Source organism: Crocodylus siamensis, chromosome 6 (genome assembly GCF_052110815.1).
Source record: "Crocodylus siamensis isolate JL-2025a chromosome 6, ASM5211081v1, whole genome shotgun sequence".
NCBI lineage: Eukaryota > Metazoa > Chordata > Crocodylia > Crocodylidae > Crocodylus > Crocodylus siamensis.
Window position 1 is genome coordinate 29259478 of NC_143400.1, and position 242367 is coordinate 29501844.

Consider the following 242367-nt stretch of genomic DNA (forward strand, 5'->3'; position numbering starts at 1 on the left):
TGGAATAGATGCCAGGAGTGGTGGGGACTCTCCAACACCGGAGAGGTTCAAGGAAAAGTCAGATGGGCACTGGTGGGAGGTGGTCTAAGCGTAGCTAGGCCTGCATCCCAGGGAGGTATGGACACCATCACTGGAGGCGTTCAAGGAGATGTTGGACAGGCACTGGGAATAATCTAGCTATAACAATGCCTGTACTCTGCTATGGGGATTTCTCAGGCTTCTGGGATGTACTGGTTACCCCATGGGGCTGGGAGGGAATTCTCCCCCCGCAGTGCTACATGTATCAGAGGGTTTTTAAATCTCCCTCAGAGGAACTGGATGCTGGCTGCAGCCCAGGCTGGGGACGGTGACCGGGCTGTGCCAATGCCTCTGCTGGGACTAAACCCAGAGGGTCCTGGCTTGAGAGTCCTGTCCCTCCACTCAGGGTCAGAGGGATACTGCACTGGGGTCAGGAAGGAGTTTTATCCCCTGGACAGATCGGCACAGACATGGGGGCAAGAGGGTTGCGTTCCTCTACAGCAGGGTCACAGACTCTACCTGGGATCTCTTGAGTGTATATTAATCACCTTTGCAGCAGTGGTTCATTGGCTGCCATAGTCCCCCTTTTACCTATGGCAGGGCCAGATGTGATGTCTGGTGTGGTGTTAGGTTTGCTGGTAGTTTAATGACAAGTTTAGATGATAGATTTGTCAGGGATGGTTTGGACAGGGCAAGGGGTTGGACTCAACGTGACCTTCCCCAGTCCCTTCCAGCCCAACATCTCTATGATGCTATGATTTTTAATGATCTTCAGGTCATTAAGCCAACCTCTAATGAAGCCAACCTTTCTCAGGGGAAAGTTGTTGCCTGCTGGGGCTTCTAGTCCCCTATGCCACAGCTGTTTAGTTCTTCTCAAGATCCGAGCTCTACCCATGGAGACCAAGCAGCAACAGGTAGGGTTCTAGTTAGGAAAAGAAGAGTGAGATGAGGCTCTGTCTTCACTCTCTATGGGTGTACCAAGGGGTGGTTGGGGGGGAACCCCTCTGCTTCATCACCCCTTTCAAAGAAACAAGGCACATCTTATATTGCAGGGGCATTATAGGCAAGAATATATGGTAGATCAGTGTAGTTAGCATGCATGGCAGCTTTCCTGAGGCCAGCGGATGCCTCCACATGGATGACTGCATACATGCCTGCATCCTGGGGCAAGCCCAGGCAGCAGCCTCCCCCTGGGCACATCAACAGAAGTAGCCCCAACTCCTCCCCTCCCCTCTCCCACCCCCATGATGCACATGGTTAGCTGAGCTTGAGGCACTGGGATTCCTAGAAGCACTTCAATGACATGTCAACACTCGGCTCAGAGGAAAGCCTGTGTTTTCAACCGGCTTTTGTGCCTGGTTGAGAAAAGCAGAAGGAGTTTCCTGCCCTTCCCCTTGAAGCATTGGAGGTTGAGATGGGCCGTTTACCACAGACCCAGCTGGCAACGGTCTCCCCCGATGCCGGGATCAGGGACCCCGTCCAATTTAAGGAGTTGGGCTTGCCTTTAGAAGGCCACAAACAGCCTGGACCCAGCTGAGACATGAACACAGTCCTTACAGAAAAACTACTGTTTCCAGTGCTATTTCCCACTGCAGGGAGGGGAAATATGAGATGGCTCTGGCAAGTGCATGATTAAAAGTCCCCTGTGACATTTCAGTGGGTGGCATGCAGGTGGTATGGGCAGTGGCCAGGGGTGGCACAGGACAGGTCAGGGCGGGGGCACAGGGAAAACAGCAACAGATAGGGCCAGGAGCAGAAAGCAGAATGAACAGCTGATGTTGCAGGGAGCAGAAAGCAGAACAACCAGTGGGGCAGGAAGCCCAGGGCCAGGTGCTGAAAGCAGAACAGCATATTGGCCGGGGAGCAAAGGGCAGGGAGCAAAAAAGCAGAGCAGCCAATGGGGTGGGGAGCAGAAAGCAGAGCAGCCAATGGGGCAGGGAGAACAGAGCAGAAAGCAGAGCACCCAATGGGGCAGGGAGCACAGGGCAGGGTGCTGCAAGCAGAGCAGCTGATGGAGCAGGCATCCAAGTGCCAGCCCAGGCCAGCAGCAGACCTGACAAGCTTTAACAACCTCGTTAGCAGACCACCCCATCCACATTCTCCCCTTCCCTACACCCCCACCCCTATCTCCAGGGCAGCATCTGATACCCCTCTCAGGAATTAGCATCTCTGGGTGCCACGTAGCCTGGGCAGCCAGATCTCAGCCTCCCTGAGCCATGCCAGGACTGAAACAGTGGAGGCCCTGTCAACTTCAGGCCTGGCACTTGGGGAGGTTTGAAAGGGGCATCAGTGAGGGGCTAACAGTTGCCCCTGCCCTGAGCTACTCCCCAGCCAGCCTCAATGAGCTGTGAAAGGCACTGCCTTTTACAGCTCAAATCAGGGCTGATTTGCACAAGGCAGACAGAGTTTGGTGTGATCTCAGCAGCCTCCCCCTGCCCGGCATCTCCTCCTGCCCCTTGCTGGGAACACTCCTGGGCCTCCCGTGGCTGGACTCCATGTGTGCAGCCACTCTAGAAGCCACTGCCCTGCTCCAGGCGCCTGGCTTCCGGCCCAGGGATAAACAGCTGGGATCTCCCAGCCTCATTGACCTCTCCACTCCTTCCAGGAAGCGTGAATCAACCCTTCTCACCCTGATGTCACCCTGGAAGGGGAGACATCAGGCCGACAGGCTCCCATCTAAGGCAGTATCTGGTGGATTCGGGGGCCCCGTGGATCTCTGCGCTTCTCAGCTCTTTTTGCCTGGGGAACCCAGCCTAGCAAAGCTCCTCCTGGACCCAGCCCAGCTCTGTGAGGCCACCCCAAGTCCCTTCTGCTCCGTGGCCAAACTAGCCTTTTCAACAGGCCGCCAGGTCCCCTCTCTTAGGCCCAGCCATGGCCCAAGTCCCCAACCTGATCACCGAATTGATGGGCTGTGACAGGTGGGAGCCAGCTCCAAGATGGAGATGTGAGTTTGTCCCTCCTGGCCTGTCTGTGGTGGGTCTGAGAGATGACTCCAGGGCTGAAAATGCAGAGGGGTTGGCAGGCTTTGGGGGTTGCAACTATGCCAGATACCCACCCACTCCTCAGGCATCTCCAGGGGCGGGGGGAATGGGGGGGCGACCCACTGTTCCTAAACCCCTGTGGTGCTTCTATGCCACCCTGATGCTCATCAGTGCCTGGTGAGCAGCAGCTCAGAGATACTTTCGTCTCCATGGGGAGCAGGATATCACCTTCTACAAGGCTGAAGATGCATCCCAGAATCAGTTAGCAAAGTGAAGGCTGAAATCAGGACTGGGTTTTGTGGTGGGAGATGTCTGACAGATAGACAGATGAGCCCTGGGAGTGATTAAGGCCTGGTATCTGCTCCTGGAGGGGCAGAGAGACAACAGACCTCTCCTTGCAGGGGTCACCAGGGCATTGCTAAACCCTTTTACTCTTATCTCTGCCACAGTGTCCAAGATGTACCCTCCGCAGCCATGGCTGCCAGCCCGGCTTTCTCTGCCCGGCACCCCATCTCCTCTGTGCTCCCTCAGCCCAGCACTCCCTTTCCATTGTACCCGGCTACCCAATACAACGTCCCAACCACATCACAGCTCTAGGGACCTCTCAGCAGCCCCGGGAGCTGCCCACAGAGCAGAGAAGGAAGCAAAGGAGACTGCATTCCCAGCTGTGACCCAGCCCCTTCAGGGCAGGTACAGGGGTGATAACTCACTTCTGCTACCCTGTGAGCTTCGACGGGCTGGAGGGCCCCTGCTGGAAGGCACAGAGCAGAGGCCTGGTTGGGACAGTGGGGAGGGGGTTGTTGGAGCCATGGGGAGGGGAAGAGAGGGAGTAGGTGTAACCCAGCTGCTCCACACAGAGGATAATAACCTACTACTGAAGCTGCCTGCCCCTGGATCCCCCCATCATCTCAGCAGCCCATGCTACCTGAATCAAAGATCCTTAGGGGAGCAGGCAGGCACCAGCGGCTGAGATCAGGGGGCAGGGGCCCAGGAGAGGTGGCTGGGAGCATTAGGGGGAGCTGTGCTGTGATACTGCCCCCTGCCTGGTTGCAGAGCCCCAGGCAGCTGCTTTGCTGCTGGCTGTGCCATTGCCCTTTTACCGCTACCACCACCATCCAGTACGCTAACAACAAGAACATCATTTTCTGGGAACATGAGATGCAGCTGGCAGCCAACTTCTTGAAAGGCCTCAACAGCACCCACCAAGGTAGGAAGTGGAGACCCCCCCTCCCAGGGCTCCTGGGCTTGGAGGGTCTTAAAAACATCAGAGCTGCCAGGGACTGAGCAGACCCTATGTTCATCTTCCCAGGCTCCTGTGTCACAAGGCGGCAGAAAGCAGAGGATGGAAGGGAGACTGGGTCTGAGCAGCGTTTGTTCCCCCACTCCTATCTCACTTGTAGCTTCCAGCATTTAAGGTCTAGGAAGCTCTTATTCAGAGAATGTGCCCCTCACTCCCGTACTCAGTAGCTACAGATGTCCCTTTCCTCCCAGAATGTGTCCAAGTCCTCAGTGAATCTGGCTGAACTCTCAGCTTCCCCCACATCTGGTGGCAATGAGTCCCCCCCTTGAATGACCCTCTGGGGGCAAAAGAAGTGCCTTGTGTTTGTTTTATACTGACCGTCTGCTCATTTCATGTCATGACCCCTCATTCTTGTTTTGGGAAAGACAGTCAGTAATAAATCCCTAGTAACTTTCTCTTTGCCATTTAGTATTTTGGAAACATTTCTCATGTTCCTGCTCAAAAATCTCTTTTCTAAACTGAATAGGCCTGTCTGTCCATTCACCAACCCCTTACTCTACCCATCATCCGGCTATACACCTCACACTTTATATATCCATCTGTCCATCTATCTGCTTTACACTCTATCTTCATCTACCTACCCCACACTCGATCTATCCATCTCACACTTTATTTATCTATCTATCCACCCTACTCTCTCTCTCATTAGCCTCATTAGTGTCTCATCGTAGGGAAGCCCCTTCAAACCACTCATCATCCTTGCTGCCCTTCTTTGTACCTTCTCTACTCTTCTCTACTTCTTCTACTCTTGGAGGTGTGGGGACTAGGCATGGGCACAGGATTGAAGGTGTGGTTGCCCCAGGGATTTATAAGGGGTTGTCAGGATACTTGATGATAAGTCCCCAGGAGGATTTACCCCATGTCACCTCTGTGTGTGTCCACTCTGAACCGAACTGTGGTAACTTAGCCACTGATCAAAGTGGCCTCTGCTGGATTTGGCTAAGGGACTGGACACACAAAAGCAGCTGAGGTGCATCACTTGCCAAATACAACCCCTCTCCCCCAGTGCCTTTTAAAGTGACATCATTGCTTTGCTGGTCCTAATACCACTGCCCTCTTCTCTGTCCTTCCCCCCCCCCAGTCATTTTCACCAAGGACGTCTACTTCCCACAGACCTTGTCCAACATGCCCCTGGTCCTGAGCATTGCAGAAAAAAGACTGTACTTGAGCTGTGAGAGGGTGACAGGCCAGCCACAGCCACAGCCACAGCTGAGGTTGGAGGGGAGCTGTCCCAGGATCAGCCCTGTCTGAACCCATCCAGTGTCTGTCTGCTGCCCCAAGGGTGGAGATTCCCTACTTCCAGTGGTGAGATTCTGTCTCCAGCTTCCACTGAGTCTGGAAGCTCTTCTCACTTCCTCTTCTCCAGCCTCGGCCACCCCAGCGCTCCCAGTCCCAGCTCCCAGCACGTCTATGGCTCTCATCTGGCCACAACTTCCCAGGCTGGACCCAGGGGAGATTTCTTTTGCAAGAGGCACCCCTTGTCACACAGCACGGGTTGCTGCTGGTCATGGCAGTGACTAGCAAGAAGCCCATGCCTACCGAACAAGGTCACTGGCAGGGTGAAACATCCGTGACTAGTGAATCATGGTCACCAGGAGCTTGAAGAGTCCATGCCTAGTGACCAGCGTTCACCAGTGGCTTGAAATAGCCACAAGGCATGAATAAGAGTCATTAGGACTGTGAAAAGCCCATGACTAGTGAAGACCACTCACCAACAGCATGAAATGTCCATGCCCAGTAAATACTGTTCCCTGGCAGTGTGAAATGCCTGTGACTAGTGAAATCTTCCCGTTTCTTTTTCACCTGGAGAAAAACACACATGTCATGCTCTTTGTGCTGAGATTCCAGCAAGGCAAACACAAAGTCCCACATGTGGGATGCAATAATTGCCTCTTCCAGGTTGCACATGCCAATCACCCTATTGCATCCTCCTGATTGCAAGTATTATTAAATGATACAGCAGGAATCTAGGAGCCTAGGACTGTATTATTCAGTTTAAGATCAAAGCAAAAAACAATAATAACTTGATTGGAATGTGTATTCATTTGCCATATGAAGACTCTCAGGTACCCATCTTCAAGAAAGGATGGAAGGTAGATCCCGGAAATTACAGGCCAATCAGCTTGATCCCAATCCCCGCTAAGATATCAAAGAGACCCTTCTTGGTAAGCTGGCTGAGGGCAACATCCTGAGGGACAGCCAGCAAGGGTTTGTCGCAGGTAGGTCTTGCCTGACCAATCTCATCTCCTTCTATGACCAGGTGACATATCACCTGGACAAGGGAAAAGAGATTGACTTCATATATCTGGACTTTAAAAAAACCTTTGATCTGGTGTGTCAGGATCTCCTTATGCAAAAACTGGCCAAATGTGGCCTTGGCTACACCACAGTCCAGTGGCTGGGAAATTGGCTCCGAGGTTGGACCCAGAGAGCGGTAGTTGATGGAAGCGAATCATTATGGCACTCTGTGACCAGGAGTGTCCCCCAAGGCTCTGTCCTTGGACTGATTCTCTTCAACATCTTTATCAGTGATGTGGACATTGGTGTCAGAGGCACACTGGACAAGTTTGCCGATGACACTAAACTTTGGGGCATAGCATCCATACCAGACGACAGGCTAATGATCCAGGCTGACTTGGATAAGCTTAGTAAGTGGGCGGATGTAAACTGGTGACGCTCTATACCGAAAAATGCAAGGTACTCCGCCTTAGGGAAAAAAACCCACAGCATGCTTATAGGCTCAGCAGTGCTAAGCTTGCTAGCAGCACAACTGAAAGAGATTTGGGGAGGTCATGATTGACCACAAGATGAACATGAGCCACTAATGCGATGTCGCAGCTGGTAAAGCAAACAAAACGCTGGCTTGCATTCATAGATGCTTCTCAAGGAAATCTCAGAATGTCATCCTCCCACTGTAGTCGGCCTTAGTGAGGCTGCAGCTGGAGTACTGCATCTAGTTCTGGGCTCCACAATTCAAGAAGGATGTGGAGAAGCTTAAGAGAGTCCAGAGGAGAGCCATGCACATGATCAGAGGACAAAAGAATAGGCCTTATGAAGAGAGGCTGAGAGCTATGGGACTCTTCAGCTTGGAAAAGCGCAGGCTCAGGGGGGACCTGGTGGCTGCCTATAAGTGCGTAAGGGGTGTGCATCAGGATCTGGGGGAACGTCTGTTCACCAGAGTGCCCCAAGGGATAACAAGGACCAACGGTCATAAACTCTTCTGTGACCATTTTAGGCTGGACATAAGGAAAAACTTCCTTACTGTCCAAGCCCCCAAGGCCTGGAATAAACTCCCTCCAGAAGTGATGCAGGCACCTACTCTGGACTCATTCAAGAAATGTTTGGATGTTTATCTTGCTGGGATACTTTGACCCTAGCTGGCATCCTGCCCCTGGGGTAGGGGTCTGGACTTGATGCTCTTGATGATCTTCAAGGTCCCTTCTTGTCCTAATGTCTATGAATCTATTAATCTAATGTCTATTTAATACACATTGTATTAAAAACACAGTAAAATAGGCACAAAAAATTATCCAAAGCTGGCATTTCTTTAGTTCTATAGTCATTTGGATTCAATGCACCTCTCTTTCAACATTATAAAATCATGGCACCTTCTTGAGCCTCCTGGCAGGGTCTCTAGTGATTTTCTGAAGTTTATTTTCACCCCTGAGTTCATAGTGTCAACTAAAAAGAGTCTGGGGATGTGAGATAGGAGCTACATGACTGGGAGCAGTGAATAGCACAGTTGCAAGAAAGAAGCTGGCTTGGTTAGTGGAAGATCAAGACCGTTTAAAGAAGGAGAGAGAGGTGCTAACACTTTTTAAATGAATTTGCACAATTTACACTTGATCCCACAGTCCCCCTCTGAGAATGAGCCCTCAGCTCCCAGACAAACCAAAGCACCCTTAAACTTTCCCCGGGTTTCCTGCTGATATCCGGTCACTGCACAGACAGGAAGGGGTTATGACATCCTTTTTTCAGTCTCTGGAGAAGTTGCATCCGGCCGCTTTTTCTTCCTCACAAGCAGTAAACTTTAGCCTCTGGCTTTCCCCACAAGGCTGTGATCTCACATCGCCCTCCCCGCCCATCCTGCCCAGGTGAACTTTTACTCCAAAACCTCAGATTGAGGAACCTGTGGGTGGTTGCGAGAGAGACTGCTCAAGAGACAGGAGTTTCCACTCCACTTATGCACACTTGTTCAGCAGACAGCATACATGCCCCTATCTGGAAAAACACTAATTACCTTGCAAGATAGTCTTGCTCCCTGTCCTGTTTATTAGGTAGTCCGAGGTCTCACTAGGATGCTCAGGGGCATAGTCTAGATGTCCAGCAGTCTCGGTGTCTAGCAGCCCTTTGTTCCCAATCTGTTTGACGCCTTTCATAGATTTATAGATGTTAAGGGCTGGAAGAGACCTTACAAGATCATCCGGTCCATCCCCACTGCACTTGGGTAGGAAAGACTGCTGGGGTCAGATGACCCCAACAAAGCGGGCATCAAGATGCTTTTTGAAAATCATCATGGTGGGGTGAACGTACCACAGCTGTGGGGAGCCCGTTCCAGACCCTCAGCACTCAACTTGTAAAGCAGTTTTTCCTTATGTCCAGTCTGAAGCGATCTTCAATCAGCTTGTGCCCATTGTTTCTTGTCTTCCCCTGGGGGGCCTTGCTGAACAGAAGCTCCCGCAGGCCTTGATGTATGACCCTGATATACTTATAGGTTGCCACCAAGTTCCCTCTAAGTCTTCTTGTCTCCAGGCTGAACAGTCCCAAGTCTTTCAGCCTCTCCTCGTATGACCTGGCCTCTAGGCTTCTAATCATGTGCGTGGTTCTCCTTTGGACTCTCTTGAGCTTCTCCACCTCCTTTCTGAAGTGTGGCACCCAGAACTGGACACAGTACTCCGGCTGCAGTCTCACCAGGTAGAGCAAGAAAATGACATCCTTAGTCTTGCTCAAGTTGCATGCCAGTGTTTGATTCACGCTGCTCTCTATGGCATCACATCGGTGACTCCTCCATAGTCTCTTTTCTAGGGCTTCCCAGCTGGGCATCCTGACCCCATGGGGGCTGTGACTAAAGGCCTGGCTTTTGTTCCTTACATGTTAATTATCTCCACCATGACTACAGCTCTGGCTGCCAGCTGTTTCTAGGGTATCAGCATCACTGAGTACTCAGGATGGGGCATCTTTCTGAAACCCGAGACACCTCCACATCCCTAGCCTGGCAGGCTTTTCTGATCACACTTTGAACGTTGTCTCAGTGTTCTCGACTAAGCTTCTACTTGGACCAAACTTGCAGCTGCTTTGAATGAGCTGGTGGCTTATTAATGAGCTCAGTGGCTAGGCAGCTCCTGGCAGGAGTGGACAGGGGCAACTCACACGACGGTTTCAGGGGTGTCCAGACTCCAGGCCTCCAGGGTGAAGGCAAGAGGCCCAGCGCTGGGGGGGGGGGGGGGTGCTACATGTTAGCAAGCAGACGTGTCCTCTTTTGCCACTTCTTGAGCTTGTCAAGCAGTCACCAGGATCCCTCTAACCTTTGCCACAATTGTGAGGCTCTGTGGGGGGGGATCACTGCAGATTATTCTGGCCTTGCTGTGGTGTTTCCCCGGACGCAAACAAGCGCAACTTTCCAGACACACCCAGGCTTGTTGGGAACTAGCTGAAGGAAGCAATTGCGGCCTCCCTGCCTTCAAATAACCCTGGGGCAGCGGATGGGAGTGGAGCTTGCTTGTGCAGAGGGGGAAGCTACCCCGCTCTCCCACTTCCTTGTCAGTTTCCTCCACCTCCCTGATGAAATCAACAAGACACTTTTATTCCTCCTGCCCTTCTGCTCTCTAGCTTCCTCCTTGGTCTGGTTTCTAGGGCTTCCCAGCTAGGACTCGTAACCCCATTGGGGGCTGTGACTTAAGGCGTGGCTTTGGCTCACCCTCTGGAGCTTTCTCAGTGCTCAAGGTGACTCCCCACTTCTGGAGATCACAGGAGCAAAGGGATCTTGGGTCATCTCAGGGCAGAGGGATCATCTGAGGTATTAATGCTGTGTGAACAAGGATCAGCAGCATGCCAGAAGGGCTGCTGGAGGAGGAATCCCAGATCCCCTGCTTTCCCCAGATCCCTGTAGGATCAGCTGGATTGCAGCGGGAGGATTCAGGGGCAAGACGCTGGGATCAGGAAGCCCGTGGCATCTCCTGACCTTAGCCTGCCCCACCCCGGCTTCTGTCCTGATCCACACCCTGTCCCTGGTGTCTGTTGTGACCTCAGGGGACAATTCCAAATTGCTCACATGCTGATGGCAGCAAGGCCATGGCATTGTGGGCACTGGAGTGGGCTGCAGGAGCATGGGCCAAGGCCACAGGTCCAGTGGCTAGAGCCCAGCCATGAGGCAGCAGGGCACGGAGGGGTGGATGAAATCTAGCTTGTGTGATCTGCCCGGTCAATGGATCTTCAGGCTGCAGCCAGCTCTTTGGTGCCAACGACCTCCACATGCCCAGTCCCACCATTGGGGGCCCTGTCACTTCAGTCACATCCCTCTGCCTGCACACAGTGAGCTCCCATCCCTCTCAGGAGCCCCCTCACTGCCAGGTCTCTCCCGGCGTTTCTACGCCATACCTGCCCAGGCTTCACGGGTGTCTCCTGGAGGTGCCTTATGCAACACAGTTAGCACATTTCCACCTCTCATTATCTCCTTCTCACCCTGGGGTGGTGGGGGTTGGGGGTGTCTAGTGCCAGGATCCCTGTCTATATCTGAACTTGAGGCTCAAGGAATGCACCTGGCAGAAGGGATGGGTGAGCCGCTGTCGGATTCCTCTCAGCAGCCTGGGTCCAGCTAGATGTGCTCCACCCCAGCCTGCGGGGTCTCCAGATTGGGGCTGCTTGATGGTACCTTCACACCCAGGACCAAAGGGGGTCACATGCCTGCGGCTGGCATCAGAGGCTGTGTCCTCTCACCAGCCACAGAGGGGGATAGAAGCCCACCAGGGAATCTACTCTGGGGTGCCTGTCACATGGCGGATGTCTCTTCAAGAAGGGGGCGGTGGGGCTTAGCCAGGCTCAGACATTCCTATCCACCCCCAGCACAGGTGAGGCTGCGGGTGCAAAGTATTCTGGGACAGCACTGCCACACTGCAGGTATGTCACCTCAGCGAGTTTGCAAGGGGCTAGGACCAGGGATGTTTCCACACTGGCCAGGCCCTGATCCCAAGTGATTCAGGCACTTAGCAGGTCTCAAACTGCACTTTGCCCATCTTTTGCCCCCACTCCACACTCTTCTTCCTTCCTCCTAAATCCCTTCCCAAGCCTCCATAACTTTCACATAACTCAAATGACGTGTGCACCATTGTGAAAGGTCCAAATTCCCCTCCCCCCCCCACACACGCTCCAGGCTATAAATAACATCTCAGGGCTCCAGACTAATCAGTCAGATCTTCTGGCAGCTGCTCCCAGAAACCTCCCAGAAGCAGGTAACATCCTTTCTCTGCCTCCCAGGCTGGGAACCCGGGGCGGTGGGTTGGGATTGCAATGATTCCTCTCTCGGAGGCTTGGTTGGCTGGAGAAATACCAGCTTCCTTTCTCTGCACCCAGGCAGAGCGATTAGAGCTACAAAGGCAGCTGAGGGTAGCAGTAGCAGCTTTGTTCAGCGGAGGAGAAATTATCAGGAAGCGGGGCAGACTGGCAGCTCCGGCTGAGGTCTTTCTACTCCCTGGGATGTTAGGAACTGGCTGGTGGGGACCCTAGAGAAAGGAGTATGGTTTTTTAGATGGAAAGGAGAATGGGCATGGTTCAACAGTGGGTGGGAGAGATCAACCCAATGGAGAGCCATCAGACATCCCCCAGAGAGCAGGATAGGTATCCTGAATTTCTGTGGAACCCATACCAGTAAGTGCTGGGAGGTCCCAGGATCTGTCACAGACTCACACATCCTTATGGACTTATGGCCAGCCTGGTATCCATTCATCCTGTCACACTGGGCCCTGTCATTGACAGGGGCGTTCAAGGAATGTAGGCAGACCCAAAGCCTTCCATTGTGGAGCATTAGGCAACCTCTGCAAACCCAGGTCTGCCTCAAGCTCAGATAAGGACCTATCTCCCAATTCCCAAGCTCCTGAACCAGGGGCGCATCTCATTAGAGGAGCCAGGGAAGGAATCCCAGATGTTGATGAGGAGATGCAACTGGCCCTTGATGCCATGGTGAGAATGGCATTTGTAGCGGGCAACCTGGGGGGCTGGCAGAGAGCACTCAAAATCTGTAACTCTGGTTTATTTCCTCTTTCAGAAACAGCAATGGCGACAGTGCCTGATCTCTTTGCAGAGCTGGAGAGGTGCCCCAGGTAACCACAGCTTCTTGCTCCCTTCCAGAAACAGAAAAGGGGGTGGGGGTGCCAGCTTGGGAACAGCTGTAGGCAGCCTCAGATCCCGAAGAGATAAGACATAAAGGAACAGCAGCTCTGCCTGTGCCAGGCAGGCTTTGGTGACCTACCCAAGATCCCAGAGAAGAGGGTGTGAAGTGAGGGGGAGGAATGCAAAAAAAAAGGCAGTGCATTAACCCAAAGTGGACCCATGTGATTGTGGTGTGGGTGCCTATGACAGTAGTACCTCTACTAGTCTTCCTATCGGTGACTCCACCCTCCTGTTACGGGCCAACCACCTGCTTACTCTCCTGCCATACCTTGATTTTAATTGGTTAATTAATAGATGTAATTAGCAGGAGGCTGCCCATTTTTTTTTTTTTGCCCTGGTGCCAGGGGGCACTATCTGCAGCTCCTTTTCCTCCCCTGCACTGCAGCCCAAGCCTCACAGATGGTACGGACGTGGTTTTGACCTGGACCTTACTGTAATTTGTCCCTCTCCTTGACTTCCCTGGGCTTCCATGGCCCCGTCTCATCCCATGCCTTCCTGGCACTCTGCTGCCCCCTCACCCTGGGGCTCCTCACGGCCCCCTCACCCTGGGGCTGGGGCCAGTGCACCCCAAAATGCCATGCCCTCTCTGGCACCAGGGTCCCTACGCTGCCATGGAGCTCTTATGAGGCCTCCTCTGACCCCTAATAGCCTCACCCGGTCGTCCAGTCTTATAAAACTACAAACAGAAAACTCAAGCCCCTGGGCTATAGCATAAAATCTAAGCCATCTGGCCAACCATCATTCAAATCCCTACCAGGGAATTCTCCACCCCGTATCGGCAAACAGAAGCTGCTCGTGTCGTCAGGCTTCTCTCCTCTGCTTGCTCGTGCTCGAGCTCGAGCTCGAGATCCCACTCCCGCTCCCTTGGCTGCCAGTGGAGCACTGCTCTCCTGGCCTCACTCCTGGGGTTTATATGTGCCAGGCCCTGCCCCTTCCTGTCAGCTGACTCCCCAGCGGTTGTCCTAGCAACCAGCACCTGAGACTCTGGCTGCCCTGGTAACTAGCAGCTGGGCTCCCCCCTCACCGCTAGGGCTCTCTCCCTAGCTGTTCCTGCTCTAAGGAGCAGGGCACCTGCATGCTCTGTGACAGTGCCAAACACCCCACCCGGCTGTGAGTCACAGCCCCCCTGCCCCCATGCCTCAGTTTCCCTAATATGGGCAGTATTGTGATTCAGCCAGACTGTGCCCCTCCTGGATGAGCCCAAGGCTGGAAAACCCCAGGCAAGGTTTGCAATGACTACCCAGCTACCTGGCAAAGGAAGACAGAGGTTATCATATCTTCTTGCATACAACACAGCACAGGATATAAGACACCGTGTTCTTGAAAAGCAGAATGAAGGGGAAAAGCTCTTTCCTTGTAATAACTAACTATATAGCAACCTGGCTTTCCTGCTGTCCTGAACCCAGAGGGTGGCATGCACTTCATGCCAGAAACTGCTTTTACCATATTTCTCACATATAACATGCACTGAAATTTCCAGATATTGGTTTGAGGGGGGGACAAAAAGTGAGAATGCCAGGAAATATGGTATATCAGTTATTGGTTTCCATTAGTAGCTTGTATTTAATAGGACATTAAAAAGGATGGAAACTACTCAGCTCAACTCTTCCTAGAACTTGCACAAAAAATGGGAAAAACCAAGTGGGTCCTAAGATGCTTGTTGTTTTCCCTGAATTATTTTGGTCTCCATGTGTAGCTATGGAGGAGATGGGACTGGTTAGGATGGTCTTGCCCAATCCAAGCCATTCTTCCAAGGGGTAAGGATAAGGTTCAACCAATAGGGAGCAATGAATCAGAGCAAAGTGGGGCTGGAAGGGCAGGAATGGTAGAAGACGCAAGAGGATTTCTGTCCCAGAAGCCAGGACACCTCCAGTCTGGGGGCCAGGGCATCCATATAGGGCACATATGTGACAGGAGACCCTCACACATGTGTCTTATGTTGCATCAACCAGAACTTAGGCTTGAAGGACTCTCTTTATATCATTGCCCAGTGTCCCTCGGCCTCACAATCAGGCACTGATTCTGCTTTTTTTGTTTTCTTTCCATAGTTACAAGACTGACTACCCCTGGCAAACAGAGGTAATACATCCGGCTCGCTTTTGTTACGACTGTCTTTGACCCTGGCTTTCCAAAAGCTCGTGCGAATTACTGTGCTGAAGAATCCTTGCACCCTTGTATACCCCACCAGACCCAGCCATCTGGGGTCACACAGAGTTAGGAAGGATGAATTGAGGATGAATTTAGTGGAGTCTTGCTTCTACTGCAAGAAAATCCCTGTCTCTTGCTTCAAGCAAGCCCCATGTCCTAGAAACTCTGTCTCTCTGCCCCAGCCTGGCCTCACCATCCCAGCTTCCTGCCTCAAAGGGCTTTTCTAACTGTCTGCAGGTGCTTTATTTCAGTATAATCAAGCCAGAAATGAGCCTGAGCCAGGTTTGAGGTCCAGGCTGTGTGAGGACCAGATGGAGTTGAACATCACCGAGGCATAGAGAACAGCACAGAGAGGTCACATGCTGCTTCCCAGCTATTAATGCCCTCTGCTTTGCCACTCCACAGAGCCTCTTCTACAACCTCAATCCTCTTCCCAGCCTCAAGAGAGGCTCCAAATGCAAGTGCGAGGTCCCAGAAGAGTGTGCGGAAAAGAGGAGAAGGACGAACAGCGAGCTGCTGACCGTTTTCAACGACTGGGTGGAAGGTATGCAGCCTCAGTATCTCCCTTTTCTAGAGGCAGGTGGCTTGAAATCTGAGCATGCCTAGACCTTGGGGAATCTCACTCTTTGTGTCATTAGGGGCATATTGCCTGGGGCAGATCCAGGAGGGCAATAGTATAGTTATACCTCGCTTTGGTTAGGCCTATGTGCAATTCTGGGCTCCACAGTTTAAAAAGGACATGGAGAAGTTAGAGAGGGTCCAGAGGCAGCAACAAAGATGATCAAGGGTTGGAAGACAAGTCATATGAGAGGCTGAAAGAGCTACCCATGTTCAGCTTGCAGAAAAGGCACTTAAGAGAGAACATAATAGTAGTCTTCAAATACTTGAAGGGCTGTCGTAAAGAAGAGGGAAAGCACTTTTTCTCTCTTGTGTGACAAAGAGGAGGACATGGAGCAATGGCCTGAAGTTGCAGCAAAGCAAGTTTAGGTTGGATCTCAGGAAACACTTCTTCCCTGGTAGAGCAGGGTGGGTGTGGAGTAGACATCCTGGGTATTGTGGACTCTCCATCACTGGAGGTGTTCAAGGAGAGGTTGGATGGGCACTGGGCTGGGATGATCCAGGTTTAGCTATGCCTGTGTTCTACTAACTATGGGGATGTTTCAGGCTTTTGGCTTTGCTGGTTGACCCCTTCCCTCCTTTCTACTACACTTCAGGGTTTTTTAAGACTTGCTCAAGATGCATTGAGTGTTAGCTGCAGCCCAGACTAGGAATAGTGGCTGAGCTATGCCAGTGCTCCTGCTGGGACCAAACCCAGAGGTTCCTGGCTAGAGGGTCTTGCCCCTCTGCTCAAGCTCAGGCTCAGACTGATGTTTCATTTGGGGTCAGAAAGGAATTTTACCCCATGGTCAGATTGGTACAGACTGGAGAGGTTTGCCTTTCTTTGCAGCAGAGGCATGACCTCTACCTGGATCTCTTGAGCATCTATTAAAAACCTTTTATAGAAGCAGGACATTGGCAGCTGTGGTTCCCCTGCTTTCCTGTGGTAGGGTCGGGTTTTAGGTGTGTGCTGTGTCAAGGCTCACGGCAGTCTTATGTAGAGTTTAGATGATGAATGTGCTTGGGATGGGCTGGGCTGATCCTGTCTCAGGCAGGGGGCTTGACTAGATGACCTCTGGGGTTCCCTCCCAGCCCCACTTGTCTATGACTGTATGATCTGGGGGGGATCCAGTTCTCCCCAGATCCATGCTCCGCTCCATGGCTGATGAACCTTTCCTGTCCTGTGCTTACAGATGCTGTCTCCTTCACCAACTCCACCATCACTTCCAGAGGTGCTTCAACCTACAGATACGCCTACACAAAGAAGTTAACCATCAGGGACGTGGATCACAAGGGTTTCATCTTGCAAAACGTTCAGGCCCAGGCCCAGCTGGTGGCTTTGCACCTTCAAGGCTCCAATACCAGCCAAGAAGGTAACGGGACAAGATCTGAGCCAACCATGAACAAAGCCAGGGTTGCTCTTCTTCAAAGCCAGGCAGGAAAAGGCAACGATGCCTCCTTCCCTTGCAATCCCATTGTCTGGGAGTGGGAGGATGTGTAATGTATCTCCAGCCCACCAAACGTGTGGGAAGCAATATCATGTCATAGGGTGGAATTTCGTGGGCTGTTTCAAGAAAGTCTGCCTTGCTTAATGCACTGACGCCAAATTCCCTCTTGCTTTTCTCTTCCCAGAGAAATTAAACCTGGATTACTACTTCTCTACACAGGGCTCTTCCAATAGCCCTGTGGTCATACGTCTCACAAGCAAGAATCTCTATCTGTGCTGTGCTGATGGCAGCCCTAAACTGCAGCTGGAGGTGAGATCACCCACTCAGGGCCCCTGGCTGCCCATTCCCACCTGTGGCTATCCTGCCAATAGAATTTGAGGTTCAGCCACCCAGATCAGGAGTCACTCTGTTTTTAGCTGCTGTCATAATTCCCTTCCCTGAAGACCTCACAGCCTTATGCATAAATTGCGGGTCAGACACACATAGTTGCTAGTCCTGGGTTATGTATGGGCTCAAGCCTGGGGTTTTCAAGTGCCAGCTCTTTGCTGGGTCTATTTCATAGTTTCATAGTAGCTAAGGTCACGAGGAACCTGAACAGATCATCTAGCCTGACCCCAACAGAGGGGGTTAGAACAGAGTGATCAAGCCCTAAAATGCTTCTGCTTCTGCGAATTCCTGGGTATCTGCAGCCCCATTGGCCGAGACCAGTGTGATGTATATCTAGTGCCACCAAGGGCATAAGAGTCACTGTGCTGTCATAGGGTAGGGTTTCTCCTCCCAGTTCAGGGCAGGTGAGGTCAGAATGATCAGAGTGACATCTGCTTTGCTTCAAAGGTGACCGTGCCACAGAACCTCAGTGTTACTTACATGATCCTGACAATGGGCTCAGAGGCTTAACTCTGCCCACATATTTGGGGAGAATCCCACTCAAGCTATATTATGTATCCACAGGGCTTGCAGAACAAGGGAAGGGATTCTCCCCATCTACTCAGCCTCACATAGCTTCAGCTCTAGGCCCTGCATTTCAAGAAGGACGTATGTGGATTGAAAAGAGGCCAGCACAGGGAAACAAAAAGGAACAGGAGCCTGAGTGATGAGGACAGGCTGGAAGAGCCAGGGTGACTGAATCTGGAGAAGAGAAGCTTGAGTGGAGATTAGATTTCAACCTGAAAGGCCATGATAGAAAGGATGTAGATGGGCTTTTCTTCATGGCCACAGGGGACAGGGCTAGGAGCAAACAGCCTCAAGCTGCAGCAGAGGAAACTGAGGCTGGAAGTGAAGTAGGACTTCCTAGAAGAGGGATCCAGCATTGAACAGGCTGCCTAGAGAAGGAGTCTCCATCATGGGAAGCTTCTGAGGGCAGCTTGGACAGACACTCAGTGGGGGCGGTTTACTCAGGGCTGATCCTGCCTTGGAACTGGACTAGAAGTTACCTCCTGAGGTCCCTTCTAGCCCAACCTTCCCATGCTCTGATGCTCATCCCCTTTCCAACAGCGTCTCATTGGCTTCTCCTTTCCCCCAGAAGGTGTCGGGGCCCATGAAGGAAATCAAAACCGAGGCTCAGAAACGATTCTTGTTCTTCAAGATTGATGCCGGCGACACGTTCAGCTTCGAGCTGGCTGCTCACCCCGGTTGGTTCATCTCCACCTCCAAGGACGACAGACAGCCCCTCACATCAGTCAATCAAACTGGGCAGATGGCCATCACCAATTTCTTCACATATGAGAGCTAATCTCCAATCATTTGTGGCTGATTCAGGCTAGTATGTACCATGTACAGACTCACACAATTCCAACACATCCATGTCATACATGTGGCTTTGGAATGACCCCGTTGTAATTCTCTGTGAACTTTGTCATGATATTTATTTTGTATTTATATTGTGGTAACTTGCTTATGCTCAGGGTGCCTCTGGGGGCTTTATTTTACCTGGAAAAGGCCAAGAGAAGTTTCCAAAGCAAGTTCCTCTGAACTAAACCTGTGTGTTCGGATATTAGCAGTCAGGGAACATTCCCAAGAGCAGCTACATACAGCAGAGAAGACACAGATGTCCTCACTACCAAACTTAGGCCCCTCCAAATCCATCCTCACGGGAGGCAAGATCCAGACTCCCACCCCTCTGCCATGGTGTAGGGGAGTTGGATACATCTCAGGAATATCAATGTCAGTATTCCTGTCTATGGCTCTGAGAGAAGGAGCTCTTGGCCAGTGAAGTAAGGAGCAGCGAAACTGAGTCACACCTTGTGATCATTGTTCTTCCCCAGGGTCACCTGATTAGCTTAGATCAGGGGTGGGCAATTATTTTGGGCAGAGTTTTGGCAAGCCATTGAGGACTGCATGACAGGCAGCCCAGGGCAGATTAATGTTAATTTTCTAAACTTTTTAGGGACCCCATGGGCTGGACAGAATGGCCTGGTGGGCTGCATCTGGCCCCTGGGCTGCACTTTGCCCACCCCGGCTTAGATTCTGATGACTGGCCTATGCCTCTCACTGCCCCTGAAACTGTCCCTCGCTATCTGCCTTCTCCCACATGCTAATGGCTTTGATTCAGGTGGACCTGCTTCTGGGATCAGAGTAAGAGGAACATAGTGACACCCCCAGTACAGCAAAAAGGGTGGAGTCCAGAACTCCCCAACAGTCTCTTGAGAGCACCCCTAAACTAAAAACAAGAGCTTTGGTCAGTGACCCCAGGTTTGATTCTCAAATGCTTTATGGGCATCGTGTGAGGTCAGGTCTCTAATCTGGTCCAAATCAACATGATTTTCCCCCCTCTAAAATCAGGGTTGGGTTTTTTTTTGATTAAGCTCAGTTCCATCAAAAAATCTCCCAGCTCTTAAAATTTGAGTTGAAACAAGGTATTTCAGAGGCAGGCACTGAAGAAATAAGCTGTCCTGCTGGATCCTGCAAATGTCAATGCATTTTGTGTCCAAGATGTGGAGAACTTGAGGGTAAACTTGCCTCCAAAACTGATGGGTGACTAGAATGAAACTAACTATGATAACAGCTACTCCATTTAGTATATATTTATATATTTATGCTGACCTATTTAATACATATTTATATAACATGGATCTAACAAAGAATAATTTATATGAGGCTGATCTATTTAATATTTATGATGCTGATCTGTTTCAGACACATTTACGTGGTCTAATGAAGATTTTTTTTGGATGATGTTGATCTAGTTAATAAAGTGCGGTTGGTTGAATAAAGGTGCAATCTGTTGGGACAAGGATTTGGGGATCGCAACAGAAACCCATGAGCATGGGTAGGACATCTGTTTCATCAGCACAGTAGTTCTCGGATTTCAATCTGGGAAGCAGGAGGGGAAAATATTTATGAAAAATACTTGCAAAAGCATTTCTTTCTCTTCTCCCAGAGCCCACGTTTCATTTGAAAACCACACCCCAGAGTTTAAGCAGCAGGGTTGAATATTTTGGGGGTGATTGGCATGGGCTGATCTAGGATCTAGGGTATAGATGACGCAGGGCATCAGCACTCATAACATGAAACCTATTTTTTTCCAGGCAAAAAAGAAACCAGAAGCTCCCCTGCTATGCTAGAGGGCCTGGTGCTATGTTACTCCATTTAAGAGCAAAGCGGGCACTGATATAACTGTTGGCCAGCATGCTAATTTGCTAGGTCATCTCTTAAGTTTAAAAGAAGCAAACAAACTGGGCACAAAACCCCCAAAACCAGGCTGAATAGTCCTATATCATGTCATGAGTCCTGGAGTTAAATGTCTCTCTTCCTTTGGATTTGTAAAAACAAATGCAGTCTTCTTGATCATCTAGACCATGCCTCCAATTCTTCACCGCCGGGGTATAGAGGCTTTTACCGTGAAGTGTATAAAAACCCAGCTTGATTTGGGGCTGGACGCCTCTGTGCTCCTTGCTCCACCTATTTCACAGATATGGCAAACTGAGGTCCAGGGGGAGGGCTTGCCTCTGTGTCTACGTCACATGCAAGGTGGGTCCAGTGTGCTGGCCTGCAAGACTGCATGTGGGGGGAGGTGCCCATGTGCATGAACAGGGGCTTGGGCATATAAACAGGAGAGCACATACAAGTGGGGGTGAACATGGGCACACGGACACGTGCGGACCTGCATCTAAGTGTAAACACAGGTGTCACACCTGTCCATACAAGTGGGTGCACCCATGGGCATGTACGTGCACGTGAGTGTAACCACAGGGGTGCACACGTATGTGCAGAAATGCAGGTGTGAAAATGGATGCATGCACACAAATATGCATGCATGTGGGTGTAACCATAGGGATGACACATGCTCAGGGTGTGAATTGGGAGGTGTCCACATACATGTGCGTGCATATGAGTGTGACCAGAGGGGCGCACACGTATGCGGGTGTGACAAGGGATGTGCGTGCATGTGAGTGTGAACACGGGCGCACACGTATGTACAGGCATGCGGGTGTGACTGGGGACGTGCGCACCGAGCGGCCACGGGCACACGCGGCGACAGGCCAGTGCAGCAGCATTAACTACCCGCTAATTACCCCAAGAACCCCGCTAATTGCACCTCCCAGCCCTTCCGGGACCAGAGCGTTGCCAGTACGACCCCCGCATCTGGCCCCGCCCACAACCCACCCTAGCCAATCACCGCGCGCGCTGCGTGGGAGGGGTGGGTCCAACACGGGGCGCCCCGCCCCGCGTGCCGGGTCGCCCTCGCTCATTGGCCGGTTTGAAGGGGGCGGCGGCCAATAGGCGCGCGGGGCGGTTGGCGCAGCAGCTCGAAGGCTCCAGCCGGCGAGAGGCGCGGGATGGAGGCGCAGGGTGAGCGCGAGCGGGGAGCGCCGCAGCGGGAGCGGCCGAGGGCCTGGCGGTGAAGTGTTGGGGTCTGGGAGCGGGGCCTACGATGGGGGCGGAGCCTGGGTGGAATATTGCGATCTGGGGGCGGGGCCCGAGCGTTGGAATGCCGGGGTCCGGGCCGGTGTTGAGGGGCGGGGCCTCAGTGGAATGTTGGGGGCGGGGCCTGAGCGGTGGAATGTCGGGGGGCTGGGGGCGCACATGTGTGTACAGTCAGTGGGTGTGAGCGGGGTTGTGCGCTTGCGCGCGGGTGTGCACAGGGAGCCGGCTCAGCTCCAGCTCGCAGGCCCACAGCCCACCTGCTTCCCATGCCCCTGGGAGACCAGCCGTGGCCGCAGAGCTGTGCGGCCACGCGCCCTCTGCTCGGCGCAGCCCTGAGGTGCGAGGCCTTCAGGGTCCAACCAAGCAGCCTTGGCGCAGTGGATCTCAGCCCCTGCCTGGGGGCGGGCCGCAGGGGCCCTGGGAGGGTTTTGGAGCGGGTGCATCCCAGGGCTGGAAACGCACCAAGATCTCCTTGATGGAGGGAAAGATCGTTTCCACCCTAGGCTGGATTGCTTGTCCCTGGCTTCTAGCTGTCTGAAGGACTGGAGGCTGTTTTTAGGGGACTTCTAGGTCTCAGACTCTTCTTGATGAGCAGATGCCACCCTAGAGGGCATGTGAATAGGGATGGCCAAGTAGAAGAAGCCTTCCAGATAGTCCCACTGGCCCTAAGGCTAGGGTCTCCATAGGTTGGTAACCTCTGTAGTCACGTGGCTAGAGAATCTCTTCCAATCCTTTCCAAGGTCTTGGGAGCCAGATTTGGCAGCAGCTCACCAAAAGGTGTCTCAGCCTGAAACACTACCTCTGTTCCTGCCTGAATTCCTTTTTCATTCACAGGTGGGACATAGGAACTGCTTCTTTCATGCCACTTATGTAAGGCGCTATGCCAATTTAGACATATCCACTGAGCTTCTATGCAACTCTCCAGCAACTCTCCCCTAGGACCAAAGCATGCTGACAACTCAATTGATCAAATCCCTTTTCTCAGCTGAGAGGGTCCACAGCCAGTGGATAGAGCCCTGGCATGGACACCCAGGGAAAGAGTCTTTTCAAACATGTCTTGTTCACCTGCTCCCACTTGTCAGCCATCCTCATTTCTGGGTTTGGCATACACAACAGAACTTGAAAGCAGCAACAGGGGATTCCTGCAGAGTGACTCATTTCCAGTTTGGTCTACACAAGGTGGAGTGTCCTCCACCTATCTAGGAGCACCAGGGCCACTATACAGTAAAATCTCTGTTATCCAGCATGAGTGGGGAGTGGGGGGTGCCAGTTATCTAAAAATTCCAGTTATCTGAGAGTTATACTCAAGGAAGACAATGCCATACTTGTAGTGCAGAGTTTCAAAGAATCAGTGTACAATGCATTACAGTATAACATACTGTATAAAGAATAAAATAGTATACAGATAAAAATGCCTTAATTGTCAGCCACCCAAATGCCAGGACAGGCCGGCTGCAGGCTGCTGCAGCAGGGAGGAGAGGCAGGCACACTCAGAAACCCTGCACAAGTACACTCAGAGCAGCGCAGCAGGCAGTAAAGCAGCGCAGCACAATGTGTGTACTCAGATACCCTCAGAGTAGCACAACTGGCAGCAAAACGGTGCACGCAGCACGGTACAGTGCCATGTGCATCCCACCACTCTGGTTAGTTGAATGCCAGATAAGGGGGGGGGTGTACCCATATACCCTGCCCCTCCCATATCTATATCTTTATCCCAAGAGTCTCGAGTTCCAGTCCCAGCTATGCAGCTCTATGACCTTGATCATGTTGCTTCTTCTCTCTTTTCCCCCCCTCCCTTCCTTTGCCCAATAAAGGCAGGCAGAGACTGTACCGTCTGAAGCACCCAGTGACACTAGAGCCATTAAGCGCTCCTGTGACACAAATGAGCATCTCATCCCAGTCTGGGTAGCTGCATCTGCCCCTTTCACAGAGCTCACCAAGTCCTGCAAGCATCTTAGCTCTTTCCCACAGCTGCACATTGCTGCTCAGTCTATAACTGCTCTCTGTATCTGTGTCCTCCTGTCTTTGACTAATCAAATGATACAAGAGGGTGGCTGAGGCCTCCTAGCTCCAATCCAGGCTGCTTTATATTCAAATCCTCTCTTCACATGCTTCAAATTTGGCCTGCCACACTGAGCAGTGCTGTGCTGTCAATGATAATGGTGTTATATTTGCCACTTTCCAGCCCTCTGGTCTCAGACTTGTCAGCACATCAGAGAACTTCTAAAAATACCACTGAGACTTCACTGGTCTCTGAGTGTGGCACAGGTTCCTGCCTCTGAACAGCTGCTGTTAGCATTGCTCTAGCTGCAGCTTTACCAAGCAGTACTCAGAAGACTTAAAGGACAGAGCCGAACACAAGTCCCACATACATATTTGTACCATATCGACTGACGTGTACTGCTACGTGTATAGTGTCCATACTTTCAGGATGATGCAGCTCCCTATTAATGACTTCTACCTGGGCCTCCAAATAGATACTAATCTTACTTTATTGCTCCATACAATAGAGGAGCCTCTATCCCAGGGATCCCGTTGTATAGACAGTTGTATGAGCCACATTCTTCACTACTCCCTTCTTCACTTGAACAAAATGATCTTTAACCTCAGTCATCACACATCTGGTTCCTGCTCACCGTCTGAAGCTTACTTGATAAAGCAAGCCAAGGGGAAGAATGGTATAGTGGTTAGGGACCCAGGAGACTGAAGTACAATTGTTTGTTCTGTCTGTCACTTCAAAATAAGCACAGGCAAGTCACTTACTGGGTACTTAAATATCTTTGTGGAGCCAGCTCTAACTCCCCTTGTCATCAGTGGGTATTAGGTACCTAAATACCTTGATGGCTCTCACTGAAATCAGTGATTCTGGCACCTAAGTATCTTTGTGTATTTGAGCCTCATCTGTAAAACAAGAACAACAATCACTCTGTACCTCCTTGGGGACAGCTGTGAAGATAATACAGCAAAGTATCTAAGATGTCCAGACAGTACTGTAATAGAAAGTTAGCTAAGTAGCCTGTCAGAACCACCCCCACGTTCAGGGGAAAATAATCACTTTAATCAAGATGTACAGTTCAGGGCCTGGCATGAGGTTACATTTTCTATAATTATCAGGAATAGGCAAAAGGGATGGAAAGAAGTTCTTCAGTAAAACAAAGACATTTCTGGAGCATGCACAGGTAGACTGTCAAAACAGCCCTAATGGAGGACATGAATTCAATTTCTGACAAAGGTAATTTATCTTTTGCTGCTGTATTTAAAGCCAGTGTCAGAGGTCTCAGGAATGTCCCATTCCATTTGTCAGTTGAGAGTTTTAGGAGCTACATAACCATGTTTTTGGACACTATATCATCTCTCCTATAAGCCTTCCTTCTCTGACAGAAATCAAGCCATCTTAGGAGGGCTTAGGTCATGAGAACATGGTACTTTTTTTCAAAAAGGTGTTCAGCTCAGTTGACCCTGCTTACACAAAAGACAATCCATTCTGTTTTGTGTGGAAGGTGAGTGGCTTTCACACCCATACACATACACGTCCAGGAAGCACACAGCCAAAGAACCCAGTTAGGTTGCCAGACCCATGGGTTTGATGGAGCTAACTGCCCAAAAGGAGAATTTTGAACTGGGGGAGACGCAGGAGATGGAGGTAAGAATAGAAAAGAAAAGAGATCAGTAAATGAGAACAAGGATGAAAAAAGGAAGGAAGATTGCAGATAATCAGCCTAAAAAAAACAAATATGAAAATGTCAGAGTAGAGGATGGGAGGCAGGGTTAAACATCAGGTAAATGGGTCAGAGACCTGGGAACTGGCCTTGTAGCTTAAGCTGTTTACATCAGGGGAAATTGGGATGGAGGAGGGTGTCGGGAGGGTTGAAGTTTCTGTGTCACTGTTGCCTCCCCGCGTAGGGACTGTTTCCCGTTTGTCAAGGGTCGCTCACCCGTAGTTCGCACGCATCCGACTCGCCTGCCATGACTTCGATGGTAATCCGGTTCAATTTTAGATTGTCTGGCGCGTGTCAGTCTAAAAGTGAGATTCCTTGAATGCTCGGGGGTCCCGCGTCGATGAGGGCTCCTCCACCCCTACACCCTCGCCCGTTCCGCCGGGAAGTGGCTGCCTATCTGGGCAGGCCACTTGTCAGGACATCAGTCCAAACGTTCGTAAAGAAATACAAAGTTCAACACAAAAGGTTCCAGCCAGGGATTCACTAGAGCTGGCGGGGGGCGCTGCTTTGACCCTCTGCTGCCCTCCCCGATATTTCCTGTATGCTGTGGGGTTAACACCTCTTCTTTAGCTCTGGCTGAGCTCTTCAGCCCTCTCCAGGGCTTCCTTATGCCACTCAGTCCTCCCAATTATAGGCGCGGCGGTTTCCCCGCCTGTGATTGCCCCTGTATTACAGTTCATACTGTACCCGGCTCCTGCCGGGTCCCGTCGCTCCCGGCGGCGTTAGACCGTCTGTGGCCTCGCTGCCAGTTGACCGGGCTTCCTTGCCCCGTTGGGGCTTACCCTTACCCCAGAAGGTACTGCCGCGTCTCCAAGCGGCTCGCATCCGCTCGAGGGTGTTCCCTCCGGCACCGGCTCCTCCACAGCCTTCTTCCGGTCCCGCCTCCTTGTGGGTCGGTGGTGTTTCTTTTATGCTGGACCGGGTCAGCTCTGCTCCTCCTTCCTTCGTGCACCTGGAAGAGGTGAGTTCCCGCCCGTCGTTGCGGGCCGGTGTGGGGGTGATTAGCATGGTTGCATTGGGGCGGGAGCCTCCGGCCCCGTCGGCTCCTTCTCTCCCTCACAGAGGGGAAGAGGGAGTGCAAGGTGTTCAGGACAGTAGTGTCTCCTACCCACTTTGTTGTACATAAATGTATAACATGCAGGGCAATGAAGTCTTTAAGATTTTTCATTCACATCTATTCAATCTCTGAAAAGGTTTCTCAGGACAGAACTGGTCCTCCTGTCCACCTTACCTGTAGCTCTCTGAGGGAGGTGTTTGAAGGGCTGGGCACTGGGAAAGGAGCGGTTGCTTATTGACCAGGGTATCAGCAGCCAGGGATAGAAAAAAAAAAATATATATATATATGTATACACCCTGTAGCAGCCAGCCCATTCCTTGTTTCACCCTAAGCAGGACTGATCCTCTGAGACTCCAGTTGCCTTTTCATTTTTGTTGGCTCCTCTGCTTTATACCTTAGAAATCACCTTGTATCCTGTTGTCTTGAGTGATGTTATAGCCATAATGGTCCAGACCTTATGGGAGAGGCAAGGATTTTGTAGAGCGATCTCTTATGCAGTTGGGATAAAGTCAGACACAGCTTCTGAAGAATATCTTGCATTCAAGAGCTTGTGTAACTTTATCCCAATGACTTTGTCTAATAAAAGACATCACCCTAAGATAGTCTCACCTCTTGTAGTCTTACTGTCCAAGGTAAATGTGAAAGCATAAATTAATTTGTGGGAGGCAGCATCGTTTTACCAGCAGCGTCTTTGGTGGAGATGGGAGACCTCTGTGTCCCCAAATCAGCCACTCTCATTTGTACACGAGTATTGCCAAGGGCTGTGGGTCTTCAGGCTGCATGTGCTTTATTTCACTGTGATCTCTTTGCAGAAGAGCGGCAGAGAAAGCTCCGGGAATACTTAGCTGCCAAAGGAAAGCTGAAATGTCCCTGTGCCAAGTGAGTCTGAATCTTGCGTCAGCTTCCGAATTCTCAGCATTGCTGCTTTCTCTGTGCTGGATTCAAGTGAGGCATGCTGATGTGAAGGCCAGCCAAAGGCAGGAGAGACATAATCCACTCTCTTCTCAGGGCACAATGTAGGCTGGAGTTTGGCGGGTTGCGCATAATATCATGGAGACAGGCAGATTTATGGAGCTACTGTATCTGGAGAGACTCTGGTCCCCTGATCCCCGCCAGCTGGACTCCACGGGACTATAAGCAGCTGAGCAGGAACAGACCCCTCGGGGGTCCCAGTGAATCCAGCCCTCTTCTCTGGGCAGGATCAGCTCTGTCTGAAGCCACCCAGAGAAGGGTCTGTCTCAGCTTCTCTTAAAACAACATGAATAAGGCGACCTACATGGTCAGGGTTATGGTGCCATTGCCAAGCCAGGAGAGACTAAATAAGGCCAAGGGGGTGGATAGAGCAAATAGGATAATTTTATTCACCAGGTCCCAGGAGTTAACAACCAACTGCATAAAAAACCCCCCAAACCCTTCCTCTCCTTGCTTTTGAACCCAATAATGCAGTATTTCCTGTTGAGATCCTTTAGGGGGGAGGGAGGGGTGTTACTGCCAGAGGGAGGTTATAGTCAGGATGGCCCAGAAATGAGGCAAGGCTTCCTTAGGGCGACTTCTTTTATTGGCCTGACTATGTAGCTGGGTACAGGTATGGGGAGGCCTGAGAGAGGAGCTTTCCAAAGCAAAACATCCTCTGACTTTCTCAACACCATACATTTCCATTTGTCTTCCACAGGCCCTATTTAAAAGATTCAACCAGCCAGCGGATTCTCCAGGAACCCCCACTCAGGAAACCGGGGGCAGTAAGTGAGAGAAAGCTCTTTCCCCTATTCTGCTAGAAACTCCCAGGAAAATGAACTCTTGCCCCATGGGTTTACACCAGCCCTTTGCTGCATTTGGCTGTGATCAGCTAGGAAGGCCCAGCTCTGTGGCTTTTGGGGCTGAGAGGGTGGAGCAGGTATGAAAACTGCTGACTCAGCCTGACAGGCACTGCTGAGTCAGCAAAGGGTCCAAAAAGTTTACAACTCATCCCAGTGCCTTGGCCAACCACCCTCAGGCACAAACACTGGAGAACACTAGCTATGGGAAAATATAGCATCCCCATAACAAGTCCCCATACAGCATCCCCAATATCTAACTCTCCTGGAGGGGTTGGATCATGCCTTTAGCCAAGGGACAGCACTAAGTCATCACCAGACTCTAAGTCAACACTGCCTATTCAAGGCAAAGCGCATGGGGCAGATTGATTTGCTGCAGCTGGGAGCAAACTCCTGCTGGCTGAAGGGGCAGGGGGAAGTGGGAGGGGGAAATGGTAGTGAAAGGTCTGAACCAGCACTTGCAAAGGAAGAGAAACATGGGCAGCACTGAGTGGGAGAGGAGAGGGCCAACCTTATGAGGGGTGTGGTGTTGTGGGGCCCATTACAACAGCCAGCCTGTTACTCCAAAATCCTGGATCAGCTGGGAGATAGAATGCTGGAGAGACTGGGTTTTCCACTTCACTCACGTTTGATCAGCAGACACAGGGTAGATTGAATTTAAATCGCTGGTCAGGAAGCCTTGCTTTAATAATTGTTTCCTACAAAAATGTATTCTTGTTGTTTTGATATCCTTTATTCATTTAACTTCTTGAAACCTTGCACTTTTAAAGAGGGGTAAGGGCTCAACTTGGTGTATACAAACTTGCAGGAAGACAGTAGGGCTGATGGGTGGGTAATCAGGTCTGTTCTCTCTCATCTCCATATACTGCTGTTAACAAAGGTGTTATCTCTGGAGACAAATCCACAGTTTGAGAATGGAAACTAAGCATCACAGAGATGCTTAATAGGAGTCCCACTGGGTTGAGTGGTTTTCTTTAATCTTTACTAATCCCTAGAGAAGCCTCTGGGAACCCCATAAGATTGGGTTCCTAGTGTAGTCCATGGCCTGTTGTGACTTATTTATAAAACTTTTCTAAAAAGGTTACATGAATATGTTGTCTCATATAGGGATTATAACTTCTAATTTATATACTATTCCATGATGATATATTTGAGCTTTAACATACCTTAAATTAACACTATCTTTATATAGGTTACTTTTGTTGTTAAGATGCTTTTTAAAAAAATATTTTTTAAATTAAAAAATCCATTTTTTTTTAAATAATTGATTTTTATCCATCCTGAGCAGACAGCATACGCTCTTAGACTGAGAAATGCCCGCATTACCTTGCAAGGCAATCTTGTTCCCTTCTGTTGATCAGACACACAACTGGGACTTTGTGTCCAGTACTCCAATGACCCTTTGTTTCCAAACTTTATGCCTTTTGTGACTTGCACATTTGTTATTTAGGACATAGTCCAGTGGCTTGAAGATGCAGCAAAGGAACTTGAAGTTGCATCTCAGGAAAAACTCCTTCCCTGATAAAGCTTGGAGGCAGTGGAATAGATGCCCAGGGGAGTTGTGGACTCTCCATCACTGGAGGAGTTCAAGGAGAGGTTGGATAGGCACTGGGCAGGCATGCTGTAGGCATAACGATACCTGTGCTCTGCTACGGGGATTTCCCAGGCTTCTGAGCTGTGCTGGTTGCCCCCCTCCCCTGCTTTCTGCTACACATGCCAGGGGGGTTTTAACCCTCCCTCGAAGGCACTGGGTGTTGGCTACAGCGCAGGCTAGGAATGGTGACTGGGCTGTACCAATGTTTCTCCTGGGACCAAAGCCAGTCTTGGCTAGAAGGTCTTACCCCTCTGCTCAGGCTCAGAGCAATGCTGCATTTGGGGTCAGAAAGAAACCCCCCCCCCCCCCCCAAAAAAAAAAAAATTAAAAAAATAAAAATAAAAGATGGGTAGGGTAGAGGGGATTGCCTTCCTCTGTAGTGGGGGCACAGCCTCTGCTTGGGATGTCTTGATTGTATATTAATAATCCTTTACAGCAGCAAGACATTAGCTGCTGTGGTCTCCTTGCTTTCCCTGTGGCAGGGTTGGGATGAGGTCTGGTGTTGTGTCAGGGTTGATAGTAGTTTTACGAAGAGTTGAGATGATGGATTTGTATGGGATGGTTTGGACAGGGCTGATCACAGGCAGGGGGTTAGACTAAACGTGACCTCTGGACGTCCCTGCCAGCCCCCTTTTTCTATGATTCTGTCTCTCGCAATACAAGAACGAGGGGTCATGAACCTGATGGCCTGCTCGCTTCATGTCAAGTGAACACAAGACAGTTCTTTTTCATGTGGCAGGTCAATAAAGTGTGGAGCTCATTGCCACCAGATGTGGTAGAAGCTGAAAGTTCAGCCAGGTTCACCAAGGGATTGGACATGTTCTCAGAGGAAAGGGGCATTAACAGGTATTGGAGTGAGGGGCATGGCTTCTGAATCAGAATGTCCTAGACCTTAAATGCTGGAGGCTGCAAGTAAAAGAGGAGCAATGGAAAAACCCAGCTCAGACCCAGCTCACTCTCTCTTCCAGCATCCACTCCCTGCCATTGTGAGGCAGGAGGCTGTGCAAGATGGACCTCTGGTGGCAGCTCTTATGTTCTTGTGCTCTCTTATTTAATTCTTCTCTAAGAGGCACAGATACCTTACCCTGCTTTCTCTACATAGCAGCCAAAATGCAAGGGAGATGCAGCTGGAATCTCATGATTGCTAGCGAAATCCAAATTCACCTGTCTATTCCAAGAGCCTTGTGGTCTCTGGTAGGAGCCCTGTGTTTCCCTAGGTTCCCCGTGCTTTATGCAGGTTCTGTAGTGCAAATTTGCTCTTATGCAATGATGAATTTTTGGTATAAAAAGGGTCATATGCAAAGTAAATTCACTCTTATGCGATTGGTGTGGTGGAAGCCCACAGTCATCTGCTTTGTGAGGTGCACTGTGGGAGTGACATGCACCAAAATATAGTCTCCTGCGTGGATCTGTGCTCCTTGCTCGTTGTCTGCGACGCATGTTTCTGTAGTTGCCATCCTCATGACAGTAACATTCACCACCACCCTGTGCTCATGTGTACTGTCTGTTGTGGGTGAGTACCAACATTGTCATGTAAAAGTGGTAGAAATAGGTCTGGGGGTCAGTACAATTGAGGTCTTGGAACGTATCCCTATTTGTTACATTGTAAAGTGGGTTCCCTTTATGTGAATTTGAGTTACGTGCCGTTTTCCAGGAATGTATGTGCAGCATAAAGTGAGGGAAACCTGTATATCCTACAGACCTCTCCCCGTGGCAGAAAAGGCAATAGGAGGGGCAGATGAACCTGTGAATGGCTCTTTTGTTCTTCAGAAGTGATGTCTGCCTGGTTGAAGCCCTTTTTCATGTATATAAAGAGTAGACCAGAAATGCACTTGGGTGGTTTGTTCATTCATGAGTCTGTTCTCTCACCAGGTCACTGGATCCCAGGTTGTCCTCCCGAAACGGCCCATCTGGGTCCAGAGAGATACTGGGCCCCCTTCCAGAGCTGCAAAGCCAGCAGGTTGTGCTCTTCAACACGGTTCTATGGGCATCCCCATCTCCCAGGGCCCGAAATCCAGGCTCATGAAATGCCTGGGAAAGGATCAGGACCCCTTCGCAAAGCCACCCAACCCAGACCACTGCAATCGGCCCATCAGGACAATGGCATTTTCTACCCATCGCCCCTTGCATCCAACACAGGAGACTGCCAAAGCTGTGAAGCTACATCAGAGGGCTGGAGAGTCAGATGGAGGCAGGAGCCATCCTTCCACCCAGATGGGTAAAGAAAACCTCAACCTCCCTGCTTCAGAGTTTGGCAACAGGGGGGCATCTGGGCTGGAGAGCAGAGCTCAGGCAAGGACCGGATGTAAAGACATGGCTCCCACCATCACAAGGGGTCGTGGGAGGCTGAAAGCCAGTGGGAACAGCCGGCCCACTGGACAGGCATGTGATGAAGCTGGGAAACCCTGTCCTGGCTTGACTGTGGTGCAGCTTCAGATCTCAGCTGTTCCTAGGACTCAGCTGTCCAAGGGACCAGAGGTATTAAAAGGGAGGCATGATCCTAGCCTCTCAAAGCCCCAGCCAATGGCAGGGAGACCACTGGAGAGGCAACATGCAGAGCCCTTGAGAGCCTTGGGGAAACGCAGGCCTCTGGCTACAGCTGGGAAGGATCTGAAGCTGATGAGGTCTCCCAGAAAGCCCCAAGCCTTGGAGAAGCTCCCCTTGATGCAACCCAAAGCAGCTTCTCAACTGGGGAGGCCTCATGGCCCCATCACATGCCCCACAGTAATGCGGAGAGGGAAGCAGATTGGTTTGGATGCCAAGCGAGTTCCTCAGCCCAGACCTGGTGCCCCAAGGAACTGTACCACACCACACACCTCCGGGGCTCAAATCGGGGCCAGCCTGTCTAGGAGGAGGAGCAGCACTAGTAGGAGTCAAGCCCGTCGGGTTCCCAAGACCCCCACCCCAGCCAATCGCAAGTAAGTACCATACTTCCCCCATGTCCAATACACCCTTCCCCCAGAGATCTTTCCTGATTGTAACTAAGCAGCTGCATCCTCCTTGTTGCTTGGCTCCCTGTGCACAGAGAGCTGCTTTTGCCCAACAGAAGCATCAGCAGTGGGAACTGCCATTACCATATTTTCTCATTTATAATGCACCCCACCCCCCCAATTTCCAACATCTGTGTTTTGTTTTTTCGGCGGGGGGGCATTGTACACTAGAAAAATACAGCTATTGGCTATGATCTTCTCCAAGCAGCTCACACAGCCACTAGCAGGGACAGCCACTCCTTCCCTGACCTCAGTAGCTCATGGAGATGCCCCTGGGGCTGCTCCTCTGGGGCTGCATTTCACCTGCCACCACCTTCCCACAAGGGAATTTTGCCTCCAGGAACCAAAGGGATTAATAGGTCCCATATCACTGGGGCAGAAAGAGGGTCTAGTCCAGTGTCTAAAGCCAGTTAGTCTTTGCTAAGCCAGCTATACCTCCTTGGGCAAGTCTGGTGTATATGCCTCCTCCACCACCACTCCCTTCCAGCTCAGAGAAAAGGTATTTTGCACTGGATTTGGTGCCAAACCCCCTCAGGTCCAGCTAGCCAGGGCCATCAGATTTTCTTTGAGACAAGCAGGCAATGGTGGCAGTTACCATATTTCCACATGTACCACGTAGCCAATGTTGTGGGTAAGAGTGAAAGGTGGAGATCTCCACAAGCTAGCTTAAGGCGCTGGGATGCCATTATGGAAGGGAGGCAGACAGGGGAGCTATTGGTTGTCCTGTTAGGGGGGATCTGAGGGGCACAGGGTCCTGGCTAGAGGGTCTTGCCCCTCCACTCAGGGTCAGCCTGATGCTGCATTGAGGATTGGGAAAGGAGTTTTTCCCCTGCTCAGATGGGCATGGACTGTGCAAGGGGTGATTCACACCCCTCTGCAGCAGGGGCATGGCCTTGCCTGGCATATCCCGGGGCATTTAAGCTCCCTGGCAGCAGCAGGGCATAGCCAGCCAGCATTCCCAAGGGCAGGGGTTCTGGGGGCATCTGGGCCTTGTGAGGCTGCCATGCGGTTTTAGGAACAGCTCAGATATAACTTGGTGGGGGGGTGTGTTGGACAGAGGTTGGACTGGATATGACCAGCCTGGATTTTCTGAGTCTCCTTTGTAACAAGGAGTCACTAGATAGGCACATCCGGCCACCTGTGGCTTGGTGCCTTTCTGCAACCCCCTCTGGGTCAAACTACCAAGGGATATGATATTTTAAACAAAGCATCTGTGGCTAGCGGTGTGTCCTCCATGGATCAGAGCCATTGGGGTGTCCTGGCTGGAATTAATGAGACAATACATGGGAGAGAAAGTGACATGATGGCTGAGTTTCTCCCTAATCACAGAAGACCAAGCTCTGATCTCTTCCTTGACTTGCTTCGATCTGCCTACTGCAGTGATCTAATGCCAGAACAACCCTATCCTCTGATCTGAGCCACATCTAATGTAACTGAGAACAATTGATGAAGCAGTTGGGTGGAGCAGGCACTCCAGAGGGCAGGGCTGGGATCCACAAAGACCTGGATCCACTGGAAAAAAATAACCCATGAACTGAAATTCAGCAAGGACAAATGCAAAGCCCTGCCCTTGGGATGGAATCATTGCATGCACCAATTCAGACTGGGGAGTGGTGGCTGGGCTGCAGAGAGAGATGAGGTTACATGGACCATAAGCAGAATATGAGGCAGTCATGTTGCATCGTGAGCTGTATTGGCAGCACTCACTTGCAAATCCAGGGCAGTGATTCTCCACCTCTATTCAGCCCTGGTGATTTGTATTCAATTCTGGGCCCTGTGCTTCAAGAAGGACATAGGCAGATTGGAAAGAATCCAGCACAGGGCAGCACAAATGATCAAGATCCTGGGAGAAAAGACTGATGAGAACAGGCTGGAAGGATGGGGTGATTGAGTCTGGAGAAGGGAAGACAGGTGGGATTTGATCCCAGCCTTCAAATACCCAGAGACTGATAACAGAGAGGATGGAGGCAGGATTTTCTCTATGCCTGTCAGGAACAAGACCTACTGCAGTCTCTGAGGTCTAAGCAACAGCCTCAAGCTGCAGCAGGGGAAACTGAGGCTGGAGATGTGGTAGAACTTCCTACGAGGGGAGTCGAGCACTGGAACAGGCACCCAGAGCAGTTACGGACTCTCTGTTCTTGGGAATGTTTGAGAGCAGGTTGGATCAACACAGTGGGGCTAGTTTTGTCAGAGCTGAGCTTGCCTTGGGAGCTGGATTAGATGTGATCTCCTGAGGTCCCTTCTGGTCCAACTCTGATGAACCATAGATCCAAGGATCTCTTTGGTCTGTATCCCACAGGCAGGCTCTGAGTGTGAGGAACAGGCTCAGAGGCACAGCTGTACGAGCACTCATGGTGCTCGGGCAAGATGCCAGAGGACTGGAAAAGGGCCAGTGTAGTCCACATTTTCAAAAAAAGGAGGAGGGAGTACCCAGGAAACTACAGGCCTGTTAATCTTACCTTGGTCCTGGGGAAGCTCTTTGAGAATTATCCAGGAGCACATCTGCAAGGGACCAGCAGGGGAGACTGTGCTTAGGGGCAACCAACATGGGTTTATTCGAGGCAGGTCCTGTCAGACCAACCTGGTGGCCTTTTAGGACCAGGTCACAAAATCCTTGAATGCAGGTGTTGCAGTGGATGAAGTCTTTCTGGACTTTAGGAAGGCCTTTGATACGATCTCTCACCCCAGTCTCATTACAAACTTAGGCGACTGTGGCATCGGTGCCTACAGTCAGATGGGTTGCAAATTGACTGGAGGGTGGTGGTGGATGGGTCATTTTCAACCTGGAGGGATGTGGGCAGTGGGGTCCCCCGGGGCTCAGTCCTTGAGCCCACACTGTTCAACATCTTTATCAGTGACTTGGATGAGGGGGTGAAAAGCACCTTGTTCAAATTAACAGATGACACTAAGATGTGGGGAGAAGTGGGAGTGCTAGAGGAGAGGAACAGGCTGCAACTAGATCTAGACTGGTTACAGGGGTGGGTGGATGGGTTTCAACACTGACAAGTGCAGGGTGCTGTACCTGGGGAGGAAGAACCAGCACCATATCTACAGGCTGGGGAACTCCCTTCTCGTCAGTACAGAAGCAGAAAAGGATCTTGGAGTTGTCATTGATTCCAAAATGAACATGGTCTGGCAGTGTGGGGACGCGGTCAGGAAGGCCGACCGCACCTTGTCGTGCATCCACAGATGTATCTCGAGCAGGTCCAAGGAGGTGATTTCCACCCCCCCATGCAATGTTGGTCAGGCCGCAGTTGCAGTACTGCATCCAGTTCTGAGTACTGCACTTCAGAAGGGATCTGGACAACATGGAGAGGGTCCAGAGGAGGCCACTTGCATGATCAGGGGGCAGCAGGGCAGGCCCTATGAGGAGAGGCTAAGAGACCTGAACCTGTTCAGCCTCCACAAGAGAAGGCGTAGCGGGGATCTGGTGGCCATCGACAAACTGACCAGGGGGGACCAGCAGGCAGTGGGAGACTCCCTGCTCCCCCAAGCACTGCCGGGAGTAATGAGGAATAACGGCCATAAGTTGACGGAGAGTAGATTCAGTTGACGGAGGCTAGATATCAGGAGGCGCTACTTCACAGTCAGGACGGCTAGGATCTGGAACCAACTTCCAAGAGAAGTAGTGCTTGCTCCTACCCTGGGGGTCTTCAAAAGGAGGCTAGATAAGCATCTAGCTGGGGTAATTTGATCCCAGGATTCATTCCTGCCCATGGCAGCAGGTCAGACTTGATGATCTGCTTAGGTCCCTTCCAACCCTACCAACTATGAAACTATGGATTTGGATTCCTGGAAATTGCCCTCATTAGCACAGCTGCTCAAGCTCCCTTTGATGTTGGGCCTAGTCATACACAGTTGTACTCGGCAGGTTACAGACAGATTGAGCTTCACAGCTGGGACCAGACTGGAAAAACCCAGAGCTGCTCCCATCACAGAGATGTCTCTGGATCAGGATTTTTTTCCCCCAGCTTCTCTGGGGGCTGGAGACAGGCTCTGAAGATGCAAGTGACGGGACTAGGGGCATCAGCCACAGAGTTTGGCGAATCATAGAGCAGCTGACCTGGAAGGGGCCTCCAGAGGTCATTGAGTCCAGCACCTAGGCAGAACTTTCTACCTCTGATGTCAGGCTGGGTTGGGGGAATGAGTTGATCTCCATCCTTGGAAGCTTTTACAGGCAGGGGGGTTGGACACAATGATGGAATGGTTTAGACAAGGTTGGCCACATCGCACCAGCTTCAGGGCCCCAATCCCGACAGCTCTTGGAGCTGTGGCAATAGGGTCTAATGTCCTGTCGTTGTTCCCCCCCCAGGAAACAGCTGGAGGAGTGGCTGGCATCCAAAGGCCGGGCATATAAGCGTCCACCCATGACATTGTCTACAAAGAAGCTGACTAAGAAGCTCCACCAGTCCTTCTGGGATGGCATCAAGGAGGAGGAGGAAGAGGAGACCCAGGAGCAGATGGACTTTGCGGGCAAGATCCACAGCGCCGTTAGCCAGTGCCTGAGACACATTGAGGAGGTAGGTGGAGGCTGCAGAGATCCAGCTGGCCAGTGCCACAGGAGTCTGAGGCAGGCAGGCAGCGGTAGTAGTTATTGTATTTCCACATGTTCCAAGCATGCCCTGAACAGGCCACTCGCCTCGTGTTGGGGGAAGGTGGGGCAAAGAAGACAAGATTTATCCAGCCACCTCCTGCCCCGATCCCAGCATAGGAATTGGTTGGAGCCAGGTACCTCTCCCTCCAGTCCTCCATCTCACCTCCACCTCTCTGCCTCCCAGGGTCTCCCAGCCAGCAAATTCTTCACCCAGCTAGCCCAGGTTCCAGAAGCAGAGAGATCAGCCCAGTTCTGGATCTGTAAAGCCAAGATGCTGGCCCGGGAAGGCAGCTTCGATGTGATGGGGTTGTACGAGGCGGCTGTGCGGGCCGGGGCTGAGGTGAGTCTTGGTGGAGCTCCTTGTGTATGCTGGGAAGGCCAAGTACCTCCTGGCTTTGGGACTGGGCGAACTTAGAGCCCCAGCTTGCCCGGGGCTGTGCAGCTAGCTGTGACTTCAGGACCCATGCTTTCCTATAGATCCAAGGGCTGCATTATAGCTCAGAAAAGACTGGAAAAGCTAGAGCTACACTCCATCAGGGAGGCCCCCCAGGCCTTGTCACTAGGACGCCCCAGGCTCTCTTGTCTTTCCCCCACTGGCGACTCAGCATTTGGGGTTCAGCCCCCTGCATTTCCTTCCATCGAGCCTGCTCTGATCATCCATTTCTCAACTCCTTCCCTCACAGCCCATCCAGGAGCTGCGGGAGGTGGTCGTCAATCTCCTGAAGCAGAGGGACAAGACATCTCAAGGTGAGGCTGGTGGGAGTGCTGTAGCACACTGGCTGAAATGGGATGAAAATACCCCAGTGAGAGCGGGTACCATATTTTCCCCACATGCCAGCCCCCTCCAGATTAGATATGCTTTGTTTTACTGAAAGGCAGGAAGGGATTTTTTTTTTTTCAGGCTCCTGCTGAATCCTGGCATAGAGTAAGTACTGCTGGAAAGGTAGACTGTCTAGAAAGTGTGGCATCCGATGTTGCTATTCCACAAGCTTTAACAAGGTATTACGGACTTCTAGCGGCAGCTTGCTTACCCTCAGTCCTGTCGACCAACAGCTGTGAAAGGACTAAACAAGGGTAAAGCAGCAGCCATGAGAACATAGCGTCTCCCTGCTTCTATTCCAGTGACAAAAAATCAGCTTCCTGGCTTAAGGTGCAGCCCAATTTTGGAGGGCTGCTTTTTTTGGTGGGAGGAAGGGGGACAGTGTGGGTAGGTACAGTATTTCCCAAGGCCTAGGCAGGGGCAAGGAGCCCCAGGGACCCAAGGTGACTGCCTCAACCTATCCATCCATGTGGGTTTTAAAATGCATTGGTTTGGTGCCACCTTGTGGCCACAGCATGGAAGGCACGGGGAGCCAGAAGGCAGTGGCCACAGCCACAGAGATCCTGGCTTCCTCTTATCTCCAGGCCCAGTGGGGCCTGTGGCTACTCCTCTCTTGCCAGTTACCTCTGATGTAACCAGGGATCCTGGTTTTCTCTCACTTAAAATCCCCAATTTTCAGATCAAGTAACCCAAAATCCACGCTTTTCCATGAGTTCAAATGAAACGCCACTAAAATATATATAACTTTTAGTGGCGTTTCATTTTACTCATGGAAAAATGTTGACTTCAGGTTCCTTTTTTAAATTAAAAAGTTGGGGATTTTTTTTTATTTATCTTATTTTTTTTTTTTTTTTTAATCAGAGAAAACCAGGATCCTTGCTTATAACATGCTCCTAGGGAGTCCTTTAGGGTCACCTCAGCTGGGCCAGGCTGGCAGGGTCTTCTCAGGAGAGCACAGGGAATCCAGCCCCCTATTCAAGGCAGAATCAAGCCTCTGAAGCATCCCCAGATCTGTCTCAGCCACCCTTAAAACCACACAGATGGATATCACAAGCCCTCTTGGCTGGTCAGACCAAGCTGGGAACATTTCCAGTGTCCCATCTCCCAAGAGGGATCCAATTCCTCCCTGATTCCCCAGCAATTGGGGACCGCTGATGTTCTCTTTTCCTCCTTCCAGGCATCCCTGGAACCCCTGGCCCTGAGGTTCAGGTGCCCACAACCCCTTGCCCTGGTCAGAGCCAACCAGCAGTGACTACCCTCTGTGTCACTTCAAGACACTTGCCGGTCTCTACCATCAAGCTGAAGGTCATGCCAACACCCAAGTAAGGCCCTGTCTTATCCCCTACTCACCATGATCAGATCCCACCCATTACCACTGGTTACACAGGACACTAGCCAGGAGCACCTACCATAATCTCTCACCTACGACCACCCCTGAATATAAAACACTTCATTTTTGAAAGGCAGAAGGAAGGAAAACAGATCGTTTGTAGTAAGTAGCTCCTTGCCTCTGCAGATTTTGGCCCATAATGGGATGGAGGCTGCTCTTACCATACTTAAGATGTACAATACGCACTGTAGATTACAACAGCTGGATTTGGTACCCTTTTTTTTTTTTTTTTTTAAGGGGAAGTGTGTATGGTATGTGAGAAGATATGGTATCTGCTGCCCTGTCTTTACCATCAAGGGGCATACACATTCCAGGGGGGAGATAGGCAAACTGGGGCCCCATCTAAATCAGTAAAGCTGGTGGGGTGGGGTGACAGCACCAAAGCAATGAGCCAATCAGAGATTGGGAGACCCTTATGGATCTGGAGGGATCATTGCCATCAGGGATCTGTGGTTGGGGGAATATCAAAGGTCCATGGACAAGGAAATATCAGAGATCTGTGGGTCAGAGAACCTTAGAGATCCATAGCTGGGGAAGTCTCAGAGATCCATGGTCTCTCCCCTCACAGAGCCTCAGCACCCAATGTGCAGCTCCTGACACCAGTACGGCGGTCCCTACGCATCGAGCACACCGTGGCCCGCTACCCCAACATGCTCCGGGACCATGACCCCCTGGTCTCCTCCCTGGCTGAGATTGCAGGGGGCCATATTGTCATCTGCAAGAACCGGGCCCTGCCCGAGGATGTTGAACTGGAGATCCTGGGCCTGGGACAATGAAGGCTTCCTCCGCCTGAGCCCATGGCCACTGCTTGCCTCACAGCCCCTGATAGGGGTAGATGACAATCGACATGCAATTAACCTATGAGAACTTGGCACACAGGGAGCAGTTTTGCCTGGCAGGCAGAACTTGGGACCCTTAAGTCCTGTCTTTGGTCCTGCATACAAAGCCCCTGGTCTGGGCCTCAGTATTCCCATCTGTGAAATGGGTGCAAAGAGGCCTGCTTTGCACTGCGTAGACAGGAAAAGCACTTTGTTTCCTTTGAAAGGCAGCCACATCTTTCACTGGATGCTTTCCCCACCCCAGTGCTTCTTGAAAAGGGGCTTTGGGGGCTGGAGGGGGGAGATGCCTACCATTATCCTGTGCTGTGTTGGGGGTTTCTGTAGCTGGGACCACTGGCCATGGTATCTCCCCTCCCCAGTGACGGCACTGACCAGGTATAACCCAAAGGATTGCAAAGTGCCAATCCTGCACCCTCATAGGAAGGTCACCCCCCTCACGAAGGTGCATATGCGCACACGCACTCCAAGGGCAGATCCAGCTTAGGGAGGTGGAGGAGATCCTGCATTAAACTCCTTCACTGCCAGCAGCTCTAGCTCAGGCCTGTGCAAAGCTTCTTCTCTTATTAAACCAACCTGATCCACAGCTGGCAGCTTCTGGAATTTACAATGAGCTGAAAAGCCCCAGGGTGGGATGGGATGGATCCAGGGTGGGGACAAAGCCAGGGGTAGGGATGGAGATCAAGCAGGCCTGAGGGAGTTGTAGGGAGGGGAGACCCCACGCTGGGAGGGTTTGGACAGGGCCAGATTCTGTCTGTTCCTCCTGCTGCTCTGCTTTCTGCTCCCCACCCTGTGCTGCTTAATGATCTGCTGCCTGCCCCATCTGCTATTCACTGCCTTTGCTGTGCTCCCTGCCCTGCTTTCTGCTCCCTGCCCTGCATCATAACACCACAGGCTCCTCCAAGGTATCTTCATTTCTTGGCTTTTCCAGTGAAAGGACCTTTGCCCAATGGATCTCCCTTAGCAAAGCATCCCACCCCACAGCTCAGTGCCAGGATCTCCCAAACCCCCACACAAAGCTTTATCTCCTCCCCACCCCCGTTACCTGCTACCTTTCCCTTTAGCTGCAGAGCCTGACCTAGTCATGGGCCTGAAGACCCTTCTCTGTGCCCCATAGCACTGCCTATCACTGAGGGCCCTTTAAAGCACTGCCTTCCATGCTGGATCCAGTGCAATGCATGGCTGATTTGTGCATCTGGGTCCCAATCCTAGCTTTGATCTGTGCTGGAGGAGCTGCATCTCCCCATCTCTTCTGCCACTCTATTCACCAGCACCATAAACCAGGCACCTGTCTCCCCCACAAACCTCTGAGGGCATCCATGTGTCTCCCATCCTGGCATTCAGATCATCCAGAGCTGATGTCTATCCACCCAGACTAGATCCTGCGGGACTGGTAGCAGCTGTGGGCAGGAAACAGAGCCCAGCATGGGGTCCCAAGGAGTCCAGCTGCTTGTCCTGGAGGGGATTAGATCTGTCTGAAGACACCCAGAGAAGGGTCTGGCTCACCCTCAACAGGGCAACCCAAAGGATCCAGGGCCTGGAGCTGCAGCCAGGCCAAGAGAGACTTAAGGCCAGGACGTGTGGGGTAGAATAGAGAAGACTGGAGGTCTCTAGCATCATGCAGGCTGTGGACCAAGTGACCAGGGAGCCGCTGTTCATCAAGTCCTAGGATGCTTGAAATGGGCTGAAATGAGCAGGAGCTGGGGTTCAAACCAGCCAGAGAAAGGTCTTTATAAGCAACACGTCATTCATGGGTGGAATTCATTGCTGCCGGAGGCAGTCAGGGCAGAGCGCACAGCCAGGGATGTACATGGAAGATCCATCCGAAAGGAGAGGGGTGGGAGACGTATGCTCTAACCCAGTCCATGGTGGATGCCAGAGAGAGTGCTGAACAGGGCATGGATTACTAAAGATACCCAGTTCAATGCTCTCTAGAGCAGCCACCCCTGCCACTGGGAGGTGGACCCTCCAGATCCCTAGCAGCTCCCGCTCACCTGTCCTAGGTCATGCCAGAGCCCCCACACAGAGGCTGTGCTCCCCTCCACCCGCCCCAAGGAAGGCAGCTCCCAAGCCCATGTCGTTCTATGGGGCTGCGATCCGATCCCCAGCACAAGCCCCCTGCCTTGGGGCGCTGCCCTTTCTGTGAGGTGGGGGAGTGCTGAAGGACATTGGGGATCTAGTTGGCAAGGATCTCCCTCTACCCAACTGCAGAACCCAGCCCCATGCCCCCTTTCCAGGCCAGCTCTGGGGTGGGCCACAATTGCCCCATCCCTCCCAGACAGAGCTAGGCCAGTAAGAGCCCTAGTGTAGACAGCTCTGCTGCTGGCTAGGCCCTTAACTATTCACCCCAGCTGATCCCGCAGTCCCTCCAAAAAGGGGGCTGTCTTCATAGGGAGAAACTGAGGCAAGGACTAGCTGCAGTCAGGCATGGAAGGGGGCTGGGTCCTCAGCACCAGGGTGGTGGAATGGCGGGGGCAGCAGAGGCACCCCATCCCCTTGGGGCTGTTCAGTCATCATCGTCATCATCATCATCACTATCCACATCAAAGTCCTGAAGAATCATTGTCGGGAATGGGAGGAGGAGATGGTGATGGCGAGTCCTGCCAATCAAAGGGCATTGCCATAGCAACCAGGAGGGAATGAGAGCCCCCCAAACCCTGAGGGAGACTTCCGGGGGAAGGGGGGCAGGGGACACCCACCTGCTGGCCAGTTGCCCCCAGCTCCAGCGCTGACTCGTCTGGCATCTGGGGGGGGATGCCTCTTGCTTTCTGCCCTCTCATTATCCCCTGCCCCCTAATCTGTATCCTCCCATGTTCCCATTCCCCCATAATCCCTGCCCATCTCTAAACCCTGCCTCAATGCTTCCTTCCCTCCCAGGTAGTCCCACCCCCATGTTTCCTGCCCCTCGTTACCCCTGTCCTCCCCAGTCTTCTTCCTTTCCCCAATCCCTGCCTTAGGTGATGAGGCAGGGCATGGGGAGTATGGGGGCTGGGACTGTCTTCCTATGCTCTCAGCCCCTCAGTTCCTAACCATTAATCCCAGTCCCCCGTGCTTCCTGCCCCCCATATACCCAGCCTCCCCGTTCCCAGCACCTGGTGCAGCCATACCAGCAAGGGAGCAGCACACAGGCAGCAGGGGGGGGAAGCAGCAGGCCAAGGGTCCATAAAAGCTGGCTGGCAAAGAGTCTGGGGCATGACCCGCAATGCAGTAGCCCACCTGTCTGGCCATGGCACTGTGCCTCCATCCACCGTGCCTGTTGTGGAGGGGGCAGCACAGTCGGTGGGGGGCAGGGGACCCAGGTGTCCAGGACATGGACACTCCAGACCCAGGCATCTGGGAGATGGGCACAAGGGACCCGGGTGTCCACGAGACAGACTTTGGGGACCCAGGGGTCCAGGACATGGGCACCCCACACCCCATGGACACAGACCTGCACCCACGTGCATAGAGAACCCAGGTATCCGGGCCACCTGCCCCGCACACCTGGATCCACTGCTTGACAGAGGACACAGCATGATGGGTGCTGCCCTGCCCTCAACCCCCGCGTCCCCCAGATCCCCCTAATGCCCCCCACACCCCTCCTTTCCCTGCCCGAGACCCCTCCAGACCCCTTCTACCCACCCAGATGCACCCCAAACACTCTTCCAGCTCTCCAGAGCCCAGTCCTGCTTCTGAGACCCCCCTGACCTTGGCCCCCTCACCAAGCCAATGCAGCATCCAGGTAGTGCAGCTCCTCACAGTTCTGTCAGCATAGAGTCGGGGGGGCAGCTCCGGCCCCCCCCAGGGGACAGACCGCCCCCCCGTGCCCCCTCTTCCTTCCAATCCCTGCATCCCTCCTGCCCCCCGCAGTCCCTGCCCACCCCCCAGAACCCCTCCTGCCCCCCACCTCTCCTGCCTCCCAACCTCCCATATTCCTCCTGCTACCCAGTCCCCCCAACCCCTCCTGTCCCCAAGATCTCTGCAGCCACACAGATCCCTGACAGCCCCCCACCCCCAAGAACCTCCATATTGCTCCTGCCCCCCAGCTCCCCCAGCCCCCCATGGACCTGCACGCACCACGATGCTGGGCTGGAATGTGCAGCTCATGCTCCAGCTCAGGCAGCACCAGGAACGTTTGCCAGCCCTGGCACTTGGGGGCCCTTGAGGGGCAGGCTGTGGGCCCCTATGTACAGGATGTCACAGCCATGAACCCCCAGCAGTCCACACATTGCCACTGCCGAGCCTGGGGGTATGGGGGTCAGCAGGGTATCGCCCCTTCCCCTCAAGCTGGGGAGAACAGCAGGGGTCTGGGGGGGGCCTCACCTGAGTAGACGGCGCAGTGCTGCAGGGGCCCCATGTAGGTCCCAATCCGCAGCTTCCCACTGTCCTGGGGGAAGGGGGTCACACTGAGCCAGGGGGGCAGCTGAGATCTGCTCCCCCTTGCCCCCCACCCACATACTTCAGGGCACCAGCTGGGCAGGAGTCAGGAAGTGGGGGGTGTCAACCTGGTGCAACACCATGCCCTTGGCAAAGAAGCGTGGCTTGCAGGCATCCACCATGATGAGGTCACAGTAGGAGCGCTAGGGGCTGTCACAGGGGGGCCGTCTGGGGGGACAAGCCCAACTGGGACCCTCCAGGCACCCAATCCCCCCTCAACCATCCCAGGGACCCCTCCCCCATCAATTTCCCTAAGACCCCCCCCAACAAGAAGCCAGGATCGGCTTCCCCACACCATCCATCCACATGCTTCAGGGCACTGGGTGGATGGGGGTCAAGAAGGCCTCCCCACCCCAGCATCTACCCCCCACCCCCAGGCCTCCCCATGGCTCTGACTCAGCTTGTCTCTCTCTTGGCAGTCAAATAAGTAGGTCACAATGGCCCGCCCAAGATGGGAGGGAGGGGGGTCACCATCTGTACTGATCCATGATGAGACCCCGCCACTGCAGAAACAGGCATGCTACCCTACCTCACACACATACCCTGAGACCTAGTTCCTGGGGAAACTGAGGCACAGTGTTGGTGCTAAGGCCCAGGCACCGGGGAAACTGAGTCACACCCCTCCCAAACCAAGGCTGCCCACCCCCTGCCCCAAATGGGGTGGGGGGGAATGCAGGGCCAGCGACTCACGTTGGTGCAACAGTAGTTGCTGCTGGTAGCCAAGAAAACCTGCCCTGCCTCCTTCATGTGAGCCAGGAGCAGGGGTACTTGGGGCTGTGGGGCAGAGTAGGGCGTGGGGCATCAGTGCTGCTCATCAGTGTCCAGCAGGGAGCACCCAGTGCTTGGGGGCAGGTGAGGGCCCAGGGTGGACATCTAGGGGACCAGTGCCAAGGCTCTGGCCAGGCCACTGGAGCTGGGGGAGTCCAGCGGGGGGGAGCAATGAAGGTTGGAAGGGTAGGGGGGTTCTTTTTCCCCAACCTTGATTTGCACCCCCAAAGGGGTGTGGCAGAGGGCTACTTACATCTTTCTCCACGTACATCTCCAGGTTCTCCAAGGTCTTCTCCTTCAAGCAGCCCTGTGGGGGAGGAGGGGGGCACAGTGTTACCACCCCCCCGCAGACATGGCAGATACCCCCCCAGACTCTCCCAGACTCACGGAGAGGTAGACGTAGTCCATGGCCTTGCACACATCCTGGAACAAGCTCTGGTACGACATGAAGAGGTTCCCATGTTCATGGCCCATATCACGGCTGCAGGGGGCAGGGAGCTGGTGAGGGGGTCGGTCAGCTGGATCCCCCTGCCCCCAAGCCCTCTGCTGCCTTGTGTTGTATGTCAGACCCCAGTACCCCTAACCCTCACCACTACCCCATGCCCAGAGCTGTATGTGAGATCCCAACCACCTGCCCAAACCTGATACCCCCAGCTTGGGTCTTGATGCATTCAGGGTTGTTGAAGAAATCAACCAGGTAGGTGTAGAGATAGGTTTCTCCAGGGACACGAGTCATCAGGGGGGCATGAATTTGGGGTGAGGACCCTGCATATAGAGGAGGCTGAGGGGCAGTCTTGGATAAATGAGGGAGGCCATGAGGAATATGGGGGCACTAGGGCTGGATCAGGGAGGATCCTGGATAAGTAGGGAGGCTGCATTTGAGGGGGCTGGATCTGGAGGGATCCCTGGGTAAATTGGGAGGTGGATGAATATAGGGCAGCTGGATTTGGGGGACCCTGGATGATTGAGGGGGCTGGGGAACGTGGAGGCGGGGGGAGGCCTGTGCTGACCACTGAGACAGGAGGGTTCTGAGCACATGGAGACGCTTGGTGTCGTCTCACTGGATAAACTTGTTGGGGTAAAACCCCCGCACCTCGGCCCTGCATGGGAGTGGGAGGGGCATGAGCAGGGGCAGATCCACCCCACCCAGGGCTGGAGGCCTCAGGGCCTGGCCTTCCCCACAAGACCCCAGGCTGGCATGGAACTAGGGTAGCCATTGCAGAAGACAGTCTGGTTTTCTGCTATCTGCCCCTTCCCCAGCTCTACTCCTGTCCCTGACCATGCCCACATTAGCCCCACCCCAGCCTCTAGACCCCAGGCCCACCCACCCTGAGGCTGCCCTGCTTCATTCCCCCCACCCCCCCAAGGCCTGCTCACCTGTTGGGGAAGGAGGGGTCATAGGCGCAACCCTGGATGGCAGCAGGGTAGCCAATGGCCACCAGTTGTCCAGCAGCAGCCCAAAGGCCAGCTCCTAGGCTGGGGATTTGTACACTGCAGGCAGTGAGCAGGTTACCTGCCCTCCCTGCCCAGCAGCCAGTGGCCAAAGGCCTAATATGTGGGTTAGAGACTCATCTCTTCCTCCGTGGGCTGCCCCCAGAGTTGCCCAGCCCTCCCTCTCCTGCCAGGGTGCACAGGATTAGCTGAGGTAGCATGGTACTAAGGGAAGCTAAAGGCGAAGGGAGATGCTGGCAGCCCTGGGGTGGGGGTGGCACAGTGCCAGCCCCACACCAAATACCCCCCGGGGGGGCTCTGGGCCTGCCAGTGGCACCACACCTGTGCCTGCTTTGGTACCATGTTTACTGGCCAGTGTGTAGTCCTTGTTGAAGCCAAAGCATTTGATCTTGTCCAGCGCCAGGCTGGACAAGATGAAATTCAGTTCACAAAGATCCTGGAACAAGCGGGGGTGGGAGGGGTAAAGCCAGAGGCAGGGGGGTCCAGACCCTCAACCACCTGGTGCCCCTGCCCCAGCCCCCACTTCCCCCCTGCCACTGTGTGGGCAGGAACAACCCTGGTGGCTGGATGAGCCTCAGTAGCACGCTGATAAGGGAAGCTAAAAATATGGATGATGCTGTTGGCCTCACTTCCGGCTCCAGCCCCTCATCCCCTGCTCCTCTCCCATGGGTGGGGATAACTGCAGGGGAGGGGCTAGGGCAGGCACCCCCAGGGCAATATTGCCCCTGCCCCCAGACCTCGACCATCCACCTTCCCTGGCAGCACCCAGGTGCTGCAGGCACATGGTGGGTCTCAGCCCCACCACTCTCAGCTGCCAGTTGCAAGGTGAACAAATGAGGCTGTGCCTCAGTTTCCCCATCTCCCAAGAGGCCCCTTTTATCAGAGCCCAAGGCCCACCTGGCTCCAAAAGTTGGGCAAAAAGTCTAAGGGCGAGGGTGGCGTATCAGAGCCCGGCAGAGACAGCTCAGCTCTTATCAGCAGTGCCAGCAGGGCACTCCCTGCACCTCCACAGGCCTCCAAGCTGAGAGGCCCAGGGTGAGTGCAGGAGGCAGAGGGAGTTTACCGTGCCCAAATTTATATTATATTACATGACACTGCATTATATGAATACCATTGCCCCCAGCATGCCCCCAAGTTTGCTCACTCAAGCTGGCTGTTCAGCCACATGTCCTAAGAATGCCCTGACAGCAGTAGGGGGCTTCTCAGAGAAAAAAAAAAGTGCATCTCTAAGCTATGATTGACTGAGAGACATACAGCGCCCCACCACCACTCTTAATAGCTGCCTCCTGCAGGCCAAACATGTGCCATGAGCCCTGTACTGCCCCAGGGGGATTCTCCACAGGGAAAAGTCTCTGTCTGAAGAAGCTACAAGCTTTGCCAACCCCCCTTCTCCTACCAGCAGGTGATCCATGTATCCCAGGCCCTGCATCACCCCATGGGGAGTCTCCACAGATCCGCAGCCCAGAGGTGGTGCTGGCAAGAGGGGGGAGGGGTGGTCCCTGGCTAGGAAGGCCGCCAAGGCACAGTCACTGGGTCAGAGTCCAAGGAGATGCCCGCAGCTGTGGCCGGGTGCCAAGAGCCCAGCCAGGAGATGCCGCAAGAGTTGCCTTGGGGGGGCTGGGAGTGAGAGACCAACTGTTGGCTCTTTAAGGGGCGGGGGGGAAAGAGGGGAGTTAATTAGAGCAGAAATAATTAAAGCAAAGGGGCTTTTGAGATGGAAATGCCCCTCCCCAGCCAAGGGGGGGAAGGAGGAGCACGCTCCCGGATTTAAACTTTTCTGCTCCACTCCCTGCCCGTTTCCTCAGGCCCTATGGAGGGAGGGGGAAGGGTGGGTGTCCAGGGCAGTCTCAGGGCTAGGGCTAGGGCTAGGGCTAGGGCTAGGGCTAGGGCTAGGGCTAGGGCTAGGGGTGCTCCCCCCCCCCCCCAACATGTGGGACACCTCACACCTGGATCATGCCTGTTTCCACATGGGGGGGCTGTGGGTCAGGATTAAGGGGCACCAGCAGGGACGGGGTGGGGGCTGCACTCACTAGTGCCAGGGCTCGGCCCCGGGGGCTCTGGGGCCCATCATCGCCAACTGAGCTCTGGCCAGCCCCACCCCTCCCGTACCCAGCATCTGAGAGCTCTAACCACTAGACCACCTCCCCTCCCAAAAACAACCCAGGTGTCCTGGTGCCAGCCCCCAGGCTCTTACCGTGGAGACACCCCCCTCAGAGGCACAGGGAGACCCCAGGGGTCCAGGCCCAGCCTCCCCCATTCCAGGTCCCGCTGCCTCCCATGACAGCTGGGTTGTCAGACAGGGCCCACCAGCTTGCCCGGTCTCTCCCTGTCTGAGCCCCAGCCTAGGGGCACAGCACCAGGCACAGGGCTATTGCTAGGCCCAAACCACCCCCCTCCAGGGGGCAGGTGCTGTGGGTCAGGAGTGAGGGGCCAGTGGAGCAGCTCATTGACCCCTGGTGGCAAATTATTAAACCAAGGTCAAGGCCAGGATGGCCCAAGGGAGGGGTCAGGGGATGCCCCAGCCAGACCACCGCCTGCCTCCACCAGGGACCCAGGTGTCCTGGCCTCATGACCTCCTTGTCACACCTCCTGCTTTAACCACCCCACCCCACTGCCCTTCCAGAGTCCAGCCCCACCTCCCATGCAATCCCCAGCCCCTCTTGCAACAGACTCACCCCCAATCCCTAACATCTGTCCATCCAGCCTGCGTCATCCCCGCCCCACAGATTTAGGCACCCAGGACACTGACCCCTTCCCCCCACCCCCACCCCCAAATGAAAAACCCAGGCATCCAGGCTCCCAGCCTCTGCTCTGCTTGAGCAGGCTGCAATGCCAGGGTCAGAGAGACCACACATTCCTGTGCCTCAGTTTCCCCCAAGACTAGGCTTCAGTGTGTGTGGGGGGGAGGAGGGATGTTTCCCCAGTGCCTAGGACTCAGCACCGAGGTGGGGAGCTGTGCCTCAGTTTCCCTGTAGACTGGGTTTGTGTGAGGCAGAGGCATGCCTCAGTTGCCCCTGTGCCTGGGCCTGAGCACCAGTGCTATGCCTCAGTCTTCCTAGGGCCTCAGTATGGATCAATATAGATGGACAGAAGCACAGGGAAATGGATGGATGGATCCATATAGGTGGGTGGAGGGAAATGGAGTGAGCCATAGGCAGACACACAGACACAACAGGGACAGAGCAATAGGCAGACAAAGGATGGATGGACAGATAAAGACAGACCGAGGGATGAATGGATGGCAACAACAGACAGAATAGCTGGGTGGACAGACAGATCAACAGAGCTGGAGAAATAAGAGCAAGACCAACAGATGGAAGAATCGTTCAGAGGGAGGACAAACCACGTAGGCAGATGGATGGATGAACAGACAGACGGAGATCAATATGAATGCATGGAGACAGAGGGGAGGGATGGAGGGAAAAGACCCATGGAGGCAGGTTCAGTACAGATGGCAGCCACAAGTAAACAGCCGGACAGATAGATGCAGAGATACACAGAGGGATGGCTGTTCTGTCTCTATCCATAGCACACCCCACCTGCCAAGCCAGGAGGGCACAGCCCCCACCACCTCTGAACACCTGGTAGCAGGCCCAGACCCAGCTGTGCCCTCTGAGCAGGGCAAGGCCCCCTGCTATGTCAGCCCCAGGCATGGAGGTGGGCACGGGGCCAGGGCCTGCAGCTGCATTTGAGGGGGCTGGATCTGGAGGGATCCCTGGGTAAATTGGGAGGTGGATGAATATAGGGCAGCTGGATTTGGGGGACCCTGGATGATTGAGGGGGCTGGGGAACGTGGAGGCGGGGGGAGGCACCACACATTGCCCATGCCCTGCCAGGCCCAGAGCAGTGCAGTGGGAACTCATTCAGCCCCTGGCACCAGCTCAGACTCACCAGGTTGCAACTGGGGGGGGCACTGCACAGGCTCCCCAGGCCAAGATTGGGGGACACCAGGCACAGCATAGACCACCCAGGCTGAGAACCTGGTGTCCTAACCCCCGCTCTCTCTCTCCCCCCTCCGCAGGCAAGTGAGGACAACTCCCAGCAGCAGCCAGCGCAATTAGTGCTATGCTCTAATTATAGCAGCTGCCAGCAAGGTGGGAAGCAGCAAGAGCTCTGGTGCTACCTGGGGGGGGGGGGGGCACCAGGAGCCAGCCTGTTCCTGTCAGCCCCAGGCACCTCCAGCTGGGGGGAGGGGATGCCAGATGGAACCCCCATACCCCCTGGAAGGTACAAAAAAGGTGTCTGCTGCACCAGTCTCCTTCCCTAACAGGGCTGTAATATGGGTGCCCAGGGGCCTTGCACCCCCTGCCCAGCTTGTAGGGCCAAGAGAAGGGCAGCTGCTTTCCCCTGGGGAGAAAACACACACACACACTTTCTTATGGGGCTTCTACCCCCTTTCCCTGCACCCCTCAGCTTCCTTCTTTCAAGCAACAGCACACCGACCCCCACCCTCCACCCCCCCACATATAGGGAACAGCCCAAAAGCAAATGAGTCTTATATAAAATGATGCCATCTTTATTGAGTTAGAGGTAGCAATGGTGAGGAGAGGGCAGCTGTAGTGTGTGGGCACAGGCCGGGGTCTTGGCACACGTGTGGTGGAACAGGGACAGTCACACAGCTTCCAACATGGGCAGCAGCAATGGGACACACCCATGGTGACACTGGGGCCAGACCCCCCAGGCTGAGATTGGGGGGGCACCTGGTGCCTGATAAACACTGCCCCCCCACCCGCAGCCAAGATTGGGGGGGGTGCCACATGCCCTCCAGACCCCCAAGCCTAAATCGGGGGGGGCACCAGAACCTGTAGAAGCCAGAAATCTCTCAGAACCTGGGCATGAGCCTGGCCTCTGCAGAGCTGGAAAGGGGGGTGGCAGGGAAAAGCTGGCTTGGAGGTGCATGTGAAGAGGAAGGGATGGAGGCTAGGACTGACACCTGCTCCAACAGGTAAAGGTTAAAAAAAGATTTATTGAAAGGGAAAAAAAAAGTGGCCCCTGGGATCTACAGACCCCTTGTTGTGGCTTGGCTAGAGCTACAGATGGCACTGAGATAGCCCCCTCCCCCCGGGGGGGGCAGTGAGGGGGACGCAATTAAAAATTAACAAGCAAGGATGACATCAGGGACTAAGGCAGGGAAGCATAACACAGACGGGAACACGCAGTACGGAGGGGAAAGTCAGACCCTGCCTATGTTACAGCTAAGGGGGGGGGCACATTAGCATAAAGGGGTTACAACATGGATAGGGGCCCCCCAGCCCAGCATCACCCCAACAAAGTACAGGTGGTGAAGCAGCTCATGCCTGATGCGTCTCAGACTCCCAGGATGGGGTACTTGAAGAGGGCCATGATAGCTGCACTAATGAGGCCTGAGATGGGCACGGTGACAAACCAGGCCATGAAGATATTGCGGAAGAGACGCCAGTCCACCGCCTTACGGGAGCGCAGCCAGCCCACCGACACCACGGAGCCCACCTGGGGGGCAGAGACAGCTGTGAGGGACCCTTGCACCTGGCTGGGCAGCCAAACTGCAGTGATACCAAATCCCCCTTTGCCCCGGCTAAACAGTCAGCTGTTGCCCAAGCTGTGTCCATGGCTACCCTGCTAAATCCTTCAAGACCCTTTTAGCTGCCAGAAACAGCCCCCCTGACTTGACACGGCCAGCCCACGCTGGAAAAAACAGGCTGCGTCTAGCCTTACCACTGTCATTTATAGCTCCTCCCCCAGGTGTGGAAACACCCGCACTGGGCTCAGTGTTTCCAGCTCCACCATGGTCAACAAGCTCTGTTTGTTCTCCCCCAGGCCCTGGCAAGGGCTCAGCTCATGGAGGGTTGAAGGTTCCCATGGCCCGAGCCTCCAGTTTGGCAGCTCCATAAAAGGAGCTGTCAAAGAAGCTGGTTTGTTTGGATCCTGATGCCCTGCTTCCAGGCTGTTTCTGTAGCCTCTACTTCCTTCTCTCTTCCCCCACACTAGAGGGGCCATTCAAAGCAGCTTTCAGGCTTGCCAAGCTGGAAGTCGGCACCCAGCTTTGCTCCCAGAGGGAAGCTAGCAGCACAGGACCAAGGTCGGGGAAGCTGGGAGCACAGCACTTACTTTGCAGTGTGTGGTACTGATGGGGAGGCCAACGTTGGAAGCAATCACCACTGTCAGGGCAGAAGCCAGCTCGATGCTGAAGCCACTGCAGGATTGAAAAACAGAGCCGGTCAGAACTTCCTGGAAACAATGTGCAACCCACACACCCAATGCTGGGAGCTCCACATGGGTCTGAAATCTCCCTCCAAGACTCCGACAACCCATGAAGAAGGCACCTCTTTGAGGCCCAGCTGGAAGCCAGATCAAAGCTACTGAGATCTGTAATTAGCCCTTCCTGTCTCCTGCTTCAGATGAATGAAGTAACAACTGCACATCAGCCTCCTGTCTGCCATGGGGGCTGGGCAGGCTTTGTGCCCCACCCTCAGTAATGATTTGCCCTGGGAAGGGGTCAGAGTAAGCAGAGACCCTGACGCCAGCCAAGGGGCAGCAGAAGACCCCAACATGTTCCCCCCCGGGCCTTACCTTGAGGGCGTGATGGGCGTCAGGTCCTTGCCCATGGTCTGGATGACCCTCCTGCCCCAGACCCAGAGCCCGATGCATATGCCAGCGCCTCCATAAAGCAGCAGCCAGATGGGGGTGGCCACTTTGGAGGCCACATCACCTGTTTGGTAGACGAGGTACAGGGCTACCAGGGGACCAATTGCATTGCTGCAAGGTAGGGAACAGAGAGAAAATACAGCTTGACTGGGAGCAGTCACTGGTCCTTTTGAGCTAAAACAGACTGAAATCCTAGAGACATGGGGCTGGAAGGAACCTCCAGAGGTCACATTGAGTCCAGTCCCTTGCCCAAGGCAGGATCAGCCCTGTTCAAACCGACCCAGACAAGCCCACAGTCTAAACTCTTAATAAAAATGACAGCCAGCCCCAGCAACACCAGACCCTGCCACAGGGAAAGTAGGGGGCCAAAACAGCCAGCATCCTGCTGCTGTAAAGTCTGATAAAAGGTTCCCTCAGATCTTGAGAGATCCTACACAGAGGCCATGTCCCTGCTACACAAGAAAGCAAACCCCCCCAATACTAATCTGACATTGGGGGGGCAGGGGGAGGGGATTCCTTCCAGATCTCAACGCAACATAGATATAAACCTGAATGGAGGGACAAGACCACCCTCTAGCTAGGACCCTGCAGGTTTGGTCCCAAGAGCATTGGCACAGCCATTACCATCCCCTGCCTGGGCTGCAGCCAACACCCACTGCCTCTGAGGGAGGCTTAAAAACCCAACACATGTAGCAGCAAGCCAGAATGGTTCTCTCCTAGCCTCATGTGGCAACCAAAGCCTGGGAAATCCCAAGAGCAGAGCACAGACATCACTAAGCCTAGATCATCCCTATCCAGTGGCTGTCCACCTTCTCTTTGTGCACTCTCCATCGCTGGAGGTGTTCAATTCTCCTAGGCATCTCTTCCACTGCCTCCCTACTCTACCAGCAAAGGTTTCTCCTAAGCTCCAATTCAAGCTGAAGATAGGATCTGATCAAAAGCAAGAGCCCTTGCACGTTCCGCCGCAGCCCAATGCCCAGCCAGGTAACAGACCTGACATCATTGCCCCCATGCGCAAAGGAGCCGAAGCAGGCAGTAAGGATCTGCAGGAACTGGAAGAGCAGGGAGACCTCAGGCTTGTCCTGGTCTTGCCACTCCAAGGAGCCATGGCTGCCCTGGTGGTCACCAAGGCCCAGCTCCGCAGCAGCCTCCACATCAGCAGCTGGGTGGGTGTCAGCCACAGCATTGCAGTAGCTGGTGTAGCTGTCCATGCGTGCCCGCTTCTTGGCCTCACCACCTGGCCACGTCAGCTTCTCCAGCTCCTCACCCCTAGGCTCGGCCTCCTTGGGACGGAAGGCATCCAGAGGCATACCACAGATGGCCATGGTGTAGGACGTGTAGCTATTGTTGCGTCGCAGCGGCTTGTCCCCAGAGTCGCCCATGCAGTCGCCCACCTTGGCCAGGTGCAGCTTGTGGAGCAGCTCCTTGTAAAGCCCCGAGTCCTTGTGCACCGTGTGGTACTGGTAGTGCCCACTCCAGCTCACTTGGTTGCTCACCACTGGGTTGAACTGGACCATGTTACCGCTGGGTAGCTGCACAGCACCTGCAAGAGAAACAAGACTGGTTGGACCCAAGGCAACTGGCCCCTGGCACCCAAGGGAGCAACAGGGCTCCTTCCCCTCACCCTGGTGGGCCACAACTCACCACTATCGACATTGGTTTCCTTCAGGTCTGGCCTCTCGCGCTCTGGCACTTCATCTGCATCACCGAGGTTGAAAGAGACTGTCCTCTCCTCCACAACTGAGGCAAAGTCCAGGGGCCTCTTTGCGTCACCCAGGGTCACCTTGGCTTCCCCAGGGTCTTCCTTTAAGCTGTCCTTCTTCTCCATCAGTGGGCTCTCCGAGGGGCTCGATTTGATCTCACCTATGAAGAGACAGCAGCTGTGCTATTGCCTCCCCCCATGCCAACAGCAACCACCAGTCCCAGAGCCACAGGATACCCAGAGGCAGGTTCCTGCCAACCTGGTGCCAGCATGGTCACCAAGTCACTTGCACTTCAGTGGGGCTTCCAGCACTGGCACTAGCCAGCTCCAAACATTTCTTTACTGACACCCACCACAGGCAGGACTGTACCCTGGGGTGCGACTCGAGCCTCCTTAAGGGCTTTGCTAGCAGTCACAGGGAACCCACAGGCAATGACAAACTACCACTGCCCACTTAAACGAACATAACCCTTAGCCACTGACGGGTGGCACTGCAAAGGGAAGATGTCTGGAGAAGCCTAATCTGCTCACTCCCATAAAGGATGGATGGGGGAAGGGGGTGGAGATCTCTGCTACTCAAGCCTGGTATCTGCCTGGCCAGTGGGGTTCAAGGAGAACCAGCTTGATGGCTTCTGCCTCCTTTTTCCAAAGGGGGTAACAATAGCAAACCAGGTGGATACTCAACAGCTGCAGGACAGAGCCTGACTCCAGGTTAAGTGGGGAGGGACAAGAGCCAGTTCCCAAGCGAGGAACGTTCTCAGGACAAGTGGGAAGCACCTAGCTATTCATCACATGAAAGCCATTATCTGGTCTCTGGGTTTTTGCACATCATTTGTGTATGAGATAACCTCTTAAAACAGGGAGGCTGAGGTGTTTCAAAGGCTTCCCCCCCACCCCTTCCAGCTAAGGGATTGAATGGGATGGCCTGCTTAAAGTTGTTAAGCCTCCCACAGCAGGGTTTAAAGGCATGCTCAGGTACATTTGTCATTAAAAGGTTACATCAGTTAACAGGTGATTTACCTCCCCCCCCCCGTGGGAAACACTGTCTTGTCCAGGCATCAGCTTTTTGCTGAGCAGCTGCAGCCCATTCAGGCACAGAGACATCCCGCGGCTGGATCTGACCGCGATGCGGAGCAGAGAAAAATCTCCGCTTACTAGTGCAAGGGCCATTTAGACAGGGGAAAAATGCTACAGAGCAGGTGTGAGGCCCACTGTTTCAGAACAGTGCTCTTGTTACAAGCCAGAGGGTTAACAGCATCATTCAAGAGCTGGATTATACCCCAGTGATTCATACTGCCTTGGCAGAGAAGCTAAGGGCTATTTGAGCACTAGGATGCTGGGATTGACAGACCAAACCCCTGTGCTGGCAAGGGGGAAAAGATTAGTCAAGAACAAGGCATCACTCATTAGCTATGATGCGGACTGCTGAAACCAGGCGTTACTTACGGTCAATTTTCTTCTTCATTCGCGGACATACAAAGAACCAGACGATGAGAGCACAGACAACAGCACTCCCCGCCGAAATTAGGAGGATACCCCAGAGAGGAAGTTTGTCAAAGCCCAGCACTAGGAAATAAAACAAGGGATCTTGAAAACCCCAGGGCGACAGGCCCCGTCATTCCACATCGCCAATGGCTTGGCAGCTGCCTTTCTGGGTGCCTGTGGCACCAGTGCAGCTACATTACTGGCAGATGGGAGAAATCAGGTGCTAATATTGAAGAGGGAAATGGCAGAGGGTGAAGTGGGGGCAGTATCCAGTGGTGACTCTCCTGCAGTGAGAGTCCAGCACCACTGGATGACCCGCATAGAAGCTGTGCTAGATTATAAATCACTGCCCGTTACAGGCTAATTCTTCCCATGTGCTAGGAGACAGACTATTGCAAGGATTCGGACCCTCTGACCTAGAAGCTAGGAATCGTATGAATGCTAGCTTCTCTCCTCCGCGTTGACATAGCTTATGCGCTGGCTGATGTCCTGAGCTTGCTGCAATGTCAAAGAGAGCAACCGTGCTGCAGTAGACAGTGCTGTTCCTGCAGGCTCCTGCTGCCATCCGCAGGACTTCTCTCCAATGCCAACTACAAAGGGCCACATCTATCCCCTCCTTCCCGCCTGCTTCATACACAAATTAATGTGCACACGTCAACTGGGAGCTCCCCAGAGGTTTCCAACCCCGAAGCCTGGAGTTCCTCTTCGCAGTACCAGCAGGGACATGCTAGCTCTTCATGCTCAGGAAGGCTCTGGGGTAATGAATCTAGTCTTAGAAACAGGCCACAGCTGAGCCCTTCCATGCTACCAGACTCCGGCCCTACTATGCCAAGCCTGATTCACAGGAGAACGGGAAACAGTCAGGGGAGGTCTTCTAGACAGCCAGCATCCTGAGTTTCAGCAGAGTGGAGGAGAGAGGGGAGGGGGAACTCATGTTATCCTGTGAAGACTAAGGAGAAAGGTCTGGAGGGATTTAGAGTAAGGACAGGCCTCTTTGGTGGGGCAACTAGCTAGGTTACAACTCAGCCCCCGCTAGCCTGCAGCCTTCTGTAACTGGCCGAGGCCAGCCGCCTTCTAGGACTTCGGCCCTGTAAAGCAAAAGAGGGGTAAATCGTGCGTTTAATGGTGATTTCGCAAAAACAGGGGAAATAAAAATCACGCTCAAGGGGAAAACATGATTGACTTACAAGGTGCCCCTGTGTACATGATGGAGAAGAGATTGATGCCAATAGTGCAGGCGTAGAAGACAGGAAGAGCACGTAAGCCATTGGGAACTGGATCTGTCTGCAAAAGAAGTGACAGTGTTGTTACTGGTATACCCAGACTTCCCTCCCCCCTTGCTGAGCTCTACAAAAAACACCCCCAAAAAAACCAAAAAAAACAAAAACAAAAAACAGGCTGGCTGCTGTGGAACCAGCCAGATGCTTGGAGTGACTAAGTGACAGCTTGCTGCGGTTTGGGTGAGGCGAGTCACACTGGCTGACTTGCCAGGCCAGAAATAAAGGGCGTGATTTCACTCCCTGCAGAGACGGAGATGAGCATCTGGGATGTTGCAGCCAGTTGTCTGATGGCCCCCCACTGTGACAGCTGAACCCAGCCCAGCTCTGAGGGCAGTTTATTAGCTGTAACAAGCATCATTCCTTAGCTACCACCTTCACTAAGAGCCAGCATCAACTTAGAGCTGTGCTGGGCTTCTAGGGAGGGTCACTGGACACATCTTTTTCCTTTGCATCTCAACCTCACCTGATGCCAAAGACAGCATTACAGAGCTCCTCTCCTTGTTGGGTTGCTTTGCATCTTTCAACAAGTTTCCTCAAACAACTGCAAGATAATGGCTCATCCCAAAGATGCCTATACTGTGTCATGTCCAAGGTGGCTTCCACAAACTGCCTTAGGTACCCGGAAAGCTGTCTAGCCAGCACAGAGCTCTGTGCTCCCAGCTCAGGGATCTATACACTAAGATCACCAAATGGATGCTTCAATTGGCTCCCAAGGCTGGAATTTGTTTTATGGGCACGCAACAGCTGGCCTAGCACAAAGGACCTACTTTGAAACCCATCTTGTTGCCAACCGTTTAATTTAAGCCATGCTGAATGGGTGTTTGGCTCCTTTGGGAGCCTCTGCCTCCCTTCTCAGCCAAGCCCAGGCAACTAAGGCAGCCCGGTTACCTGCACAGATGGACTGTTTGCCATTTATCTGGGGACGAAGGACATATCACATCCAAAATCGCAACACTGTTTTAAGTGACCATCAAGCTGGAAAAGGCAGTGACATTTAAACACATGTTTAGTGCTCTGTGAAGACTGAATAATAAGACAGAGCAAACATGTTTTCTGAGGCACAAAGGCCTGACTAACGGTAAACGCTACGAAACGAGAGGCCAGGTACACAGGATTACCAACAGCTCTCCAAGTTCTATCAGGTGACTAAAGGTGTTAAAGGACACATGACAACATGCCTGCTGTTCTTTGAAAGAAGAAAGCAACCCAGATCCAAGATCTGGAGCCGAATCTCAGCCTATTCAATGTTTTGGAAACCCTGATCCTGTCCCATCCCTGCCCCAAACATCTCTCTTCTAAACTAAACAGGATTCAAGGTGTGGAGGCACCATGGATTTATCAAGAGGATTCACAATAAGTCTCATTGTGTTTACAATTCTTTTCTTAATAATCCCTAGCATTGTCTTTCTTTTTAATGGTAGTCCCTTAGATACTGAGCTATACATCTCCGCCTGATCTGTCCTGCCCTGGGCAGTTAGACAGTCTGGGCAGCCATCGAACCCAGAGCACACTGGCGAAGATGAACCAAGGCTGGTGACCACACCACAACAGAGGACTGAGTCGTTGTTGTTCAGTCCAACCAGATTAGACCTACGCTCCCCTCTTCGCATGTATTCCAGAACAGTGATTTTAGCAGGTTCCCCAGCATGGAAGTGCTACAGCCAAGAACCTGTTAAGCCAAGGTGCGTGTTAGCTACAGGTGTTTGGCCCCATATGGCCAAAAGCAGCACAGTCTCAGCAAAGGTTGAGTATCAGGAGATCAGGGAATCAATGGGGGAAATGAGAGGGGATGTACAGAACACTTCCACATTTCTAAGACACAAGCCCTGTAGACCAGGCTTGTCCAACGTACGGCCCAACAGATGGGACGGACCCAGCCAGGTCAGCACCAGCCAGGAAAAAGTGGCATGCAGCTGAAGCTGGCTTCCCACAGGCTGCTGGGGACAGGAGGAGCCTGGCCAGGTCTGCACCAGCCAGCAGAAGCGGCAGCAGAGCTCCACCACCGTTTCTCCTGCCCAGCGCTGACCTGCCCAGCCTCCTCCTGTCCCCAGCAGGACATGGAAAGCCAGCATGGGGGGGCTTTGGCAGGCAGGGTCCTGGCATGACCCGTGCAGGGTGAGGCAGTGGGAGCCGGTGTCTGCCAGACCCCGCACTCTGGGCTCACAGTGCTGAGGCCACCAGGGCTACATGCGTGGGTGGCCAGGCACCATGGCGAGTGGGGCCATGCAGGTGAGGGGCTGCAGTGCTGCAGCCGCCTCACTCCAGCTCCCCTCAGGCAGTGTCAGCTCTTGGGGCTGCGTTGCTCAGGGGATGGAGATGTGGAGCTATTTATTTCTCCCCTTCAGTCTCTGGGGCAGTAGCTGGCTGGATGCAGAATGGGTCCCTCCTGCCCCTGCCCACCAGCAGCTACCATGAACCTTGCAATAAGAGACAGGGTCTCTCTGGCCCAGGACAGAGGGTTTCTGAATATGGCTCGCTGGCCCACTGGGTGATAAAAAAAAGTTCATGATCCGGCCCCACATTCAAAAAGGTTGGACACTCCTGCTGTAGACTATCAAGTGCTAGTCTACACTGAGTTCACTAACAGAATACTACTGATTGTACCCAAACAACTCCTTGTGTTATTCCTGAGAGACTAACAAGGCCGGTTCAGAAGAGAGATGCTTGAAAGGAAACAAAGGAGGTTTCCAAAATACTAAATGGTGAAGAGAAAGTCAATAGGGATTTATTTTTGATGGTCTCCTCAAGGATTGGGGTGGGGAACAGACAACACCCGGATGGACAGACCCTGCTCAGACGCAACTCACTCTCCCTTCCAGCATCTGCTCTTTGCCGCTTTGTGACGCAGGAGACTGGGAAAGATGGACCTGTGGTTTGACCCAGTAAGTGGAAGTTCTTACAGCTGAGCTCATGTGGTTATGATCCAAAAACTGGAGAATCATGGAATGAGCTTTCTTATTTTGCCTTCTTGGAGAATGTTACTGAATAGTTCAAGATTCAGTTCCACATCTTGGACTTGACTCAGTTTCTTCTCGCAAAGAAATGCAGGTGTTGTGTCACGCTTCCGCCCTGACCTCCAGCAGCCTGATATAACTTAGTAAGTTGTCAGTAACCTTGTATACTTGGCTTCTCACTCCTTAGCATTCCTAATAGCCAGGCCCTTGTGCCTCAAAAAGTATCTTTGCTCTGTCCTATTATTCACTCTTCACTGTGCACTACGCTTGTGTTTAAATGTCAGCAGCTTTGCCTTCAGCAGCTGGATGGCCACCGCAAACACTGCCTCCACTGCAGCATAAGCCCTTCATCACAGGTATGTTCTTGTGAGGTAGTTACTCCAGAGAACCAGCTGCCACACAAGCCAACAGACCTACAGCAGAATGGATCAACACACTTTAAGGCTGCCAGCTCAGCAGGGTACAGCCACACCAGATTCTCAGATGCCACAGCAGGTCATTCAAGTTGCAACTCGCTTTTGCTGGCACCTCAACAAGCTGCACCATGGAGTGCCAAGAGCAAGGGAAGAGATTGCTTCCTGCCTTGATCAGGCTGGGAGAGCTATGGGTATGGTAGGTAGGGCTCTGAGCCGCTGACAGCCCTCACCAGCAAGAGAAGCAAGGGAAAGGGTCCATTTACTTTCCTCGGCTAACTCTGCCTGTCAACCCCACAGCATAAAGCCAGCTCCACTTAATGGTTTCAACCTTTCCAGAGCATGTTAACCAACACACTTGAAACTCAAGTGCTTGGATACAGGGACAAGCCTGCAGAGGGGGCTGTGAGGGTCTTCAGCCCGTTTAGTGCTTTGAGGGGCCACTCTCAGCCACTGAGAATCACCCAGAGATGAGAATCCACCCACTGAGGAAGGATGTCCTGCATTCAAAGCTTGTCTTTGTCCCTTTAAGATATCCTCCCCTCTTGTCTAATACCTAGACCATCATGGCTACAGCATTACTGTTCCACTACCATTACACCCACTGTTATCTGTGCTCCTGGCTTCATGTCACAACATGGCTACACCATCACTGTTACATCTGCCATTAACTGCACTCATGGCTTCACATCACAACATTGCTCTTAGCCTACCATTACACCCCGTCAGCTGCGCTCATGACAGCATCATGTCATGGCAACTATGTCACCCTTCTGACATAATTACACCTGCCATCATGTGCTCAGTCACACCACACCACGACTGCAACATCACTCTTATGCTACTGTTACCCCCATCATCATCTGTGCTCACAGCTTCACATCACAATGCAGCGACAGCAGCAACTGCATCCTTACCTTGCAAAGGATGAATGTGCGGACGAGGAAGAACAGGGCAGCTGACATGATTCCAGACAGGAGGGGTGAAATGAACCAGGATAACACTAGGAGAGAAAGGCAGGATAAACATCCTAGTGTTACAGCCACAGCTGCAGGCTCAGGGTTGTCTCAGACAGGTGACTGGCTGCACTTTAACTTACCGATTTTAAGTAGCTCGGACCACTTGACACCTTCCTGCCCTTTGGCCACTAGGGAAAAGCCGATGGTTGCTCCAACAATGCAATGCGTACCGGAAATGGGAAGCTTCAAGAACGAAGCCAGTAACTGCCACACAGCTGAGCCTAAGGGCAACAGGCCTGGTAAGGCACACCAGGAGATATCCCCGCACCAACCCTTTCTCACTTCCCCTCCCAGCAACTCACCAAACATGGCGCTGATGGAACCGGCCATAAGCAGCTCCTGGGTCGTGTTGTACATCTCCACATCGATCAGCCCCTTCCGGATAGTCTCACTCACCTTGGCACCCAGCAGCACAGAGCCCACAGTCTCAAAGATGCTAGCCAGGATGCACGCCTGCCGCAACGTCACCACACCTGAGCCCACAGCTGTGCCGAAGGAGTTGGCCACATCATTGGCGCCCACTGAGAAGGCCAGGACAAAGGCAATGATGAAGCCCAGAATCAGCAACCAGAGGAAGGCTACCAAGGGGGCAGAGGTCTCCGTGCTGGTTGCATGAATTACTGATGTCAGGAGAGCTGTGGTCGATTCAGTGGTGAACTCCATGCTGCTGACACCGGTGGTTTCCAATTAAATGGGAGACTCGGACACGTAAACAGAATATGAGGTATGCAAAAATACTGTAATAAATAATGCTAAAAAATTAAATTAAACTGTAAACTAAGAGGTGTCTAGGACCAGACAGTTACTGCTATACAATAGGGCTGGGGATTTGTTTTCTACAGTTCCTTTGGCTCCAGCAAGTTACAACCAAGGGAAATTCCATGGTGCAGAAGATGGTAAAGGCTTCTTCATCCTGGAAGGAGAGAAGAAACTTAAACTGAGTTCCTCCATCCTTAGCAGCTCAAGCTGGCCACTTGCTAGGGAGCTCGTGGGTACCAGCAGCTCCATTAGGCTCAAGCCCACTTGACTACATTCCCAGAGGCAGCTGAAGACACTAGATCCCTCCCCCTGCCTCCCAGTAACAGCCTTGTTATCTGAAGCCATCATGAGGAAGACAGAGCTTTGGAACCAGTCCATACAACCACTGGTTGGTCAGGGTGTGGTTGATAAGAGGATCAACAAGGCCAAGGCTGCAGAAGCCCACGTGAACAGAGCAACTTGCCACACCTCTGATGAGGAGATGGGAGACCTCACAGCTGAGACCAAGGTCTCCTGGAGGGAAAGAAACCAGACCCAGACTAGGAGCAGACTGGATCCCCTCTGATCACCGCCCCAGGAAAGACCCATCAGTGCTATATTTATTAAACTAAGACCCAGCTCAGCCACTCTGGTTTTCTGCCCTGGAGTCCACTGTGTTGTCAACTGGCCAGAAGAGGCCAGGAAAGCAGACCTGTGGTTGCAGAGGACATCCCCTTTCACCTCTTCCCACTCCCATACTGGTGGCAGATACTATGGAAGGCAGCAGCAGCTTAAACCTCTGGGCAGAAAGCTCTGTCTGCCTGCTAGGCAAAGATCCTTGGAGCTGGGGAAGTCAATACCTGCTACAGAGGAAAGCAAGGAGCTGCCTTTCACAGCCCCATCATGTGCAGAGCTCTCTCCACTGCCACACAACTGGCTGGGTCTGGAGTTTGCCTAGGCTGTGCCAGGTTTTTAACCAAAGGGAGAGATGCAATAGACATTTTCACTTAAAGGCAATAGGAAGCCACAGCAGCTCAGCTCAACGTGGGCTGACCGGCAACTGCCCTGGCAGTGTCTAGCCTGGCCACTACCCACCCCAGCCCCCACCCTCTGGTTGGGCTGCAGATGGAACAACATGGACACACCCCAGCAGGAAAAGCCGTGAGCAATAAGAGCCAAGAGCAATAAAAAGACATAGATCATAGAGTTTCTTAGTCACCTCCCCCCAAACCCCTTGCTCTCACAGGGCACTGAATACAGGGCTATACCTACCCCCTACTGCCACAAGCACCCATTACCAGCTGTACAAGGGCTGAGACCTTTGATCTCAGCAACACGGTTTAAGAAGTGCTGAAACTTCCTCAAACACAGCCAAAAAGCATCTCTCTAGTGCAGGAGGAAGGGAGGAGGGAGCAGGGAGCTGGCAGCTCATAAAGGGCGAGGAAGGCACCAACAATCCCCACCCCCCCAGGGCAGGGGGTGCTCTGTGGGGTGAGGCTGAGTCCATCCAGCACCCCCTCCTCAGCCATACACCCCCCCTCAGATGAATCCTTGCTTTCCCCCTGGTTGCCCAAGGTCCCCTGAAAAGCAAAAGGGACACAGACCCTGTTGCAGGGGTTGGGCACAGCTGCATGGCTTTGCCATGGGGATTGGGGAAATCAAATAAGCCCAGTGCCCCCATCATCAGGATGAGAAGCAAATGAGACCCCATAAACCAGTGACCTCCTTAAAGGGTAAGGGGCTGGGCCCAGGGGAGTGTACCCAGTTACACTCCAGCACAGCCCAGTAACATGCACAGCACAGCCCCCCTAAATGCCAATCAACCCAGCCCCAAAGCAGAGCTGTGAGCACTACCATTATGCTCACTGGGTAAGTAAAGGCAAGAGACTGGCAAGCTTTATATCACCCCTTCCACAAGCACCACTGATGCCCAGAGACCTCACAGGGACCTTGAAGGCCTTCACATCATGTATATCCTGTCATAGTCCCAGAGCTGCCCCACAAAGCACCTTCCCACCCCCCCCCCAACAGTGGAGCTCAGGACTGCTCAAGTGACAGGGACACCCTGCAGATAGCACAGCAGCTTGGCACACCCCCCTGCATCCCTTGAGGACACACAGCCAGCACCCATGACCAGGCAGCCTTGGAGTGCCCCTGAAACGCCAACGCTGCCCCATAAATCACAGTACCCGATGATGCTCTGCTGATATGCAGAGGGGGGCACTAAAATACCAGGGTACCCCCAGAGACGCACATCATGACACCCTGGGGTACCCTAAAAGGCCAGGGGACCTACATAGGACACAGACTCCCATTCAAGCTATGAAATGGATGGAACCCCTAAAAACCAACCTCATGGGAAGGCGGGGGACCCAACCCCACAGTGACACCCAGACAACTCCCCAGAGGACACAGATCCTCCCTACACCACTGAATGGACACATCCTCTTTACACAGCCTCATGGGATATAAGAGAGCCCCAGAGAACCCCACCACCTCACCCCACCATTGTGGTGACCCCAGGGTGCCCCAGTGGACCTCCAAAACCACTCAAGGAGTCCCAAAATGCTAGTGCTACTTTTCCCCTGCAGCACACGTGCCCAAGAAACCCAAGGCAGGGAGCCCCCACAGACCAGGGGCCCAAAATGCCCTACATCCTTTCCAAATACCCTCCCACCACACAGCCTGCCAAGCCCTCACCCAGAGCCCATCAGGGGCCCCAGGATGCCCCACAGCCCCCTCCCCCACCTCGCTGGGAGCTTCCCCACAACTCCCCACACACAGCCTCCCCCCCCCGGGAACCTCAGGCTGCCCCTCCCCCCAAAGCTGTCCACACACAGTTCCCCTCCCGCCCAACAGCCCGCGCGGCCAACGGCCGCCCCCATTCAAACCCGTCCCCCACCGTGACCTTCCCGCCTAAGCGGAAACGGCGGCTCCCGCGCGCGCCCGGCCCACGTGGGTCCCGCGTGCGCCCCGACCTCGTACTGCGCAGACGCCCCGGAGAAACAAGAGGAAGGGGGAGATGAGAGGAGTGGCGTAAAGCCCCTGCCCAATAGCGAGCCGTCGCGCGCGCGGCAATTTCAGTGAGAAGGGCGGCAGGGAGCATGCGCAGAAGCCACCAGCTTCCTTCTCCTTACTACACATACGCCGTGGGAAAGCCGCCCCACTCCTCCCATCCTTGCGCATGCGCACGTGATCAGCCCCAAGGTCCCAGAGCCTTTCGAGCTGCCTGGGCAAGGTAAGGCCTGGGGTGCTACCACGGTGCCCAACGACCACTGGCGCTCACCAATCGAGAGGTCCCGGCGCGCAGCGGCAGAGACAATGGAGAGAAGAAGCAACTGCCGAACACTCCGTCGCCCCCAAATGCCGGCGCGGTGGCTTTGTGGAGCCTTATATGCCCGCGCCGGACCACGTGATGCACACGCAGCTGGCGCCTGACGCAGGCGGGGAGGGCACGTCCCTCTCCCTCCCCGGAATAACTGCTGCGCATGCGCAGCGGGTTCCCTACGGATGCGTTGACACTGGAGCCGAACGATGCCCATTCCTCGGCCAGCGTAGAAGCCGGGTCGTCACGGCCTCGGCGCGTGGGATCCAAAGAGGGGCCTGCCACCGCAGCAAGCACGCCGTCTGGGAGCTGCATCGTTCACTCCGGAACCTAACAACGGTCATTGCCACAAGCTCATGCCGTGCCCTGGGCTGGAGGCCAGATCTACCTGGCGCCAGCGCCTTGGACCCTGCCACCCGGTCACTGGGTTTTCTACCCTTCCTGTTCCTTGACCCTTGTCCCTGCCGGCAGGAAGCTTGTGACGCAGGGCAGAGAGGGCTCGGCCCCCAGACAGGTTTATTCTGGTCTTTACAGATCCTGTGACTGATTTAGATGCCCACAGGTAGGTAGGGCCTTGGGGGTCTTGCTAAACCCAGGCCCTGCCCCACATTGGCCACCAGACCACTCTGCCTCCCTGAGCACCCCCCAGACCTAGAGTTCAATAGGACTTGCAGCCGTGGGCATTGTTAAGTTTCAGGGTGAACATGGCTGCGGGGAGGAACCTCTGAGATCTAATCCTCCCCCACAAACTCTCCCCCCCCTGCAAGAACTGGGGCAAGGACCCAGGGGTCTGGCCTGCCTGCCAGACCCTGGGCTCTAAGCCCCCAGCCTACCCCCGTGCCAGAACCAAGATAGAACTCAGGCATCCGGCGAAGCCACCGCCAATTACAGCCTACGAGCTGCTTGCGGTTGCCCCTGTGCCCACTCTCAGGGGCTGGCAGGGGCAACATCCTGTGGCTGCCTTGGCAGGGGCCAGCCAGGAACTATGACCAAGTCACTGCAGGGACTGGGGGTGCTGGAGGGCAGACAGACACACAAACGCACGCATGCAAGGCAAACACCAAGCACGCAGCCAGCGCCACCACACGGGAGCCAGCCCCACCTCCCCATGTCAGCATTTCCCCCGCCCCAAAAGCTAAGCCTGTCTGCCCCTGTGGCAGCTGCGTCATCCCCACCAGTGCCTCCCCACAGTACTCCCTGCCCCCATGGCCTGGGAGCATCGGTGCCAACACCACCTGCCAGGAAGCACGGTTCAGTGGTCAGAGCAAGGGGTCACGCCCCAGATGCTTGGGTCTCTGACACAGCTGGACCCCAGTGAAGCGGGGGGAGGGAAGATAGCATGGGGTGGGGCAGGTCAGCAGGGGCACCATGCCCAGCCAGGCCTCAGCCCAGAAGTGGTCACATCTCAGTGCCAACGGCAGCTCCCCTGGCCTGTCAGCCAGGCCTGGGGGCATTTCCTGGGCCAGGGGCTGGCCCTACTCACCCCAGGGTAGATTCATCACCCCAGACCCACCCCCAAGGCCCAACCTACGCAAGACCCCTGCCCGCAGGCCTCACCTGATCTACCCCCCCAGCCGCTTCCCAGGATGCATCTACCCTAGCCGCAGGAAGCACTTGTGATACCTGGCCTATTCATTAGCACTTGGCTGGCACCAGCACCCACCCACCCACACACACAGAGCATCATACCAGGTGGGGCGCTCCAGGGGCAGCCAAGACCCTCACCCCAACACTGAGAAGGGGGGCTCTGCCATGAGCAATGGAGCCTAGACGTTCCCTTGCTCAGTACCTCCGTGGCTGTTTCCCAGGCACTGCTGCCCCAGTGGGTGGAGACGGGGGGCCATAAAGCTGTTTGTGGTAGACTGTGCCAGGCCTCACCCATCACACAAGGGCTGGGTGCAGCTTCCCCCCAGCCAACACCCACAGGCAAAAGTCCACCTTCTCATACCACTGGGAAGAGAACGCAGGCGCCAGGGCTCTGCACTAGTCCCTCGAGTCCTTTTTGCTTCCAGAGCTGGAGAGAACGCAGGCGTCCAGGCTCCCAGCAATAATCCCACAGGTCCCACTCCCCTCCACAAAGCAGGAAAGAACTCAAGCATCTAGGCCCCCAGCTCCACTGCTTCAACCCCCCAACCTGTCCCCTCCTAGAGGCCCAGCGCCCTCAGAGCTAAGGAAAGAACACAGGCATACCGGCCCACTCACTCTTATGTGCCCCCATGGGGCACCTACGGGCATCCTGTGGGGGCCCAGCTGGATCTCACTTGCCCACCACAGGGGCATCTCCCCAGCCCCCACACAAAGCAGGGGCATACTGGGAGGGTGCGCACCAGACTTAAGCCAGGGTCCATTACTCACCCCAACCCCTTGCCCCTTCCAACCCTACCTGGCACCAAACCGGCACCAACACACCAGGGCACACACCTTGCCAGCTCAGTCCTTTTATTGCCCTAGCACATCTGGCCCTGCCCTGGCTTGGAACAACAGTGCCGGTGGGGGTGGGGAAGTGGGAGGGGGGTCTGGGTGGCAACCAACACCCCCTGGTGGTGTCAGATGGGATGCAGAGTAGTACCAACAGGTCAGGAGTGAGGGGCACCCCACCAACTGACAGAGCACCCTAGTGGCACCACAGGATCACATAGGTCCATGGTGTCACAAGGGGGGAATCACATGGATCCACAATGCCCCTTGGTTGCACCACATGGGATCACACAGGTCAATGATGGCACCCACCCCATGGGGCTGTGCCACCCCCTACAGAAACTTGTAGACTGGACGGTTGGCTACGGTCTGGAGCTCCAGCTTGACAGGGCATTTGTAGAAGTGAGAGAGCAGTGTCTCTGTGTAGGCGGCCAGGAAGTACATGTTGGTTGGCATCACGTTCTGGAACAGCACCAGGCAGATTATCAGCACATTGGCACGGCGCTTCAGCACTGGCTCCTGTGCCAGGAGGCCCGGGAAGGTGCCATAGATGAAGCGACGGATGAAGACATCCTCCACCACGCGCTCCGCTGCGCCCTCCTCATCGTCCAGGTTGCCTGCGGGGGAAATTAGAAACCCCGGGGCAAATCAAAAAGTAATGGGGTGTGGGGGTGGGTAGCTGGGGTAGGGGATAATCAGGACCTGGGGCACCTGAAGTCCAACAGGGAGTGAATGAGAGACGAGAGGGAGAAACCACTGCTTAGGGGGTCCACCAAAAGCCCCAGGGGGAATCAGGGACCACGGGGCAAGTCAGAAGCCAGCAGGAGGGGAAAGCAGGGGAGCACCAGGGCCCAGGAACAAGTTGGGGGGCAGCCGAAGCCTGGGTGGAGTCATGGCCTCAAGAGGGAAGGGTTGGGGCTGGGGGGCACTTACTGGTGTGCGCAGACAACCAGCCCTTGCGGTGGGCAATGTGGTGCGGCGCATGGGCAGCCTCATAGGTCACCGGCTTCTTCCCCGAACCTGCGCGCACCCGGGCCGCCCAGTTCTGGGGGGGGGCAAAAGAACCAGTGACCCCCGGTCCATTCCCCTCCCCAGGGCAGAACCCAACCCCTATACGGGGAAACTGAGGCAGGGCGATACACCCTCCTCCCCTCCAGGAAAAGCTCAGTGAAGAAACAAGGAGTCCGGGCTCCTCTGGGCTAGGCTGAGCGCACCCCGCCACCAGACCCAGAGCCCCCCCCAGGGCAGGCGGGCTCCCACCTTGGGGCAGACGGAGCTGGCGTGCAAGGTCCGGCGGGGCAGGGGCCAGGTCAGGCAGCTCCGGGCGGCAGCCTAGGGGCAGAGCACAGCGTCGACCGCGGGGCACGGAACCCAAGCGCCCGAGCACTCCCCCACCCCCACCCCCACCCCGAAGCGATCCCAGGCGCACGAGCCCCCACACCTGCCGACACAGGGGTACCGCCATCTTGGAACGCGCCACCCTTGGCTGCAATTACTGCAGGCCCCGCCCCTGCAGGAACAAATGGTTCCGCCTGGCGGCGCGTGAGCAGAGCGAGGGCGGAAGTATCCTCAGGCGGCCGCGGGGGAGGGGCTCGTTGGCCTGAACCGCCGCTGGGGGTGGGGAGGTCGTCGCACCGTGGGCCGGGCCGGGGTGAGGGCGGCGTGTGCTGCGCTGTGCAGACTCCCCCCGCCCCACCGGAGACAACCCGGGCATCGGAGTCTCCGTCCCACCCGCGCCAGGACAGAGCCCGGGCGTCTGCGCTCCCAGACCCCCCAGCTCGCACAGCCCGTGTGTCCGGGGTACCGTATCTCCAGGTCCTAAGAAGAGGACACATGTCGGGGGGGCAGTGCCCTGCCCCTGCCCATTCTGCTGCCCCTCGCTGAAAAGCCGCAGCTCTGCCACTGCCCCTCACTCCTAGCCCGCAGTACCCTTCCCCCAGGCCGTGATGGTGCCCTTCGCTCCCGAACCGCAGCCCCCCCGCCCCCGCCCTGCCAGACAGCCTGTCATGCCCGACCGGAGCGGGGTGGCTCCGATTCATGCGCTGGCTGGAGGGAGGAGGAAGGGAGGCTTGTGGCACCCCCACCCTGGGATAGGGCTGAAGTGCCGCCTTTCCACCTCACCCCCCACCGTGGAGGTTCAGCCCCCAGAGCACAGGCACCAGCCCCTGTGCTGCTGCCAGGCCACAGGGTTCCCTGCTGCCCCCCCACCCCCCATTTCCCCCGCTGGAGGGGCAGGCAGCTGTCCCCCTGCCCTGTTGCAGCCCTTGCCCTCACCCCCTGCCCTGCCCAAATGTCCAGGGTGGGTAGCTGGGGTAGGGGATAATCAGGGTGGGAGCAAGGGGAGGCGATTGGAGGCAGCAGGCTGCACCACTTAGGTCAGCCGCCTCCACAAACCACAGGCAGGTCCGGTTGTGCTCCCAGCAGTAGAGCAAAGGAAAATCCTGGACGTTTCAGCAGATTTAAAAAACCCACCCGGATGGAGATCAGAGGGCTCAAAAAGAGGACATGTCTGGGAGAACCCGGACAGATGGTAAGCCAGGGCTCTTGGCTCCTGGAACAACCTCTTCCCCCATCCAGGCCAGAACGCAGGAGTCCAGGCTCCCTGACCCAACCCGCCCCAGTCTGGATAGGACCCGGTGTCCAGCATCCTAGGACTCCTTCCCAGTTGGGACAGAACCCAGGCGCCTGGGCTCCCAGAGCCACCCACCGCTGGCACAGAGCCCAGGCGGCCAGCGTCTCTGGGTTCATCCTGCCTGGGGCCTCAGACGCCTGGCTTCCCTCCCCAAGGCACAGACAGGGACAAGCAGAGACTTTGCCAAGACAAATCACCAGCCTTTATTACCCCAAGGGCCTGGCCTGGCCTGGGGGCACCGCCCCAAACAGAACCCAGGAGTCCGGGACAGCACTGGTTTCCCCTGCCCACCCAGGCCCTGGCAGCCCTGGGGAGGTGGGGCTCAGGCCTGGGGGGGCATGGGGGGCTCCTTGCTGGGGTCCTCAGGGGGCTGGGTGCCAGGGCTGGTGCTGGTGCTGGTGTTGGCCAAGGTCTTCACTGGGGACAGGCTCATCAGTGGGGGGGGGCCTGCGGGCACAGCAGAGTCAGGGCTGGGCATCCACTGGGCCCCCAGCCCAAACCCCATACACCCTATCCCAGCCCCCAACCTGTGCCCCCCATACCGAGAGCAAACCTTCGCCCCCCAACCCCATGCTATCTGGCTCCCCCTTTGTGCCACAGTCCCTGTCTCCACCCCTGACCCCAGGTCCAGCTCCTTCCCCGTGCCCCCTGGGCCCTCCTCATGCCCCTGTCTTAGCCCCCTGTGTCCCCCACTGTGCCCCCTACCCCAGCTCCAGCCCCCTGGTCCAGTCCCATGCCCGCACCGAAGTAGCTGAGTAGCACGGGCAGCAGTACTAGCCCATGGACCAGGCCCAGTAGTGTGACGATGAGGTTGAGGCGGAAGAAAAAGATCTGCACCAACTGTGCCCGTGCGAATGCCAGCACCACGATGCCTGGCAGGTTGGTCATGGCCACACCTGCCACCACCTGCGGGGCAGGGATCAGAGGGCAAGTGGCAACCCCTGCCCTGCCCCCACGCCCTTCCATCTCCCCACCAGGCCAGAACTGTGCCCCCTCCCCGTGCCCTAGAGCCTGGCATCTCCCCCCAGCCAGCCCTGAGCTGCCTGTGCCCCCCATGACCAGCAGGCACTCACAGCGCTGCCCATGTCCACGGTGGCTTCTTTGACGCGCTCCAGGCGCCCTGGCTGGGTGCTGACAGCAAAGGAGTGGGTGATATGGGATGTGAACTCCACTGAGATGCCCACAGTCTGCAGGGGAGGCATAGGAAGTATTGGTGGCTGTGGGCACCACCTGCCAGGGCTAGGGCCAGCTCAGAGCTGGGATTGGGGTAGCTGGGGGGCACAGGGCTGTGCCAGGGCATATAAGGTGTCCTGTAGGGGGTAGGAGGGAGGGTGAGAGGGAGCAAGGGGCAGTGCCAGGGAAGGACATAGCAGCTGAGGGGGGTATAAGAGGCATACCGGGGTATGGTGCATCAGGGCAGGGGTGGGGGCATGGAGGAGGCTCAGGGTCACAGAGTGGGGATCGGGGTTCAGAGGTCAGGGCAACACACCGCAACGAGGTTGACGAGGGCGACAGCATTGTAGGGGATGCTCCAGAGAGCCATGGCACCACCAGTGCCCACCAGCACAGACAGCACGGCCACCAGGTTGGCCAGGCCCAGGCGCAGCTCCAAACCCAGCAGCAGGCAGCTGACAGCAAAGGTGGGCACCAGGCACAGTCCCAGCGTGAACAGCCCCTCGCCCACGATGCTCAGGTACTGCTCATAAAACACGTAGGGCAGCCTGCCGGCCGCCCAGCCCCACTCAGCACTCGCCCGTCCCAAGACCACCAGGGAGTCCTGCAGGGCCCCCATGTGGCACCCACCCCCAGCACCCCTCCGTCCTGGACTCACGAGTAGGGGAAGACACGGAAGCTCGGATCAGTGCCAGGCACACAGCGCATGGAAGCTGTGATGTTAGCAGCCAGTGCCCGGGCGGCTGCCAGCGCTGCCGTGAACTCCCGGGAGTTGCGCAGCGGCTTGTGGTAAGCCATGAACCGTGACGCTGTGGGACCAGGCATCAGCAGGCACTGGAGCCCCTGCTATAGGCAGCCAGAGCCCCCCACACCCACCCTGCTCCTGGAAGCCTGTGCACGTGGTGGTCGCAGCCCTGAGCCTCCTGCCCTGCCCCTCACAGTGCCCAGTCCCCCAGCCCCTGGTCCACACTGGCGGTGCCCCCAGTGATACCCACCACTCACCCAGGATCTCGCCACCAGGACCAACATCCACCGCAGTGTTGTAGGCACCGAGGCCACTGCACCAGGGACAGATGGATAGAGGTGAGCGGGCACAGCCAGCCCACTGGTGGGTGCCCCCAGTACCGCCCCCCAGTGGGCACCTACCCCTTGGGGCACTGCAGGGTAGGCTGGTCACCCAGGAACCAGGGCAGGAAGCGGTCAAAGTCAGTGGGTGATGGGCGGGCACCTGGTCTCCCGCCTGCCTGGCACTTGCCCAGGAGGCAGCTCAGCGAGGCTGGGGGCAAGGTCAGACCAGAGAGTGGGCACCTGCACCCTCATGTCCCACCTATGCTTCCCAATGCCACCCAAAGCCCCCCAAAGCCCCCAAGTGCCCCCCAGTGTCACACCAGTGTGCCCCAGGACCCCCAGTGCCTCCTAGTGCACCCCCAATCCCTCCTGTGCTCCCCAATGTCCCTTAGTGCCCCCCCCCAGAGCAAGCCCTCCCCCTGGGCACAGGTGAGCCCTCCCAGTGCCCCACCCCCCCTACACCCACTCCCCAGCAGGGCAAGGGGTGCAGCGTGGTTAACCCCGTTCAGTGCCACAGGTCAGGCGATGCCCAGTCCAGAGCACTGGAGGGGCACTGTCCCTTTAGCCTCCTCCATGCCCTGGGGAGGGGCATTAACCTAGGGGGTACTCACAGTCTGTGGCGGGGCAGAACTGTCCCTTCTTGGGCCCAAAGACATGGATGCGGCAGCAGCCGGACGTGGGGTTGAGCCAGTCAAGGTAGTCATCCACCCAGGATGTGGCTGGGATGGCCAGGTACGAGCTGGGGGGTGGGGGAGTGGAGGGATGACACCCTTAGGAAGGGGGCTGTGGATTGGAAATGAGGGGCACTGTGGGGGCTGCAGGCCGGGAGGGAGGGGCCCTGCACTTACACGTTGGGGAACTCGGCAGCGTACTGGATCTTCTGCATAAGCGAATTGTTGTTGCAGCCAGTGCTGGAGCAGATGCCGTCAATGCCGGCAGTCGAGGAGAAGTTGTAGCCAGACGTGGTGATGAAGAAGGTGGGGACACCCACCATGAAGTACTGGTTCAGCGCCTCAAAGTACTGCACGAGGTATGAGTCCTGGGGGGGGGCAGGGCCATCAAGGCTGGGGGTCAGGAGGGAGGGGCAGGGGGTGGTGAGGGAGCTGGGGGTCAGGACCAAGGGACATCAATGGGGTTGGGGGGGCCAGGGGGCTGTGGGTTGAGAGAGGAGCACCCGCGGGCTGGGGGACAGGGGTCACCTCAGGCAGTGCCAGCTCCTGGTCCAGCCCCACTTCCAGCTGCAGCGTGAAGTAGAGGCCAGTGCAGAAGAGGAAGGAGAAAAGCAGCATCTGGGGGCACGGGGGGGTGGAAAAAAGAGGTGAGCCAGGCCCTAGATCCCTTCTACCTTCCCCACCCAGCCCCTAGACACCTGGGTCGCACAGCCCGCACTCACCACGACTGGCCGCACGTACCGGTGCAGCAGGGCCGGGGCGTAGTAGCGGTACATCAGGGGCCGCAGCAGCTCTGAGCCCTGCCAGCCCCTCTGGCCCTTCTGGCAGCTGCAGCAGCAGCACACATCCCAGCGCCCGGCCTGTGGGGTCAGGGGAGCATGGCTGGGCTGCACCAAGATCCTGGTTCCCTGCAGCCTGCCCCCCACCCCTGCCCCCTAAAGCCTTGTACCCCCAGTCCCAGCCTGGGACCTGCTGGTGCCCCTCACTCCACACTGTGCAGCCTACAGCCCCCTCCCCCCCACTGGCTGCCCCCAGGCTGGAGGCCCCCCCATTCCCTCCTCAGCACTGAGCCCCCACAAGGCCAAGGCAGCACCTCCTGCCTGCGGGCATCCAGCGCCACCAGCGCCACAAAAGCCGAGATCTGGAGCAGGAAGTCAAGCACAACAGCAACACCGGCCGAGAGTGCAAAGGACCGGACCGCCGGCATCTGGGTCAGTGCCCCTGCATTGGGGGAGCGGGGTGTCAGTCAAGCCCGCTCCCCCAGCTACCAACTTGCAGCTTCCTCCCCACCCCAGCCCTACCAGTGCCCCTCATTCCCAACCTGCAGCCCCCTGCTCACACCAGCCCACCCAGCACCCCTCACTCCTGACCCACAGCCGCACTCACCCAGAAAGAAGCAGACGGCCTCGGAGAGGCTGCACAGCAGCATGCTCGGGGCCACGTTGCCCAGTATCCGCCCGATGTGCTGCTCCCGGCTCTCGCCCACACCCCGCTCTGACCTCTGCCAACACAAGGGAAGGGGTTCGGGGGCACTGGCCAGGCCAGCAGAGGGGCAGGGAGCTGCGGGTCAGGAGTGAAGGGCACGGGTGGTGCCAGGGGAGTGCTGCGGGTTGGGAGCAAGAAGCCTTACCTGGAACTCCAGCACAAAGATGAAGATGTTGTCAGCGCCCACGGCAAGCAGGAGGAAGGGCAGCACCTCCACGATAATGAGGGACGAGGGCAACCCCACGTAGGCGCAGAGCCCCATGGCTGACCCCACAGCACACAGCACCACCAGCACCCCCCCCAGCCCCAGCGTCATCTTGGAGTCCACCTGCAGGGAAAGGCAGGATAGTACAGGGGCTCCCACTCCCAGGCTGGCTGGTGATGGAGTGGGCGCAGTAGCGGGAGCTGCCTCCAGGAGGCTGGGTGGCACAGCACCAGGGGTGCCCTCTCCCTTGCCTTGCAGGGATGTGTTCAGCAGGGGGCACCCTCCTATGTGCCCAAATATGCTCTGGAGCCCCCCAGGGAGTGCCCCCAACCTCCAGATCTGCTCCAGGTGCCCATACCAGGATATGGCGGCAGCTGGAGTAATTGGCCAGAGCTAGGGCAATGTAGAGGAAGACAACAAGATAGCTGATGGCAAAGATGGGCAGGTCCTCAGCTGTTGTACGGTTGATCTCGTCCTCCAGTGAGCGCTGGAGGGGGTAGAGAAAGGGTTGAAGTTGGCGGGACCCCCCATTGCCCCTCACTCCCTGCCCCCCCCCAGTCTTACTGGTGCCCCTCATTCCTAACCCAGAGTCCCCTGCCTGCCCCAGCCCTGCTGATGCCCCTCAATCTCCACCCCGCCACCGGTGCCCCTCACTCTTGACCTGCAGCACCCTCCTGCCAGTACCCCTGAGAGACTGGCACCTCTGTTCCACTTGGCAGAGGGGCTGTGGATCAGGAGTGAGGGGCACCAGCCACCCCTCCATACCTCTGCCATGTAGGCCACGGAGAGGTTGCCAGCATGCTCGCGCTGGAAGTCCTGCAGGATCTCGAGAAACCGCTTCTCCCACAGCAGTGCCCACTCAAAGCGCGGGTCATCCCGGGGGTAGTTGTTGAGCGAGAAGGTCAGGATCAGGGCCTCAGCCTCTGAGTATTTCTCCCCTATGTACACCATGCCAGTGTCACGCACGTGATAGGGCAGGCACATGCGTTGTGTTGTAGTTATTATATTTTATATGCTACAGTATTATGCTATTACGTGACACTGTGCTGTTACATGACTGCTAAGGTATGGTGTGGCATGGTGTGTTATGTGGACATTTATATGTTACACTGTGTTACATTACCAGCAGTTAAGGTATATTACATTATATGACTGCTGTGATGTTATGCCAAGTTATATTTTATTTTAACTTACGTTATATTTAAACTTATGTTATATGTTATGGTTAAACTTACATAATGTTATATAACATATGTTATAGGTTGCATCTTATATTTAAATTTAATGTTATATGTAACATGTTATAGTTTTCTCCGATTGAAAAAAAATCCCCAATTTTTGGATTAAAAAATGTAACCCCAAATCCACATTTTTCCAGGAGTAAAATGAAACACACACACACACACACACACACACACACACACACATATAATCGTGTTTCATTTTAATCATGGACAAATGTGATTTGGGGTTACTTTTTTTTAATCCAAAAATTGGGGATTTTTTTTAAATCAGAGAAAACCAGGATCCCTAGTTATGTTTCAACTTATGTCATGTTATATGTTATATGCTATGTTAGGTTTTGTCATGTTACCAGCATGTAACATTACATTACCAGTAAATTAAGCTGTGTTACATTACATTACTGGTATATTATGTTATGCCAGGTTATGTTATATTTCCAGTCATGTCATATTAGGTTAGGTTGCATTATGTTACCAGCATATTATATTATGTTGTGTTACATGATCAGTATATTATGATCTGAAAGGGTACCAATATATTATGTTATGTTGCATAACCAGTGTATTATGGTACAGTATGATACTATAGGATGCATTACCTTACCAACATATTGTATTGTGCATATTATATTATCTTAGACTGCCAGTATATTATGATCCGATACAACAGGATATGATACAATATTATATGATGCTGGTATACTATATTACGTTGTGGTACATTTTCCTGCTGGTATATTATTTTACATTACCAGCATACTGTGATCCAATACAATACAATAGTATATTATATGATATGTTAACGTTATGTTACTGGTATACTATATTCTGTTCTGTTACCTTACCAGTATATTATAGAGAAGTGGGGCTGCAAGGGACCTCCAGAGGTCGCATCTAGTTCAACCACCTGCCTGAGGCAGCATCAGCCCTATCCAATCCATCCCATACAAACCATAATCTAAGCTCTATATAAGACTACCATAAATCCTGACACTCCATAGACCTAACACCCGCATTTGCCACAAGTAAAGCAGGGGGACCATTGCAGCCAACGTCCTGCTTCTATAAAATGTTGTCAATCTATGTTCAAGGCATCCCAGATAAAAGGCCACAGCCCTGCTGCAAAGGAAAGCAAACCTGTCCCCAGTCCATACTGGTCTGACTAAGGGGGGAAATTCCTTTCTGACCCCAATGCAGCATCTGTCTAACCCTGAGCAGAACGGCAAGACCCTCTAACCAGGACCCTCCAGCTTTGGTCCCAGCAGGAAAATCAGTACAACCCAACTGAGAGGCTTAAAAACACCCTAAACACATGAAGCAGAAAAAATAAAGGGGGCAGAGGGGGCAGAAGCAAACAACAAAGCCCAAAAGCATGGGTAGAAAATAGGTATTGATATGCCTAGATCATCTTCAACCAGTGCTTGCCCAAACTTTTGAACACCTCCAGTGATGGAGAGGCTTCCCTGGATGTCTATTCCACAGCCTCTCTGCTCTAATGCTAAAGGATTTTTTCTGAATCTCCAATCTAAACCTACTTTGCTGCAACTTCCAAGTCATTGGTCCATGTCCTCCTCCCTGCAGCAAGAGAGAAAAGGTGCTTTCCCTCTTTATGACAGCCCTGCAAGCCTCCGAAGCCTGCCATCATGTCCCCTCTTAAGTATCTTTTCCACAAGTTGAAAATGCCCAGCTCCTTCAGCCTCTCCTCATATGACTTGCCTTCCAAGGCCTTGATCATCTTTGTCACTGCCTCTGGATCCTTTCCAACTTCTCCACATCCTTTTTAATCTGTGGAGCCCAGAACTGCACACATTGCTGCAGATGATACCTAAGCAGTGCCAAGTAGAGAGGCATAATCACCCCTGTGTCTTGCACCTGATGCTTCTACTGATGGCCTTTTGAGTGGCTGCATCACACTGCAGACTCATATTCAGTCTGTGATGTAACAAGACTCACAAGTCCTTTTCCAAAGAGCTCCCATCCAGTCAGTTGTCTTCTATTTTGTATTTGTGTTTTTGATTATTCATCCCAAGGTGCAGCACCTTGCATTTGTCTGCACTGAACTTCATCCTGTTAACTCTAGCCTGCCTTTCTTATCTGCTGAGATACTTCTGAATTGCACTCTCATCCTTCATGTTCACAGACCTTTCCAGTGTTTTGTCATCTGCAGACTTGCTCAAGAAGCCTCCTAGGCCAGCATCCAAATAGTTAATAAACACACATTGAACACCAGGCCCAGGACAGACCCTTGTAGGACTCCACTCAAAACCTCCTGCCATTCTGACATGGACCCATTAACAAATACCCTTTGCTTGTGGCTATTGAGCCAGTTGTCTATCCAGCTGGTAGTAGTTTTATCCAGCCCACACTTCTCCAAGTTGTTTATAAGGTAATGCAAGAGCTTGTCAAAAACCTTCCTGATGCCCTGATACACCATATCCACAGCATTCCCTTCATCCACACAAGTCATTACTTGGTGAAAGAAAGAGATCAAGTTTGTTTGACACAATTTGTCAATTGTGACAAATTTGTTGTGAATCCATGCTGGCTGCTTGTGATGAGCCCTTCCTCCTTCTGGTGCTTGCAATGGCCTTCCTTAGGATCTGCTCCAGTAACTTCCCAGGTATTGAGCTGAGGCTAATGTTCTGCAGGTCCACCTCTTTGAGAAAGAAGCACTATACTAGACCTTCTCCAGCCCTATGGTACCTGGTCAGTCTCCCACAATTTCATACAGATCATTGCAAAGGGCTTCAAGATCTCCTCTGCCAGTTCCTTCAGGACCATGGGATGAAGCTCATCTGGCCCTGCTGACTTGAATTAAATCAGACTCTACAAAAGCTCTCCAAACAGCTCTTTTGTTATCTCCTCCCTCAGCTTCCCCCTTCCTTATCCAGATGATCCCTATTAAAGGTATGACTGCACCCCAATTTTTCTGTGAAGACTGAGGCAAAGTAGCTGCTGAGTAGCTCCCCTTGCTTTGTATCTTCAGTTATGAACCTATATGATACAATATGATACAATACCAGTACGTTGTGTTGCATTGTGTTGTATTACCAGTATATTATGATCCAATAAAATAGGATTGGATAGGTTGGGATGGGATGGGATACTGGTATATGATACTGTGTTGTTACAGTCTGTTACTGGTATATTCCGTTATGTTATGTTACCAATATATTATAATCCAGTACAACATTGTACAATACAATTCACCAATATATGATATTGTGTTATGTTATAGTCTGTTACTGGCATATTATACTACAACACCAGTATATTATATACTAATATAACAGCTTTATAATAAAATGATCATAGAAACTATAAGTTTATTATCAAATAGTGTATTTTATACATGTATAAAAAAACCACAATAAAACTATAGGATATATAATAAGATACTATATTGCATATGGTTTTGTGTTTTTATGTACATATATAAAATAGACCATATAATAATAGACTATATTTTATATGGTTTTACTGGGGTGTTATATAAAGCTTATAGTATAGACCAGATAGCTGACCTGCAACACTTGTGCCAGGTAGAACAGGGTTCTATATATGTATATGTTTTTATTGTGGCTGTATTATATACATGCATATAATAGACTATATAATGATAGACCATATTTTATACATTTATGTATTATATATTATAGAGAGATATAGTTTATACAATATAGCCACAATAAAACCACATACAATATAGTCTATTATTATATAGTCTATGTTATACACCTACATAATATAGCCACAATAAAACCACATACAAGATATTATACTAATATAATATAATAATATGAGACTAATATAATAAAGCCACAATAAAATCCTATACAGTACAGCCTGTTATTAACAATGACAGCAATAAAGACAGCAGCAGCAGCAACACCTCAGAGCCTGCCCACAAGAATGACATCATCACAGTAGCAATAACAATGACCATAATAACTACAATAACCATCATAACACAATCATAGCAGCAGTGACAGCAACAAGGGTTGTGATAAGGACAACAATGATGATAATGAGAATAAACTAACACAAGTAGTGATGGTGACAATGATAATATGTTAATGAGCAAGCAGCAGTAGCAGCAGCGATGCCCTGGCTCTAATGCGGGGCTCCCTGGCACACCCATGGCTGCCTGGCATCAGGCTCTCACTTCATGTTCTTTCTAGTCCCTAAAAGACCAGAAACCACCAGTGTTTGTCCCCAAACCTGCAGGCCTGGGACAGGCTTGACTGCAGCCCAGATTGAACTCCAATGCCTAGCCTGGCGTGTAGAAGGAGACCCCTGTGTCTATCTCGCTCCCAACTCACAACCCCCTGCCCCCACAGCCGAACCGGTAGCCCTTGCTCCCAACCTGCAGCCCCCTGCACCCACTGCCCCCAGGCTGTGACTCACCAGAGTAGCCGCCCACAGCCAGGAAAGGGAAGACGGGGGCTCCATAGTCAGCCATGCAGCTTAGCTCCAGGTTGGTGATATCCTTGAAGGACAGCGGCGAGCTGGGGGGGGCAAGGGCAGGGTGTGAGGATGGTGCCTCTGGCAGGGTTGAGGAGAAGCAGGGGGCTGCAGGTCAGGAGTGAGGGGCACCAGCAGGGCTGGGGAGGAGCAGGGGGGGTGAGGGCCATGAGTGAGGGGTACTGGCAAGGACTGGGGGTCGTGTAGGGCTGTGGGTTGGGAGTGAGGGGCACTGGGGGAGGCAGGGGGCTGTGGGTATGGAGTGAGAGACACTGGCAGGGCAGGGGACTGTGGGTTAGAAGCGAGGGGCATGGCTGGGCTGGGGGCAGGGGGCCCGCACTTGACACAGTAGAGGAAATGGTCCCTCCAGTCCACGGTGCCGTGCTCGCCAGCCACACTCTGGGCAGCCGTGAGCAACAGGCGGGTGCGGTTGCTCTGGAAGTACTGGGCCAGGCTGTTGACGCAGCAGTCACTGGGGCCAGGCTGCTCAGGGTTGAGGGGCGCATAGCACACATCGACCAGCGTCACATTGTGTCTGTGCCGGGGTGCCCAGACCATTATGTCCCGCAGCCTCTCCTGCAGCTCCAGCAGCTTCAGCAACACGGGCTGGGACAGCACCCCACTAAAATTCCTCTCTCCCAGCAGCAGCGAGTGGTATCTCTCGCCCTGGCGCCCAGGGGCTGTCAGGAACACCTGGTTGGTACGGAAAAAGGGCCCAAAGTGCCGGTCGTGGAAGGCCTTGTCCTGCCGTGCCTCGCTCCCCGGTGCCGCCCACAGCTCCACTGGGTCCGTGACCAGCTCCAAGAAGGCCAGCCCGCTGCAGCAGCCCAGCGTGGCAGCAGCAGCCACGGCGAGCACCGTGCCAGGGTAGCTGGCTACCAGCTCCCCCCAGCACTGGAAGGCAGCTCCAAGCCGGGCCTGGGCAGCTTCTGTACACTTCCTGCCTCTCTCCGGTGCCTTCTTCTGTGGCTTAGGAGCTGGTGGCTTGCTGGCCCGTCTCTGCCACCAGCACCACCCTCTCCAGGCCAGGAAAGTGACTGAGAGCCCAGCGAAGAGCACGCAGGCCACAAAGAGGTTCCCGTCCATCACACCCACATGAAAGGGCTCCGGGGGCTCCGGCAGCGGTGGCAGTGGGGGGCAAGCAGCCGGGCAGTCCTGGCACGAGCATGGCTCACCGCCGGGCTCCACAGGGCTCTGGCAAGCTGCTGTCGCAACCCCCAGGGGCTTCATGCCATCACCAGGGCCTGGAGCACCGTCAGGGATGAGGTGGAAGCGAATGCGCAAAGGTGCCAACCCGTTGCTGGTGTCCCCTTGGAAGTCCAGCCAGCGCTGGGGGCTGCAGAGTGTCACGCCGTACTTGCCACACATGGCAGCTATGGCATAGCCACCTGTGGCTGGCAGCCGGACGTTGCGGCACGAAGTGTAGGCACCACTGGCAAAGCCTTGTTGGTAGAAGCCATCATACTCCAACACGGCAAAGCTGCCAGCAGCGATGCCAGAGCGAGCAAAAACGCGGGTGACATTGGTGAAGAGGCTCTGGTCCGGGCTGCAGATGTTGTGGCAGTGCAGAGCAGCAAAGTTGTGGGCGCAGGCCGGGCAGCGCGCCAGCACGCCCCGCGACAGCGCTAGGCTAGTCTCCAGGGCATTGAGCTGCCTCAGCGAGCAGCAGGCTCGGCTGCCCTCCAGCATCGGGCAGACACGGCGTAGGGTGGCCAGGTGCACAGCTGACAGTTTGCGGGCTGGGCTATTTTCCAGGCAAGGCACCTGGGTGGGAAACAGGCTGACGTTCACTTCAGGGTTGCGCCCACACTCGCCGTAGAAGGAGCAGTAGCCAGCGCGGTGGATGGGGGTCAACGCTGCGGTGGATGTCGCTGTCCAGGCCTATTGCAAGGGGGGGAGGAAAGAGCCGCTGAACTCTGACCCTGGCAGCCACCCATTCCTGGTTGGGGGAACTGACCTGTGACCTCTGACCCCTCCTGGCACTCCATGTTACCCTGGCACCCAGCGTTACTGGGGCCTGATAACTGGCCTTGTGACCCCCAACTCGGAACATTACTGGGGGGGCAGAAATCAGAGACCCTAGATCACCTGACCTCTGACCCCCAAGCCCAACCTCATCCTAACCTCCACGCTAAAGCAAGCTACTCATAGTGGGAGACCAGACCCTTATACAACTTGACCTCTGATACCTGACCCCCAACCTGGACCACTCCTCGTGGGAGATCAGGGCCCATAGATGACTTAACCTGACTTCTGACCCCTGATTGAACCCCCCCCCCGTGTGAGCCCAGCTCCCCCTGACACCATGACCCCAGCACCAGCTACTCCTAGTGGGAGATCAGGTCCCTATAACCTGACTCCTGACCCCCCCCCCCCCCCCCCCCATAGAATCAGAGAATTAGGGTTGGAAGGGACCACAGGAGGTCATCTACTCCAACCCCCTGCTCCAAGCTAAATCATCCCAGCCAAAGCTTTGTCTAGCCGCATGTTGAAAGCCTCCAAAGATGGGCTTTCCACCGCCTCTCTGGGTAACCTGCTCCAGTTTCACTACCCTCCTAGTGAGGAACATGTTTCCTAATATCTAACCTAAACTTCCCTTGCTGCAACTTGAGGTGGTTGCTCCTTGTTCTGTCATTTGCCACCACCAAAAGCAGCCCAGCTCCATCCTCTTTCAAAGCCCTCTTTAAGTAGTTAAAGGCTGCTGTTAAATCCCCCTCTCAGTTTCCTCTTCTCTAGACTTTTTAGGCCAGATCCCTCAGGCTTTCCTCATAAGTTAAGTCCCCAGCCCCCTCACCATTTTCGTTGCTCTCTGCTGGACTCTCTCCAATTTGTCCACATCCTTTTTATATGGGGTGCCCAAAACGCAGTATGGCCCAAAACTCAGTACGTGGCCCACAGTACTCCAGATATGGCCTCACCAGTGCTCACTCAGTAGAGGGGAATAATCACTTCCCTTGACCTACTGGCAATTCCTACCAATGCAGCCCAGGATGCTGTTAGCCTTCTTGGCTACAAGGGCACACTGCTGGCTCATATTCAGCTTATTGTCCACTGTAACCGTCTTTTTTTGCAGATCTGCTGCCCAGCCAGTCAGCCCCCAGCCTGTACTGGTGTATGGGATTGTCCCATCCTCAGTGCAGGACTTTGCACTTAGCCTTGTTGAACCTCATGAGATTTCTTTTGGCCCAATTCTCCGATTTATCTACATCATTCTGAATCCTAGCACTACCCTGCAGCATATCTACTACACCCCCCGGCTTGGTGTCATCTGCAAACTTGCTGAGGCTGCCCCCTATGCCATCTTTCAGGTCCTTGGTGAAGACACTGAACAAAACCAGCACCAGGACAGAGCCGTGGGGCACTCCACTTGATACAGGCTGCCAACTAGACATTGAGCCATTGATTAGCACTCTCTGAGCCTGATTCTCCAGCCACTTTTCTGTCCACCTTACAGTCCATTCATCCAGTCCATACTTCCTTAGCTTCCCACTGCAAGCCCAGCCACTCCTGCACACCCCCCCGAACCCAGGACCGACCACTCCGGGTCCCCATAACCTGGCCTCCCGTCCTTGACCCCTCCCCCCACCACCTCTGAATCTGCCCACCCTTAATAGACAGACCAGCCTCTGCCATATGCCCTGACCTCTGACCCCAGGTCTCCCTCTCCCCACAAGCTGCCAGAACTTACCAGTTCCAGGAAGGCACAGACCAGTGCCAGGGCCAGAGGGGACCCAGGCATCCTGGCAGGGAGGTAGGTAGAAGAGGGCCAGGCACCTGTAAGTCTTCTCATTAATGGGGCTGTTGTTCTCCTATTAGCGGGTCTGGCCTGATGGCCCTGGAGCCAATCAGGCAGCAGCTGGGCCCATAAATCCCAGGAATCATTAACCAGCCACCCACGGGAACCAGGCGAGCCCCTGCTCCCACCCCAGGGGAGGGAAAGACACCTGTGTTCCTCTTTCCGCCATGCCATATGCAGGCAGTGCCAAGCACCTGAAGGGGAAACCGGCACTTTACCCCCTACCAAGGCTGAAGCCTTCCTGATCTGGGGTCAGGGGTCCAGATCAGGACTCTCTTGAGGCCAGAGCATGCTCAGTATATGGCCTACCCCAGCCAAAAGGGGGCAAGGGGATCACACTGAGCATGCTTAGTGCAGACAGAAGGTCCTGAGCATATTTATCCACACATATTCAGAATTAATCACCCACTCAACATTTGCATGCATTTGACTGGGAGCGCTGAGAGACACCCCTTTCCTTGCCCCCCACCCAGCACTGTATTCCTTGCTTCTCCTAAATTATTCGAATATATACAAAACAAACACCAATGCAGCTTCGGTTCGGCTAATTAATGCAAATACTCATAGTCTACTTTAACAGAAATTTTCATTTACACTTCTTCCTGGAATGAGCGAAGAAATGCAAAACACATGCCAATGCAGTGATATATCCTAATGTCTGCAAATAATAAGGAATTTAAATATATACAAAATATATTCACCTTTATACTTTTCTAAAATACAAAACACAGCACAGTTGTGTTTACCCTAATGTATGCAAAATATATCATAATATTTGAATATATGCAAATCATCATTATGCTTGTCAGAAAGGAACATCTAATAGATGGAAAATACAGCTACAGTGGTGTTTATTCTAATGTATGGAAATATAATATATTTGTAAAAGAGCCCCCTATGGTTCTTGGAAAAGAATGATCTAATTGATGGGAAACCTGGTGATACAGCAGTAGCTATCCTAGTTGTATGCAATCTATAATGTATTCAAATATATGCAAAATAGTCATCTTCCTGCTCCATCTTGGAAAGGATTAATCTAAAGGGCACAAGATACGCTCATACATCAGAGTTTTATTCTAATTCTATGCGAACATCTTATGAGGCATTTGAATTAGGCTCCACTTTTACACTTCTTGCAAAGGAACAATGCAATACATGCAAAAAATGCATCAAGAGTGGTGTTTATTATAATGTACGCAAATATATTACAATTTATCTGAATATATGCAAAGCAGAGTCACCTTTATTCCTCGTCTCAAGCAGGAAGGAGCCAGGCAAGGTGACACCCATGCTACCCTGGGCAAGGCCATGTGCATTGGTGCCCCCCACCCTGGCACTGGCACATTGCCTGGCACGTCGGCACCGATAAGGACAATTGCAGAAGGGTTCAAGGAGGCACTTGGGCCTGGCCTTGATCCAGGGAGCCCCAAGGTCACTGGGTGGCATAGTTGGGGAGGGCATAGGGTAGGCACAGCAGGTACCCATAGGGCGGGTGAGCTATGGGCTGCGGCAGTGTTATGGGGTTGGTGCAGGATGGGTGGGCAGCTGAAGCTGGGGAGTAGGCGCTTGGCTCTAGTGACAGATGGGGATATGGGGCTGTTGTGTGTAGCTGGGGCATCAGGTGTGTGGTTGTAGAAATACAAGATACGAGTGTGGGGTTGTTGTGTGTAGCTGGGGTCAAGCGAGTGCCTGTAGTGATGAGATGGGGTATGGGGTCGCGTGTAGCTGGGGGGAGGTATATGGCTGTAGGATTAGGAGATAGGGTGTAGACTTGCTGTGTAGCTGGGGGCAGGTAGATGGTTGTAGGGACAGCTGGCTGTTGTGTAGCTGGGGTCAGGTGCATGGCAATAGCCATAAGAGACAGGGGTATGGAGCTGTTGTGAATAGCGGGGGGGTATGTGTGTGGTTGTAGGAATATATGGGATATGGGTTTGCATGCAACTGGGGTCAGGTGCATGTTTGTAGGGACAGGAGATGGGGTGTGTGGGTGTTGCAAATAGCTAAGGGTCAGGTGTGGGACTGTAGGGATTGGAGAGGGTGCCATGTGCAACCACAGGTTGCTGCATGTAGTTGGGGACAGAGCATGTGGCTGCAGCCAGGGGGTACAGGTGACAAGCAGCTGTAGCCAGAGGCACCCTGAGCAATCATGGCTCAGACTAGTCTTGCATGTGGCTGGGGCTGGGTGTTAGACCCAGAGCTGTAGCTGGAGAACATGAGTGGCATGCAGCTGTAGCTATGCCAGGGAAGCATGGAGCATATGCATTGCAATGGAGCTACTGGCTGAAGCAACAGCAGACCTGCAACTGTCATGCAGAGCAGGGAAAGGAGGCGTGCAGAAGGGCTACAGGTGCCGTGCGGCTGTAGCGATGAGGTCTGGGGTGCTGCGTGCGACTAACCTTGAGGCCCAGGCAATTCGATGACCCCTCTGCACTCCCACCTGCCCAGTTGCGTGATGGCTGGGTGCTCTGCTGCTATCTCCCGGGCAGGGTTTAGGGCCCGGTCATGGCCTTGAGGCACCTCCCAAGGCCCCGATAAGGTGCTGATAGGGGGAGCCAGGAAGATAAGGCCTGAGGACACCTGCCTGCCCCACACTCCGACTGCCTTTGCCCCTGCTGGGCCTGGGAAGCTGCAGCCACGTGCAATGCCTTTCACCCAGCCCCAGGTGGCTTTAGCTGGGCCAAGGGCCAGCAAAGAAAACTGAGAAGGGACTGCGAGGTAGGCCAGGAGTCTTAGCCTCACCCCTTAGAAAAGGCAACCCTGACCACAGCTCATCCTAGCACCCCGAACTTCACTCCCGAATCCGTAGCATCACAGCCACCCTAAGCCCACCCCCTTCTGTGCCCAGCAACCTCAACTCCACCCCTTCTGCCCCTAACACTAACCCCACCACCATGCTGTTCCCAGCAACCTTAAACCTCCCCCATCTGACTCTAGCAACACTAACCCCTCCCTCCCAATTCCCCTTTGCTAATGAGCAGGGGAAAGGGATACACCAGAAATTATAATGTCAGATCACAACCCACAATTGCTAATGCCCATGGAAAAAGCACGTGATACACCAATAAATATAGTAGTAACTTATTGGTACCTTAATTAAGGTAATTAATTAAGAGGGTAATTAAGAGGCTGGGTTATTAAGGACGTTGCTTCTTGGAGTGCTCATGCCATTGTGCCCTCTTGGCACCCAGAGCTCACAGCCTAGAGTCAGACATCTACACTGTGGAGGGCCATAACTCGCCCCACCGTTTTCTCCTTAGAGGACCTCAATGAGCCACTCAATTTAGCTTAATTAAAGAATACCTGCAGGAATCAGGCCAGAGGACAATACCAGGGAGCCGGTGGGTAAGGGGTTACTATTGTGCCCAGCTGGACTGGTCCATTTCAGCCAGGGGGCCTGAAACTGACATGAAATTGACCAGGCTAGCCCCCCACACCCAGGCACACCTCAGGGTAGTTCCTGGGTGGGGGTATAGTCTCTATCCAGGGCTTTTTAGCTTTAGTCTCTGGAGTTTTGTTGCCAGGAGGGGGAAAGGTTCTGGTTATTCAGAAGCCCCCTGTCCCACCGCTGCTCTACCACTTTCTGACACCATCCATTCAAGCCCGATGTATCAGGCCATCGTCTCCTCTTCCTTCTTGCCTGGGTGCCGGGGTTTCCTGCCCAGATAGCGAAAGCTTCGGAGAGGGTTACGGGTCCCCCGGGACTGGAGAGAGGAGAGGCAGACACGTCTCAGCACCAGCCTTGTACAACTAAGCCCACAACACACTCCACCCCAGAAGTGGCTACATCTCCCTAGCAGGTAACAGGTAACAAGTACAGCCATCACCAATCCTACCCCCTTGGGGATTCCCAAGGCATGTGGGGGTCCAGGTCTCCAGGGAGTTAGGAGGGGATGCTCACCTGGAAGCCAGCTCTGTTGTGGGCTGGGGGCTTGTGGCGCTGGCGCTTGCGCTTGCTGAGATGGGGCCGGGCAACGGCTCGTAGGCTGGGAGGCACTATGGGGGAGAGGGAGGTCAGTGGCATTAACAGGGGGGGTGGGGTGGTAAGGGGCATCAAGACCACCTCCCACCAGCCCCCCAGGCAGGGCTGCCTCCTAACTCCCACCCTGGGGGTCCTGGCTAATTGTTCTCCACCCAAGATGGTCACATCTCAGCACCAGATAATGCATCTCTGTGTCAAGCAGCACACCAGACACACCCTAGCCCAGCTGTTTCTCCAGGGGTCCTGATATAACCAGGCCCCCCAACACGTTCCACCCCAGAAGTGGCTACATCTCAGTGCACAAGTCCCTTCATAAACCGCCCTCAACATGTCCTATCCCAGAGGTGGTTGCAACTCAGCGCCAGATATGGCATCCATGTGTCAAGCAGTGTCCCCCACCGCACTCGAGCCCAGATGGCTGTATCCCAAGGGGCCCCAATATAACCAGCCCTCTGCTCAGGCTCCACCTAGAAGCAGCCACATGGCAGGGGCACATACCCAGGTAGTCAGGCACGTGGCGGAGGTGGGGCTTGATGATGGCGGGATGCAGAGGCCGATCATGCCGCAACAAATGCAAGTCCCGGGGGTTGTCCTCAAAGTATGTCTGTGGGTAGAGAAGTGGGGGAGGGATGCAACCTGTTAGGACCCCCACCCATGCCAGACATAGCCTGGAGTGACACTGGCATAGGCAGCAGTCCCCTCAGCTACCTTTAGTTTCTCCGAGTTGAGCAGCTCCTCCTTGATGTCTCGCAACCGCGCCTCCTTGATAGCCTGTTTGGTCACTGACCGCATGGCATCCTAGGGAAGAGATGCAGGATGGGGTCAGAGCTCCCCCCACACAGCCTCTGGACCCCACCCCCAGCCTTATAATGCTGAGGGACCCTTGCCCTGCCCCTCACCCACACCCACACCCAACCCCACTCAACCAGCCAAGCAACCTCCCAGGCCCTGACTTTGCCCTCTCCGCTCCCCAGGCCCCTAAGCCCTAGCATTATCTCCCCCAAGCCCCTGACACTGCCCCCACAACACCCACTCGGCAGCGGTAACGCAACCCCTCAATCTCTTCCATGTGGAACTGGTAGAGCTGGATGGCAGCTTCAGCATTATCTGGGAGGAGAAATGGAGAAGGGGAGGGGGTAAGAGGGGTCCTAGACTTCCCAGAACCCAACTTAGAGTAACCCTGAGGCCAGCCCCCACCATCTCTAAGGTGAGAGATCAGGGTGCTGCAGCCTGTCCCAAAGCTGTGACCCCCCTTGAGCTCCCTATTCAGTGCCAGTCCCCACAACCCTCCAGATTCCCCCCTGCCAGCAGACAGATCAGGACATTGGACCCAGTCCAAGCTGTGTAACACCCCCCCGGAGCCCTTGTGTCACCCCTAAGACCTCCTAGACCCCCACCCAGGAGCCCCCAAACTGATGGGGCAGCTGAGAGACTGGTTTGGGACAGGCCCCAGGGCCCTGATGTGACCTCCATCCAGAGCCCCTACATCACCCCAAGATCCCCTCACTCTCCACTCAGGACCCTCCATCCATGCACCCACCTGCCCCCAGTGCCTCCTCGATGGCATCCAGCTGCGAGCGCTCTGATGGCAGCACAAAGGTCAAGACCATGCCAGGGTTGTCAGCACGAGCCGTCCTGAGTTGAGAGGGTGTCACAGGGAGCAGGAATCAGAGCAGGCTCCAACTGCCCCAGGGAGAGGGGCAAAGCAGGGGGCACCTGTCCTGTCTCCCAGTTATTCACTAGGGTCTGGCAATTACCACCCCCCACAATCTCTGCAGGGTGCTAGAATAATGACTCATTAGGTGCTGTTAACTATACATCAAGATGATTTCAGGAAGAGAAAGACCCAGACAGACATCCACAGCCAATCACAGAAGCTGCTAATTGATTTTTTGGGGGAAAGAGAGAGATTTTGGGTGAATTCATGATTTAATTAACTACTAGTGCAAAAAATCTCCAGGCTGAGACCCTGTGACCACGGGCTTGCTGGGGCTGGGGGATCCCCGCCCCCAAGTCTGTGCCCATAGCTATAGGATCTCTCCCCCATCTTAGCCCTTCCAGCCCCACTGCATGTATTATGACCCCACCCCATACCTGCCAGCCCGGTGGACGTAGGCCTCAAGGGTGGGAGGCAAATCAAAGTTGATGACAGCTGCCACGTCCTGGAAGTCTATGCCCCTCGAGACGCCAAACTCAGGGTCCTGGCCTCTGTGGGGGGGAAGCAGGGATCAGGAGGGGGGGGGGAACCTGCTGGGGAGGACCCCCCCCTCTCCCACCCCCCCCCACACCCAAACTCTCCCAGGACTCACTTGTCAGCCTTGGGGCCCTTGCAGGCTTTCCTGCGGGTCCGGGCCTGGGCCTGGCTCTCCACTGTGTCCAGCTCGTCGGTGGCAATAAGGTAGTCATAGAAGCCCTGGTTGAACTGGCTGAGGATGTGGCACCTGCAGGGGGTGGGAGGGGTGGATCTCAATACCCCCTGCCCCATGCTCCCCCAGACCCCACTCCTTGCTTTACAGCGCCCCCCCTTGCAGATCATCTCATTCTAGATCCCCTAGGACCCCTCACCCTCACTTGCTCTGGACCGTAACAGCCTAGATCCTGTCCTGCTTTAGATTCACCTGCTCCAGGTTCCCAGAGCCTTCCCCTGCTCTAGATCCCCAGACTCCTCCCCACACTAGAGCCCGTGCCCTGCTCTAGCTCCCCCGCTCTAGACTCGCTTCCCCAACTCTAGATCCCCACTATCTTAGAATCCCATCTCCACCACTGCACTAGATCTCCCCCAGACCTCTCCCCCACTCTAGGTCCTCCAGACCCTTCCCCACTCTAAACACCCACCACTGTTCTAGATCCCCCACTCTAAATCCACCCATGTCAGAGCAGAAGAGAAGGATCTAAGTTCCCCCATTCTCGATTCCCCCCATCCCCTTCAGATCCCTTTCTTCTGCCTTAGACACGGACCCCACCCCAGAGCACAACACCCCACTCTAGGTCCTCTCACCTGCTCTCGATCCCACCAGAACCTTCCCCCCCCAGGTGCTCCCCAGCCCCCCCCCCCCCGCAACTCCACCTCCCCCAGGGACATACCTGGAGCGTGTGGGCAGCTGGGCATTGAGCAGGCCAGTGGGCAGGCCGAGCTGCTCGAGGAAGAGGCGGAGGCGGTAACCGCGCTCCAGGGCACCAGCAAAGAGCAGGACACGGCCACGGAGCAGCCCCAGTTTGAGCAGTGCGTACAACACCAGACACTTGTCCTCCTCTGTCCCCAGTTCCAAGCGCCACTGCTGCAGCTGGGCCGGCCCTGGCAGCCGTGCCTCCTGCAGCCGCAGTGTCACCTGCCCCACCCCCCACATAACACAGCCTGGGTCAGCACTAAGCTGGGAAAAAACTGAGGAATGGCAAAGGTGGGGAGGCAGGGGTGGCAAGCAAGCAGGGAACAAATGCAGGCATCCTGGCTCTAAGTGCTGCAATTCCAGTTATGTGATGGCAAACTGAGGCACAGCAAGGGGCAGGGGAAAGACAATCCTGCCCATGCCTTAGTCCCCTCTGGCTGAGGCTAGCTCCAGGTCTCCCCCAGCCAGCAGCCAGCAACCACCCCCAACTCCCACTCCCAGTTAACCCCATGTCCCAGTGACTCCCCAGCCCCCTCCCACCCTGACACACCGGGTTGTGCAGCACTAGCTCCTTGAGCGCTTCCACATCAGGGCTGAAGGTGGCCGACATGAGGAAGCTCTGGTGGATCCGTGGTAGGTGGCTGCAGGGTGGAGGGGAGGGAACAAGGGGAGGGTGCCAAGGTCAGCCCAGCTCAAGTGTCCCCATGGCTCCCAGCACCCGCCAGGATTTTCCCTGTAGCACCAGTATCCCCTCAGGGCTGCCAGTACCCCCAAGATCCTCCCAACACCCCCAGTACCCACCCTGTGCTCCCCCAGCAGCCCCTCGGTATCCTCCCAGTGTCCTTCAGTGCCCCCGAGTATTATCCCAGAGCCCCCCATGCCCATCCAGGTCTCTCATTATGCCTCCCAGTACCCACAGTAAACTCAGCACCCCCATTCCCACCAGTACCCTCCCAGTATCCTGTGCCTTCCCCAGCACTAACCTAGTACTTCCAGTACCCTCCCAGTGCCTGTAAATATTCCCAGTAGCCCCTCCCCTCCCCCCGTTCCACTTGAGGCACTCCACCAGTGCTGCCAGCACCCTGCCCCAAGGCCACCCTCACCACAGCAGGCTCTTGAGGTCATCCTCAAAGCCGAAGGAGAGCAGCAGGTCAGCCTCATCCAGCACCAACAGCTCCAGTGAATCACGGAGGCTCAGTCCATGGCCTAGCACATGAGCCAGCACCCGTCCAGGGGTCCCCACCACCACGTCCGGCTTCTCCATCAGCAGGGGCCTAAGGTGCAGTGAGGCAGAGCAGGCATGAGGCTGGAATCTGCACCCCCTCCCTAAGTGCTGCTTGCAGCTACAGGAGAGGGAACTGAGGCACAGCTGGGTTGGCAGGGCAAAAAGAACCCAGGCATCCTGGCTCTGGGTGCCAGGGTTGCTGCTACAGGAGAAGAAAATGAAGCGGAGGAAGCAGGGCAAGAGAGTCTGAGAGAATCCAGAGGACTGGGGGAGGGCAGTGGGTGAGTGGGAGAGACATCCTTTGCAAATAAAGAAGAAAAGCAAAAGACACCCAGGGAAATCTATGCTAATGAAAGGGGAGGGGCATATAAACAGCCCCACCCCCTACATGCTCCACGTGCAAATGAGAGAAGAAACAGAAAGACAGCCCCGCCTCTGAGAGCCCCTCTATGCAAATGAAGGAGTACACAGGTGACCTAACCCATGTGCGAACCTAACATGCAAGTGAACGACAAGAAGCACAGGGGTGGCCCAAGCCTTAGGGTCACCAATGCAAATGAGGGGCCAGGTCTGGGCTAATGGGTGGCCCCAACCCCTAGAGAGCCCCCCTTGGCAAAGGAGGAGAATATACAGGTGATGTCAGCCACGTGGGGCCTGATGTATAGATAAGAGGGAGATGCACAGAAAGGCCCCACCCCTTAGGACTGTCTACACAAATACTAAAGCCTTTGAGAATCCCCCATGCAAATGAGGGCAATACGTAGTTGATCTCACCTGGGGGGGTTCTTACATGCAGATGAGAAGAAAAGAACTGAGGGGTGGCCCCACCCTGTAGGCTGATGCATGCAAATGAGGAGAAGCCTAGGAGACCCCCTATGCAGATGAAGGGAAAACATGTCACCTGTGGGGGGTGGGGCCTATGATGTCACCTGTAGGAGTGGGTCCAACATGCAGATACAGGGGGAAGAGCACAGAGAAGACTCCACCTCTCAGGCTTGTCCATGCAGGCCAGGCCCCAACCCTGCCGCATGCAAACCAAGAGGATGGGGATTAACTTGGCCCTGCTCCTTCCTGGCAGCCACTAACCTCTGCGCTGCTGGCTCTGTAGGGGCGGAGAGATCAGCGATGCGGACATGGCGGGTGCAGTAGGCGGCCAGGTCCCGCAGCATAGTAGTTGCCTGCCGGCCCAGCTCTTTGGTGGGCACCAGCACCAGGGCCCGCACAGCCTGCTCCTGCACTGCTGGGCCCTGTTGGGGCAATGGGAAGGGGTCAGGACCCCACTCCTACCCCACCAGAGCTCCAAGGCCATGCCCTGCCCAAGGAAAGGCCTACGGGAAGCTGGCCCCGCCCCAGGAAAGTGAGGGGAGGGCATAGAGCAGGCCCACCTCTTCCCAGACCCCGAGGATACCTGCTTGAGCTGCAGCAGGTGCTGGATGAGGGGGATGGCATAGGCAGCCGTCTTGCCCGAGCCAGTGCGGGCGCGCGCCAGGAGGTCCTTGCCCTCCAGGGCCAGGGGGATGGCCTTGTCCTGGATCAGCGTCGGCCTGGCCCAGCCCAGCTCTGCGATGGCCTTGCGGGAGGGACTCAAGCGTCAGGCTCCCCCCGCTCCCAAGGGCTCCCCCTGTCCCCGCGCTCCCACAGGCCTGAAGCGTCCGGGCCCAGACCCTGCTCTAAAACCCACCAACCTCACCACCCAGCCCAGGCATCCGAGCTCCCAGCCGTCCCCCACTCCCCCTGCCTGGATAAGACCCAGGCGTCCGAGATCCCCCCTCCCCCACCAGCCAGGAGAGAACCCAGGTGTCCGAGCCCCACCTGCAGCAGGCGCGGGTCCAGCCCCATGTGCGCAAAACTCGGGCTGGGCGCCGCCATCTTCGCCGCTAGCGTCTGTCAGGCCAAGCGCGCATGCGTCCATGCATTTCCGGAACCCGGACGGAGGCGCACTAGGCGGTGGCTCGCGCATGCGCCGGCCAGCCGGGGGGGGGGGGGAGATGGTCTCAGGGCGCATGCTCCCACCGAGACCAAGACCCCAGACTAGGGCGCCACTTCTGCTCCCTACTGCTCCTCTGCTGGAGGACCGCCTTAGCTTCGTACCGCCCGAGGCAGGGAGGGGCCTTATAGCTGGAGCCGTGGGGCTCTGCGGGCACCAGGTCCAGGGCTCCTGGGTTTCCAGGCTAGGGCAGGGCAGCCAGCACACCTAGGTTGCATCCCAGCTTTGCCTCAAGGAGCCCCTGTCCCCTCCCCACCAATAAAATCCGGGCATCCAAGCTCCTCCTCCCCCAGCAGCTGGATAGAACCCAGATGTCCGAACATGGGGGCCCCTTGCTGCCCCACAGGCAATCTCACATCTGCCCTGGGATCATCAATGGACCCACCTCACTAGGGCAATAGAGCCCTTCCATTTACTCAGTGCCTGCTGCTGCCCCTCTCCACCTGCCTCGTGCTGCCTCCAGAGCCCTCCACCTCCAGGCTCTTACAGGCATAGGCTTCATAGCCCCCAAATCACCAGCCAGCTGCTAGGTACTGGAACCGATGTTTTATTGCGCTCCATAAAACAATCGTAACAAAAATGCTTCTGATCAAAGCCTGTGACAGCGACTGTGGCTGGTCACAGGAAAGAGGGCAGGGAATCTGGGACACCCGTGATGTGTCAGGGGTGGGGGGAAGCCTGGTACATGCTGTGTTAAGTGGTCTGATGGCTTCCTCTTCTACCCTGTTATGGGCTGGTGCTGGGCAGATGCCTTCATGCCATTCCCCACCCCCACACCCCATCCCCTGGCTGTGCCTCACTTAAGAGAGCAGGCCACCTGCCAGGCACTGCTAAAGGCACTGTGGGGGCACAAAGCAGCCCCTGCCTCCTCCTTGATAACAGCGCCCCAGGGTTCCTAGTCCCTCCCCCCTTGGCCCCCAGTACCCCTCCCCTCCAGTGCCTGCACCCTGACAGTGCCCCCCAGCTCCCTGCCAGGCAGAGAAGCCTGCTATTTTCATGGCAAATCAGTGCTACACTGAACTCAGGGGTGAAAGAGATAGGAAGACAGTGGGGGGGGAGGAGAAGAGGGAATGGGGGGTGGGCAAGGAGGGAATTTAAACCAGCTTCTTGGCCTCAAAGAAGCTCTTCAGATGCCGCATCTGCCAGACACCAGTGAGGATGAGAATGATGGTCTGGGCGATGGACCACCAGAGCACCCGCTGGTTGGTGCTCTCACTAGTCATCCGGAACCTCTCCTCGCGGTACTGGGGGAGGCGAGTGGAAAAAAAATCACAAAGGAAGGTTGGACCAGGACTAAAACCACCCCCACAGCCTGCTCGGTGTCCCCTGGCACTGCCCCGGCCTGTGCCCTCTGATGCCAGCTGCAGCTTTGATAACTGCCCCCCCCCCCCCCCAAAAAAACCATGCAGCCATAGTGCTCTCAGTGTCCCCACCAGTGCCCTGCCTAGGGCTCCCAATAAAACCCCCAGTACCCCTCAGGGTTCCTAGTACCCCCAGTACTCCTCTCATGCTCCTAGTACCTTCCCCAGCATTCCCAATGCCACCCCAGTGCTCCTTGTACACCCTTCTATTGGATGCTCCCTGTACCGCCCCCCCCATTGGGGATGGAGGTAGAGTTCCCCCTTTTCCTTCAGGCAGGGATGCCCCCCCCACCCCTACTCTGGGCCCCCTGCTCTTACCCGCTGGTAGTTCTGCTCCTTTTGGATCTGCTCGACCTGGTCAAGGAGCTGGCGGGCGCGGAGCTGCAACTCCGTTAGCTTGTCCTTAGCGGCAATCTCAGGGTAGTTGTTGGTGTGTTCCCCTACCTGGATGTCCAGGTGCACCCGCTGCAGGGGGGGAGGGGGAGAGAAGCAGGGGGTTAAGGGGGTGGGGGACAGCCAATGAGCCAGTCACAGCCACCCCCAGGGCCCATCTGTCTAGCCACGAGCCAAGGGGGAGCTATACATAGCCCAGATGACTCTGTTTCTGTGAGGGAAACTGAGGCACCGAAGGGGCTGGCAGGCTGGCCCTGGGGAGTGAACCCAGGAATCCTAATGGGCTGCCCCCTCCAGAGATGAATTGCTCCATTCTGGACCTAAGAACTCAACCAGACATCTGGGCTCTGATACCCCATCAGTTAGGGAGACAACCCAGGAGTTCAGGCCCCCCAGCCCCACACGCTCTAACAGCTAGGGTCCCATCCCCCTGTTCTAACCACAGACCCCCAATCTAGCAAAAGAAAAAAGCCCAGGAGTCCAGGCTCCCAGGATCCACCCTGCTCAGCCCAGACAGAACCCAGCTGTCCGGGTTCCAAGCCCCCCCCACCCCTCAGGGAGTTACCAGCTTGCCACCGGCAAAGAGCGCCATGCGGGTGGAGTTGGAGTGGAGGCAGATCTGGTGCTCGCCAGGTGTGTGTGAGGTGAAGGTAAAGCGACCCTCAGAGCCGTACTGCCGGGACAACACCACCTGTGGGGACCAAGCTGTGAGATCCCAAGCACGGATGCAACCCAGGCATCTGGACTCCCAGGTCACTATTCCCAGTGGGAAAGAACCCAGGCATCCCCCAAAAGCCAGGACAGAGCCCAGGCATCTGCCAGGCTCCCATGTCTCCCTTTCCGCCAGGTCAGCACCCAGGTGCCTCAGCACCCCCAGCCAGATCTGACAGAGCCCAGGCGTCCGGGCCAGCCCTGCCCCTCACCTTGCCATCGGGGTCCTTCACCTCCACATGCATGCCCAGCCCCGGCGTGGAGGGCAGGAAGGACTCGCTCTGCTTGTCCCACAACTGTGTGCGGTAGTTCCCTGTGGGGTTGGAAGGGGGTCAGCCTGGGGCCCCTACTCCACCCTCACTGCCCTCATGACCCCTTACCCCTACCCGACCTCTCACCTCGCCTCCACCCCACAGTCTCTTCCATCATTTTGTGGCCCACCTCACCTCCAGTCCACCTGTTGGTTTCTCCCACCCCGCCACTTCCGGAGATCCCCTGCCCCCACCTGTCTGTCACCTGGCCCCAGTGTCAGTTGGTGTCTTTCACCCCCCCACCCAGGGCCGAGTTGGTCTCTTCTCGCCCCCCCCCGGTTACCATGCTAGCGCCCACGCCGCGGCCTCACTTGGTTTCACCCCCACAACGTCATCACCATGGTACCGGCCATGACTTTCCCCCGCCCCTCACCGATCACCATGGTCTCGTCCGGAATCTCCTCGATGAAGCAGCGCTTCTCGGTCTCCCCGATGTGGAAGTAGAGCGCATGTGTGCCAGTCCCCGCCAGCAGCACCACACCGGCCAGCACCCATAGCATGCCGAGCCCCCCGCCGCCACCGCCGCCGCCGCCGCCGCCCGCCATGGTCGTACCCGCTGCCTGAAGCTTACTGTGCATGCGCCTCAGTGGCCAGACGGGAACAGACCGCAATGCGCATGTGTTGCTGCTTGACACTGGGAGAGCTGCGCATGTGCTTCCACGGCCCGCTAGGGGGACAGGCGGCAAGGCGCATGCGCTGCTGCTTGTTGCTGGGCGAGTTGCGCACGCCCTTGCCGGGTCCCGTAATGGCGCATGCGCGGCAGCCGGCAGCCAGTCAGGTAGCCCCACGCCAGGGCGGAGGGGACGGCGCTGGGCGCCATCTCGGGCGCGGCGGGAGGCGCGGCGATGAGCGACAAGAAGTCCAAGAAGGCGAAGCACATCTCAGCGCAGGACCGCGTGCGGCAGTTCCCGGCGGGCACGCTGCACGCGGACGGCGGTTTCCTCTTCTGCTCCGCCTGCAACGTGACGCTGGACGTGCAGCGCAAGAACAGCATCGACCGGCACCTGGAGTCCGAGCTGCACGCCCGGCGCCGCGCCGCCGACGCCCAGGCCGAGGCATGGGGCAAGAAGCAGGCGACGGCGGCGCTGGTGCTGCGGCGGCGGGGCGCGGAGAGCGGCGCAGAGCGGCGGGAGGCCGCCCTGGCGCTCGTGGAGGCCTTCACAGCCGCCAACATCCCGCTGGAGAAGCTGGACCACCCACGCCTGCGAGACTACCTGGGCCAGCACCTGCCCGGCACCGGCGGCCTGCCATGCGCTGCCCGCCTGCGCCAGGACTACCTGCCTGGCCTGCTGGCCCCACGTGCTCCGTCCCCGCAGGCGCTGCCACCCGGCGAGGCTGTGGCCATGGTGGCAGCCGAGGCCGCAGATGCACGTGGGTGTTGCGTGCTGCGCCTGCTGTTTGTGCCCGGCGGTTGGGCGCCATGCGGCCCGCCAGTGTTCGAGGCCAAGCCGGTGCTGCTCGCGTCCCTCAGCTCCACCGCGGTGGCCCAAGCCGTGGTGAAGACAGTCATCACCCACAGCGTGGACTTCAACAAGGTGTCGGCGTTCGTGTCGGGCCATGCCATGTACATGTGCCGAGCCTTTTCTGACGTGCTGCATGGGATGATGCCTGGCGCGGTGCACGTCACGTGCAATGCACACATCCTCTCTTTGGTCAGTGACATCTGGCGCATGCACTTCCCAGATGTGGACATCCTGGTCTCCTCCCTGAAAAAAGCCTTCAAGCACTGTCCGGGCCGCAAGCTTCGGTACAGGGAGTTTGTGGCCAGTCAGAGCAGGGATCCACAGGCAGCAGCGCCGCTCACAGTTGAACCAGCCGCCATGAGGTGGAACTCGTGGTTTGATGCAGTTTGTTACCATGCCAAGAACATTCAGCACTACCAGCAGTTTGTGAGACAGGAGCTGGAAATCACGCCTGGCACGCAGTACATGCTGAAGCTGCACGAGCTCCTAAAGCAGGGCGACATTGGTGACCAAATTAAGTTTGTGGCTGAAAATGTGACCCCGTTCAGGGAGCTGCTCACGTGGTTTGAAGGGCAACAGGTTTTGAATCACAACATACACAACAAGCTGATGGATTTGATAAGCTGGGTAGACGACATGGCATCACAGCAGCTTTCAGACTGTCCCACGGAAAACCAACACAGGCAGGACCTGTTCCAGGCCATCGCTGCCAAGCTGAAACAGTTCTACAAGTATGATCCGTTGCTGCCGCCTCGGTTTAAACAACCGGCTGCCGCCTTTTTTAGTGCTGTTCGTATTTTTGACCCGAATCAGGTGCCTTTTCTGACTGTTAACCCTCAGCTAATTAAATCAATTCCGGGGTGGCAGCGAGAGCACAACAACGAACGTGCTGCATACATAAATTTCATCAAAGAGTGCCAGATGCCTTTGAATGTAACTGAGTTTTGGGACTCTGTTTCCGATCGGTTTCCACATCTCTACAGCTTGGCGAAACGCTGCCTTACAATTCCAACCAGCTCAGTGAATGCAGAACATGCGGCCTCCACATATGGACAAGAGGTCACGCCGCTGCATGCTAGTGTTTGACAACTAAGATGAATTGTTTCTATTCAGGTTAGCATTCACTAGTATTTTTAAACTTTTTTGTAGAACACTACATATAATAATAAATTATAATGGTATTAATTACAATTCATGTTTTATATAAATTCATATTTATACTATATTTAAATTTAAACTAATATAAATTATAAGATATAATTTACTTTCTGCAGAATTTGCTGTTTATATGGTATATGTCTCTGTCCATCAGTGGGAAGTGGCAGGGCTGCCAAGAAATGCCCAGGGAATCTGCTGGACTGAACTGCAAAAATTACTGCGTGTCACCGTGAGTTAACTAGACTGCTTAACCATAATTATGGGTGTTGGGGGAGTCCGCACCCTGCGGCAGAAGGGGAGGTGCATGTGCAGTCCCTGCCACTTCCCCTGACCCAGTGAGAGGCCTCAGTCCCAAACCATAATACCCCACCCACCCCTAGCTGGTGCCCCTCACTCAGTGGGCAATGCAGGAAGCAGCACAATCAATGGGACAAAGAACACGGGCAGGGAGCGAAAAGCAGAACAGTGGATGGGGCAGGGGGCATGCATGGAGCTCAAAGCAGAGCAACCAATGGGGCATTAAGATCAGTGCAGGACATGGAAAGCAGAACAACTGATGGGGCAGGGGAACAGGGCAAAATGCAGAAAGCAGAACAGCAGATTGAGGCAGGGACCAAAAAGTAGAGCAGCCAATGGGGCAGGGGGCAGAAGGGAGCTGTGAAACTGAGACCGTGGTGCCCACATGCTTCAGTTTCCCTGCCAGGGTTGGGGGTGAAGGCATTGACTGCTTCTGCTCAAGCCATGGTCTCCATTGCATTCAGACAATTCAGGCTTCCTGCGTTGCCCCTTTCCCACCACCGGGGGTGCTGTCAGACTGGAAATACCCCAAGATACCCGGGATTGGAGGGAAACCAATAACACCCAAGGTTGGGTCCACCTCCCTGGGCCAGGAGCACCTGCAGGGCTTGGCTAGAAAACGCGTGGCAGCATGTGGCAACTGTGTGTGGTAATGCGTGTTCATGTGTGTGCCTGTGCCCCCTTTCCCCCATGTCCTGTCTTTGGGCCTTTCCCAGTCCTCCAGCACTTTCCCTGTCTCGGCTTGGGACATACAACTACCCAGGGCCTTTGGGCACAGGGTAGAAAGGAGAGCAGGTCAAGCAGGGAGCGCAAAGCAGCCAGTAGGGTGGGGGGGGCGGGGTGAGGCACAGAGCAGAGGAGCAGATCTGGCAGGGAGCAAAGAGCAGAGCAGACAAAGGAAAGCACAGAGCAAGGAACAGAGCAGCCGATAGAGTAGGGGACACAGAGCAGGTGAGGTGAAAGCAGAGCAGCAGGTGGGGCAGGGAGCTGTGAAACATTCATGGTACCCACATGCCTCAGTTTTCTGGGGTGAACCCATCAGCTCCCTACCTCCAGCTAGGGTCCCTGCTGTGTGTCCAGACAATCCAAGCTCCCTATATTGCCCCATTCCCACCACCAGAGGGTGCTGCCTGGCTGGGAACACCCAGAGACTGCAGAGATACCAGTGATACCTAGTGTCTGGTCTGACTCCCTGGGCTGGGGGCACCTGCCAGACATGGCTAGAAACAAGTCATATGGCAACCATGTGTAGTAAAGTGTTCACATGTGCGCCTGTGCCCACCTGTGTGCCATCTTTGGGCTTTTCCCAGTCCTTCAGCGCTTCATCTGGCTTGGCTTGGGACATGTGACTACCCAGGGCTCTGAGATCCTCCTGCTGGGGCCTTTGGGCAGGGAGCAGAAAGCAGAGCAGCCAGTGGGATGGTGGGGTACTAGATTTGTCTGAGCTGATGGAGCTGTTGCTCTTTCATTGTCAAAGCACCCAGCCCATTGCCTTCCCAGCCTCTATCCCATGTATTAGCTGGTTGGAACTTATTTCTTCCTGAAGACTGCAGTCCAGTAGTTGCTGAGGGGGTACATAGGTCTGTCCAGGCTCACAGACAGCCACCCCCTCATCTGGTTTTTCTCCAGTGGGGGCTGACTGGTCGGGCAGCAGTTCTGCAGAAAAGGACATGAGGGTTACTGTAGACAATAAGCTGAATGAATCAGTGGTGTATCACAGTTGCCATGAAGGCTAATGGCATCCTGGTCTACATTAGTAGGTGTGGTGCCAGCAGGTCAAGGGAAGTGATTATTTCCCTCTATTCAGCACTGGTAAGGCTACATCTGGAGTACTGCATTCAGTTTTGGGCCCCCCATTACAAAAAGGATGTGGAAGCAGAGGGTGACAAAAATAGTTCAGAATCTAGGGAGCATGATTTCTGAAGACAGGCTGAGGGAATTGTGCTTATTTAGTCTAGTGAAGAGGAGACTGAGAGGAGACTTAATAGCAGTCTTCAACTGTTCAAAAGAGGATGGATATTACCGGCTGAATCCAGCCCGCGGGCCATATATTGCCTGCCCCTGTTCTCAGTGGTGGCAGATGACAGAACAAGGAGCAACAGTTTCAAGTTGCAGCGAGGGAAGTTTCGGTAGATATTAGGAAGGATTTTCTCACTAGGAGGGTGGTAAAACACTGAAACAAGTTACCCGGAGAGGTGGTGGAATGTCCTTGGGGATTTTCAAAACCCAGCTAGACAAAGCTTTGGCTGGGATGATCTAACTGAGGCTGGTCCTGCTTTGAGCAGGGGGTTGGACTAGATGTGACCTCCTGAGGTCCCTTCCAACCCTAACTTTTTATGGTTCTATGATCTCTAGAAGGGTGTAGCCCAAAGGCCAGATCTGTCTGGACTGTCAAGGGATTCTGTCTAGCCTGCGGCAGATACCTTGGCCCTGCCTGGCCCAGGTGTAGGGGGGCAGGGGGTGTTAGGGTAGGCATATGCCAGCCATCACACCCGAGGCTAATCAGGCAACCCCAGGAAAGAGCAATGAGCACTGGGTGTGACTCAGTTTCCCTATTCCATTTGCAGAGAGATCATTGGCTCAGAGAAATGAGCCAGTGGTCGCAGGTCAGTTTCCCTGCTTCTTGCTCCACTAACTGTGTTCTTTTGGACCCGTGGGCAGGAATACAGACATATGAACCCAAATTTTATCCAACACCCTACGCCATGGCAGAGGAATGGGAGCCTCAAGCCATGAGGGTGGATTCAGAGGAACCACGCTGGGTAGTGAGAATGTCTGTGTCTTCTCTGCTGGGTGCTTTTGGAGCGTTGCTTGCCTTATATCCCAATACACCAGGGTCTAGCTCAGAGGAACTTGCTCCAGTAAAATAAAAACCCCCAAAAGGGTGATGACACCCTGATGTCTCAGCATCACAAGGCCCCTGCCTCGACCTTTCTTTCTCTCAAGGCAACCCAGGACCTGGCCCATTGCCTGTAGGAAAATTCCAGCTTGGCCTCTGGCCCAGCTGGGTGGAAGCATGACTTCTTTAAGCACATGAAGGCAACTGATTTCTTGAGGGTGGGCTCAGGTGCATGGAGGCTGGAAAGTAGCAGGCAGGGTTCACACTAGGGCTGGCAGGAGCTCAGGGTGTATCTCCTGCTCCTTGTCAGGTCTGAGGGAGAGAGCGAGCTCTATGTGATGCAGAGCAGTGATGGGATCCTCTAGCAGCACCCTAAATGATAAGGAGATGGGAGACCCCTGTGCTTCCCCTGGTTTCAGGAAGGTGGGGGTTGTGGGTGGTGAGAGGCTTGGACACGTGAGTAGTGGTGGTGGGCATGGCTGTGGCTGGTGCTTCGATGCCAGGCTGCTGGGGGTCCCTCCCTCCCTCCCCTCCTCTGTGGGAGCAGCTCCAGTGGGTATAGCTAACAGGCTCTGTTTTGAGGCACAGAGCAAGCACTGTGGGCTGAACCCGGTCATTAGTGTGGGAGACAGGAGCACTTGCTCATCACTCAGCAAGTTCCAGAGCCAGGACCCTTTTCCCCAGCTGCCCCCCAGCAGCCGCTGTAGGTCTGGGAGTTGAAGCTAGCACTAGTGGTCTCCTATTTCACAGATGGGCACACTGAGGGCCGAGGCTCTTGCCTGCAATTGCCCAGCTGGGAAGGGAACCTGGGGGTCCTGGCTCCTGAGCAGTGCCCTCAGCATGGCCTGTTCTCTTCACAGCCTGCCCATGTGGCAGATCCCCAGGATAGCGGAAGAACAGGGCAAGCTGGAAGGAAGTGTGGTAAGCATGTCTCTCTTCCTAGCATGCCAACGGCTATGGTGGGGGAGTCAGGGCCCCTCAGCCCCCCTGGGCCCAGCCATCCTGGCCCCTGGGTACAGCCATGTCACATGGTGTGAGCCAGAGTAGATCCCATTGGCCCTCAGAGCCCCCTGCATGGCTCCTAGCCCAGATTCATTTCATGCCTAAGCAGAGTTGTGAAAAGGCACCACAGCATCTAGGGGTACTATCCTGACCCTCTGGTTGGGGCACACCACAGTCTCTGTGTCCCCCCCATGAGGCTTCTCCAGCCCCCAACAGCATCCTTCAGGGAAGCAGGGGGTCTCACCCCTCTCTGTCTCTCTGGAGCCCATCACCTCAGGCTTTCAGCTCCCCTAGACAGCTTGGGTGCCACCCCCAGCCAGCCTTGCTGTGGTGTCTGCTGCCAGACCCAGGCACCTGCCCTGTCCCCCCCAGCTAGGGTCACAGCTCCCCACAGCAGTCATCTGCCTCGTAATGCCAGAGCTTGACGGTCTGTCCCTCCTTTCAGAGCCTCTCACAGACATGGATGAGTACTGGGACCTGTCATGGCCCCTCTGCTTCCACTCTGCCACCAAGGGCTCTAAGATCTGGTGGCTACACCATGCCTCACGGCAAGCCAGGCCAACACCTTCTGAGATGGCATCGTCTTCAGTGCAGCTGGTCAAGGAGGTAGTGCTGCTCACGGAGCCCCGCTGGGACATGGAGCTTCATATGGGCTTCACCACCCTGGATCCCTCTCAGATGGTCTCCCAGGACCTGTCCCCCTTTACCTGCCCTTCCATGGTGCAGCAGGAACAGACATAGGCTTCCCTGCAGGGGCCAGGTCTTCTTCAGCATCAGTGATGAGGGTAGGGAGGAGCTCACTGTTGCTGGAAGGCATCCCAGTACAATCCTTGCTCTGGGCCATCATCAGTATCTACATGCAGATCGCAGCTGTCCAGTCAGATGTGCCTAGAGGTCCCCTCCAACAGAATCCAGTGAGGCTGGGCAAGGCTGACCCACAATATCCTTAGCTTGGTAGATGGGTGCTCTTGGTTGGGTGGCTGGATCTTTTTGTGACCAGATGGCTGCAAGTATGGAACAATGGTTGCGTTCATCCTCTTGGAGATGGGTGGATGGAGGGAGGGAGAGAGGGATGGATGGATGTGTGGGTGGGTGAATGACCAGATGCCCATGTGACTGGAGGTCTGGCTTTTCTTGTGATCTGATGACTGGAAGCAGGTTTCACAGGCTGGGCCAGTCTGGGGATGCGTGGACATGCATGGGGAAGGGTGAAGGGAGAGTTGGAGGGATGTGCTGTATGGGAAGGCTGGCTGGGTAGGTGGCCAGCTAGCTGTTCCATGTACCCAGGAACCATCTAGCCCAGGGAAAGCAAAATACAGCCTGTGGGCCAGATTTGGCCTGCCAGGCCATTCTGTCTGGCCCACAGGGCCCCTAAAAATTTAGTAAATTAATATTTATTTGTTCCTGGCTGCCTGTCAAAGATGACAAGAGCCAGCAGCAGCAGGACCCAGGGGGAACCAGCAGGATCAAGCAGCCCTACCCTGCCCTGCCTGACCCCCAGCCATTTCCCTGCCTTCCTGCCCCCACCCTCCTCCAGCACCACATGGCTCCTCCTGGCTGCATCGTGGGACCAGAGACCATGGGCCACACCGGTACCTGGGAGGGACAGCATGTGTGTGTGTTCATAGGGTGAGGCCCACGTGCACACCCCACCGTACACATGCACCCACACAGCCACCCACAAACCCCATACCCACACCTATCCCCCCCACAGGCACACCTATACCCACCCTCCCATGCCCCCCACAATATATAGAAGTACATCATGTTAACCTATTAAATACAACCACCTTTATGTACACTACTTTATGTACATGTAAAGCAAAACAAAAATATTTTTTGAAATCAATTACTGAATGTTGTAGATGCTTGCTTTTTAGAACATAATTTGGTATTTGTATGGTTCTGAGGTGGCAAAACCCCTTGCTGAAAGGAGTACTTCCAGGGGCAAGGGGGAAGACTTCTGGTCACAAGGTGGTGACCAGGGCACTGAGCTCCTGTCACAACCCATGCAGCCCTCAACAGCTTGCCAAAACTCGGTGACTGGCCCTCTGCCCAAAATAATTGTCCATCCCTGCTTTAGCGCCCCCCCCATTGCTTTCATGACATGGGGCCTAAGGGAAAAACCTCCCCTCAGCCCCCCCACTCCTTTTTGCAGTGCCACAGGGACCCAGGCCAGCAGGACAGAGTCAGGGGCTGGTATCAGAGGATCACAGGGATCCCTGCATGCTGGCTCTGAGGGGGACAGGAGCCAGCATGCAGAGATCCCTGCCACCTGCCCAGGCCCTGTGCAGAGGAATGGGCCATCTGCTGTGCACATACACTGTACCCCTGCAGCCACGCCGACTGCTGCCGCTGCTGCATCTAGTGGGTCTTGGCTGCTGATGCCTGGTGCCCTATCTACCAGCAGGACACTGAGGATGTGGAGTGGTTCAGCCCATGCTCTGAGGGTTCCCGTCAGCCTGGAGGGGGAGGAAGAGGGGCCAGGGGACCCTCAAAGTGTTCATGGGTAGTGGAGGTTGCAGGGATGTTGTCAGCCTCAGTATCTGCACCAACCTCAGGGAGAGCAATGCCTGCTGGTACAGAGCCAGCCAGGGGCAGGGTGGGCACATGGGCAGAGTCTAGAGGCAGCTGCCATCAGTCTACCCATATAATGAATTATATATGCATGATATATTTTTATAATTATGTACAAACATATAAGAAGAATCAGTGCGTAAATAGCTATTGTATTATAATTGCATATTCTGAATGTGTCGTTAATCATCATGTTATTATAAAGGTGGGAATCTTGTAAATAATCTGCTGGCATATATGTATTATATTCCAATATTATAAATCACTCATTATCAAGACACTATAAATAGATTATGTATATACTATGCATAGAACCAGTATGAAAAGGTAGCTCTTTAAATACTATAATATCTATGCATTCTGAATATGTATATAAGATAAATATGTAGATTTTGTGTGTATAAACATTATCAAAGGCTATTTTTTAAATAGTATAATATATATATTTAGAATGTATAGCTATGATAAATATGGAAATATTTAAATATTGTGTATAAATATTATGAAAGGCTGGCCCTTTAAATATTACATCAATATTTTGAATGTATAGCTATGATCTGTAAATATTATGTGTATACATTATGAAATGGTAGTCCTTTTTAATATTAGAGTACATAAATTATTCAGAACGTATAGATATGAGAAATATGCATATTATGTGTGTAGACATTATGAAAGGAGTGCCCTTCATATGTTACTGGCAAATTGCCTGTCAAAAATGACAGGGGGGTGCAGGTGGCGACAGGGCCCAGTATCTGGCCCATTCCACCCTTCCCCCCCACTCCACATCCCCCTGCCTCCCCTCCTCTCAGAGGCAGATTAAGGTACACTGGGGCCCTGGGCAAGCACAAAATTGGAGGCCCTTCCCCCCATGGGGCCTGGGCTGCAGGAGGGGGAGCGGGGTCCCCTCCCTTCCTAGTGCTGGTGGGGGAGGCTGGGTGGACCCTGCCGGGCTGGGGGGCACATGCCTGCCTCTTCTCCCTGATTCCCGCCCCTGCTGCAGTCAAATGTGTGCACACAGAGGTGTGCACAGATGCAGACCCAGAATCCACCACTGGCCTCCTCGTGTCCAGGGGTGGGGCCTTGCACAGGCTGATTTGCCCTCTGCTTGGGTCATCTCTGAATCTAGCCCTCAAGGCCCTGCCAGTGCTGCCGCCTGCAAAGGTGGAGTATGGATCTCCTACCCCAGCTCGGCCCCCTCCCCCTCAGATGTGGCACAGCTCAGGTTGCTCCCCTCCCCCAGGCACAGCGGGGCTCCCGACCCCAGCCCTGCCCCCCACCTCCCCCCAGCCCCGCCCCCCAGCCCTGTTGATGGAGGGGCTCCACTTCCAGCTCCCAAGGAAGCAAATGTGAAAGCCAGTTTTAAACCTGCACCAAAAATGGGCTCTGAGTTTAAAACTCTGACTTTCACTTCCATGATGATGAGGATTCCAAGGCTCCCCAAAATGGTAGGGTCCCCTGGGCTTGTGCTCAGCTGGCCCCCGCTCCCCTCCCTGCCCACTGCCTCCCCCTACCTGCTGGCTGTTCTGGGGGGCACCACCACTGTGATCCTCCCCTTCAGCCTCAAGCAGAGAGTTGGGGGACAAGCCCTGCTGCTTGGGTGGCTGGGGCTCGTTCCCGGTCACCAAACTTTCCCAGCAGCAGCACAAATTTGGGCTTATGTAGCCCAGCCACCGCCTCCCACTCTTGGTGGCATGTGCAGTTGGGCCGGAGTGTTACGGACAGACAGACTAAGCCCTTTATTATATTAGATTTTTTAGAAATATTCTGAACGTATGCAGGTTATAAATATGTAAATACCACACGTATACATACTGTGAAAATAGCTCTTTAAACATATGAATATTTTGGATGTATCAATAAATATACAACTATTGTGTATATAAGCATTATGAAAGGCTAACCCTTTAACTAGTGGTATGATAAATTTGTACATATTCTGTATATAAATATTATGAAATGTTAGCTCTTTGGATATTCCACGGAAACCAAACCACTGAGCAGTTCTCTCTAGCCTATGGTGCATCTGGTGGGGGGCAGGTACAGGAGTGTAAATAGCTGGATGCTGGCAGGCTGGGATTTAAAGGGGAGCAGAGGGGGAGGTGAGTAGCAGTGGCCTCGTCTGTGGATCCAAAAAGTTTTCCCTAGAAAAGCCGCTTTCTCTCCCTCTTACCTGTACCGCAAAGCCCCAGTGGTAATGAGAGGAGGAAGTGTCTGCAGGGCTGTGAAGTAGAAAAGAGGCATGCCCGGGAGATGCTGACTGATAGGACCCTGGTATGCGTTCAGATTAAATGTGGGTAGAAACCAGCTCTAGAGTCTTTACACATTTCCAAGTGCTAACTTTGGAGCTCTTTTTATAGCTGGAGAATAATTTCTTATGTCACAATGTCTTTGTGTATGTTTATTGCTCAATTCACCAGTCACTGGTGCAATAATTGCATTGCACTTGCAGCCAGTCTTACTTTGCATGTTGGCCAAGCTAAATTTATTGTGCACTTTGCCAGTTCATTGTATAATACATATAACATGTAGCATGGGCCATGGGAACATTGCAGAAGAAAAGATTATTTGGATAGTGGAACCACTGAAAATGGGAGTGGGCTGTTAATACCTGGCGGGGAGAGGGGGTGGAAATTACAAGGAAAGAGAGAGTGGATAATGAGCCAGGCTGACTGCCTGAACAGAAAGGCCACTGCTTCTCCCAGGCAGTTGGCTTTAAAGTCTGGGTGGAGCAGGAATCAAAGGGGGGCAATGACACCACTGAACACCTCCCCCCCAACCCACTATTAGGGGTACAAGTGTTGCAGCTGTGGCAACCTACAATTGCCCCCAGGCCCAAATCTAAGCTGTGGCTTTGTCCCCTGAATAAAGGAGCAGGCAGACCTGGACTGAGAACCAAAGCTAGAAAGGACAAGTGCAAAGTGGGGCTTTCACTCATTCATTCAACAGATCAAGTCTCAGGCTTATACAGGGAGCCAAGCAACCTCTACACAGCACTTGACAAGCTGCAGCCTTCACTCTGGTCTTCACCGGGGGGAGGGGGGAGTGTGCAAAAGGATACCTGTGTACAAGTCCAAAGAAAAAGAGTAGCATTCAGTGGGTATCAGATCCGCCTTACTTGCCCAGCCGCCTCTGCTGCCCAGGCCGTAGATTCATAGATGCTAGGGTCAGAAGGGACTTCAACAGATCGAGTCCGACCCCCTGCTGAAGCAGGAAAGAGTTGACCCCAGCCAGATGCCAGTGCAGCCATCTCTTAAAGACCCCCAAGGTAGGGGAGAGCACCACCTCCCTTGGAAGCCCATTCCAAATTTTGGCCACCCTCACCATGAAGAAGTTTTTCCTGATATCTAGCCTAAATCTGCTCTCTGTCAGCCTGTGACCATTGTTCCTTGTTACCCCAAGAGGTGCCCTGGTAAACAGAGCGTCTCCAATCCCTTGCTGCATCCCCCAGTGAATTTGTAGGTAGCCACAAGATCCCCTCTAAGCCGTCTCTTGCGGAGGCTGAAGAGGTCCAGGTCTCTCAGTCTCTCCTCATAGGGGTTGTCCTGTAAACCCGTAATCATATGAGTGACCCTCCTCTGGACCCTCTCAAGTCTATCAACATCCTTTTTGAAGTATGGCACCCAAAACTGGATTCAGTACTCCAGCTGCGGTCTAACCAATGCCGCATAGAGGGGAAGTATCACCTCCTTGGATCTATTTGTCATGCATCTGCTAATGCATGATAAAGAGCGGTTAGCTTTGCTGATGATTTCATCACACTGACAACTCATGTTCATCTTGTAGCCTGCTATGACTCCGAGATCTCTTTCCGCTTCTGTGCTGCTGAGAGGGTCACTTCCCAGCCAGTAGGTGTGCTGGATATTTTTGTGCCCTAGGTGTACCACTCTGCACTTGTCCTTCTTGTACTGCATCCTGTTGTGTACTGCCCACTTTTCTAACCTGTTCAGGTCTGCCTGCAATTGTTCCCTACCCTCCAGAGCATGCACTTCACCCCATAATTTAGTATCGTCTGCAAACTTGGACAGAGTACACTTCACACTCGCATCCAAGTCACTGAAGAAGATACTGAAGAATACAGATCCAAGGAACAAATCCTGTGGGACCCCACTACCCACAGCCTTCCAGGTCGATACTGACCCATCTACTACCACTCTGGGTGCGACTGCTAAGCCAATTTGCCACTCACCAGATTGTGTAAACATCAATGTCACAGCCTCTTAATTTATTTATGAGAATGGGATGAGATACCATATCAAAGGCCTTGCTAAAATCCAAGAAAATGACATCCACCTCTACTCCTGTCTCTAAGCATTTTGTGACCCTGTCATAAAACAAAACCAGATTGGTCAGGCATGATCTACCTGCTATGAATCCATGCTGGTTTCCCTGCTGCATCATTTTTCCTGCTGGACTCCCACACATACGATCCTTCATAATCTTTTCAAAGACCTTTCCAAGGATGGAGGTGAGACTGACTGGCCTATAATTAATCACTCATTCCTCCCTTTCTTGAAAATAGGGACCACGCTGGCCCTTTTCCAATCCTCCAGGACCTGATCCGAGCTCCACGAGAGCTCAAACAGCTGTGCCAGTGGTTCTACTATGATACCAGCCAATTCCTTCAGTACACTTAGATGAAGCTTATCTGGGCCTGCTGACTTAAACACATCCAGTCTATCCAAGTGACTCTGCACCAAGTCAGCACTGACAGTTTGTAGGCTGGTGTCCCTCTGATGCCCTTTTAAGAACCCATTAGGAGAGTTATCTTGAGCCCTGTTCAGGAACACCCAGGCAAAAAAACTCATGGAATAGCTCAGCCTTGTAACTAATTGCTACTTCTTGTCCAGTAGGGGTCCTATGCTGCCCTGTGCCTTCGTTTTACTCCCAGTTTGATTTCTGGTGCTTTTAGAAACTCCAAGTGATCTGAGAAAATCCATTTCACTGTGGAAGGCCTTTAAAATAAAGGCCTTGATCATTTCCATTTTGAAGCCCTGTTTTGGGGAGAGCTGGCTTTCTTTCCAAGGGATGGCTTGATTTTTGCCATGAATGCAGCTCAGCCAGCATGAGAAACTTTGCACGTGAGCAACAAATCCAAGGCAAGGAGCAAACGCAGTGACACCTTGAAATAAAGCAGTAGCAGTGGGATATCTGGTGGGGGGTTTGGCCTCCAGAGCTGTATCAGGCTTCCCTGCAGTGGGGCAAAAAGTTAATAGGGTTAAGAGGACCAGAAGGGGCTGGGGAGGGGGTTGGTAGTTTGGAAAATAAGGGTGTCTCTGAACAGCCTTGCAGGGTTAGTATCCTTGCAGGTACAGATCCTCCCTCTATATCCCTGCAGCCTCTGGGCATTGCCAGCCTGAGAGCTCCCCCTGGTGATGGAAAGGTGAAATACAAGGAGCTTGCATGTGCTAGAGATTCAGGACCCACGAGGTTAAAGGTGTTGGGGCACCTGTCTAGGGGCATTAGGCACATGGGTTTATAAGGCAGGGTCTCTCAGGGTTGGTTTTCCATACCTCCCTTCCCCAGAAAATAATTTAATAAGAATGTAATTTAATCTAAGGTTCTAATAATTGGGGAAGGGGGGGTTGTCTTATATTCAGGGGTGTCTTGGCTTCAGGTAAATACAGTAGGTAGTTTCCTGGGTTTTTCTTACCTTCTGGCTCCGCCCCTAAGTACATTATTTCCCATCAAGTGAAATCTGCTGGTTATCTGAGCTGAGCCACAGGATCTTCTTACTGGCCTCTGGGCCATCTTGGCAGAGACCTCTCTGCTGTATGCAATTATTTTGTCTTAGCTGTATCAGCTTGACCCAGTACCATAATCAAGGTTTCCAGTAATTAAAGACTCCAGTGTCATTACTGACTCCAAGATGAACATGGGCTGACAATGCGAGGTCACGGTTGGCAGGGCTAACTGGACCTTGTCGTGCATCCACAGGTGCATCTCAAGTAGAGCCAGGGAGGTGATTCTCCCCCTCTATGCGATGCTGGTCAGGCTGCAGCTGGAGTACTGCGTCCAGTTCTGGGCGCCCAACTTCAGGAGGGATGTGGACAACATTGAAAGGGTCCAGAGGAGGGCCACCTGCATGATCTGGGGACTACAGGGCAGACCCTACATTGAAAGATTGCGGGACCTAAACCTGTTCAGCCTTCACAAGAGAAGGCTGACGGGGGACCTGGTGACCATCTATAAACTCACTAGGGGGGACCAGAAGTGTTTGGGAGAAACACTTTTCCCCTAGTGCCCCCTGGCATGACAAGGAACAATGGACACAAATTATTGGAGAATAGGTTTAGATTAGACATCCGCAAGAACTACTTCCCAGTTAGGGCGGTTAGGAGCTGGAACCAACTTCCAAGGGAAGTGGTGCTGGCTCCTACCCTAGGGGTCTTTAAGAAGAGGCTTGATGCCTACCTGGCTGGACTCATTTGAGTCCAGTTTTTTTTCTCCCGCCCAGGCGGGGGGTCAGACTTGACAATCTACAAGGTCCCTTCGACCCGACTTCTATGATTCTATGAATGAAGAGGGGAAAAGACTTGCTCTTTTAAGGAAACTGGCCAGGAGGTTTATTAATCTCATTAATCATGCTAGCATGATTATCATCCCTCCCTACTAGGGAAAAGGATGCACATTGTATATGAAACAATACAGTAGTTACAGTTACATTGTCATAATACTGTAATACTATACCATACCGTACCACGCTAATGCCCGTTACATATCTATCACACTTAAGAGCGTCCTTATATGTCCAGAGATGTATAAATACATGTACATTTGCATAAATTGATTCTTTTTTGCATACTGGACATCTCCATATGCCTATAAGCCCTCAGTCCATGGCTCATTCTGTACCAGGGAGCGTTGCTTCCTCTCAGCTGGGTGCAGACATTGGGGCCATCTTAGACCCAGCCTTTGGCGCAGGGAGAGTTCATCAGAGCTGATATGATGTCACTGCATCCTCATGCCCATCAGCACCAAGCATGGCCTCTTCAGGCGTCTCCCAGGCATTCTCAAAACCTGCAGGGCTGTCCTTCACGGGCTAATCCTCACCACATCCTTGATGTTTTGCCGACAGATGGGACACTGGGCACCAGTGGCTAGCATTCTCTGGACGCAGCCATAGCAGCAGTCAGTATGGCCACAGGGATACAGCAGGGTGTCGGCCACATGTGCATAGCAGATGATGCACTTCTCCATACTGGACATGCTCAGGTGGTAGCGGTCCCTGTGTGCTGGCTCTGCGGGGAAGAGGAGCCATCAACACAGCCCAGGGCAGGCTTGTGTTGCCCCAGGATTCCCCCCACCCCCTCCCCCTGCTAGTGACTCAGGGAACATGCCCTTCCAGCCTGGCAGGGTGAAGGCTCGCTGTGCTCAGTCAGGCCCAGCCTGCAAGTCCCTTCTTCTGTTCTGCTGGATTCGGTCTTTGCAACACCTCAGAAAGTTGGGGGCTGAGGGGTGGTTTCTCCCCCAGGCCCCATGTCATAAGAGCAGAAAGGGGCTAGAAGGTCCATGAGTGCATGGAACTGCCACCTGGCCATCCAGCCTTCCCATAGAGCACATCCCTCCAACCCTCCCTCCAACCTTCCCCACATAGGTCCTCCTATCTGACAGGGCTGATGCCAGCCACATTGGACATAAGTGGAGGTGAGTTTGAGTGTCACTGCTTTGGAGAGGCCTGTGTGTGCCAGGAGACCCCCATGCAGCATATCCCCCACCCCCAAGAGACCATAGCTTCCGGGGCTGGAAGGCATCAGCCAATGTAGGCCATGTAGATCCTACCCAGCACGCAGAACTGTGTCAAAGTCCTGGCAGCCATCTCTGGGGAAACCACCCAGTGGCAGCTGAAAACTATGTCTGTGTAATAAAAGTGCTTGCTGAAGGCTCTATGAAGATTAGACCAAGTGTTTTTCTGTATTTATTTAGATATTAAGATATAAGTTGTTGCTAAAAGCCTTATTATAGTTTAAGACCTAGTAAATTTAGCAAAGCCTAGAAATAGTAAGGCCCTGTGGTGCAGTTAAAATTACCTTATCAAAGGAATGCAAGGCTTGTATTGCTATTGGTCAGTCTAAGGATGGTTGAAGAAAAAGGAATCTTAAGTGGACGTGCATTATCAGTGTCTTTCAGAAGCTATAAATTAGCTGAACTATCTGGAAACCATTCAGAAGGAAGATGCAGCTCTGTGAAAAGGATTGTTAGCTGTTGCCTGGATCAGTGGGCCTGTGGACCATGAGGAGCCCAAGAACTGCATTCCAGGCCCCTTCCCGGCACTCCTCAGACAGCATTGTCCAGGGATGCCTGACCTCACTGAACTTTGTGGAAAGAGAAGCTTGCTGTGTATCGAGCATCAGAAGGACTGCCGATAAGTTGCCGACACAAATTGCTTTTGTCTGTCATCGTTTGTCTTGTTACTATGCATAGTTGTGTTTTTCTTAAGTCAATAAATCTTTCTTACCTTTCTACCCCCAACCACACTCTCAATCTAAACCCTCCACAGGCAGCTGGGACACACCCTCCCTGTGCCACTGTGGCGTCTCACACATGACGTGTAACTTACTCCCCCCTCCACCAAGAATGTAAAGAGGCCAAGTGTTGGCTCCTGACACTCACCATCCAGCAGGAAGGAACAGGGCAGCTTAGGGGGGAGCTCCTGGAGGTCTCCATACTGATCTAGAAAAGGGGAAAACCCAGATGAGGATGTTGCGAGTCAGCCTGCACCCTGGAGTCTTCCTCTGCTGGGGCATCATCTGGCTGGACCCCCAGGGTGGGCGCATATTGCCCCAGGCGCCATTCTCCAGGGAGTTAGACTGTAGGCAAAGCCTGGACCACCCAGATAGAGCCTCTGCTCCCAGCCCAGGTCTCAGGGCTGTGTCAGAGGGGAACCAGCTTCCTGAGACATGTCCTTCCCCTAACGCGAGCTCAGAGACTCACCCAGCAGCTGAACAGCCTTGGTCTGGCCATAAATGTCCATGACAGCCCAGAGCGGGCCCTCCACTGGCACGCCTTTGAAGAGTAAGCTGCAGGGCTCGTTGTTGATGCTAAAGAAGACCCGGCCCCTGCGATTCACCCAGAAGCAGACAACAGTGCCTTGCCCCACACAGGCAGTTGGCAGAAGGTGTGCCCATGTCCGCCCCTGCAGCACCAGAGGTGGGCAGACAAAGCGGGGCAGGTCCTTAGGGATCATCTGCGAGGGGTTCAGGCTGGTGAAGCCAACCCGGAGTCCCCCGTCCCAGCGGGAATGTGTGGACAGCACCTGTAGCACCACCTTCTCGTCCAGCTGCACAGGCCGGTTGCTGAAGACAATGCCATCACAGAAGGTGCCAGTCCTGTTTGCTGTGCGGCATGCTGCATCCAGCTGTATCTGGAAGCCCTTGGTGGTGGGGTGGAAGCAGAGGGGCTTGTCTAGGCCTATGGGAGATGCCATAAGCAGGAGTGAGACCCTGGCTTTGGCCAGAGGGTATCTGATCCCTTCACACTTTGTGTTGGCCAGGGGACTCTAGTTGCCTGGACCCACCACGGGACACCAGCTGGACTCCTCCATCAAGGGCAGGAGGGAGAGGGCAGCATTTCCAGCCTCCTGGCTTCTTAACCTGCCAGGAGCAGACCGGAGGGGGGAAGCCCCAGAGGGAGATTCTGCCCTGCCTCCCTTCCCCCAAGATAGGAGGCTGGCATGCCTGCAGAGGGCATGGCCTGAGCAGAGCCAATGGCCCCTGGCTTGTCTGACTCCAGCAGAGAGTTTCCTCAGGCTCAGACTGAAAACAAAAGAGCCCAGGAGGGGTGTGAACAGCTATGAGCAGGAGCACAGCTGCCTGCCCTCCCTCAAAAGACCAAACAGAGGCTGAGGCTCATGGCTGGATGCTGCTGGCTTGGTGCCTCCAGAAACTGGGAAAGCCCCACTCCATCCCTTCCTGGCTAGGGATGGAGCCTTATCCTGCTCCACCTGTCATCTTCCCACACGGAGCCAAAAGCCAGAGGTGTTGGGCTCTGGCAAGAAAGTGAAAGCGAGGGAGTGAGACCCTAACTTCCCTGATCTTCATGGATGCTGCTGGGTCCCAGAGAAGCCCTGGGGCCTCATTCCCTGAGCCTTTCCACAGGGGGCCCCATCAACTGCCTAGCCTTGCCCCTGGAGGCTGGGAGCCTGAGCTGCCCTGATCAGTCCAGGGCTGATCAGGCTCTTGGCTCTAGCTTCAGCTCTAGCCCCAAACTATGCATGACCAGAAACGTGATGGAGGCCCACAGAGGAGCCAGGACTCTCCCCAGTATCAACAAGGGCAGATAGGGCAGTGCTGGGGCTGAGAACCCCATTTGGGGCACCAGCATGAGCCCACCATGCTGCAGCAAGCATGTGCAGGTGGCACCAAGACCAATACACTGTGACCCTAGCACCAGGGAGCTCCCCGTCTCCTTACCATTCAGGGAGCTTTTGCAGGATCCCATCACAGCTGTTTTCACTCTCTCCACACCTGGTGAGTAACAGAGCTGACACCTGTGTTGTGCTGGCCACAGGTGAGCCCTGTTGCTTCTTATAGCAGCAACTCTGAGCCTGGGTGGAGGCTTTTCTGTGGGCACCTTTACTCCCTCCCCCAGTATGCAGGCAGTGACGTTTCCTGTGCTGCAGACTGGGACTTTCCAGTACTTTGCCACAGCCTCCCCTGTCAAGCTCAAACCCCTCCAAGGGGGCTGGGGCTTCCACATAAGGGCTCCAGGTATAAATGATGGGACCAGGAAGCCTCTTAGGTGGCAACTGTGGTGGGTTCAGAGCAAACAGCATAGCCAGCAGAGAGCAGGATACCACTTGGGCTTCCTGCCTTGCCCCCCACAAAGGTCTCCCAGAGCAAGTGAAAGTGAAAGCAGATGGAAAGCTCTGGGCAGAGATTAACTATTAAGGGCTGTTTTTATGCTACTGAGTGCAGCCCACGCTACACATCTCATGTATCATCTTTGTCCTTTTTTAAGTCTTCCTCAGAGGCACTGGGTGTTTGGCTGGAGCCCAGGCTGGGGATGGGGCGTGGGTTGTACAAATGCTCCTGCTAGGACCAAAGCTGGAGGGTCCTAGCTAGAGGGTCTTGCCCCTCCACTCAGGCTCAGACAGACACTCCATCAGGGCCAGGAAGGAATTTGACCCCCGGTCAGATTGGTGTGGGCTGCCTTCCTCTGCAGCAGGGGCACAGCCTCTGCCTGGGATCTCTCCAGTGTCTATTAACCACCTTTTACAGAAGCAGGACGTTGACCACTGTGGTCCTCCTGCTTGCCCTGTGGCAGGTGGCCGGGGGGGAAGTGGGGAGGAGGTCAGGCTTGATGGTAATTTTGCTCAGAGTTCAGCTGATGGATGGGGCTGGGATGGTTTGGACAGGGCCCCTGATCCAGTTAGCTCAGCAAGTTGCCAGATGTAGGGATAAAGCACACACCTCTCTCAGCCAGTTAGTCTAAGGTGGTTTTCAACCTCGTTAGGCTCCAGACCCCCTCCCTTGCAGAATGTCAGCTCCTTGCTTTTACTCATTTCTGGACCAAGGACAAATAATTGGGTAATTCTTCTGTGGAAAAGATGTTTACAAAAAAGATGGATAATACAAGGCAGCCTCTATCACAGTGTTATATTGCGCTGGTATCACTCACACGAGAGTGGAGGTTGAAGGTTCAGGTTTGCCCGGAGACCTCTGATAATAAATCCATTTCAATTGATAGGAAAACACTCACTAGGCAAGGATGCAGGAGATAAGGAGTTTAAGAAAACATCCTGGGGCTTTGCAGCATTAGCATGCATAGAATATTTAAAGTACAGCCAGGTTGGCTGGGCCTTTGCAGGGGTCACATCCAGCCCTGCCCCTTTTTCTAGCCAGGATCAAGCCCTTCCAAACCCTCCCAGCCACATCTTTGTCTGAGCCATTCCTAGCACCACACAGCAGCCACAAGCATAGCAGCTGGGCCAAAACACTTCAGAGCCCCTGGCCCTGCCCCAGGTGATATTGGGGGGGGATGAGGCCTGGCAGTGCCCTGCTGCCGCCAGGGGGTTAAATGCAGTGGCGACCCCAGGCAGAGCCTGTGCCCCTGCTGCAAAGGAAGGCAAACCCCCCCACCCCAGTCTGTGTCCATCTGGCTCTGTATTGCCTCAAGCTGTAGGAGATCCAAAGTCCTGAGCCAATCCCCAAACACCAGGAGATGATTTTTTAACCCCTTCGGGTACCCCAACTCCCTCCTGGTTCCTGGCCCTTGAGGGTGCTGCACGGGGTTAGAGTGACCACTGGGATTCTCAAGCAATCTAGGTGTCTGGGAGCTGTGGCCTGGGGAGAAAGCTACCAGCTGCTGCCACAGCCTCAAACAGGGAGAGCTGTTGGGCTGGAGCAAGGACAAACTCAGTGGCCCTAAAGTCCCCGATAACCAGCATGCATTGTTCTATTCTGGTTAGGGCTGTAGATAATGTTAAAGTCTCAGGCTAAGGAGGGCTCAGCTTATAGTGCCGAAAGTGCACAGGCCTGAAGAAGTTGGGGGCACCCAGCCCTGAAGCCCCAGATCCAACTACTGCACCTAGGCACAGGGTAGGGGAGAAGCCCCAGCACAACTGCCATCAGGGGACACAATGTATGTTGGTGCCAGGACAGGGATCAAGGCAGAGGGTAGTTAGAAGGGAGCAGGTAGAGGGTGAGGGAAGCCCAGAGCAGATGAATTATACATTCCCCCACACCCAGAGAGCCTGACTTGCCTATGATTTTAGGTGTGGACAGGTACAAAACTCTGCACCTGAGATAGAATTGCATGTATGAACAGACTGGGGAACTGGTCAGGCTGCAAAGAAGGACCTGGGGGTTATGGTGAACCATGAGCCAAATACAAGCCAACCCTGCCAAATGGGCTGCCTTAACAGCTGGGTCACTTGCAAGTCAAGGGCAGTGATTCTTCTACTCAGCTCAGCACTGGCAAGGCCTCAACTGGAGTCCTGAGTCCAGGTCTGGGCCCTGCACTTTATGGGCATGGACAGACTGGAAAGAATCTGTGGAGAGCAACAAATGATAGACAGCTGGGAAGCAGGACTGATGAGGACAGGCTGGAAGAGCTAGGGCCACCGATCCTGGAGAAGAAAAGACACGGGGTGGGGGTGGAAAATGTAATCCCAGCCTTCAAATATCTGGAGGGTGACTATAAAGGCAGAGTTGGACTTTTCATTGTGGCTGCAGAGAACCAGACTAGGAGCAAAGGCCTCAAGCTGCAGCAGGGGAAGTTGAGGCTGGAGCTGAGGAGGAGCTTCCTGAGTGGGGTCCAGCATTGGAAGAGGCTGCCTAAAGAGGTGGATAGTCTCCATTTCTGGAAGTTTTCAAGAGCAGATTGGACAGCGTGGTTTAGTCAGGGCAGATCCTGCCTTGAGCAGGGGCTAGAGAAGGTAACTGCCAAATAGCCCTGCCAGCCTCACTTCTACAAAGTCACATGCTTTCAAGATCAGTAATAATTCATTCTGGGTTATCTCAGAAGGGAATTATAGCAATAATCTTCAAAAGCACTTGGTGCAAGTCCCGTAACCTGTAATAAAAGATTCCCAGAAATTGAATGCAAAATGAAAGCAAAATCTAGAAGACTGTAAACAAGAAGATAAGGCCATAGTCAACAGCCAAAAACCAGGCAGCACAAACAAGCTATGTGAAGCTAACTTAACCTCCTTCTGCAGCTGGGCTGTGGGCCGCAGGGACAGGGGAAGCAATGAACCAGGTCCTTGACAGTCCTACACAATGTTCTCTTCAGCAGATTTAAGAGAAACAACCCCTGAGAGGAACAGTTCCCAACCTTCCTAGGCTCCAGGTTTGCCTCATTAAACCTACAGCCTCCCTCAAACTCAAGGCCCCCTATGATCACAGGAACCTGGTGTGACTGCTGGACACATGGTATGGGGGACGCAAGCTCTGTGTGAACTGGGACCAGGAGCAGGGTGCAGGAAGCAAGGAGTGGGGGCAAAAAGAGGGCTGGCAGCACTTAGGAGATGGCAAGAAGACCCTGAGCACACGAGGTCAGGGGGACAACTGGACATTGCCATGCTTCTTCCCTAGGGGCAACGGCGGCTCCAGGCAAGAAGCCCCAGCAGTTCCAAGCCCACGTCCCTGCAAAGACCCAAGTTGCATTCACCTACAAGGAGCTAGCTGTCCTCCCGAACAGGAAGTTGCCTCTGCTACTGTTTGCTCAGCAGCATGTGGCACCAAGACAACTTGGCTGCAGGGCTGATAAGCTGCTCTGGGGCTGGGCCCAAAGCCAACCTATTTACCAACAACGGAAAACTGAAACCCTGGAGCTGGCACCCAGAGCCTGAGAGAGCTGTTTACCCACCTGTCTGCACGCTGGGGCCTGCCAGCATGAGCACGAAACACCACGAAACACCACAAGGGTCTCCACACATTGGTCTGGGTGCAAAGCTCCAGCCCCTTCCCTCATGAGGTGAGGAGATGCCACAGCCTCCCCTGGGCCTGGGCTCAGACACTAGGCAAGATGCTTACAGGCAGCCCAGGACTACTGCCTGCCAAGGGGATAGCCCACAGCATGGACCCTGGGAACCATGGTGACGGCAAGATCCTGGCACCAGGTACTGAGCAGAGCCTGCTGGACAAAAACCATTTCAGCACAAGCTAAGTACTACAGCAGGAAGTGTCCACATGGACTCAGCCTTTGCGACTTTCTGGTGCCAAGACACTGGGTAGAAAGTACCAAACTCCCCCAAAGGAAAGGGCTCAGACCCCAGCTGTACCCCAATAGCAGTGGGGCTTAGCTGGTTCCCTGACACATGTGTGTTTGGGTCTCAAACCAAGTTGACTCAGGTAATGTAGCAATTAGCCCAGAAGAGCCTGGATCCAACCCCATCACCAACCTGCAGCTCTGGCTGGTTTTGCTGCCAATGAGCCTCACAGGGGTGGGGAAACTCACATCAGGCTGCAGGGCCCTGAGTGCACCATGCCTTGTGGGTCCATCCACCACATCCTCTTGACCTTGCATCCTGGGCCAGGCTGTAAGCCCTTCTTTTCCAACGCTGTCAGCAAGTGGAGGCAGCTGCTGGAGCCCTGGGGAAGACCCCACATAGAATGGGAGCACCTGCATCAGTGGCTTAGGGCAGATACGAGATGGAGCCCATGTCCTTGCCAGTGAAGGGGAACAAGGAGCTGGGCATGGGGGAGAAGGGCAGTGGGGGCACAACAGACAAGCACTCCCAGGTAAGAACCACTGCTCTGGGCTCCCAGGCACAGCATACATCACCATTACAGCCATTTATTCCAAGGCAGGGCTATACAAAAGGACCAATTTATCTTACGGGTGAAACAGGCAGAGGTGCTAATTACAAGGAGACTTAAAAATTACAAGGAGGGGTGGGGTTATATACAGGAAGCCATTGCTGTGCTGTCACAGAGCAGGTGGCAGCACCCCAAGGAGGTTGTTACTGCTGCAGCCAGGATACCAAGGGGCTCTGTGGAGGATTAATTTGTGGGATTCTAGTCCCCATGCTACTGCAAGGGCTCCAGGCTCTCATTGCAGGGGTCAAAGCCTGGAAAGAAGGCAGATTAAGGGATGCCTACTGTGTATGAGTGGGGTATGGGACCCCCAGGACTTAAGAGGCTGGATAGTGCAAGTGAAGTAGCAGGTGACAGGTGGAAGAGGCTGCAGCACCTGTGCTCACCCTAACCCAGGGCCCCATGAAGCTCAGAAGTCCATGGGATCTCCATGTGGCACAACCCAGAGAAGAGAAGACAGGTAGAAATGAAGAGCCACTGTTGCACAATAGCCAGGTTCCTGTGCTGGGTGGGGGAGGAGGGGATGGTGGCTCCTCTCCCAGTAGGAGTGCTATTTCACTGCGCTTGCTGGATGAGGACATCGGACAGGTCCTCCACACCCTGTAGTCTCAGGTTCTGAAAGACAAGAGAAAGCCAGCTCATGCTGTGAGCTCTTGCCCCCAGCTCCCACTAAGCTAGACCCATTTTCTGGTGTGACCTGAAAGACCCGAGCGTGTCAGGGAGAAAAGTATTAGCTGTCTGACATGCAGGAGGGACATTTCAAAGAGCTCATGGATCAAGTCTGACCTGGCATGGGCCCAGTACAGAGTCACAGCCATTCCCAATCTACAGTGTTGCTTCCACAGCAAAGCCCATTGAGATTTGCTTGAAGGGTCAGGAGCCTGGCCGGGCAGTGCTTGCCTTTGGTCCATCTGGCCCCCATCCCACCTGATCTCCCCTCAGTTTTCCCCTCTAGCCTGACCCAGTAACAGTGGAACAGCTGTGAGCAGAGTGCAGTGACCACATCACCTGCGACTGGGACAGAGCTGGACACAATAAAAAGGCTCTAGAGCTGTGGGGTCTCTGTACTCCCTGCCGCATTGGCTGCTCTGCTTTATGCTTGCTCCCTCATCTGCTGCATGCCACATGCATCTCTCCATACCATGCCCCAGCTTGCCCCATTGGCCAACACCCCTGCTGTAGAAGGCACTCCCAGCAGTTCAATGCTATGCCATGAAAGCTGCCCAAGCAGCAGGGGGAAAGCACGCAGGAGAGGCTTTAGGAGGTGACATCTGCCCACTTCCATCCCACTCCTCCATGGTCTGAGACAGCCTGAGTGACACTTGTACTTTCCTTGTGGATCAGGTCCTAAGCTGAGGCAGCCACATTTGTGCCCAGATCTTGGAAGCAGAGACCACCCCCACTCCTCTCCTTGCAGCCACCAGGGGACATGGACTCACCTTCTCATTGGCCAAATGCAAGAGGCAGGAGAAAGCCAGAGGGATGGAGAGGTTCTGCGCCATCACGGAAGGCAACCTACATTCCAAAGTGTGGTGGAGAGGGTTAGCTGGCAGCTGGAGCCACAGCAGGGGAGTCCATCCTGCTTGGCAGGTCCCAGACCAGTTCCAGCCAGCCTGAGGCTGCTCCCCTCATGAGAGGCACTGCCCCACACCCCTGCAAGCCAGCCCATAGAGTACCAGGGTGGAAAGGCTCTCCATCTAAGAGAAATGGGTTCCCTTAGGAAGTGCCCAGGATCCAGCCAGCTGTCTTCAAGGAAGCAAACTAGACAGCAACTCTGGCTCTGGTTATTTATCCACATTGAGCAGCAAGTGCAGCTCTGAAGTTCAAAACCCCTCCATGTTACGTTTATGCTACAACGCACTTGTAACTGCACCACAAATAGGGAAGGTGGTGCACTATTGTATGGACCATGAAATGGGCAACAGTGCCCCACATACCTGTGCGGCAGCTCCTTTGTGAGGTTACTCAGCACCTTCTCACCCATTACCACTGCCGCTACCTCTTCCTCCGCGTCTTTGCTCTGCTCAGAGAGAAAGATGACAGGGCAGCGCTCAGACACTCAGCTCCACTATCACCATATACCACAAGTGTTCACTCAGGACCTCAGAGTGCCATTTTGGTAGACAGTGGCAGGCACAAGTCATCACTGGGGAAACAGCTTTTTCCTGAACCAGCCCTGCCTGGTGTCCTCCAGGTGGGAAATGGACACAGCTCTTTCTAAAAGAGTGTCCTCAGGCCCTCACTGTTCAACATCTCCATCAGCAACTTGGATGAGGGGGTGAAAAGCACCTTGTTCAAATTCATGGATGACACTAAGATGTGGGGAGAAGTTGGCATGCTAGAAGGGAGGGACAGGCTGCAATTGGATCTGGACAGGTTACAGGTGTGGGCGTATGAGAACAAGATGGGATTCAATACTGACTAGTGCAGGGTACTGCACCTGGGGAGGAAGAACCGGCACCATACCTACAGGTTGGGGAACTCCCTTCTCATCAGCACAGAGGCAGAAAAGGATCTTAGAGTCATTATAGACTCCAAGATGAACATGGGCCGCCAATGTGGGGATGCAATCAGGAAGGCTAACCACACCTTGGCATGCATCCACAGATGCATCTCAAGCAGGTCCAAGGAGGTGATCCTCCCCCTCTATGCAACACTGGTCAGGCCGCAGTTGGAGTACCGTGTCCAGTTCTGGGTGCTGCACTTCAGGAGGGATGTGGACAACGGGGAGAGGGTCCAAAGGAGGGCCACTCACATGATCAGGGGGCAGCAGGGCAGGCCCTATGAGGAGAGGCTATGAGACCTGAACCTGTTCAGCCTCCACAAGAGAAGTCCAAGAGGGGATCTGGTGGCCGTCTATAAACTGGCCAAGGGAGACCAGCAGGTATTGGGGGAATCCCTGTTCCTCCGAGCACTACTCAGACTAACAAGGAATAACAGCCATAAGTTGACAGAGAGTAGATTCAGGCTAGACATACTTCACTGTCAGGGCAGCTAGGATCTGGGACCAACTTCCAAAGGAAGTGGTCCTTGCTCCTACCCTGGGGGGTCTTCAAAAGGAGGCTAGATAATCACCTTGCCGGGGTCATTTGACCCTAGTATTCTTTCCTGCCCGTGGCAGGGGGTCAGACTTGATGATCTGCTCAGGTCCCTTCCAACCCTACCAACTATGAAAAGGAGCATCTCCCCTCAAAGAGCCACAGGCATCATCCACAGCCTCATCCAGGCTTTGGTAAAGCAGGAGGAGACCAAGTTGGCATCCTCCTTGGAGCTCTTAGGCATTTATACACATAGGAAATCCAGTGCAAGCTTAGAGCAGGCTTGATTAATCAAGTCTGCTGAGCAAGCGAGCTGATGTGCCCAGCACTGCTTTGCATGCATTCAGCTAAGTGGCAAAACGCACATCAGTGCTGAGAAAATGGTGGCAGTGAACTAACACACATCAAAGGTGTGTTGTACCAATGTGCATGTCACCATTTATAGGAATGCATACACTGCAGCATTTAAAAGCACCTGGTGCAGTGGCACATGCATGTGTAAAAATGCCCCTTATGTCTACAATGGATTGCCCTGAGACAGGCCAATCTATACCAGAGGGAAGGGGAGTAAGTACTACATAGGGCTTGAGAAGGTTGCATGTGCTGGTGACAGACTCCTCGGTGTGGCCATGCAGCGAATAGACAGGGCTCCCACATTACCATGTGGCAGGGGCAGCCTGACAAGGGGCCAGCATGTTTTATTGTACCTACCTCTGCCAGCGCTTGCTTCTGCTTGGCTTCAGTCAGGAGGTCCCACATGGTCTGCTTGAGTTTTTTCATGTCCATCTTCTTGGCCATCTTGGCATACTGAATCTCAATCTTGTTGACCTGAGGACAGACATGCTGGGCTAGGGTGGGGCAGAGGCCCCAGTCAGAGGTGGGGGTGGGGACAGCAGACATCTGAACACCTTCCTGGACCGACTCCAAGCTACCCTGTGCCTGTTCTCACCTTTTTAGGCTCTGTGACCAGGTTGGACTCCCCGTAGGTCATGATGTCAGCCCTGTTGCCATCGATCTCCTGACTGAAGCCCTGGGCAATGTTGGCAGTGAGCTCGAAGTCCCCGATCTGACCCCCAAAGTCTGCAGGGTCATTGTCATCATCACTGTTGGCACACTGAGCACAAGGCAAAACCCAACATGGTGAGGGCACACGTGGACTTGAGCTGAGGGAGACTGTGTCCCCCAACCAAGTGGGGTGTTCTCCCCACATGCCCAAACCAAGCCCTTGAACTAGAGTAAGATGGACACATTTGTCCAGGGGGCTTGGAAATGAAGAGGGATCTTGTATCCATGCCTGGCAGCCTCTCTTTGCCTGGCAAAGTAGCTAACAGACCCCCTTTGTGTACATCAACATGTCTGTCTGCAGCCTTTCCTGCAAAGCACGAGCAAATGACTTCATGGAGACCCAACTACCATATTTTCCTCACACATAATAGGCAGGAAAGAACTGTATTCTGCCTTTCTGTATATTATATTCCAGGACGTACATGTGAGGAAACAACGTACCTGGAGCAAGACAAACAGGGAAGACATCAAACAGGCAAAGGATGAAGGAAGGCATTCACAGCTGAATGGAATTCATGGACAACTACTAGCCATGGCTAAAGCTGGAGAGATGCAGGCTCGTGACAGGAGGGGTCTGCCAGAGCCTGGAAGAAAGTCCATGAGGTTTTCAGAGACCAAAACAGGTCACTTTACTGGCAACCCAAAACGCATGGGAAACCAGAAGAAAGACCTGCTCGAGGTATAGCTGTGTGAAAGGGAACAGAAGGTTTGTCACTGGCAAAGAGGAATAAGCCTGAAACAGTGTCTCAGCAGAGGTGGCCACAGAAGTTGGGAAGCTCAGAGTCAGCCTGACCTCAATATTATTGGAGTAGAGTGAAAGTATCATGTCTGAAGGGGGGTGGATTTTAGTCAAAGCAAAGACCCTGGCCCCATCCCAGTTACCTGGGAAGCAGGACAGAAGTTGGAAGCATCACTGGGGTTGTTGTAATCGTACTCTCCAATCTCATCACTGTGATCTGAGGAGCTGCTCTGCGTGGACATCCTCCACAGCTAAGGAGAAGACAGACAGTAACAGCTGGGTGAGACAGGGTGGATGGCCTATGCAACCCAACTGGGACAATCTAGCCATGCTCTCTCACCCCCAAAGGCACCCAGGTTCTCTCTTCTCCAAGTCTACTGCATCGCCTGCTCTCACATCCTCCCCTCTTCATCCCACACAAACAACCACAGCCTGCTAAGCATCAGTGATGGACTCCTCTGTATTTAAGGGACCTTCTCTTGCCCAGCTTCTTCTATCACTATATGCCCCTGCTGGAGAACCTTGGGCCAGCAGCTAAACACCAGCAGGAGCCAGAGAGACCACACACCTTGGCATCTGGCTTGAGGAAGAGCCTGTTGAGGCTGCTGGGATCATAGTGGAAGTCAGCTGGGAGCGTCGTGCTCTTCTTCTTCTGGCTTTCAAGGACAGATTTGGCCATGGTGGTAGCTGCCTGTTGAACGTCATTGCTGGGTTACACCAGGGCTGGTTCCAGATCAAGCACCTCAAGCCTCAAGGAAAACCACCTCAGACCTCTCCCGCTTCCCAGTATGTGGGAGCTCCAAGTTCTAACCTCAGTGCTAAGTTGCTTGCACATCTAGAGCTCTAAAAACCAAGGATACAGAAGTGGATCCTCAGAGCTTCATGTTCCTCAGTAAAATAGGGGCAATTTAAGAGGAACCTTAAAACTAGCAGTGGTCCAACTACAAATTGAGGCTCTTATGAAAGGGAACAAAGTGGGGCACCATGGAAAGAGTCATCATTGCATTATTAAATATGTTATAAATAACAATGTTGACAAAGAGGTGAACACTGGGTCCCCTTCATTCCTGTTTGTCCTAGAAAGCTGTGCAAGAATAAGTTAGCTTCTACTTCATACGTACTTGCTAACTGTTCCAAGGGCAAATCTGAAGACACCCCCTCCCCCCCACTGGAAGGCAAAATTGGATCTAAAATACTTCGTTGCTGGAGGGGAAAGATACCAGGAAGAAGCCAGTGTGGCTTTCAGACCCCAGAGCTAGACACACTTGTAAGTTAACAAGCAATTAGAAAGTTCAGGGGTAGCTTCAGAGTCAAAGTCTCAATCTACAGGTTAAAAAAAAAAAGTCAGAACCCATGCCCCACATTTCAGAGTCCAGCACATACCCTGGTCTCCTGGAAATAGGGTTCAAAGTTGACTTCCTCATCAAAGTTGATTTCAAAGACTTTCTTGGCATTCTTCTTCCTGATCTCTTTATCAGCACCTGCCTCCACTATGAAGAAAAGGCAAGGAAGGAGTGGAGAAAGGGGAGTTACAGGTCAGTTCTGGGTGCAGGAGAATTTAGACAATTTGCGAGTACTGCTAAAAATTCTCTCACTGTTCCTCAGGGAAGGGTCAGGCAGAGGGAGACACTCCACACTCCTCTCCAGATGAGGAGAGCTTCTCTGCAATAGCAGGGAAACTAGACTCCAAAATGGCATCAGCCTTTCTATTCTACAAGCAGAAAATTGCTTGATCTTGGACACCTGAGGGTGGCTGTAAGCTACACTTGGATTCTGTATTTTCATGCCTCCAAATTCACTCTTTGTTTTTGGAAGGCCAGATACAAGTTCTCTCCAGCATCATGGCCCGTTGCCTGCCTCCTGGGAACACAGAGCATCCAGAAAGTGTGACATCCTGGGAGTGGCAGCAGGAACTTCCTGGTATTGCAGAAGAGCAACCATGCTAGACCCCAGACCCTTGTAAGGACAGTAGCAAAAAACTGTTCCTTACATGAAAGCATATTTATAGTAGATGTTCCTGTAAGTGTGTTGCCTGCTCCTTGGCAGAGATGCATGGGTTCACACGTGTTGTGCCCCCAGGAGCTGAAGACTCCCCAGTGAAGAGCCAAGAGGTAAGAGCTGAGCAGAGAGAGAGGGCAGGTGAGTGCAGGGACGCTTGTAGGGAGCTGAGGGCATGCCGCACCAGCTAAGTGGACCCAACCCCCGCCCCTCAGTCCCTACTTAGCCGAGCCCCACAGGGAGCCCTGCGAACAGAGAGCGGAAACAGGTGTGGCCCAACTAAGGCATGGAAGTTCGCACAGAGAGGCACACAAAAGGCGCCCAGAGGGCTGGTCCAAGAAAGTAGCCTGAGCCCAGAGGCCTAAAGAGCAGCTGCTGCTGAGATCAGGGAAGTACAAAAAGTACCTCACACCCATGGCAGTGACCTGCCATGCCCATCAGCTTCTCAAAACCAAGACCTCCACCTTGACAGAGCCTACAGTCCTGGCCCTGGACTGCAGGGGCTGCCTGGTGCAGCAGCAGCTGCTGACATGCAAGAATGGGAGCACCACCACATGTGGGATGTGCTCCTTAGGAGTCCCTGGAGGGGCAAGCGTGGGAGCTTGAGGAGGGTGCAGAGCTGATGTACCTCATCAGCGCTCATGAAGATTACATTGACAACTACTGCCAGGCCCTACTCCAGCGAAATGTAGGAAAGGAAGAAAGTGAAGGAGGAGGAGGAAGAGGTGGCCACAAAGAAGATGGGCCACAAAAACACCCCCCCCCAAGCTACCTGGAAAATGATGGTCTCCAGCATGCAGAGCTAGGGCCACTCCTCCCCTACCACTGCATAACAGGTACACTCCCCTCACTACACACAAGGAGACATTGGAGGAGGAGGTAAGTATTCCCACCCCTAGGAGGAGATGCCAGGTGGTGCTAGTGGGGGACTCCTGAGGGGTACGGAGGGACCTATCTGCCGGTGGACCCCTTAGCCTGAGAGGTCTGCTGTCTCCCAAGACGTTGCGGAGAGGATCCTCAGGCTCATCCGTCCCTCTGACTATTACCCCATGCTTCTCATCCATGTGGGAATGAATGACATGGCCAGGGGTAACCCTGACCAGGTCGTGAATAACTACAAGGGGCTGGGCTCAAGGGACTAGCTCAAGTAGGTTTTCCTGGGCACAGACCCAGGAGGGAAGGCTGCATGGAAGAGGTTAACAGACACCTCAGACAGTGGTGTTACCACAAGGGGTTTGGTTTCTTCGACCACAGCATGCACAAGAGACAGAGATAACTCTTAGGACAAAATGGCATTCACCTCAGGTGGAGAAGTAAGGCCCTGTTCTCAGCCAGGATGGCTGATCTATTGGACAGGGCTTTAAACTAACTTTGCTGGGAGACAGGTAAACTCCAAGTGGAGCATGCCCAGGGACTGGCACACAGGAAAGTTCCCTTGCGGAGGACAGTAGCACAACTGTTTTTGAAAATGCTAACCAAACAGTTCTCCCACAGCGTCTCAGGAAATCAAGGGGGTCAGTTGGGGGCATCAGCTGCCTGTACACCAATGCCAAGAGCATGGGGAACAAGCAGGAGGAGCTAGCCCTCTTGCTCCCTAGTGGGCAATGTGACCTGGTAGGGATCACAGAGACCTGGTGGGACTCCTCACATGACTGGAGCATAGCCATAGAGGGCCACACCCTGCACAGAAGGGACAGAGTAGAGAGAAAAGGCAGAGTGGTAGCTCTCTACATGAGAGAGCAGTATACCTCTCTGGAGGCCGACATTGGCTCCAAAGATAAGGAGCTTGAAACCCTCTGGGTCAAGCTTCAGGGGGGCGAAGTGAAAGAAACCTAACCGCAAGCATTTACTACAAGCCACCAAACCTAGGGGAGGAGCTGGATCTGTAGTTCTTTAGAACTGATAGAGGCCACACACGCAAGGGACTTAATTGTCATGGGTGACTTCAATTATCCATAGACTGGAAAGAACACTTGGCTAGGTCAGATCATTGTTTCCTGACCGTCTGTAATAGAGGAGCTCTTCCTGACCCAAGAAGTGCAAGGGCCAACCAGAGGTAATGCTCTCCTAGACTTGGTCTTGGCCAAGGGAGATGATCTGCTGTGTGGCTTGAACACTGAGGGTAACCTGGAGATCAGCAACCATGAAGTTATCAGGTTCACTGTCCACTGCAAGGTCGACAAATCAACCAGCAGGATTGAAGTCCTGGACTTCAAAAATGCTAACTTTGACAGGCTCAAGAGCGTTAGTAAGGGAGGCAATGCGGGACCACAAAGGGAAGGCAAACGGGGTGCACAAAAAGTGGCCATTGCTCAAGGATATGATACTCAAAAGCACAAAAGAAAACCATTCCTGCAAAGACGAAAGGTAGCAGAAGGGCTGGCAAGCCCTCCTGGCTTAATAGGGACATTGCGGTTCTGTTAAAAAAAGAGAGGTGTATGCACAATGGAAGCTAGGGATGGTCCTCAAGGAGAACTATACAACAGTGGCCAGCACTTGTAGGGAAATGATCAGAAAAGCCAAGGCAGTGACTGAGTTTAGGTTAGCCACAGAAGTCAAGGACAATAAAAAGTCCTTCTTTAGGTATGTAGGCAGTAGAAGGAAAACAAATGGAATTGTGGGACCCCTGCTTAACACCTTGGGACAGCTAATAACTGACATTCAGGGAAAAAAACTGAACTCCTGAACGCCCACTTTGCTGCGGTATTTCACCAGATCAAGCGGAAAGTCAAGTGAGATAAGGCTTACAGGGGAAATGCCAGGACTGACAACTTCCCCACTGTGGATGCAATACCAACCAGAAAAGCTAGACATTTGTAAGTCAGCAGGGCCAGGTGGACTTCATCCAAGAGTGCTGAAGGAGCTGGCTGAGGTCACTGCAGAACCTCTGGCAAAGCTCTTTCAGAATTCATGGCACACAGGGGAAATCCCCAAGGACTGAAAGAAGGCCAACATTGTGCCCATCTTCAAGAAGGGGAAGAGGGAGTACCCGGGCAACTACAGGCCAATGAGACTAACCTCCATCCCAGGGAAAATCCTAGAAAAAGCTCATAAAAGAATCTGTGTATCATTCAGAATCTTACCTTCTCCAATATGCTTGCAGAAGGTAAGATTCTGAATGACAGCCAACATGACTTTGTCACAGGTAGGTCTTGTCTTACCAATCTCATTTCCTACAACCAAGGTCTCTTGCCACCTGGACAAGGGAGACTAAGTAGATGTTATACACCTAGACTTCCTAAAGACATTATCTAGTATCCCATGATACCCTTGTAGGAAAAACTGGAAGATTGTGGGGTCAGCTGCTTGACGGTTCAGTGGGTGGGAAACTGACTACAGGGTAGGACCAGAGAGTTCTCTGGAACTGATCTGTGTCATCCTGGTGCAAAGCGGCCAGTGTCCCTCAGGGGTCTGTGCTTGGACCAGTGCTTTTTAACATCTTTATCAATGATTTGGATGGGGGAGTGAAAAGCTTGCTGGCCAAGTTCACGGATGACACCAAGTTATGAGGCAGCGTGGTCATGTCAGAAGATAGGCTGCAGATACAGGTGGACCTGGACAAGCTTGAGAGTTGGGCAGACCAGAACTAGATGAAGTTTAACACTTCCAAGTGTAATGTGCTCCATCTGGGGGCAAACAACCCTTAGCATACATACAGGCTTGGTGGTGATATCTTGACTTGCACCACAGCCAAAAGGGATTTAGGGATAATGATTGACCATCCAATGAATGAGCCATCAGTGCGATGTGGTGGTCAGCAGGGCAAATAACACGCTGGTATGGCATCAACCAATGCATCTTGTGTAAAACTAAGGAAGTGATACTCCCGTTATACTTAACACTGGTGAGACTGCAGTTTCATAGTGCTTAGGGTTGGAAAAACCTAAACAGATCATCAGGTCCAACCCCCTGGCCTGGGCAGGAATGGGTGCCGCGGTCGTATCACCCCAGCCAAACATCTGTCCGTCCTCCTCTTGAAGACTCCCAAGGTAGGAGAGAGCACCACTTCACTTGGGAGCCCATTCCAGACCCTGGCAGCTCTGACTGTAATGTCTCCTGATGTCCAGCCTGAGCCATCTCTAACTATTTGTGGCCGTTATTCCTAGTAACTCCATGTGGTGCCAGGGGGAACAGAGCCTCCCCCAATTCTCACTGGTTCCCCGTAGTGAGTTTGTAAATGGACACCAGATCCCCTCTCAGCCTTCTTTTGTGGACACTGAATAGGTTCAGGCCCTTTAGCCTCTCCTTGTAGGGCCTGCCCTGCTGCCCCTTGACCATGCAAATGGCCCTCCTCTGGGCCCTCTCAATGCTAACCACGTCCCTCTTGAAATGTGGTCCCCAGAACTGGACGCAGTACTCCAACTGCGGCCTGACCAATGTCACATATAGGGAAAGGATCACCTCCCTGACCTGCTTGTGATGCATCTGTAGAAACATGACAAGGTGCAGTTAGCCTTACTGACCACTTCCTCGCATTGGCGGCTCGTGTTCATCCTGGAGTCAACAATGACTCCAAGATCCCTTTCTGCCACCATGTTGACAAGAAGGATGTTTCCCAGCCTATAGGTGTGTTGCTGGTTCCTTCTCCCTAGATGCAGTACATTGCACTTGTCTGCAATGAACTCCGTCCTATACTCTTCTGCTCACCTCTACAACCTGTCTAGATCTAGCTAGATTCTGTCCCTTCCCTCCAACGTGCCCACCTTGCCCCACAACTTGGTGTCGTCAGTAAATCTGGACAGTGTGCATTCCACGCCCATGTCCAGATCACTGATAAAGACTGAGCCCTGGGGGACTCCACTGCCCACATCCCTCCAGGTCAAAAATGATCCATCCACCACTACTTTCTGGGTGCGACCATCTAGCCAATTTGCCACCCATCTGACTGTGTAGGCCTCAATGCCGCAGTCACCTAGATTTTTAAGATTGGAGTACTGCATCCAGTTCTGGGCGGCACACTTCAATAACAACATGGAAAAACTTGAGAGGATTCAAAGAGCCACCCATTTGATCAGAGACTTGCAAGACAAGTGATATGAGGAAAGGATAAGGGACCTGGGGCTCTTTAGCCTAAAAAGAAGGTTGATAGGGGACTTGATAGTGGCTTACCGCTATATCAGAGGAGTGCATCAGGAGCTCAGTGAACAACTGTTCACTAGGGCATCCCTGGAGAAGACCAGGACCAATGGATACAAACTCCTGGAAGGCTACTTCAGGCTTAATACCAGAAAACTCCTTCACAATCAGGGTGTCCAGACTGCAGAACAGACTCCCTCCAGAGGTGGTACAGTCACCTACCCTGGAGGTTTTCAAGAGGGTGACTGTCTAAGTCTCTCTCTGGGGTCACCTAACCCCAGCTGTCTTCCTGCCTAAAGCCGGGAAGCTGGACCAGATGATCTGCGAGGTCCCTTCCACCCCTAACAATCTATGAATCATACTATAAGCCTCATCAAGAGGCCCCAGACAGCAGATGGGAGCTCATCTCACCCTCAACTGCTTCAGGGGTTCCTCAGCCAAAAGCTACTGTCTCATAAACAGCTGAGGGAAAGTTAACATTGAACAGTATGTAGTAGAGATCATCTCCACTCTGCCACAATCACCCTAGTTGTGAAACCTTTTCATGGGAAAGAGGAGCTAGAAGAGCCATCATGTTCTCACACTGGTTAGAAGCCTAACTGGAAAGCAATGCATGCTATGCTATGTAGGCCCTATGCCTACACTTCTCATTGAGTGGCTAGGATGCCAGCCCTCCACAGTTGCATAAGCTCGGACCCAGATCCATAGTCTGAATGGCCTATCAACATACGTACATTTATGGCGAGGTTTGAATCTCCAGTGCTCTGGGCCAGCCCACATTGACATAATCTGGGGGCTGAAGTAAGAATATTCCCCAGGTTTCATGGAGAGGTGGAGGCACATGGTGGTGATGTCTCCCTCACCCAGAGGGACCACGTTCTTCCTGGAAAGAGAATGCAAGCTGATATAGTTAGAATACAGGCAAGTCACTCCATTCAAAAGACACCACTGCCCAATGCAGGGGACAGCAGGACAGGCATGTCTGCCAAACAAGATCTCATTCAGATATGGGTTGCTCCTCCCCACTGGCTTCCCAAGTGTTAGCACAGACAAACCTCAAGACACGCCCCAGTTTTGGAGGGTTGATTTATTAATGATCTGGATGCCAGCATAGAAACTTCAAGCAAGCATACAGACAACATGAAATGGGAAAGGATTGTGAACATGTTGGAGGATGGGAGCACAGTTCAGAAGGATCAACAGGTTAGAAAGCTGGGCTGGAGCTGACAGGATGAAGTTCAATGCTGATAAAACAAGGTGCTGCACTGTGGGAAGAATAATCAAAACCCCCAAAACAAATTGGGTGACACTTGGTTGGATGGCAGCTCTATGGAGGATATGGGAGCCTTGGCAGACCAGACTTGGTAGGAGTCTGAAGTGCAACACAGCTGCATAAGAGGCCAGTGCAGTTTTCAGATGTACCTAATGTTTCTACTGATGCATGTCATGGGAGGTAACTAATCATGCCTCTAGTCTGCACTGGTTTGGCCTCACCTGCAGTACTGTGCATAGTTCTGGGCTCCACATTTTAAAGAGGACATGGAGCAGTTGGAGAGGGTCCAGGGGCAGGTGACAGAGGATCAAGGGCTTGGAAGGCAAGTCATACAAGGAGAGTCTGAAGGAGCTAGGTATGTTCAGCTTGCAGACAAGGCAGTTGAGAAGACATGATAGCAGTCTTCAAAGGTTTGAGGGACTGCCATAAAGAAGCGGGGGGAGGAAAAAAACCTCTCTTGCTGCAGAGGAGGACATGGACCAATGGCTGGAAGTGGCAGCAAAAGATTTAGATTAGATCTCAGAAAAAGCTTCTTTCCCATTACAGCAGTGAGTGAGTGGAATAGATGCCCAGGGGAGTTGTGGACTCTCCTTCACCAGAGGTGTTCAAGAACACTGGACAGGCCCCAGCTAGATGTAGCTATGCTTATGCTCCAGTATTTTGGGCTTTGCTAGTTGCCACATGGGGCTGAAGGGAATTCTGTCCCCACAATCCTGTTGCTGCATGCATCAGAGGCCTTAAGCCTACCTCAGAGACACCAAGTGTCGGTTGCAGCCCAAGCTGGAAATGACTGGGCTATGCCAATGCTTCTGCTGAGACTTAAAGCCAGAAGGTCTTGCCCTTCCACTCAGGGTTAGACCAACACCAGATTTGGGGTCAGGAAGAAATTCTACCCCATGGTCAGATTGGTATGGAGTGGGGAGAAGCGGGAGGATTGCCTTCCCAGGAAGAAGGCCATGCAATCCACTAGACTCTCTGTAGCAGCTGGACGTTGGCTACCATGGTCTACCTTCTTCCCTCATAGCAGGTTTGGGCATGATGTCTCATGTTGGGTCAGGTGTGACTGCAGTTTTGCTAGGAAGCTGGCCAATGGATTTAGACAGGATGGTTTGGATACAGGCCATCCTGCTTTAGGCAGGGGTTGGACTAGATGACCTATCAAGGTCCCTTCTAGCCCTTTGTCTCCAATTACTGGGCGGCATGTGTGTATCTGGTAAGTATGTGTGGTAAAAGAATTTTAACTGCATAAGGTATTTAAAGCATTTCAGAGGCTGGGCGGAGCCTTTTGAGGAGAAGGCAGCACAGCTGAAGCAAACAGGGTAAGTCACCGAGGCTTATTCCTAGAGCAAGAAATCCCTATGACCTACAGTCCAACAATGCTACCCTTTCAAACCACTCACTTCATGCCTTCATGTGCCATCTTGAAGGCCTCAGGATCCTGTACAAATTTGCCCAGCTCCCCTGCCATTGTCCTGTCTAGCAGGTCTGCGTCGAAGTCATCCATCACAGGGGCATCAGCACAGTTGTCAGGCTCATCCTCCATGTCAGCGTTGACATTGAACGCCTGGTCACTCTTCTTAAATTTTTCCAGCAGAGCCGACACCGACTGCAGCTCAGGAACAGCAGCCAAAACCAAGAGGAAAAGAGCATGAGAGAGGAAAAAGCGAGAAGTTACATACTCCAAGACAGGATTCAATACCAGGTCACATGGACTTCCAAGGTAGGGCACTGTTAAAACACATGTTTAACACCACAAGCCACAACAACCAAGGCTGGTGACATACTAGTTTTCAAGTGGTCCAACTACAGAAAGTTGGTTAATGCAGGCAGCCTCGAAGCCTGCTTCTAAAAGATTTGAGCAAGGCTTTGAGGAGGTTACAAGCAGCCCAGTTAAACAGAACAGAAGCAATGAATGCACCAGCTAAAGCAGTGGTAAGATCACATTAAAACTAAGCAAAATGCCTGGGAGGAGACATTATACAATAAGAGCTTGAGATCTTCACAGTGTATCTAAGGGTGTATTTGTAGTTTTGGCTTAAGTGCATTGTATTTGAGAGCAAGAAATCCACAGTCCCTTCTCACCCCCCTCCCTCTTTTCTTAGGGAAGTAGTTAAAGAGACTTGTGAGGAAAGGTGGTAACAAGCCAATTCTAAAGTGGTGACAGAAGAACCCCGTTTTCCACTCTGAGCCATTCCAAGCAGCTTGAGTTGGTCTGAGACCCAATCCCTCAAGGACACAGAACAAACTTGGCCTACAGTCCCCAAGTGAACAGATGCAGGAAAAAGCTCCCCATTTTCCCATCCCAAAGAGGCCTTTCATAGAAACAGAGGAGCCTGGCTGGAAGGGACTCCAGAGGTCACTGTCTAAACCCCTGCCTGAAGGGGATCAGCTCTGTGCAAACTTTGGTAGGCTACAGCTCATGTGGGGCACAAACTACTCCTGACAACTCATGTACCTCAACAAACTCACCTCGTTGTGAGATTCGCTGTCCCATTCGGTGAACCGGAGGCTAGCAAGGGAAGGGCAGATGGGACGGTTCTCAATGCACTTCAGCAGGAGTGCTAAGAGGTGACAGAGTGCACAGAGCTAAAAAGTAACTGTTACCAGAACAGCTTGCCTCACCCCAATACCCAGAAGCTTGGGTATTGGAGAGGGAATGCCAACTCCCCCCCACAAAAAAACAAAACAAAACAAAACCAACAAAAAAAACGTTATCACTACTCTTGGTGCATCTCTACAGAGCATTCTAACCTTGGTCACCCACCAAGTTGAAGCACACAGCGTAACAACTGTTATGCTACTTGGAGAAAATGCAGATTTCCCTGCCCTGCAAAGGAAGACACGGATTTTTTATTTTAAAAATAGAGAAACCTGCAGATTTTGCACTTTTGCAAATAGCTCTCTACAGAAGGGCAACAGGCAGTCAGGCAGGGGCAACCTGGAGAGCAGCTCCCACAGGTTGGGGAGGGAGAAATTGACACCCCCACAGGGAGGGAGCTAGGCAGGACTGGGACTACTGCCCACCTAGGGAGCATGTAGGGCTTGGGGCTAGAATGTACAACTACAGAGGCCTGGCAAGGAGCTAGATAGGGCTACAGGCAGCTTGTCCAGTGGATGGGGAGGGGTGGGGACAGCTTCCAGGCTGCTGCATGCATTGGCAAGGCATCCCCTGCCCATGTACCAGTAGTAAGGGACACAACCTCATCCTGCCGCCCTTGCTCCAGCTACATAGGCAGGGGATGTCTCACAAGGGCAGCACAGAGCTTACAAAGCCAAGGAGCTTTCCTGCACAGCTCCACTTTACCCTGCTGTGTCAGTCACACCTTCAGGGCTGCAGAGGCCCTGGGGAAGGACAGCAGGATGGGAAACCCAAGCCCACAGAAGGCAGCCTGCCTCCACCCTACACAGATCTGGGGGTCATGGTCCCCCCTGCCCCCACTGGGTGTGCATGGAGCAGCAGAGAGCTGCCCCTTCCCCCCCTGCCCCCAGTGCCTGAGCCCACAGCAGGCAGGCAGCAGCGGGGGGAAGCCAGGCTCCATGCTCTGCTGCAGCAGCTATGCTCCCGCAGGTGGCAGCTGGGATTTGGGTGCTGCTGCAGGAGGGCAGGGGGCTGTGGACCTGGTTCCCTGGCCCCATAACCCTTACACTGTGGCTCCCCCCTCTGTCAGGGCTGAGGAGCTATAGCTTGGGAGTGAGGGGCCTGGACCCATGTTCTGTGAGCTAAGGGGGCCAGAGGAGCTCTGATTTTCTATGATAAAAAACCCAAAAAACTCAAATACCAAGATCTATAGGTATTTATTTTATATTAGTGATTGAGGTAGTGGTAGGCTTCAAAATTGCTTTAAAATTGTAAATGTATCAGTTGAACACAATGTTCTCTTGATATCTATATATAGTGGCCTTTCATTTAAAAACAAAACAAGAAAAGCAGAGAATTTGCAATTTATCTATTTTTAAAGTCAAAGAAAACCAGGATCCCTGGACAGGACAAACTCTGTGGCTAGCCAGGGATCTAAGATGTGAGCCTGGAGACTGATTATACTGAGTAATGCCTGAATAACAGAGCCAAAGAACCCACAGCCAGATAATCCAAGTAAGCCGGCTGGCACTGAAACCTGAACAGATTGTTGAGTGCCCATTGTGTTGGGAGATAATGAGCAGAAGCATTTACTGCTGAGCTTGCACAATGCCAGAGCTCACACTATCGCGTACATTTTTCCTCTCCAAAACACTAAGCTCGACAAAACTGAGGTGTATTTTCTGAAGTGGGAAACCCAATTTCTACACTGGAATAGAAGCATGGAGCTGCTGGAATGGCCATCCAGGGCTCTCCTCTCTGGCAGGGGTAGAGTTCAGTTAACCCTCTCAAAAGCCACTGATTAATTGGTTGTGCCACCAAAAGTTGCTGTAAAAATTCAGCAGTAGCTGCAATGGTGCCAAGAGGTTGAGCCCAAAGCAGCCAGTGAGCTAGCTGAGGGTGTGCAAGCTGGTCTGCATTCAGCTTTTGGCTGCGACTTTCCTTCATTCTGCTTTCCCAAAACAAGGTGTGGGTCATATTCGAAAGGAGCATGCTGCAAGAGACAAATACAGAATCATGTGCACTTACAGTTAACGTCTGCCACCTTTACAGGTGCAGAGCTCGGGGACTCAAGCATCATCTCTGAAGATGAGAGAGGTGTGACCTTGGATTCGAACTGGAGCTCGCTGCAGTAGCTGTGGATGTGTAGTGTGCTGAGGAAGATGCCAACCATGCTACTCTCATCAAAGGAGGCTGCTGATTTCTGAAGCATGGGATCAACCTGTATGTGAATGTAAGGGGGGGTGGAACAGGGGGGTGAGATAGGGGCAAAGAAACCTCAAGCATGAATTTGAAAGGAGTATCATGCTTGCGGCTGGATTGTCTTTGGGCTAAGGCAGAGCTTGGGAACTCCACCCCGACTGCGCAGTACAGAATGGAGAAGAGCACAAAAGAAAAGCTTGCTGTGATTGTAACAAGATCATACATGAAGGTCAAAGCCACCATCTTAAGAAACAGGCCCAGTGGAGCCAAGGAGGAGGACAGATCAACACAGCAGCCAAGCCCTTTGGTACCCACCTCACATTTCCAATCAGTCTCCGGGACGTTGAGGTTACTTGGGTTCTGCTCGATGGTTTTGTAGAAGTGCTTCTTCTTCGTGGGAGCTTTCTTCCTGGCTTCCAGGGTGGCAGTTCCATCTAGAAACACAAGACTACTGAGGTGGGGGGTAGCTAAGCTGCTCTGGAGTTGGCCGAGGTGCTAACAGAAGGCTTCAGCTCAGTGCAATTCAGTCACAGGCTGTCACGTGTGGACCCACCTCTCCCACAAGTTTGCTTCCCATTCCCCCAAACCTCAACCATGCCCTAGGGATTTGTTGCAAAACTATTGCAGGTTCAAGTGCTTTGGAGAAAAAACAACTAACTGCATTACAGTAATTCTAGGAGCAGAAACAGATGTCCTTTGTGCCATCATGAAAATTGTTATGGTGGCACAAAGGCCAAGCAGAAAGTATGTGTCCCTTGTCACACCACAAATGCCCCGAAGCCAGAGCTGTAATGAAGGGGGTATCAATCTCTGCTGCTACTTTGCAGTAGATGTCTCTTGCTTTTCTGGCATGAGAGCGCTGGCAGCCTAGAGCTACCCATGCTCTCTAGCTGCCCTGGGCAGGTGCTCTGGGGGCTTGAGGGGCCCAATCCTGCCCAGGATCAGACCCCTGAAGCACCGAGTGCTGGCCCGGCCTTCCCTGCTTATAGAGATGTGATCCCAGGATCTCCAGGGTGCATCTCAGGGAGCAGGGAAACTTGAACTTTGCCTGCCTTTCAAGACCCACCCTGGAGATCCCAGGAGGTATTTCTCAGGAAGTGATCCAGCATAGAAATTCCCAGGGTGCACAGGACTGGGCCTATCAAGCACCAAGGAAACATGTTACCTTGTGTCCTGAAGTATCCATGAGCAAGATAATGGGGGATGCGATTCACCCGCTAAAAGGACAAAATTCTGCACAGCTAATCCATTTCATTTGGATACATGTTGGGTTGTTTTAAAACAAAAGCTCATATAGGAATGCCCAACTGGTCATCTATTGTATCCTGCACATCTCTTCCCATCTTTTTCACTCACTAGTGAATACTGCTTCCTGTTTCATACAAGAATGAAGCCACAGACTGTTCTTGAACATTGCCTAGAATGAAGCGGTATTCATTCCGTGGCAGTCGCTGAGCTCAAGAACCAGATCCCTCTCCTCTGAACAGAGCTAGCATACCCAAGTCTTGACCATCCTCTTCTCTTGTAGATTGGGAATCTTTGCCCAGCCCACCAAGGACTTTGTAGACATCAGCATAGACAGCATCCACACGGACAGCATAAATCTTCGCGCTGGCATCCAGGGTGCCAGCTGCCATCTGTGTAATGGAAAGGAGGTGGTCAGGGAACATGAAGGATGTAGGATGGACAGCGAGGAAGGGTCTTGCCTCACTGGGATGAGCTATCAGCTAAAGTTGAAATGGGAGCTGCAAACCCAAGATGCTGCAAGGCATTTGCTTTATACCCAAGTCTGACAGGAGAGGAGAGGAGCAGAAAGCAAAGGAAATACTGAAATAATTGGGATTGTCTAAAAGAGAAGACCAAAAGGGAACTTCCGTCTTCAAATACTTGAAAGGCAACTGATGACGGAATAAAACTGGCTTCCCTCTGTGGCCAGAGAGCAACAGCCTTAAGCTGCAGTAGAGAACATTGAGACTGGAGATGACGAGAACCTTCCTGACTGACAGTGACCCAGCATTGGCACAGGCTGCCCAGAGGGGGGAAGGGACCTCCATCCCTGGAAATGTTTGAGAGCCAGTTGGACAGAGAATTGCCTAGGATAGTTTAAGTGTTCCTGGAGCAGGGGCTGGACTAGAAGCCCTTGTGATGTCCCTTCCAGCCTGACTTTCCAGTGATCCTAAGGTACTGGCAGGCTTTTGAGTGGCCATTAACTAGAACCTGTGCTTTCAGCATCACATGAGTAAGCATTTCATGGATTGTTCTTTACTCTTGAGTCTGAATCACCCAAGTACGCTTCTCCTAAGCTACTCATGAGCCAGCCCCAGCCCAGAGAAATGCTTTGGGGATGCTCAGTAATTTCCATGGATCTTAATTCCTCCTATAGCTGGAGTTACTACTTCAACAGGAGAAGAAAGGTCCTCTCCATTATCTACCAGCTCTGGACTGCAGAGTTCATACAGAGTCTTGTTACCTTTCCTTTGCCCTGGATATATTTGAGCTCATCTCCTCAAGCAGATACCAGAGGCAATAGGGCACTGAAGGGATCAGACAGTACAGGACCTCTCACCTTGAAGTTGGTGAGTTCGGAGTCCTTCTGCTTGAGGATCTCTGCCATGTAGTCAATAAGATGCAAGCCAAAGGCATTTTTTGTGGTGATTTTCTGTAACAGAACAAAACAGGAGCTTTTATTTCTGGAAAAATGGCATAATTCAAATCTACAGCATGTGGGGAATCATTTAATTGAGGTGTTCCTCAAGGAATCTTATTCTAATACTAGTCAGTTTCTATCAAGGAGCTGAAAGTAAATGTCTTGTTTTCTCTTATCCACCCTGGAATAACACACCCTTTGTTTTTGATAAGCAAAATGAAGGGGAAACTAAAATATTCCCCCCCACCCCCCCGTCATAGCTGCACAGACAGAGGCTGATCTTCAGCTGATTCTCATGCCCTTTTCTGCTTAATTGAAGCTGAAAGTCTAGCTGCTGCTGAATACTGGTTTCCACAGGTGGATCTATGGTTGAAAAGAGCTAAAGGGCCTCCAAAGCTGTGAATTAGGCGAGAGACCCAAAGCAGGCAGTAGACGACAAGACTGTCCTAAGAAAGATTAGCTCGATTACTGGACCATTATGACTATGAAAGAGAAATGAGTTATCTTCTCTGGAGTGAAAAGCAATGAGCCATTAAGTCAATGGACCACCACAGGTACCTGAATAGTAATGCAAGAATCAGAAGCTGGGTGTTACTAGACCAGGCAAAAAGTCAGTCATCTTGCATAATACACCTGTCCCATTTTGAGGGAGAGGACCAATTTTTGGGAGAAAAAAAGGCAAGCCTTGTCCAAGAGAAAAGATGGTATTTCCTTTCCCCAGTTATCCCAGAGCAGGACCCCATCATCGTAGGGACATGGAGACTGTTCCAGCCCAGAAGGGCTCATAATCCACAACACAGATGCTTTTGCCTCCCCGCTCCAGATAAACCACCCCCTCCCAACAGTAATCCAGCGGGAATCCTAGAACTCCTGTTGGTGCCTGCCTAAAACTAATCCATTTTAAATGCTCCCAGCCCGAGGAATAACAAGCTGGCCATCTTTAAAGCTGCCTCAAGCCACAGCTTTGAACTCACATTCTCTGCAGACAGCTTAATGCAGGTTGAGTAGTGATCTGAAATCTGAGTGTTTGTCAGTCTTGGGATCACCGGCAGAGAAGTGTCTGCCTGCCTGAAGGAAGACGAGAACCTCTGCTTTAGAGAGCTCAACACTGGGCACCTCCAGAGAACACCACAGGTAAATGTCGTGTCCTGGGCCACATCTGCCCCAGAGAGCTTCTGGAGGGCCAAGGGCCTCAGGGATGAGATATGTAGCAGGCAACCCCACCAACCCAGCCTGAGGTACAGATCATATCCCCCAACCAAGAAGCAACCATGGTTGGGTTTGTGCCCCCTGCCTAGGTTGACCACATGTCCCAAACTGTCCTGCCTGGCCTTGCTCCTGGGAGCCGTGGGGCGAAGTGCACATGCACAGGTGTGTGGCAGCAGGTAGGGCCAGAGTAGCTGTCGGGATGTGCTGGAGAACATGGTGCCTTTGTCATAGAAGCTAACCAGGCAGATGGGTGTAAGGCCAGGGCAGGCAGAGCCAGCCCTGGCCTTACACCCAACCCAGGGGCTCATGGCTAGGATGCAGCTGTAGGTGCTGGAACAGAGCCAGAGCCATGAGTCAGACAAAGCCCCTGCAGCACCCCCACAAGCCCGGCTGACACTGCGGCCCTAGCTCTGGTGAGAAAAGGCACCATGCTCCCCAGCATGTCTTGGACCCAGGCCGCACGTCTCCCCATCCCAGATTTACCTAAAATAGTTACGGTCACCCTGCCCCTTAGTCCTGAATTATGCTCGTCAGCCCATCCCCTTAACCCCTTATCACATCTGTGTCTGCCCACCCACCCTGCTCCTCCTCCACCCCAGATCACGTCTGTCTGTCCGTCCACCCTGCCCCGCTTTAACCCCGGATAATTTCTGTCCCATCCCTGCCCCTTTAACCACCAACATGTCTGCCTATCATTCCCACCCCTTAACTCCAAATCATGTCTGTTCATCCATCTTCCCCTGCTTTAACTCCAGATCAGGTCTGTGTCATTCCCCCTTCCCCCCCAAACCCAGATCATATCCCTCCATTATCTCTTCCCTGCCTCTTTAACCTCAGATCGTGTCTGCCCTCACCCCACGGGCGGAGCTCTGCAGCAGCCCTCTTACCTGATAGCAGGGGACTTGACCAAAAGGGGCGACTCAGTGCTGCTGAGCTGCAGGTCGAGGATGCGGGAGCGCCGACGTTGCTTCCTCTCCTGCTCATCATCATTCCTGGCCAAGTTCTCCAGCTCAGGGGTGCTGCCAGCACTCAGGGCCTGGGGCCGGGTGCTGGGGGACACAAACACACTATCAAAGGATGGGGCGGTGCTCAGGGAACGGCCAGCAGACTGGGGCGTTGAGCTCATCTTTGCTGTAAGGTGAGGGGATGGGATGGAAGCAAGATAAAGTTTTTTTTAGGGAATCAGTGACCTCCAGCTGCCCCAGTGAAACTCCACAGACCTCACCTACCAAGGCAACCTGCCTTCCTCCCCAAAGCAACCCCCAGCTCCTCTACTTCCTTGCAAACACATCACCCTCCCCTCCCAATCAAGTGGCTAGAAATTGCAGTGTGCAGATAGGATAGTGGGGGCCATATTTCCTTGCAGCTTCTCCCAATTCAGTGAAGTGCACCCTCCCCTCCACACCGTATTTCAAAATTTAAGGGCACCCCCTCCAGTCCCGTATTTCCTTACAGACACACCTTCTTTACCTCAATCCAGTAGCTGGAAACTGCACTAGTGCACAGATACACAAGGAAATAGGGCCCCACTACAGTGTTTCCTCGCAAATACACATTCCACCCCCAGTTCCGCGGTAATTTCAATGCACAGATACACAGGGAAATACGGCCCTGCCACAAGCACAAGCAAATGAGCTGGGGGAGACCCGCAGCAAGAGCGCCTCGACCACTAGCCACCTGCCAACCAATCATCAGGGAAACCTTAGCATATTCCCGCCTCCCGGCCAATCAGCGAGGTCTCGCCGCACAGTGAATGAGGTAGTCGCTACCCCCCAACCCCGTTTAGCTCGCGGCACTCGCGCTCTCCCCTCTGCTCGCCACCGGCACCACCACCCCCGATCGCCCCTGCATAAGACTGAAACCCCAGCCCCGCTCACATGCTCCGCTCCGACCACGAAAGCTTAGCCTCGCCCGATCCGCCTGCGCTTCCCTGTTCAAACAAGCGCGCGCCACCCCACCGCGCAGGCGCCAAGCGGATCGTGTAATCACGCTGGTAACGGCTCCGGCGTTAGGGGCGTGGCCTGCGGTAGCGAGCAGCGCCATCTTGTTCGCGTTCGGCCGCCATTTTGTGCGGCGTGGGCTGAGGGCAAACTCTTCACACCGTCCTTTTGCAGGGCAACCCTTCCTATCCCTTCAGGTAAATGCAATTTAATGCTGTTACAATTATATATTTTAATTATGACAAAATATGACAAACAGGGTGCTGTTGTTCACTGAGTCCCAGGTAAGACTACTTAGCCAGGAACCTCCATCTCTGAGCAGGAGACAGGAAACCAGCAAAATAAAGTCCTGTATGTATATATAGTGCATAAACTTGTGGAACTCATTGCCATAGGAGGTGGTGGAGCAGATAGCATAGCCACATTCAACAACGGGCAAAATAAATCTAACTGATGTGTTAAACTTGTTGGTGTCACTGGGCATAACCCTAGGTAACTCAGAGGGATTGAAGACCACGAGTGTCGATGAAGCCCCTCTGCTCTAGGCCCAGGCGAGCCAGGCCCCCCCCTCCCCGAACTTTTTGTAACCTCCTGTAACACTGAAAAACAGGATGGGTAGTAGGCAAGCTGAAACTCCCTAAAACCGTTATCTGTGGAATGCAAGGGCACCGCTCAGAGAGAGAAGGGAGGAGGGGAAAGGGCGGGTGGGAGCCAGCTAGTGGAAAAATACTGCTGGAAGTGACCAGGGTATAAATATACACTGTTGCAGGGCTAGGGGCGCAGGATCTGAGACAATACAGTCTCCCTGCGCCTTTTACTTGAGCTCAAATAAACTCTGTCTACTTCTCCCCCAGTGTGTTTATTGGCGCGACGCACACCGGGCAATGAACCCAATTGTTGCCTCCCTCGGGCACCTTGTGCCGGCAACAAACTAAAATAAATAATCCAAAAATAAAAGCTGGATTTCCCCCCCACACACACAAAATCTACTCTAGAAGGAAGGATGGAAGAAATGGCGCCTGCCTGAGCTATGAGACATTATCCTAGGGAAATGTCAAGTGACTTGGGAAAGGAAGTTTTCTTGGCATATGGGAAAGGCGAGACAAATGTGTGTGATTTTTTTTTTCAGGTACAAAACCGTGAGAAATTGAAGGGCACAAGGTGAAAATGGAGAGAGAGAGAGAGGTTTTTTGCTAGCACAAGCTGATCTAAAGCTAGCCAAGGGACAGGGAAAATCTCCCTTGTTTGCCCCATTGTGAGTGTTCTAATAAATGTTCGTAGCTGTAGTTAGAATCAGAGAAAATGAGGGTGGGAAGGGACCTCAGGAGGTCACATCTAGTCCAGCCCCTGGGACTAGCCCCAACTAGATCATCCCAGCCAAGGCTTTCTCTGCTCAGGTCTTGAAAACTTCCGCCACCTCTCTGGGTAGCCTGTTCCAGCATTTTACTACCCTCCTGGTGAGAGTTTGCCCTAATATCTAACCTCAGTTTCCCTTGCTGCAACCTGACACGGTTGCTTCTTGTTCTGTCATCTGCCACTGCTGAAAACATTCTAGCTCAGGGGCAGGCAAAATTTGTGTCACAGGCAAAATCTGGCTGGCAGTAGACTCCATTTCCCAGCAGCCCCTGCCTGCATGGCTGGGGCCAGTTTCCATGGAGACTCTAGCAGCAGCCTGGCTATGATAGTCTGGGGTTGGGGTTTCCATGGAGACCAGCCAGGCTGGGAACTCCTGCAGGGCTGGGCTGGGTGGGATCTTGCAGTGGGGACACCTGGTCCAGAGCTGCAGTCTGTTGCCTGCATGCTCTGGGCAGGGGCATGCAGGCAGCGGATTGTGGCTCTGCTTTGCCTTTTTGCAGTGGTGACAGCATGGTCTGGAGCTGCAGCAGAGCTGCAATTTGCTGTTTGCATGCCTCTGCCTGGAGCATGCAGGCTGCAGATCATGGCTGTAATTCAGCTCTGGACCACGCTGTCATTGCTGCAAGATCCCAGTGTGGTCCTTGCCTTGCTGTGTGCCCTGCCCTGGCTGCTGGGGCTGGTTTCCGAGGAAACCCCAGCCCTGCAGGGCTACTGCCAAGGTCTCCGTGGAAACTGGCCCCAGCCATGTGGGCAGGGGCTGCTGGGAAATGGAATCCACTCCCATGCAGATCCAGCCCATGAACTGGATTTTGCCCACCCCTGCTTTAGAGGCTGCCCCTCATACCACTCTGAGCCTTGGGCTGAGACTGAAAAGGTCAGTGGTAGAGCAGGTGCCTTATGAAGTGGGCAGCAAGGAATGCTGGGTAACCTAACCCTCCCACCGGTGGGACAGGGCTGGGTCATCTACCTCCTCTGAGCCAAAGAGCTTGGGCTTTAAGGCAGGGACATGCACTTCCTCATAGCCTTTGTGGTGGAGTCTGGCCACCTGGATCCACCATTTTGCCCATTCCTGGTCTAGCTCCATTCTTTTTGGAACCAACCTTCAGGTAGTTGAAGGCTGCTATTAAAATCCACCTCAGTCTTCTCTTCTACAGATTAAGTCAATTCAGTTCCCTTAGCCTCTCTTCATAAGTCAAGTCCCCCAGCCCATTAACCATTTTTGTTGCCAATTATTCCACTTATTTTCCGTAGTGGGAGTCTCAAAACAGAACACAGTACAGGCAGTCCTCAACTAACAATGTTTTGAGTTGCAGTGTTTCATACTTACACCATAAATTGACACCATGTTTCAACTTTACAACGCCAGTTTCGACTTTACAGCACTTGATCCAATGCAACACCACACCAGTGAACAAGTTCGCTGCAGCTCATCTCCCTGGAGAACATCTGTCCAGATATCCTTGGACACTTTCTTTAAGAAAGCAGCCAAGACTCCAGAAAAACCTGCATCCAAGACTCCTGAGACACCTCCAGCCAAGAACCCTTCAAGAAGTCCAACCAAAAGCCTTTCCAAAAAGTCCAGCAAAGCCACCTCAAAGAAGTCCTTCCAAATCAATATGTTTGCTATTTACAATATACATACGTTAATGTAGCTATAGTACTCATCTATAATTGAATGAGTAAAAATTGTGGGGTGTTTTTGGTGAAAATAGGGTATTGGGCCTTGGTTTAGGAACCAATCCCCCATTTATAACACTGTTTCTTATGAGAAAATTGGTTCCGAGTTGCATTTTGAGTTGAGACAGGGTTTGTAGGAACCAATTGTGTTGACTGACTGTACTCCAAATACGGCCTCACCAGTGCTGAATAGAGGGAAAGAATCACTTCCCTTAATCTGCTGCAATGCTCCTACTAATGCAGCCCAGTATGCCTTTAGCTTTCTTGACAACAAGGGCACGCTGCTGGCTTATGTTCAGCCTATTGTCCATTGTAACCCCAAGGTCCTTTCTGCAGAGCTGCTCCTTATTCAGTCAGTTCCCAACCTTATGTATGGCTTATTATGTGACTCCAATCACTGATCACATGGATCTTGGTTTTCTCTGTTAAAAAAATCCAAAATTTGCTAATTAAAAAAAAACAACAAATCCATGTTTTTCCACAATTAAAATGAAATAGCACTATGTAGGTATCAGTTGAACACAATGTTTTATTGAGATATTTACAATTTTAAAGCAATTTGGAAACCTACCAGTGCCTTAATCATTAATAAAATAAATTCTAAATACCTATACATTTTGGCATTTGATTTTGGTATTTTTATCATAAAAAATCAGTTTCCTCTGCTTTCTTCACTCATCAGGATGGAGGTCCAGCTATGGATATTCCCTTCTGCTGCTTTGTGGTGCTGAGCAACCCTGATATGGCAGCACCCTGCCCCTGCCCATGCCATTGCCCCTCACTCCTAAGCCACAGCCCCCAGTCCTGCTGGTGCCCTGTTACTCCCAACTCACATTTCCCTGTCCCACCAGCCCTTCCTATGCCCCTCACTCCCAACTGTCCCCTCCCTCTCCTTATCGGTATCCCTTCTGGCTTGTAGCCCCCATCCCTGCCAGTCTTCCTCACTCCCCACCTACAGCCCCTGCTCCCTGCAGCTGCCAGGGCTGTATCCTGCCCACTCTCTGCCCTGCAGGCACCAGCTGCAGCCAGCCAGTAGTACCAGAAAACCCAGTTGTTGTGGCCCCAGTGGAGGGAAGAGCACAGAGCCTGGGCCCCTTGCCTGTCCATGGCTGAGAGTAGAGCTGAGTGAAGTCAGAGCAGGGGGGTGGTATGTAGACTGCCCGCTGGGGGGCTTGGCACTCCCTGCCCTGCTGCCCTCCCCCTGGGAGCCTCCCTGGTGCAGTGGGCAGGATCCAGCACAGGAGGACAGCGCAGTGTGGGAAGACTAGGTGTTGCTGCCACTCCACCACCAGAAACCCCATACCAGCCACATTGCCATGGTGAGGGACCACCTGCCCACCCAGCAGCAGTGGGGGCAGCACAGAGTTGTGCCTCCCCACTGCTGCTGAACAGGTAGAAGGCTTCCCACCTAGGCAGCACAGCTAGTGCAGGACTTCTTGCTGCAGCAGTGGCAGCAGCGGCAGCAGCATTGAGTCTCCCCACCCTACTCTGCCCTCCCATGCTGGGCTCTGCCTGCTGGGCTACAGAGACAGCTTCTGCCTAGTGCCAGTGTGGCTAGCCCTGTGCCCCACACCCTGCTGTCCATGCAGAAATCGGGGTGAGGGGGAGCATGTGCTCCTTCCCGATGTTGCCAGTGTGTGTGGCTGGACCATGCCTAAACAGTTCCCAAGTCCTGACTCTCCCTCCTGCCCCCATCCCATAGACTTACTTTTATCCAGTTACCAGGGCTGCTCCCACCACCCTGCATAACTGTATTGCCAGCCACTGCACACAAGCACATGCTTGTGGTGCCTCCTGCCACTGATTGTTCTCCCCCCACTTTCTCGAGCTACCAGCAGCCCCTAGCAGGCCAGAACTCTGCTAGCCTGCAAGGGGAAACTCAGAGTTTCCCACTTCAAAGGGAAAAAGCCGGGTTTTTCCAAGAGAAATGGAAAACCTAGATCCCTGCTGATCAGCATAACATGTTTATTGTTTTCACTGCAGTGTTTTAAAGCATCCATTTAAAGTAGCTGCACAACTGCACTTGGTCTTTGGAGATGTGCACCAGGGAGGACTCCTTCAGAGTTCCCATGCTGGGCACCAGACAGAGCTAAAAAAAGGCTCTGGCTATCCCAGGCCTAGGCTGATGGCTGTGGGTAGAGGAGCATCATGTCCTGAGGGGCAGTTCCAAAGAGGATGGAGCTAGTGTTCTCAGTGGTGGCAGATGACAGAACAAGGAGCAATGGTCTCAAGTTGCAGCAAGGGAAATTGAGTTTAGATATTAGGAAAGACTCTCTCACCAGGAGGGTAGTGAAGGACTGGAACAGGCTACCCATAGAGGTGGTGGAATCTCCATCTTTGGAGGCTTTTAAGATCTGGCTAGGCAAAGCCTTGGCTGGGATGATCTAGTTGGGGATGGTCCTGTTTTGAGCAGGGGGTTAGACTAGATGTGACTTCCTGAGGTCCCTTCCAACCCTCACTTTCTCTGATTCTGTGAACAGAGGCGTGCTGGCCAGGGAAGAACTGGGCTGGCATGTGGGGGCGACTGCAACCCAAGGCTCCCGCTGCTTGTTACCAGTCTTGGGAGCCTCCCTGTTTGGCCCCCCTCCCCATACCCTTCAGGCTCTTCCAGTTGTCCTCATGGCAGGATGGAAGCCATGGTGCCCCAGGCATAAACATGCCTGCATCATCATCTCCCTCTTGTGCCTGGTGCCATGTCCAAACCCCAGGACAGGCCTGTTTGGAGAAGCAATGCCTGTGAGGTGGGGCGGGGTGTGTGCATCACCTGGTTCTGGTTTGCAGCAAAGCAGCCACTGGCATGGGCACACTCAGCTCCTGACTAGCCTGGCACAGACACACATGACATTATGAACACTGCCCTCAGCCCAGGTCTCTGCTGAGCTCGAGCCTGATCCACTCCTGGGCAGTGTGTTCCATGGGCCTTAACCCCAGCAGGCCAGGCACTGGCATGATCCTGTGGCAACCTTCCTTGCAGAAGGGCTGGGCATGGGGCAGATAGCTCAGGACTGTGGGGGCAAGAGACCTGGCACAGCCCCTATCCTTGTCCAGGTCCAGCTTAAAGTAGCATGAAGCAAGCCCTGCAATTTCCCCAAGGGGATTGGTGCCAGTGGGACCCTCCAAGATTTGGGGGAGGCTTTCCTGAGCAGAGGATTTGCCCCGTGTTTTATGCAGGGAGAGAAAAGAGCCCTCTCCTGAATAGGGAGCTAGGACAGCAAGAACTGTGTAGGGTGTACAATGTTGTAAGGGCATCTTCATCCACCCCAGGGCAGTCCCAGTGGCTGGGGGGAGTGGTACAGGCAGGGCCTTGCCTGATGCTGCTCTCCACACTCCCCCAATCCTGCCAAGGAAAACCCAGTACCTTGACCTGAAGGCTCCTTTCAGCCAGCGGGCACTAGTAGAGAGCTGGAGCAGCTCCACAGCTCCCACAGACCCAGATCTGGGCTTTGTCTGATAACGATCTGTAACGTTTATTCTCCTTGTAAAAACGCTGGTTTGGGCAACACCAGCATGCATGAAAAGAGTGGTGAGGCTGACTGGGAGGATGGGAGCTAGGCTGTCCTACCCTGGACCAGCCACACCCCAAGAGGAAAGGGAAAGCAGGGAGATTTCCAGTGCTGTTATAGTCCCTGCTATACATAGCTTCTGAAGTGGGGCAGGAGGTCTTGATGCCGGGCGTTACTGGCAAAGAACTCACTGCCCAACAACTGCTTACTGTAACAGTTTATTTATTCATCAAGGTTGATCCATGTTGAAACTGCCTGCTCCAGCCCCGTCCCCAGACAGGCACCAGGACTGAGCCACTGTCCCACCTCAGATAAGCCCACTGACACCAGCAGAACAGGAGACTGCCCTCCCATCCCCCCAGCCTGGAGCAGGCAGCTGGGGATCCCATTGCTTCTAAGGTACATGTAGCTGAGGACAGAGAGGCTCACAGATGACAGCAGATGCTTGCCTGCCTCCTGAAAAATACTAGTGTTGTCTTAGTATGTCAGAGGGGTATCTATACAGCAGGGCCTAGATCTCCAGCCCAGGCTCCCAAACAGCCAGGCAGCCTCGAGGTAGAAACATAACCAGCCCAGTGGGCAGGGAAGCAGTGCCAACTCCCCTCCAATCCAGGGGGGGTGTTGTGCTCTGGCTTCATGCTGGGCTTCCCACTTCAGCCCCCTTACCCCCAGAACAAGCCATGGGGAAAGGCACTTGGGTAGCAGCAGGGCAACATGGAGGATGGCTGTAGTACCTCACATAGAGCCTACAGTACAATCTGGGCTGGGGCGCTAGTCCTGCCAATAGACACTGCTCGAGTCTGAAGAGCCCAGTGCTGCAGAGCTGAGGTGGCCTGGTGCTTTCTGGCCCCAGCCAGCGTGGAGGGGAGAGAAGCAGGCGGGAGGGCAAGCCTGTTCATTCTGTACAGAGGAGATGCTTCACGAGGGCAGCGCCCGTGAGCACAGAGAGGGAAGGTGCAGACACTACAGTTCACAGGCCAGGAAAACACATGGCCGGGGGCAAGATGCAAACTCCCGTCTCCAGATGGGGAATGAGGAAGAGTCCAGAGACAAGAGGGGGAGGAGTGTCGCACCCCCAACTTCCCAGCTGGCTGGATCTGGGCCGGCCCTCAGGCGTAGCCCAGCTGTGCAGGACTGCGGGTGCCCTCAGGCTTGTGCTCTGCATTGGGCAGGCTGGCTTTGCTCTCACTGCTGCTGGTCTCAGCTGGCCTGGCAGAGATGTAGTCCCGCACCTCAATCTCCATCCTCTTGGCTTTGAGGGTGGCTGCATGTAGCTTCTCCAGGAAGTCGGGCATGCCTGGCAGGAGACACAGGGTGCCATGAGCATCAGAAGGGACACAGTCTGTGACACACAGTCTCAAGCCCCCCATTCAAGCCCTAGAGAGGGCAGCCGCCCCCAGCCACTCCAGGTCCGGTCCCAACCCTGCCCCCAGCCCTGCATGTGGCCTGGGGCAGCTGCCTACTTTCTGCCCAGCTAGTGCCAGCAGTGGATGAAATGAATACCAGGCTGAGACACCAGACACCGGCACCCATGTTCTCAGCCCCAAGGGATGAGAGCAGTACTATGGACCTGCGAGGCAGTGGGGCCCCTTCCCCTGCTTTCAGTGCTCAGAGCTCTGCCAAGCTGGCTCCAGTGTCATGGATGTGCCTTCCACAGCTTGCAGGACAGAGGGGTATTCAAGTCACAACTTCCCGAACAAGCCACTCCCAGCTCCCTGCGGGCTCTGAACACATCCCAGTGCTTCCTGGGAGCAGAAAGACACAGGGTGGGGTCCACTTCGGGGCTCTGAGCAGAGACCATGGTAGATTCTCCAGCAGCCTCTAGGGGCCACCTTCCTTGTGCTCCTGCGCCCCCTGCTGGCACCTGTGAAGTCCTGCTGGCCCCAGCACTGTAAGTCCCCTCCCAGCCTGCTTCTCTGCTATACTGAATGTCCACAGAAGCAGCTGCCAGAGCCTCCAGCCCACCCTGGACAAGGGAGTCAGCCCACTCCTCCTGGGGTCCTAAGGCTAGTGTAAAAAGCTACAGAAGAGCTTCTTCCCACTGACCCTCTGAAAACTGCAGCCACCTCCTTCCAGCTCAGTGCACAGGCACAGCATCCTGTGCCCCTCCCAGGCTACTTGTTTGGGAGTCCAAACTCTCAGCAGCAACTCAAATACATGAGATGATTGCACTGCAGAGCAACAAGGCCCAGCTCCCCCTGCCATGCCCCAGATAGGCCTGCTTCTTCTCTTGAGCCAAGAGGGGAAGCCAGGAGCCTTCAGCTCCACAGACAACAGATCCAGACCCTAGGTCCTTCTCTCACCCAGGTAGGAGCCTTTGGCCTTACTCACCACTGGAGACCATCCAGCTGACACAGTAGCGGGGGAACACGGTCTGGGGGTTGTCACTGTATGTCAGCAGGTAATCAAAACCATTCTATGAACAAAAGTAGCATCAGTAACACATGATCTATCAAAGGACCGTCAGCAGCTGCAGCCAATCTTATGGAGACACTGCAGATCCCAATGAGCTGACAGAATCCCCTCTGAGGCAGTCCAATTCAAAGGAAGGTGGAAACCCCCAGCCTTGATAGACACTGCATTTCTCCTGGGAGAACTGTCCAGGATCCTACAGACATGCCAGGATTGAAATGTGCTAATGCTTTCCCTGGACATTGCTAAACAGAGATGTCAGACCATAAGCCAGATTAGACCCCAGAGAGCCACTTTTCCACCCCACCTGCATGCTGTATCCAGTGCCCGCTATGGTCAGATTAGGATGGAAGTGGTGTACAGCATGGGTCCTGGACCAGCCAGAACAGGCACCATGTGTGGCTCAGTCCTGGACCAGCCAGAGTGGACACTGGATCTGGCATGCAGAAGTCCCTCAATGCCCTCTGCTGTATCTTGAGACTGCTGCCCCATGTCCCGCCCCTTATGGCCACAGAGAAAGGCTCCATCCTCTTTATCCCTTCAGGGATTTGAGACCTGGGAGCAAATGCCCCCTTGCTCTTCTCTTTTCCAGACTCAACAGTCCTAGTTCTTTCAGCCTTTCTTGGTAAGTCACAGCTTGGACAGCTATAGGAGCAGAAAGGTGTAACACTTACACCAGTATAAGCCATTACAGCAGGAATCAGCAAGCCCCAGCGCACATGTCAAAGCATGGCACATGAGACCATTTTGCTTGGCACACCACAGGCAACCCAAGCTCTAGGCAGCTGCCACTGGCTACGGAGCCCAAGCTGCTTGCAGCAGGTGGCCAGGAGCAGCTCCTGGCTGCCTGCTGCAGCTGCCCAGACCCAATGCTGGCTGTGGCAGGCAGCCAAAGGCTGCAAGCAGCTGCACTGGGCTCCAGAGCCCCAGCTGGACTCTGTGGCAGATGTCCGTGCACCTAGGGGCACATGGCAGGGAAAGGGCTGGGGCAATGCAACCCTGGCCTCTCCCCCACCATCCACCCTAGAGACACATGCAACCGCTGCCAGCAATGAGGATTGGGTCTCTTGTGGCTCCCCTGCTGCCTGCGTCTGGCATGCCAAGCTGAGGTGCAGGTCGAGATCAGGGTTATTTTGGTCCTCCAGCCAAAATGTTGCCGACCCCTGCATAACAGCATCAGTCCACACGTCTACAATTTTTTCAAGCGTGGACAGATGCAACTCCTCAAAAAGGCCCGATACTCAAAGGAGGTCACTCAGTGCTTCTATACCTCAGACCTGTAGTTTCCAGTTAGGAAGTTATTGGAGCAGCAGATGAATGAACTGCCCAGAACCACAGCTAATGAACGTGGCCACTGCTTGCCCCATCACCAAACTCCCAACAAGCCCCATGGCCAGACGTCAGTTTCCCATTGGATTTCCACTGCATGTGAGAAGTTCCTTCTCAACAGGCCAGTCCCTAGGAATAGCGCCCAAGTGGGCTTGTAAATCCCAGCTATGACCACTTTTCCCCCAGCTCTTGGATGGAAACTCCATGGACAAGAGCTCCCTGCTAGACTGAGCTGGGAGCTGAAAACCCACTTCCTCTGGTGGTTTGGTCTGCCCCTGTAGGGGCAAGGCTGCTATCTTGACTCTGCTCCAGGCCTCCTCTACACATTACACCAAGGCCGTGATTAACATGCTTAAGGTGCCATCAAGCAGGAAACAATAATGCTCAGCACAGACTTTGCAATCCTTGGCAGGAGAAGCCAGAGACCTGCATGGAGTCTTGAACCCAAGGCTACCCAGGCTGGGACCAACAATTAGGTGATCATCCAGGGACTGAGGACTCCAATAGTGGGATTCTTATGCCGCAACCCTCACCCAAGTGGGAACATCTCAGCTCTAGGGTTTCCCATCAGGAGCAGGGCAGGCACAGAGCCAACCTTGAGGCACACAGTAAAAACTAACACCAGAAAGCAGAGGATGGAGAGTTCTGCCATTCAAGAGACATGCTGCCCGATTTGGGGTTGGCTCTTGGGGTCCCAGCCCGCCAAGAACTCACCTCATCAAAGGTCTTGTGTGGACGGATGACCATCTGCGACTCATAAGTCCGGACACGGACATACTCGGGATCCTCCGGGATACTGGGGTGCTCCACTGCCCTGGAGGAGATGCAGGAAGAGTGTTACGATCCCAGCTAATGTCCTCAAGATACAGGTCCAGACTCAGGTTTTAGCAAGAGGCATTGCCTCAAAGGAGATGGCCATGCACCAGAGCAGCAAGCACAGACTTCCCACAGAGGCATCTAAAGCTTCAGTGACAGAAGCTCACCCAGGACACACCTGCCTAGGGAACCTGGGGACTCTCTATCACCAGGGGTGTTCAAGGACAGGTTGGACAGCCACTGCTTGGGAATCATCTAACTGTAGTGATGCCCATGCTCTACCATAGGGATTTCCCAGGCTTCTGGACTTTGCTGGTTGTCCCCTTCCCCCTCTTTCTACTACATGTGTCGGGGGGTTTAAAACTTCCTCAGAGCTGTTGGCTGCACCCCAGGCTGGGGATGGTGACTGCATTGTGCCAATGTGCCTGTTGGGACTTAAAGCCAGAGCTCCCTGGTTAGAGAGCTTAGGGTTATGCTGATGCTGCATTTGGGGTCAGGAAGGAGTTTTACCCCCAGGTCAGATTGGTAGGGATTGCAGGGGTTCCCTCTCCTCTGTAGCAGAGGGCACAGCCTTTACATAGGATCTAAGCATATATTACTGTTTTATAGATGCAGGTCATTGACTGCCATGGACCCCTGCTTTACCTGTGGCAGGGTTGGGTGTGATATCTGGTGTTGTGTCAGGGTTGGGGGTAGTTTTACAAAGAGGCTGGGCAATGGATTTGTCTGGAATGGTTTAGACAGAGCTGGGCACTAACTAGCATAAGAAATGGAACACGGTGTGAAAGAAAAAGAGCAACCTCTTGATGTCACCCTGCGGGCGCTTCTCCAAACCCATATCCTGAAGTGGGCACTTCTCTCTTCTGCCCATGCCTAGTCTGTGATCATCTTACCCAGGATGTTAAGAGTATCAGGCCCAAAGGCTTGACTAGGGGCTTCCATAGTGAAATGTACATTAGTGGCACATCGCTAAGAGTTACTTGCTGGGGTCTGGTGGAAAAGACTGCACCTGCCCACATAATCAGAAGCAGCCTCATAACATGCATGTGCAAGGCGGCAAAAGAACCAAAGGATCCTAGGAAAGGTGGGCTGGAAAAAGCACCTCAAAAAAGTCATCTAGTCAAGACAGGTTTGTCCCAACTTAACCAGCAATCAGCTCAAAGTAAAAAGGCCTGAAAACCAGAATCTTGCCACACAAAGCTTTGGGCAGCTCATTCTAGCAGCTGTCAAAGCAAAGTTTTAGGAGACCTGGGCAGGAAAACCAGGCTCAGGGCTGAGACCGACCAGCTCTGACCTGGCCACTGCTGAAGCTCCATGTAGTAGGGCCCACAGACCATACATTGCCAACCCCAGAGTTATAGAAAGGGCTTACTATACTGTCAGCGAGAACCCAGTTGTCCAGTTAAAGCAGGGAACACTGCACAAGCTAGAGACAGCCAGTCATGCTAGAAGGACAGCCCTCTACCTGGGATCTCTCAAGCATATGTTAACAACCTTTTACAGAAGCACCATAGTTCCCCTTGTTTTACTGGTGGCAGATTTGGGTGTTATGTCTTCTGTTACACCAGGGTTGATGGTAGTTTTACAAGGAGTTTAGATTATGGATTTGCTTAAGACGGTTTGGACAGGGCTGATCCTACCTCAGGCAGGGAGCTGGACAAAGTGTGACCTCTGGAGGTCCCTTTCAGACTGATTTCTCTCTATGATTTCTCTGATCACAGGAGCCTGACTAGACTATAGTGGTAATACATACCGTGATACCAGCACCATCAGATTATTTTCCTTATCAACATTGTACCGCCGGACATAGACATAGTCCCGTGAGTACATGGGGTACTAGAAGGAGAAACACAAAATCAGTCCCCCCCATCTCAGGGTCGGGAAGAAACATCCTGAGGCAGGTAAGGGAAAAGAACTACTCACCGGGAAGTGGGTTACCCAGTGGACCACTTCCGAGCCAGTGGTCACATCTCGCTCTATCACATCCAGTTTGATGACTAGAGAATCCCATTTCTTTCGGTACTCGGTGTCCAGCTAGCAAGAGAAGAAAGGGCTCAGGAGAAGGTTAACATGGAGCAAAGTGATAACATGTTCTTCCAGTCAGTGGTGGTTATGCAAGGAAAAGGCAACTCTCTTGGGAAATCAGACCCAAGTCTGTTGAAAAGCTTGTGAAAGCCCAGCTTCGCCTGACCAGAAAAGACACTCCAAAGGGGAAATTTAGGAGCCCTGCTGCCATCTCACTGCACAGTGGCACAAACCAAGACAAAAGGCAACATGGGGTTCCCCTCTAATGCTGTTTCTGGCAGCCTGGTTTTACAGAGAAGTGGTTTGTGGCTTTAGAATCTGACCCTGTAGCCTTCTGCAGCACGTGACTAAGAGTTTAAGGTGGACAGCCAAGCAAGCTGCCGAAGTCCGGCCTCACCAGTGACTTCCCACCCACCATGCTCCTGATGCACTTGGGTCTGGTTTTGGAGGCACGTGCCCTGGGAAAGCCATCTTTCCTACAAAACTCTGTCTCCAGGCTCCAGCTGCCAGGCTCTTTCTGGCCAAGAACACTCCTCAGCCTGCAACATCCATCACGCAGCTTGAATTCTCTTGGTAATAAACACTGGGGAGTGGAGATCATCCCATGGATACAAAGGACAAGCCAAAGAGGGGTGAAGCTAATGGCTGGGGAGCAGAAGCTGTACTCAGAGACCCACAGATTGCCAGCTAATGCTAAACTAACTTGCCTGTGGGCTTTGCTAATTCCCACGTGAAGCCAGTAAGGCATTTTTTCTCCTCTCCTATTCCTACAGGGGAAAGAAAAATCCTGTCCACTTCCCTCAGGAGTGCTGGATGTTGGCTGCAGTCCAGGCTAGAAAGGGAGACTGGGCTGGACCAGTGTTCCTGCTGGGACTCAAACCTGGAGGCTCCTGGTTAGGGGGTCTTTGACCTACACTTAAGGTTCAGACTGATGCTGCATTGGACATCAGGACTTCTCCCCCCTTGTCAGATAGGCCCAGACTGAGGGGTTTTGCCTTCTTCTACAGCAAGGGTACAGCCTTTGCCTGGGATCTCTCGAGTACATTTAACTCCCTGGCAGCAGAAGGGCACTGCCAGCCCTCATCACCTGGAGCAAAGCTGGAGGCTCTGAGTGTCTCTAGGCCTTGCTGCTGTACACATGGCTGGAATGTGGTATTAGGAACAGGTCAGACAAGGATGTGTCTGGCAGGGCTTGTATGGGACTGATCCTGCCTTGGGCAGCACTGGGACTAGCTGTGACTTCTGGACAGCGCTGCCTAGTCTGGCTGTGACTCTAAGACTCTCATCACACACAGATCACCTGACTGTGGGCAGGTGATGATGAAGCAAGTGCTGCTACTGGCAGGCCACCCCTGGTTCTTCTCTGCCCCACAGCCCATGTCACAGGCTGGCTGCAGCACTAGGCAGGGACATGGTTGTATTTCTGCACCACTGGGTTTTCTGAGCTCAGACATAGGGTCTGGGAACACTCACCTGCACATTGAAGAACTGCCTGGGGGTCACATCTGTGTAGGTCCCAAAAACTGCAGGGAAGGAAGACAAAGAGGTGTAAGCCAGGCTGTATGGCAAGGTCAGAGGCAGACAGAGCTGGCACCATGGCACACAAAGAAGGGGAAGACAAGGGTGGCAAGGAGAACAAAAGGACATGGAGTGATTCTGGTTGGGAGCAGAACAGCTTAGTATTGGGAGGAAAGGAAGCTCCAGCCAACACACACAGCATCTGAGAGGCACACGCAGCCATACCAGGCTTCCCACGAGACCCACAGTGCAACAGCTCAGCCGGGGTACGATTACCTCTGTACTGATAGAGGTGGTTCCCTTCAATTGGCCGTCGCCACAGCTTGAAGTGCTTCTTGTCCATCACCAGCTCCCAGGCGGGCTCACTGCTTGCTGGCGTTACAGGCTCTGGCCGCTCCTCACTGCCACTGGGGAAGAAGCTGACCATCTCCCGCATGCGCTTCATCTCTTCTGCGGACCTTGGGGAGAGGAAGGGAGATGCCCGGTATCATCCAGCAACCTGCCTGATATAGCCTCCAAGGCCAGCTATTCGCTTCTAATGAGCTAGAGGCCTCAGTCATCCTGGTGATGGCCACAAAACCCAACAGCTCCATTGCATGCCCCATCCTCTCTCATAAAGTCACAGGCTCAGAGCTCCTTGGCTGGCCTGCAGACATGGCAGGTTCCTAGTGAAAGCTGTTAAAAAGCAACATACTTTCTCCCAGGCGCTGGGAAGGCTAAAAAGCAGCAGTGGAGGGCTGTGATTCATGCCAGATGTGGTCATTAGAAAGCTGGGCCAGAAGGAGCAATTTTGGGATCAGATCCCAATTGCACCACTACCTGCAAGGACAGGAGGAGCCCAGGACAATAGTCCCAGGCTCTCTTTATGCTGGCAGGTGGAAAGTTAGGTGCTACAGCCCTGCGCATGGGGCTGGCAGTCAGCTGTCTGCTCTGGGCCTGGTCTGAGACTCACGGCTGCCAGCCTTGATCCCTGGACAATCGCTGCTTGTTGGTCCAAGCCTGACAGCCTCAGGTTCAAGACTCTTTAGTTTCTATCGCCAGAAATTGAAAACTCTCTTCCCAGCATAAGTATTTTCCATATGACAACACCTTAAACACATTAATCAAGGCATAAATGTAACACATGGAGCAGGTCTGGAACAGTTGCAGCAGCAGCCTTTCTCCTGCAGGGGCATGGCAAGCCACTGAGGGAAGTGGCTTCTCAGCTCCTGGCTTAGTCTAGCAGAGATTGTCCATGGAGTTTCCAGCTGAGAGCTGGAAGAGAGGTGGCTGTAACTGGGATCCACAAGCCTGTTTGGGTGCTGTTCTCAGGGAACGGCCTGTTGAGGAGAAACTGCTTGCGTGCAGTGCGAATTCAAGAGGAAGCTGTGATGTCTGGCCACAGGCTTCCTGGGAGTTTGGTGGAGAGGCGAGCAAAGGCCATGTTTATTAGCCATGGTTCCAGGAAGTTCATTCACCTGCTCCCCCACCATTACCAGCTCACAGTGCCTCTCTCCTATGTGTACTGGCCAGACCCCAAGGGAAAGAACATAGATGCCAAGCAGCCATCACTTCCAGACAGATACACAGATACTGCAATATTCCTGCATATCCCATCACTAACCCTGGAGCGGCTGATCTCAGACAACAAGACTTTACAAACCAATCTGAGGTGGAAACTGTGGAATAAGAAGTCGCTCACAGACTGGCTCCAGATACGTCTGGTCCAGACCAATGCTATGAATTCTTATCCTGTGACCTGCAGCAGTTTTGTCCCTATATGGATTACTGCTTTATTTCTCTTTCCTACCCCCTGAACCCCTCAGCACTGCCCCCATCTTTCTCCTCCCCCCACTTACTATTCAAATCACTGCTTTCTATTTAGCAGCTCTGCTCCCTGCATTCCCCTCACAGCATCACATAATGCCATTGCTTACAAAAACTTACGCATCTCTAATTTAATCTAGAAAGCACAACAACCCCTTCCCCCTCTTCTGCCCAATCTCAGACTAATGGGGTGAATTGCTTCTCCCCATTCTTGGAACAAGGTGAAGCTTTATGAGTTAGTTTGTTCCCAGAGGTGCCTGGAGCCAGAACAGGTAGGAGGCAAGGCCCATGCTGACACAGCCAGAAGGGAGCTGTGCCAGATAATCCAGGACAGGGCAGTACTGAGCTGCTGACCATACTGCAATTAGCATGTCAATCCTGTTATGAGTGGAGGTCCCATGAGATCCAGCTGATCTCTGTGCAGCCTATTTCAGATTACTGATGAGTCTTCAAGAGTGCTTTTGGCCTGCCCAGCAGCTGGCAGGAAATCTCTAACAGCAGCTGCCATTGGTGGGTTGCTCTTTGCTGCAGCACATTGTCCTACCAGGGCTAGGCCACAGTCCCAGGACAGCCAGGAAGGGAAGCATTCACGTAACAAGCTCAGCAGCTCAACTGACCACTGAATGTATGTGGCAGCTAGGCAAAAAGCCATCAGAAATGAGTAGCACCGCTCCACCCTTTCCCCCGGACTCCGCAATAGTAGGAACAGCACTTCTTGACGGCTACCTCTTTCCTATGGTAGCCTAACAGAAGTGTCATGACTCCCACCAGGTATCAGGACATGGTTAGACTCTGGCAGCTTTAGCATGCTGTTCTTGGCACCTATAGGCAAAGGCCTTTCCTGGTGAGGCAGGCAAAGGCCTGTGAACATTATCCTGCAGCCACTTGTGTTACCCACACTTTTCAGGTCCCAAAAGATAAGGACCTTTTGGGAGTGGGGAAAAAGGAGCGTATTTTATGTGAGAAAATACAGTATCCAACAATTATTTTTTGCTGTTACTTGACCAGTCTGTCAACCCACTTCCCAACCCTACTCACATGCCCCCACTTTGATTTAAAGAGCACCAATTGACCAACATCAGAGAATGGGGGCTACTATGGGAGATTTAAATTCTGCACGTGCTCACTTGTAGGATTCCAGGCTCAGCCATGAATGCAGCCTTGAATGTCAGGCCTGCGACAGCAAGTTTCTGCAGATCCCTCCCTCCTGGCTCTGGCTCCAAGGTACATAATTACATTTACAATTACTTATGATCAAGCATTACCATTTTTTAAATAGAATCTCACTTCATCATTTCACAGAAACAACAACCTTAGGTTTTGGTAATTACAAAACCTTAGGTTTTGGTGCTAGCAAGTGCATTAATTATGTACACCTACGACTGGAGATCAAGCACTGATGAGAAAAAAAAAAAATTCATACATGGTAGGAAGGGAAGTGGCCAGGTAAAAACCAGGTCTAACTTCAGGAAGCAAAAAGAAATATATTATTGGTATCAAGCTCAAGCCACAGAGACAAGCAGGAAAAAATTAAGCTGAACGCAAAAATATAGAGAGGAGAAATATCCGAGAAGAACCAAGGTTTCTTTTTTCAGCTTGTGATACATCCACCTAGCCCTTGCAACACAGCAGATGTTTGTGAAATACAGGTAACAGGCAAAGAGGAAAAGCTTCTTATCTGAATATAAATAGAGGTATAAAGAGCTTTAGTTGACTTGATAACAAGACGCAGATGCAGCCTCTCTCAACAGGCTGAAATAAGTTTTTGTGACAGCTTTCGACTGCAGTTTTCTGTGCCACTGAGAATGGTGACACCAAGTTTTCAACCATGAAAGCTTTACCAGCATAAGTCCAGATTCCTGTATAGAACAGCGAAGCTCCATAATAGATACCAAGGATATATGACAGGACGTTACCAAGCCCAAGACATCGGTCTTGGATTCTGTGCTTTCACCAGTATTACTGCAAAGGGGATGGAGTAATTAGTCATAGAACAGGGTGTTTTCTTTCCAAGGCTACTATACCAACCTCTTTCCTAGACACCTTTTTTTGTTGGTTTTTACCATTACCTTATTTATTCACATACCACTCACCTCTCCCCCTGAAAATTAGCCATCAAAAACTGAGGTGTGCATCTCAACAAGGAAAGTGATACTGAACTCTTGTTCAATTAAAAGGAAAAGATTTTTCCCCCCTTCATTCTATTTTCCCAAAACAAGGCATGTGGTACATGAAAATGCAATAAGCTGGATTGTTTTTCACTGCAGTCCTAGGCAGTGGGTATTTGTCACCCTAATTCAGTGATTCTCAAACAGAGTGTCAAGGCAGGTTACACCAAGTACTATGAACCAATACAAGTACTAGTACAAGTACCAACTGAACAGAATCATAGAGAAGCTGGGTTGGAAGAGACCTTAGCGGTCACATCCAGTCCAAACTCCATCCCACCCTAATCCTTGAATACAGAGCAATCAACCCAGAAACCCACAAATCTGCAGGTGTTAGAAGGTGATGGGAAGGTGACCATCTTTGGCTGCAGCCAATGCCAAATGCCTCTAAAGAAGGCTTAAAAACACCCTGACGCTCAACACTTGGATTGGAAAGTGATCAGCTTACGAAATCTTGAAGGGGAGAATTGCATATAGTACTAGATACTAAATATGCAAGCCTAGTCCCTGCAAATACAGGTGCCAAGTACACACGTGTAGTCTCTGCCCAAGGCAGGATCTGCCCTGTCCAAACCACCCTATACAAATCCATCATCTGACTTCTTAGTAAAGCTACTGTCAACCCTGACACAACAAGACAACACACCAGAATCTGCCATGGGGAAAGCAGGGGGATCATGGTGGCCAACATCCTGCTACTATAAAAGGTTGTTAATTTACACTTCAAATGCCACATCCCTCACTACAGAAAAAGGCAACCCCCCCGCCCCACGCACACACACATATACAGTCCATACCAATCTGACCATGGGGCAAAATACCTTCCTGAACCCAAACAGGGCAATAGGTCTGACGGAGCTGAGGGGCAAGACCAATTAAGTCAGGAACAGCTGGGTGTGAGTGTCAACAGGAGCACTGGCACAGCCCAGTCAAAATTTCCAGCTTAGGCTGCAGCCAACACCCAATGCCTCTAAGGCAGGCTTAAAACCACCCTGACACATATAGCTTTTGGATTAGAAGGTGAAATATTTGGAGAACAGGTGCCAAGCGTGTCAAAAAGTCTCCTTTAAAAGGAACCTCCCTTTGGGGGATAACAGACAGCAAAGTACAAAATACCACTAACCCCTTCTGAAAGCCTGAGCTCAGAGACATACAGGGATGGTGACAAGAATACGACCTAAACACATTCCTTACCAGCCACCAGCACCTGCAGATTGGGGTTTTCTGGGTTGATTGCTCTTTATTCAAGGATTGGGGGTGATCCTGCCTCAGGCAGCAGACTGGACTAGATGCAACCTCCAGCCCAACTCCCCTATGATTCTATTCAATTGATAACAGGTCCAAAGTGCAGAATAAGACAGTTTCCTGCTGCACACACTATCAGTCCATCCATAATTCACGTATCTTTGTGCACTGTTCTCTATCGATACCTCTACTCTTTATATTTCTTCCCAGTGACCATCACCTCACACCCAGGCTCTTCTAACATCTCTTTTCAAAGCTGCCAAACTAACACATTCTTAGATTGCAGCTATGAATTCCTGTCCAACACCCACATTTGGATTTAATGCAATAATATTAATAGCTATGTTTATGCTTAATTGATCAGAATCTTTGCATCTGAAAGGGCACCTCTGCCCATGAATACAGAACCAGAAGAGGACCCTGGGTTTCATTCCCAATTTTGTCCGATTTCCAAGCTGGACTCAAGCAAGCCTACCCGTCTCGATCTGTTCAGAACAGGAATGATAGGTTCCCATGTTGCAAAGCGCTCTGAGCAGCAAAGGCAGAAGACAGAGGATAGCATCTCAGGCATGAATACAAAGACATGCATATGGCACATGGCAGGCCAGGCTAGCTTTTTAGTCTGGTTTTTATACCGCTGGCAGGTCTCTGTCAGATGCGAGCAAGGATATCACGCAGAGCAAAGAATAACTTCTCCCACATTGTCTTCACAGTTTCCATTAATGCCAGTTTCTGGCACAGTGCTAGCAAATAAGATGCCAAATAAAGGGTCTCTGTCTGGCTCCCTTCCTCATCCCCTATCCCGATGCTTAACGGTCTGAAAAGCTTCTTTTCCTCCTATGTTAAAGCTACATTCTTTCATACGTACCAGGACATTGCAGACATCCACCAAATGAGTCAGAACTGTGAAAATCTCAATGAACACTGCCTTCCAAATACACTGGCAGAGCCAGTCTGAAGGAGACCCACTTGTTAGGTCTGCCACCCCCTCTCCCCCCCCCAGTTCATTTGGAGGGCCCAATCCTGTAAATCGTTAAGCCCACTAATAGCTACAGTACTGACATGAGTAACCCTTGTGAGCAAAAGAGGATTACTCACTTAAGGAAACTCTTATGACAGACTTGACCCCAACCCTGCAGCAGTCAATGGAAAACTGCTGTAGGAAGGTCTTGCATTTGAAAATATATCTAACTCCATCCAAACCATACAGTCAGGCCAACAAAAGATATCATTCTAAGATATCCTTGCCCCACATAATTTCTGGACGATCATGCTTCCATTTATGACCAAGCCATAAGCCTGCAGGAATAAAGGAGCCACCAAAGCTAACCTGGATGATGGAATAAGAATTCACAGTCCCTGCGTAAACCATACTTAACCCAGTCCAGTCTGTGGGCAAGTTCTCATTCGGCAATTTCCCAACTGCATCAGCTTTTAAAACATTGCTCCCTAAGAACAGCCAGCAATGGAACATGCGGAGAGACTAAAGCAGAGATGGGCAAAATGCGGCCCGTGAGGCCATTCTATCCAACCCACAGGGCCCCTAAAAAGTTTAGAAAATTAATATTTATCTGTCCCTGGCTGCCTGTCATGTGGCCCTCAATGGCTTGCCAAAACCCAGTAAGCAGCCCTCTGCCCAAAATAATTGCCCACCCCTGGACTAAAGCATTTGCTGCAGGCCTGCATGTCTTTCTGCAACGGATGTCAGAGGTCCATCTTACCCCGTCTTTGCCCCACAGCACTCCCAGCACACAGTCTCAGCAGCATGGGGGATACCAAGCCATTCCACCCATTGCTGCCTACTCCACACACTTGTGGTCTGCACGCTTTGTAATCCTGTCCTTATGTCCCACCCAGACACCAAGCAGTGAGGACAAGGATGCCTGGCAGAAAAGCATATACTCCATCCTGATCCTGCGAGCCACTGAGGACCTCAGCTGGCAGCTCCTCCACAGAGCCATTGCCACGGGCGTGCATTTAGCACACTTCCTGTACTCCCCCGACACCTGTTTATCCATGGTTCCAGCAAGTCCCAGGACCTCCTGGTCAGACTCCTCCTACCCTAGCCAAGCTGGCAATCTACCTGACCAGGATGAAGGCTGTGGCTAGGAGGAACCCCAGGGACTGCAGAGCCACCTTCCTGTCCCTGCTCTATGCAGAGTTTCACCGGGCAGCATCCACTGGCTCCCTGGACGTGTTCCAGGGCCTGCAGGCACTGTCTGGTGCACTCTTCTGACCAGCGTTCCCACTGGGAACACTCATTTTAAACCTGTAACCTCACTTCTGTCCCTGTTTTCTTTTTAGTTGTCCCCCAAAAATCAAGTAATGTATACCCAATAGCCCCCCCACACACACACAATAACAGGAAGGAGCTAATTGTTGCTCTGTGGGCATCAAGCCTACTTATACATCAAATAGGCCTGCGTCACATGGCAGCAGAGAGCAGAAGCTGAAAGACAGGGTGAGCTGAGTCTGACCAGGGTTTTTTCCCCTTGTTCCTCTCACCTGCAGCCTCTAGCCTGGCCTGCAGCACTCCCCATGAGTTGGGAAATCTGGTGGCAAGGGTGCAGTGGCAGTAACGCCATCCCTCCCTGATGCCAAAATTCAAAGACTTATGGGACGGATTGGAGCTGGGCCATGACCCTCCCCATGGATGGCCAGCTCAGAGTGAAGCCATGCCCCCTTCCCTGCACTCAGCCAAACTGGGCAAGGGCATGCCCCCTCCCTTTTGCAGAGCCAGGCCTGCACTCTCCCCCGCCTTGAATGGCTGGATCAGTGCCAGGCTGCCCCCCCCCAACTGTGTGACTGGGTAGGGCTCTGCTGGATCCAGCCCGTGGAGGTTGAGCACCACTGGCCTAGGACATTGTGATTCAAAGCTGTGCCCCTCACTCCCTTGCTTAGTAGCTACTGGTATCCCTTTCTCCAAGAACAGGGCTCATCCCTTTGAGAATCAGGCTGTGGACACTGGTGTTAGAAGCGGACTGGCCAAGTTCACCAATGACACCAAACTTTGGGGTACAGCGTCCACACCCAAGGGTAGGCTGGTGATCCAGGCTAACCTTGACAGACTTAGAAAGTGGGCAGATAAAAACCTGATAACATTCAATACAGAAAAATGCAAAGTACTCCACCTCAGGGGAAAAAAACCCACATCATGCTTATAGACTTGACAGTACTACGCTCACCAGCACCACAGCCGAAAGGGACTTGGGGGTCATGATTGACCACAAGATGAACATAAGCCACAAATGTGATGCTGCAGCTGGTAAGGTGAAAAAAAAAACCTGTGGCTTGCATCCATAGATGCTTCAAGGAAATCTCAGGATGTCATCCTCCTGCTGTACTTGGCCTTGGTGAGGCCACAGCTGGAGTACTGCATCCAATTCAGGGCTCCACAATTCAAGAAGGAAGTGGAGAAGCTTGAGAGAGTCCAGAGGAGAGCGATGTGTATGATCAGAGGGTAAGAGAACAGGCCTTATGAAGAAAAGCTCAGAGGCATGGCACTCTTCAGCCTGGGAAAGTGCAGGCTCAGGGGTGACCTGGTGGCCACCTATAAGTATATAAGGGGTGTACATCAGGATCTGGGAATGCCTGTTCACCAGAGCACCCCAAGGGATGACGTAAGGAAAAACTTCTTTAGTGTCTGAGCCCCCAAAGCCTGGAATAGACTCCCTCCAAGGGTGGTGAAATACCTACTCTGGATTCTTTTAAGAAATGTTTGGATGCTTACCTTGCTGGAATCCTTTGACCCTAGCTGACTTCCTGCCCCTGGGGCAGGGGCTGGACTCAATGATCTTCCAAGGTCCCTTCCAGCCCTAATGTCTATGAAATCTATGAAAATACTATCCCCACTCAAGCATCTCTTTTCTGAACTGAACAGGTCTGGCCTCTTTGATCTCTTCCCATATAGAAGCTCTTCCATACCACCAATCATCCTTATTACCTTTCTCTGGGCTGCCTCTAGCTCTTCTATATTTGTTTGGAGGCATGGGGACCAGGACTGGGCACAAGAGTCAAGGTGTGAACACCCCAGGGATTTATAAAAGGGCATCACATTCTGTTCTGTTCACAAGTTCCTTCTTAACAATCCCTCATTGCCTGTTGGACAGTGGCTGAGCACCAAGCTGAGCTGTCCACAGCGACTCCCAGATCACTCTCCTGTGTGCTAACAGCTAATGTGGAGCCCAGGGGTGGATACAGGGTGGGCATGGGAGCAGCTGCACCCCTTGATTCCTGCTCCGCCCAACATTTAAAACCAACTGCCTGGCAATGACAGCAGCATTTCTATTCAGGCAGCAGTGACAGAGTCAGTTGACTTCATGGCTCATCTTAATCTCCTAGATTCCTTCTAAACTCTTCACTCCATGGGCATTAACAAGTGCTTTTTTAATGGCCAGGATGTTCCACTAATCCAGCTACGCCTTCTAAAATTCTCTCGTCTGCTAGCCTCTCTCTCTTGGTATCAAAGCTAATGTTTTACAGGCCCACAGACTGATTTTAACTAGGAATATAAATAAAAATGCTCCATTTGACTTCTGATTATATTGGTTAAACAGCTAACCAATAACACAGGCCTAGTCCTGGTTGGGAGGTGCAAAGCCCTGGACTGATGCTTCCCCTGACCTGCACTAGAGAAGGAGCTGCAACCACCTGCCTGGAGCAGCACAGGGGAACTGGGGGCTGCACACTGACCCATTCAGACACAAAGACAAACAGCTCCCACCTGCTGCTTGGAGCCACTCCCCAAGGCCTTTGACGTGGCGGGGAGGTGACAGTCACAAGCCCTGCCAGGCAACAGCCCACATGAAGCTGGAGACAGCAGCAGCAGGTGAGGTGTTTCCCAGCCCACTGCATCCATGGGCGAACTGGGAGGGAGAGAGCAGATTAGCTATGGGTACTAGTCCTCCCCACTGCGCCTCCCCTCCTCCTTGCTCCTCCCTCCTGCCTGCCATACAACCTTACTGCTTAGGTTAGCTGGTAATGCATTACTGGTACAAATGCACTTCTCATTTAAATGTTTAACCTTTCACATCCTGAGTTCCAACTCTAGCTAGAGACATGAACTTGGGCCTTGAAGTCACTGTCAGCCAAGCCCCAAAAGGCCAGATTCTGGTTCATAAATCTGAAAGAGACGTACTTTTCATTGCAATGACTCCAGGGATAACGAGGCAACATCTCTCAATTATGTTTTGGCCAAGACTCCTGTGGCTTTTATATGAAACAGCAAAGGAATGCATATTTTACTCAAGTCACCTTTTGGTTTTGCTTTGATCATGAACTGAATCACATTGTGCCAAGCCCCGGCTATGTTAGCAAAGTTTCTAGCTTTCTTGTTATCAGGAGGAAAATAGCTGTTGTGTTTTAGGTGTTGACAGGGCATCACACCACCTGCACCCTTTTCAAAACTCTGTATCTGCCCAGGGTGGACCATAAAGACCATTCAAAAGGAGAGAGACATTTACATGGGTGCAGCAGAGAGATCAGGGTGATAATAAGGAGCCAAGAAGTTAGTCAACTCCCTCAGCACCACCTGGAGAGCAATGCCACTGCCATGATGCAAGGTTAAAACAGGAGTGCTCAGCTCCCAGCCCACAGGCTGGATGCAGCTAACGGACACCAGCAGGGCTGAACGTTTGGTTGGGGTGGGGGCACCAGTGGCAACCACTTGTCACTCCTCTGCTGTCAGAAAAGATCTGGGAGGAGAGAGCGCAGCACTGTGCACTGAACCGAGCACCTGGGCCCTGATCCTAGCACACGGACTGGCCCCGATCCCAGCAACATGGGGGCCTAATCCCAGCACGTTGACTGGCCCAGATCCTGGCGGCACGGGGCCCCCAGTGGCTCAGTCCGCGGACAAGGGCGCCGGCTCGGGGTCGATGCTGGCGCCATGGGGACCCGCACCTACCTCCGCAGTTCCTCCTCCTGGATCCGCCGCTCCTCCCACACGAAAACGCCAGCCAGCGCGGCCAGCAGGCGGCGGGCGGTGTGTCCGGGGCGGCCCTGGCCCTGGCCGCGGCGCCACAGCCCGGCCGTCAGGTCGCGTCGGGCCCGGGCCCTCGGGGCGGCGGGAGGGCCCGGGCTGGGCCGCAGGCGCCGTGGGGCCCAGACGGCCAGGAAGCGGCGGGGCAGCAGCGGCAGCACGGCCACGGCCGGGCCCCAGCAGCGAGCCCACATCCTCCCAAACCGCAGCGCAGCGCAGGGCCCCTCCGCGCGCTGGCCCCGATCTCGCACCTGAAGCGCCGGGTAGGCCACGCCCCCAACCCCAGGCCCACCCCCGCTGGGAGGCCATTGGAGAGCGGTTGGGAGCAACCTTCCAGGTCCCGCCCCTGCCGGGCCCTGATTGGATTGTGTCTCCTTGTCCCGTCCCCGCTGGGAGGTCACTGTACCGCGACTCGCCGGTGATAGGCTGCACCTCTACCACTTCTCCGGGTCCCGTTCCCGCTGGGCGCTGATTGGAAGGTGATTAGCTGTTGGCTAAGCTGCGCCACCAATAGTCCTCCGAGCCCCATCCCCGCCAGGCGCTGATTGGAGTGCAGTGCCGCCGTCCTAACTGTCAGCATGCTAGGCTGCGCGCGCTCACCGAAGAGCTCCCTAAAGGCAGGAAAGACCCTGGTCTTCACTCCACCTTCCGAGGGCTGCCCTGTGCGGTGCCTGCCGCTACACAACAATCCTGAGAGCCAAGTCCCCTTTGCCCACTCTGAGAACAAACAAACTACATCAGATTCCTCTTGCTGCCCACCGGCCGAGGCTATATCAAAGCCTCAGCCTCTCCGGGGGGAGTACTTCCGGGGTACGCCGAAACACACCGGAAGTTCTTCCCCGGAAGTGCTTGGCGGTGCAGTGGTGCGTATTGCTAGGCCGCGGGTTTGTGAGGCGGCGGCGCCCGAGGAGCTGCCATGGCGGACGTGACCGCACGGAGCCTGCAGTACGAGTATAAGGCGGTGAGTCCCGCGGGGACCTGGGCCCGCAGCCGCGCGGGGCTGGAGGCCGCAGCCGGGATCGGGGCCGGTCGCGCCAGGCCTCGTGCCGGGGCACGGAGCTGGTCGGGCTGTGTGTTTCCATCCGTTGCTTTGAGGCCTCCGTCGCACGGTGTCAACATCGTGCTGCTTGCGAAGGGGTGGGGGGTCGCACAACAGAAGTAGCTGAGCCACACCTGCCGAGGAAGTATCACGTCATGGAAGTAGCACTTAGCTGTGCGAAAGAGCCAGCCTGCTCTGGGGTCATGCTGGGGGCAGGTATAACAGTGCTACCTCTGGTTTTTCTACTCTTGTTTGACTGTGTCTGACGGGACCCCAAGAGAACAAACTCCTGACTGAGGGAACAGGGAAACTGAGTCATGTCTGTGGACCTGTGGCCTTTCCTGAAGTTGCCTTATGCTAATCACTGGCCTGTGCCTCTCAGCTCCCTTAAAACTGTCCCTTGCTGTCCTTTTTTCACTCGAGTCACAGAGCAGCGGGGCTGAAAGGAATCCCCAGAATGTGTTGGGGGATTCCATCCAGAATGTGTTGTCCGGCCCCTGCCTGGGGCAGGCACAGGCCTACTCAAACCACCCCAGACAATTTCATCATCTAAACTCAACCTAAGGCTACCACCAGCCCTGAAACAACCCAGACCTAACACCTCACCCTGCCACAGAGGAAATGGGAACCAGAGCAGCCAATGTCCTGCTGCTGTAACAGTTAACATTGTTACTATCCCCCCAAGAGCTCCCAGTGCCCCACCTGCTCCATACCAATCTGACGGGGGGTGGGGGGGGGCAAGACCTGGGTTTGAGTCCCAGCAGCATTGGCACAGCCCAGTCACCATCCCCAGCCTGGGCTGCAGCCAGCATCTCTGAGGGAATCTTAAAGCCCCCCTGACTCAGGTAGCGGAAAGTGGGGGGCATCCAGCACAGCCTGGGAAATCCTCGTAGTAGAGCACAGGCATCACTATGCTAAGATCATCCTTGCCCTGTGGCTATATGAATTGGGGAGTCCACACCTCCCCTAACCACAGGCATTGCTACACCTAGATCATCCCCAACCAGTGGCTATTCTCCCTCTCCTTGCGCTCACCATCACTGGAGGAGTTCACAGCTTCCCTGTGCAGTCTGCAAACAATCCGCATCTGATGGAGCAGATGACAAACAACAGGGGTGATCGTGGAGGGAAATTTGGAGTGCAGGAGAGATTCATTGTTCACTAAACTGAGGCACTATGTTGCAGCTCCCTCGCTTTCTGGTGCAAGTATGTTTGAGCAGCTGTGGCACCCGCTGCACTTTAGAAAGTGCAGAGGTCTTCTGCTCTCAAGCTCCTGCGCTGAAGTCAAATAGGGAGAGAACAGTTTCTCTGAGGGTAAACTCCTACACTGCAACTGTAACTCCAAGCAAAGCTTTTCCATTAATGCCCTCCAGGTATTAGAAGGGGTCCTCCAGGAAGGTAAGAGCCAGGGTGGATTGATTTAAATCAAAGCAATTTAAATCATTAATTTAAATCACCAAGAGAAAACACTGATTTAAATCAAGTTTCCCAGTGATACTTCTTCACGTATTTCTTAAACAATGGGACATCTGATCCCTAAAACACGTTAATTTACAAATCAATACAGCATTTTACAACATCTGTCCTTAAACTCTCTTTTTTAATTTTCAAATTTTATTTACTCTAACAGACAAGTCATCACAACACTAAATGTATGCTGTCCTTAAAACTTATGCAGCTAGGTCCCACTGCTTTTTTTATTCATAGACTGAAACAGAAATACAAGTTTTCCTGGTTTTTTAAATCCCAGTTGATTTCTTAGCTTCTTTGAGTGAATAATACCAAACGATGAAAATATTCTCTCTATGCCTGCGGAGGAAACTACTGCTGTGAAAAATTAGCTTAGCAACTGAAGGAACTGTGTCTCAAGGTGCCTGACTAATGATTTCCACCAATTCAGGGGAGTGACTTTGTTCAAAACATCATCAGTAAACCATGTACTATTTAAATGGTTCCCCTCCAGCTCTGAAATTTATTATGACTGGCATAACTGAGGAGTGATTTTGAGATGCCCATGCCATGGCAGCATTATCATCTTTAAAAGTTACGCATCTGCCTTTATATTTGGGGTTGAGAATGTTGGCACGAACATGAGGTGGAGTTGGTGCTTGATCCATTCGCTTCTTTACTGCCTGCAGTTTAACTTTCTGGTTAGGTATTTCTTTCCTCAATGTCTCTTGAAGTGCCTTCCAAATTTCGACAGCATCAGCAATGCAGCAACAATCTCTCTGAAGTTTGTTTAAGGCTATGGATGTAGGCTTCAGTATACTGAGCATATCTTCTACATTCCTTAATCCGATGTTAGTTACTTTGGATGAGATACTTCCATCGGTTTTTATCATGGTTTTCTTCACAATTTTTTTTATGAAAAAAGTCAGTTCTTAATAAATTGTTCAAAACAATGAACCACAGAATTCCACTGAACATCTTGAGAGAGAATTAGTTTGGATCCTCCTACTTTCTTCAGTGAAGCTGAAGCAAAATGGTTGTTACGGAAGTACTTTGTGATTTCAACATTTTCTTTTATTCCTGGAGAAGTAATTAAGTCTTTGGCTAAAAGTTGCATTAAATGGACACTGTAGCCCTATGTTATTAAGGAGCATCCTTCCATTTCTTCTTCTAAGTATCTTCTCATTTTTGCCAGCTTTGCAGCATTGTCTCTGACAACTGCGCATGTGACAGTTTAATTTTTGTTCACAGTTTATTACAGCTTTCACTGCCCCTTCTTTTAAATGTTCTGCTGTGTGGGCATTTCCCAGTGTATCTGTTGTTTCTGAAACTTATGCAACCTGTTGGGGGATTGCTGCATATGGACGTGGCCCTTGACATCCTGATGACATTCACCTGTCCGTGGTTGTCAGGAATGCCTTGACCAGCTAGTCAGACTCTAGTCTCCACCTAATTCTCGCCTGCCATGACTTGATGAAATGTTCTTTTGGGAGGTGATGTTGTTTTCACGAGTCTGATTATGGCGCAAAGTGCCCTCCAAGTGGGGCTCCAACCTCCCCTTTCACATCAGCTGTAAACCTACCAATTGTTACCACGGTATCAGGTATAATCCAGAATATGTGTGTATGGTTGGCCTGGCCGTTTTTTTGACTCGAGGCCAATTATCATTTTTCTTCTGGATAGTTATCTCTGGCAAAAAGGAAGAGTCTTTAAATTGTCCAAACTTTGGACCCAGGCATATTTGCCCAGTCTAATAAATCAGAACAATCCTGTTTCTCCTTGTCTTTTGTTCTTCTCCTCCCCAAAGCTGTAGGGCTTCCATCACTCGGCAGGAAAAAAAAAAGAAAATAACTGCTGTGGGGAAATCCTCCACTTGTTAGTGAGTAGAAGAAAATGAACTCAATGCTTCTAGCGCTGACACCCCACAGGTATAGCCACAGTCCCTCTTCAGCAGGCTTGGCTTCACTCCTGGGTTCCATTAATTGCCCTCATTAAGGTGAGACAGCCTCCCTTTGGGGCTGCAACCTCCTAATCCACATTGTCAGTGGAACTTAAAAGAAGAAGAAAACCTCTCCTGTATATTCAGGTTTCCCTCTGGAGTCTACAAGCTTTGGGCTTTTAATACTTGCTGTGATTGGCAGACAGCAGCACTCACAGAGCTCTGAGCTCACAGACGGTTGTGGTCTCAAGTCCCATTCCCAGGGAATAAGCTCTCAACCAGAGCCTCCATTCTGCCAGGGCTCTCTCTCTTCCCTGCCCTCCTTCTCCAGGGAGAACTCCCTGCCTGAAGTAGCCCCAGGGCACCAGGAGGAGCCAATGCCACACACCTGGTGATCTGGTAAATTCAGTTTTGGGCACCTCGGGAGTTCCCTCCTCAGCCTTGTCACTGCCCTCTCTGGTAAACCCTGGCCAGGATCATCTTTCTCTTCCGAAGAGGTGGTAGTGACCTCTTCACAAACCCATCTTCTGTTGTCTCGGAGGCATGTATTACTGGATCATTGTGTACATCAAGGCTTAAACTGGCAAATTTCCCCTTCAGTATTTCTTGCATGCTGTTTAAGTTCTTTCTCATACGTTGTATCTAGCAGCCTTCCACCAATGTCTGCTCTACTAGGTGAGTGTAGCCTGGTCATAAGGACTCAACCATGTTAATAAAGTGTTTATTGTTAACAATGCGAAAAGCAGAATTTATGGCATAAATGAACTGAGCAATCTTTTCATCTATGGTGTCTTGTTGGTATTTGCTGGTCCTTACTACAAACGCATCCATGTTGGTCGTTTTACTGGATGACTGAATTCTTTTACTTGCTACTGGTACTTTGTTGTCTGAAATATGTCTAGTTGTAGCACTGCTGCTACAAGTACCAATGGATGACTCTGAAGTTGTTGCAGATGGACAAAGTCTCTTATGCTTAAATGGGATCCTGAAACAAAAATGATTTTTGAATAGTTATTCTTCTCAGTTCTTCTTGCTCTATTATTCAGTTAATCATTTACATTTTTTTCAGGAAGAATGCAGATCCAATTCCAAATTACCAAAAAAGGCTAAGACTGACTGTACTTAGAGTCTGCTTAGTTTTGGAGTAAGCCCCATTGAACTCACTGGCGCTTCTGGGTTTTTTTTGAGAAAACAAGTATAGGATGGGATTCACTTGGGGAAGCTGAGTTATGCTGAAGTAAAATAGAGAATAGACTTATGGCATCACCATTAAGGTCTGGGGCCATGATGGTCCAAAATAAGGTGCATATATTATGTAATGTCAAATAAGAAAATGACACTCATGGGCAGCTGGCAACTCTAGATTTTTCTTACTGCAGCTTTCTGTACTGTAAACTTCTGTGATAGATTCTAAACCTAGTTAACTACTTAAACAAGCCATGAAGATTAGCTAAGCTAAACTTTTTTTTCTAGCAACTGCAACATACTGAGCTTGTAAGTGTAGGTTTAGCAAGTTTGTGATGAGATTTAATTGTAACTGTTATTTTTAAATGAGAGAGAAATTTAGTATTTTATTGAGGATTTTTAATTTAAAAAGAACAAACAGATTTAAATTAAAAAAAAATAAAAATATATATTTTCAAATCATTGATTTTTATCCACCCTAACAACGGCTGGTCTGTGCTCCAGTGTCTTCCCACTTGTGTGTGTGTGCGCATGTGCATATGTGCATTCTGGTGGCTGGTCAGTAATAACTGCTGTCTCTAGCTAGCAGAGATGTGCCAGTCTAGGTGAGACCTAATTAACTCCAGGTAGATAACTAGGCTGGAAAAGGAAAATGATCAGGGAGCTCTTAGGATGTAAAGCAGCTTTGGAAAGCAGCATTCCTTGGTGCGTTCTGGCTGTTCCATGGGTATTTAGCTGTGATGGGCTTGTGGCAGTGCTGAAAGCATGGTACTCTCATCCTGGAAAGCAGAAATGGTGGTAACTCCTCCTGACCCTTATCTCACTGTGCTCTGATCCTTACCAGAACTCCAACCTCGTACTTCAAGCAGACCGCTCCTTGATTGACAGGACCCGGCGAGATGAGCCCACGGGGGAAGTGCTTTCCTTGGTGGGGAAGCTGGAAGGGACACGCATGGGTGACAAAGCACAGAGGACCAAGCCCCAAATGCAGGAGGAGCGGCGGGCCAAGTGAGTGGGTTTAGGCTCTGCTTTTTCTGTGGATTTTGGCACTTGACAGAGCTTCAGTTTCCCCACAGATCCAGCCTGACATAAATGTGGAGCAAAACCAATATATATCTGATGCCACCGGTATTGACCTCCAGTGAGCTGGCAGGTTGGATCACCACATGGCAACTTCTGTATCTGGAGGCTGTGCTGCTCCCTGTGCCTTTCAGAGCTGCTATGTTGGCATGGCCAGCATGTGGCAGGCTGGCACTGCTGCCATGCTTCAGATATATCTGGAAGCCGTGCCTGATGCCTGTATTCCTGCTCGTTGCCCTGAGACCACTGCTGCACGTTACCTACAGTATGCAGTTTGGGTGGGGGGGAGGTTACGCAATAAAAGTACCTCAGCCACACCTGCCAAAGAAGTATTACAGTTAGAAATGGCCATCTACCTATCAAAAAAAGATGGCCCGCTCCCAGATTCGTGTTGGGGCAGGCATAAGAGTACTACAGCTGGTTTCTCTCCCACTTTTATTCAACTGTGTCTTGCAGGACTAGTGATCTAGTGAGTAATAAATAGGCTGATTTTGGCCACAAGACAAGGTAGCTGATTGAACTCCCATTGAGCCATATAGTGTATGCAAGCTCCTTCAGAGAGGCACAAGCACTGGTTCCGTGGAGAACCCCGGCTCCCAGCTGCTCTGTCACTGACAAAAGTTTCTCCCTTGCTGAACAAGGTCAGGCAGGGGTGGCCAGAGAGCATAGACATGCTCTGTGGCATGCGGAGGGAAGGGCAAGCAGTGCAGTGGCAAATGGGACAAGGGCAGGGCGTTAGGTGTGCCTCTCTCTCTCTCTCTCTCTCTCTCTCTCTCTCTCTCTCTCTCTCTCTCTCTCTCTCTCTCTCTCTCACTGCTTGCCTCTCCCTCTGCCTACCTGCCTCTCTGTTTGTCTCTCTTGCACTCTGCCTGCATGCTGCACACGCTCTGCCTACCTCATGTCTCGCATGCTCTGCATCATCTTTGTGTGTGTGCCCCTCTATCATGTCTTTGATGTAATATAGCCTCCTGATTAGCAAAAAGCACCAAATTCCTCCTGAAAGTTCCATTGGGTTGTAAAACCGCATGCCTTAGCAGTTCTCATAACCTGCAAGAATGACCCTTTTTTTAGGAAGTGTCCTAAAACACGTATGTAGCCCCAGATTGAAATCCCAGACTAAAACCAGCTGGTGGGAACACCTTATTAAGAAGGGCAATTCAGGTCAGGTCATTGGCATTCAGAGCTGTTTCTGGTACCCTACACTTAGTGCCACACTTTGCATCACTTCGGGTTGCAGTTCAGTCTAAATGTTTTGGTTCCCAGCTAAAAATATTCAAGCAACGCCCTTAGCAGTATAATTCAGGGCCAGCCTTGCTGTCACCCGAACAGTGTGATGCCACATGCTCTGAAGGGTGAACGATTCCTACTTAAAATGTTGCTCCCACTAGGAAGGTGAGGGTAAAAGCTGGTGAGAAGTGCCCCCCAGTGATTTTTTTTTAATGGGTATTTGCAAGTGAGAGCCAGTTCCCTGCTTCTGAAGGGCTTCAGCTTTGCTCTCCTCCTGTGCCAGCCTTCTAACCAGGAGCCAAAATAGCTTGTCTCCCGATTTGATTGTATAACCCTCTTTCTTTTTCCCACTGGTCAGGAGGAGGAAGCGTGACGAGGACAGGCACGACATCAACAAGATGAAGGGCTACACCTTGCTGTCAGAGGGCATTGACGAGATGGTGGGGATCATCTACAAGCCCAAAACCAAGGAGACTCGGGAGACTTACGAAGTGCTGCTGAGCTTCATTCAGGCAGCCCTTGGGGACCAGGTAAATCCCCGGCCCAGCTGGTCAGAGCACCGTCATTCTCACTACTTGCAAGGTGCACACATGGCAACTGAGTGGAGCTCTTAGGACTCCTGGGGCCTTGAGTGGGGGAGAATTGCAGCTCAGACTGTGCAGCTTCCTGAAGTTTGGGCCCTTTCTCCTCTTGCTCCCTAGAGAGATGGGTGAAGGCTTTGCAAGGCTAGGTGATTTGGGGGTTCATAGGCCTGAAAACACCTCCATGTGATAAACCTAGAGATCTCCAGTAGCAATCCATGATGTCAAAGCTATTCCACTCTGCTGTGGGCTGGCTACTTTCTTTGCTATGAAAGAATGGCTCCAGAATTCTCTTTGTAGTCAAGAAAAGTGAAAGGAAAGGGCTGGTTTCTTTCCCAGACAGGGCCTGGAGTCTGACAAGGTTGAGACCCACTGGTCTACATAAAATTCTGCAAGAGCCTTGGACTTGCTGGAATGCTGGTGTACAGCAGGGGGTCAAATAGAAGCATCAGATGCAAGACACAGGAGATGATTGTGCTCTACTCAGCACTGGTTAGGCCTCATCTGCAGCACTGTATGCAGTTCTGGGCTCAAAATTTTAAAAGGACATAGTGATGTTAGAGAAGGGCCAGAGGCAGGTGACAGACAATCAAGAGCTTGAAAGGCAGTTCCTACAAGGAGAGGCTGAAGGAGCTGGGCTTGGGGAAAAAGGTGTCTAAGAGAGGACGTGATAGCTTCAAAGACTTGAAGGGCTGCCATAAAGGAGGAGGAAAACACCTTTTTTCTCTTGCTGTAGATATTAGGAGGTGGACTGATGGTTTGAAGATGCAACCAGTAGAGTTAGATTGGATGTCCAGAAAAATGTCCAGCAGGACATTGACTGCTGTGGTTTCCCTGCTTTACCTGTGGCAGGTATTAAGTGAGTGCTATGTCAGGGTTGATGGTAGTCTTATGTAGAGCTTAGATGCTGGTTTTTTTGGGGTGGTTTGGACAGGGCTGACCCTGCCTCAGGCAAGGGGTTGAATTAGATGTGGCCTCTGGAGATTCCTTCCAGCCCTACTTCTCTAGGACTCTGCAACTCACCTTTGCCCCAGCCCAGGGGCGTTGCTGTGTTTTAGGCAGCTGACTTTCCTGATATGGTGTCCTTTATGGAGCCTGTTGTTATAGAAAGCACACTCTTAGCATTTGTCCAGAGATGCCATCATTTCATGATCACTAAAACTGCTTATCCCAGCAGGGCAATGCACCCTTAGGTCAGTAGAAGCCAACCTGCTCAAGTTACTAGGCTAGTCCCCATTCCTCTTGCAGCCCCGGGACATTCTCTGCGGAGCCGCTGATGAGGTCCTGGCTGTGCTAAAGAATGAGAAGCTGAGGGACAAGGAGCGGCGGAAGGAGATTGACCTTCTGCTGGGCCAGACAGACGACACCCGGTACCATGTGCTGGTGAACCTGGGCAAGAAGATCACAGACTACGGTGGTGACAAGGAGATCCAGAACATGGGTAAAGGCTGTGGCATGGCTTCCTTGCATGTGGTAGTTGTAATACAGGGTGGGAGAACCCCTCTTGGGCTGTGGTACAAGAGAATTTTACATTGGGTTAGTGTGTTCAATTAGGGGGAGCTAGAAACTGAGCTCTGGGCTGGGAAATTTTCTTCTCTGCAGCATGGTTATTAACTCACTGCACGTGGAAACTAAGGGCTACACCCCACTCTCTCCCCAGCTGTGCACACAATTCTCTTCAGTGTCTGCTCCTCCTTAAAATCCCCTCAGGCTCCCCTGGTCTGAATCTGGCCTGTAAGCCATACACTTGGCCCCACCTGCCTCTAAATGGTGCTGCAGAGCTCTGGATTGACCTTGAGTTGCCTTATCCTTTGCAGATGATAACATTGATGAGACCTACGGTGTGAACGTGCAGTTCGAATCTGATGAAGAGGTAAGTCAGCAGTCACCTCTTCTTGCCATCCTTTTGTGCTGCTGGCTCTGGAGTGGGCTTGTTCTCTTTGGCTTTGCCACTGGAGCAGCTTGGGCTTTGACTGACTCAGCTGTGTTAGTGAGGGGAGGCTAGGCTGGATGTTGCTTTAAACATTGCTTCTTGGCCCTGAGAGGCTGCCTACAATTCTGCGAAGGGAGGCATAGTGATCTGAATTCCATAGCACAGCTCAAAGAGCCAGATGCTTGCCTTATGCCTGCCATCCAGCTCCCAACTTAGCATTCCCTTGGTCTCTCTCTTCACACCTGTTTCATTCAGTGCCTATTTTAGAGTGCACTGGACTGCTTTATGCTACAGATGCACTCTGGCAAGGAGCTACACTTCAGAACTTTGCCCTTTGCCAGAGTCTGAGGGCCAGAAGAAAAATTAACTGGGATGGTCCCTTCAGGAAAAATAGACTTGTATTTCTAAGCCCACTCAAGTCATTTGAGCTCTAAAAAGAACTAACATAGAAAATGTCTCTGTATAGAGCACTACAAGAAACTTGGCATCATTGGCAGAAATTACAATATTTATTTGCATACAACACTCACCTGTTCCCCCAATTAGTTGTATACTATTGCAGGGGGTGGCATGTCTTAAACAAGGAAACAGATTCAGGGGTGGAGGGCACTTTTTTTGTTTTTCATTCCACCTTACCATACCAAGGTATGTATTTTATTTGGAGGTGTGTGGTTACAAAGAAACATGGAACTTTTTCCAGGCCCTGACAGGAAACATTGAATCATGTACATGGTAGCGGGTTCTGAATGGACCTGAGTGTCACAAGACAGGTGAGGTTTCCTGACACTGAACTCTGCTACGTTCTGTGTCCTGTAACATATAACTGATGTGAGAGAACCAGCTTTGTTAGACTGTTCCTTTACCATCATGCTTCAGGCTGTAGCTTATATGGGAAGGCCTAATGAACTCAGTGCATTATTTTTCTACTAACGTTGGGATATATCCAGTACTAGCTACTGCTAAAGGTTCCAACTGATAGCAGCAGTCTGCACTTCTGGTCAGCATGGTGATGAAGAACCTTATTGCATTTAGCCAGCAAATGCCTCTCCTGCTATCCTACAAAAGTCAAGCAAGAGCAGCTCCAGTGTTGGCCTGGCTGTAACCTATCCTGTGTGACCCTTAGTTTCAGTCTCTGTCAGAAAAACACAGCCAGTGCCCTTCCCTGCAGAGCTCTGTGTAAAAGATGCAGGGCTCCTAGAATTATATAGAAGTTGGGTTGGAAGGGACCTCCAGAGGTCAAATCTAGTCCAGCCCCCTGCCTGAGGCAGGATCATCCCTGTCCAAACCATCCCAGGTAAATCCATCATCTAAACTCTTCACGAATTTACCATCAACCCTGACACAACACAAGACATCAAACCTGCTACAGGTTATGCACGGGGACAGCAGCCTATGTCCTGCTGCTGTAAAAGGATATTAATGTATGCTCAAGAGATCCCAGGTAGAGACTGTTCCCTAGAGGAAGTCAAAACCTCCCTCAGTCCATACTAATCTCACCATGAGGTAAAATTCCCTCCTGACCCCAAATGCAGCCTGTCTGACCCTGAGCAAAGGGGTAAGACCGTCTAGCCAGGAACATCCAGGTTTGAGTCCCAGCAGGAGCATTGGCACAGCCTGGTCACCATCTGCAGTGTATTATACCATGTGAATGGGGAAGCTGAGGCCTGCAGGGACATGACTTAGGTAAAGTCTTTTAGGAAATCCTGTCATAGAGCTGGGAACAGAACACAGCCTTGCCTCCTGGTCAGTTGCCTTCAGTGGAGTCCTCTCTAGCTGTTTACACAAATGACATGTCCATCCCTCCTGCCCATGGAAGGAATTAGCAAGTGTTTCCAGAGGGCATTGCTCTCACCAGCACTGTCTATTCCAACAGGAGGGTGATGAGGATGTCTACGGTGAAGTGAGGGATGAAGCATCAGACGATGACATGGAGGGGGATGAAGCTGTTGTCCGTTGCACCCTCTCAGCCAATGTGAGTTCCTTGGGGGTGTCGGTTTGAAGCCTGGATCTCTGATGTTGGGCTTGAGACCAAGAGCAAATGCCGGGGTGCTGTTCCTTGGTGGGACCCAAGCAGCATACATTCAGCTCCCAGGGCTTAGCTTGATACATGAAACCCAGGGTATATCATAGAGACATAGGGAAATCAGGCTGGAAGGGACCTCCAGAGGTCACATCTGTGTCAACCCCCTGCCTGAGGCAGGATCAGCCCTATCCAAATCATCCTAGACAAATCCATCATCTAAACTCTTTGTAAAATTACCCTCAACCCTGATACAATACCTGACATCACACCCAATCCTGCCACAGGTAAAGTAGAGGAACCACAGCAGCCAACGTACTGCTGCTGTGAAAGGTTTTTAATATAAATTCAAGAGACACCAAGCGGAGGCCATGCCCCTGCTACAGAGGAATGTAACCCCTTTCTCCTCGCCTCCCCCACCTAATCTATCCAAGTCTGAGCAACAGGTAGAATTCCTTCCTGACTCCCAGTGCAGCGTTGGTCTGACCCTGAGCAGAGGGACAAGACCCTCTAGCTAGGACTCTCCAGATTTCAATCTCAGCAGGAGCATTGGCACAGCCCAGTCACCATCCCCAGCCTTGGCTGTAGCCAACACCCAGTACCACTGAGGAAAGGTTAAAAAAGACCCCTGACATGTAGCAGCAAAGCTTCTCCCACATGTTGCATATATTATGCAGTTGGTCAGTTATTTATGCAATAAATTAAACCTGCCACACATGAAAAGTAATTATCATGCCACAAAAATGGCTGTCCAGCTAAAACCCCACCAGCTGTGACCAGGTCACCAAATCCTTAGATGCAGAGGTAGCAATGGACATAGTCTTCCTGGACTTTCGGAAGGCCTTCGACAGTGTTTCTCACCCCGTTCTCATTAAGAAACTGGGGGACTGTGATGTCGACACCCACACAGTCAAATGGGTCGCCAACTGGCTGGAGGGCTGCACCCAGAGAGGGGTGGTGGATGGGTCATTTTTGACCTGGAGGGATGTGGACAGTGGGGTCCCCCAGGGCTCTGTCCTTGGGCCTGCACTGTTCAACATCTTCATCAGTGACTTGGATGAGGAGGTAAAAAGCACTCTGTTCAAATTTGCTGTTGACACTAAGATGTGGGAGGAAGTGGGCACACTAGAAGGGAGGAATAGGCTACAATTGGACCTAGACAGGTTACTGGGGTGGGCGGACGAGAATAGGATGGGATTCAACACTGACAAGTGCAAGGTGCTGCACCTGGGGAGGACAGTAGCGTACCTACAGGCTGGGGCACTCCCTTCTCATCAGTGCAGAGGCAGAAAAGGATCTTGGAGTCATCATTGATGCCAAGATGAACATGAGCTAGCAGTGTGGGGAGGCAGTCAGGAAGGCCAACCGCACCTTGTCATGCATCCACAGATGCATTTCAAGCAGGTCCAGGGAGGTGACACTCCCCCTCTATGCGACACTGGTCAGGCCGCAGCTGGAGTACTGCTTCCAGTTCTGGGCACCGCACTTCAGGAGGGATGTGGACAACATGGAGAGGGTCCAGAGGAGGGCCACTCGCATGGTCAGGGGGCAGCAGGGCGGGCCCTACGAGGAGAGGCTACGGGACCTGAACCTGTTCAGCCTTCACAAGAGAAGGCTGAGGGGGGACCTAGTGGCCTGTTACAGACTAGTCGGAGGGGACCAGCAGGCATTGGGGAAGTCCCTGTTCCCCCGAGCATTGCCAGGAGTGACTAGAAATAATGGTCACAAGCTGGCAGAGGGTAGATTTGGATTAGACATCAGGAGGCACTACTTCACTGTCATGGCAGCTAGGGTCTGGAACCAGCTTCCAAGCGAAGTGGTGCTGGCTCCTACCCTGGGGGTCTTTAAGATGAGGCTTGACATTCACCTTGCTGGGGTCGTTTAACCCTAGTACTCTTTCCTGCCATAGCAGGGGGTCGGACTTGATGATTTGCTCAGGTATCTTCTACCCTGCTATGAAACTATGAAGGTACAAAGCTAATACTTGGAAAGATGTAGTAACGTTGTAGCTGGCTTGTATCCTGCTTTAAATTGAACATGTGGTAGAGCCCCCGGGGTGGCAGGTGCAGAATTCCCTCCCAGTCCCACACAGAAGCCAGCAAAGCCCAGAACCCTGAGAAATGATGGGGAAGAGGAAAATGTAAAGAGTGTGGTTTGCCTGCACAAGTGATAGCAGCTGCTCTGTCTCACTGGAAAGCTTTTTTCTTGGGAGGGAATCCATCAGGTGACTCTGCCTTCTTTGCTTCAGCTTGTGGCTTCTGGGGAGCTAATGAGCTCCAAGAAGAAGGACCTGCATCCCCGTGACATTGATGCCTTCTGGCTTCAGCGGCAACTGAGCCGCTTCTATGACGATGCCATTGTGTCTCAGAAGAAGGCGGATGAGGTGCTGGAGATCTTGAAAGTACGTAGCCAACCTCCTAGGAGCAAGTAGGTTTGGGCCCCAAGCTACCCAAGCCACAGCATCTATCACAAGCGTTAATGCGTTAATGTTGGCAAAAAGCTTGCCTCATACCTGCTACCATGACAGGCTTAATTCCTTGGTAGAAGTGTTCTCTCTGGGGACAGCTACCGTAGAACCGCTGGCTAGGAACTGTCAAAAGTCAGGTCCCTGGTGTAATGTTGATGCCAGTCTCTAGTCCACAGAGCTAAGGCTTCTCCCCACCCCCCTCTACATGGCTAGATGGGTCCCTACTGGGCCTGCCCCAGGTGCTAGATCAAGACCACCAGCTGAATCCAGCCCTGCCCTGGAGCCCTGCCTGCTGGGATATGAGAGTTCTACCCTCCTGCCACTTCCTTTAAGGGGTCACTTTGTGGGCAGCGGATATGTAACTGGCCTTTCCATGCCTTCTCTTCCCAGACGGCCAGCGATGACCGTGAGTGTGAGAACCAGCTTGTCCTGCTCCTGGGTTTCAATACCTTTGACTTCATCAAAGTTCTGAGGCAGCACAGGATGATGAGTGAGTGTTGGGCTCATGGTGGTGGGGGGTGTCTTTCCTATATTTGCCATGATACTGTCACGTTTTACCTGTCCTGTGAGTAGGCTTCCAGCCCTACATCTGCCAGTTCCCACTCCTCCCTGCTGACCTACCATCAGTGGCCTTTGCTCCCTGCTCCCCCCTCCTGTCATTGGCTGTCATGTGTCTCTTATGCATAGTTGCGTCTTCCCCTGAGCTCTGTTCTCTCCCCAGTCCTGTACTGCACACTGCTGGCTAGTGCCCAAAGTGAGGCCGAGAAGGAGAGGATCATGGGGAAGATGGAATCGGATCCTGAGCTCTCCAAGTTCCTGTACCAGCTGCACGAAACAGAGAAGGAGGATCTCATTCGGGTAAGGATGAAGCCGCCTTTGGAAAGAGAGAGGTAGCGCCAGAGCAGCTTCTATTATGTAGCGAGAGTGATGGCCAGGGTGACATGGTTTGGGTCAACCCCTATCCCTATGCCACAGCAGGCGAAAACCAGTAGCTTCCAACTTGTGGGCCACAGATTGCTACTCCATGGCTTAGGTGACTGTAGAGATTCTGTCTGATGTTTCAGGCTCAATGTGCATCTTTTTTGAGCATGTTATAAAGTGGGCTCCTCTTCCAAACAAAGCCTAGTGCCAGAGGTTCCTTTTAAAATCTTGGATCCAGGAGCCAATGAGTTGTTGAGAGAGAGAGAGGAGTTTCCACTCCACTCATATAGGTTTATTCAGCAGACAGCACACACTCCTCTACATAGAACTACACTAGTTACCTTGCATACGAGTCTTGGTCACCATCTTGTTGATCAGGCAGTCCAGGATCTCACTGAGATGCTCAGGGGCATAGTCTAGGGTCCCTGCTACACATTCAAATTAGGTACACATTTGCAAGCACTAACTTTGTAACTGGTTGGTTCCTTTTATAGCTACACAGCCATTTTTATGGTGTGATAATGACTTTGGGCATGTGGCTTGTCTAAATTTATTGTGCAATTAACCAGTTAATTGCACATTAGCTATTTTGCATGTTTGGCCAGTATAAATTTATTGCATGGTTTACCAGTGAACTGTGTCAGTTATGTAACTTATAGCAGGGGCCAGTAGATCAGTGACCCTTTGTTCCCACATTTTTTATGCCTTTTGTTACTTGCACGCTCATTATGTTTATGATGATTCTTGCTACTGTTTTTGGCTGTTATAGGTTATTTGCATAATTGAGTTGTCAAGGTTGGGTGTTTTTCTAACAGCCTGGATGCATTGATGCCCCCAGCTTGGCAGATAGTTCTTATAATTATACTTGTTTTCTTTCTAAACATCTTCCCACTGGCCTTGATGAAGTTTCTACTTGGACAAAACTTGCAGCTGCTTTGCTCAACTTTAATGAGCTAGCGGCTTTGTAGCAAGCTAGGTTACAGTGCAACACATCATAGGAGTGAACACTGGTCTTTATAGTTACACAGACTCTTATTTTGTATGGTTGGCCTGTCAGTGATCGGTAAAAGGCAGTGCCATTCCACCTTCCTAGTCTCTGTGATAGAGTCCTCTGATGCCAGCCTCCTTTTGAAAGCATAGCAGATGCACTCCTCGGGGGGGCTTTGGTGCAACAGCGTCTAGACTGATGAACTGAGATACCCAGACCACTATTAAGGTGTGCCGATTTCTTGAGTCTCCAGCATGCAGCTATGAAATGATGCATTTGTATTCCTAGTGCTGCTGTGAAAGGGGTCAGCCACAGTGGTGTCACCTCAGAGTAGACCCGTCCATTCTCTGGAGAGATGTAGTTGCATCTGCCCTGATAGCACCGCTCTCTAGTGGAGGGGGTGCTGTTCAAACTTGATGGCCATCAGTCTGCAAAGGAGGCTAACCACCATCTGCCTTTCTCTCGCAGGAGGAGCGCTCTCGCAGGGAACGTGTCCGCCAGTCCCGGATGGACACAGACCTGGAAACCATGGACCTGGATCAGGGTGGAGAGGTAGGTGCTGTCGCGCCACATGATGGTGAAATGCAGAAGGTAGCAGCTAGTTGAGGAACCATGTGAGCATAGTGAGATGTCTTCAAATGGTAGAGATCACGTAGATGCCATGATCTTGCTGGCTGCAGATAGGGGTGGTCAGCGAACCTTAGTCTCACTGGGGATGGAGAGGTTCCCATGGCAACACTGTGTACAGAGGACAGTCAGAAGTGTCTCCCACCTATCCCTTGACTCTGACCTTGCTGTCCCCAGGTGCTGGCCCCACGGCAGGTGCTGGACTTAGAGGACCTGGTGTTTGCCCAAGGCAGCCATTTTATGGCCAACAAGCGGTGCCAGCTGCCCGACGGCTCTTTCCGCCGCCAGCGCAAAGGCTACGAGGAGGTGCATGTTCCTGCCCTAAAACCTAAGCCCTTCGGCTCTGAGGAGGTAGGTGACCCAGCCCTGTCCCACTGTGTTGGTGGTGGGAGGATTACCCAGCATCCCTTGCTGCCCACTTCATAAGACACCTGCTCTACCAGTGGTGTTCTTCACTTTTGGCACAAGGCTCAGGGTGCTCTGAGGGGCAGTCTCTACAGTCTTCTTCACGGCTCCCTAAAGTTTGGTCTCTCTCCAGTGCCTGGCCTAAGAACATCAGAACTGCTGTGTCCTGGGTCAGACCAGAAATGCATCTTGCCCAAACTCTTGGGTCTCACAGCAGCAGAGGGTGGGAGGGTAAACTGAGTCTCACCAGGGCTTTCCCCACACTGTTTCTCTCACTTGCAGCCTTAAGTATTTAAAGCCTAGGAAGTTCTGATTCAGAGTCAATAATAAATCCCTATGGATTTTCACTTCACCTTTCAGTATTTTGTAAATCTTTTTTATGTTCTCCATCAATCATTTCTCTTCTATATCGAACAGGCCTGGCTTCTTTAGTCTCTCCTTAAATGGAAATTCCTCTATAGCGCTTATCCTTGTTGCCCTTCTCTGCACCTTCTCTAATTCTTCTAGATTGTTTTGGAGGTGTGGTGGACCAAAACAGGGCACAGTATTCAAGCTGTGGTTTCACCATGCGTTTATAAAGAAGCTTTGGGCTACTTAAGAGTTTTGCCTCATAAGAAACCTCTTCTAAGCTGCATGTGCCTGAGATCTCTTGACTCTGGTGGTGCAGGGGGACTGACTTTTGCTGCTCACAGTGTTTCCTTCCTCCAGCAACTGGTTTCTGTGGACAAGTTACCCAAGTACGCCCAGGCAGGCTTTGAGGGCTTCAAGACTTTGAACCGGATCCAGAGCAAGCTCTACCGTGCTGCGCTTGAGACAGATGAGAACCTCCTGCTGTGTGCTCCCACGGTGAGGATGCTGGACCTGCTCCTCTATGTATTAGCAGCAGATGCCCCAGTCTCTGGAGTCTAGCCCAGCTCTGTTCCCAGAGCCCTGGCCTCTCCTTACAAAAGCATGCTGACCCTTGGAGAAAATTGTATAGGTCTGAGGGTTGCTTTTGGCACCTAAGTGAGTTCTCCAGTGGAATGAATGCAGAAGCAAAGTTCGTTAGAACTCTCTGGTAGGAACACATCTAGCAGATAAAGAACAATTCTCTCTACTGCAGATTGGTACAGACTGGGGAGGTTTTGCCTTCCTCTGGAGCAGGGGGCACGACCTCTTCCTGGAATCTCTTGAGCATAGCTGAACAACCTTTTACACCCACCAGCAGGATGTTGGCTGCTGGGGTCCCCCTGTGACAGGTTTAGGTACTAAGCCTTATCAGGGTTCAGGTGCTACAACTGTATCAGAGTTGACGAGCTTTGCTAAGAGCTTGGACGATGAATGTATCCAGAGTGGTTTGGACAGGGCTGATCAGGCAGGGGTGTTGGACTAGATGGGACCTCTGGAGCTCCCTTCCAGCCCCACTTCTCTCCAGTTCTATATCCGGCTCCTGTGGCAAAGGGTTAGGCTTGTGGGCACTGACTCCCTGTCCGTTGCAGGGTGCAGGGAAGACCAACGTGGCACTGATGTGCATGCTTCGTGAGATTGGGAAGCACATTAACATGGACGGCACCATCAATGTGGATGACTTCAAAATCATCTATATCGCCCCCATGCGGTCTCTGGTGCAAGAAATGGTGGGCAGCTTCGGGAAGGTAAAGGGAAGCCCTTGGCCTTATCTCTACTTGGGCAGAGGGGGAATTGTGGCTAGGGCAGGGGCGGGCAATTATTTTGGGAAGAGGACCACTTACTGAGTTTTGATAAGCCATCAAGGGCCGCATGACTGGTAACCCAGGGCAGGTTAATATTAATTTTGTAATATTTGTGGGCTGGATAGAATGGCCTGACAGGCTGCATCTGGCCCCTGGGCCACATTTTGCCCACCCCTGAGCTAGAGACTTGGGAGCTCGTGTTGGAGCTGAAGGAGAGGGTGTTGTACCTACTGGTACTTTAAATTCCATGATGTCCTGGTGTTGGCCACTCATGGCAATGCCTCCACTACAGGCTTTGTAACGTTGTGCCACTGGCATCTTTTTCTGTCATGGTCCTAGCGCCTGGCCACTTATGGCATCAATGTGGCAGAACTGACTGGGGATCACCAGCTGTGCAAGGAGGAGATTAGTGCCACCCAGATCATTGTCTGCACCCCAGAGAAGTGGGACATCATCACCCGCAAAGGTGGTGAGCGCACCTATACCCAGCTGGTGCGCCTTGTCATTCTGGTGAGTAACACTGGTGTGGGCCAGGCCAGTGTAGAGACGTTACAACTTACTGTGCCGCCATAGAGGCCTTGTGGAGATCTTAGTGCTTCTGAAGTATCCATAATTGCTAGAAGACAGCCCCGAGTAGTGGGACAAGTGTGGTCTTCCATTTGTGCATCCACCCAAAGTAGCTCTACCTCTACTTTCTCACCTCCAGGATGAGATTCACCTGCTGCATGATGACCGAGGCCCCGTCCTGGAGTCACTGGTGGCCAGAGCCATCCGCAACATTGAGATGACGCAGGAGGATGTGAGGCTTGTGGGCCTGAGTGCCACCCTCCCGAACTATGAGGACGTGGCCACATTCCTCCGAGTGGACCCTGCCAAGGGCTTGTTCTACTTTGATAACAGGTACTAGGGTTGTGGTCTGAGTGTGGGAAGCAGTGCAGGCCTCGGTGAGATTTTGGTCTAGAGGGTTTGGTATGCAGTGGCCAGCAGGGTGGTGGTTTCCATGTGCATCCAAACTGGGCAAGCTCTTCATCCTCCACCCTAATCTGTTTGCAGAAGCTTCTTGGTAGTAGGTTAAAATAGCTTTCACCAAAGTGAACCCTATATGGGATAGATTGAAATTGGTCAGAGAACTTGCAGGACGTTTGTCTGGCTACAGGCCTCTATAGGGTGGTGGTGGCATAGGTGGCTTGATCCCATGCTTCTTTGTTGCAGCTTCCGCCCAGTGCCCCTGGAGCAGACCTACGTGGGGATCACAGAGAAGAAAGCCATCAAGCGTTTCCAGATCATGAATGAGATCGTTTATGAGAAGATCATGGAGCATGCAGGGAAGAACCAGGTAGGTCTGCTGGCTTTAAGACTGGGGGCATGCAGTTGAGGTGATGGCCCATTCACTGGGCTCTCTCTAGGCAGCCTCACTCTGCTCCTTAGGTAGCTTGTACCTTCTCACCATGATGGAGATGTGTTGTGTATATTTATAGTGTCTCTAACCACTGCCCATCACAGTCTGGGCACTTACATTCTGCCTTTGGCTGATGTGCCTTCTCCCAGACATGCCTGGGAGGCAAAGCTGGCTGGAGCTGTGTCCAGAACTAGGCATCTCTCATGCCTTTAGTCTGCTTCTGTGCAGTGGCCCCTTTGTCTGTTTTCAATCCAGGCATGATGCTTCTTCTCTTAGACTAGTTCTGGGCCTCCGTCTTGGAGGCTTCCCCTTTCCATCACCCTACTGATCTTAATACAGCAGATGCATGAGAGCAGACATCCCTGTACACCTGCAGCAATTTGATACTAACAGTGTGGTGTGTTGTCCAACAGGTGCTGGTATTCGTTCACTCCAGGAAGGAGACAGGGAAGACTGCCCGGGCTATCAGGGATATGTGTCTGGAGAAGGACACTCTGGGCCTCTTCTTGCGAGAGGGCTCGGCCTCCACTGAGGTCCTGAGGACAGAAGCTGAGCAGTGCAAGGTGAGAGTGGGCAGAGCACTGGGTCAGCTGCCTCCCAGGGTTGTGTTTTGTGCTGATCCTGTGGGTTAAGCTTGCATTCTCTTTCATCCCCCACCCATGGTGCTCATTATGAGCCTTCCCCCATTCCTGATCTATCTTGAGGACTCCCCAACTCTCTCTGCTCCAGAACCTAGAGCTGAAGGACCTGCTGCCCTATGGCTTTGCCATTCACCATGCTGGGATGACCAGGGTGGACCGGACGTTGGTGGAGGATCTGTTTGCTGACAAGCACATTCAGGTGAGTCCCCACTCTCGAGGTAGAAACATGTATGGCTGCGTGTCCAGATCTTCCACTGCGTGACACTTGAGCAGTATGTTTGCTGCCTTGGCCTGTGTGCAGCGCAAGTCTGGATCAGGCATCCCAGGCCTAGTAAGCTGTGTCTTAACAAAGCTAGGGCCTGGTCTCCTACTGAGACCGGAACCTTTGGCTCTTTCTTGAGAGAGGTCTGAGGCTGCAGCCCAGCAGCCAGTGAACAGGGCTTAGCCAGGACCCAGAAGAAGAAAGCCTTTCCTATGAGCATCGAGCAGTTATTCTCAACTGATCACAGCACCCTGGGGTGTCACAGGGTGCTGGGTCATGGTAGCCCTATTAAGCAGGCAGGTACAATTCACCAGATAAACACAGAGGTTTCCATGAGGAATGTAGAGCATCCGAACCATTTTGGGGACCCATCATGGTGTGATTTCTTTGCAACAGAAAAATGACTCTAGGATTTTTCTGTAGTCAAAAAGGAAAAAGGAATATTAAAAGCTGTTAGCGTCTAAGGCAGGGTGGGCAAAACATGGCCCACGGCCCAGGTCTTGCCCACCAGCTGACCTGGATCCGTCCCCACGGCTACCTGCATGGTGGTCTGCATGGGACTGAGCCCCACCCACTCCTGCCAGGTTAGTCTGTGCTATGCTTCCGCCAGTGCCCGCTGGCCCGGGCCCCAGTCAGTGTATGCAGCTTCCAGCAGAGCTGTTTGCAGTGCTCCTCTGCTCCCCTCACTTCCAGGATGAGCCACCCACCTGAAGCTTCCCCCTGCCTGGAGCAGTGCAGCAGGGGAAGGAGCAAAAGGAAGAGCTGGTACTGGAGGCAAGAGGATGAGAACAGCACCCGGCCAGTCTGCAGCCGCATTGAGAGCAGCCCCAGCAGAAGTTGTATGCACTGGCTGGGGCCCAGGTTGGCAGGGCTTTTCGGCTCCCCTTGCCTCCAGCCCCAGCTTCTCCTCCTGCTCCTGCCCCTGCTGCACCACTCTGGGCAGAGAGGAACTTCAGCTAGGTGGCTTCTGCCTCAGTGCATGGGACTTCAGCTGTAGCTCTTAGCTGCCTTCCACCCACCCAGTGCAGTGAGCAAGTGGAAGGTAGCTAGGAGCTGGAGCCAGAGCCTCAAGTGCTGGGGCAGGAATCGCCCTGCTGAAGCTTCCCCTCCACCCACCCAGAGCAACACAGCAGCAGGAGGAGCCACTGCCAAAGGCGAGGGGAGCAGAATAGCCCTGCCAGCCTGGGTCCTGACCTGCATGCAGCTTCCAGTGGGGCTGTTCCCAGTGCGACTGTAGCTGACTGCACGTTGATCTGCTCCCCTTGCTTTCAGCAGTGGCTCCTTGTGCTCTTGCCCCTGCTGGCCCACTTTGGGCAGCTCCCACTAGAGGTGAGGAGAGCAGAGCAGCACCTAGTCAGCTTCAGCTGCACCGGGAACAGCCATGCCAGAAGCTGTGTGCAGCAGAGCTTGCTTGTTTCATGGCTGCATCCATGGCTTAGACCCATATGGAGTGCCGCAGGGGCAGCCGTGGACTGGACAAGCTCTGCTGCGGGCGGCCCCTGCCTACCCCTCCCTCCCCTCAACCCCATCTGGCTCCCAGGCATCCCCCCCATGCACTCCTCTACACATCCCCCCCACTCCGCTCCAAAGGGCAGGGCATTCAGGAAGCAGATTGTGCCCATCCCACTCCTGAACACTGCCTGTCACCTACCTAAAGCCCCAAATGGAGTTTTGTGAAGTTGCTGTCGGGGGGAGGGGTGCTGACCCAGCCTATGACAAGTCATTCAAAACTCCCTACAGGGCCGTCCGGCCCAAATAATTGCCCACCCCTGTTCCATAGGCTGCTTCGAGTCTAATGAGGTTGATAACCAGTGGCTTAGAAGGTACAGAAGCTAAAAGCATCCGGGAGCAGGGTGTCCCACCAATGGCCTGGGAGCTTCTACCTTCTGCGCTGTAGTTACAGAGGACTGTCCAGATCTCCAACACTGGATACAAGCTGCTGCTACAGTATAGACAAAAGGCACAGTGACTAAGACCTGGGGTCATGTCAGGAGTCGGTGATAAAGCTGGGAACTGACTCTTGACTCCTGACTCGGTGGCCCTCTCTGGAAATGTCTTTTCAGGACAGTCCGACATGCTTCCACCTTTGTCCCATGGAAGTGGGGACCCATATCTCTGCTTCCCTCCTAAGTGAGATCCCTGTATTTTAGTAGCAGCTGTGTTTGTGCTATTGCAGGTCCTGGTCTCCACAGCAACGCTAGCGTGGGGCGTGAACCTCCCCGCTCACACGGTCATCATCAAAGGGACGCAAGTGTACAGCCCCGAGAAAGGGCGCTGGACTGAGCTGGGGGCCCTGGATATCTTGCAGGTAAAACCGCCATGACCTGTGATGGGTCTGCCTCCTGGTAGGAGCTGCCTTCTGAGATCAGCTTCATGCTGTGAGAACACCTCCTCCTTTCCTGTGGCTTAACCAGGCATCCCATGCTGATCGACAAGGCTGCTCTGTGAGCTACCATATTTACTCTTTTCTAAGATAAGAGATTTCCCCCCACCACCATTCATCATGGGAGAACAAAGCCTCATCTTAGAATCCCCTATCATGACTGAGAATGTCTCCCACTTCTCCTGCCTCCTCATGGAAGGTGAAGGGCCTCAATTTCCCCCGCTCCCTGCTATTGTTTCCTTGCTGCAGCAACTCCGGAGGTGGAGGTGGTGGCATAAATTTAAGATGACCCTCCAATAATTGAATTCTAGACTCAGAAAGTTAGAACCTATATATAATTTTCTGTGTCTAGAATCTAATTATTGGGGTGTCATCTTAGATTTGAGTAACTATGGTATTTTGCTGGTAAACTAAGTCTTCATTTTTTTTTAGGGGTAGGGAGGAATGATCCTGACTCTGGTGGCTCATTCAGGCACATCCTATGGAGATAATGGGGAATGAATGGGGTCAATCGGGGCAGCTCCACTCCTGGGAGGTACCTGGTCAGTGGTTAAGCTGAAGGGTCTTCTTTATGCTTGACTATAAAACCTCCTTTGTGTCTTTAGATGCTGGGGCGAGCGGGAAGACCCCAGTACGACAGCAAAGGTGAGGGCATCCTCATCACATCCCATGGTGAGCTGCAGTATTACCTGTCGCTGCTTAACCAGCAGCTGCCCATTGAGAGCCAGATGGTGTCAAAACTACCTGACATGCTGAATGCTGAGATCGTGCTGGGCAATGTCCAGAACGCCAAGGTGAGTAAGGAATCTACCTTCTGCCAATACCAGTGGCCTCCAGCTGAGCGCTTGGTAGCCTCCACTATAGAAACACCCCATTTCTTGGCTGCTTTTGATTTTGGACCTTGCTGTACTCTCAAAGTGTCGCCTCAACGTGGCCCCTCTGTTGCCATCTACCTGCTTCCCTGGAAACATTTTGACAGTGTGGTGGTGTGTCTCCATAGGATGCAGTGAACTGGCTAGGCTACACCTACCTTTATATCCGGATGCTGCGCTCCCCAACTCTCTATGGGATATCACATGATGACCTGAAGGGTGATCCATTACTGGACCAGCGGCGCCTGGACCTCGTTCACACTGCTGCGCTGATGCTGGACAAGAACAACCTCGTCAAGTACGACAAGAAGACAGGAAATTTCCAGGTAAGGCCAGGAAAGGCAGCCTGGAAAACTCGAGGGTGGAAACTGCATCCTTCTACTTAAATGCAAGTGCTGTATTTACTTGTATATCACATGCACCCTTACCTCAAAAATGGGCTTCTGAAATCAGAGTCTGCATCTTATGTGGGGAAGCTGATTTTCTTCAGCAGAATAGAAGCATGGAGCCACTGTGCTGAAATGGATGCTGCTTCTCTCCAGGCTAGCAAAGGAGCAGAGGCAGAGACCAAGTCTTAACCTTTTCTCAGCCCCATTCCAGACTGTCAGTGGCTTTTGATGAAGCAGTCAAAAGTTGCTGCCAATGTGGTTAATGGCTGCAAAAGAATTAACGCTGTAGCCTTTCCCTAAAGCAGCAAGTGAGCTGGCTGAGGAGTGAGCCTCTGGTGACCATCAGCTGTCTGCTACAATGGGAATTTTTCTTTTTGTACCTTCTGCTTTCCAGAAACAAGGTGCTGGGGGGGGGCGGGGGGGGCTGTGGTATGGAAGAAAGTGCAATATATCATTGATGAGGTGCATGGATTTTTGAGTGAGGGGTGATACCTTTTATTAGACTAACAATATAGTTGGAAACAACCTTAGGCAAGTTCTTGGGCACAAGGTACCTCCTCAGGGTTAGGAAGGATATGGATACGGCCACATCTCCCAGGTGCAGAGATGCTAAATTCTACAGTAGGCCACACCTCTATGACATCCAGTGACCCAGCAGGCCAGATGGAAAGGTGCCATCAGCCCTACTTGTGACACCTCTGGCTTAAAGGAGTGGAGAAGGGCTTCCACATAGCACGGGGACAGCCTCAGAACTACCTGAAAAACCACGAGAGTGCAGGAGAAAGGGCAGCTTGATTAGTGGAAGAGCAAAACCATTGATAAAGGGTCATTGTCATCCACAAAGCACAACGAGGTGAGCAGAGATGGCTGGTGGATCATCAGAAGCAGAGTTCATTAGCTGTGTGGCTCTTCGTGTCTGGGAATATTAAGATTTTTGGTCCCTGGGTCTATCTTCTAATGATGTTCTGTATGTGACCGGTGGTCAGCCAGAGGCTTTAGTAGCATATGGGCTGCTCCCTTGCTGGCTTGGAGATCCCTGAGTGATAGCTGGTTTTGCTCTGCATGTGGAGGGTCTGGCATGGTGGCACCACTACCTCTGCCCGAGCAAGCTCCCTTCACGTTGCATGTGTCCATTGCTTAGGAAAAGAAAGCCAGAAGCCCTGCAAGTTGGGAGCAGAGGGTTTGGAGGGTCCAAAGCGGGGCTTTTGGGTCTGCTGTGCAGTCTCATTCAGGATCAAGGCAGCACCTTCTTTACCCCAGGGAAAGGAGGTGGCCAGGGGTGGTTGCCTGCTTCTGTTTCATCCCTGTGGCTCCCCTCCTCTGCCCTGCTGCAGGTAACAGAGCTGGGCCGCATCGCCAGCCACTACTACATCACCAACGAGACAATGCAGACCTACAACCAATTGCTGAAGCCCACACTGAGTGAAATCGAGCTTTTCCGGGTCTTCTCGCTGTCCTCAGAATTCAAGAACATCACTGTGCGGGAGGTATGTGGCCAGGGGAGGAGGGAGTGGGTGTGTATGAGGCTGGGAAGACTCCTCCCCACCACAGAGGACCACCAGATCTCCTTGCTTCAGGCAGGGAGCTGGTACAGAGTGTATCCAGGCCTGGATGGGCTTTACTTGCCCCTGTCTCTCTGCAGGAGGAGAAGTTGGAGCTCCAGAAGCTGCTGGAGCGGGTCCCAATCCCAGTGAAGGAGAGCATAGAGGAGCCCAGTGCCAAGGTGAATCCAACCCCACTTGCTCCTCACCATGGGGAACGGGCCCTTTTTTCAGTCACTGCTCTGGGAATATACCATGCTTCCATCTGTTGCCAGCCGCCTTGATGGGATGAGACCATGATTCTCCACAGGCGGGGACCTGGAAGCTAATGGGGGTCAGGGGGTGGGCTGGAGCCTAACAATGTAGGCTGCCCTGGAGCCTAATGAAGGTTGAGAATCACAGGGATAAGAGATGCCTTAACCATGGGGCCTTCCTCTGTAGCTGGGGCCACAGCCCCTGCCTAGGATGTCTTGAGCATATATTAACCGCATTTCATAGAAGCAAGATGGTGAATGCTGTGGTTCCCTTGCTTTACCTATGATGGGTTCAGGTGTTAGGTCTGTTCTGTGTCAGGGCTGATGGTAGTCTCATATGGAATTTAGCTGATGGATGTCTGCAGTGGTTTGGATAGGGTCAATCCTTCCTCAGCCAGGTGGTTAGACTATTTGTGTCCTCCAGAAGTCCCTTCTAGCCCCACTTCCCTGGGATTTCTATGAAGAGCAGTAGAGACTCCTCTTCTCCTGCTGTGTGGGGCCAGGGGCTTTTCTCACCATGCTCACCTGCCACACTTTCTCGGCAAGCCAGGATCCCTCCCCTCTTCACCTAGCCAGGGTAGGTGCTAGGCCGGTCCCTGCTCAACCAGATCATCAGTTCTGTGCTGCCTTCTCCCCAGATCAACGTGCTGCTCCAGGCATTCATCTCCCAGCTGAAGTTAGAAGGCTTTGCCCTAATGGCTGACATGGTGTACGTCACCCAGGTGAGCATGGATTCCACCCCTTGTCACAAACAGCTGGGATGTCTCCTCAGGGAGGCGACTCCTGCACATTGCTCTGAAGGGCGATATCCAGTTCAAGGCCTTCCTGAGGGCAGAATGTTGATGGTGAGATCCTTACCTCAGCTTTACCAGTCCTGGCTCCCTTCTCGTCTGGGCTTAGTCCTAGCAATCAGGGGTATCAGAGGAAGAGAGGGGAGCTGTTCTCTTGAGCCAAGCATCTGTTAATTGTACATGGGGAGACCCCAGCTGCTGATGGCTGTCTGTCCTAAAAGCTGCCCTTCTGTTCCCCCCCCTACCAACAGTCTGCTGGGCGCCTCATGCGTGCCATCTTTGAGATCGTCCTCAACCGTGGCTGGGCCCAGCTCACTGACAAAACTCTCAACCTCTGCAAGATGATTGATAAGAGGATGTAAGTGGCTGCCGGGATTGGACTCCTCACATGCTTGTGGTCAGGTGGCTGGGCTGCTGCAGGAGCCAGGGTGGGGGGAAGACTCTTGGGAGCATGCTGTTTGCTGGAATGAACTGGTAGAGACCAGGCAGCTGGTGCCTGCATCAGAGAGAGGCACTGTGGCAAGTTGGGCATGGGCTGGTGAGTGCTACAGAAGGTTCGGGAGAGAGTTTAACTCCTGATGCTGCATGTCATGTATGCCCCCACTGAAGGACTTGGAGTGGCATGTAGCACGGGCAGAGTTGGGGAGTGCAGTCTGTTGACTGTGCTGGGGAGAGAGTCAGAAGGTCCATGTCACTGTTGGCCACACACTGTAGGCCAAGCTCTCTGCAACTGGACCCAGTCATGGTGGAGACAATGTCTCCAAGGTGTCTTGGGGGCTCTGAATGCCCTTTGCTTACCCCCTATGTCTTGCCTCCCACCTCATAGGTGGCAGTCCATGTGTCCCCTGCGCCAGTTCAAGAAGCTGCCTGAGGAGGTTGTGAAGAAGATTGAGAAAAAGAACTTCCCATTCGAGCGCCTCTATGACCTGAATCACAACGAGATTGGTATGCTGTGGCCTGTGGAGACTTGCTTTCCTCCATTCTAGCCAGGCTTAGTTCTTGCCACTCTTGCCCTGGATGCTCCATGGACAAAGCATTGGGAGGGGTTGGCGATTGTGAGCTCTTGCTAGCCAGTTCCATGTCCTAGAGGGGTTTAGTCTTCTCCTGAGGTCCCTCTGCCCCCAAAACTGCAGAAGTTAAATCACCACAAGGCCTCTGATGCCTGCTGCATGTCACGTGTCTTGTCCTGTGGGACTGAGCTGCTCAGGACAGGGTTTGGTTTGAACAGCGCCTAGCACTGGTTTATCAACACGGAGTGCTACCCCCACATGGTAGCATTGCCCCTAGTTGGGTCAGGTCCATTCTTACTCTAACATGGGCATCTCCATTCTCCCAACTCAGGGGAGCTCATTCGGATGCCCAAGATGGGCAAGACCATCCACAAGTACGTCCACCTGTTCCCCAAGCTGGAGCTCTCTGTCCACCTCCAGCCTATCACACGGTCCACCCTGAAGGTGGAACTGACCATCACCCCCGACTTCCAGTGGGATGAGAAGGTGAGGCTTGCTGAGCCACTCAGCTGTGCTGTTATGTTGTGATGATACCAGGCATTGACTCATGGGTCTCCAATAGCCTTGGAGCCCCACACTGTGGAGGTAACTTGCCTTTCCCCTCTCAGGTCCATGGCTCATCTGAAGCCTTCTGGATCCTGGTGGAGGATGTGGACAGTGAAGTGATCCTGCACCATGAATACTTCTTGCTGAAAGCCAAATACGCCCAGGACGAGCACCTCATCACCTTCTTCGTGCCTGTGTTCGAGCCACTGCCTCCACAGTACTTTATCCGTGTGGTCTCTGACCGCTGGCTCTGTGAGTCCTGGCCTTGTCTGTGGCATGGGAGGACCTCTAGGCTGCCCGGAGGTGGCTCTCAGGGTGGTCCAGTACAGCGGGAAAGGCTTGGACAGCCAACCGGATGAAGGGGCTGGGAACCCTCTTGGGGGCTCATCAGCCCTCCACAGCCAATGGTGAAGCAGCATTGGGGCTGCCCCTTGCATTCATGAATATGGAATTTAACATCTGTTAAATTTGTGCCAAAGTGCAGCGGGCATGGGAAGGTTACCTTGTTCCCCCACTGCTGGACTTTAGGTGGGCAGACCTAGGGGGGTGCTGGTTGAATGGCTTTGGGGCAGCCTGGGAAGGGGTGGGGGAGTGGGATCTTGAAAGTAGCAGCCAAATCTACAGTGGTTTGACTAGTCTGGTTCTGCTCTGCCCTTGCTTTGCAGCTTGTGAGACACAGCTGCCTGTGTCATTTCGCCACCTGATTCTCCCTGAGAAGTACCCACCTCCCACAGAGCTGCTGGACCTGCAGCCACTGCCCGTGTCTGCCCTGCGCAACAGCGCCTTTGAAAGCCTCTACCAGGATAAGTTCCCCTTCTTCAACCCCATCCAGACTCAAGGTGGGTAGCGGCCTGGCCCCCGTTCTCCAGACAGAGCCTGGCTTAGGAGTAACCATGTGGTTGTGTCAGTGGGGCAAGTTGGGCATGGGCTGGTGAGTGCTATGGAAGGTTTGGGAGAGAGTTTAACTCCTGATGCTACATGTCATGGATGCCTGTGCCCTCGCATTTAGCCTAAAAGCAGCAGGCAGCGGTGTTGAAGTGCCTGGAGCTCATGTTGGGCCATGACTCACGGAGGTAGGGCAAGGCAGAGAGTTCTTAAATGTAGCCATGGTGTCTGCATCCAATTGCTGGAGGTAGACAGTGCTGGGGTCAGCGCTGGCCAGGTCAGAAGGTCTCCTGCTTCAAAATGATATCATTTCTGAGGGCTTGGAAGGAGATGGGTGAATTACCTCATGTCTCCAACCCCCTTCTCCTTTTGAACCCCCTGAGGCTGGTTCCTGGTAGATGTGGGATGCTGAGCTTGGACCTCAGCCTCATCCAGCCCACACTGACTGGGCTCTTAGGGTGCTGAGGCCTTGAGCAGCCTGCAGTGGGTGCTTTGAAATGCCCTGAGACTGGGCTGCCATCAGCAGGCAATGCCCTGGTCTCTTCATTGGGAACATGAGACATGTCAGACCCCATCTGTCTTAGCCATGAGGGGAATGAACCTTTCTAGCTCCTCCAGTCAGTGCCAGGTGTGGGCCTTGGTCTGTGTTGGAGGGGCTTCTCTCTCAGCAAGGCATCTATGGTGCATCTTCCCTTCTGCCCCACCAGTGTTCAACACAGTCTACAACAGCGATGACAACGTCTTTGTGGGTGCCCCCACGGGCAGTGGCAAGACCATCTGTGCCGAGTTTGCTATCCTGCGTATGCTACTGCAGAACTCGGAGGGACGCTGCGTCTACATCACCCCCATGGAGCCACTTGCTGAGCAGGTGAGCATGTGGGCTGGGAGCCCCTTGAGTGGCTGAGGCATAGACTCCAAGAGAAGTCAGGCTGGAATGGAGCTCCAGAGATCACATCTAGTCTAACCCCTGCCTGTCCAAATCATTTTATATAATCCATAATCTAAACTCTACATAAGACTGTGGTCACCCTTGACACCATACAGACCTAACACCCAAAACTGTCACAGAGAAAGCAGGTGAACTGCAGCAGCCAACATCCTGCTTTTGTGACATGTCAGTATAATCCTGCTTTCATGACATGTCATAGAATCAATGAATCGGAAGGGACTTAGACGGATCATCTAGTCCAACCCCCTGCCATGGGCAGGAAGGAGCACTGGGGGTGGCAGGGGTCATAAGACCCCAGCCAGGTGCCTATCCAGTCTCCTCTTGAAGATCTCCAGGGAAGGTGAGAGCACCACCTCTCTGGGAAGCCTATTCCAGGCTCTGGCCACCCTTACCGTGAAGTAGTTCTTCCTAATATCTAACCTAAACCTATCCTCCCTCAGCTTGTGACCATTGTTCCTGGTGACTCCAAGGGGGACCCTGGTGAACAGACTTTCCCCGAGTCCCTGCTGCTGGCCCCTAATAAGGTTGTAGGCAGCCACAAGATCCCCCCACCCCTTAGTCTCCTCTTGCGGAGACTGAAGAGATTCAGGTCCCTCAGCCTCTCCTCATAGGGCTGGCCACGGAGGCCTTCAACCATATGAGTGTCGGTATAATCCTGCTTTCATGACATGTCAGTATACACTAAAGAGATCCCCAGAGACAGCAGCACGTCTCTCTCCCCCTACTGTACTGCCCTGGTGCTGGGGATAACATAAGATGTGCCATTGACTGGGTCAGACCATATGTCCGTCTTGCCCAATCTCCTGCGTCACAGTGGCAAAGAGCAGAGGCTGGAAGGGGGACAGTGAGCTGCGTCTGAGCAGGGTTTTCTCCCCGTTAGTCATCTCTTTTCCAGACTCAGTAACCCCAGTTCTTTCAGCCTTTCCTTGTAAACTGCTTTCCTCAGCCCTCTCGTCATTTTTGTTACTCTACTGAGTTGGATGAATGGTTTAGAGAGCGGTGATCCTGCCTCTGGCAGGAGGTCAACTAGATGACTTCTGGAGGTCCCTTCCAGCCCTATTTCTCTGATTCTATGAGTGTTTCTGACAGTGACCCATCCTGGCATCTCACCATAAGTTGAAGGGAGCCCCCAGATCAGGGGATGGGGGAATGATAACCCTCTCCACCCTCACAATTGCTCTTGAAGTCTGACCCTCTGTGGGGCCTTGGTGGCAGGTCTTCCTGGACTGGTACGAGAAGTTCCAGGAGCGCCTCAACAAGAAGGTGGTGCTGCTGACAGGCGAGACCAGCACAGACCTCAAGCTCCTGGGCAAAGGCAACATCATCATCAGCACACCTGAGAAGTGGGATATCCTCTCCCGGCGTTGGAAGCAGCGCAAGAACGTCCAGAACGTCAACCTTTTTGTTGTGGATGAAGTTCACCTCATCGGGGGCGAGAACGGGGCAAGTCCAGGGTGGAGTGGATCAGCCATGGGGAGTGGGGATGTTGGTGCTGCCTGGGCCTTCCTCCTCCCAAGGCTGTGGAGAGGAGGTGGGTGGGACATGAATGTGAGGCAGTGCCAAGTGTGACCCTCTGCATCCAACCCACAGCCTGTGCTGGAGGTGATCTGCTCCCGGATGCGCTACATCTCCTCTCAGATTGAGAGGCCCATCCGCATCGTGGCACTCAGCTCCTCACTGTCCAATGCCAAGGATGTGGCCCACTGGCTGGGCTGCAGCGCCACGTCTACCTTCAACTTCCACCCCAATGTGCGGCCAGTGCCCCTGGAGCTCCACATCCAGGTAAGACTGAGCCAGGCTCAGTTGTCTGTCCCCTCTCTCCTTCCCTCCCTCCAGCACATAGTGGTCATGTGCCCCTGTCCCTTCCAGGGCTTCAACATCAGCCACACGCAGACCCGCTTACTATCCATGGCCAAGCCGGTATACCATGCCATCATGAAGCACTCGCCCAAGAAGCCTGTCATAGTCTTCGTCCCATCCCGCAAGCAGACACGCCTCACAGCCATAGATATCCTCACCACCTGCGCGTCCGACATCCAAAGGCAGAGGTAGGGGTGTTCCCACTCTGATCCTCCTGTGGAGATCAGAATGACCTACTAAGTGCTTGTGAGGCTGTGGCCTCTTCTGTAGGGTTGGCAGTGGCCAGTGTGGACTCTCAGAAGGCAGGGATGATCAAAGCATGCACCCCACAGTGTGGTCAGTCAGACATGCCTGGCTGTTGGCCCACTACTGCCATGCTAGGTCCTGCCGGCAGTCACAAGCTCGGCTGTGCCCAGGAGGATGGTGGCCAGAAGGTCCTGAGGTATGGGACCTTGTGCTAGATGCTGGGAGCATGAGGGTCTCAAATGACACCCCAGGGACAGGTGGGAAAATGGAGGCATAGCAGTGAGATGCCATCACCACCATCGGTGGCTAACAGTGCATCTGGGGCCGGCATCTGGGTGTCCTGGATCCTTGTCTCCAGCTGCGAATGCCCCTCCTGTAGCCAAGAACCCAGGAACCTCTCAGGTTTGTGAGGGGGCAGGGCGGGTGACCTCCATGCTCCCACAGGTTCCTGCACTGCACAGAAAAGGACCTGGCACCCTACCTGGACAAGCTGGATGACAGCACCCTCAAGGAGACGCTGGTGAACGGTGTGGGCTACCTCCATGAGGGGCTGACACCCATGGAACGGCGCGTAGTGGAGCAGCTCTTCAGCTCTGGTAGGGGGGGCAGCAGGGGTGGTGCTTGAGCTATGGATTTGGCCCTCTGCAGTACTGCTTCAAACACTTGGATCGGAGAACCAGTGGGTTGTTGAGAGAGAGAGACAGGAGTTTCTGATCTACTCATGGGTGTATTCAGAAGATGGTGCACACTCCTGCCCCCAGAGCTGCACTAGTTACCTTGCAAGACAGTCTGGCTTCCTCACCTCTTGATTACAGACAGCTTATAGTTTTGTTGGGACATTTAGAAACAGCCCAGCCATTTAGTAGACCAGTAGTTCAGCAACCCTTTGCTTTCAAACTGTCTTTATGCCTTTTCTTTCTGCACATTCATAATTTTACTGCTACTTCTACTACTACCACCAGCTAATTATAGATAGCTTATATAATTGATTTCTTCTTATTAGGCATTTTTCCTAGAACCGTCTATGTATAAACACATGTGCACCACGAACACTCCTGCCTTTTTTATTGCTTGCCTTCTCTGTTCCAGACCTGCCTTCTTTTTTTTCACATCCTTCCTTTTTGACTATTTTTCTCCCCGCAATCACTGACAGTGCTCGTGCCTTGACAAAATGAGTAGCTGCTTGCTGAGCTTCAAACAGAGAGCGAACTTCTTACCTACTTAGTTGCTACACAACGCATCGCAGGAATGGACACAGGCATTTCATGGTTATAGCAGGGCTCAGTGGTATTCCTGTCCTACCAGCAGGGTAACCAAGGCAGGAGACAGGGGTCTGCTATGGAGCACCCAATAAAACAGGCAACTCTCGCCCTCTCTCCCTCCCTCCAGGGTCCAGTTGGTGGCTTTGGGGCTTGTGTGGGAACTGGAGGGCTCCATGGGGCCTGGTCTGTGAATGACCCCCTCTCCCCCAACTCATTCCCAGGTGCAGTGCAAGTGGTGGTGGCCTCCCGGAGCCTCTGCTGGGGCATGAATATTGCTGCCCACCTCGTGATCATCATGGACACACAGTACTACAATGGCAAGATCCACGCGTGAGTATCCTAGGGGGTTGTTGCAGGTGAGGCATATATTCAGGAGGGGTCCTTGGCACTGCAGCCATCTCTTGCTCATGCCCCTTGCCTGTCTGCCTCAGGTATGTGGACTACCCCATCTATGATGTGCTGCAGATGGTGGGTCATGCCAACCGCCCCCTGCAAGATGACGAGGGCCGCTGCGTCATCATGTGCCAGGGCTCTAAGAAGGTGAGAGGGTGGGGGAAGGGATGCACCTGGGGAACAGTCTGGCGTGGCTTAAACACCAGCATGGGGGAAAGATATGCCAAGTGTCCTGGAAATGCAACCAGCTCTGTGGTGTGGCCAAGCCCCACACAACACCACTATGGCATAAATCATCCCTTGCTCCTCCCCATCTCTGGTCCCTCCCTCTGAGCTGATCATGCCAGCCAGGTCTAGAATCCTTGGCTTGACCCTGGTGACCCCTAGCATTGCCCCCAGTCAGGTGTAGCAGGGGCACAGGGGTTCCCTCAGGGCCATGAGGTACAGCTGGTGGTAGCTCCATTCTGTCGACCCTGGGGCCCTTAGTATTGTGTCCTGTCACCATCCCTCCCTGGGTAGGATTTCTTCAAGAAATTCCTGTACGAGCCACTGCCCGTGGAGTCACACCTGGACCACTGCATGCACGATCATTTCAACGCTGAGATTGTCACCAAGACCATAGAGAACAAGCAGGATGCTGTTGACTACCTGACCTGGACCTTCCTCTACCGTCGCATGACCCAGAACCCCAACTACTACAACCTCCAAGGTGAGTCCTGGAGTGGCAGGGGGTTAGCTCAGGGATAAGCAGTATAAGGGACCAAGGGAGCTAGCTTGAGCAGACAGGCCCTGGCTAGAGAGGGGGCATGCCCATCTCTTCTCAAGCAAATCGCTTTATCAGGAAGCTGAACACACATTTAAAGAGCATTGTGACCAATCAAGGGAAAGGCAAGAGCTTACTCAGGCTTGAAAGGATGGATGGAAGCCAGACCCAGGGAGCTTTGAGCTCTCATTAGTGGCTCAGTGCCCCTGCCAACTTGAGTCTGTCGTTCCTCCTTCCCCCAGGTTTTAAGGTAATGGGTAGAGATCATTCATAACATGTATCTGTCTACATGTGATTGGATGTATGCAAATGAAAGGAGTTAATTTGCCTGCCCCCTTCCCAAGCTAGGTGATGAATAATGGTTTAACTAGGACAGTTTTTCAGAGGTTGGCAGTTAGGTTTTCATGCTTCACAAAGAGTATTCCTAATGGTAGTGCATCTCTGTGTTGCATCTCATGAACTGAGTTGCAGGTCATGAAAGTGTGCGTGTGTATTATGTATATGGATACATATATGCACGCATGTATGTATGGCAAGGTTCTTTGAGTATAGTCGATATCTGATAAAAGAGATCACATCTACTCAAAGAACCTTGCCTGCCTGCGTCCTTAAACCAACACGGCTACAACCAAAAACCCCCAGCACATTATGTACACACACATGCTCGTATGCATACATGTGTTTGTGTAGGTGTATACATACACATAAGCACATATCTAAGTATGTGTATACACGTTACATGTGTATATTTATCACAACTATATATGCACAAGTGATATGCATATGTATGTGTAGGTGTATACATACACAGCTACATATTTACATGCATGTATATGTGTGTGTATGTATGTGTATATACATACACACACACACGGGTCTTTGAGTAGATGTGATATCTTTTATTAGATATCAGTTGGTCTAATAAAAGATACCATATCTACTCAGAGAACTTTGCCATTAGGCCTGTGCAAATAGGGAAGTGTTTGATTTGGATTTGGCCGAGTCGGTGGACAGTGATTCAGTTTGGAGATTTGGATCGCTGTTCCAAATCGATTCAGCCAAATCGGCTTTGGAAGATTCGGCTCTGACTCAGAGAGGTTCAGAGATTCAGCCATTGACTATAATGGAGAATCACTGAAATACCTATAACTCTCATTTTTTGGCTGATTCAAATAAAACTTGCAGGGATGGTAGCCCCTTCTGAGGGCATGAAGCCTGCCAAGTTTCAAGGAGACATAGGTGTAGGGGTTTCTGGGAAACTGCAGCTCAGTCTTGAAAGCAAAGCTTGTGTTGTGTATGTGTGTGTGTTAAGGCATGGGGGTGAAAGCTGCAGGGATGGTGGTCCCTGCTGAGGCCACAAAGCCGGCCAAGTTTCAAGGAGCCAAGTGCAGGGGTTTCTGGGAACCTGCACCTCAAGCTGCTGACAGGCAAAACTTGTGACACGTGTTAAGGCATAGGGGTGTGAAAACTGCGTCCTTCCAGTCAGCTGACCAGGCACAGGTGTTAGGGGTGTTGGTCTAGGGACATGGCACTGGCAGACGAGGTCCTTCGGGTCAATCTGGTATCTTTTAGTAGACCAACTGGATAGTTAGCGAAAGCCAGGACAACGAGTGGTTGTTTTGATTTTATGGAGAGGGGTTTTCCTTGATTGTACCGTGGAGCTAAGTGGCTTATGGTTACTGAAATAAGAATTTTTATAAAAGAATTGAATGCAAGAAATACAGGTGTTGTGTTGGATGTATAAATGATGTGTTACTTGTGGTGTGTGATGGGTTATGCTGTGTTTTTTTTACGTTTATATGTTTGTTATTAAAAAACCCACCAAATAGTTAGAAAAATGTATTTTAGCAAGCTTTTGGGTTGGAAAACCCTTTGTCAGGCTGAGGAATCACCTACAGTTGTGTGTGTGCTGTTCCCGGATGGAAAGAATAGTAAAGAACCCAGCTGGCATGCAATCCAGGCAGGAAAGCCAGTCAGTGAAAATGGAACTAGAGGCATCAGGGGGTGAGGGACAGGCTGGGGGGTTGGGGAAGGAGGATGTAGCAGCACAGGTAAAAGTGCACAAGTACCTGGGGAGTCAGATGTCCAGCAGGTTGTAGTGTATCAGAAGTCTGTACTGAGTTCATAAGTTTCTGTACCTACTACCTAGGAGGCTCTGAAAAATACTTTGTAAATTCAAACAAGCACTGAGCCTAACCTCATCATCAGAACTGAAGCCAACTTCTTACACCCCAAAACACAAAACCTGCCAACCATCTCCAGTACCCCCACAAACTGTGCACCAGAATCTATCCAAGATCAGAATACCCAACTACCTCTGGGGGCACATTTATCACAAAAAAACACCCTGTGTCCAGGCTCTTGAGTCTGATCCTGAGAGGGAATTTACAAGCCACTTTTCACAGATGGGCCTATGAGCTTCTCTTCATCAGCCTCCTAGGTAGTAGGTACAGAAGCTCATGGACTCAATATAGACAGTGGAATTCTGACACTGCAACCTGCCGGACATCTGACTCCCTAAGTACCTCTGCACTTTTACCTGCACTGCTACACCCCTTCTTCCCCCCACCCCAGCCTGTCCCTCGCCCCCTGACACCTCCATTTCCATTTTCACTGACTGCCTTTCTTGCCTGCATTGCATGCCAGCCTCTGTATTCTTTACTATTCCTTCCATCCAGGAACAGCACACAGACACAACAACTTCAAATACTTCCTCAGCCTGACCAAGGGTTTTTCAACCCAAAAGCTGGCATCCCAGGCAGCTAATGTGAGCTCACCTGGAGCCACACAACTCCACTGCAACCAGCAAGCCTCAGGCCTGTCAAAGACATGACAGGTCTGGACTTTCCCCAGCCAGGACTGTGCTCATGGTAGCTGGAGTTTATGGCACCTCCTACTCACTTTTCACCAGGGGGATCCTTGGTCCTGGCATTTCCTGGGGCTGCCGCACCACTAGCAGTCCCACCAGGCCTCCCCAGACCTGGCAGAGTGCAGTTTTAGTGGTCATGGCCAGGACCTGGAGCCTCCTCCATTCTTATAGCCCCAGCCCATACCTTCAAGTTCATCCTAGCACAGAAGCTCAGCAGGGACATGTTTTTTTCCTGCTGGATGCTGATGCAGTGAGTGCCCCCTCCAGCTCTGAGAGTGGGGTGGTTACTGGTGTACAAAAAATAAAACAGAAATAGGTGCTGGCAGAGTGAGGAGGGTAGCACTCACTCCATCTACAGGTGGACCTTGGGGAACCCCAGCAGGAGGAGGTTCACCTTCAAGAGTACCAGCTGCTCCACCAAACCAGAATCCAAGCAGGTGTGGTGGGGTGTCACAGCATCCCTAGTAATGCTAAACACCCTCTCACTTAGAACACTGGTTGGTGGACAGGACAGGTGTTCTTGGGCAACCATGACCAGATCCTGCCACATCTGGCTGCGGCTTGCCCAGCAGGCCAAGGGGTCACAGTCCAGCGACTCCAGATCCCCAGCAAGATAAGTAGCCACTGAAGCCTCAGCCCTACCTGCCCAAGGCTGCGGTCTGATGTGTCTGGATGCCAGCATTGAAGCCATGCCCTTGGCCCACATTGGCAGTGGCTGGCATGGAGGAGACTGGCTGGTGCTGGGAGTGCTGACATGGGAAAGTGGATCCCTCTCTTCCACCTCCCCTCGCCTCTGCCCTTCTGCCTCCCTGACTCAGTTGACCAGTACCTGCATCCAGTGATTGAGGGTTTTGGTGCTGCCAGTGCATATGCTCCCTTTCACCCTTGGGTCGCACATGCCTGCCAGCATGTGAACCATACTGGACCGCAAGGGATCCAGCCATCTCCTGATGCCCTCCTTCAGCCACCTCACCAATGCCTGCATGTCTGGTGACAGCAGCTTGCCCCAGGCAGGAACAGTGATCCCCTGAAACTTCTCCATTTGGTTCTCAAGTTCCCTTGCTACAGGGGATCACCTAGCTAAGGAGGGCATCACCAGCACTGAGGGTCTCAGTGGCCTCAAGGAATGGCTTGAGGACCACCAAGATCTGGGAGATGTATCCCATGCAGCTCTGTTAAGGGGACCACTGATCCCAATCTCCCTGAGCAAGGTCATCTCATGGATGGCCTTCTGTAGCTCCACCAGCCTTTCCAGCATCAGGTATGTGGAGTTCCATTGAGTCTCCACATCTTGCATGGTTTTGTGCTGCAGGATGCTCAGCTCTGCCTGTTTCTCCCACAGCATCTTGCCCCACTTGATGCTGCGGTGGAAGTAGCTTACCACCTTCCTGCATTTGGAAATGAGTTCGGTGGTAGTGACAGCACCATCACCAAGGTGTCCCTGACTATGAGGTGCAGCCTGTGTGCCACACAGCAGATGCCAAAAAAGCTGGCATCACAGACAGCCTTGACTATATTGGCCCTGTTGTCAGTGACCATGAATCCACGGGTGTGCTCACCCTACCCAGTGAGCCACCCCTGCACCATGCAGTTCATGGCCACCATGATCTCCCTTGCTATGTGGACTCATCCATCACCTTGGCTTGAAGGGAGAGTCCACTGACAGCCTTACTGATCACACCAGTGCCCTGTGTGGGAGAGGTAGGCGTGATCTCCACCGCAGCTGCTCCAGACGTTGGAGGTGAAGTGCAAGGCTACCTGTGGCCCTGCCTTGAGCAGCTCCTCCCTCTAGTACTCCGTGCATGTGTCATACAGGGAGGGCACCGTTGTCCTGCTAACGGTGGTGTAGGCAGGCACTTGGTAAGATGGGGCCACGAGCACCGTGAGCCACCTGAACCCTGGCTGCTCAACTAAGGAGAAGAGCTTGCCATCCAGAGCAAGGAGCTGGATCTGGTCCCCTGGTTCCAGATCCAGCTGCTCCTCTGGCAGTGGGAGGCTCACACTGGGAAATGAAATTGGGATGGAGGAGACTGTTATTCTGCTGCTGGTGCCTATTTCTGGAGTTGGGGGACATGGTGCAGGTGCAGGGACACATACTGCTCTCACCTCCTTGCTTCCACTGGCAGCAGAAGCCTCGTGGCTGTGAGGAAAGAGGATGCATCTATGTTTGGGGGGGGATACTTGCAGCTCTAGCTGTCCCCCTACCCCCTCTAGCCCCTCTCCCTCCCCTGCCAGAAGACCTAGCACCTGCCTTTCCAGCACGCTTCATATTAATCTTTCCTGTGCTGGAAAATGTGTCTGTGTGTGTAACTAATAATAAAATATATGTCGTTGTCTTCTCTGATATATGATTGACTGTGTCTGACTTCTGTGTTGTTTTGTTTACTGTTCTGTGTTGCTGTGTAATGTGCCTAAAATATCTATTATCCTCCTCTTCTTCTACGACTCTGTGACTTGTCATGTTAATCTGTATCTGACTGCTGTGTTGTCTGTAATGTAATTGTAAGTATGATTAATAATAATAACTATATATAATTTGATTTCTTCTTCTGTGTCTGACTTCTGTTATGTTAATCTGAATCTGGAACTTCTTCTGTATTCTTCTGTGTTGTGTTTACTGTTTCTTGTGTAACTAAAATAATCTCTTCTTCTATGACTGAGTATCTAACTTCTGTGTTGTGTTAATCTGACTTCTTTCACGTTGTTTTTAGTCTGTATGTAACTAATACTAAAACTAACAATACTAATAACTATATCTAATCTCCTCTATGAATGTGTAACTTCTTATGTATTGTAATAATACCTGACTACCTCTTCTACTATGACGTATGAATGTGTGCTTCCCTGCACAGTGATGGATCACACTGCCAGGGAAAACACAGCTTTCTTTTTAAAAAGTTTGGGGGGAAAAACCCAAGAAGAAATATAAATTGAAATAAATGGATTGGATAGGGATAAGTAGAGGGATTCTAGTTAGTAAGCTAAGCTATATCCAGTCCTTTCCAAGAGCAAAAAGTAGTAGGAGACTGACTAGGAAACCAAGCCAGTCCAGTACTTTTCAGACACTGTTGCTTAGGCAGAAACAGCTCACACAAGGCACAGAAAGACAGAGGCTTATATATACTGTTTGTATGTTCTTCTCTCAGAGCACTATGATTGGAAGGGGACTCGGGGAGAGATCACAGTTACTGGTCAGCTAGAGATGTCAGTCCTTCTCCCCCACCCCCAACTCCCTCTCCCTCTTCTCAGTTTCTGTTGCCCTGAAAGACCACCTCCAAATCTTTTCTGAATCGATTCATAGACTCTGGATTAATTCAGGTTTTTTTTTGCTTCTCCCGATTCAATTTGGATTCAGAGATTTGGCTTCTGAGTCGAGCCAAATCTTCTCCGAATCAAATAGTGGACCGAAGCTTTGCACAGCCCTACTTGCCATACATGTATGTGTAAATACATATATATAATACACACACCCCTCATGCACATGCATGCACGCATACATGCATGTGCATATATTTATGTATACCCACCATTCAAACGTTATATATGTGGGTGTGTACACGCACACAATATGTGTGCATGTGTGTACATGCACATGTATACATTCACATGCATGTGCATATATGTGCACATGGTGGGGGGTGCACACAAGTTGGTTAGTCTAACGGTTGTAAAAGTTCCCTGCTTCCTATTTGACTTCTGGCTGACACAGCCAATGGTGTCTCTGTACTACTCCAGTCAAACACTAAAGTCCTTGGTCCCTGATTTATCTTGGCACAGCCACGGAGCGTGGCCTCGCTAGCTCTCTCTGTATGGGGCTCCCCAGAGCTCTTGGCCACCCTCATGGGATGAAGGCACTTCCACCATGGCCTCCAATGCACTCCTGACTGCAGTTGGCCCTGTCCTCACCATCCCAGCCAAAGATCCTAGCAGGGCTGACTTTCTGTCTGCAGGCGTCTCCCATCGGCATCTCTCGGACCACCTGTCGGAGCTGGTGGAGCAGACACTGAGTGACCTGGAGCAGTCCAAGTGCATCAGTATTGAGGACGAGATGGACGTGGCCCCTCTCAACTTGGGCATGATTGCAGCCTACTACTACATCAACTACACCACCATTGGTAGGGCCTGGGGCTCCATGCCTGCCAGCTATAGGTAGTGGGGTTGGACAGGGGCAGGGTGCATGTGTGGCCTGACCCCCCCCCCACACTCTTTGCCTCCCCCAGAGCTCTTCAGCATGTCACTCAATGCCAAGACCAAGGTGCGGGGCCTGATTGAGATCATCTCCAATGCTGCTGAATATGAAAATATCCCCATCCGACACCACGAGGACAATCTCCTGCGGCAGGTAAGACTTGGGGTGACTGGCATCTGGCCACAGCTGCCTCCCCTAACTGGGTTGGGTTGGGTTGGGTTGAGTTGGGTTGGGGGGAAGTGGGGGGAGGTGGCAGTGTTGGGTGTCATGGGCAGCCTTAGTGGGGGGGGGGGCCTGATAGGAAGCAGTGCTGGGAGCTGTAGGTATGACTCAGCTTCTCAGGAGGGGACGGGGGTGAGGGTAGAGGCTGTGGAGGGCAGGCATGGCCCCATCCCTCCCAGGGGCTCAGCCTGACCTGTTCCCCCCTTTTCCAATGGCAGCTGGCACAGAAGGTCCCGCACAAACTGACCAACCCAAAGTTCAATGACCCCCACGTCAAGACCAACCTGCTGCTGCAGGCCCACCTGTCCCACATGCAGCTGAGTGCCGAGCTGCAATCCGACACCGAGGAGATTCTCAGCAAGGTGCATGTCTGGCTGTGGCTGGCTGTCTGGCAGTGGCTACGTGTGTGGTTGTGGGCTGGGGTTGTCTGGTAGGACCAGGGTGCTGGGGTGGATACAGTGGGGCCAGGCTGGGTGGGAGGGTCCAGCTTGGAGTGGATGCAGAGGGGTTGGGGGGCCAGGATAGTATGAATGGGATTGTGGTGGAGCTAGGCTAAAGTGTATGAACTGGATGCAAGGAGGGGGTCTATTCTTATGTGGATTTGCAGGGGCAGGTGGGGCGGATGGTAGAAGCCAGGACAGCCCAATAGCCCCCACCCTGACCCCTGCTTCCTCCCCTGCCCCTCAGGCCATCCGCCTCATCCAGGCCTGTGTGGATGTGCTGTCCAGTAACGGGTGGCTCAGCCCTGCACTGGCTGCCATGGAGTTGGCGCAGATGGTCACCCAGGCCATGTGGTCCAAAGACTCGTACCTCAAGCAGCTGCCACACTTCACGACTGAGCACATCAAGCGCTGCACAGAGAAGGTGAGAACGTGGGGGAGATGGCTGGGTCCCAGCAGCCATCAGGAGCAGAGCCATGTGTCCTTAATGTTGATGTTGTGGAGCTCACTGAGCAGCTGGGGCTGGGGCTGGGGCTGGGGTGGGCTTGGGCATGGCAAGCTGACCCCCTCCCCCTCCCCCGGGCTGCACGTCTCCTGCAGGGTGTGGAGAGTGTCTTTGACATAATGGAGATGGAGGATGAGGAGCGCAATGCCCTGCTACAGCTCTCAGACGCCCAAATTGCTGACGTGGCCCGCTTCTGCAATCGCTACCCCAACATCGAGTTGTCCTATGAGGTTGTGGAGAAGGACAGCATCCGCAGGTGAGTGTTTTGTTGGGAAGGCTGGGGCAGCGGGTACCACCTCCACTGGAGACAGCCCTAACAGCCATGTCTCTGCCACACAGTGGGGGCCCAGTGGTGGTACTGGTGCAGCTGGAGAGAGAGGAGGAAGTCACAGGACCAGTCATTGCGCCCCTGTTCCCCCAGGTATGTCCAAACTAGATTCTGCTCAGAGCTGGCAATTCCTGGCAGGGGCTGGGACTGCCATAGGGATGAGACCCAGCTCTGGTCCTGTCCTGGGAGCACTACTGACCCTGTGTGGGAGGGTGGGCAACACCTCTCTGTCATGGCAAGGCCTGTTCCAAAGCTGCCCCCTTTGCTCCCATTGTACCTGCAGAAGCGTGAGGAGGGCTGGTGGGTGGTGATCGGTGACTCGAAGTCCAACAGCCTCATCTCTATCAAGCGGCTGACCCTGCAGCAGAAGGCCAAGGTGAGGTGGGCGTTGAGAGCTGGTGAGGTCTGTGATCACCTCGCCCAGGCTGGAAGGTCATGGGGCTGATCCCCAATGTTCCCTCTAAGGTTTAGCGATCTGTGAGCAGTCCTGGCCGGGAGCGTACAGGTGTCTGTGTGCCTGCCCCTCCCTACACCTGCAGCAGCCTGTGGCCGGGTTAGGGTGGGTGGCGAGCAGCCAGACGTGAAGCCAGTGGCAGGGAGAGTGTTGGTGCCCCCTTGCTACAGCACTGGGCATCCCCCCACCCCAGGCCCCCTACTGCCGCACCCTGCCCCCCCATCAGTACACCTTTGTGTGCGGCGTTAAAAAATTATTGCACAGCATGATCTTTTATTGTGTGCAGCTTAGAGGGATGCTGCTGATACCCCCTAAGCTGTGGAGCTGAAGTCTAGATGCAACTGTGGCTGACCTTGGTTTGGTGGAGGACCTGGGTCTACACCCCAGGCCAGAACCCTGGAGCTTGGGGTACCTGGCAGAGTCCAGCTGCTGACTGGGAAAGGGGGTGGGAGGTGATGACCCCCTTTGGGCCTGTGGAAAGGGAAGCAGGATAAACTGTAGCCTGAGGCAGCCACATCTCTGTGGCCAGGAGCCAGGGACAGCAGCCTGGCTCCATGTCCAGTGCACCGCAGCACCCCCACCTGCTCAGCTGCTGTGTTCCCATGCAGGTGAAGCTGGATTTTGTGGCCCCAGCCACAGGCACCCACAATTACACACTGTACTTCATGAGTGATGCCTACATGGGCTGCGACCAGGAATACAAGTTCAGCGTGGACGTGAAGGAAGCTGAGAGCGACAGTGACTCTGACTAGCCCTGGACTCTTGCCGTGGACATAGCCAGCAACAGTACCTGGCTGAAGGCTACAGTGGGCCAAAGGGAATGAGGTGCACACATCAGGGTGTCCTGTGCTGTGGGTGCCTGCTCTAGAACTGTGAACCTCTGTGCTGGCAGCTAGGCCCAGCCACAAGTAACTAGGCCTGTAGCCGTTCTTGTGCCGCTCGTGTCTGCGTTCCCTCTCCTGGGTTTTAGTTGATGCTTTTGTACAGTGTGTAGTTTCTTTACCTGGGAGGCAAATCGGACTTGCCCGAGCCTCAATAAAGCTGTTGAACCACTTTGGGGCTCTGGCAGGCTGAGGGGTGAGTAGGGTTGGGCTGGGGTGGGATCAGGGATTATGGCATGGCCTGGATGGAGTCTGTCCTACCTCAGTGGCACTCCCAGGCTTGGTCCACCTAGCTCTTCCATGGCAGGCACCTGTGGGCTGCTTCTCTGAAGCATCTTCTCCTGTCCTGTTGCTTCACCTGCTCTTCTAGCTGGAGCCAAGAGCAAACCTCTGCACTCTCCATCCAGCCAAGCTTGGAGGGGGAGTGAAACCAGGGTCAAAAAGATGAATGAGAACGAACTCGTTGCTATGATAAACCAGGAAATAGGTGAGGCGCAGAGCTTTTGGTGTGTGACCATCTGTTGGGGTGTAGCATGCAGTGGTGGTATGAAGTCAACTAGAAGGCCATGGTATAGCTTGTGATAGTTAAGATGGATAGATGAGAAAAGATAGGAATATAAACAGGTATCTCTAAATCTGTATCTCCACCTACATCTATATAGCTACCTCTGTCTATCTATGTATCTGTATCTCTTGTCTCTAGTTACATCTATGTATTGATCTAATCTATATATATATTTAATATATCTCTATATCAGTCTTGTTCTGTTTATCCCTATTTCTATAGATACCCATCTATATTTATCACAAATTATACACCATGCCTTCTGTTTGACTTTGACCAATATATGTGCCTTTCACAGTATCTGATGAAGGGAGCTTCTGCTCATGAAAGCTTGCAATCTACAGTCTTCTTTGCTTATTCTTTAAGGTGCAGATTTACCCTGCATTCCATCTTCTGTTGGATGGAGTGCACAGTTTGGGACAGCATCAGTTGGGTTTTCCAGTCCCAGGCACCCGTCAGGTCTAAGGAGGCATAACTAGAGCTAGAAACAGGCTTCAGGGCGGTGAAATGGGAGCAGACATTTCCAGGTGTAAAAAAAGCCAGGAAAATTGCAACAGAAAGGAGAACTCAATGACTGGACTGTCAAGGCTGCTGAAGAAGGGAGAGAATCATTCATACCAGTGGAGTGAAGAGAGATTAGCAGGAATCAGAATTCTGTGCTTACAAAGCCTGAGAACACATGTTCACAAGCAGCACACTAAAAAACAAGGACTGACCACGGACACTGAGCTCATAGCTCTCACAATCTCCTGGATTCCTGCTACTTCCTTTGTTCCGTAGCTCTTAACCTCCCTCTCCTCTTTTAACAGTCTTGATTTTCTGCCAGTCAAGCTAACCTTTCTTCTGCAGCTTTTCCTCCTCTAAGCTACTCCTGGCCATGTGCTTTTTCTGATTTCACACCCTAGTTTTGTTTAAGCCTCAGCTGTCTCCACTTCTTCCTAACCTGGGAAGAAACGGCTGGTTATTGATGGCCAAAAGCTATGCTAACTGTGCCATCAGTCCAGCTAACAATGACTCTAAAACCCTGGTGTCTTGACTACAACCCTGGCTAGAGTTGTAGGGAAGGAAGATGAAAAAGCAAGATGGGAGCAAGGGCTGTAGAGATGGAAGGAATCCTAATGGTTCTGACTCATGACAGAATTACCCCTAGTGTGGAACGGCAGCAGCAGTCAAATAACTGCAGGTCTATGAAGTACTGGGTGTGAAAGCAGCTAAGGCTGGGTAAAGGTGATGGCTGGTTGTTCATGTCTGTGGTGTTTTCACACATCTCCCTCTGCCAGGAAAGCAGAAGCCAGACCCCTAAAAGCCACCCTGCTTGAATAGGAGAGGAGTGGACCACCTTGGCTATGCACCCACAGCAGTGATACTGAGCCCAGTCCAACTGCCTGGTTTAGATCCTGGCTCAGCACATGAAAGCAGACAGCTGGGTGATCCCTCCCTGCCCACCCATGAGGGGTGAGTGAGCCTTGCTGATCCCAACTGCTAACAAAGCTGGTCCATGGCAAGGGGAGGGTGCTAAGGCTGAGGCTTCCTGGACTAAGGCAGGGCAGCTCATTAGCAAGGCTACTAATGGGAAAAGGCCTGGCTTAAAAGGAGAGGGAAAATGAAGGCCTCAGTCAGCAGCTGCCCTGAGTTTGATAGCACTGACGGCTCCAGTGCCAAGCATCTTCTGGGGCTTGGACCTTGGGCCCCCAGCCAGGCTGTTGGCTGCCTCTGAGGCAGCTACATTAAACCCAAATCCAGACCTGGCTTGGTGCCACCAGCTCCCAGCAGCCTCTTCCCCTACCCCTATGCTGCTGGCTGGGCTGTGTTTTTGGGGGGCTTCCATCTATGGACCCTCCAAGTGCTCACCACAGCATCTTGTACCCCCTGGACCAGGGCAAGGCATAAAGCAGAGGCCAGACCAGATGTGGGAGGCTTTTTATTGTGGCCTGGCTCCATTTGATGAGGGCAACAGCTGCAGCAAAGGGAGCTACACTACCGCTGCTGCCCACAACCGAGGTAACTTGAGGCCCCTTCAAGGGGCAGAGAACCCAATCCCTTCCTGTGCCACTGTCCTCTGACTGCATCTGCCATGCTTCCTGTTGCCCCAGCCTGGAGCGCGGGGGGGGGGGGGAGACAGCTAGTGGCAGGATCTGCAAGCTCAGAGCAGCAAGCTGAGAGGTCTCAGCAGCACTCAGGGCGCTGGTACCTCCAGAAGGCCACCTCCCCATCGTCACTGCAGCTGGCCAGCAGCCCCGGCTCAGCAGGGTTCCAGGCCACACAGTTGACATCTTGGGCATGGGCTCGGGACATGTGGGCCGTCAGGGCAAAGGTGGGATGCTGTGGCTCTGCCAGCGGCTCCTCCTCGAAGACACGGATGGCATCATCTCCACAGGCTGTGGCCAGTGCACCAGTCAAGCGGCACCTGTGGGAAAAGGAGCTGGTGCCATGGGGATTGCCAGGTAACTCCCACTTGCCCCCCCTCAAGTGTTACACCCTTCCCAATCTGCTGCTCTGCTTTCCACCCCCTGCCAGAAGTTAGCTAAAGGAAAGCCTTCCTCCAGACAGATGGGGGTGGTACAGGGAAGTCGGTTTCTCCTGGTTCTAAAAGCATTCAGGGCTCAATGGGAACAGCTGCCCATGGCTCAACGTCCCCGGCTCTCATGCTAAAGGGGAAAGGAGAGCCTAGAACCACTTGTGGCCCCAACCTTAGTTCTCTCCCTCCAGGACCAACTCACCAGGCCACATCATAGATGGTACGGGTGTGGTAACCAGAGAGAGTGCAGATGCAGTTCCAGCTGGGCTCTGTACTGCTACAGGCCACCCCTATGAGGCAGGAGAAACAGTCAGGATGGGGAGCTGCTGCCCCAGACATAGCACTGGAGGCCACCCAGGGCTTCAGTGCACCAGGCTGATCTGGAAACTAGCAGCTCCCAGCATCCCCCTGCTTACAGCACAACACAGCTGGGAGACGGGTATAGCCCTGTCGGTGCCATCTAGCCACCCCAACGGAGCAGAGCTGGTGCTGGCCTTGTCACACCCTCACCAGCCCTTAGAGCGGAGATGAGCCAGCCAGACTCCTGGGTCATTGTCACTGCCCTACCCCCCAGCCCGTACCTGGCTCACCCTGCTCGTCACTGCTCCAAATGCGCACGGTGCGGTCATCGCTGCAGGACGCAAGTCGCCGACCAGCCCCATCAAAGGCCAGGCCCCACACAGTAGACTCATGGCCTTCCAGTGTGGTAAAGCACACCCAGTCATCCTCCTCCTCACGGTACAGCTTCACAGTGTCATCATAGCTAGCCGAGGCCAGGAGCTGGCAGGCGAGGGTGAGGCTGGGGTCTCAGGTGGGTTGTTTCTACCCAGTGGCCGGGAGGGGGAAGGGGGGAATATCTAGGGGACAGGGTGCAATCCAGCCAGTTTGGACCCCTGCCCCCCTGCCCAGAAGGCAGAGGCTGAAACCCCCTGGGGTAGCCAACCAGGTTCTCACCTCCTGGCTAGGATGCCAGACCACATGCTTGACGTCCTGCGTGTGAGAGTTGAGGACACTCACACACTCGTACTCATCCTCTTCATCCACTGCCAGAGAGAACAGGGTTAGCTGGGGGACTGTGATGTAGCCAGAGGCCCCTTCCCTCCTACTGCCACCACCACCACGCCCCAGCCTCTCTCACCTTCCCAGATCCACACACTCTTGTCGCGGCTGCAGGTGGCCAGCAGGCTGCCGGATGGGGACCAGGCCACCGACTTTACCTCATTCTCATGGCCTTCCAGCGTGGTCACGCACTGTCGGGGAGAAGCAGTTAACACCAGCCCCCAGCAGGGAGTAGGTTGCAAAAAAGCTTGGCTACAGGTGGCCAGAGCTGGAGCCAGGGGCAAGGCCAGGCACTCTCAAGGCAGCTGTTTTCTTCTTTTTCTTCTGTCTTCCTCTTGCTCAGACCTAGCCATGGAGCCTGTACTCGGTCCACCAAAGGTAGGAGCAGTAGTCTTGGCTCCCCAAAGCCAGTTCTTCCTGCCCTACACTGCCAAAGGCTTGACTTTCTGCCCCTATTCTGCTGCCCCCACTTAGTACCCAAGATTCATACCCTTCCTTACATACACCTGCTGGCCCTGAACATGTGGGACATAGCAACCGGACTCAAGCTGATGGCAGGGAACAAGATGAGCCTGAGGAAGGTGGGGCCAAGCAGGGGCAGTTTTCAGGCAGCCTGATCACCCCTGGGAGCAAGGTGCGGTACACAGCTGGGGTGCCTGGCTGCACTGGGGCAAGGTATCCCCAGTGGAGGAGGGGAAGAAGGGCTGGTTCTCTGCCCCACCTCACCTCAAAGCCATCGGGCGTCTTTTTCCAGATGCAGGTGGTGGCATCAAAGCTGGCTGAAGCCAGGTAGCTGCCACACAGCGACCAGGCCACCTTCCGCACTGTGCGCTGGTGCCCTTCACCCAGCACTGCCTGGCAGACCCAGTTCTCACCTGCAAGGAACCACATGTCACACTGGGGCCATGCCCCACTCCCCATGTGAGCTTCCCAAAAAGTGTGTTGTAAATAAGACAATATGGCAGTGGTGCTATTCCAAGTGTCCCTCCGCAGTGCTGCCCTCAGTCCCCTACACACAAGGTGCATTATCCTGTTCTCAGGGGTGTATAGCTGAGACATTACTAGGGATCCAGGTTTTCTGTTTTCCATGGAAAAACAGAGAAAATGACAGATTTCCCATTTTTTCATAGATGCTAGGGTCAGAAGGGACCTCAACGGATCATTGAGTCCGACCCCCTGCCTAGGCAGAAAAGAGTGCTGGGGTCAGATGACCCCAGCCAGATGCCTATCCAGCTTTCTTTTTATCAGAGAAAAAACAGATTTTCCCTTTTAGAAGGGAAACCCATGGATTTCCCCCTTTTTCAAAGAGCTCTGCAGGCTGGCTGAGTTCTAGCCTACAAGAGCTGTTTGCAAAATGCAGCCCGGGGGGAGTGCCCAGCCAGCTGCAAATCGCCCCCCTCCCCAGCTTCGTCAGCCCCCAACCACCTTAGGCATTCCCTGGCCGGGATGGGGGGGTTGCAGCCGACTGAGCCCTGCAGCTGGGAGCAGGGAGACTGCAACCCCTCCTGCCTGGCCAGCTGCAAACCCTGGGTCACAAATGCTGCGCTCCGCACCCTGCTGCCCTCTCCCAGGCCCTCCAGAGTGCAGTGTGTGCGACTGGTGCGGCAGGGCACAACGGGGCCATACAGGAAAGCTGCTTGCTGCTGTGAGCTCTGTGCTGCCCTGGCCATGGTTCCCCTCATGCTGCTCTCACCTGCTGGGCGAAGTGTGGCCAGGGCAGCGCAGATCTAAGAGCAGCAGGCAGCTTTTTTGTGCGTCCCATCTGTGCGCTGCCATGCCAGGTTGCACATGATGCATGCCAGAGGGTCTGGGGGAGGGCAGCACAAGCCCACAGAGCATGTCCGTCCTGCCTCCCACATAGATCTGGGGGTGGGACATGGGTCCCTCTTTGCCCCCCAAGAGTGCACACTGCTGCCAGAGCTGGCCGTGCCCAAGCCCGCAGCAGGCAGACAGCAGGGGGGAGCCAGCTCCTGCTCCTGCTGCAGCAGCTGCTGCCTTCCATTGAGGGCAGAGGGGCTGTGGGTAGGGGGAAGGGTCACACGTAGAACTGAAGGCTGTGGAGGAGTGAGGGACACAAGCAGGGCTGTGGGGAGCATTTAATTTTTATCAGAGAATTTGTGATTTTTTTTTATCACGGAAAACCAGGATCCCTGGACACTACAGTAACAACATCATGCTACTTATCCTTTCCTCCCATACACAAGATGTCATCTCAGGCCAGGGGGTGTGTAAGTGAGGAGGTGATACTTGTCACGGTGCCACTACCATAATGGGGCCTATCCAACAAAGACAGGTAAGTCATTATGGTAGTGGCACCATGACAAGTGTCCCTATGCAACATTGCCCCCACTTCCCTACATGCACCATCATATTCTAGGCAGTGTATAAGTGAGGCATTACGGTAGCAGCGCCATGCTATGTGCCCGATGCAGAGCTGCCTCCACCCCGCCATAATAGTAGCACATTGTGTTCTTCTGGCAGGCGCAGAGCTGAGACATTTCTTAGTTTCATAGTTGGTAGGGTTGGAAGGGACCTAAGCAGATCATCAAGTCCGACCCCCTGCCATGGCAGGAAAGAGTACTGGGGTTAAATGACCCCAGCAAGGTGTTCATCCAGCCTCCTCTTAAAGACCCCCAGGGTAGGAGCCTGCACCACTCCTCTTGGAAGTTGGTTCCAGATCCTAGCCGCCCTGACTGTGAAGTAGCACCTCCTGATGTCTAGCCTGAATCCACCCTCTGCCAGCTTGTGACCATTATTTCTAGTCACTCCTGGTAGTGCTCGGGGGAACAGTGACTCCCCCAGTGCCTGCTGGTCCCCCCTGACTAGTTTGTAACAGGCCACTAGATCTCCCGTCGGCCTTCTCTTGTGGAGGCTGAACAGGTTCAGGTCCTGTAGCCTCTCCTCGTAGGGCCTGCCCTGCTGCCCCCTGATCGTGCAAGTGGCCCTCCTCTGGACCCTCTCCATGTTGTCCACATCCCTCCTGAAGTGCGGTGCCCAGAACTGGAAGCAGTACTCCAGCTGCGGCCTGACCAGTGCCGCATAGAGGGGGAGTGTCACCTCCCTGGACCTGCTCGAGATGCATCTGTGGATGCATGACAAGGTACGGTTGGCCTTCCTGACTGCATCCCCACACTGCCGGCCCATGTTCATCTTGGCATCAGCGATGACTCCAAGATCCTTCTCTACCTCTGCACTGATGAGAAGGGAGTTCCCCAGCCTGTAGGTATGGTGCCGGTTCTTCCTCCCCAGGTGCAGCACCCTGCACTTGCCAGTGCTAAAACCCATCCTGTTCTCGTCTGCCCAGCCCTGTAACCTGTCTAGGTCCGATTGCAGCCTATTCCTCCCTTCCAGCGTCCTCACTTCTCCCCACATCTTAGTGTCATCTGCAAATTTGAACATGGTGCTTTTTACCTCCTCATCCAAGTCACTGATGAAGATGTTGAACAGTGTGGGCCCGAGGACCGAGCCCCAGGGGACCCCACTGCCCACATCCCTCCACGTCGAATAAGACCCGTTCACCACCCCTCTCTGGGTGCGGCCCTCCAACCAGTTAGGGACCCATTTGACTGTGTGGGTGTTGACACCATAGTCCCCCAGTTTCTTAATGAGAATAGGTGAGAGACAGTGTCAAAGGCCTTCCTAAAGTTCAGAAAGACTACATCCACTGCAACACCTGCGTCTAAGGATTTTGTGACCTAGTCATAGAAGGCCACCAGGTTGGTCTGACATTATGGCAGCACCATGAAAAGCACCCCCTACGCAATGCTGTCCCCACTCCCCCTGGCACAAGGCACCTTACCTTATTCTGTGGGGTACGAAGATGAGAAAATACAGTAGCAACACCATGTGTTGCCACCCCCCATGTTATCTTATTGAGTGTATAGATGGGAAAATACTGTAATGATGCCATGGTGTACATCCCCTCCCCCCACACGTGTGTGTGCACTGTCTTGTGGGAGATGCTTAGGCAAATATAGTAATGACATCACATACTGAGTTAATTAGAGGGGACGTGTAGGTGGGTAAATACAGCACACCGTGTACTCTATGCCGCGCAATATGGTACCGCGCCCCGCCCCGCTCACCCTGGCGACCCCAGACGCGCACGCTGCGGTCGCCGCCGCACGAGGCGAGTAGGGCCCCACTCGGGCTCCAGGCCACGAACCAGCAGCGCGAGTCCGGGTGCGCGGCCAGGCGGCAGCTCAGCGTCAGCGCTGCCATACCACTCCCGTCCGCCGACCCCGCGCGCATGCGCCGCGCCGCCCTTCCCGCCTGGCGCAGTGGTGGGCAACGGGCGCTCACGGCCGCCAATAGCGGAGCGCTGTCTCAGGAGAGGGCGTATCTCAAAGTCATGGTGTCACGGCGCCGGCCGTCGGGGAGGTGGTGGAGTGCGCGGTGACGTAGGCGCCGCCGGCCGGAAGCGAGGAAGCGGAAGCGGAAGCGGCGTCGAGGTCTTGGCTCTGAGGCGAGGCCGGGCCGGCGGCGGTTGTTTGGGGGACGCCGGGCCCGGCCGGGATGTACGCTGCGGCGGCGGCGGCGGGCGCGACGGGACCGGGCGGGCGAGGGGCGCGGCGGCGGAGCGGCGGCGGCGGGGCCCTGCCTAAGCAGCCCGAGCGCAGCCTGGCGTCGGCGCTACCCGGCGCGCTGTCCATCACGGCGCTGTGCACGGCGCTGGCCGAGCCCGCCTGGCTGCGCCTCCACGGTGGCGTCTGCGCCCGCCAGGAGCTCGGCGTCGCCGACGTGCTGGGCTGCGTGGAGCCTGCGCTGCTGCGAGGTGAGCGGGGGCAGGGGGAAGAGACCTGGGAGGGCGGGGGAGGGGCCTGGGGCAGCCGTGGCGGGGCTGGGGCGGCTGAGGGTATTGCTCGTGCTCCCCGCAGGCCCATCGCTGGCCCCGTGCACCCTCTGCTGTCCCGTGGCCCCTCCATGCCCCAGCTCTCTCCCTCGACTCTCAGAGCTTCCTGGAGCCGCTCTTTGTTGACCCAGAGCGGGCCAGGCCAGGGGCTTGGACCCTCTGTCACTCTCTGGGTCAATCCAAGGAACCGCATATGGCTGTTTAGCTCTGCCCATGCTCCTGCCTCCCTGCCCTGACCATGCCTGGCTGAGAAGCCCTGGGGTAACTGGTCACCAGCACAGGTGACTTCTGTACTACAAACCCTGCATCCCCTATGTCTTTGGCCTTGCGTGAGAAACTTATCCATCCTCTGCCAGATTTTAGCAGGGTGGGAACTGGGCATGCCAGTCTGGACCACTGGTTCTCAGCTAGGGAAGCAGCACAGGGATGCCCCACTATCCTTTTCAAGATGCCTGCCAGAGTAGCCCTGTGTGGCATACAGGCACCTCAGCGGGATCCAAGAGAAACCCAGAGGTGTCCCATGAAAGCCATCATGTCTCAGCCCTGCTGGCTTGATGCAGTCTATCCCAGGTCTTTGCCACAGGGAAGAAATGGGAAAGCCCAGAGCTGACATTTTCCAAGGGGGCCCTAGAGGCTAACGAGGTTGAGGAACTCTGGTTTGGGTGCTAAGAAAAAGGTCTGCTGTTCAGACATCTTCTTCACTGACTGTTGTTGCTGGGACAGGCAAATGGGTCTGTGGGCAGGTTTCTAAGCCTCCAAGCCAGGATCCCTCTTACGGCTGCACTGAAACGCTTGGTAGGAAAGTTACCTTGTCCCAGGATGTACTGCTTCTGCTTTGGGGCTAAGGCACTGAAGGGCAGACACGAAGAAGAGGGAAAACACCTTCTCTGTTGCTGGATAGAGGAGGACACCAGCCAGTGGCTGGAAGTGGCAGCCAAGGAGGTTTAGGTTTGATCTCAGGAAAAACTTCTTCCCTGTTAGAACAGCAAGGCAGTGGGATGCCCAGGGAAGGGTGGACTGGAAGTGATCAGGGAAAGTTTGGACAGCTGCTGGTCAGAGATGATCAGCAAGGGTTTTCAAACTTTTTGTACTGGTGTATCCCTGGTGGGGGTGGAGGGGTGCAGTTGAATGTGGAGCTGTGGCAGTCATTGTGTGCAAGTTTTCCTCGCACCCTCCACCATCCCCCACGCGCCTGGCCAGGTATGCAGTGTCTGCACAGCAGCATGGGGTAATGCATGGTGGCACTCCGTGCCTACCCACGCATACCTCTTAGGGCCTTCTCAAGTACCGCCAGTTGGCAACCCCTGAGGTATAGCAATGCCAGGGATTTCCCAAGCTTCGGGACTTTGTTTGTTGCTCCTCTTCCTTCCCTTCCCCGCTAATTTTTGCTAAATGTGTCAGGGTGTTTATAAGCCTCCCTCGGAGTCACTGGGTGTTGGCTGCAGCCCAGGCTGAGGACAGTGACTAGGCTGTACCAGTGTTCCTGCTGGGACTTAGATCCAGAGGGTCCTGGTTAGAGGGTCTTGCCTCTCTGGTCATGCTCAGATTAAGGCCACATTTGGGGTCAGGAAGGAATTTTAGCCCCTGGTCAGATTGGTAGGGACTGGTGGGGGAGGGGTTTGCTTTCCTCAGCAGTAGGGGCATGGCCTCTACCTAGGATCTCTTGAGCATCTATTGACAACATTTCATAGAAGCAGGACATTGGCTACAGTAGTTCCTCTGCTTTCCTTATGGCAAGTTTGGGTGGGTCTCTTGTGCCGGGGCTGAGGGTAGTCTTATGGAGAGTTTAGATGATGGATTTGTCTGGAATGGTTAGATAGGACTGATCCTGCCTCAGACAGGGGATTGGACTCAGTGTGACCTCTGGAGGTCCCTTCCAGACCCACTTTTCTGTATGATACTTTGATAAAGGACTTTGTATCTCCAGTTGTCAAGACTTTCCTCTGTCTAACCTTCTTGGAAACCCAAAGTCTTCAGGAAAAGCATGGCTCCCCATTTTTCAATTAGCTTTCTTCTTGGCCCTGCCAGGAAAGTGACATCCTGGCAACACCAGAGAATGGGGGAGACTCGGTGGAGCCAGGACTCTTTCGTTCATTTTGGTTTCATTGCCCTTGTGGAATTTCTTAGTTCTTTGCCCTGTTCTGTTGCAGCCGGGGCCTTGGATCTGCATGAGCATTAGGTTTCCACAGATGGTTTCCAAGAGATTACATTCCAGGCACCTCATTAGACAATTCTTTCAGCTCAGAAAACGATCCTCACGTGGTGTGTGTAACCCAGGACTTTGCTCTTACTCGGTTTAAACCTCACAGCTACTGCCATGCCAAAGATCTTATCTATCATAGATATGATGGAGAGAAACCATTCCAGATTTAATGTCACTAGTTGGCACTCCGTTAGCTTCTTGGTAACTGTGCCACCAGGAACGGTGCCTACAAAAGGCCCAGGTGGCCTCAGCTGCCAACTAAAGTGAAGGCACTCCAGGTACATAGACCATATAGGGCAGCAGTTCCTCCCCTCTTGAGACCCAGGCCCCCCTTGGCAAATCCCAGCTCTTCCTTTCACATTTTTCTTGACTATGGAAAAATCCTAGAACAGTTCTTCTATGGCCAAGACCTTGGCAAGCCCCCAGCAAGGCTGTAGGGTTTGGACACTGGTTTCCTATGGGCAATCTCTGGGTTTCTCCTGTGAATCTTTACACTCATGCTACCGCTAATATTTTACGTGGGTTCACAGACGTTAGGGCTGGAAGGGATCTCGGAAGATCATAGAGTCCAGCCCCCTGCCCAAAGGGCAGGAAGTCAGCTGGGGTCATAGGATCCCAGCAAGATAAGTCTGATATAAATATGGATCTCACAGCACCCTGGTCTTAAGAGTGGCTGATGGCCACAGATAAACTGTCTGTCTTCAGGAGCGGAGAGAGGCAGTTAATTAGCTGTGATAGTCTGGAGTCAGGCCCAAGCCAGGGTAGAGTTGCCCCTTATGGACTAACCAAAACAAATTTTGTAGCATCCTTCGAAGCCAGTTGCCACTTCCCAGAGGCCACATATCTCTGAAGCTCCGATTTTAAATTTTTTTTGAAGGTACAGCTCTGTCCTGCCTGTCTTCCTGGAAGGTGGGGGGAAATTGGAGCTCCAGTTCCCCTGTCCTGAGGACAGACACAGGCACCAGGGAACTGGAAAATTAGCTGCTTGGTTGTTTGAGCATTGTGAGGCAGAATGTTTTCTCCTATCCAGCCATGTGGCCGTGTTCTCGCGGCAACATCCAGCCTCTCCTGGAATCTCACAAGTGCAGATTCCAGTTGTAAATGTTGAGGTTCTCCCTTAAACTAGCCCCTGTCCTCAGTTTCTCTTGTACGAGTCCCTCCTCTGAGCTCCAGCAGCAGTTACGTGTTAGTCCCTCTGCAGGGGGGAGAACATCAGATCTCTGCCAAGCTTTGGTTTTGAGCACAGCAGTCCAGAAGTGCATGTGGTTCCCTCACTGTCTCCAGGATTCCCCATCTCCAGTCAGCAATCATCAAGGGAACTTTGCACCTTTATATGATCATCTAGTTAGACTGAGGATGGTAAACGGGATGTGCTAGTGCTCTTGCTGGAACTGAAACCCAGAGGGTCTTTGATAGAGGGTCTTGCCATCTGCTCAGGCTCAGACAAACACTGATTGGGGTCAGGAAGGAATTTTCTCCTCTGCTCAGACTGCTACAGACTGGGGGATTTCTTGCCTTCCTCTGTAGCAGGGGCCCAACCTCAACCTGGACGCTCTTAGCCACCTGTTATAGAAGCAGGACATTGACTGCTGCAGTCTCCCTGCTTTCCCTGTGGCAGGTTTGGGTGTGATGTCCAGTGCTACATCAGGGCTGACTGTTGTTTTGCTAAGAGGCTGGACGTTGGATGTGTCTGGGATGGTTTTGATAGGGCTGATCCTGCCTCGGGCAGAGGGTTAAATTAGACGTGACCTCTAGTGGTCCCTTCCAGCTTGATGTCTTAAGGATTCCCACCTCATTGCCCCAAGAGCCTTCCCCTCTCCAGCCCCTGCTAGCGACCACCAGACACAGCAGTCTGGTATGAGCCTGGGGGCTCCTTGTTAGTTGCCAAGCACTGGTAGGTTGTGGGGGGACGCCACAGGGCTGAGAAAAGCCTTAGCTGGATTTAGGACTGTACTGCCAGGCTGCTCTCAGGCCAGAAAGTTGTGGAGCTAGTTGTGCTGGCAGCTGCCGTGGGATAACGAGTATCAGTAGTTGCATTGCAGCTCCCTCTCCAGCAGCCTGGCCCGAGGTTATCCCTATGCCCATCACCCCTCCCCCCACCAGCTCTGCTGTCTGGTGGGGTTCTCCCCACCAGCTCTTCGGTGCCTGCAACCCCCTCTTCCTTGATCTTCCAGGCTTCCTCCTTTTTCTCTGTCCTCTTCTATCATCCTGGGCCCTTGCTCCAGCCTTGAGATGTGCCAGGTCCTTCTCTTCATCCTCGCAGCAGCCAGGGGTCTAACACCATTGTCCCTAAGGGTCTGACACATCAGGCACCACCCTTTGAGGTTGAGCATCTACTCTCCTGGCTGTTTCCGGGCACACAGGAGTGTTGGAGATGGCAGGTCCCCTTCTGGGATTCATTCTGTCTGGATGGATCAATGCTGCCAGGCCAGCAGAGCCAGGAGCTAGTAGCAGGACACTTCTTTGCCACTCCTCCCTAGCCTGAGGCAGTGGGGTGAGTGTCCACATAGATGAACCCGAAATGCGGCTCTGAGTGGAGGTGGGTGCTTACTGCAGCCCCTGCTTTATGATGGCAGCATGCCCATGATGGATCTCTCAGCCCCAGGAAAAGACCTGCCTGGTGTGAGTCATCAGCATGAAACCAGGAACTTCCGGACCCTAATTGCACCCTCGTTAGCTGAGTCACTGGATGACTGTCTGCCTCTCCCACTGACTTCCCGCTACACGGGAACCTCCTCTGGACTGTTGTTGGTAGTGGTGGGGATGACCTGCTGGAGAGCAAGGGCAAATTATTTCCCTCAGGTTCAGTAGGGGACAATAAAGATTAGCCCTTCCCCCTCCTCAAGGGCTCCTCTAATACCTTGCCTCTTCTGCTGCTCTACTTTCTCCTCCTTGATCTGCTGTGTGCCGTGCACAGGGCCTGCCTGTGTCACTTGTGTCATGTGTGCTGCAGCTTGGTCTCTCCTGGTCTAGTCCAGCTCGTAGCTGGCTGTTGCCTGTGAAGTGTCGAGTCTTTGCCTTCACCATGGCAGCAGAGTTTACGTAACAATGGGCAGTAGCCCCAGGTCACGCACAACATAACCACACAGGCTCAAACCAGGGTTTGAGGCACCAACGGCCCACAGACGAAGGCAAACGAGATATCTGTAGGAGGCATGTTGTGGTCAGTCCCACTGAGTGGGCCCCAACTTCAGCACCCAAAGAGGAGACCCAACGAGTGCCACGAGCTCCACTAGTACTATACTCCCTTGTGTACCACATGCCCCCTAAGGAAGATGTGCTGTATTTGACAGGGCAGGATAAAGGAGAAGAGAGGTGCCCTGAGACCCTTTGAAGGGTGCCACAGAAGATTAGCACTGTTTGGTGTGCAGAAACCCATGCACAAGTCACAAGAGACATCAGAAGGTTCCCAGAGTGTCCAACCACCCTGCCCTGATGAGTTTTTTTCCATGAAAGAATTGCTCTGGGACTTTTCCATAGAAAAACCAAGAGCTGGCACTTTCCAAGGCAGAGCTGTAATCATAGAATCAACAATCTGGATTCCTCAAAGAGCTGGAAGATGGCATAGAGTGCATCCTCAGCATGTTTGTGGATGACACCAAGCTCAGTAGAGCAGTAGATGCACTGGAGGGTAGGGCTAGATTTCAGAGAGATCTAGAAATTGGAGGATTGGCTCAAAAGAAATGTCAGGAAGTTCAACAAGGATGAGGGTAAAATCTTGCACTCGGGACAGAACAATCCCATGCACCGGTACAGGCAGGGGCGGATTCACGAGCTAAGCAGCAGCTCTGTAGAAAAGGCCCTGAGAGTTACAGTGCACAATAAGCTGAATAGGAGCAAACAGTGCTGCCAAGAAGTCTAACGGCATACTGGGCTGCATTAGTAGGGCTGTTGCCAGTAGATCTAAGGAAGTGATTGTTCCCCTGTATTAGACATTAGTGAAGCCACATCTGGAGTACTGTGTCCAGTTTTAGGTTTCTCATTGCAGAAAGGATGTGGATTCATTGGAGAGAGTCCAGCACAGGGCAGCAAAAGTGGTTAGGGGGCTGGGGTGCATGACTGAGAGGAGAGGGTGAGGTAACCAGGTTTATTGTTGTCTGGAGAAGAGAAGACTGAGAGGAGATTTAATAACAGTTTTCAACTACCTAAAGGGGATTCCAAAGAGGATGGAGCTGGACTGTTGTCAGTGGTGGCAAATGACAGAACAAGGAACAATGGTCTCAAGTTGCACCAAGGGAAGTTTTATATTAGATATTAGGACAAACTTTCTCACCAGGAGGGTAGCAAAGTACTGGAACAGGCTACCCAGAGAGGTTGTGGAATCTCTTTCCTTAGAACTCTTTAAGACTCCAGTAAAGAAAGCCTTGGCTGGGATGATGTACTTGGGTCTGGTCCTGCTTTGAGCAGGGGGTTGGACTAGATGAGATCTCTTCCACCCCTAATTTTCTGATTCTTTGCAGCCTAGAGAAGCAGGGCTGGAAGAGACCAGTGGACCTCATATCTTGTCCCCTGCCTGAAGCAGTATCAGCCCTGTCCAAACCATTCAAGACATATCAGTTGTCCAACACTGTAGCAAAACTACACAGTCAGTCCAGATATAACACAAGATATCACACCTGACCCTGCCACTGAGAAAGCAGGAGGATCACAGCAGCCAACATCTTGCTGCTATTAGAGCTGTTAAACTCTGTTTGAAATATCCCAGGTGGAGGCCGTACCTCTGGCTACAGTGGAAAACAAAACCCGCAACTGTCTTTACCAACCTGTGCAGGGGGTAAAATTCCTTCCTGACCCCCGGTGTTTCATTGGTCTTAGCCTGAGTTGAGGGGCAAGACCTGCTAGCCAGGACCCTTCAGTTTTAAGTCCCAGCAGAATCATTGGCACAGCCAAGTCACCACCCCCCAACCTAGGCTGCAACCAACAGCCAGTTCTTCTGAAAGCACTGGCTTCTATGACCACCCTGATGGACGTAGCTGGGGGTTGGAATTCCACCCTGCAGGCAGGAAACTGGCACTGGCTGGAGAGGCAAGAACCATGGTATTTGTCCCTGAGTCAGGCCAGTGAAGGCTTCAAAATGCTTTGGGTTTATTTATGGAACTGGACCAGACTTTTACTCATGGGAAGTGGCCTCCCTATGGCCTGACATAGAGTTTCCACTGCTGTCTGGACCAGCATCAGGTCAAGATGCTGCATCCCCAGGTTCTCATGAATGCTGCTGGGGGTGGGGGGGTTGCTATAGTCTCCCACAACACTTTCTCAGGCTATCTAAGGAAGTATGGACTGGATGAATGGACTAAGGAAGTATGGACTGGATGAATGGACTGTAAGGTGAATAGGAAACTGTCCAGAGCATCGGGCCAGCTAGGGAGTCTTGCCCCTTTATTCACGCTCAGCCCAACACTGCATTGGGCGCATGAAGGAATTTCCTGCTCAGTCTGGGGGGTTTTGCTTTCCTCCACAGCTGTGGCATGACCTCTGCCTGAGGTGTCTTAAGTGCATCAAACCCCCTGGCAGTGGCAGGGCTCTGCCAGCCCTCATCCCTCAGTGTCACCTGGACCAGGGCCAGGGTCTTTTGGTGTCTCTGGATCACAGGGTTGAGGTGTAGTATTAGGAACAGCTCAGGCAAGGACATGGCTGTGGGGATTGGAGGGAGTCAGTCCTATCTTGGTTTAGGCTGGACGTAAATTTGGACATTTGGTTCTCCAGGGAAGATGCATCAGCTATATTCAGAGCTGATGCATCCAGGCTCATGTCAGAGTAACACGGGGATGGTCGAACAGCTGCTTGTTGAAGGGGTTGGAACAGTTGCAATCTGCCACCATGGTGGCTTGACTCCATGCCTCTCTCCTGCACCCAGACTATTGCATGAATGCTCAGACTGTGCTGCTTCTCCGAGTCATCGCTGCCTTCTGTTTCCTGGGCATCATCTGCAGCCTCTCAGCCTTCCTACTGGACGTCTTTGGACCCAAGCACCCAGCTCTGAAGATCACACGGCGCTATGCCTTCGCTCACATCCTCACCGGTAAGTCCCCAGGCCAGGTGCCCCTCCCCAGCAGGCATGTAGGAAAGGGGACACAGAGCCAGCCTTGGGAGTAACCTGCACCCAGCACAGTGCTGTCATGTTTTTGCATGTCCCAGGCCTTTCTTTGCCCGTCTGCAGTCAGCTCAGAGCAATGGTATTTCTAGAAGCTTAACGTTGAATCTGTTGTAATTAAGGCCTGGGCACATTAGCCTGTTAACAGAAGTTAGCAATGTCAGGGACATTGATGTCAACATCAAAACTGTCAAATATCAAAACTGCTGTCAACCCTGACACAACACCAGACATCACACCTGAACCTGCTACAGAGAAAGCAGGGGGACAATGGCAACCAACATCCTGCTGCTATAAAAAGTTGTCAGTAGATGCTCAGGAGATTCCAGGCAGAGGCCGTTTCCCTGCTACAGAAGAAGGCAAAACCCCTCTAGTCCATACCAGTCTGTCTATGGAGAAAAATTCCTTCATGACCCTAAATAGGGCATTGGTCTGACCCTGAGTGGAGGGGTAAGAACCAAAAGGAGCACTGACACAGCCCATGTAAAGTCCCTAGCCTTGGTTGTAGGCAACACCCAATGTCTCTGAGGGAGGTGTAAAATGTGATGTGTGGAGCAGAAAGGGAGTCGGGTCAACTAGCAAAACCAGAGAAGTCTGGGAAATCCCCATAGCAGCACACAGGCATCGCTATGCCTAGATGACCAGTGCCCATCCAACCTCTACTTGAGCACCTCCAGTGATGGAGAGTCCACAGTTTCCCTATTCCACTGTCTCCCTGCTCTAATAGGGAAGAATTGTTTCCAGATCTCGAATCTAAACCTCCTCTGCTGCAACTTCAAGTCATTGGTCCACATTCTCCCCTCTGAAGCAAGATAGAAAAGGTGCTTTCCCTTTTCTTTATGGCAGTCCTTCAAGTATTTGAAGCCTACTATCGTGCCTCTTAAGTACTTTTCCACAAAATGAACATGCCCAGCTCCTTCAGCCTCTCCTCATAAGACTTGCCTTCCAAACCCTTAATCTTCTTTGTCACCACCTCTGTACCCTCTCTGACCTCTCCACATCCTTTTTAAAGTGTTGATCCCAAAAGTGGACACAGTGTTGCAGGTGAGGCCTAGGTAGTGCTGAGTAGAGCAGCACAATCACCCCCCTAATGCTTCTATTAAGAAGGGATGTGGGAGGCAGGGTGGGTCTGAGGCGCAGCTAGGAAGACGTGCAGCTGCCAGTCCTACCCAACCCCCTTGCTCTGTGCTTGTCTCTGTCACCATCTTGCCTGCTGAAAGCCCTCAAGCAGGGCTGAGGCAAGTAGCAAGTAGTGAAGACACTTCAGAGGAGTGCAAAGAAGGGGAAGAGAGGGATTCTGGGCAAGAATAGATGGACCATACGGGGGCATTGGAGTGCCCAGTGGGTTTGGGACCCCCCTGAATGGTGGGAAATAGAGGGCACCCCTCTCCTCATACCAGTTGCTGACAGGGCTCCCTCCAGCTTCTCCCTGTTCTTGGCCAGGCTTGCTAGAGGAACAGCTGCAGTGGAGGGAAACCTTTTTCCCCTCCTGCTTGAGCATGGCACATGGGCAGAGATGCTGGCTTAAGACCCTGTGCCCTGTCCCAGCAGCATGTGACAACAGGGAGTTTCCTGGCCAGGTCTGGCTCTGTGGGGCCAGCTTTTGGGTGGGCAGGCAGGCCTGCATCAGCCCTGCAGCCCCCCGAGGGCCCCTTTCCCCTGCCCAATCTTCTGCTTTCCATTCCGCTCCCTGCTATGTGCCCCTTTCCCTGTCAGCTGCTGTGCTTTGTGCTCCCTTCCACATCGACTGCTCTGCTCCCTGCCCTATGCCCCCTGCCACATCTGCTCTGCTTTCTGCTCCATGCCCTGTACTTCCTGTCCCATTGGCTGCTCTGCTTTCTTCTCCCCAGCCCATTGTCCACTCTGCTGCCTGTCCCCTCCCCAGTCCACCACATAGAGGCTACCTGTGGGACGTATGCCCCGAGTCAGAGCCCCCTCATGGTCTAGGGAGTGGAATGACCCCCCCCCCCCCGGCTCTCTTATAGTTTCTTGAACTCTCACAGTCTCTCTTCTCCCCCCTCAGTCCTGCAGTGTGCTACCGTCATCGGGTTCTGCTACTGGGCCTCAGAGCTGATCCTAGCACAGCAGCAGCAGCACAAGAAGTACCACGGCTCCCAGGTCTATGTCACCTTCGCTGTTAGCTTCTACCTTGTGGCAGGTGCTGGTGGGGCCTCCATCCTGGCCACAGCTGCCAACCTGCTGCGGCACTACCCCACTGAGGAGGAGGAGCAGGCCCTGGAGCTGCTGTCAGAGATGGAGGAGAATGAGGCCTACCCAGCTGAGTATGAGGTGATCAACCAGTTCCAGCCACCCCCTGCCTACACGCCGTGACACTGCCTCCACCACTCAGGACTCCCGTCCCTGGGGGAGGGGAGGGCACTCACCAGTGCTTCGCTTCCCAGGCACCACGTTCGCCCTCACAACCCCAATGTGGGGAAAGAGACCAATGACCAGTGACTCTGTCACCCCTCCCACTGCCCTCGCTGCTGGGTTCACAGCCATCTCATGACTCAAACGCCCACTTCTCTGGCCACGCCTGGGTCATCAGCTCCAGCTGCCCTCACAGACTCTCACCATATACCCCCAAAACTCTTCCCCCTTCCCCCAGCCTGGAGGCAGGGCAGCATGCCTGGGTGTGTGAAATGCATGTGTCAGGGGGGCTTCACACCATGGCATTGTGCTCTCATTCCACCTAAATGGAAGCCATGTGGATATTGTTGCCAGCATTGAGGTGAATCCTGATACTCTGGCCATATGCCCCTGAGGAGGCGTGTCACTTGTACTGGTGCACACACGTGCAGAGAGGGGTGTCACAGTTCCACCAAGGCATTTGCAGGTGGGCTTCTCCTGTCAACCATGTGCTGGTGAATACAAAGGAAGATCCTCTATGCTGAAGGGTCCAGCTAGCCTGCCACGGCCATGGCCACAACCACATCATCTGCACTCCTGCTCTGATCCCGGCTGTTTCCACAAGTGTCTGCACTTTATACTCTGGGTGTTGCAGTTCCTTCAGCCCTGTCTTGGAGGAGTTGGTTAGTGCCAGCCACTGTTTCTCCCCATCAGACCCTCAACGATCAGCTTCCAAGTGCCGCACCGGAGATGGATGGATAGAAGGAGGCAGGAACTGGCTCTGCCAAAGCAGTGATCCTTTCAGATGTGGAGGGAGCTGTCATGGAAACTCCAAGGGATCCAACTGCCATGACGACAGCAGACACCTGTCCATCTCCTTAGGGTCCAAACTGCACCCCTTCCATACAGCAACAGCTGGAGCCTGCTTTGCTAGAAAGCCATGAAGTCTGTGGCTCTAGGCTGGCATCTTGATCTCCATTTATGCACCTGCTAGCTTGTCTTGAGGCATTCCCCCTCCCTGCCCTTTTATTCTTTTCATCCAGATCCTGTATTTTCTCACATACAATATACCTTTCCACCCTAAAAGAAGAGCTGCTGGACCAGGAGTGCATGTTATGTGGGAAATAGGGTATGAGCTGTTTTTGCCACTCAAAGCAGAGGTAAAAGCGGCAGCAGATCCACAGGGAGCAGAGCAATGAGAGGGCTGCGCTCCTTTGTTGCAGCTGCTTCGTGTCTAATTCCAGGGCATGTTCTATGCCAGAAAGTACAGCAGTTTTCTTTCCTGAGGTTAGTCCCTTAGCTGTCCTGGCCTGGACCCAAAGGCTGAGGGCTATGGCTTTTCAAGGAGCTGCCAGGGAGCAGCACCCACTGGCTATCTCTGCTCCCTGCTCACCTTGCTGTGAAGGTTCCCTTGTCATCCATACAGTGCCTGTCCTAAGCACCACCAGCATAGGCACAGCTCGTACCAGCTCACACGTCATTTGAGGGGCCAGAGAGATTCTGTGGGGTGCTCTATAGCCAGCAGTCAGCCCGGCCTTCCCCTTCCCTTCCCCCTGTCTCCTGGTCAACCCAACTTGGGCTGTTTAACCTACAGCCCAAGATGCATCAGGCAGCGGCTGCTGTGAGCTAGCCATACAGGGCCAAGATGCCTCCACGGAAGCTCCTGTTGCATCCTCCATGCCCAGCTTGGCTGCCAATGGCCACTCTCGGTGTGGGCCTGAGACTTGACATTCAGCTATTGTTTCTATAAAGATGGGTCCTCCACCACTGTATGATTGATGCTCAGGGCTCACCGCCACCTGGGGAAAATCCAGAGCCTGAGCCTGGATGTTTCCACCTGCTGAAGGGACCTGGAGCTGCTCCAGGCATGGCATTGGCCAGCCACACACGTGTCCGCTTCAGCCCCACTCCTTCACACTGGTGACAGACAGCCACGCTGGCTGCTCCCATCTATCCCTCCATATTCTTCTGATTGTTTCTTTTCTAGAGAAAATTAAAAGGCTGTAAATAACCTGGCAGGATTGTCTTGTGTCCACCATGTTAGCATATTCTCTTTCCTATAGTCCACACCATTCCCCAGCCCCACAAAATTGGGGTGCTTGTATTCAATGGGGGCCCTGATTTATATGCCCAAGAGAGCACCCCCTGCTTTAATCCCTGCTCCACACCATAGCAGCTGTGGTAGCTGAGGGAGTCAGTGGCTCATGAATGGGACTTGGAAGTTCATGGCCTATTGTTTGTGACTGCAGTGGGATTAAAGATCACCTCTTTTTTCTTTTTTTTTTTAATTAGTCTTGATATTTCACTGCTGAAGTTAACCTTTCTTAGGGGAGGGGGGTGCTGCCTGTTGGGGCTTCTGCTCTCCTCTCCTCTTCTTGCCCAGCTCCAGCTCTTCTCAAGATCAGGGGTCCAGCCATGGAGACTCATCATCAGTGCCAGCTCAGGTTTGAGCAGAGCAGGAAAGGGCAGGTGAATTGGCCAGAAATAAGTCTCCAGCCCTGCTTCATTCCACCCATAACAGCAGGGGAGCACATTTTCTTAGTGAGGCTTTTCAAAGGTGTGTGTTATACTTTGGGCTGTAGTATATGCAAGAGAATATGGTGTTTAACCCTCACAGCTGGGTGAGAATTGCTGCTCCCTGGCTCTGCTTTCAGCCAAGCTGTTGCTAATGGCCACCCATGTCTTTATGCTGTGTATAAAGCTGGCTGTTCATCTTGCCCCCAACACCCAGGGAGCCCTGAAATGGGTGTCCAAACACCCCCTCAATGGCACAGACCAGCTGAGTGCAGCCAGCTGAAGCATGTTTAGCTCCTGGTTAGAAGAGATGGGATCCCCCATGGCTGGGGGGCAAGCACTGCCCCTGCCATGGTGAGGCAAGACAGGCTGGGTGCTCAAGTTCCCCCTGGAGTCAGGGCCACAGCTGTTTCAACAATAGCACCTAGCTTGCAACCACTGAGAAGTGCAAGCAGTCCATCATGACCAGTGTCTGTGCCTCTGGCCCTGTCCTTTTTTCCAGGGATCATAGAGCCATAGGGACAGGGGGCTGGAAGGGACCTGTCTGAGGCAGGATCAGCCCTGTCCAAGCTACCCCAGACACATCCATCATCTAAACTTTACATAAGAGTGTGATCACCCTGCCCCAGGGAAAGCAGGGGGCTGAGGCAGCCAGTATCCTGATGCTGTGAAAGGTGGTTAATTGATGTTCGAGAGATCCCAGGCAGAGGCCATGCCCAACTACACAGGAAGGCAAACCCCACCCAGTCTGTATCAATCTGCCCCGGGGTGAGGGAGGGAGGATTCCTTCCTGACCCCAAATGCAGCGTCAGTCTGAGCCTAGCAGTGGAGCAAGACCCTGTAGCTGGGACCCTCTAGCTTGTGTCCCAGCAGAAGCATCGGCACAGCCTGGTGCCCAGCCCCAGCCTGGGTTGTAGCCCACACACAGTGCCTTTGAGGGAGGCTTAACGCCCCCCCACTCCACCACCACCACCACCACCACCACCTTTGTCCCCTCCTCCAACACATGTAGCAAAAAGCTGAGTGGCAACCAGCTATCACCATGCCTAGATGATCCCTGATCAGTGCCCCAACCTCTCCTTGAACTTTTCTAGTGATGGAGAGCCCACATCTCCCCTGAGCATCTATTCCTCTGCCTCATTGCTCTACCAGGCACAGTTTTTCCAGA

At 53.0% G+C, this 242367-nt stretch overlaps 15 protein-coding genes across 33 annotated transcripts; 5 read left to right on the forward strand and 10 right to left on the reverse strand.

Annotated features, from left to right (window-relative positions):
* The first annotated feature begins 11719 nt into the window (after nucleotides 1-11719).
* On the forward strand, nucleotides 11720-20074 carry LOC149862078 (interleukin-1 beta-like). Its single transcript, XM_090052228.1, has 7 exons — nucleotides 11720-11747; nucleotides 12560-12614; nucleotides 14733-14763; nucleotides 15238-15376; nucleotides 16623-16802; nucleotides 17062-17186; nucleotides 18400-20074. The coding sequence occupies exons 2-7, from the start codon at nucleotides 12568-12570 to the stop codon at nucleotides 18607-18609; spliced, it is 732 nt and encodes a 243-aa protein (XP_089908354.1). The 5' UTR covers nucleotides 11720-11747; nucleotides 12560-12567; the 3' UTR covers nucleotides 18610-20074.
* A 1474-nt stretch (nucleotides 20075-21548) lies between these two features.
* CKAP2L (cytoskeleton associated protein 2L) lies at nucleotides 21549-41134 on the forward strand. 3 transcript variants are annotated; one of them, XM_090052081.1, is made up of 9 exons: nucleotides 21599-21668; nucleotides 27332-27398; nucleotides 28192-28258; nucleotides 31800-32845; nucleotides 37230-37437; nucleotides 37696-37851; nucleotides 38195-38258; nucleotides 39509-39653; nucleotides 40290-41134. In XM_090052081.1, exons 1-9 carry the CDS (start codon nucleotides 21656-21658, stop codon nucleotides 40495-40497), a joined length of 1974 nt encoding a protein of 657 aa, XP_089908207.1. In that variant the 5' UTR covers nucleotides 21599-21655; the 3' UTR covers nucleotides 40498-41134. The 3 variants fall into 3 exon arrangements, with proteins under 3 accessions (XP_089908208.1, XP_089908207.1, XP_089908209.1); XM_090052082.1 differs by lacking the exons at nucleotides 27332-27398; nucleotides 28192-28258 and having other exon boundaries at nucleotides 21549-21668; XM_090052083.1 differs by lacking the exons at nucleotides 21599-21668; nucleotides 27332-27398; nucleotides 28192-28258 and adding an exon at nucleotides 30331-30773.
* Nucleotides 41135-41714: 580 nt separating this feature from the next.
* On the reverse strand, nucleotides 41715-48871 carry LOC149862080 (5'-nucleotidase domain-containing protein 4-like). 4 transcript variants are annotated; one of them, XR_016443013.1, is made up of 6 exons: nucleotides 48590-48871; nucleotides 46129-46222; nucleotides 45995-46048; nucleotides 44614-44923; nucleotides 43257-43810; nucleotides 43025-43157 (listed from the first exon to the last, which is right to left on the reverse strand). XR_016443013.1 is itself a non-coding variant. In XM_090052084.1 (5 exons), the coding sequence occupies exons 1-4, from the start codon at nucleotides 46213-46215 to the stop codon at nucleotides 44652-44654; spliced, it is 273 nt and encodes a 90-aa protein (XP_089908210.1). In that variant the 5' UTR covers nucleotides 46216-48871; the 3' UTR covers nucleotides 41715-42012; nucleotides 44614-44651. The 4 variants fall into 4 exon arrangements, 1 of the variants encoding a protein (XP_089908210.1); XR_016443012.1 differs by having other exon boundaries at nucleotides 44614-44719; nucleotides 44860-44923; nucleotides 46129-48871; XR_016443014.1 differs by having other exon boundaries at nucleotides 43257-43301; nucleotides 43665-43810; nucleotides 46129-48871.
* A 2815-nt stretch (nucleotides 48872-51686) lies between these two features.
* On the reverse strand, nucleotides 51687-66851 carry SLC20A1 (solute carrier family 20 member 1). Of its 2 annotated transcripts, none has more exons than XM_090052017.1 (11): nucleotides 66695-66851; nucleotides 62973-63583; nucleotides 62751-62891; nucleotides 62569-62654; nucleotides 58192-58288; nucleotides 56966-57085; nucleotides 55462-55680; nucleotides 54811-55360; nucleotides 53743-53928; nucleotides 53281-53365; nucleotides 51687-52662 (listed from the first exon to the last, which is right to left on the reverse strand). In XM_090052017.1, exons 2-11 carry the CDS (start codon nucleotides 63331-63333, stop codon nucleotides 52501-52503), a joined length of 2007 nt encoding a protein of 668 aa, XP_089908143.1. In that variant the 5' UTR covers nucleotides 63334-63583; nucleotides 66695-66851; the 3' UTR covers nucleotides 51687-52500. The 2 variants fall into 2 exon arrangements, with proteins under 2 accessions (XP_089908143.1, XP_089908144.1); XM_090052018.1 differs by lacking the exon at nucleotides 66695-66851 and adding an exon at nucleotides 66311-66415.
* A 2304-nt stretch (nucleotides 66852-69155) lies between these two features.
* Nucleotides 69156-70735, reverse strand: MRPS24 (mitochondrial ribosomal protein S24). Its single transcript, XM_090055353.1, has 4 exons — nucleotides 70593-70735; nucleotides 70412-70483; nucleotides 70085-70196; nucleotides 69156-69768 (listed from the first exon to the last, which is right to left on the reverse strand). Exons 1-4 carry the CDS (start codon nucleotides 70614-70616, stop codon nucleotides 69485-69487), a joined length of 492 nt encoding a protein of 163 aa, XP_089911479.1. The 5' UTR covers nucleotides 70617-70735; the 3' UTR covers nucleotides 69156-69484.
* Nucleotides 70736-71444: 709 nt separating this feature from the next.
* NPC1L1 (NPC1 like intracellular cholesterol transporter 1) lies at nucleotides 71445-86510 on the reverse strand. The gene is made up of 19 exons (XM_090055341.1): nucleotides 85782-86510; nucleotides 82434-83974; nucleotides 82037-82137; nucleotides 77151-77323; nucleotides 76744-76872; nucleotides 76326-76508; nucleotides 76082-76196; nucleotides 75789-75916; nucleotides 75418-75555; nucleotides 75224-75313; nucleotides 74873-75063; nucleotides 74636-74763; nucleotides 74103-74232; nucleotides 73959-74014; nucleotides 73615-73765; nucleotides 73273-73504; nucleotides 72857-72970; nucleotides 72527-72689; nucleotides 71445-72230 (listed from the first exon to the last, which is right to left on the reverse strand). The coding sequence occupies exons 1-19, from the start codon at nucleotides 86061-86063 to the stop codon at nucleotides 72106-72108; spliced, it is 4170 nt and encodes a 1389-aa protein (XP_089911467.1). The 5' UTR covers nucleotides 86064-86510; the 3' UTR covers nucleotides 71445-72105.
* Nucleotides 86511-86805: 295 nt separating this feature from the next.
* Nucleotides 86806-96573, reverse strand: DDX56 (DEAD-box helicase 56). Its single transcript, XM_090055349.1, has 14 exons — nucleotides 96013-96573; nucleotides 95609-95770; nucleotides 95287-95447; nucleotides 94079-94249; nucleotides 93526-93616; nucleotides 92953-93197; nucleotides 92178-92309; nucleotides 91963-92076; nucleotides 91409-91503; nucleotides 90902-90975; nucleotides 90577-90666; nucleotides 90367-90472; nucleotides 89788-89882; nucleotides 86806-89590 (listed from the first exon to the last, which is right to left on the reverse strand). Exons 1-14 carry the CDS (start codon nucleotides 96067-96069, stop codon nucleotides 89498-89500), a joined length of 1686 nt encoding a protein of 561 aa, XP_089911475.1. The 5' UTR covers nucleotides 96070-96573; the 3' UTR covers nucleotides 86806-89497.
* A 141-nt stretch (nucleotides 96574-96714) lies between these two features.
* On the reverse strand, nucleotides 96715-99556 carry TMED4 (transmembrane p24 trafficking protein 4). The gene is made up of 5 exons (XM_090055352.1): nucleotides 99337-99556; nucleotides 98865-98965; nucleotides 98507-98632; nucleotides 97867-98013; nucleotides 96715-97431 (listed from the first exon to the last, which is right to left on the reverse strand). Exons 1-5 carry the CDS (start codon nucleotides 99539-99541, stop codon nucleotides 97282-97284), a joined length of 729 nt encoding a protein of 242 aa, XP_089911478.1. The 5' UTR covers nucleotides 99542-99556; the 3' UTR covers nucleotides 96715-97281.
* Nucleotides 99557-99640: 84 nt separating this feature from the next.
* Nucleotides 99641-116790, forward strand: LOC149862086 (uncharacterized). 10 transcript variants are annotated; one of them, XR_016443288.1, is made up of 4 exons: nucleotides 99641-101539; nucleotides 101701-101813; nucleotides 105581-105641; nucleotides 106168-106306. XR_016443288.1 is itself a non-coding variant. In XM_090055347.1 (2 exons), exon 1 carries the CDS (start codon nucleotides 99809-99811, stop codon nucleotides 101510-101512), a length of 1704 nt encoding a protein of 567 aa, XP_089911473.1. In that variant the 5' UTR covers nucleotides 99641-99808; the 3' UTR covers nucleotides 101513-101539; nucleotides 116420-116790. The 10 variants fall into 10 exon arrangements, 2 of the variants coding, with proteins under 2 accessions (XP_089911473.1, XP_089911472.1); XR_016443286.1 differs by having other exon boundaries at nucleotides 101739-101813; XR_016443292.1 differs by lacking the exons at nucleotides 105581-105641; nucleotides 106168-106306 and adding an exon at nucleotides 116420-116790.
* NEURL3 (neuralized E3 ubiquitin protein ligase 3) lies at nucleotides 115333-123386 on the reverse strand. Its single transcript, XM_090055351.1, has 4 exons — nucleotides 118712-123386; nucleotides 117234-117710; nucleotides 116913-116972; nucleotides 115333-115540 (listed from the first exon to the last, which is right to left on the reverse strand). Exons 1-4 carry the CDS (start codon nucleotides 118995-118997, stop codon nucleotides 115335-115337), a joined length of 1029 nt encoding a protein of 342 aa, XP_089911477.1. The 5' UTR covers nucleotides 118998-123386; the 3' UTR covers nucleotides 115333-115334.
* Nucleotides 123387-123519: 133 nt separating this feature from the next.
* NCAPH (non-SMC condensin I complex subunit H) lies at nucleotides 123520-147518 on the reverse strand. 3 transcript variants are annotated; one of them, XM_090055343.1, is made up of 18 exons: nucleotides 147262-147518; nucleotides 146272-146515; nucleotides 145150-145243; nucleotides 144095-144187; nucleotides 143027-143165; nucleotides 141844-141962; nucleotides 141355-141547; nucleotides 139218-139309; nucleotides 138149-138354; nucleotides 136210-136358; nucleotides 129785-129891; nucleotides 128970-129092; nucleotides 128545-128652; nucleotides 127547-127711; nucleotides 127309-127425; nucleotides 125497-125579; nucleotides 124999-125074; nucleotides 123520-124174 (listed from the first exon to the last, which is right to left on the reverse strand). In XM_090055343.1, exons 1-18 carry the CDS (start codon nucleotides 147425-147427, stop codon nucleotides 124115-124117), a joined length of 2334 nt encoding a protein of 777 aa, XP_089911469.1. In that variant the 5' UTR covers nucleotides 147428-147518; the 3' UTR covers nucleotides 123520-124114. The 3 variants fall into 3 exon arrangements, with proteins under 3 accessions (XP_089911469.1, XP_089911470.1, XP_089911471.1); XM_090055344.1 differs by lacking the exon at nucleotides 147262-147518 and adding an exon at nucleotides 146855-147004; XM_090055345.1 differs by lacking the exon at nucleotides 147262-147518 and adding an exon at nucleotides 146846-146950.
* A 3350-nt stretch (nucleotides 147519-150868) lies between these two features.
* STARD7 (StAR related lipid transfer domain containing 7) lies at nucleotides 150869-173453 on the reverse strand. The gene is made up of 8 exons (XM_090055350.1): nucleotides 173085-173453; nucleotides 162237-162418; nucleotides 161916-161965; nucleotides 160341-160451; nucleotides 160171-160253; nucleotides 158316-158415; nucleotides 156192-156276; nucleotides 150869-155157 (listed from the first exon to the last, which is right to left on the reverse strand). Exons 1-8 carry the CDS (start codon nucleotides 173351-173353, stop codon nucleotides 154970-154972), a joined length of 1068 nt encoding a protein of 355 aa, XP_089911476.1. The 5' UTR covers nucleotides 173354-173453; the 3' UTR covers nucleotides 150869-154969.
* A 135-nt stretch (nucleotides 173454-173588) lies between these two features.
* On the forward strand, nucleotides 173589-219217 carry SNRNP200 (small nuclear ribonucleoprotein U5 subunit 200). The gene is made up of 45 exons (XM_090055340.1): nucleotides 173589-174120; nucleotides 179616-179779; nucleotides 181437-181608; nucleotides 182908-183100; nucleotides 183477-183532; nucleotides 185466-185564; nucleotides 187861-188013; nucleotides 188470-188569; nucleotides 188801-188937; nucleotides 190457-190540; nucleotides 190793-190966; nucleotides 191729-191866; nucleotides 192499-192654; nucleotides 193051-193221; nucleotides 193418-193611; nucleotides 193924-194047; nucleotides 194524-194673; nucleotides 194840-194950; nucleotides 197190-197321; nucleotides 198002-198190; nucleotides 198397-198594; nucleotides 199992-200144; nucleotides 200300-200380; nucleotides 201091-201174; nucleotides 201495-201601; nucleotides 202070-202188; nucleotides 202585-202739; nucleotides 202862-203051; nucleotides 203465-203638; nucleotides 204392-204552; nucleotides 205849-206076; nucleotides 206224-206415; nucleotides 206503-206681; nucleotides 207184-207335; nucleotides 208223-208331; nucleotides 208433-208541; nucleotides 208914-209103; nucleotides 215977-216141; nucleotides 216247-216368; nucleotides 216656-216799; nucleotides 217125-217301; nucleotides 217478-217638; nucleotides 217722-217803; nucleotides 217994-218086; nucleotides 218773-219217. The coding sequence occupies exons 1-45, from the start codon at nucleotides 174076-174078 to the stop codon at nucleotides 218914-218916; spliced, it is 6411 nt and encodes a 2136-aa protein (XP_089911466.1). The 5' UTR covers nucleotides 173589-174075; the 3' UTR covers nucleotides 218917-219217.
* Nucleotides 219218-221518: 2301 nt separating this feature from the next.
* On the reverse strand, nucleotides 221519-227546 carry CIAO1 (cytosolic iron-sulfur assembly component 1). 2 transcript variants are annotated; one of them, XM_090053196.1, is made up of 7 exons: nucleotides 227273-227546; nucleotides 223914-224062; nucleotides 223267-223378; nucleotides 223083-223171; nucleotides 222719-222908; nucleotides 222331-222418; nucleotides 221519-222017 (listed from the first exon to the last, which is right to left on the reverse strand). In XM_090053196.1, the coding sequence occupies exons 1-7, from the start codon at nucleotides 227436-227438 to the stop codon at nucleotides 221777-221779; spliced, it is 1035 nt and encodes a 344-aa protein (XP_089909322.1). In that variant the 5' UTR covers nucleotides 227439-227546; the 3' UTR covers nucleotides 221519-221776. The 2 variants fall into 2 exon arrangements, with proteins under 2 accessions (XP_089909322.1, XP_089909321.1); XM_090053195.1 differs by having other exon boundaries at nucleotides 222710-222908.
* A 48-nt stretch (nucleotides 227547-227594) lies between these two features.
* On the forward strand, nucleotides 227595-240701 carry TMEM127 (transmembrane protein 127). The gene is made up of 3 exons (XM_090053197.1): nucleotides 227595-227961; nucleotides 236100-236264; nucleotides 238360-240701. The coding sequence occupies exons 1-3, from the start codon at nucleotides 227703-227705 to the stop codon at nucleotides 238665-238667; spliced, it is 732 nt and encodes a 243-aa protein (XP_089909323.1). The 5' UTR covers nucleotides 227595-227702; the 3' UTR covers nucleotides 238668-240701.
* Nucleotides 240702-242367: the final 1666 nt, after the last annotated feature.

Bases quoted from the DNA above. Each gene is read 5' to 3' on its own strand.
- SNRNP200 (XM_090055340.1), top strand. From the start codon at position 174,076: ATGGCGGACGTGACCGCACGGAGCCTGCAGTACGAGTATAAGGCG. The intron at 179,780-181,436 runs GTGAGTGGGTTT...CCCACTGGTCAG, and splicing joins CAGGAGGAGCGGCGGGCCAA to GAGGAGGAAGCGTGACGAGG. The intron at 188,570-188,800 runs GTGAGTGTTGGG...TTCTCTCCCCAG, and splicing joins GAGGCAGCACAGGATGATGA to TCCTGTACTGCACACTGCTG.
- CKAP2L (XM_090052081.1), top strand. The intron at 27,399-28,191 runs GTGAGTCTGAAT...TGTCTTCCACAG, and splicing joins CTGAAATGTCCCTGTGCCAA to GCCCTATTTAAAAGATTCAA. The intron at 37,852-38,194 runs GTGAGTCTTGGT...CTTCCCTCACAG, and splicing joins CTGTGCGGGCCGGGGCTGAG to CCCATCCAGGAGCTGCGGGA.
- LOC149862086 (XM_090055347.1), top strand. From the start codon at position 99,809: ATGAGCGACAAGAAGTCCAAGAAGGCGAAGCACATCTCAGCGCAGGAC.
- NCAPH (XM_090055343.1), bottom strand. From the start codon at position 147,427: ATGGCGCTGCTCGCTACCGCAGGCCACGCCCCTAACGCCGGAGCCGTT. The intron at 141,548-141,843 runs GTGGGTACCAAA...ATTCACATACAG, and splicing joins AGACTGATTGGAAATGTGAG to GTTGATCCCATGCTTCAGAA. The intron at 129,892-136,209 runs GTACGTATGTTG...TTTTCTTCATAG, and splicing joins ATTCAAACCTCGCCATAAAT to TGGAGGCAGGTGCTGATAAA.
- TMEM127 (XM_090053197.1), top strand. From the start codon at position 227,703: ATGTACGCTGCGGCGGCGGCGGCGGGCGCGACGGGACCGGGCGGGCGA. The intron at 227,962-236,099 runs GTGAGCGGGGGC...TCCTGCACCCAG, and splicing joins GGAGCCTGCGCTGCTGCGAG to ACTATTGCATGAATGCTCAG. The intron at 236,265-238,359 runs GTAAGTCCCCAG...CTCCCCCCTCAG, and splicing joins CTTCGCTCACATCCTCACCG to TCCTGCAGTGTGCTACCGTC.
- TMED4 (XM_090055352.1), bottom strand. From the start codon at position 99,541: ATGCACAGTAAGCTTCAGGCAGCGGGTACGACCATGGCGGGCGGCGGC. The intron at 98,966-99,336 runs GTGAGGGGCGGG...CCAACCCCACAG, and splicing joins GGACGAGACCATGGTGATCG to GGAACTACCGCACACAGTTG. The intron at 97,432-97,866 runs GTAAGAGCAGGG...CGCCTCCCCCAG, and splicing joins AGGAGCAGAACTACCAGCGG to TACCGCGAGGAGAGGTTCCG.
- NEURL3 (XM_090055351.1), bottom strand. From the start codon at position 118,997: ATGTGGAAGCCCCAGCCCCCTTGGAGGGGTTTGAGCTTGACAGGGGAG. The intron at 117,711-118,711 runs GTAAGGAGACGG...CATCTCCCATAG, and splicing joins CTGCAAAAGCTCCCTGAATG to GCCTAGACAAGCCCCTCTGC. The intron at 115,541-116,912 runs GTGAGTGTCAGG...TCTTCCCCGCAG, and splicing joins CTGTTCCTTCCTGCTGGATG to AGCCAGCACACAGGGACCGC.
- MRPS24 (XM_090055353.1), bottom strand. From the start codon at position 70,616: ATGGCGGTACCCCTGTGTCGGCAG. The intron at 70,197-70,411 runs GTGGGAGCCCGC...GCCCCCCCCCAG, and splicing joins CCAGCTCCGTCTGCCCCAAG to AACTGGGCGGCCCGGGTGCG. The intron at 69,769-70,084 runs GTAAGTGCCCCC...TTTCCCCCGCAG, and splicing joins CTGGTTGTCTGCGCACACCA to GCAACCTGGACGATGAGGAG.
- LOC149862080 (XM_090052084.1), bottom strand. From the start codon at position 46,215: ATGGGCCATGAACATGGGAACCTCTTCATGTCGTACCAGAGCTTGTTC. The intron at 44,924-45,994 runs GTAAGTAGCCCT...CCCTTCCCCCAG, and splicing joins AGATGTACGTGGAGAAAGAT to GACAGTGGGAAGCTGCGGAT. The intron at 44,720-44,859 runs GTGAGGCCCCCC...TCCTGTACATAG, and splicing joins GCACTGCGCCGTCTACTCAG to GGGCCCACAGCCTGCCCCTC.
- DDX56 (XM_090055349.1), bottom strand. From the start codon at position 96,069: ATGGCGGCGCCCAGCCCGAGTTTTGCGCACATGGGGCTGGACCCGCGC. The intron at 95,771-96,012 runs GTGGGGCTCGGA...CCCTCCCGCAAG, and splicing joins TGGACCCGCGCCTGCTGCAG to GCCATCGCAGAGCTGGGCTG. The intron at 89,591-89,787 runs GTGAGCATCCCC...TCCTCTCTCCAG, and splicing joins ACAACAGAGCTGGCTTCCAG to TCCCGGGGGACCCGTAACCC.
- CIAO1 (XM_090053195.1), bottom strand. From the start codon at position 227,438: ATGCGCGCGGGGTCGGCGGACGGGAGTGGTATGGCAGCGCTGACGCTG. The intron at 224,063-227,272 runs GTGAGCGGGGCG...GGTTCCTTGCAG, and splicing joins GCGCGTCTGGGGTCGCCAGG to GTGAGAACTGGGTCTGCCAG. The intron at 222,419-222,709 runs GTACGGGCTGGG...CCTGCCTCATAG, and splicing joins TGACGAGCAGGGTGAGCCAG to GGGTGGCCTGTAGCAGTACA.
- NPC1L1 (XM_090055341.1), bottom strand. From the start codon at position 86,063: ATGGCATGGCGGAAAGAGGAACACAGGTGTCTTTCCCTCCCCTGGGGT. The intron at 76,873-77,150 runs GTATGGAGGGGT...TACCCCCTCCAG, and splicing joins CCGTGGCCTACATGGCAGAG to CGCTCACTGGAGGACGAGAT. The intron at 73,766-73,958 runs GTGAGTGGTGGG...CTGGTCCCACAG, and splicing joins TCCTGGTGGCGAGATCCTGG to CGTCACGGTTCATGGCTTAC.
- STARD7 (XM_090055350.1), bottom strand. From the start codon at position 173,353: ATGTGGGCTCGCTGCTGGGGCCCGGCCGTGGCCGTGCTGCCGCTGCTG. The intron at 160,254-160,340 runs GTGAGTAGTTCT...TTCTCCTTCTAG, and splicing joins ACTGGGTAACCCACTTCCCG to TACCCCATGTACTCACGGGA. The intron at 155,158-156,191 runs GTGAGTAAGGCC...GTCTCCTGCCAG, and splicing joins CAGCTGGATGGTCTCCAGTG to GCATGCCCGACTTCCTGGAG.
- LOC149862078 (XM_090052228.1), top strand. From the start codon at position 12,568: ATGGCGACAGTGCCTGATCTCTTTGCAGAGCTGGAGAGGTGCCCCAG. The intron at 15,377-16,622 runs GTATGCAGCCTC...CTGTGCTTACAG, and splicing joins TTTCAACGACTGGGTGGAAG to ATGCTGTCTCCTTCACCAAC. The intron at 17,187-18,399 runs GTGAGATCACCC...CCTTTCCCCCAG, and splicing joins GCCCTAAACTGCAGCTGGAG to AAGGTGTCGGGGCCCATGAA.
- SLC20A1 (XM_090052017.1), bottom strand. From the start codon at position 63,333: ATGGAGTTCACCACTGAATCGACCACAGCTCTCCTGACATCAGTAATT. The intron at 53,366-53,742 runs GTAAGGCCCGGG...TCAATCCTGCAG, and splicing joins ACGCCCATCACGCCCTCAAG to TGGCTTCAGCATCGAGCTGG. The intron at 52,663-53,280 runs GTAAGTGCTGTG...TCTGCCCCCCAG, and splicing joins TCAGTACCACACACTGCAAA to GTGGGCTCCGTGGTGTCGGT.